Source organism: Schistocerca nitens, chromosome 3 (genome assembly GCF_023898315.1).
Source record: "Schistocerca nitens isolate TAMUIC-IGC-003100 chromosome 3, iqSchNite1.1, whole genome shotgun sequence".
NCBI lineage: Eukaryota > Metazoa > Arthropoda > Insecta > Orthoptera > Acrididae > Schistocerca > Schistocerca nitens.
In genome coordinates, this window is record NC_064616.1 from 515,755,402 (window position 1) to 516,031,892 (window position 276,491).

Sequence of the window (276,491 nt, forward strand, 5' to 3'; positions counted from 1 at the left end):
TATTGTTCACGCACCTGTGTGCTAGGTATAGCTACTGTCCAAGTGAGTGCATGGAATGAAATTTGAAAAGACTTTATGTCCTGATATCAACACCTCTGCTGTTTACTATCCTTGCCAGCTGTGCAGTGAATTATTTCTGCAGCATAACACATTCATCCTTCAGACACCAAAGTTTAAAGTTTTGCATTTTCTGTCAATAACTGTATCAATATCAATTTTTGAGCACTTTGCATAGATCCTTCATGAATTTGCCTAACCCCTTCATGATGCACAGTTTTTTGTCTTAGAGCATATAAAAAGGAACTATAAGTCTTCAGAAACCATTCTGCTACCAATTACCACAATATGGTAGTGTTAAAAAGTACACATTTCAAAAGTTCATATGAAAATCCTGAAAAGGCATTCAATATTGCACTCAAAATTGAGAAACTGAAGATGATTAAACTAAATAGAGAGCTGCTGATTCCTATAGCAAAGACGAACATGCTATGTGGTCAAGAAAATATACTGTTAAGATGCCACCAAGATGATGGTACATTAAGTGAAAAAAATGGTCAAGGAAAATATAGAGCAATTTTGAAATTTTGCATTGACTCAGATAATTCATCTCTCGAAAATCATTTAGACACAGTGCCGAAAAATGCTACATATCTGAGCAAAACTACTCAGCATTATATGATAGATTGTTACCATTCTGTCATAATGAGAAAAGTTCCTAACAAAATCAAAGAAGAAAAATATTTACTGTCCTTGGTGACAAAACAACCAATGCCAGTGGTACAGAAGAATTCAGTGTATGTATCAGGTATTTGGATATACAAAATAGCACAGTACACTGAGATTTCATATGATTTCTGCATAACTGACTTCAATGTTGCTATATTAAGTGAACAAATCATTAAATAAAGTCAGCCTGCAAGTTGAAAATTTGAGATGCCAAGGTTATGATGGAGGTGCCAACATATCTGGAAAGTTTAATGGCATACAATCTACATCTACATGTACATCTACATCCATACTCCGCAAGCCACCTGATGGTGTGTGGCGGAGGGTACCTTGAGTACCTCTATCGGTTCTCCCTTCTATTCCAGTCTCATATTGTTTGTGGAAAGAAGGATTGTCGGTATGCCTCTGTGTGGGCTCTAATCTCTCTGATTTTATCCTCATGGTCTCTTCGCGATATATACATAGGAGGGAGCAATATACTGCTTGACTCCTGAGTGAAGGTATGTTCTCAAAACTTCAACAAAAGCCCGTACCGAGCCACTGAGTGTCTCTCCTGCAGAGTCTTCCACTGAAGTTTATCTATCATCTCCGTAACGCTTTCGCGATTACTAAATGATCCTGTAATGAAGCACGCTGCTCTCCGTTGGATCTTCTCTATCTCTTCCATCAACCCCATCTGGCATGGATCCCACACTGCTGAGCAGCATTCAAGCAGTAGTCGAACAAGTGTACTGTAACCTACTTCCTTTGTTTTCAGATTGCATTTCCTTAGGATTCTTCCAATGAATCTCAGTCTGGCATCTGCTTTACCGACGATCAACTTTTATGATTATTCCATTTTAAATCACTCCTAATGCGAACTCCCAGATAATTTATGGAATTAACTGCTTCCAGTTGCTGACCTGCTATATTGTAGCTAAATGATAAGGGAGCTTTCTTTCTATGTATTCGCAGCACATTACACTTGTCTACATTGAGATTGAATTGCCATTCCCTGCACCATGCATCAATTCGCTGCAGATCCTCTTGCATTTCAGAACAATTTTCCATTTTTACAACCTCTCGATATACCACAGCACCATCTGCAAAAAGCCTCAGTGAACTTCCGATGTCATCCACAAGGTTATTTATGTATATTGTGAATATCAACGGTCCTACGACACTCCCCTGCGGCACACCTGAAATCACTCTTACTTTGGAAGACTTCTCTCCATTGAGAATGACATGCTGCGTTCTGTTACCTAGGAACTTTTCAATCCAATCACACAATTGGTCTGATAGTCCATATGCTCTTACTTTGTTCATTAAACGACTGTGGGGAACTGTATTGAATGCCTTGCATAAGTCAAGAAACACGGCATCTACCTGGGAACCCGTGTCTATGGCCCTTTGAGTCTCGTGGATGAATAGCATGAGCTGGGTTTCACACGATCATCTTTTTCAAAACCCATGCTGATTCCTACAGAGCATATTTCTAGTCTCCAGAAAAGTCATTATACTCGAAAATAATACATGTTCCAAAATTCTACAACTGATAGACGTTAGAGATATAGGTCTATAGTTCTGCACTTCTGTTCGACGTCCCTTCTTGAAAACGGGGATGACCTGTGCCCTTTTCCAATCCTTTGGAATGCTATGCTCTTCTAGAGACCTATGGTACACCGCTGCAAGAAGGGGGGCAAGTTCCTTCGCGTACTCTGTGTAAAATTGAACTGGTATCCCATCAGGTCCAGCGACCTTTCCTCTTTTGAGCGATTTTAATTGTTTCTCTATCCCTCTGTTGTCTATTTCGATATCTACCATTTTGTCATCTGTGTGACAATCTAGAGAAGGAACTACAGTGCAGTCTTCCTCTGTGAAATAGCTTTGGATAAAGACATTTAGTATTTCGTACTTAAGTCTGTCATCCTCTGTTACTGTACCAATTTGGTCACCGAGTGTCTGGACATTTTGTTTTGATCCACCTACAGCTTTGACATAAGACCAAAATTTCTTAGGATTTTCTGCCAAGTCAGTACATAGAACTTAACTTTCGAATAAAGCAGCCTGAACCACTAACAATAGGCCTGCAGCTTGCCTGGTGTTCATAGTATGATGGGAGTTGTAAGTAATGTTACCAATTTTGTGTGTGAGTCAGCAAGTAGGTTGGAACTTATAAAGCGAACTAGTCTTGAAAAACATCCTGAGGCAATGAAAGCTACGAAGTCTTAGTGATACACATGCTAGCTTGAAAGGCCTGATGTGCTCCTTCAATTGCTTTGGAACAGCTGAGTTGCTTTTTGAGAGCATAGCACTCTTCAGTTCAAGACCTTTTCACCCTTACACTAAGTCCCATCATAAAAACAGAAAATCTGAACTCGATAGTGGCAGCTACACATGTTTACAGCAGCAACTTGCCTCATCCTATCTCATTATTGGGAGAAACAGCTCTTTGGAAGGACCTATGGAGGGACAGGGAACACCTTCCCCAAGCAGCAGCAGCAGAGGTGTGTCAAGAGACAAATGAGTTTACCCCAAACATAAAAATTCTTGCTACATTACCACTTAAACTAATGTAATTGTACCTTTGTATGACAATGAGTAAATACAGGTTGAATGGTTTGGCTACCATTTATAATCACCAAGATATATCTGGCAGCCGAGAACTTGTAGAAGTCATTGAAGAATTTGCGAAAAGTTATCTGAGGAAACTTGCTATGCATTCTATGAGCAAATCAAAATTTTGTGTACTTTTTTAGTGTTTATGTTGATGAAGTCTATATTTTCTCAGTTTTTAGGTTTCTTAATTATCTTGGCAATGCCTGTGTTAACTTGATACCTGGGTATTAGGTCATCTTTTGAAGAACTGATGATGAGGAGGAACATTCAACTGATGCAGCATTATGAACAAGCTGAAAAGTTGAAAAAATCATTGTAAGAAATGGCACACCATTTTCAATGGGGCCTCTGTTTGTACTGAGTTTACTTGCCGCTGTAGAGTGCTTAATGTCAGGAGAAGCAAAAAAATTTGAAGAAGTTAGCCTCCCCAACCAAAGGGTTTTTCTCATATCTGAGGCATGGGCCATAAATGGAAAACCAGTGAAATAGAAGGTTGGACTTTTGTTGCTTATTCATTAGCACTTAATGAAGGCACCAATGTAACAGACTACATGCAGCTTGCAATATTTGTGTAGGATTTTGACTCAGAATTACAGGATTTTGAGGTGCTGTTGGATGTCATACCTACACTTTACACAACCACAGTTCATGATATTTTTGAGGTGGTGTGTGAATCTGTTGAAAACATGTGTTTGCCATGGGACAGGTTTTGGTCTGTGGTAACAGATAAAGCACCACAAATGATTGGGAAACAGCAAGGTTTTGTGTCTCACATGAAAGAAAAAATCAGGACCAACTTGGGAAAAAACATATCACATATACACTGTTTCATCCACCAGGAGGTCCTTTTCACAGAAAATGTGCAAATTTTGTAAGGCACCATGGTGTCAAGCACTGCCAAACCAAGGTATTGTTGCAAGATCTGGAAGCAGTATATGGTGACATACCTTAGCAATGCACAGTACTTTGGTTTACCAGACAAAAAGTTCTAAACATATTCATTGTAATTCAGAAGGAAATTGCTATTTATGGAAATGAAAGCAAGGAGACAGCCACCATTCAGTGATGACAAATGGGTTGTAGACTTGGCCTCCCTCCCTGATACTATGGGACACAATCACCTACATTTGTCACTTGAAGGAAAGAATCTTCTTATTCCTAACATGCACAAAAAATCAATGCATTCATGGACAAACTCCATCTAAAGGCAACTTGCTACAAGAAATCTAATGTTTTCTGGAAGACTTTCATTGTTGTTTTCTTCAGTCTCATGTTTTTTTTCTTATCAACAAAATATTGTGTAACTCAGTCAGTTTTTTGAGATAAGGTTTAAGGATAAAAATGATTTCAAATTATTTAACATGCCATTTTCCTCTGCACCAGATACTGTACCTTTAGAGGTGCAAATAGAACTGATTGAGATGCAGATTTCTGATCTCTGATCAAGGATAGATATTAAAACACAACCAGCTTGTTAAGGTGGTATCATGATTTTCATGCTGAAGAATTTCTAAAGCTACACAGGAATTCAGCTAACATTGTATACATGTTTGGCTCAACATATTGGTTGTGAACAACTGTTCTCCATAATGAAGAGGATAAAAACTGCAGAAAGGTCTCAGCTCCATAACTCAGCACTGAAGAGCATTCTGTGTCTTCCTCCAAGTACCTGTATTTTGAGTCTTGTACTCAAAAATAAATGTCTTCTTTCACAAACATAATAAAATATTAGTATGTTTCACTTCAACTGAATGTTTCTGCTATTTTCCCATCACTACCCATGTGCAACAGGCTCTGTAACTGCCACATGTGAGCAGTTTGCACACCCCTGCCCAGCTGTGCCTGTGGGCACCAAGCTACTTGCAGGCAAGCACATTGGTATAGCTGTCTTAAAGTCTGTAAATGAGTCTGCAATCATGTTTGGCACTTTATTTATAAATGCCTGTCTTGAATGCATATTACACTTTTGCGGGATACCTCCTAATATAATGTCAGGCCTCCTTTTGCCTGGTGTACTGCAGCAACTCAAAGTGGCATGGACTCAACAAGTTGTTGGAAGCCCCTGCAGAAATACTGAGCCATGCTGCCTTTGCAGCCATCCATAATTATGAAAGTGTTCCTCGTGCAGGATGTTGTGCACAAAATTGATTCTCAGTTATGTCCCATAATTTTTCAATTGGATTCATGTCAGGCAATCTGGGTGGCCCAATCATTTGCTCCAATTTTCTAGAATGTTCACCAAACCAGTTGCGAACGACTGTGGCCTGGTAACATGACATTTTCGTTTGGGAACATGAGGTCCATGAATGGCCGCAGATGGTCTCCAAGTAGCCATAAATAAACATTTTCAATCAATGATTGGTTAATTTGGACCATAGGACCCAGTACATTCCATTTTAACCCAGCCCACACCATTACAGAGCCACCACCAGTGCCTTTTTGACAACTTGGGTCCATGGCTTTGTGGGGTCTGCACCACAATGGAACCCTGCCAACAGCTCTTACAAACTGAAATCAGGACTTATCTGATCAGTCCACAGCTTTCCAGTCATCTAGCATCCAACCGATATAGTCACAAGCCGAGGAGAAGTGCTGCAGGCAATGTCATGCTGTTAGCAAAAGCACTCAAATCCATTGTCTACTGCCATGGCCCATTAACACCAAATTTTGCTGCACTGTGCTAATGGATATGTTCATTGTACATCCCACATTGACTTCTGTGGTAATTTCTTGCAGTGTTGCTTGTCTGATAACTCCACACAAACACTGTTGCTTTCAGTTGTTAAGTGAACATCATCAGCCACTGCATTGTCTATGGCAAGAGGTAATGCCTGAAATTTGGTATTCTCATCACACTCTTGACACTGTGGCTCTTAGAATATTGAATTCCTTAATGATTTCCAAAATGAAATGTCCCATGTGTCTAGCTCAAATTACAATCTGCACTCAAAGTCTGTTAATTCCCATGGTGCAGCCATAATCTCGTTGGAAACTTTTTCACGTGAATTACCAGAGTACAGATGATAGCTACACAAATGTACTGCCCTTTTATGCCTTGCGTACACTATACTACCACCATCTATATATGTGCTTATCAGTATCTGTTAGTTTTGTCACCTCAGTGTACTATATAACTCACCAAGACCAGTTTCAGCTTACTGGCATCATCAGATCTGTTACAGACCATTTAGTTGAAATTTTCATAAATAAACCAGAAAATAAGAGTTCTGTACAAAATCCTGTCGTATGCATAAGTATATTTACTAGAAATCCATGAGGACTGAGTGCAATAGTGGAAAAAAAATTAAGTTTATATTGGAATTGGTGGAAGAGAGGGGCATAAGTTTTTTGGATCTCAGATTAACTAAAAAAGATGGAAAACACAAAATTAGCATATTTAGGAAGCCTACAGCTAATGACTTGATCATAAATGCAAAGTCCTGTCACCCTAAAAAGTATACATGGACACTTTTGCAGCCACGATTAACAGAATGTTAAAACTGTCACTCAACTGAAATGACAAATCAGAAGCACTGTACATTATTAAACAAGTGACCTGAGTGAATGGATATAGGGCCTGTGATGTTAAAACCTTATATAACACACTAAAGTGAAGAATACGTGACAAGAAGATAGTAGGTCAAGATGACAAAAGGTTTTTGACATGACAAAAGTGCACATTCTGATAGAGCTGTGCAAGTTTTCAGAAAAAACTAAGTTAAAATTGGATTTCAGACAAAAGGTACAAGTGGCTCTAGGATTTGCCACAAAGTTGGCAACAACAGTAATAAATATTTGGAATCTGGGGTCTACAAGAACAACTGCCAGGACTGTAAAATGTTTTATGTTTGTCAGATGTGGAGGAATTCCTGAGTATACATATACAGTCACATTCCATACACATTTGGACAAGTAAAAACATGTGGCGGAAAACATGCAGGATAATTTGGAAGCATTGCACACAGCACTGAAAGGATACTTAATGAACCTACTGCAGGAAATAGAAATCTAAATACAAATAAAATGGGAACAAGAGTGATTGATTAATGAACAGAATGAGTTTAACTTGATACCTATTTCAGTTCATTCAAGAACTTACCAGTTTGACAAGCATCAGAGAGTGCAGTGGTGTGGTATGGGAAAGAAGATTAGTATTTAACATCCCGACATTGTGGAAATTAGAGATGGAGCACAACCTTGGATTATGGAAGGATGGGGAAGGAAGTCATCCCAGCATTTTCCTGAAATAATAAAGGGAAATCATGGAAAATGTAAATCAGGATGGCTGGACAGGGATTGGAACCCTCATCCTCCCAAGTGTGCTAACTACTGCACCATTTCATTTGGTGTTTGCCATAGGATTGCAAACCTCCTGAGGCAGAATCACCACAGGAAAACAATAAGTTCCAGAGTGAGGCTGCAAGGTGACACCTCATGGACAGATCTCTTAATATTCTAGTCGCACTGAGACTTTTAGTTAAACAATTACTGTTTCATTTAACCACCATTCACACCATTTCATGTCTTATTTACTTTGTCATGCTATAAGGTTTTCTATTAGTAAACTGTGTACCACTTTTAACACCTCAACTGGATGGATGTATTGACAGTTGACAGACTGCTGCACAGTTTGGACACAGTGTATTGATGGTGTGTCAGAGGGGGTGGAGGGGGGGGGGGGGGGGAACCACTGTGATATGATGCGGCTGTTGGGGTACCCTACACTGTGAGATGTGTGTTTCATTTGGTCTAAATTTGTTGTTATCATATACTCATACAATCATGAACTACCTGCCACATCACTTGTCAATAAAATGACGTTGTCCTTCAGGGTTTTGCATTTTCTTTTTTTTTTTTTTCCAGCAGTGTATATAGTAATACGTGATCAAGATGGCCATTTGTGAATAAAGTGCGAAACATAACAGCAGACTCATTTACAGACCTGTGTCTTCAGGCAGGACAGTAGTACAGGAGCAGCAGTAGCAGAATCTGTTAAAATCATAATGGTGGCCACCCTGGATAAGGACAGTTGTGTAACAAGAATTTCTTTACATTTGTCCTAGGCATTCAGCACAATGGATCATGAAATATTTTGCCACAAATTATAGGCACTGGGAATAAGAGGAGTAGCAAATAATTGGTATCAAAAATTTAGGGACACTGGTTCTGTCTGTAAACAGGAAAGTATTGATAGATCAAGACTGTCAGATGCAACAGTGGAGAGTGTGAGGGAAAGTTTCACAAACATTCCAAAGAAATATACAGTCAACACAAGCCATAAACTGGGAACACCACAGCAAACTGTGTGGAAGATTTTACAGTGGTGGTTACATTTCAAACTGTACCATCTGCAGCTTGTGCAACAATTAAAGCTGGAAGATAATCGCCAGCACATTCAATTTCGCATCACATTGCAGGAAGCTTTTGAGAATGGGAATTTTACCTCCAAACTCATGTTCAGCAATGAAGCGCCCTTCCATTTATCTGGAAAGGTTAATTGCCACAATGTGAGAGTGTGGAACACTGAAAATCCTTGTGGCACACACACAAGATTCACCAAAAATTAATGTTTTCTGTGCAGTGTCACAGATAAAGTTGTATGGGGTGTTTTTCTTTGGTGAGGAGACTGCGATGGCCACCTCTTACCTTGATATGTTGCTTTTGTGGTTGTTTCCACAACTGACTGCTGAGTCCAAAAATGTCATCTTCCAACAAGATGGAGAACCTCCTCAATAGAGCATTGATTTTGTCATTATGTAAAAAAACAGACTTCTGCATCACTGGATTGGGCATAGTGTTGCAGATGGTGTGGCTGCATTCCCTTGGCTCCCAGGTTGTCTGTGACTTTTTCCTTTGGGAGTATAGTAAGGACTGTTTAATACCCCTACTGCCAAGAACACTGTAACAGCTCAGAGAACACCTCACTGTCCCTGTAATGACCATTGATAGGATGTTACTACATAAGGTATGAGACAAACTTGAGTATGACTTGGATGTGTGTCATGAGACTTAAGCAGCAGCCACAGAACATTTGTAGAGTCCAAAATGCAAACTTGCTGAGTTCGCAGTTCTGTTCATGTATAAATCATGTTTGTATATGTAATTTTGGAAAAAATAGAGCTTTGCAAATGAATGAATCATTTACAATAGCTCTGCATATACCTGATGGAAACCACATCATTTAGATGATCAATGGTTGATACATAATTGTGAATATGAATGTAAATTGATAATTTATTGCTGCAGAAACTTGATAGTGTTGACATCAGAGGTGGACCTAATGACTGGCTAAGATCATACTTTATTGGCCGCAAGCAAGTGGTATAAATACTATTTCATGAATATAATAAATTAGCTAGTCACTATTCTGATTGCAAAGGAGTAGTAATGTATGGTGTACTGCAAGGGTCAGTATTGGGGGCCCATTATTTTTTATTTACTGGTATGTAAATGATTTGCCATAAAATATACACTGTGACAACACTATTTAGTTTACAAATTACACCAGCATCTTAATCGGTGGTAAGACAGCAGAGCTGCTTCAGAAAACACTATCAGAGACAATGAGTAGTGTAGCAAACAGGTTCACACATTTTTCTTCTATCAAAAGACTAAACCTTGTCTCTGCAGCCACAGCTTCCTCTTTTCAGCAGTCCTCTCCATCTCTGTATGTGAAGACCATCTCATCTCACTGGTCATATTTTTTTTTTATATATAGGGTGTTCTCGGTTGTCCACTTATTTTCTTCCCAATAATCTCACCTTCAGAAATGTTTTATAAAATGATATCATGTCTAATTAAATATCTAATGAATTTTGGTTTGAAATTGCCAACAATTTTGAGTAGTTTGTTCTTCTCTCCTATTTCTTGTCAAATAAACTCATCTGTTTTTCTGTCAGTCAAGCTAGTTCTTGTAACTCAGGGGTGGGCAAATGCTACACGTGGCTCATGAGCACACAGCACTGCACGTGTGCTGCTTGTGTGCAATCGTCGACCGGGGCAGTGGCGACAGCCGGCAGGTTGCGGTAGTGTAGTACTAGGCATTTTTTCTTAGTGCAAAAATGTGTGAAAATTTGAAATGTTTAATATATGGCAGTATTCTTGCTGGTCAGTGGAAGTTTAGAACTGAACACCATTATAATAAATTTCACAAGGACGAGAACAATTTATTGTCGGATTCTGAGCGGATGGGGAAACTGACAGAGGTTAAGAAGAGCGATCTGACGATACTAGATGAATCTGACGTAGGTTGCTGTTGTCACGAGAGATCTGCGACTCTCTTTCATCATGTCTCTCATCTAACTGAGTTAACATTTTATGGAGCACTGTTTTCAATTTTTCAGGATGACAACAATGATAGCCCAGCGGTACGTGCAAGTTATAAGATTGCGCTTTTGCTGAAGGTGAGTTTATACAGGAGTTCATCAATGACGCTGCTGATTTACTTTGCCCACTGAATGCAAAGCAGTTTCGAGCTATCACTCTTTCTCGGCGGACTGTAAGTCATCGTATAATTGCCATGACACGTGACATTTACTGTCAATTAAGGAGTGCAGTGCAGGAGTTTATTGCATTTTCCATCGCGCCTGATGAGTCCACAGATATTTCAGACACTGCGCAATTAGTGATTTATGTCTGTGGCGTGGACACTGCTCTGCACATAACAGAGGATTTTTTAGATATGATATCTTTAAAAAGCACGACCACCAGCGCGGACATCCTAAAAGCCATTGAAGAAGCTGTCGATTCAGCTGGCTTAAACTGGGAATGTTTGGTGTCAGTGACAACAGATGGAGCACCTACAATGAAAGGGAAACAAATGGGATTTGTTGGATTACTAAGAAAGAAGCTACGGTGTACAGAAGAATCATTGTACAGCATCCACTGCATTTTGCACCAAGAAGTACTCTGTGCAAAAGCAGCAAAACTGGGGGACGTCATGCAAGTGGTTATTTGGGCAGTTAATTATTAGAGATCCCACGGGCTTACACAAAGACAGTTTCACACATATTTATCTGAAATTGGGGAATTAGCCATGGTAATGTAGTGAAAAGATTACCAATAAATACCAATAAATCAGTTTTTAAAGGACAAAGGAAGTTACGACCCCAAGTTAGAAGATCCAGAGTGGGTTGCCGACCTTGCATTTTTAGTGGACATTACCGGACACATGAATGCATTGAACACAAGTTTGCAAGGAGAAAATCAGCTAATCTGTGAAATGGCTGAAAAGGTGCAAGCTTTCACTAGCAGGCTTGAGCTGTAGAAACGACAGCTCTCGTCAGGGACTGCAGTGCATATCCCTACTCTGTCTACTGTGCGAGAACAGAATTGCGAAGAATATGTTTCCATACTTAGTGCAATGAAAGAGGAATTTCTCAAGCAATTTGGGGATATATCATGTTTATCCCAAGCTTTTGAATGGTTCTCAAGACTGTTTGCTGTTTCTGTAGATGATATTCATCCCAATTTGCAAATGGAATTAATAGATCTACAGTGTAATTCTCATCTGAGAAAGGCAAGTTCCTTTTTGGTAAGACGTGTAATAGACTTTCATGATGACTTTCCACGGCAAGAGTTTCCTCGTCTCCATTGTGAAGCCACGAAGATAATGTCAACGTTTGGCTCAACATACATTTGTGGGAGATTTTTTTCTGTTATGAAAATTAACAAGTCTCGGTTAAGAGCAAACATCCGTGATGAAAATTTACGTAACTGTTTGCATTTGTCTGTATGTATAAATTTTGTTCCAGACATTAAACGTATTGTAAACTCCACCTGTGATAATTAAATAAAACATATCGTAGGTAATAGGTACTCTTTCAAACCATGATTTCTTTCAAGCACTCCTACTAACCTTATTCCTTCATTCAATAAAGCAAGATAGGAAACAAAACGCATTACAGAGGAAGGAGCAGAGAGATGGTATGGTTGGGAGGGGAGGGGAGAGAAGCGGGTGGCCAGCTTGCCCCTGTGTGCACTAAGAATGCCGGTTAACTGCACACTAACAAGTGCACCGCACACGTGCAGGGTTCCTACCCGCCCCTGTTGTAATTCCCTCCAGAACTACATTTCCATAACTTCAAGGTGAGCTTCCTCCTGCTTTGCCAACACTGACATCTCACTTCCATATGTCAACACACCATACAAAGTTCCTTATTTATCTATTCTTAGAGGGGAAGCTGATGTGCTTGTTTGCAAAAGGTATTTGTATATTTATTGATGCACTCAATCATTCAATGTACAGAAGTGTACAACATGATATGGGACAATTCAAACAAATGATATGAGAACATATATAGAAATAGCACTATTTCTTATGGTGTAAACCTCACAGAAGATATATTACATATGCATTCATAATAATACCAGAATAAGTTCAAATAATAATGCTGACCATTATCAAACAGCAAAAGTTCATTAATGGACAATAGGTTATTTCTAATCAAACAGTTTTATTTTGAAACGTAATAAAAATATATAATTTAATTTATGATATATCACATTCAAGAAAGTGTTGTATGCCGTAAAAGCAATGCTTTGTTAGAATACTTTCTACTTCTTCTGGGAGAGGGTTGTAGAGTTTGATTCCCATACATTTAACACTACTGATATACAGTGTAGTAGAATGGGGAACTAGTCTTAACAATTTTGTTGACTTTGAGTCATGATGGTGACTGTCCAGATTCCAGTGCAATCTACTGACGTTTTGTTTAATAAATCAGAGAAGTTCAAATATATATTGGATAGGGAGGGGCAGTATGTTTAATTGTTTAATTTTTTAAAGAGTGGTTCACATGTTTCTCTTTGCTTTTTGTACAGGATTATTCTGTCTTCCCCCCCCCCCCCCCCCCCCCAGTATTATGACCCCAAACTCGTCCCTCACTGAGTGGAGCATAAAACCTCTTCTTATTTTTGAAAGCACCCTTGGCCAGAGCTGTTCTTCTTTTGATTTCTTTACACGTCTATTGTATTCCTCTACATTGCTACTGAGACAGCAAAATTCAATTACTTCCTCAAGTTGCTCTCTGCCATTTCTTAAGTCAGTCTCACCTCCATCTCCTTTCTTGTCTATAAGCATGACTCTTGTCTTGTTGTATTTATTTTTAATTTCAGTACTGTTGTCTATTTATTTAAGACCCTAAGCATTTCCATTAATTCCTTCTCTGAGTCAGCCACTATTGTTATGTCATCAGCAAATCTGGTGCAGCTAAATGCATACCAAAATTTTGAGTCCAGTCATTTCTTTTTTCATTGTTGTCATTTCCCCCTCTATGAACACATTAAATAAATCAGGTGACTGATAGTACCTCTGTCTCTCTGCCCTTCAGATTTTTACTTCTTTCTTGGCATCATTTGTGTCAAACTGAGTACTTTGACTTTTGTTTATACTCAAAATTAGTGCCTGTCCCTGCAGTCAAGTCCCACTTTTGCACATTGCTTTAATTAACAGGTTCAAATTAACCATATGATATGTCAATTTATGTCACTAAATGTTATATATGTTTTTCTGTTTACTTCTAATCTTCTTAGCAAAATTTGATGTAGTGCCAGTATTGCTTTCTTCATCTCCTTCCCAGATCTGAAGCCCAATTTATCATTGGCTAAGTTCCAATCTATTTTCTTTTTAATCTTCTCTTCAACTTCTGACAGTAATATTTTTGATGCATGTGACAGAAAACGCTGTGTTCTATAATTTGTGTGGCCCTTTGCATTGGCCATTTTGAGTAATTCAGTATTTTTATTTTTTGTGAAGTCAGATAGTATGATATCCTCTTCATAACATTTAGATACCACAGTAAACAATGCACTTTTGATGTTGTTGCTACCACTTTGTAGGTGCTCCATACCCATTCCTTTATTGATTTTAACCTACTACAAGAAAAAACTCTTCTTTTGTTACCAGTGGTCTCTTTTTTTTTCATCAATAGTTTTTCATATTCAGTTTACTCATCACATTCAACTTCCAATTTCAACACCATTGTACAGGTCATCATCTGGTTCTTTGCTAATTTTTCACAGCCACTTTTCTTTCTCTAAAAAGCACATTGTTTGTATCTTGTTTTTGACTGCTTTATGCTGATCAGTGCTCTTTTCATTTATTCTGTTCCTTTAACCAGCCATAACAAACTGATAACAAATGAAAATAAAATGGTAGCATTAAATTTGGTAACATGATTTGACCAAAATGAGGCCCATTTGAAACTCTGTCAGGTGCTGATAATTCTTTAGCACATGAGTACATGGCACCTTCATATGCTTCACAGTGATCACTCAACATCAGACGCTGCTGACACACCATATATAGCTTACCAGGTCTGGTAACAACACTAAGCATGAACAACACTAATGCACTCTAGTGGCCATTCTGTCATTTCACTAAAAGTTCTTTAGTATATTATCATTGAACAAGAGCCAGTTTGGACTTGCATTTACTTAGAAAAAATAAACATAAAACTCAAAACAGCATTTTCTATCAAGGAATAAAATTGTATGATAAATTGTGCAAGCAGATGAAAAAGATTAATTTAATGCTTCTGTTTAAAAAGGCAGCTAAAAAATGCTTCATAGGTAATACGTACCATACAGTCAAAGATTACTCAGAGGTCCAAGAGTAGCTGTTAATCGCAAAAGGGGATAACTGCAACACCTTGTCACATTACAATGCTTTTACAAGAAAATCATGTGCCAAGATCTATAGTGCATGATAGTAATCTCTCGTCATTCTCCTGAGTTCAACATCTCACTCATCGTGGGGGGGGGGGGGGGGGGGGGGGACACTCAGCTTTTTTGGTGGACTGGGAGAACATGAAGATGTGCATGAGACATAATGGTATGTTTATGGGCCTGGGGTCAGTTTTCCAAAATAAACTGGAGTTGGTACACAGGGCATAAAAGCATGTTAATGGTTCAGGAGTCACCAGTAGGCACCTTTCATGTGTAGAGCACTGAAGAGTATTACTATATTTATAACATAAAGTTATCTGGAGCAAATTGTATGTATCTCAAAGTACATTGTACTGTAGGGACCGACCAAATGAAGCATTGCAACTGTTCGTAGTCCTGAAGGCACCAGTGGGTGTCCTTAGGGTGTGCAGTGACAGTGTAGAGTGATGTAAAAAAACAGTGCAAAACTATTTTCAAGCTACAACTTATCTTGTGCAAGTTGTGTAAAGGAACATTGTGCAATAGGGTCAACTGGACAAGGCAGTGCAGATTTTCAGGCACTGATCTCATATTTAGGAGGCTGGAGTTTCTTGTCTGACTGGCCATCCTAATTTAGCTTTTTCCATGTTTTTCCTAAATCATTTCAGACAAATGTTGGGATGGTTCCTTCATCAAGACTGTGGCCTACAATATGTCCTATTCTCACAAAGCATATTCATATATTCTATGTGTGCATAAATTTTTTGAGCTATTTAGTTTCATTGTATTTTGATGACAAATCTTATATCATTGTGATGATCCATTGATCGTAAATAAATGAAATAAGATACTGACCTTGTATTTGTAAGGAAAGAGTTTGCTCTGCCTGGCCATCCTGATTTAGGTTTCCTGTAGTTTCCCTAAATCATTTCCTTCATAAAGGCTACAAGTAACCACCTGTCCTATCCTCAAACAAGTGTACTTGTATATTCAGTGAGTGTGTATATTTCTGAGCTATGAGGGTTGTCCACAAAGTAAGCTCCATTTCTGTTTCTATCCACGGCAGCACTATGATTGCAGTTCCGAGCATGCGCGGTAGTTACTCTGACTCAAGGAGAAGACATGTACACCATTTTCAGATCGCTGCTGCTGACATGTGCTTTGTAGTGCTTCTTTATAATGTCAGCCGTAATTGAAAATGCCACTGTGTGTGAAATCAGATCTGTGATTCATTTTCTAAATGCAAAGAAACTAAAACCAATGGAAATTCATTGGCAAATCTGAAAGGTTTTTGGACAAAATGCTACGAGTGATTCAATGGTTAGAAGATGGGTCAGACTGTTCAATGAAGGACGTGATCAAGCGCACAATGAAGAACGAAGTGGACACCCATCTGTGGCCTATCTTGACACCTTGGAAAGTCATGTGCACCATTTTTTGGGACAGAAAAGGCATTTTGCTGACTGATTTCTTACCACAAGGCCAAACAATCAATGCACATGGTTACTGCGAAAGCATTAAGAAATTGCACCCCGCGATACAGAACAAGTACCAAGGATTACTGTCAAAAGGTGTTGTTTTTTTCTGCAATAATGTCTGGCCTCACCCAGCGAATGCGACCAAACATCTCTTACAGAAATTTCACTGGGACATGTTTGATCATCTTCTGTACAGCCCCGACCTCACTCCTAGTGACTTTCATCTCTTCTTACACCTAAAATCTGTCCTTGGTGGTCAGCACTTCAATGATGATGATGATGAGCTGAAAGAACATGTTACCACACGGTTGAATACACAGGCGGCAACCTTATATGAAGAAGGCATACAAAAACTTGTTCCACGCTATGACAAGTGCCTACAAAATTTTGGAAGCTATGTAGAAAAGTAGTTTAACAGCTGTAGATTTTTGTACAATAAATATTTTTTTTGTCTCTGTACACATTTGTTTTACACAATCAAACAGCACTTACTTTGTGGACATACCTTGTATTTACTTCCTGTTGTATTGTGATGATGAGACGAATGTCCTATCACTGTAAGATGATCCCTGGATGAATAAATAAATAAAGAGATGAGAGTCTATGCTTGAATATTTTAGGGATGTTTTATTCTTTAAGTTAACTTACAACATTCTTCATGGATTCCAGTAATTAAGCAGAGATTAAGTGGCTTACACGGGATACACTAGTGGGGAGAGCTACATCAACTCAATGTTCGAGTTGGTGACCACAGAAACAGCATTGTTTTACTTCAGATATAGTCACCAGATACAGAAACATGGTACTTTCAGTTTGAGAGACTTATTGCATTACCAGAAATGTATCTTGAATTAAATTTTGTGACATATTTGTATAATGTTCATTATATGTACCAATCCGTATTGAATTTTAAACAAAAACAAACATTAACCACACAAGCACCAGAAATCACTTTAAGACTCAGAAACAACATAGGCAACAGCAACAATATGAAGATGAGCATGTACATTTCATTTTTATCTAAGAAACTGCAACTGTTGGTTGGTTGGTTGTTTTGGGGAAGGAGACCAGACAGTGAGGTCATTGGTCTCATCGGATTAGGGAAGGACGGGGAAGGAAGTCGGCCGTGCCCTTTGAAAGGAATCATCCCGGCATTCGCCTGCAGCGATTTAGGGAAATCACGGAAAACCTAAATCAGGATGGCCGGACGCGGGATTGAACCGTCGTCCTCCCGAATGCGAGTCCAGTGTCTAACCACTGCGCCACCTCACTCGGTCAAACTGCAACTGTAAGATGGACTCTGATTAGATGTACTTTTTGTTCCAATTGATACATAGTGAGGAGATCCTAAAACCCTTACACATATTTACGTTTAATAGGATATAAAACTTGTCACCAAATATTAAATGTTCAGTTATCTTAGATTCATCTGATAATTCTTAGGCTACTGTAGCCATGCATCATCAAATAAAAAATAAAATAAAAACATTTTACAGAACATATTGGCAATGATTGTATTAGTGCACAAAATTTGTGCAGGAGTTGGCTAGTACACAATATTCACATTATGTGACATTATTAATAACATTCACAAATCATATTCAGTTGAAACTTCCGGGCTGAGGCCCGGAAGTTTCAACTGAAGACAACACTGGCTGTGAAAGCCTACATTGTATGATACACAAATCAGTCGGTTCTGCTATGAAATTCATCAATGGAGAAGAAGGAATTGGCCACCAATAAATCCTTTAGATTGTTCTCAAACTAAACTTTATTATTAAATAAACTTTTTGTGGCTGCTGGCAGGTTACTGAAAATGTGTATTTCTGAATAGTGGACTTCTTTCTGAACCAAAGTAAGTGGCCTTAAATCTTTGTGAAAGTTATTCTTATTTCAAGTACTGATTCCATGAACTGAGCTGTTGGTTTGAAAGAAAGATATATTGTTAATTACAAATTTCTTTAAGGAATAATTTTGTTGGTAACCAGTAGTTAGTATTCCCAGTTCCTTAAACAGCCCTCTGCAGAACATTCTTGAGTTCACATGACAAATAATTCATATTGCACGTTTTTGGGCTCAGAAAACTTTATCAGAAAATAATCCCATATGACATTATAGAATGAAAGTAAGCATAGTACATTAGCTTTTTTTTATTTTTATATCACCTATGTCTGACAACATTTGCACAGCAAACAGATATTTGCTTAGGTGCTTCAGCAGTTCTGTAGCATGCTCTTCCTAGTTAAGGTGTGTTGGGCACCTGTAAGCTCCAAACAAACACATACTCCCAGTTAAATTCATTATAAAGCTGTAATCCCAAGAATTTAACACTGTCAACTTCTTCTATCATATTATAGGCATACACTGACAGGAAACTTTTTACAAGTACTGAACTGCATATAATATGTTTTTTCAAGGTTTAGTGACCAAGACTTGGCTAGAAACCATTTATTGATGTCCATGAAAATTTCATTAGCCAAGCTTTCTAAGGCTATACTTCACTGACTATTTATTGCAATGGTTGTACCATCTGAAAAAAAAACCACTTGTACATGTAGAAAGCCTTCTTGATATCTGTATCCTTTGACTTGGCAGCATTTCTTTATCTCTTTTCTTAAACAAAGGCTTAATTTCAGCATATTTCACTGATAAAAGACTGATTCACAAATAACTTAAAATGTAACTAAACTCAGAGGCACACTGTTTAATCAACTTTATTGATATATTACCATAGCCACTAGAATTTTTTTGATTTTATGTATTTTACGGTGGACATTACTTCTACTGGTATTGTTAGAGTCCCACTCATATTATTTTAGGTATTTGCAACGACTGGTCTGAGATATTCACAGGCAGTATCACCTTTTCAAAAAAAGTTATGAAGTGCTTATTAAAAAGTTCAGCAACACTGCAAACATCTGTTGCCTGTGTATCATTTAATATTAATGGTGTGTGCTCCTCTTCATCTCTGGATCTACCAGTTTCTTCCTTCACTATATCACACACTGTCTTTATTTTGATATCTGATGTAACTATTCTTCCCAGATAATGCATTTGCTTTGATGTCTGTATTAGTATCATCAATAGTTTTCAGTGTTTTGTTATGTGGTATAACATCAACATCACTGCTGTTTCTGAGTAATAGATACAGTTTCCTTTTTGTTTTAAAGGATACCTTTATTCCTTGAGTAATCCATGGATTATTTATAGACTGCCCTAGTCTGGCTTAGTTTCGGGGGAAAACAGTTTTCAAATAAGTTACAGATGTTTATTAATAAAGTGTTGCATTTCTCATTCATGCCATGAGAATTGCATACAATACTCCAATTCATGTCTTCCAGGAGTTTCCTAAAACAATTAATTTTTGCCCCACTGACTACCTCTTGAAGACAGATTTAGAATATTTTATATCCTGACCAGTATTAACACTTAGCAAATGGAATGTCATTGTCTAATTTTGTTCATTAGAAATTTCTATAAAGATATTATCAACGGCCGTCTTTCAGCCATTAGCTATTCTAGTTGTAAATTAACAGTATTAATGTAAGTTGAATGACATCTGGTGGATGTAAATGGAAAATCCCTGTATGGTCGCTCCTGCCAGCCACCACGTCGAGTGTCAACTTAAAGTAGTTTATGCCGACAGTAGCTACGTCATTTACAGTAATCTAGGTCCATTTGAGAAAATGCATGCTCCACTCTGAACAGGAATGTAACAAAGTGCTTCACCTACAAAAAATTAGGAAAGGATCCGTTTCTTATACGACTACTCGGGTTTTCAGAACTGGATTGGTACTTTAAAACGATTTGTTTTCTACATGAGTATTATGGTTTTGGGAACTCGACTGGTCCTTTTCTTGACGATGACGTGACTGGTCCCAGCGTGTTACAAACGTTCACCTAATGTGTTCTTTTGCTGCCTTGGTGGTAAAATTATTCTTCCGTATATACGACATGTCACGTGTACATGATTTTTGACAAGCCGTAGATCTTGGACCACACTGTCATACGCTTAACGTCTCCCTCATATGAGAAAGTTAAAAAACTTGTAGTTACGCTCTTATGCGTAATCGGAGATTAATGATAATCTTTGAGTTGTTTTGAAAATTTCATATTTATACGTGCAGAAGACATCTACAAAAGGTAATACTCGATTTTGTAAGTTAATATCAAGTAGCCATATATCCAAGTGATTTAGACAATTTCGTTACAGTTGTGGACTGGGAGGTAGAAGCAATGTGTTTTTCATGAGCTGTGTTGCTGTTTATTTTGCAGGTACTACAACAATCGGCTCGTGAAGTTTTGAACTAGCGAAATAAGCATTGTAACCACTTCTGGCTGAACGTTGAGGATTATTAATAAGATAAAACTGCAACAATAAATTTATTGACAGTGTACACGAGTCAATAGTAATATCTTGGAATGTTTGTAAGTTGAAATCGTCTGTCATATGTTTTCAGTTTGGCTGCATAGAGCCGGCGTCGTTGTTAACCTTAGTGGAAACAGCGGCAATTCGAGATTGTTACATTCAGAAAGTTTGGTAAAGTGTGCATGTAAAATGTAAAAATGTGTGATTTTTTCTACTATTACAAGGAATCATGGCAGAAATAAAATCGCTGTTTGTGCGGGTGCAATAATTGTCTTTGGTATACTGTTAGCTTCTACGGATTTAATTAAACAACATATTCGACACAACGTTTCAGGTAAGACAAATAACTGTCAAGGAATAACAAAATCGGAAGCAAATTCGCTCGACACTTAGCCGTACTAAATTGTGTGTGGTAGATGAAATGTTGAGAGTAAATGCATTGCCGTAGGTAAGGAGTCTGTAGAGAGACGGGTGGGGCGGACGGGTGGATAGCATGTCATAGTAACACTTCCAGTTTCCACCAAAAGCCACTTCATGTTGGGGATCACAAAATGCTATCGCTATATTAGTAATTGTTTCTTACTGTTGTATCAAGTTTTTAAATGCTGACATTAAAGCTGTATAAGAGGAAGAGAGATCAATGTTAAGTGTTTGGCAAATCAACATTTGAAATTTCGCTTGGCAGTAAATTTTGTGAACGAAGAGAATCCAAAATTTGACGAACAACAGATTATATGAGTTGCCGCAAACCATTCTCTTGAATATCTTTTATATACGACAAATTTTAGGAGAAAATACAGTAATTTTGGGTTACCAAATTACGGCAAAACCTTTCAGAGAATTCAAAGAAGCCAGGGTTTCATATAAAAATATCATATGGAAACGCAAGTTCAGTATTTTTTGGAATTGCATACCAATTATTGTAAGCACTACTTCAATAGCTTAAATATAAACAAATAAACAAATTCAAACATGACGCTACCATTACTTTCTAGGCTAATATGTAAATGATTCCTGCACCCCTCCTATAACACACAATTTGCTGTTGAAGTTTGTAACACGTTACAGCTTAAGGTAGCATTTCTTGAAGTAATTGAGCACAAAGTTGCAGAGAATTCTGTCTGGGGAAAATGCAGTGAATTATTCAATAGGAATGATATATTGTGTTACACTACATTGCCTCTAAATAATTCCTTAACTATAAAGGTGTAGCAGTATATAGGGGGTGGCACAACTTTGCAGTGAATAATTTCGTGGCTAAGTGAAAGTGTACATATTGAAAATATAATAGTAGTCATATTAAGAAAAAAGTCATTTGCATGTAAGAGCATCAAAAAGAAACAAAAGGAAATGTGAACATTGTAGGATGATGATTAAGAAATACTGCTAATAACAACAGTGAGTTGTCTTGTCACATATATGTAGAAAGGTTTGCAGTCGTCAGTTACGACTTGGTTAGAGGATGAGATTACATAGCTCTTCATTCACAGTTACTTAACCTACAAAATTTCAATATCTGGCTGTAATGCCTTCTACCACAAGACTAGCCACTTTATAGAAGCACATTTGTCTCCCCAGACAGTAATTGTCAGCCGTGAAAACAATTATTTTCCTGTTTTGTGCATAATTAAATTAACATGTATGTGGAAACTTTGCTGCTGGGACTCTTACCCTTGGAGTATATTGACCCTCTTTAACAACAGACATAACAGGCACATTTATTATTTCATGGGATCAGAAGATTTTGCTGCTGTTTGCAACTGACAGGGTTGATGGCTGTCATTTGTTTGTAGGCAGAAAACATTTAAGTTTGGAAAATTTTGTGCACTGTTCAGAATCTGCCCAACAAGTTGGATGTGGAACCCACTCCGATAGCTGTAATAAGCTCTCTGTCGTCGAAACGTATTTATTCCTCTTTAGTCCTCCAAGAACCATCTCTCAGTGATACAGAATTTGCGAGAGTAGCACAACGCAAATCAGTAGACAAAATTATACAACACACAATATACCTAACTTGCTTTATGATGAAAAGGGGGGGGGGGAGATAGGACAGTAGGACAGGTAGTCAGCAATTGTAAAATTATTTTTGGAAGGCCCATGGGCCTCGTGAGAAAAATCAAAGCAAAAGCATAATTTCGATCTTCATTGCCACACACACTTGGAGGACACCCACCGATGATGACAAACAACACAACTGTAGTGCCCTTGAATCAACTCCATTCTCTCCACTTGGAAACTGAGTTAACAGAGACGACTATAATATATTTCAAATTTTGACAAGATTCCCTTGTGAAAGCAGTAAACCATAATCATGCCCTGAAAGGTGACAAGGTGCTGTAGCTATCCCCTTTCATTTATATCCACTACTGAGTCCTCTAAATAATCTTTAATAATTGTGCAATATGCATTCCTTGTGAAGAATGTTGTAGCTGCCTTTTTAAACAGATGTATTTTAGTAATCTTTTTTCACTTCATTTGGTTGTTTATTATTCGGTTTTATCCCCTGTTATAAAATGCTGTTCTGAGAGGTTTTTTTTTTTTCCCCTGGGCAAATGTAAGTCCAAACTGGCCTTTGTGACATAGTTATGCATAGGATTATTAGTGCAGTATTTAATAATGTTTTCCCTGATATGCTCCGCAGATGGGAAGATGTACTCACTTGGTTAAGTAAGGATGCTCATCTTTTTAAATAGCTCTTGACAATGAGCCTGACTACTGTTTCCAGCTATTATTATGACCTTTTTCTGCAGTTTAGAAACTGTGTCCATATTTTGTGCCTTTGAGTCCCAGAAAAGAAACCCATAGTTAAGAACTGAGTGTATGTAGGCATAGTATGTTGCCACAAGACCGTAGCTATTACAGACTGATGATAACTCCCTAAGAGCATTACGTGCTGGTGACATTATTTTTCCCAGTATGTTTTTATGTTCATTCATGTTAGCTGACAATCAATGTTCATACCTGAAAACTTAGTTTTTGTTACACAGTCCATAAATTTATCATCTATGTATAAAGTGATGGGGATGCTTCCTCTCTTTATGCTGTAGCTCATACTGTTCATTTTCTTCATGTTTGGTGTTAATTTACTACATGCTGCCAATTGCAAACATTCTTGAGATGTGCTTCTTTTTTTTTTTTTTCCCCTCCTAATAGGAGTTTTGATGTCTCATTGGTGACTATGACGTTGCTGTCATTGGCGACGAGAACTTTCTCTCCGTTTCTTACACCATCTGGGAAGTCATTTATACACTTATATGTTAAGAACAGAACTGGACCCAATACACTACCCTGAGAAACAACTATGTTTGTTTTTCTTGTTAGACAGTTGTTTTACTAAAAATTTACTATCAACAGGTTTGTGAGCAGTCTCCACCTTTCACACCCTGTTTTCCAAGTAAGACTGAAAGCACTCACTTGCTGTTCCTCTTATACCTGGCACTTCTAACTTGCCCATTAGTGTTTTATGCCTTGGTCAAGTTTAAGAAACTGCCAATATTGCCATTTTCCACTTCTGAAACCAAATTGTGCTTCATTAAAGAGGTTGTATTTATTCACGTAACTTATCAGTCTCTCTTTCATGATTGCTTCAGTTACTTTTTGAGAATGAGGACTACAGTGAAAGTGGCTCGTAATCTTTAATTTTTTCTGCATTATCCTTCTTTCGTAAGGGCACATCTTGTGCATGCTTTAGGTACTCTGGTAAAACACTTGAAGTAAAGGACTTGTTTGTTTATAGGCGTTGAATGCACACCTTCAGAACTGAGGCAGGAACCTCATCTATGCTTTCTGATGTCTTGTTTTGGGATTGCTGTACTGTTTTCCTAACTTCAAGCTCAGCTGTGAGAAGCAGCATTAGTGTCCTTCTTGTGTAAATCATTGTGGGTGCTACATGGGTTTTAGGCAGATTTTGCTGCAGCTTATTTATAGTACCAGAGAAGTAATCATTAAAAACTTTTATGAATTCCTGAAGACTTTTATTTGTATGTTGTTATACTTCTGTGCCTTTCCCCGTTTCTTGTTTTATAACAAACCCCACCTCTTTTCTTGTATTTTCTGCATTATGTATCATTTTGACATCGAATGATTTTTTGCAAGCAGAACTCATATGTTTTTATTTTACTTGTGATTGTACTCAAGAAACTGTGGATTAGTGCAGTGCTTTTGCAAAGATTTGAGGAATTTGTCATTGAGGACTTTCGAATACCCACAATTGCCTATCTATTTTCCTTTGCTGCATTAGAAATGGTTACTTTTGGAAATGTCTCCTCAAAAATTAATTTAATCAATTTGCAGAATTTAGAGGACTTAGCATTGACATTGCCTTCTGTATGCACATGGTTGATTTGCCAATGCCTGTTAAGAGTTGCAGGTCTCACTGAACCTGTCTTCAGCTTTATTATCAGACAGTACTGATTCAAAATGCCAAGATCTCATATAAATAGCCTGCAATTTTCCCTGTCAACTTCCCTAAGTACATTTTCTAAAATTTAAGCCTTTTTTTTTTTTAAAAAAAAAATCCATTTAGCAGTGTTTACCATTTGTGCAATGACAAAAGTGCTCAAAAGGTTTGGGAAGTTATCACTAACTGAACCCCCAACACCTGCATTAATATTCACATCTCCATATATTATTATGTTAGTCTTTTTGGGGATGAGACACTTTTCAGGACTTAATTTGTTGAAGCAAGTGTCCACATTACTGTTATGTGAGACACACACACACACACACACACAGAATGATTAATTGCTTATATACATCTAGCTTCGTTTCTTTAATGGCTGCCAATTCAAAATGTTTATCTATGCCAGTTGTTATCAGACTTCTCTAATTTTAAAATGTGTGCCACCCTTGATACAGATACGTAATCCCCCAATTTTTAAAGTTCACCTATAGTAGTGACTGGAAAATTCATATGATGTTAGCAGTGTATGCTGCAGTTAATCATCTGTAACCAGTGCTCTGTAATGCATACTACTGTGCTGCTCAAAGATTGTAATTCAGCTTCAAGCTGGTAACCTTCTTCTTATAATATGGGTCCACAGCCTCTACAAATCCTTTAAATGATGTTATTTTTGCTTGTAGCTGTAACTGTTCTATTGTGTCATCACTCAAAAGCTGGAACTGCAAGAGAACAATAAAACAGTAACTGTTGAAAGTGAAAATGATGGTGTTCTATTCTATTTGGAGATGGTTTGTAGTGGAAAAATGACTTGTGCAGATCAGTTTTGGATTTTAAAAAGATGTGATTCACTACTACTTTCTTGCATGTATGTCTCACTGGAATCTGTGGTGTATACTTATGACTGTATTATAACCTCCAAAGGAAAATGTTACAGATCATGTAGTTGTTTGAGCTTTTTTAAATATAAGTTCAGCGGTTATGGGCCAGTAAAATTCAGAGAGCCGAACAATAGTTGACAGTTATTAGTGTGAGTATTGTAAGCTGCTGCTGTTAATATAGGACTGCACCTCTTCACAGATTTTACCCAGTGAACTGAACTGTCATTTGTATTTCCCACTATAAAATTATATTTTATGTTGCTCTTAGCTGTCACACAGAGGTATTTGAGTGATGTAACTGACTTGTGACTTATTGGTTTACTGGCAGATAAAAATCAAATATCCCACAAAATCCTGCTTACCAAGTTTGAAGAACCAATCTAGGAACAGTCCTTAGATATTGCTCCCATACAGACAGCAAAAATAAAATTAGACTGCTTACAGCAGACACAAAGGCGTTTAAGCAATCATTCTACCTGTGGTCCATATGTGAATGAAACGGATAAAAATGCCTGATATGTGGTAAAGTGGTATCTTCTGCCATGCACTTAAGTGATGTGTGCGGAGTATAGATGCGGATATTCGTGAACAACAGACATTTGCACTTGGTTATACTGTGTATATTTACATCTACATCCATACTCCGCAAGCCACCTGACGGTGTGTAGCGGAGGGTACATTGAGTACCTCTATCGGTTCTCCCTTCTATTCCAGTCGCATATTGTTCGTGGAAAGAAGGATTGTCGGTATGCCTCTGTGTGGGCTCTAATATCTCTGATTTTATCCTCGTGGTCTCTTCGCGAGATATACGTAGGAGGGAGCAATGTACTGCTTGACTCCTCGGTGAAGGTATGTTCTCGAAACTTCAACAAAAGTCCATACCGAGCTACTGAGCATCTCTCCTGCAGAGTCTTCCACTGGAGTTTATCTATCATCTCCGTAACGCTTTCGCGATTACTAAATGATCCTGTAATGAAGCGTGCTGCTCTCCGTTGGATCTTCTCTATCTCTTCTATCAACCCCATCTGGTACGGATCCCACACTGCTGAGCGGTATTCAAGCAGTGGGCGAACAAGCGTGCTGTAACCTACTTCCTTTGTTTTCGGATTGCATTTCCTTAGGATTCTTCCAGTGAATCTGTCTGGCATCTGCTTTACTGACGATCAGCTTTATATGATCATTCCATTTTAAATCACTCCTAATGCGTACTCCCAGATAATTTATGGAATTAACTGCTTCCAGTTGCTGACCTGCTATATTGTAGCTAAATGATAAGGGATCTTTCTTTCTATGTATTCGCAGCACATTACACTTGTCTTCATTGAGTGCAACTGCCATTTCCTGCACCATGCGTCAATTCGCTGCAGATCCTCTTGCATTTCAGTACAATTTTCCATTGTTACAACCTCTCGATATACCACAGCATCATCCACAAAAAGCCTCAGTGAACTTACGATGTCATCCACAAGGTCATTTATGTATATTGTGAATAGCAACGGTCCTACGACACTCCCCTGCAGCACACCTGAAATCACTCTTACTTTGGAAGACTTCTCTCCATTGAGAATGACATGCTGCGTTCTGTTATCTAGGAACTCTTCAATCCAATCACACAATTGGTCTGATAGTCCAAATGCTCTTACTTTGTTCATTAAACGACTGTGTGGAACTGTATTGAATGCCTTGCATAAGTCAAGAAACACGGCATCTAACTGGGAACCCGTGTCTATGGCCCTCTGAGTCTCGTGGACGAATAGTGCGATCTGGGTTTCATACGATCGTCATTTTCGAAACCCATGCTGATTCCTACAGAGTACGGTACACCGCTGCAAGAAGGGGGGCAAGTTCCTTCGCATACTCTGTATAAAATCGAACTGGTATCCCATCAGGTCCAGCGGCCTTTCCTCTTTTGAGCGATTTTAATTGTTTCCCTATCCCTCTGTCGTCGATTTTGATATCTACCATTTTGTCATCTGTGCGACAATCTAGAGAAGGATGCTGGTCTTTACCCAGACTGTTTACTGTTATGAATCTCCACTGATATTGCCTCTTTAAATAAGGTTTTTTGGCATTAATAAATATGTTGTACTGCCTAGAATCCTCCAGTCGATTATCTTTGCAGGGCCTAAAATCTGTTAAGTTAGGTTTGAAGGAGATAATGTGGTTGTGCGTTGATGGAAACAATTAACGTGAATATGCAGCCTGGATTGCAGTGATGGACTGATCTGTAGTTAGACACTGAGATTCATTGTTATTAGTATTTCCTCCATATTTAACACACCTTTCCTAAGAGACACAAGATGAAATCGGGTATGTATTTTGTACTAGAGAAATGTTACAGTATTTTAGTAAATGTTATATACATATGTTGTTGTTTTAAGTCCATATGCTGGTTTGATGCAGCTCTCCATGCTACTCTATCCTGTTAAGCCCCTTCATCTCCAAATAATTACTGCAATCCACATCTATTTGAATGAGCTTACTGCAGCTTCCTGGAAGATTAAAACTGTGTGCTGGACCGAGACTTGAACGCGGGACCTTTACCGTTCGCGGGCAAGTGCTCTACCATCTGAGCTACCCAAGCATGACTCACGCCCCGTCCTCACGGCTTTACTTCTGCCAGCACCTTGTCTCCTACTTTCCAAACCTTACAGAAGCTCTCCTGCGAACCTTGCAGAACTAGCACTCCTGGAAGAAAGGATATTGCGGAGACGTGGCATAGCCACAGCCTAGGGGATGTTTCCAGAATGAGATTTTTCACTCTGCAGCTTATTGCACTTGTCTCTTAGTCTCTGAAATTATTATCCCCCACACTTCTTTCCAATACTAAATTGACGATTCCATGGTTTCTCGGAATGTGTCCTATCAACTGATCCCTACTTTTAGTCAAGTTATGCCACAAACTTCTTTTCTCTCCAGTTCTATTAAGTACCTCTGCATGTTACATGATCTACCCATCTAAACGTCAGCATTCTTCTGTAGTGTCACATTTCAAAAGCTTCTATTCTCATTGTATCTGAAATGCTTATTGTCCACATTTCATCTCCAGACGAGGCTACACTCAATCCAAATGCCTTCAGGAAATGCTATCTAACACTTAAATTTATAATTCTTGATTAAAATTTTTCATAGGTGTGTGTAACGTATACTGGTGACAAGTTACTATACCGTTGTAGTACAGGGCTATTACAAATGATTGAAGCGATTTCATAAATTCACTGTAGCTCCATTCATTGACATATGGTCACGACACACTACAGATACGTAGAAAAACTCATAAAGTTTTGTTCGGCTGAAGCCGCTTTTCAGGTTTCTGCCGCCAGAGCGCTCGAGAGCGCAGTGAGACAAAATGGCGACAGGAGCCGAGAAAGCGTATGTCGTGCTTGAAATGCACTTACATCAGTCAGTCATAACAGTGCAACGACACTTCAGGATGAAGTTCAACAAAGATCCACCAACTGCTAACTCCATTCGGCAATGGTATGCGCAGTTTAAAGCTTCTGGATGCCTCTGTAAGGGGAAATCAACGGGTCAGCCTGCAGTGAGCAAAGAAACGGTTGAACGCGTGCGGGCAAGTTTCACGCGTAGCCCGCGGAAGTCGACGAATAAAGAAAGCAGGGAGCTAAACGTACCACAGCCGACGGTTTGGAAAATCTTACGGAAAAGGCTAAAGCAGAAGCCTTACCGTTTACAATTGCTACAAGCCCTGACACCCGATGACAAAGTCAAATGCTTTGAATTTTCGGCGCGGTTGCAACAGCTCATGGAAGAGGATGCGTTCAGTGCGAAACTTGTTTTCAGTGATGAAGCAACATTTTTTCTAAATGGTGAAGTGAACAGACACAATGTGCGAATCTGGGCGGTAGAGAATCCTCACGCATTCGTGCAGCAAATTCGCAATTCACCAAAAGTTAACGTGTTTTGTGCAATCTCTCGGTTTTCTGCGAAAAAAACGTTACAGGACATGTGTATCTGGACATGCTGGAAAATTGGCTCATGCCACAACTGGAGACCGACAGCGCCGACTTCATCTTTCAACAGGACGGTGCTCCACCGCACTTCCATCATGATGTTCGGCATTTCTTAAACAGGAGATTGGAAAACCGATGGATCGGTCGTGGTGGAGATCATGATCAGCAATTCATGTCATGGCCTCCACGCTCTCCCGACTTAACCCCATGTGATTTCTTCCTGTGGGGTTATGTGAAAGATTCAGTGTTTAAACCTCCTCTACCAAGAAACGTGCCAGAACTGCGAGCTCGCATCAACGATGCTTTCGAACTCATTGATGGGGACATGCTGCGCCGTGTGTGGGAGCAACTTGATTATCGGCTTGATGTCTGCCGAATCACTAAAGGGGCACATATCGAACATTTTTGAATGCCTAAAAAAACTTTTTGAGTTTTTGTATGTGTGTGCAAAGCATTGTGAAAATATCTCAAATAATAAAGTTATTGTAGGGCTGTGAAATCGCTTCAATCATTTGTAATAACCCTGTATATGCATTCAGTTCAGTTTCATTTGTTGAATGTATCACACATGTAATAAAATCACTCCAGTTCTGTTGTATGACTGTGTTGTGTGGACATTACCCATGTATGTATGTGGAATTTTGCTTTGATAAGCACTTTCAGTGCAGGTCTGGTTTGAAAATGAACAGCTATGAGTAAAATTAGCCACCAGCATAAATTACACACAAATGTGATGAAAATTTAAATAAAGAATTATCAAATCTTAAGTTTCTGGTCATTCCCAATAGTATATTGTAACTGTACATCTTAAATTTATATTTGATGATGTTAACTAACTTCTCTTCTTCAGAAATGTGTTTCTTGCCATTGCCATTTTACATTTTTTATCCATTCTACTTTGGCAGTTGTAAGTACTGGCCCAAAAAGCAAAACTCATGTACTACTATTAGTGTCTCATTTCCTAAACTAATTTCATTAGCATTGCCTGATTTAATTAGACTATATTCCATTATCCTTGTTTCCGTTTTGTTAATGTTCAACTTAAATCCTCTTTTTGAGACACTGTCCATTCTGTTCAGCTGTACTTCCAAGTCCTTTGCTCTCTCAGACAGAATTACTATGTCATTGGTAAACACCAGAGGTTTTGTTTCTTCGCCCTGAACTTCAAATCCGTTTCCAAAATTCTCTTTGCCATACATCACAGCTTGCTCAATGTATAGACTGTATAACATCAGGGGTGGACTGCAACCCTGCTTCACTCCATTCTCAACTACTGCTTCCCTTTCATTCCCTTCAATTCTGATAACTGTCATCTGGTGCCTGCGCAAGTTGTAAATAAATGTCCAGTCCCTGTATTTTACCCTGCTACCTTCAGAAATAGAAACAGTGTATTCCACTAAATGTAGTCACAAGCTTTCTCCAAATCAACAAATGCCTCAACATAGGTCTGCCTTTCCTTAATCTGTCTTCTAAGGTAAGTCATAGGGTCAGTATTGCCTCGCATGTTCCAACATTTCTGTGCAACCTAAACTGACCTACCTCAGAGTAAGCTTCTACCAGTTTTTCCATTCTTCTGTAAATAAGTTGTCAGTATTTTGCAACCATGACTTATTAAAATAATAGTTTGGTAATATTCACACCTGCCAGCATCTGATTTCTTTGGAATTGGAGTTGTTACAGTCTTCTTGAAATCTGGGGATATTTCCCGTGTTTTGTATATCTTGCACAACATGTAGAAGAGTTCAGTCATGGCTGGCTCTCCCAAGGATGTCAACAGTTCTAAAGGAGTTTCGTGTACTCCAGGATCCCTTTTTTTTTCCACACAGTCTAGCCTAGCCTAGCCTAGCCTAGCCTAGCCTAGCCTAGCCTAGCCTAGCCTAGCCTAGCCTAGCCTAGCCTAGCCTAGCCTAGCCTAGCCTAGCCTAGCCTAGCCTAGCCTTTCAGTGTCCTGCCAAATTATTCTGGCATTATTATATTGCCCATCTCATCTACATCTAAGTCCTCTTTTTATAATATTGTGTTAAAGCTGACTTCCTTTGTATAACCCTCTAATATATTCCTTCCACATCACAGCTTTGCTTTTCTGTCTGAGCTCTTGATATTCATACAGCTACTTTTCTTTTCTCCAACGGTCTCTTTAATTTTCCTGTAGTTGGTATATATCTTCCCTTTAATGTAATATGCTTCTAAATCCTTAAATTTGTTATCTAACCATTACTGCTTAGCCATTTTGTAGTTTCTGTTAATTTTGTATTTAAGATGTTCATATTCCATTTTGACTGGTTCAGTTGCTACATTTTTATATTTTCTCCTTTCATCAATTAAATTCAATTCCTCCTGTGATATCTAAGGATTTCTACTAGGTTGTGGTTAACCTGTTTGATACTCTGCTGCCTTCAGTACTTCATCTCTCAAAGCTACCCATTCATCTTCTACAGTATTCCTTTCCTCTGTTTGTTTCAGTCAATCATTGCCTACTGATCCCTCTGAAACTCTCAACAACCCTTGTTTTTTTAATCCAGGTCCCATCTCCTTAATTTCCTACCTTTTTGCATATTCTTCAGTTTTAATCAACAGTTCATAACTAGTAAATTATGATCAGAGTCCACATCTGCCCTGGAAATGTCTTTCAATTTAAAATCTGGTTCCAAAATCTCTGTCTTACCCATATATAATCAATCTGGAACCTTCTGTTGTATCCAGGTTTCTTCCATGTATACAGCCTTCTTTCATGATTTTTAAACCTAATGTGAGTGATAATTAAATCATGCTCTGTACAACATTCTACCAGGTACCTTCTTTTTCATCCCCCCCCCCCCCCCACCCTTTGTACTATCGAATTCCAGTCCCCATCACAATTAAATTTTCATTTCCCTCAGCTATCTGAATAATTTCTTTTACCTCAGCATACGTTTCCTCAATCTCTTCATCTGCAGAGCTAGTGGGCATGTGAACTTACACTGCTGTGGCAGATGTGGGCTTCATGTCTATCTTGGTTACAATAGTGTGTTTACTATGCTGTTTATAGTAGCTTACCTGCATTGCTGTTTTCTTATTCATTATTAGACCTATTCCTGCATTACTTCTATTTGATTTTGTATCTATAACCCTGTACTAATCTGACCATAAGCGCTGTTCATCATGCCACCAAACATCACTAATCCCCACTATATCTGTCTTCAAACTGCCCATTTCCATTTAAAAATTCCATCCTGTGTACTCAATTAAGGGCTGTAACATTCCATGCTACAATTTGTAGAATGCTAGTTTTGTTTCTCCTGATGATATCCTCATGTGTAGTCCTCACCCAGAGTTTGAATGGGGGAACTGTTTTACCTGTGGAATATTTCATGCAAGAGGATGCCATTATCATTTAACCATACTGTAGAGCTGCATGTCCTTGGAAAAAGTAACAGCTGTAGTTTCCCTTTGGCTTCAGCTATTCATAATACCAGCACAGTAAGGCCATGTTGGCTGATGTTACAAGACCAGATCAGTAAATCATCCAGACTGTTTCCCCTGCAACTACTGACAAGGCTGCTTGTCACTCTTCAGAAACCACATGTTTGTCTGAACCCTCCACAGATACCCCTCTGTTGTGGATGTACTCACGGTTGGACTATTTGTTATCGTGGAGACATGCGAGCCAACCCACCTCGACAATGTCTGTGGTTCATGGTGTATATACCATATTTATGTGGATCTAATACGCCATTAAATGTGTTGTATACTTAAATTTTAAAAATTAAAATCATAAGAAAATTTGTTGGTGCATCACTGCTAGGTCAAATTTACTTTACGCAACAGGAACTATCAAAATAACAATTATTGTTAAGTGATACAGTCATTATTAAAAAAGAATTCCTAACTTGATTACCTACATGACTAGCAAACAAACGTACCATAAATTACAGGCATTGGTCGTCATTATTCACTAATGTCATCATTACTGGAATCCTCGGAGGAGTCTGCATCACACACAGATTCATGTGCTCTTTCCCCATCATCCTTCACATCATTCCTGAGCACATCATCTTCAGAGTAATTGAAATACAGCATTTCTTGAATGATTTTATCATCATTTTCTGCTTCAATGCTTTTCCAGGCAATCTAAAACCCAGTGTGCAATAATGTGAGGTGCAACAAATTAATTTCTCCTGTCGGAGTTAGTTCACAGTTTGGTTCACAAAACCATGTTTTTTACTTTTCCTGGGCATAACCTTTGAAAGGTCCGTTTATACTAACATAAAGGTGTTGTAACACAGAAGTCATTCCTCTATTAATAATGAGAAGGTAATTGGCTAAGCTGTGGATCTTCTTTTGAAGTCGTCAGTGAGATGACCATGAAATACATCAAGACAAAGTTGGCAAAGGCCACTAGGACAGTTTCCCTACTTTTTGGAACCATTCAAGCATTACAGTTTTAGGTACCCATCCCTTATCTTGATATTGAACAGTATCGCCATTATGGAACAGCTTTCCATTTCTTAGGGGTCTTGGGGCTTGTTTTCCACTTGAAAACAAGGGAAATTACATCCATCTACTTTGATTATCATCATACACTTATGAGCTGCTTTTAAAACCCAGGTATTTTGATGGTTTTGAAACCAAACTGATGTCTCATCAGCATTGCCTGTTTGGGTCATTAAAAAATTCTTCTCTTTCCAAAGTGTGGTGACATACTGCTGAAATTCTTGAAGCTTTTTTTCCCAAAATTGTGTGGAATCTTGTGGCAATCAACCCATCCATGACTGGCCTTAAGCTCTTGCCTTGGTATATTAAGAACTATAGCAACCTCTTTTGCTTTGTTTCTTTCGGTGTCACTAGGCACAAGTTGCCCATTCTTCTTCCTCTCACAGACAAATTCCAAAACTACTTCTTCAGGATGTCTTCTTTTGCAAGGACCATTGAATTTCTTTCTGGTTGTGGTAGTTTCAGGGGTGACATCCCTATAAATATCATACCTCATAACAGTCTCAATATGGTACAGGATGAAACTTGCTGGCAGATTAAAACTGTGTGTCAGACTAAGACTCAAACTTGGGACTCGAGTTAGTCTTGGCCTGACACACAGTTTTAATCTTCCAGGAAATTTCATAACAGCCCACACTCCACTGCAGAGTGAAACTTTCATTATGGTACAGCATATCATCTTCCACCTCAGCCTCCTTCTGCAGGCCAATGAGGAGCTCTGTGTCATTGTGGTGGAGCGACATGTGCATTTTGTCCATCATACCCAACTGGTACCAAAGAACAATAAGGTTTATACTGATTTCTTCATGTTGGCCTTTCAAGACAATTCATTGCCTGAAAAAATCAATGTGATGGTGTATAGATATGGTGCAAAACCATATATTCCCCATTCCACGTGATGCTTCAAACGTCTTGAGATTCAGCCTCATGTTTTTGCATTGTAACCCCAGCCCCATCTCTAGGGATTGTGGACATCAGTTGCATTAGAAAAACACACACACACACACACACACACACACACACACACACACACACACAAACAACTGTGTTAACTGCAGAGAGTGCCATTCCTCCTGTTTACTGGACTGCACCATCTTCCAAAGAGAAAAGAAAATCCAAGAATACAAGACTCCTGACCAACTCGCATATCTGGAGGCCAAGAAGAAATATGATTGTTTGCATCGTGACAGACATCCTCTTTTGTGACAGTACTGTGGCCCTTCATGCCTTCTATGCCAAGCCCTTGGGGCCATTTGTCTACACCCACTCTCCTGGTGTTTGAGGGCCCTCTTCCTACTATTGTCATCCCCCCCCCCCCCCAACCCCTTCCCTTCCCAACCCCCAGAAGGGACCGATGACCGTAGCAGTCTGGTCCCTTTAATCCCACAAACCAACCAACCAACCAACCCCCAGATAGAGAAGCAACACCACCTCAGCCGTCTCTCACCAGGAAGGGGTCCTTCGGAACATTTCCCTCCCAGGATCCTGCTAATCTGCAACCAGATACCAGCCAGTGGCTGATGAAGCTGCAGGTTGCTGCTCATATTGCTTCACGTTCTTCATTTGCCCCTGAAACTAGGGCAGACAAGCCCCCACTGATATTGAAATCATCGAAGGAGGAGAGGGGCAAAAATTGTGAAGTATACAATTTCACATTCCTGAACATTTAAAGGAAGTTCTCAATTTGTGTACCACTTTGAAAACTTACCAACATCTAACTGTATATATGTGCAGCTTTTTCCCGGACATTACTTCATTATATATATCTGAAAAAGAGTGTGAGGCCACCATTAATGTTATCTGGTAGGTCATTAATATACAACATGAACAGCAACCATCACAGTACACTTTCATGAAGCTTGTCTAAAATTACTTTTACATCTGCCAGTGACTCTTCATTGTAGATGAATCCAATTTCAAATTTTGTGTCTAAACCACATCATGATATTTCGTTGATTATCAGTGTATCACTGAGTCAAATACTTCAAGGAATTTAGAAATTCTGCCTCTATCTTAATGCCTTCATTCCATGGTTTGAAAATGCCATGTGAGATGATGTTGGAATCTATGCTGGTTGGCATTAAAGAGATTGTTATGGTTGAGATACCTCATTATGTTCGAGCTCAGAACACATTTGAAGATTTTACAACAGATGAATATCCAAAATATATCTGATGGTAGTTTTGCGAAATATTTCTGCTACAGTTGTAGACAGTGTGACCTGCTTTCATAAAAGTATATGACATAGTTTCTTGTTCTAGGCATTTATAGTGAGGCACTCAGAACTAAAGTGGATCGAGTCCATAAATTATAGTTTGGTGCCAAGTTTACAGCTCATTGACACAAGCTGAATACTACAGTGATGTAGAATATAATTTCCTTTTTGTTGTCGAAATATGAAGACTAACTTAAATGTGTGTCATAATTTGAATCTTCAAAAACTACTATTAAGTGCCAATTCAACTGTAAACCAGAATTAACTGGACGTGATCCACGTTGGCCCTGAAATACTTTTCACACAACGTCAATCAAATGAATAGGACACTGTGAAAGTGGAAACATTTTTTCTTATTTAACAGCTGTATCTTAAAATAGTCTAAATAATGCAAAATTAAGCTTTAAATGGTCTCATCAAAGAGAGATACATCATTATGTGATTCTGCGATTTCTTCATTCAAGTACTGGGTGATCAAAAAGTCAGTTTAAATTGGAAACTTAATAAACCACGGAATAATGTAGATAGAGAGGTAAAAATTGGCACACATGCTCGGAATGACATGGGGTTTTCTTAGAACCAAAAAAATTGCTAGATGCTCGAAAGATCTCTTACGCGCGTCATTTGGTGAAGATCGTGTGCTCACCCGCCACTTTCGTCATGCTTGGCCTCCCAGGTCCCCAGACCTCAGTCCGTGCGTTTATTGGCTTTGGGGTTACCTGAAGTCTCAAGTGTATCGTGGTTGACTGACATCTCTAGGGATGCTGAAAGACATCATCTGACGCCAATGCCTCACCATAACTCCGGACATGCTTTACAGTGCTGTTCGCAACATTATTCCTCGAATGCAGCTATTGTTGAGGAATGATGGTAGACATATTGAGCATTTCCTGTAAAAAAAAAAGCATCACCTTTGCTTTGTCTTACTTTGTTATGCTAATTATTGCTATTCTGATCAGATGAAGCGCCATCTGTCGGACATTTTGTGAACTTTTGAATTTTTTTGGTTCTAATAAAACCCCATGTCATTACAAGCATGTGTGTCAATTTGTACCTCTCTATCTACATTATTCCATAATTTATTCATTATTCAAATTTATTCTGACTTTTTGATCACTCGGTATGTTTGTGACCTACTGACAGTTTCTGTATGTAGGCTTTTGAAATAGGTGTGTGTGTGTGTTTGAAGGAATAAATGGTAAATGTGAGAGTGTATTATTTTTATTTGCCTCGGTGTGACCTTTCTTGGAGTTTTGTACATTGAGTCTTGCTTCTTAACAGATTTAGAAATTTTTCATAGACATAATTGCTTTTGAGATGTCAATATCTGTACTAAAGGTTTTTTTTAATTTTTTTTTTTTTAACTGTAGTGTGAAAGACACCTCCTGTGCAAACCTTGTGTACTTCATCTTTAACATCATGATGGATGGCGTTCACCATTCTTCTTCTCTATTATTATTATTATTATTATTATTATTATTATTTTGTGTGTGTGTGTGGGGGGGGGGGCACTATAATGTCTTCAATTTTTTTAGTTGGGTGAAATTTCAGATGGTGTTACTTTGACAACCATGAAAGGCTTTCTTGGCCACGTGAATCCAGTCCTCAGGACTAAAGATTTGAATACACTTTCATGATGCTGGTTCTATTACTCCATAATAATATACTATAAATGTTGCCAATTTTGGGTGATACCACTTATATTGTACTGCTGCAGGAATTAAACTGTCAAGATCTCTTTTCACATCCATCTCTTACAAAGTATAATTATTCCAATCAGTTGCTGGGAACTATAAAAGGACATCACGTGCCCTGTTAGTTACTATAGTGTTGCTATAATCAGTAATATCACAGTTTTATAATAAATCAACAGTTGCCATGTGTCAGTTCTGGAAATTGTGAATCTTGCAATCATTTTCAGTCTGAGCATAAGGTGTTATTCTACTCTAGGTAATTGGAAGCTACTATGCCAAAATCTCTTCTACCTGAGTCACATGGTTCTACATATAATTCTTGACCAAGAGATGGTGTAAGAATCAATGAGCATTGTCATGTTGAAAAACAGCAACATGATACTGTCACATGAGAGGTAATGGATGACGATGCAGGATGTCAGTGATGTACTGTCATGCCATTGGAATTCCCTCAACCACAACCAGCCATGGCTTGAAGTTATACCCAGTGGTTCCCCTTACCATGAAACTAGGAGAAACACTACTGGGCTTTCCAGAACATTGGAACAAAGGGAACACAGGTTGCCATCATACTCACAAAACTATGGTCATTCAGGGTAGTGCAGAACTGTGGTTCATCATTGAACACAATGCTATGCTATTCATCAGCAGCCCATGCGTCCTGGTCATGGGACCACTTGGCCACTTGGGATGCAGCCATTTGTTTTGTGGTGTTAGCTGCAGCCAGTGCATGGGATGGTTATTCTCAATTTTGCATACTATTTGTCTCTGACCAATGGGGCACGATGACACGGCGGAATGTTTCAGGGAGTCCAGTACTTAACGGATGGCAGGTGTAGATGAGAAGGGGTTACAGTGTACTTAGTGCACAATACGGCGGTCCTCCCTTGTGATGGTGATAAGTGGTCTCCCAGAACCTTGACGATGAGTATGCGTGCCCTTATGTTCCCATGGAGTCCAACATTGGCTCACAGTCACATTCAGTTGCCTCACAAATCCAGATGTTGCACAATTTAACCAGCTGCCCATATGGAGACCCACAAATAAGTTCCTTTCAAACTTTCTCATAAGAGTATGCAGTGCCACATTGTGCTTCACAGTGATTACTAAACATGTGAGGCTGTTCGTGCCTCTTATATACCCTAGCATGTCTGGTAACAGTACTAAACACAAATAGCACTAATGCGCACTGGTGACTGTTATACCTTTCACAGAGAATTACAACTCCAGTCATTTAAATACTTGCAATTGCAGTGGATATGTACAATATTGCATTGTCATCAGACTTGGTCTTCTGGATGCTTCACTTTTATTTTCAGACAGTGTAATTTTTTGAATTTAATCTTAAAAAAGAAGCCACATCAAACCTACACTATGTGATCAAAAATATCTGGACAACTGGCTGAAAATGACTTAAAAGTTCGTTGTGCCCTCCATCGGCAATGCTGGAATTCAGTATGGTGTTGGCCCACCCTTAGCCTTGATTACAGCTTCCACTCTTGCAGGCATATGTTGAATCACGTGCCGGAAGGTTTCTTGGGTAATGACAGCCAATTCTTCACGGAGTGTTGCACTGAGGAGAGGTATTGATATCAGTTGGTGAGGCCTGGCACGAAGTCGGCGTTCCAAAACATTCCAAAGGTGTTCTGTAGGAATCAGGTCAGGACTCTGTGCAGGTCAGTCCATTACAGAGCTGTTATTGTCGTGCAACCACTCCGCCACAGGCCATGCATTATGAACAGGTGCTCGACCGTGTTGAAAGGTGCAATTGCCATTCCCGAATTGCTCTTCAACAGCGGGAAGCAAGAAGGTGTTTAAAACATCAATGTAGGCCTGTGCTGTGATAGTGCCACACAAAAGAACAAGGGGTGCAACCCCCTCCATGAAAAACACGACCACACTATAACACCACCGCCTCTGAATTTTACTGTCTGCACTGCAGATGCTGGCAAATGACATTCACCGGGCAATCGCCATACTACACCCTGCCATCGGATCGCCACATTGTGTAAGCATGATTCGTCACTCCACACAATGTTTTTCCACTGTTCAGTCGTCCAGTGTTTACGTTTGACATTTACCGGCGTGTTGTGTGGCTCATGAGCAGCCGCTCAACCATGAAATCCAAGTTTTCTCACCTCCTGCCTAACTGTCATAGTACTTGCAGTGGATCCTGATGCCGTTTGGAATTCCTGTGTGACGATCTGGATAGATGACTGCCAATTACACATTACGACCCTGTTCAACAGTCAGCGCTCTCTGTCAGTCAACAGACTAGGTCGGCCTGTACGCTTTTGTGCTGTATATGTCCCTTCATGCTGCCACTTCACTATCACATTGGAAACAGTGGACCTAGGGATGTTTAGGAGTGTGGAAATCTTGTGTACAGACGTATGACACAAGTGACACCCAATCACCTGACCATGTTCGAAGTCCGTGAGTTCCGCGGAGTGCCCCATTCTGCTCTCTCACTATGTCTGATGACTACTGAGGACGCTGATATGGAGTACCTGGCAGTAGGTCGTGGCACAATGCACCTAATATGAAAAACATATGTTTTTGGGGGTGTCCATATACTTTTGATAACATAGTGTATGTTAGTGCAGAACTGTGTGCAATCCTGTAGATAGTGGAATAGATTATATATAAGCATTGAAAGGAAGTAGCGAAGATGCATCACAGCAAAGCTAACTTGGCACTGTTCAGCCAGCTGGCTGTGTTTGAAATTCGAGTCAGCATCCATGAATGGGTGGACCTCATCACACGTGATCCACTATTTCACTGACTTACCCATCCTGAAGTCAGGTCATCTTAAGAGGGCAGTCGATACCTTGATGGCAATCCAAGTCACACATATGGCTCTGTGACAGTTTAAGTGGTGCCCCACTTTGAAGCCTTTCAAATAGTGAGAGCCAAAGCTTTGCGGATAAGCAAAGAGAACTAGAAATTATCATGCCACACGTTCGTAGACCCTATCAGTCGTTCCAGTTGTTCTACAAAAGTATGGGAAGCCATTAGGAGAATTTCTGGTATATGCAGTCATTTACCCGTAGCAGCTGTGCTGAAGCAGGGGTGTCACCACACAATGGCCAGAAATGTCACCCAGGCAAAGACAGAGTATTTTGCGATAACTGCTGCCACTGACAAATGCTGTGGTGCTTCAAACATAAAAAAATTCGCCATATCACTATGGCGTATAACAGAAGGGGCTGTCTGTGGAAATAGGCTATTTTCCTATATTAGAAATATGGTTCAGGTGGTTGTTCCGAATTATTATGACATTCAAATATCATTTTTGTCAATATTCTCACAACTGCAGAGCGTCATCATGTTTTCCTTCAACAGCTTTATACATTGCAATTTTACTCTTGCTTCAGGTCATAAATTTAAACCACTGGAAAATGTTACATCTATAAAATATGTAGTGGACGCAGCAGAACCTTAAAGTACCGTGTGGTTATAATTAAAGTGCAGCTCCTCACAGAGGTCCAGGGTGGGCTGTAATTTCCGTATGGCAGTGAAACTTGGTGGATATGCTAATGCTTTAATGCAGAACTGATTTATGCTGGAAAAAAGTAAGTTCCAATTTTGGCCACCAGATTCAAATCTGGCACTGTACACAGTTTGTATGACATTGTGATATTCACACTTTCATTTGTCAAGCCAAAATATGGGTGAACTGTGTGGCTATGAAGAAGAGAGCATGCACTTTTAGTGAAACTGTTTTATGTGAATGGGAGCAACTACAATGCCACAGTGCGAGAATACCATTGGCTGAGAGGTCTGAGGAGAGGCCCACTCTCATTTAATGGCTTAAGGATGATGATGATGAAGAAATTAGAATTCGAAAACACAGGTGAGCTGGGTGGCACCTGGAAGAGGATGACATCTTATTGTGATGGAAGTTATTGACGAGGTTGCTGTTCCTATAACTGACCGAGCAGCACATGCCCCGTGTAGCGTTAGTGCTAGTGCTTGAGTAGTTTCGCAAGAATTGTCTATCCCACAGTCAACACTACAGAAATTTATATGGTCTATTTTACACTGGTACCTGTGCGAGATCTAGATGGTTCAGCAACTGAAACCTTATCATCTGCAGCAGTATTATGAATTTTTTCTTTGGTTTATGGCACAGATCAAAGATGATTACTTGTGGGTGGACAATATTCTATGAAGTGACAAGGCACATTTTACATTACAGGGTACAGTGAATACACAAAACTGCCAAATTTGGGGTGCTGTTAAAGTGAGTGTTTCACAAAGAACCATTGCATTGGCCATATGTGGTTATGTGGTGTGGATTTACAAGTGCTTTTGTTTTTGGTCCATTCTTCTTTCTAGATAATACACCCACAGGGCCTGTCAGGTGTATTGTGACATCTGTACATTATCAAGACCTCTTTGTACAGCATACTATCCTGCTTTGGAAAAACGCAACTATGTGGAAACTGCTGTTTTCATGCAAGATGGGCAACACCTCATGTTGCTTCCCCAGTGGAAGATCAGTTTAATGCAATCTTCCACATATGTTGTTATCTCCAGAGGTTTTCCAGATGAATGGCCTGTAAGATCACAAGATCACCTGATCTGCATTCATGTAACTGATACTACTGTGAGCAACTGTTGATCACATCGTTTTATGGATGTAGCATCTCTGGTGCTCATGTTGAACAAGTTATGTAAGCGATGGTTAATAGTAAAATCAACTTTACCTTTCTCACTTGTTTGATGTTTTCTGCCCACATCCCCTTCCTGATCCATTACTTATGTAAACATTTCTATACAACTTTCTTGCTTTCACAGTGCCAGATTTGCACCTTGTGACCAAAAATGGAACTAATTTTTTCCAGTGTAAATTGGTTCCACATTGATGCATTAGTTACATATCCCAAGTTTCGATCCAATACAGTAGTTACAGCTCACACTGGACTTCTGTAAGTAGTTGCACTTTAATTATAACCAGGTGTTATCTGTTGTTTTACTGTATATTTAACTGCTGCTGAAAAACTGATTCAAAAGTGTTTAAACAGGACCAACTTCCATTCTATCATAATGCCCTGGTCTTCTTATTGCATTTTCTTGCAGGTTCCAAGCAGTGCTCATTTTTTTCTCTTTGTTGGGATGACAGCTTTACAATGGGCTCAATACATTCAGTTGGGATATTGGTAAATTATTGTCTTAAATGACTTATTTGGGAAGAACAATGTGGCAGAAATTGTTAAAAGGTTTCTCAGATTCTTCAAAGCAAGAGCTACATCAGCTATGAAGTACAGTTCCTTAACACCATCCTTGTGATTCATGTCATATTGATGAGATGTAAAATGAAGCTAATAAATGAAAACAGATGTTAAAATCTAATGTGATGTAGAATTTGTAGCTCTTAAATAACTGTATTATGAATACGGTACACTTAAGAAGACAATAACATGAAGTGGGAGAAAAAAATGAAACTTGCTCTGAATGAGGATCGATGTTGTGAACATTGCATTAGAAGCCCAGCAAGATACCTATTACACTACAAGTGACAACATGTTTATAAGAAGTATTTTCTTACATCAAAATGATCCTCACAGGAACACACACACAGTAATCACTGTCTCATTTGGATATCTGTGGGCAACTTGCAACCACATTCCATGCATCTTCTCATGCCTTTGAACACTCAAAAATCATTTTTCAGGAGTTTTTATAGGTTTATTTGTACATTGTGTACTATACATCATTTGTAACCCATTTTCCGAAACGTAAATTTGAAAACGAGATGTCACTGTGAATGAGCTACACGACAATAGGAGCAGCATGCCATCCAGTGATGTCACGGGCATCACACGACTCAACTTGAATGTTTTAGTGGGCTTTTAAATATTTGGACATGATTTTTGTGTTGTTGTTCTTTATTTTTATTACTGCAGGATTTATAATGAGAAAAGGAAAATTCAGCAGGTGGAGGTTATGACACACATACCGTATGATGAAGCTAAAAACAGCTTTCAAAGCTATGCAACCTGTAGTGTTTGCTAATTCTTTTGCATTGTCCCCATTAAGAAGCCAATCCCCAAGCACGATGCCTCAACACAAACCCAGACCACAGACTGTAGTAAGAGTGCATGCTCATGTCAGTGTACCTGTGGGGGGAAAAGCGCACTTGACCCCCAAAACGATTCAGAAGACTTGGAACCCTGGCAACATATCGCTGCACACCACCAGAGGCCCAGTAAGCAGTCTTCTCTATCAATGCAACCAACTCATCCCATAATTAAGTTAAAAGTCACACGACAAGTCATTCAAAATCAAAGAATGTGGCAGCAAAACCAATGGATCTTCCTTTCCGATAGGGATTTAATAGTTCAGGATACTGATATCCTCAAGGATGGACTGGAGAGCTGGGCATTATCTAATGTTGCCTCAGACTTCTTGAGTAAATCATCACTGTTGAGGTAGGAGGACAACCCTCACTAATCATTGGCTTCCTCAAGGACTTCCTTATTGCAGTGGAACTTAAATGGATACCAACCGCATTTGGAAAAATTACAGTTCTTGTTACAGGAGAGACCGTTCTGCCTCCACATACCAGAAACTCATTTTAAAGCCACCGGCGCACCTGAATTAAGCAGCTACCATTCCTACGGGAAGGATGATTTTACAAGAGACAGGGCTATGGGTGGGTAGGCTGTTTCCATTGATAACAGACGCCATTCCTCTCTGGTCCCTCTTACCGCAGCCATACAAGCTGTTGGAGTGGAAGTTCTCACACCAGTTCACATCACAGTTTGCGCTATATCTTCCACTTCACAAGCTGTTGGATCCAGATGCACTGTCAAAGCGCTTTCGGTTATTCTCTCACCAATTCCTCCTCTTGGATGATTTTATTGCACACATTGTGCTGTGGGGCTTGGCTACCACTTGCTCCAGAGATCGTTTTGCTCCAGAGATCGTAGTGTCGAGCACTTCATCCATTTAGTGTGTATCTACCTTTTGAACTCTGGTCAGATGGTACAATTTTCCACTGCTACTGCTGCAGGGTCATCTTCCACCATTGACCTTTGTTTTTGCTCCCCAGCTGCTGCAGACATAGTTGAGTGGGACAGAGTCACATATCTGCATTTCAGTGACCCCTTTGCAGTGTAGATCCATCTGCTGACTGGGATAGTGGTAGACAGGAGACTACGAAGATGGAGGCTTCAAAGGGCAAATTGGTTGTGATACAGCAGGCTATCTTTGAACTAGAGGAATGCTTCCAGGAGATGGTGGACCATGTCACCTGTGTGATCTGATGAGATGCAGCTGATTCCATTCCCCAGTCTTGCCGCCACCTAAGATGACAGTATGTCCCTTGGTGGAATGAGGAAGGTTGTTCAGCAATTGGAACCAGTCGCACAGCTTTGCAGCGTTTCGAAAGTCTTACAACTACGGAAAATCTTTGTGGCTTCAGGTCTGTGGCAGCACAAATGAGGCGACTGATAGAGGAGTGGAAGAGGAACCTCCTGCAAGGAATTAGTGCTTTCCATTAATTGGCGCACTTCCACTACACGAGTTTGGGACTCAGTTAGGTGGATTTCAGGCAAGGGCAGTACGCTCCCCTTAAGACCTTGCTGAGCACCGGACCCTTAGTGAATATACCTAAGGACATAGCTCAGGTTTTAGCTGAACACTTTTTTACTGTCACTGCATCATTAGGACAAACTCCTGAGCTTCAGATATTCAGTAGGCCTATGGAGATGAGGAGGCTCTGCTCCTTCTCGTGTAATGAGATGGCCAACAAGCTTACATTCCTCATGTGGGAATTGGAATCAGCCTTGTATGCAGCCTGAGACACTGCTCCAGTACCGCATCAGATTCATTATCACATGCTCCTTCATCTGTGCCCTAGAGCCAAAGACAAGCTCTTTTCCTGTTTCAATCATATCAGGTTTGATAGATAGTACATAGTCACTTGGAAGTAAGCAATATTATTCCCTTATGGATACCAGGCAAGGATCGTGCCAGCCCTAATCTGGATGTGTCAGACCTCTAGGATGGAACAAATTGCTGCCGTTATGTCTTCAGAGGCCAAAAATGATTTGAAGCCAGACAGTGCATGAAAACTTGTACTCCAGATTGTGTTTTTACAACTCTGTTTTCTTCAATATTAAGAACATACAACAGTTTTATTGTTGTTTTATAGGGATAGATCCCTGCAAGGAATGCCCTCAGTTATTCAACTGTTTTCTGTGACAGACATTTCCAAGTGCACCCTCTGGAACAATTTAAAAATTATGATGTGAGGTTACATGGCATTAGGACAGCCTTGGAGTGGATTAAAAGTCATCATGGTACAAGGTTTCTAGTGTGTGCTGCTTTGTTCAGTGTGCTACAAGCGGTCTACCAAATGTACCCGATAGACCAACTGATTCCGTTGATCCAGGACACCATACAGTGACACCAACACCAAGGCATGGAGATAGTCTTTTGCTGGAGGCCGGGGCTCATCAGGATACAGGGAAATGATGTGGCCAACAAAGCAGCCAAAGAAGCATATCTGGATGACGTATGTTGATTGCTGTCCCCTTACAAACCATATTCCCATTATCTGACAGAAGAATCATGTGTCAGTGGGAGACACGAAACTGTGGGGGCTCAAATCGAATACAAAGGTGTGGTGTAATTCATGCCAGCAACACCAATGGAAGGAAGTGCCACTCACTGGGCAGCACATAGGATATAGCCCTTTAACATGTGGTTTCGTCATCTGGCCAGGAAGATCTACCACTATGAAGTTCTTGGTGTGCTGCTTTTGGTTCAAAATATTTTGGCATTGTGTGTTTTCTTTACTGACATCAGGGCAGCCCTCGGTTTGGCTGGAGATCCGCTCACCAATTCTGACATGAGTGTCACAGGGATTTTGAAATTTTGTTAGCTGTTGGGACATAATCCCTAAAGTGCTGGGGAGGGGAACTTTACTTTAATCTTTAATGCTTTATAAACAACTTAGCCTGTGGGGGTAGCCTTTGTCTTTCCACTGTCTTCCCCCCCCCCTCTCTCTCTCTCTCTCTCTCTCTCACTCACACACACACACACACACACACACACACACACACACACACACACATCATTATCCAATGTGTGGTGCTTGTGGCGTACGGATCACAGTGTGCCACATTGTAGATGACTGTTTTACACTCATCCAAGAGAGCAGCAGCTGATTTAATGACAGATTTGCCCACTGTTGTAACTGACAATCAGATGAATGTGGTCAGACTTTCAAGGTTTTGTGAAATTTTCCACCTTGTTCCCTAAAATTTTAGGAGGAAGTTTTTAATGTGTTGTGAGAGTGGCTGGTCCAGCCATGTTTTTTGTAAGTGATCAGCCAGTCTCATTTTCCTGTGTAATTATTTTACGTTTCCTGTTGCATTACTTCTGTTTCTAATTACAAGTTTTGGAACATCTGACCATTTTACACTATCGTAGAGAATGTGAGATATTGTGATTGTGTGGGTGACTGAGTGTGGTTCGAAGTGAGTGTAATTGTGTGTCTTTCTGTTACTTGTTTTATGATATTTTAGTCATTTTAACCATATTCATCTGTATATACTCAGTCATTTGGGTGAGAAAACCCACCAGTTTGCTGTGCTCATGATGTTCACATTTCAGTGGCACAAATTTTAATCCTATCTTTTATTTCCTGGTAAAATAAGATGCACTTTTATTTGAGACTTAAACTCAAAAATTTAACTAAACTCTAGTGTGGTATATGTTTTGATAATGGATATGTTGTCACACTCTGTCACAAGGTTTTAAGGTGGTCGCATATGTGTGGTGCAGAGTTCCTGGAGTATCCATTTTTAGTTTAGGTTGCAACCAGCCACACACAGCTACTACATCATTTTAATAATTTTGCTGACGTTTTTGCTTTCTTTCTTGAATGTTTCAGAAGTGGTGGTATGTCTTTAGTAACAGATGAACACCAATGAGCACCACTGTTCATAATAGGACATTGAAGTTGAGCCATATAATTGCCTCATTTTAGGAGAGATTTAACTTTCTCACACATAGGAAAACAAATTATTAGCTAAATAATTTTCCCTGTTTTATCGGTTTCAGCATCTTTCTTCAGTTTTCATGGTCACTTGAGATGCAATAACAAGTGATTCCTTTTTTTTTCCAGATCATGTCTGGCATCAAGGGCAGCCAAAGTAATCTATCATCATCTTCAGCTCTGTCATCTTCCATGCAGCATGGAACATCATTAACTGGTGGTGGAAGCAGTCTAGAGCATTTAAGTTGTGATGAAAGTAATACATCAGCAAGATCAGTAAGACATGCCAAAAGATGTCATTTTTTCCGTAATGCTGATGTTTATTTCAAAGGAGTATCACTTGTTTTTCCTACAGAAAGGTATAGGTCATTTGAAAGTGTGTTTTCAGAAGTTACTCGTTCATTATCAAAGCATGTAAACCTACCGACTGGAGTTAGAAATTTATACTCCTTAACTGGAAAGAAAATCATGTCACTTGATGATCTGGAGGATGGGAAAAGCTATGTTGCAGCAGGATCAGGAGAACCATTCAAACGACTGAATTATGTTGGTGTCAGGAGAGGTGCTCATAAAACAAAGACAAAAAGTTTTCAAGCTAACGAATCTTTGCCAGTGAAACAGCATTTTCCTTCTTACATTTATCCTCGTGTTATAACTGTAGTGAGAAATGGTACAAGACCAAGAAAAATTGTACGTCTTCTAATTAACAAGAGGAATGCACCTTCTTTTGATCATACAATTACAGTTATAACGGAGGCTGTGAGACTTGATACAGGCCCTGTGTTGAGAGTGTATGCAGCTGATGGATCTCAGGTAAGTGTACTGTGATAACTTCATGTAACTATTTGAAATGTGTGTCTGTGGTTCAGATGTAAATGCTGATTACTCCTCTGCTCTTCAGCAGTGTGGAATACAGTAATCTAATACCAGCAGATCTGCTCCTTTCTTGGTTACTGTTGTTCCATTTTATTTTGTGTAACCATTTAGTTGTGTCGTGGTGTACTGAGCAGGGAATGACTAAATGTTCTCTTCAGCTACAAATGCTTGGTGAAAAATAATGGCAGCCAAAGGTGTTACCTTCAACTGTTACAAGAGTGTTTATCAGATAGTTTTGTTGCAAAACTTTTCAACAAATATTTCATAACTTTTACTGAAAAATGGGTTTGTCAGGCTCGGTATTTGTTGCCATAGAATATCTCAGACCACCATTACAAATAACAATATTACATTGCCAGGAGTTGTGATGCATGCAGTGTGGCATAGTGGTTATCATTGCTCTGTGTTGGGCTGCAGGTCACCAGGTCAAACCTGTTATTTAGTACTTATCATTGCTGGGAGGTTCTTGAAATGTCTTATGTTTGTGTGTTATGTGATATTCAGTGTTCATGTAAATAGTTGCTCTCTATCCAGGAAGTCAGTCCTGTTCTAGCTGTACATCTTTCACAATAAACGTGCTTCCAGTGCTAAGGGTTGCACTTCACAGACTTTTCATGTTTGTACTGGAATGTGGTTACGACATGACATTGTTTGGTAACGATGCTGATTACTTCAAAACATCTTTGGCTCTGTGGCTCCAATTAGGCAACATAAAAGCCATATCCTGTGCACAAACAGGAACCGGTATACAAGCTAACTGACAAATGTGTTAAAGTGTGTTCAGACAGCAGACCTCTGCCCAAATTCGAAAAAGTGCCTCTTTGCTGCCTAAGAAACAAAAATTTTGGGTCATCTAATGAATGGCAATGGAATCCATCCCAATCTGTAGAAAATAAGAGCAGTCACAATTTTTCCAACTCCTCAGCACAATGATGATGAAAGAGATTTTCTCGGAATGTGCTCATACCACTGGCAATTGATAAAGAACTTTGTACCAAGACACATCACTTGCAAGGAGTACTACTGCAGGGAGATACCAAGTTTTCCTGGAATGAGTTGCAAAAGAAGATCTTTCCTTGTCCTTAAGGAAGCACTAACATCTTCTCCAGTCCTAGCATTGTATGATGAGAATGCTGAGACAACTTCCCACTGACCTTAGCAGTTATGCAATAGATGCAGTTTTAGTGCAAATTCAGGAAGGTGCTCAAAAAGTGCCAGCATACTGTGAGTCTGATATACTCAGCAACCAATAGTGTGTGCCTTGCAGTTGTTTGGGCCAATATCAAGTTCCAGCTGCATTTATTTGGCAAACCATTCACCATTTTGATGGACCACCATCCTCTATGTAGTCTGACTAGCCTGAAGGACTCATCATGTCGACTGGCAGGATGGGACCTGAGGCTTCAGAAGTACATCATAATGGCATATACAAGTGGGCATAAACACAAGGACCCTGACTGCCTTTCAAGGAATTCTTTGGTGGAACACAGAATAAGGGATGAAACCTGTCACTGCTACATTGTATGATATTGCTGCTGAACAGAGGGAAGAGTCAGCATTGCTGAAAACTATAGCAACTTTGGAGGAGGAGGAACCAACCAAAGGAGAATTCCAATTCATTAATGGAGCATTGTATAGAGGGAGCTGTGATCCAATGGAGCAGAAATAGTTGCTTGTCATCTCAGCTCATCTACAGTATGCAATTCTGAAGTTCGTCAACGATACTGTATCTGGTCACCTGGGATTTGTGAAGATATAGACAGAATCAGATGCAGTTATCATTACTGGCCCAGATATCTACCAATCCATTAGACCCTCATATGCAGACTTGGTAATTCTGAATGTGACTGTCCTGTTTGCATCTGATCCTGAGGTCTATACTAGGAATTTGACCTTGCCCAATTCTTCTTTAGCTGGTGTTGCCCAGACTGCAGAGTCACATGAGCTTGCGGTTGCAGTAAGGGACTCTTTTTGACAGTTGGCAGGTTGCGCAGTTAGGTATGCATGGTAAACAGCCCGTGATGCCCTGAGGGGTTCCCCAGGCAGCTGCCCCCTTCGCACCCTCTGCCACCTTCCCTTCACGAGTGGCTTCACGCCCCAAGCAGAACTAGCATTCCTGGAAGAAAAGATATTGCAAATACATGGCTTAACCACAGCCTAGGGGATGTTTCCAGAATGGTTTGCAGGAGAGCTTCTGTGAAGTTTGGAAGGTAGGAGACAAGGTACTGGCAGAACTGAAGCTGTGAGGTTGGGTCGTGAGTCGTGCTTGGGTAGTAGCTCAGTGGTAGAGCACTTGCCCACAAAAGGCAAAGGTCCCGAGTTAAGAGTCTCGGCCCGGCAGACAGTTTTAATCTGCCAGGAAGTTTCAGGATTTTACTGGTCAGTCTGCTGGCCGGGTCTCCTGTGCTCGCTCTGGTTTTGCACCTGAAGTCATGACCCAAAGCTGGACATTTCCAGTGCTACATAGCCTTTTCACTGTGGAGGACTCGTACTGTCAATGGACATTGCAGTGGAGGCAGATGAACTGGCATGGTTACTGCAGCAGAATGGTGTGGGCAACTGTCCTGGAGGGGTACATCTGACATTTGGTATGGGTAGACCCACCGATGGAATGTTTACGTGCCGGCAACGTGACAGTAAGCTGGATGAGGCAGTTCTGACTCTGGACCTTACCTTGTACTTTCTGCCATGCATTGTTGCTAAGAGTTTGGTCGTCAGCTGCCTATGTCAGTTGTGTGTTATGTTTATTCTTGTGCTCGTCTCTACATGGACATTCTGTTTCCCCGTATACTGAATCATACACTGAGTTTTCGTTTCCTCTTATGGGGTTCATTTTCCCCAGTTGTAGAGCAGCCATCGGCCGGTTCAGTACCTTGTGCCAACAGTGTTGTTTAGCAACATTGTCATGCCTGGGCAGATACTAAAGTTCCAACATTGAGAGAGTTACTTACACATACAGTGATAATGTGCACAATTCATTAGATGTTAAATTGCAGACTGCTCGTACACTGAAGTGCCAAATAAACTGGTATAGGCATCTGTGTTCAAATACAGAGATATGTAAACAGGCCGAATATGACTCTGCAATCGGCAATGCCTATGTAAGACAACAAGTGTCAGATGCAGTTGTTAGATTAGTTAATGCTGCTACAATGGCAGATTATCAAGATTTAAGAGAGTTTGAACGTAGTGTTATAGTTAGCGCAGAAGTGATGGGACTCAGCATTTCCGAGGTGCAATGAAGTGAGGGTTTTCCCATAAGAGTGTACTGTGAATATCAGGAATCCGGTAAAACATCAAATCTCCAACATTGCTGCAGCTGGAAAAAGATCCTGCAGAACGGGGCCAACGAGGACTGAAGAGAATTATTCACCATGACAGAAGTGCAACCCTTTAGAAAATTGCTGCAGATATCATTGCTGGGCCAACAACAAGTGTCAGTGTGTGGACCACTCAATGAAACATCATCAATATGGGCTTTCGTAGCCGAAGGCCCGCTTGTGTACCATTGATGACTGCATGACCCAAAGCTTTATGCCTCGTCTGGGCCCGTCAACACTGACATTGGACTGTTGATGACTGGAAACATGTTGCCTGGTTGGACAAGTCTAATTTCAAATTGTATCAAGCGAATGGCCTTTTACGAGTATGGAGACAACCTCATGAATCCATGGACCCTGCATGTCAGCAGGGGAGTGTTCAAGCTGGTGGAGGCTCTGTAATGGTGTGGGGTGTGTGCAGTTGGAGTGATATGGGACCCCCTGATATGTCTAGGCACAACTTTGACAGGTGACACGTACATAAGCATCCTGTTTGATCACCTGCATCCATTCATGTGCATTGTGCATTCCGATGGACTTGAGCAATTCCAGCAGGGCAGTGCAACACCCCACACGTCCAAAATTGCTACAGAGTTGTTCCAGGAACACCATTCTGAGTTTGTACACTTCCGCTGGCCACCAAACTCCCCAGACATGAACATTATTGAGCATATCTGGGATGCCTTGCAGCGTGCTGTTTAGAAGAAATCTCCACCCCCTTGTACTCTTATGGAGTTATGGACAGCCCTGCAGGATTCATAGTGTCAGTTCCCTCCAGCACTACTTCAGACATTAGTTGAGTCTATACCATGTTGTGTTGCGGCACTTCCGCGTGCTCGCAGGGGCCCTACATGATACCGGGCAGGTGTACCAGTTTCTTTGGCTCTTTAGTGTATATTATGTGATCCATCAAAGGCATTTCACTACCAAAATCACTATGTCCTTTTGAGTAAATTAGAGTAGTGTGGTTGTGACATTCGCCTGCTTTATTTCTTTATTTGTTGTCCTTTGTGTCGACGTACTGTGTTGTGATACTGGCTGAAAAATGGAGGATGAAGTTCAACATTGACTGCTTTAAATGATTTAGCCAACAGGTGCAAATTTGCATTTCACAATTATTTACTTTCACTGTTCACAACCCCCCTCCCCCCCATTATACATATTTAATATGGCCAGTGCACTATTGTTTAACTTTAGATAAGCCTCATTACTAGTTTGCAGGCGAACACCCACATACTGCTACAATAGTTCACTATTGAACATCTACGAGCAGTAAAAACCTAACAACACAGTTCTTGAAGAATAACAAAGTACGTATGGAACACGTTGTCGTTTTAACAGACGGCCTAATTGTGTTGCACTTATTTCACGGATGCATTGTTGGTGATATAACCAATACAGGTTCCTCGTCTGAAACTCGGCTGTGGACTGACTGTCTAGGGACCAAAAATTGGGCCCTTGTATATCCTTACAATAATAGGTGCTGAAACTACACATTGTCCAGTGTTTAATTTATAGAAATTACAATTAAAACTTAACTCATTAAATTAACTGAATTCATCAAAAAATTGGTTCTTTTTAACAGTTTCTTCTACTACAAGAGTTAGGCCAAATTATTTGTTTAGATCATGAAATTAAAAAATATCATTAAGCAAACAATACTTTTGACAAAACTGTTAATTACTTTGAAAGTAATTAAGGGCTGACTTTGCTAACATGTTTTCAAATAGAGCCAAATAAATACTTTAAGAATACTATTAGTTGTTCCTCCAAATGTTTATAATTAGTACAGAATTTATATTTGTTTATATGTCAACAATAGAATTTCAGCTACGAAACAATTAGTGATTTCACCCTATAACAAAAGATATTAACTAGGAATAGTCAACATAAATTAGAAAATCAATTACATTCATAAAATTTAGCACAAAATTATATCTGGTGTTATATTCTTCAAAACTGAGGACCGACCTTTCTCTTTCATGAAAATGCAAATTATACTTACGTATGTTACTGGTGGTTAGTCAGACATGAAGAAATGAATTTTAAAGCGGCAGATGGCAAAACACGAGAGGAAGTAAAAATATCCCAGCTTGCTTTGTGACATGGTGTAACAGGAAATGACGCAAAATGGTTCATCGTGTCTGACAGGGGGGGAAAAAAAAAAAGTTTGTCAGTAGGAGAGAGTCCTGTGTTAAGCTATAAGTCATCATTCAACTAGGAACTAATTATGTATGTTGTCCAACTAGGTTCCATCTCAGAGTCCTTACTTTTTGTGATCTGTGTTAATGACCTTTCGTCAGTAACATTACCAGATGCTAAATTGGTTTTGTTTGCAGAAGAGGTGAACATGTATCGAGTATAGTTTTAGAAAGTTACGGTAATGAAATTTTCATTGGCATTAATAAATGGTTTGTAGCCTTTATTTATTTATGTAGTTATTTATGAATTTGTTGTGTCACAAAACTTTGAAAAGTCACGCTATATACAGTTAAGTTGTTGGAAGAGGTTTCCCGTGACAGTATGGTTCCAAAGTATGACAAGCTGATTGAAGAAGTTGATAGTGTGAAATTCTAGTGATTACTACATGATAAATTCAGTTTGGAGGAGCATTCCGTGGAACTGCTGAATTGCCTAAACAAATCTTTTACAGTCTGGATAATGTCAGACATGGATGATATTTCCCCTTTACTTTCATTCCTTAATGTCATACGGGATAATTTTTTAGGCTAACTCGTTAAGCCAAGATAAATCTTTCAAAGTGCGAAAGCATTATATATATTCTCAGCATAGAATTAAACTTTTTCATTGTCATCACAGTGAGTGAAATATGTACTTCACAAGTATCAAATGACTTGAATCGCGTCATGCAGCTAGCTAGGGAAACAATTCACACCATTGTTGGGTGTAGCAAAGTGCTCTTTCAGGGATAGACCTTTTTTGGAAAAATTTAATGGTTGGGATGGTGAGACAGTGTAGAAAAAATGGAACAAGGATGACTGTTAAACTGCAGACCAGTTTCACTGATATCAAGCATATCAAAAATCCCAGAAATGCTTATGCATAGTGGATTAGTTGTTTGTTTGTTTAAGCCCTACCTTCTTATATGGCCACAGAACAGTTTCAGAATGGTTAAAGGTAATGAACAGTATGTATCCGCAGTTGTGTTTGATAATATATTATACAGTCATAGAGAGAAAATGGTTTTATCCCCAAAGTTCATGGATATTTCCAAAGTATATTTTTTGTGCTGATGATATGACAATACTAAATGGAGATAAAAATGTGCAATACACAGGGCAGTTGTAATTAAACTTTTGCTACTTGAGAAAGCCCCTATGGAAGATGTGTATTCTAGAACAGGGAAACTTTGTGAAAACATTTGTAAGGACATGCAGAAGAGAAATAATGAAAAAAACCATTGGAAGAAATGCATTCTAACTTCCATGTGTGAGGGTAACATTTGTTAATTGTGTTCCATGTTTATTTCCCAGGTTGCAAACATTGCTCAATGTGATGACCACCTGCATCCACAGCAGCGTGGAACAACACTTGAGATACGATTTTTCAGTTGTTCACAGTGCTTTTTGAACAGTGGAGGATGGAATGTTCAGCTTTTGTGACACAGCTTGTGCACTGCATGAAGGTCACACATTGTATCCAGCGTTCTTGGCCATGGCAGCAACAACTACTTCAACAATTTGTGGCACAGTTGGCCATTGGTCTGTCCCAGGAGCAGTTCCCAAATCGCCAGTTAATTCGAACATCCGAATCATGTTCTTCAACCCAAGTGCCGAAAGAGCGACACTTGGTATTCTGTTAATGCGTCGATACTCACAAGGAGCAGCAGAACTATCACAAATATTTTGATAAAAAAATAAGCTTTGCTCTTAAAGTCCTGCTCACGTTGTCCAGACCCATGTTGACTACTGCATCTATAGTGCAAACTGTTAATTGTGTTAAAACCCCACATTGCCATACCAGTACAGGTGCCTAATGGTAAATCACGATGCTAAAACTGCAAATCCTGCAGCACACAGTCTGAACATCATTCCTGTGAAGCATGGTACCCATACAGTAAATAATTTCCTGTCTACACTGGCTCAAGTAGTGAAAGTTTGATTATAACCACACTGTATGTAATTCTGCAAAAACATCGTGGCATAATAGAAAATAAGCTGATTATAAAAATGGAGTACACTATGTAAACAGTGCTCAGAAACAAAGAAAAGTCTGAGCATACAAAAATAAAGCTTGATGAAACAAAGTTGGAGGAGACATTACTGTGGCTCGTGACCTGAAATGGAAACAGCGTATTAACACAATGTGTTTAAAAACTCTGTACTGTCAAGCCCACTATGAAGTGGCTGTCGCAATATACAGACAGCTTGCATGTACAGTATGCCACAGAAACTGAATCATACCTGCAGTGTGGAACAGCAGTATGAGAAAATTCAAACACGGGAAACAAACTGCATTCAACTTTGGAAACAAATGGGGACAGTTTGAGGAAAAAGCCATTTGAAACATGAATAAACTGCTTCAAAAGTATAGCCATTTTAACCTAATCATATAAAAATAGTTAACAATAAAAGCAACACAATACTCTGAGGAAAAACCAATTCAGACAATCTTACTACCAATCCTTTGAATGGAAAAACAACCCTTGGTACTCAGGTATAATGTTAATAAAAAGTCTGCCGAAAAACATACAGGATGCTGTATAAGGCAGTAACTTTCCAAAGAAGTTAAAGAAATATTACAGTGTTAACGATAAATAAATAACTTACATCTGTAAATAATGCTGTGTGTAATCATTAATTTTATAAAGCTTAAGCAAAATGGTTGTTGTTTGAGAAATATTTGTTACTAAGTGTTTTAATGTTCTTTTTATGGCCTACAAGGTGTTCAGAAATTCCTGTTACAAACTTCTAGGACTCATAGAAGGGAGTGAGTAATCATGAATAGGAATCCATGTCTGAGAATGTATCATTCTATGATGCTTTCAGTTCAAATGTTTAACTTGTCCACTTCTGCTTGAGGAATTGAATTAGGATTGATGCAGTACAATTACTGGGTAATAATTTGAAAGGAAACATAATGAAAACATTCATTTACCAGTTGAGCACATTTGTTTCTATTAACTCTTAGCTATTTCGGTATTGTAATTGTAAACTGTCGAAGCTGCATTGGTAAAGTACCGGAACTTCAAGCCCTGATAGAAAGCACCGAAGCTGAAATCGTTATAGGTACAGAAAGCTGGCTGAAGCCAGAGATAAATTCTGCCGAAATTTTTGCAAAGGCACAGACAGTGTTTAGAAAGAATAGATTGCATGCAACCGGTGGTGGCGTGTTTGTCGCTGTTAGTAGTAGTTTATCCTGTAGTGAAGTAGAAGTGGATAGTTCCTGTGAATTATTATGGGTGGAGGTTACACTCAACACCCGAGCTAGGTTAATAATTGGCTCCTTTTACTGACCTCCCGACTCAGCAGCATTAGTGGCAGAACAACTGAGAGAAACTTTGGAATACATTTCACATAAATTTTCTCAGCATGTTATAGTTTTAGGTGTAGATTTCAATTTACCAGATATAGACTGGGACACTCAGATGTTTAGGACAGGTGGTAGGGACAGAGCATCGAGTGATATTATACTGAGTGCACTATCCGAAAATTACCTCGAGCACTTAAACAGAGAACCGACTCGTGGAGATAACATCTTGGACCTACTGATAACAAACAGACCCGAACTTTTCGACTCTGTAAGTGCAGAACAGGGAATCAGTGATCATAAGGCCGTTGCAGCATCCATGAATATGGAAGTTAAGAGGAATATATAAAAAGGGAGGAAGATTTATCTGTTTAGCAAGAGTAATAGAAGGCAGATTTCAGACTACCTAACAGATCAAAACAAAAATTTCTGCTCCGACACTGACAATGTTGAATGTTTATGGAAAAAGTTCAAGGCAATCGTAAAATGCGTTTTAGACAGGAATGTGCCGAATAAAACTGTGAGGGACAGGAAAAACCCACCGTGGTTCAACAACAAAGTTAGGAAACTACTGCGAAAGCAAAGAGAGCTTCACTCCAAGTTTAAACGCAGCCTAAACCTCTCAGACAAACAGAAGCTGAACAGTGTCAAAGTTAGCGTAAAGAGGGCTATGCGTGAAGCGTTCAGCGAGTTCAAAAGTAAAATTCTATGTACCGACTTGACAGAAAATCTTAGGAAGTTCTGGTCTTACGTTAAATCAGTAAGTGGCTCGAAACAGCATATCCAGACACTCCGGGATGATGATGGCATTGAAACAGAGGATGACATGCGTAAAGCTGAAATACTAAACACCTTTTTTCCAAAGCTGTTTCACAGAGGAAGACCGCTCTGCAGTTCCTTCTCTAAATCCTCGCACAAACGAAAAAATGGCTGACATCGAAATAAGTGTCCAAGGAATAGAAAAGCAACTGGAATCACTCAACAGAGGAAAGTCCACAGGACTTGACGGGATACCAATTCGATTCTACACAGAGTACGCAAAAGAACTTGCCCCCCTTTTAACAGCAGTGTACCGCACGTCTCTAGAGGAACGGAAGGTTCCAAATGATTGAAAAAGACCACAGGTAGTCCCAGTCTTCAAGAAGGGTCGTCAAGCAGATGCACAAAACTATAGACCTATATCTCTGACGTCGATCTGTTGTAGAATTTTAGAACATGTTTTTTGCTCGCGTATCATGTCGTTTTTGGAAACCCAGAATCTACTCTGTAGGAATCAACATGGATTCCGGAAACAGCAATCGTGTGAGACCCAACTCGCTTTATTTGTTCATGAGACCCAGAAAATATTAGATACAGGCTCCCAGTTAGATGCTATTTTCCTTGACTTCCGGAAGGCGTTAGATACAGTTCCGCACTGTCGCCTGATAAACAAAGTAAGAGCCTGCGGAATATCAGACCAGCTGTGTGGCTGGATTGAAGAGTTTTTAGCAAACAGAACAAAGCATGTTGTTATCAATGGAGAGTCTTCTACAGACGTTAAAGTAACCTCTGGCGTGCCACAGGGGAGTGTTATGGGGCCATTGCTTTTCACAATATATATAAATGACCTAGTACATAGTGTCGGAAGTTCCATGCGGATGATGCTGTAGTATACAGAGAAGTTGCAGCATTAGAAAATTGTAGCGAAATGCAGGAAGATCTGCAGTGGATAGGCACTTGGTGCAGGGAGTGGCAACTGACTCTTAACATAGACAAATGTAATGTATTGCGAATACATAGAAAGAAGGATCCTTTATTGTATGATTAAATGACAGCGGAACAAACACTGGTAGCAGTTACTTCTGTAAAATATATGGGAGTATGCGTACGGAATGATTTGAAGTGGAATGATCATATAAAATTAATTGTTGGTAAGGCGGGTACCAGGTTGAGATTCATTGGGAGAGTCCTTAGAAAATGTAGTCCATCAACAAAGGAGGTGGCTTACAAAACACTCGTTCGACCTATACTTGAGTATTGCTCATCAGTGTTGGATCCGTACAAGATCGGGTTGACGGAGGAGATAGAGAAGATCCAAAGAAGAGCGGCGCATTTCGTCACAGGGTTATTTGGTAAGCGTGATAGCATTACGGAGATGTTTAGCAAACTCAAGTGGCAGACTCTGCAAGAGAGGCGCTCTGCATCGCGGTGTAGCTTGCTCGCCAGGTTTCGAGAGGGTGCGTTTCTGGATGAGGTATCCCTCTACTTATACCTCCTGAGGAGATCACGAATGTAAAATTAGAAAGAAAAAAGAACCTAGCATACTGTATGTACAGAACAGTAATGATGTACTGGAATCAACGACGATGTTATAGACATTGTACCTATGAACCATGTTCTGATATGCACTTTCCATCCCACCTGGTGTCTCGCAAGTTTCTAGTGCAGTGGCCAGAACTGGTGACAACACATCCTCCTCTGTCTCTACAGGAGACTTGTAGCAGGGCACACATTAAGTAATTTCACATCATCCTGTGTAATCTATTGCATACCAGGAAAGGCAGCTTTGAGAATTTCCTGTTTTTTTCCCAGCAGACAAGTACGCATTACACATCTGAGATGAAACCATCGTAGGACGGAAACGGTGCGTTTTCAGACATGGGTTTCTATTCAAAATATTACATACTCACTCTCCTCTACAAGTTGTTGACGTTCGTAATAAGAATCTCCGAACACCCTGCATATGATGCACACAATCACTATACACAGTGTAATACTACATCATCAGTGTCTAAATGTTACAAAAATAATTTTTAGTTCTCTGGACCCGAGGCTAACATGTGTCAGTCTCTGGGAACGGTATCACATTTATCAAATACCTTTACCTTTTTTATTTCGCAAAGTCGTTTTCCTTATTATCTTTGATTTGCCTTCATTCAAGCTCATTTTTATTATATTATTTTTGTCTGCCTCGTTACACACTGTCTTGTTCCATATATAAAATATGTGGAGCATGGTATTACACTACTTCAGATACTGAAATTTTTTTCAAGAACAGTGGAGTTTGTTGCAAACTGTGCTTCTTGATGTAATTGTTGCAAGACTTCTTTACATTACAGTCAAGACTATGACAAATGTCTTCTCACACATTTCTGCATCTGACGTAGGAGTCAATCTGCAGTCACACCCATTTAGTTATTGTCTAATGTTAATTTTTTTTTTGTTTTTTTGTTCAAGGTCACATCACATGAAGACTTTTTTAAAACAGAAGATTTGTTTTTTGCTTACGGATTGGAGAGACCGAGTAAGAGAGATTTTGAGTTAGATTATGAAGGTAACTAAGAATTAAAATTTTTGTTGAATCATTTTCATTGTAAATTTAGTTTCCTGTGTTTTATTCTGTGTATTTTCGTTACATTTTTATTGTGAATTAGGCACATTGTACCATTCCAAAAAGTGTGAAATGTAGCTTCACAGATGCAAACACTTAATGCATTGAAATATTACTGATGATGAAATGAAAGCCTTCAAATGAAATAATTTGTTATTCTCACTCTGTAAGCTCCATTTAAAGTTTTAAATTGCTACTTATGGAGAAAAATCTGGAAGTTTTTTATCTTAAACTTTAAAAATAAGTAATACATTTCAACACCGCGTATTTGTTAAAGAAAAGTAAATATTAGTGTTGCAGTAGCAGGTAGCCCAATTACTTATGCTAAGGTGCCGTAATAATTTGTTATTAATAGCAACAGTTTCTTTATAATAATGAGAATGGGAATCTCGTGGCTTGCACCACAGTGATACGAGTTTGTCTGCTAATTATTGTCTTCGAGGAGGAAGATTGTTCGGGTAACTGAAACAAAATTTCATTCAGAATCATTATGAGCAAATTGTGTGACAAATACAGCCTAAGCAGTTGGCGAAATAGACCACTCGAAATGATAACATCTTTGATTTCTGGACAAATGCCGTGATGTGGTGCACTGGGTAAAACACTGAACTTACAATGAAGAAAAGCTGGTTTCAGCTCTCCCACACACCCCTCCCCTCCACTTGGTTTTACATTTTATGTGATTTTATAAATGTTCCTTTTAACAAAACCATGGGTAATTTTGTAACCCATTCTTACATCTCTTATAATGAAGTCCAGACAGATAGCCAGTTTCTTACACCTGGCATTGAATTGTTTGGCATTTAAGTCATCAACAAGCATGATACCTACTTGCAGGATCTTAATTTTGCTACTCAAGGTAGCTGCAGTGTGATTTATTTTGCCAGGCTTGTGTTTGACTGTGTAATCGTATTCAGACAATCAGACATTCACTGAGCTCGAAGACCCACTGAACAGCTCTGCTGCTGAGATTGTTTAAGCTTAATAGTCAGTGTAAAGAAGCATAATTCATCGACCCTGTCACAGTCTTGGCTGCAGATTTCTAGACCTGCATTATTGGTTGGGCATTTGTAGGACTCCCCTTGATAGGTCAGGGGTGCACTACCAATGAAAGCAGCTACTCAGGTAGCAGAGTATTTGGGGAGTGCACATGAGGGTTTTTTAAGGCTAGGTGGTAGTTTGAAGTACTGTGATGAACACTCACGAAACAGTACGCAGCAAGGGAAGTCGGACAGCGTTCAGAGTAAAGATACTTTGACTGTCAAAATTGTATCAGTAAATTGTCAAAGTATTTGTAACAAAGTTCCTGAATTTACTGTCCTCCAGGAAAATTCTTGCGCTCAAACTGTTATCGCGACCAAGAACTGGCCGAAACCCGAAGGAGGAAGTTCAGAGATAATTTAGCGAGTCGTGGAAGATATATTGGAAAGACAGATTAGAGGCCATAGTAAGAGGAATGTTAATTGCAGTTGACAAAAATATTGTCTCTATTGCGGCCGAAGTTGAGTGTGTAACAGGTCTAGGTGATATGTGCTGTGACAGTTCCAGAGTCATTCAAAGTGTAAGTCAGTAAACACCCTGAACATGCAGTAATAGTTTGAGATGACTGTAGCCTACAGAGTATAGACTGGGATGTCTAAGGATTCATTGCGAGGCGTACACACACACACACACACACACACACACACACATCAAATGCTTTTGAGCTCAGTTTTTGGCAGCCCACACATAATGGAAATATCTTAGACCTTGTAGCTACAAATAGGCTGGACCTCATTGACAATATCAGTATAGAAACAGGGATTAGTGATCATGCTGTCGTCATAGCAACTATGGTTACAAAAGTTAATGAATGAGTTTAGAGTGCTAGGAGAGTGTTTCTGCTAGAAAGGGCAGATAAGCAGTTGTTAGCATCTCACTTAGACAGTGAATTAACATCACTTAGTTCCAGAAAGATGGAGGTAGAGAAATTATGTGCAAATTTTAAGCAAATTGTGAGCTGTGATATGGAGAATTACCTGTCTGGTAAGTGGATTAAAGACAGGAAAGACCCACCATGGTTTAATAATGAGTTCAGAAAATGCTCAGGAAGCAGAGGCTGTTGCCCTCTTGATTCAAAAGAGAATGCACAAATGACAAGCAAAGGTTAGTAGAGATTTGTGTGTCTGTGAAAAGATCTACGTTACGAAGCATACAACCACCATCGCCATCATATCTTAGTAAAAGATCTGTCAGAAAACATGAGAAAATTCTGGTGTTATGTAAAATCTAAGTGGGTCTACGGCTTCCATCCAGTCACTTGTTCACCAGTCTGGTGCGGCAGTAGAAGATGGCAAAATGAAAGCCAGAATTTTAAATTTCACATTTAAGAAATTATTAATGCTGGAAAATCGTACAAATGTACTCTCTCATTTGACCATCAGTCTTCCAAATGGACACGACATAGTAATAAGCATCCCTGGCATAGAGAGACAACTGAAAGAGCTGGAAAAAGAGTCACCATGTTTGGATGGAATAAAAGTTTGGTTTTTCAAAGATTACTCAACAGCATTGGCCCCTTACGTAGCTTGCATTTATTGCAAATCGTTCATCCAGCACAAAGCCCCAAGCGACTGGAAAAAAGCACGGGTGACCTCAGCATATAAGAAGGGCAAAAGACAAATATCCCTAACGTCGATTTGTTGCAGAATCCTTAAACACATTCTCAGTTCGAATATAATAAATTTTCTTGACACCGAGAAGCTTATGTCCGCAAATCAGCATGATTTTAGAAAGCATCACTCGTGTAAACCTCAGCTTGCCCTTTTCTCACATGATACACTGGAAACTATGGATCAACTATGGGCAACAGGCATTTTTAGATTTCCAGAAAGTGTTTGACATGGTGCCCCACTGCAGGCTACTAAAGAGGGTATGAGCATACAGAATAGATTCACAGATATGCGAGTGGCTCTAAGTTCTAGAACCCAGTACATTGTCCTTCGATGGCAAATGTTCATCAGAGACAAGGGTATCCACATCAGGAGTGCTGCAGGGAAGTGTGATAGGACTGCTATTATTCTCTGTATAAAAAATGATGTGGCGGACTGGGTGGGCAGCAATTTGTGATTGTTTGCTGATGCTGCTGTGGTCTACGGGTAAGATGTTGAAGTTGAGTGACTGTAGGCTGATACAAGATGACTTGCGCAAAATTTCTAGTTGGTGTGTCCAATTGCAGCTAGCTCTAAATTTAGAAAAATGTAAGTTAATGCGGATGCGTAGGTCGCATTCGGGAGGATGACGGTTCAATTCCATCTCCGGCCATCCTGATTTAGGTTTTCCGTGATTTCCCTAAAATTGTTTCAGGCAAATGCCGGGATGGTTCCTTTGAAAGGGCACAGTCGATTTCCTTCCCAATCCTTCCCTAACCCGAGCTTGCACTCCATCTCTAATGACCTCGTTGTCGACGGGACGTTAAACACTAACCACCACCACCACCACCGGATGTGTAGGGAAAGTAAATCCATAATGTTCAGATACAGCATTAGTAGTGTCCTGCATGACACATTCACATTGTTTAAATATCTGGGTTAACTTTGCAAATGAGCATGTGAGGATTGTGGTAGGGAAAGCAAATGGTCAACTTATTTTCATTGGGAGAATTCTAGGAAAGAGTGGTTCACCTGTAAAGGATACTAGTGACCTATTCTTGAGTACTGCTCAAATGTTTGGGATCCGTACCAGTTGAGAGTAAAGGAAGACATTGATGCAGTTCAGAGGCGGGTTGCTAGATTTGTTACCAGTAGGTTTGAACAACATGCAAGTATTAAGGTGATGCTTTGGGAACTTAAATGGGAATCCCTGGAGGGAAGGTGACATTCTTTTCAAGGAACACTACTGAGAAAATGTAGAGAACTGGCATTTGAAGCTGACTGCAGAACAATTTGTCTGCTGCCAACATGGCCTACATTGCACATAAGGAACATGGAGGTAAGACATGAGAAATTAAGGCTCATACAGAGGCATATAGCCATTCGTTTTTCTCTTGCTCAGTTTGCGAGTGGAACAGGAAAGGAAATGACTAGTAGTGCTGTGGGGTACCATCTGCCATGCGCCGTATGGTGACTTGCAGAGTATCTATGTAGACCCAGATGGAAATGTAGACTGGTAGTTACCATTAACTGTTGTTCATATAGGTTGCACCAGACGTCATGAAAACCAAAAATAAGTGACAGAAGTTCCTTTTCTTGTGGTGCTTTAGTTTTGCTCAACTTGATTCAGCTGATGGATGTCCCTTCGATTGTCACCCATGGAGAGCGAAATAAAATGACAGGATGACAGTTGATTTGTTCATTTAACTTCTTTGTTCTGGCTCTCATCTGTAGTACATCTGGAACAACTTGGTGGAGCCATCCAGTGCCTCTCAGGTGAACCAGTAGACATCTGGCATTGCTGACGGCACAAAGAGTGAGGCTTAGCATGGTGTCACTCAAATACTGCTTTCAGTCATGTCTCTGGCGGCACCTGTGATGACAGCGCAGCAGCACCACTGGTGATACCTTGGAGGCAGCTGTGACCTCCCTCCAGTGAGCTGGTGGCTCCTTGCTCTGGCGGCAGCTGGGCTTGTGACCCACAGCAGGCTGCCCTGTCCCATGGTCAAACAGTGAACCCCATACTGCATTTCAGGATGTTTCTCCGGTGTCACAGACTCGTGGAATAGGTTGTGATACTGAGACAAGAATAATTTAGTACCTGAATGGTTGAGCACTTATACGCTCCAGATTATGTTCATCTTGGGCTTAAGCCACTTACCCTGAACACTTCAGTGGTGGCAGTATCGGCTGTTGCTATACCGTTCCCAGCTAGTTGTGCTGCGCAATGCCTATCGGCCGTATTTTGCTTCGCAATGCGTAACACACTCTCACCTGCCTGCAACAGACTCTGTTGGAGCTTACTTTTGTTATGGGGTATTTTTTAACTGAATACAGTCAGTACACTACATTACCCTCCTTTTTATGAAGACCTCATCCCAAGGATGTACCAAACTAGATTATCCTTTACACTAGAGTTCCTGGCAACTGGCCCGTCTGTTTTTCCCCTTAAGAATTATACTAACAGTTGGTTTCATTAATTCTGTCATTTAATCTTACACATTTCTACAGGGCCCCTTGTTCTACTCCTTAACTCAAACACCATGGACTTCATTTCATTACTAGGCTTCTTGCATAATAACTTCTCTCTATTCCTATTTTACAAGTTAAAATGAATCAGTTATCCTTAATACCACCCTCTTGTGTGTTCATCTCCCTTCTGAGGCATTTAAGCTTGGGGTATTCAATCCACTGCAGTCTCCAAGCTTAACAAGTGCAACATTGAGTGAAGTGGAAGAGAGATGGCGTTATGGTACTGCAAAGCAGACGAGTAGTGTTAAAACTCCCTTGTGCCTTCTTCTTTTTCCCTCCTACAACATTATGAACTGTCCGTCTAGTCACTAAAATATTTGTTCTCTTTCTGTAGTCTTGGCAGTTGCCATACTATACATTGGTTATAGAACATGAGTCATGTGGTAAGAATAATTTACAGTCACAAGTAAATGTGATGAAAAGTGAGAGCAGGCAAGATACCATATAGATGTATCACAGAAATGAAAACAAGAAATAAACTTGTGTGAACGGTATTGTAACAAATGAATTCAAGAATCAAAACTTCCAAAATGAAACACAACTTCAAATATGTTATAAATACTTGTTCTGACAGAGCACACAGAAACTGTGTAATTGTGAAACTTTTGCCTTCATTTGTTGCTGCGTATGTGACAAACTACCATGTTTTCATCATTTCCTTGGGAGTGAGCACATTCGCATTCATATGAACACCTAAATCGGGCAAGGAGGCATGTCTCGCTCACTCACCAGGCGTACAAATTAGGTGTGTCGATAAAAGATTCCTATCATATGACACACGTACTGTCACTAATGTCATGTGTGACACACCAGACGTGTTTTCCGTTGGGAGGATACTGTTGAATTGTCGCCTTGTCATCAAATGTTTGCGGTTCCCATCTGAAAGCCATTTCCTTTCAGATTCTAATAGAGTAGTTGTGCAGAATCAGCTTTCATTATCGGTCCCTTCCTCACACCTCACTGTTGCAAATTACAGCACATCACAGACACAAATTTGAATACAGTGAACAGCAAAAAAAAGTAGGTTTTGAACATGACTTAGTTGTCAGTGACCATTTACAAAGTAAAATTAAAGCAATAACAGCCCTCAGTCGCAAAAATGAAGTCTTTCGACCTAGATTTTGGCAACTATTAAGAGTGCCTTCATCAGAATTAAAACAGTCACTGGCATGTCATGTATAAAATAAATATCAAGTGATAAAGCTTTAGTCACAAAATTTTAAAATAGAAAACATAGAACGCAAGCCACTACGGGCTGCTCACACATGTCAAGCTGCGGTACCTTCAGCTCGACATGTTTGAGCAGCCCATAGTGGCTTGCCTTCTATGTTTTCTATTTTAAAATTTTGTCACTAAAGCTTTATCGCATGATATTTATTTTATACGTGACGTGCCAGTTTGAGTGTTTGTCTTCTGATGAAGGCACTCTTGGTAGGTGCCGAAACCTAGGTCAAAAGACTTCATTTTTGCAACTGAGAGCTTTTGGACACGGCTCGGCAGCTTTGTGGTCCAGCTCTCTAAACACTTGACCATGGCATCGTGACTTTTCCCTGTTGCTCTATATTGCACTTCTTATGCTTGGACTGTTAATTGTTTCTGTTTTGCTTTTTTTCACAGTTCAGTACTCCTTCTTCTTGTTTTCATGCTAGATCTGTGTTCAGTTTTTGATGGGCTATCCACTCGGCCCTCTTACCACTAAATCTGATGGGGGTGCAATGGAGAGTTTCCCTTGTCAGCAGAACAAGTGCCACTGCAGTAGTTGGTATGACAATAGTCAATGTTGTCTCTTTCTAGCACTGATTTTCCTGATACAAATTTACATGCTGCAATAAGGTTTCCAGGGAGGCTCGTCCCTCCTGCTGGTTCAGAAGCATGTTTATAGACTGCATTAATTCTGGCCCTATAGTTTAAGCTGGATAGATTTGTGGCAGGTAGCACTTCCATGTGCTCCTCTGGCCAATACAAATGAGGCTGCTAGGCATTCAGGTGAGTTATCTCTGAAATCCTGGTTGGCAAATGGAAAGTAGGCCCCAGTATCTCGCATGCTGTTCCATTTAATAACAAATCACTCCTGTTTAATTTGAACCTCTTCGTTGATGTGTGCTCGGAACAACTAGCTGATATGACCATCTTGTCGAAGGTAGAGTGCAACCAGTACACCTCAGCATGCTGAAGAGTACAGTTCCAGCTCGATGACTTCTGTAATGCATTCTCTTACCTCCTTTTGTCTCATTAGCAATTTCACAGCACATGAATCCTACACCTCTCTTATTACCACATTCGAACAGACTGCAATTTCCTCTTGGTGGCATTTTTGTAACTTTGCTTCTTCCTTTTATACATAATGTTACTTGTCTTTTGCCACTAACAATGGCCACTGTATTTTTATAAATTTCTTCCATATCTCCCTCTTGACTGAGCAATGTAGCTCTTGTAACGTACTCATTTCCCCACTACTTTAATAGAAATGGAAATGTAAACTTTCCTTCCCTCAGTAACTCTGGCATACCGTTTCCCCATGTGAGACTTCTACTTTGGTTTGTAGTTCCCTGATATTCTGATGACGGGGAGACAGAAGGCAATTTTTATCCCTATTCTGCTCATGCTATTTTACCCTTTGAATAGATACACTTTTCAAAAGAAATGAACTTAATTTTTATTCTTCACTAGTAAAATGTACCTTTTTTTGTACATTAATTATTATAAAACAGTTCCTGATTGTTTGGTGGTTCTCAATTTACTTGTAATAACTTATTACCATCTGCAGTACAAATTGAGCAACTTTTATGTTTCCAACCCCATTAGTTTATCAAATAATGGTACCTGAAAGTAAAACAAGAAAAAAAATGTAATTTTGAGAAAAATCCATTTAAAGTTTAATATTGCAATTCCAGTATAATTATTGATGAGAATTACTTACCACTGATATTTTCCTGCACCATACTGAGCATCATCTGAATCACAATGATCTTTTCTTCTCTTGGTCCCTCTTCTTTCCTGTCTGGCTTCTTTTGTGCATTTTAAATTAGCAATATCTGCTTCGCTGATTCTCTCTTTATCTATTTGCACCAAGGATTTTGCGGTATTTCCGCTAGATTTTATGCCCAATAATTCCAAAACATCCAGTTTTCTAATTACACCATCATTGTAGCATAAAATAGCATCATAAACACCAAATTTGAGGGTTGTTAGCTGAACAAATACAGTTTTCGGTAACCAGTTCCAAATGACAGAATTCACACATTCATTTAAATTTTGGGTTTTCCCATGAAGACATTTCTTCAACAAGGTATCTTTACAAAGGTCTCTAAATATGGGTTTAATTTCATTCATTACTGATGCAGGTAAAGAATGTTTTTGGTCATAACTGGCACTTTTCCTGTACTTGCACAAAGTGTCAGGGTCATTCGGGCAAAGACCATGCACTGGATTTTCATTTGTGGAAATCTTACGGAAAAAGATAGCCCATACAGCTTTTTTCATGTTTTCTAAATTCCCTACTTTTCTTCTTATGGCCAAGCCATAATAATTCTGTAATCTTATCTATTTCAACATTTGTCAGGCTACCTTTATCACCTATATTCTTACCATCTTCCAATACTATTTTTGACTTTTCTTTCAATAATCTTCTCAACCTGGACCCTATTCTCTTCTGGACATGCCCAATGCACTCTAAATTAGAAATTTTGACATTAGGACCATAGGGTTGTTCTGCGCATACCCGGGCATAAGCCTTGCTGTCACCGTCCCCTAAATACTGTGTGTATCTGACACCTCTGTTTGCCACTGAACGATTAAAAATCCCGAGAACTCCTGCTACTTGGACCAGTATAATTCATCTGACAGTTACATTCATGCTCTTTCTCAGTTCCACTGCCACAAGTTTTACAGTACTTGCTTAGAATCACTGCATCAATTACCTTGCCAGTATCAAATGACATAGCTGTCACAACACCATTTAGTGAAGTGTGTCCACATTTCTGCCAGTGGCCATCAAAACATGCACAGATATCACCACTGCCACTGTCATCAATTTCCTTGAGTGCTTCTTCAGCTGCTCCCTTCATTGAGATGTTACAAACTTGAGCAACAGCAGTACCAATAACGTTACTGTAAGTCATAAATTTTGCAGGATGATTTGGAATGTCAAGTAATGCACATACTCCCCCTGCGGGTTCGGGGGTAAGAATAGGCCCGCGGTATTCCTGCCTGTCGTAAGAGGCGACTAAAAGGAGTCTCAAACGTTTCGGCCTTCTGTGATGGTCCCCTCTTGGGTTTGACCTCCTTTTTTCCAACTTTCCGTTGTTAGTGCGTGCCATTTGGGGAAGGACACCTTACGTGGTGTTTTTCTATTGGTCCATCATGCACCACCATCTTGCATGTTACCTATTGTCGTGTGGGGGGGGACTACACCCAACATCTTCTGGGTTGTCTCCATCTCGTCTTGTGCGCAATCTTCTTCTTCGCGCCCACGACAACTGTGGACCCTTTCAACACCTAAAATCCAGCACGGTAGCCAGTCCGTTGTGGTGGGGTCGTCATGTACCCTCTTGGTGGTAGCCCCCTGACCACGCAGGGATCGCACTACAGATGCCAGAGCTGTTTCCTCCCCATGCATGCCAAGGAGTATGTGCCCATCTTGTCTGGGGCACAGGGACTCCGGGCAACGGGATATCGGCCAGGTACCCGTTGCTTAGGCTGGGTGGCGCCCTTGGGGAGAGCCCTCGTTCGGAGTAGGTGGCATCTGGGCGGATGTGGCGCAATGAAGCGCAATAAATCACACCAAGCTGGTGGTTGCACGGCCACCAGCGTCTCTAAGCGAGGTAGAGTAGACTTCGATGCTGCGCAATATGACCCTCAGTCGTTCCCCTCGTTGGCTGCGCCATGGGAGGGACACCGATCTAGTGCCAAGCGGGAGCCTTACGTACCACAATACCTTGTCTGCAGCAGGACTGATGGTGACTCCTTTCTTACGACGAAGCCTCTGTTTTTTGTGGAACACCTGGAGGATAAGTTTGGGGAAGTGGCGGGGTTGTCTAAAATGAGGAATGGGTCCATCCTCCTCAAGACGTCCTCCCCAGCCCAGTCACAAGCGTTGCTCTTGTGTGATAAGCTGGGTGACGTCCCTGTTACCGTCACTCCCCACAGTAGCTTAAATATGGTCCAGGGGATTATTTACCATCGTGACCTCTTGTTACAATCCGATGACGAGCTGAGAGCCGACTTGGAACGACGTGGTGTACATTTTGTCCGTCGTGTACATAGAGGGCCCAAGACTAACAGGGTGGCCACCGGTGCCTTTATCTTGGCCTTCGAGGGTGATGTCTTGCCCGAGAAGGTCAAGGTGATGGTTTACCGTTGCGACGTCAAGCCATACGTCCCTCCCCCGATGCGGTGCTTCCAGTGCTGGAAGTTTGGGCATATGTCCTCCCGTTGCCCATCCAGCGCTACATGTCGAGATTGCGGATGCCCCTCTCATCCCGATTTTCCATGTGCGCCTCCGCCTGTATGTGTCAACTGTGGGGAGCACCACTCTCCATGCTCGCCGGATTGCCCCGTTCTTCACAAGGAGCGGAAGATCATGGAATTTAAGACCCTGGACCGGCTTACTTATCGAGAGGCAAAACTGAAATATGAAAGGTTGTATCCTACTTCCATTCGAACATCTTATGCTGCAGTCACATTATCGTCGCCCACGCGAGCGACGGTTGTCGCCTCATCTGTGCCGCCTTCAGTGGGCCCTCGGGGCCGTACATCTCTGTCTGCCCTCCTCGTGCCTGGGGGCAAGCCTTCCTCTGTTGCCCCCTTAGCAGTTGGGGGCAAACCCTCTTCTGTCGCTCCCCCCACGCTTACTTCGGGAGTGACATCTGCTTCACAACCGGGGGGCTTGATCCCTCCCCCTCCTTCTCCGCCGGCGTTGCCTCTGCCGGTTCCTCTCTCGTGGAAGGGGTCCCTCGGGGCTCTCCCTTCCTCCGTTTCTTCTCCTACCCAGCCGGATGTCAGCCAGTGGCTGAAGGTTCCGCCACCTGCTGGTCGTAGGGCTTCTGCGTCGTCGTCAGCCTCCGACGCTCCTTCAGAGAAGCTCTCCCAGCCCTCTCACCCTAAGGGCTGACGCGAGAAGAAGGAACGGAATGTGTCCAAGAAGAAGGACGTTCTGGCGGTTTCAGTACCGCCTGCTGTACATAGTCCTGGCTCCGGGGATGAGGTGGATATCCTCGCCTCTGCCGCGGATCTCGCCCTCACGGAACCCTTGGGGGCCTTTCCTATGGACACAGCTGACTCTCCTCCGGTGGCGGCAGTTGGCTCTGAGGCGCCGTCTGCCTCTTAGTCGCATTCACGCCCTCCCAGTCCCTTCCTGCTTCCATTCTCCAGTGGAACTGCGGCGGTTATTTCCGCCACCTGCCTGAGCTCCGGATGCTTCTGAGTGTTTCCCCTGTTCTCTGCATTGCTCTGCAGGAAACTTGGTTTCCTGCAATGCGGACCCCCGCCCTTCGCGGTTATCGGGGATACTATAAGAACCGTGCTGCCTGTCAACGAGCGTCAGGTGGGGTTTGCCTCTTTGTTCACCACTCTGTCTGTAGCTCGCCAGTACCCCTTCAGACGCCTTTAGAGGCAGTCGCTGCCAGGGTTGAGCTCTCGCCGGCTATTACAGTTTGCTCTGTTTACATTCCTCCGGATGGGGAGCTCCCCCGGCATGTCTTGGCTGCACTGCTGGCTCAACTCCCGCCACCTTTGCTGCTTCTGGGCGATTTCAATGCCCACAACCCTCTATGGGGTGGGACTGTCTCCGATGACCGCGGTCGGGCCGTGGAGCATGTGTTGGCTCAGCTCGACCTTAGCCTCTTGAATACCAGTGCTCCCACGCATTTTAGTGTGACCCATGGCTCTTTCTCGGCCATCGATCTCTCTCTTTGCAGCCCCGGACTTGTCCCATCGCTCCACTGGAGAGTGCATCCTGACCTGTGTGGTAGTGACCATTTTCCCATCTATTTGTCACTGCCCCAGTGTCATTCTTCTGGGCGCCTGCCCCGCTGGGCTCTCCGCAGGGCTGACTGGCCGGCTTTTACTTCTGCTGCAACCATTGAGTCTCCCCCACAGGGTGACATTGACGGGGTGGTCCGTGTCATAACCACATCCATCATTTCGGCGGCCGAGGCTGCCATCCCCCGCTCTTCTGGACTCCCTCAGAGGAAGGCTGTACCCTGGTGGTCGCCGCAGATTGCTGAGGCTATTCGCGACCGTAGGCGGGCTCTCCAGCGTCATAGGCGGCACCCGTCTCTGGAGACCCTCATCGCCTTTAAGAGGCTCCGTGCCTTGGCCCGTCGTCTTATTGCACAGCGTAAGCAGGAGTGCTGGGAGAGGTATGTCTCATCCTTGGGCTCCCGTGTCTCCCCCTCGCTCGTGTGGTCCCGGATCCGGCGGATTTATGGATACCAGACCCCTATGGATGTCCCTGGGATCTCCCTGGACGGCGCTGTCTGCACGGACGCTGCCGCCATTGCTGACCGCCTTGCCACGCACTTTGCTACGAGCTCTGTGACTGCAACTTACCCCCCTGCCTTTCGCTCTCTAAAGGAGCGAGCCGAGCAGACACCATTATCATTCCACACGTGTTGTTCTGAAAAATACAATGCTCCTTTCAGCGAGAGGAAATTCCTTGCTGCCCTCACCGATTGCCCTGATACAGCACCAGGACCAGACTGCATCCACACGCAGATGCTGAAGCATCTCTCCAGGGACTGCCAGAGACATATCCTCACCATCTTTAACAGCATTTGGAGCGAGGGCGGGTTCCCGTCGCAATGGCGAGAGGGTGTTATTGTCCCCATCTTGAAGCCCGGTGCGGACCCACTGGCGGTGGACAGCTATCGTCCCATTACCCTCACCAACGTTTTGTGCAAATTGCTCGAACGTATGGTGGGGCGGCGTTTGTGTTGGGTCCTTGAATCGCGCGGTCTCCTCGCTCCATCCCAGGGTGGCTTCCGTCGGGGCCGGTCTGCAGCGGACAATTTGGTGTGGCTGGAGTCTGCTATCCGTACAGCCTTTGCCCGACGTCAGCATCTCGTTGCTGTATTTTTTGATCTGCGGAAGGCGTATGACACCACATGGAGGCATCACATTCTTGCCACGCTGCATGAGTGGGGTCTTCGTCGTCGGCTCCCGGCTTTTCTTCAAACCTTTCTATTGCACCGCTCTTTCCGGGTGCAAGTCGGTGCCGCCTCTAGTTCATCTTATACACAGGAAAATGGGGTCCTGCAGGGCTCGGTGTTGAGCGTGTCCTTATTTCTAGTGGCCATTAATGGTCTGGCTGCAGCCGTGGGGTCGTCGGTGTCTCCTTCTTTGTATGCCGACGACTTCTGCATCTCATTTAGCTCCACGACTACGGGAGTCGCCGAACGCAGGCTGCAGGTAGCCGTTCGGAAGGCAGCATCATGGGCTCTGACTCACGGTTTTCAGTTCTCTGCAGCCAAGACTCGAGTTATGCACTTCTGCAGGCGTCAGACGGTCCACCCTCATCCTGAACTTTACCTCGACGGCCACCTGCTTGAAGTGGGGGACACTTGCTGCTTCTTGGGACTCGTGTTTGATGCCCGGCTCACATGGGTTCCTCATATTACTCAGCTGAAGCAAAAATGCTGGCGGCACCTCAACGCCCTCCGCTGCCTTAGCCACACGTCTTGGGGTGCAGATCGCTGCACGATGCTGCGATTGTACAGAGCCCTTGTGCAGTCTCGGCTTGATTATGGGAGCCTGGCCTATGGGTCTGCATCACCCTCAGTGTTGAAGTTGTTAGACCCGATACACCACTGTGGGGTCCGGCTTGCAACTGGCACTTTTCGTACCAGCCCCGTGGATAGTCTACTGGTGGAGGCCGGGGTTCCCCCGCTGCAGATTCGCCGCCATCGACTGCTCGCCGACTATGCTGTCCACGTGCATTGCTCGCCAGGCCATCCCAATTGTCGCCTGCTTTTCCCTGCCATGGTCCTCCATCTGCCCGAACGGCGACCTCGGTCTGGGCTTTCCGTCGCTGTCCGCGTTCAGTCCCTGCTGTCGGAATTGGGTTCATTCCCTCTTCCGCCTCCCTTCCGGGTCCGTGCACCTACGCCTCCCTGGTGTTTGTCCCGGCCGTCTGTCCGTCTGGACTTGGCACAGGGACCCAAGGACTCGGTTCCGCCTGTGGCCCTCCGTCACCGTTTTCTTGCGCTCCTCGCCTCATTTTCGGACTGTGAGACTGTCTACACTGATGGTTCCCTGGTTGATGGTCGCACTGCCTATGCTTTTGCTCATGCTGCCCATGTTGAGCAGCGCTCCTTGCCGGCTGGCTGCAGTATTTTTACTGCAGAGCTGGTGGCCATATTGCGCGCTCTTGAGCATATGCGTTTCTGCTCAGGTAGGTCCATCGTGATCTGCAGTGACTCCCTGAGCAGCCTTCAGGCCATCGACCGCTGCTATCCCTCCTCTCCTCTGGTGTCCTCTATTCAGGAGTCTGTTTCCGCCATTGCCCGTTCTGGTCGTTCGGTGGTCTTGGTTTGGACGCCAGGTCATGTTGGCATCCCGGGGAACGAACGTGTAGACAGGCTGGCCAAAGGGGCGATCGACGCCCCAGCTTTGGAGATCGGCCTCCCAGCTCGAGATCAGCAGCTGGTGTTGCGCCGTAAGGTGCTTGGGGTGTGGTCTGCTGAGTGGCGAGGCATGACATCCTCGAATAAACTGTGGGCTGTCAAGGAGACGACCGATGTGTGGAGCTCCTCCCTGCGGGCTTCTCGCAGGGACTCTGTCATCCTGTGTCGGCTACGCATAGGCCATACCTACCTGACGCACGGTCATCTTTTGCGTCGGGAGGATCCCCCCCTGTGTCGGTGTGGGTTTCGGCTGATGGTCGCCCACATTTTGCTGGAGTGTCCCCGACTGCGCACCCTCCGGCAATCTTTGAATCTCCCGGGCACTTTGCCTTTGATTTTATGCGATGATGCCTCCATGGCTGACAATGTTTTAAATTTTATCCGTGGTGGTCCTTTTTATGGTTCCATTTAGGGGGGTCCTGCACCTTTCCCTTTCTGTGTCTTTTATCCTCGCGTGTCTCAATGTTTGTTGCTGTTTTGGTGTGTCGTTGGCTGGTTGACTCTTTCCCTTTTTTTTGTTCTTGTGGTCAGTCGACCAGTCTCCGGCCATCTCATCTTCTTCTGTTCCTTTCTGTCTGGTGTTCCTCTGTACTCTTCTTGCCTGTCGTGTTTGTTGCTGCAATTGTGTTCTTTTAGCGACTGGGGGCGTCTCCTCCCCCCTTCGGTTTTTACCTGCTTCGCCGATTTTCGGCTCGCCTGTTTTTGGAATGGGGGACTGATGACCTTCGCTGTTTAGTCCCCCTTAAACATCCCAACAACCACCACCACCACTTAACCATGTCAATTATTTCGGCAGCCGAGGCTGCCATCCCCCGCTCTTCTGGACTCCCTCGGAGGAAGGCTGTACCCTGGTGGTCACCGGAGATTGCTGAGGCTATTCGCGACCGTAGGCGGGCTCTCCAGTGTCATAGGCGGCACCCGTCTCTGGCGACCCTCATCGCCTTTAAGAGGCTCCGTGCCTTGGCCCGTCGTCTTATTGCACAGCGTAAGCAGGAGTGCTGGGAGAGGTATGTCTCATCCTTGGGCTCCCGTGTCTCCCCCTCGCTCGTGTGGTCCCGGATCCGGCGGATTTATGGATACCAGACCCCTATGGGTGTCCCTGGGATCTCCCTGGACGGCGCTGTCTGCACGGACGCTGCCGCCATTGCTGAACACCTTGCTGCGCACTTTGCTCAGAGCTCTGCGACTGCAACTTATCCCCCCGCCTTTCGCTCTCTAAAGGAATGAGCCGAGCAGACGCCGTTATCATTCCACACGCGTCGTTCTGAAAAATACAATGCTCCTTTCAGCGAGAAGGAATTCCTCGCTGCCCTCGCCGATTTCCCTGATACAGCACCAGGACCAGACTGCATCCACGCGCAGATGCTGAAGCATCTCTCCAGGGACTGCCAGAGACACGTCCTCACCATCTTTAACCTCATTTGGAGCGAGGGCGTGTTCCCATTGCAATGGCGAGAGGGTGTTGTTGTCCCCATCTTGAAGCCCGGTGCGGACCCACTGGCGGTGGACAGCTATCGTCCCATTACCCTCACCAACGTTTTGTGCAAATTGCTCGAACGTATGGTGGGGCGGCGTTTGTGTTGGGTCCTTGAGTCGCGCGGTCTCCTTGCTCCATCCCAGGGTGGCTTCCGTCGGGGCCGGTCTGCAGCGGACAATTTGGTGCGGCTGGAATCTGCTATCCGTACAGCCTTTGCCCGACGTCAGCATCTCATTGCTGTATTTTTTGATCTGTGGAAGGCGTATGACACCACATGGAGGCATCACATCCTTGCTACGTTGCATGAGTGGGGTCTTCGTGGTCGGCTCCCGGCTTTTCTTCAAACCTTTTTATTGCGCCGCTCTTTCCGGGTGCAAGTCGGTGCCGCCTCTAGTTCATCTTATACACAGGTAAATGGGGTCCCGCAGGGCTCGGTGTTGAGCGTCTCCTTATTTCTGGTGGCCATTAATGGTCTGGCTGCAGTCGTGGGGTCGTCGGTGTCTCCTTCTTTGTATGCCGACAACTTCTGCATCTCATTTAGCTCCACGACTACGGGAGTCACCGAACGCAGGCTGCAAGTAGCCGTTCACAAGGCAGCATCATGGGCTCTGACTCACGGTTTTCAGTTCTCTGCAGCCAAGACTCGAGTTATGCACTTCTGCAGGCGTCGGACGGTCCACCCTCATCCTGAACTTTACCTCGACGGCCACCTGCTTGAAGTGGTGGACACTTGCCGCTTCTTAGGACTCGTGTTTGATGCCCGGCTCACATGGGTTCCTCATATTACTCAGCTGAAGCAAAAGTGCTGGCGGCACCTCAACGCCCTCCGCTGCCTGAGCCACACATCTTGGGGTGCGGATCGCTGCACGCTGTTGCGATTATACAGGGCCCTTGTGCAGTCCAGGCTTGATTATGGGAGCCTGGCACATGGGTCTGCATCACCCTCAGTGTTGAAGTTGTTAGACCCGATACACCACTGTGGGGTTCGGCTTGCAACTGGCGCCTTTCGTACGAGACCCGTGGATAGTCTACTGGTGGAGGCCGGGGTTCCCCCGCTGTGGATTCGCCGCCACAGACTGCTCGCCGACTATGCTGTCCACGTGCATTGCTCACCGGGCCATCCCAATCGTCGCCTGCTTTTCCCTGTCATGGTCCTCCATCTGCCCGAACGGCGACCTCGGTCTGCGCTTTCCATAGCTGTCAGCGTCCAGTCCCTGCTGTCAGAACTGGGCTCCTTCCGCCTGTGGCCCTCCGTCGCCGTTTTCTTGCGCTCCTCGCCTCATTTCCGGGCTGTGAGACTGTCTACACTGATGGTTCCCTGGTTGATGGTCGCACTGCCTACGCTTTTGCTCACGATGCCCATGTTGAACAGCGCTCCTTGCCGGCTGGCTGCAGTATTTTTACTGCAGAGCTGGTGGCCATATTGTGCGCTCTTGAGCATATGCGTTCCTGCTCAGATACGTCCATCGTCATCTGTAGTGACTCCCTGAGCAGCCTCCAGGCCATCGACCGCTGCTATCCCTCTTCTCCTCTGGTGTCCTCTATTCGGGAGTCTGTTTCTGCCATTACCCGCTCTGGTTGTTCGGTGGTATTTGTTTGGACGCCAGGTCAAGTTGGCATCCCGGGGAACGAACGTGTTGACAGGCTGGCCAAAGGGGCGATCGACGCCCCAGCTTTGGAAATCGGCCTTACGGCTCGCGATCAGCAGCTGGTGTTGCGCCGTAAGGTGCTTGGGATGTGGTCTGTTGAGTGGCGTGTCATGACAGCCCTGAATAAACTGCGGGCTGTTAAGGAGACGACCGATGTGTGGCGCTCCTCCCTGCGGGCTTCTCGCAGGGACTCTGTTATCCTGTGTCGGCTCCGCATCGGCCATACATACCTGACGCACGGCCATCTTTTGCGTCAGGAGGATCCCCCCCTGTGTCGGTGTGGGTCCCGGCTGACGGTCGCCCACAGTCTCCGACTGCGCACCCTCCGGCAGTCTTTTAATCTCCCGGGCACTTTGCCTTTGGTTTTAAGCGACAATGCCTCGGTGGCTGATTACGTTTTAAATTTTATCCGTGGTAGTTCTTTTTATGGTTCCATTTAGGGAGGTCTTGCTCCTTTCCCTTTGTGTGTCTCTTGTCCTCGAGTCTCTCATATTTGGTTGCAGATTTTAGTGTGTAGTCGGTTGGTTGACTCTTTCCCTTTTTTGTTGTCGTGGTCAGTCAGCCAGTCTCCGGCCATCTTCTTTTCTTCTGTTTCTTTTTGTCTGGTGTTCCTCTGTACTCTTCGTGTTTGTAGTGTTCATTACCGCATTTGTGTTCTTTTAGGGCCTGGGGGGGAGTCTCCTTCCCCTTGGGGTTTTACCTGCTTCGTGCATTTATGTCTCGCCTGTTTTTTTTTTTTTTTTTGGAATGGGGGACTGATGACCTTAGCTGTTTAGTCCCCCCTTAAACATCCCAACAACCACCACCACCTAATGCACATACGAGTTTGCCTGCCTCCATCCCTTTACCAATAGACATGAGACCATAAACTAGTCTTATGTTGTTCACATATAAATTTTTATTTGCCATTTTTTATGTCATTGTTGTAGCAACTGCACCACATTTTGTACAACTCAATGTCAGGTTTGACACAATGCCTTTACGAAGACGCTGATTCTCACCCAAAGATACGTCACCACCACATATTCTGCACACAGTGTTTTTGGAAATGAAATCACAGAGCATGCCAAGGTTCACCATAATGTTTCCAAATGAATGTTCATCTCCACAAGCTGACTGGGAGAAAATGCCTTGAAGATACTGCAGTTTCTTTCTTGATGTGCTGATTTTCTTTGTCTAACATTCTTGGGTCCTTTGACCCACTATCCTCATTTACCTTTACGTATTTATTTCCTCTGAATCTTAATTTAGGCGAGGATTTCTTTATTCACGGCATTTATATGAAAACAAGTGGAACCAAAGAAAATACAAATCAACACATTCTTCACTCACAACAAACTTCACTTAGTACAACCATTAATGCTTGAAAACAATAACAAACACGATCAGAAAACCGAGTATCGATAGTAGATACAGGGTAGGAAACATGAAACGATAAAACGATAGAAACATGAAATAATATACGGGGAGTATTATCTCTGCATGGCGCAAAAAGGAAGTCGTGGCATTTAAATGCCAGATTGCACACAGTGCCAGGAAAACCATCATATCTCATGAAAAAATTGTCATATTTATATAAAAAAAAACTGTTTCACGCAGGAAAGACCAGGCAATTCTAATATGCTACAGTCCAAAAATCGAATTTTTGAAGCCGACTTGCCTTCCGTCTCCCCTTAACTGCCTCTCTGTAGCTCTGGCATTACTTCACCAGTCAGTTGTCTTGTGTTACTCAACATGTCCTTCTCTAAACTTGCAATCTGCATCACTTACACCCTTGTTCCATTTTGCCTACTGCTTAACCTCTTCTTTGGTGTCATTCACCTTGCATATATCTTCATCAGCAGTGCCATATATTGTTTTCATAAGTTGACCTCCAGTATCGATCCAACGCCTCTTCCTTCACATATTTGAAATAACCCCAAGTACCTGGGTCATCTCACTCTGTAATTTCTTACATGCTCCATGTAATCTCCCACCTCGGCACTTCCTTTCAGTATCCTATGCCTTTCCGTTCCGTGATGGAATTTGTTGAATGCTTCTTCCAGCCTTTTCACCTCATTATGCCTCTCCCATGTGTCGAATACTATCTATATTACCCAGCGAAGACTGGTGATTACTACGTCTACTAGCTTGGCGAACAGCAGTCCCCCTTCCAGATGCTAGTTCTGTAACCTTTGCACACCGACAAAGATCTATAGTCCCATTGCAAACCACGTCATCTCACCTTCTCTGCACCTCACCTAAGCAAGAATACCTATTACTTTCCTCCCTGTTAAATTCATTGCTGCTTTGCAGCTGCTTATACTAACATCACTAAATTGAAGTCAGCTGATAGGTATATCTGCTTAATGGGAAGTCCCTCTAACTAAGGGCTCACCTTCAGAGCACATCATGTTTCCAAGTAGAGAAGGAATATAATAGGTATTAGAGATAAAGTTAGTGAGCTGCTTATAGCTGTTTACTCTGAAATTATTGGTATATCGGAGCACCACTTAAATAATTTGACAATTCAGAGGCTTCCTTTACCAGGATACAGATTAGCTGGCTGTTTTTAAGGAGTTTCTTCCACAGTGGGGCAGTGGTTATGTACATAAAAAACAGTATTCGATTTGAGTCCATAGACGTATCACGGCACTGCACTGAACAGATATTTGAATGTTGTGCAGGGGCAGTTGAAATTAATGGAACTAAACTTCTAATTGTTGTTGTTTATAGATCCCCTAACTCTGACTTCAGAGCATTTCTGCTCAAGCTAAAGAGGATTCTTGAGTCACTTTGTAGGAAATACCAGAAATTAGTTATGTGTGGTGACTTCAATATAAATTTTGTATATGATGTTGCAAGAAAAAGGATGTTGGTAGATCTCCTAAATTCATATGATCTGATGCAGACTGTATTTTTTGCAACTAGGGTGCATGGGAACAGTAGCACAGCCATAGACAATATTTTTATTCATTCCTCATTACTAGATGGGCATTCTGTGAGCAAAAGGGTGAATGGCCTTTCAGACCATGATGCACAAATTTTAACACTAAAAGGCTTTTGTACTCAAACAGATGTCACATATAATTACAAACTACACAGGAAATTTAATCCAACAGCAATAGAGAGTTTTTTAACTTTGTCAAGGAACAAGAGTGGCAGGATGTTCATAGTGCTGATAATACAGATGACAAATATATTGCTTTCCTTAACGTATTTCTCATGCTCTTTGAGAGTTGCTTTCCATTAGAATGTTCTAAATGGGGTACTAGCAGTAATAGGCAGCCCGGGTAGCTGACTAGTAGGATTAGGATATCATGTTGTACAAAGTGGGAATTATATCAAAATGTTAGAAGTAGTCACAATCAAGCAACAGTAGCCCATTACAAACAGTATTGTAAGGTGCTAAAAAATGTTATTAGGGAGGCAAACAGCGTGTGGTATGCAAATGGAATAGCTAATTCACAGGATAAAATTAAAACAATATAGTCAGTTGTAAAGGAAGTGACTGGTCAGCAGAACAAGGTCAAGGATATAAAGTTAGTTCGTAGTAAAAAATTTCTGTTACTGATAAATCAGATATATGTAAAGTATTTAACAATAATTTTATGAGCATTGCTGGTGAATTAAATAAAAATTTAGTTTCTATAAGTAATCGTACAACTTTCTTGGCAAAGGCCTTTCTGAGATTGATGTCTAAATACTCCTCTGTGATACAGACAAGGGGGAGACTGAGTCAATAATTAAATCACTGAAGCCTAAGAACTCTTATGGATATGATGGAGTGCCTAGCTGTGCTGCACATGTTAGCCCCGTATTTAGCCATATTTGTAATTTTTCCTTTACGAATGGTCAGTTTACTGAATGATTACTCAGTAGTAAAGCTGCTTTATAAAAAGGGATAGAAGGATAATGTAGACAATTTTAAACCTATTTGTATGCCATTAGTGTTTGCTAAAGCTATTGAAAAGACTGTGTACATAAGGATAATTGATCATTTCATATCACACGATTTGCTATTAAATGTACATTTCAGCTTTAGAAGTCGTTTAACAACTGAAAATGCTATAGCCTCTTTTTCTCTTTTAGGTACTGGATGTGTTAAACATAAACTTTCAAATGCTAGGCGTACTTTTTGATTTAACTAAGGCATTTGATTGTGTTGATCACAAAATATTGCTCTAGAAGTTGGTCCATTATGGAATACGTGGTGTAGCTCACAATTGGTTTACCTCTTACTTTAGCAACAGACAGCAAAAGGTCATTATTCACAGTGTTGAGAATGGCTGTGATGTGGGGTCTGAGTGAGGTACAGTCAAGTGGGGGGGAGGGGGGGGGGGTGCCCCAGGGATCAGTGTTGGGGCCACTCCTGTTCCTTATTTATATAAATGATATGCCCTCTAGTATTATGGGTAACTCTAAAATATTTCTGTTTGCTGATGACACTAGCTTTGTAGTAAAGGATGATATATGCAACATTGGCCCAGTTTTAAATAGCGTAGTTCATGGCTTGTAGAAAATGAACTAATGCTAAATCACAGTAAGACTCAGTTTTTACAGTTTCTAACATACAATTCAACAAAACCTAACGTTTTAATTTCACTGAATGGGAATATGAGTAGTGGAATTGAATAGTTCAAATTTCTAGGTGTTCAAAAATCTTAGCAGTAATCCACACGTTTTCAAATCGAAACTGAAGAGTTTCCTCATGTGTCACTCCTTCTATTCTGTTGAGGAGTTCCTTGAAAAATTAAGTTGATTCCTGTTGTATTGTTGATTGCGTTTACTTAAACTTATGGACTGTCTTTTTTCGGGTCCATAAACATTTTATTTTTATCTGTTAATACTTTAATGTTTTTATTTCATGTACTGACACATTCCATGACCTTGGAGATTTGCTCCTCCGTTTTTGTCCTACGGAATATGAAGTGAAAATAAATAAATAAAAATAAATCTATACCTACTCCCCCCCCTTCCCCCCCCCCCCCAAAATGACTATCTCATAGGCCTTAATCAATACTCACTGGTTCCTCATTACTGTTTCATTCACAACCTCTTGTTTATCCTACGATACATTTCTCCTCATTCTCCATTTCCAGTCTGCATCTCCTATCCCCTAGATAACTTTTGGACTCCCTTGAAAAGGTTTCAGCCACCCTACATGCACAATTGTTGTTCTTGTTGGCCATTGAATCTTGACATTTATTGGTGGTGTAGTATCTACCACTTGGCATGGCCCCTGATACTTTGTGAAAAACTTCAAAGTCTTTCCCTTCGGCGTACACAAAGTTGATAGCATCACCCACTGATGAGCCTTATATTTTGGCATTCTTGCCGTATGGCCCATTGCTTCTTCCTATTTCTCCAGTGCTCATGTGTTTATGTGTTTGCCCTCCGCACTCTATTCCAAATTTTCATAATCACTGTGGCTAATTTGTTTACAGACTCTCCAATTTTCCCTTTCTTAGTTTTCAATATGTTGAATGGTGATGACATTTTATGACCCCACACTTCTTCATATGGCGATAATCCCGTATTCGTATGCCGTTTTGAGTTGTAGGTGGAGACGACGTATTTCAAATAGAGTTCCCAGTTGGTGTGATGTGAGTCAGCATAGTATCTATGCATCTTACTGATGTAGTTCTTCCATTGGCTCATGAATTCCTTAAACTTCTTCACATTCTATAACTCAAACTATTCCTTGAATAGACCTGACCTGAAGATCTTTCCCAGGTCTGTTACTATTGTTTCAGCCTCTCCAAACTTCAGTAGCCAGTTGTTCACAAGTGCTTGTGCCACTGTCGCTGCATACTGGTTTTGCATTGCAACTGTTTCTACGTATCTTGAAAAATGGTCTACGATAGTGAGTACATATGTATTCCCTGCAGGTGTGTTGTTGAATGGACCTAAAACATCAATACCCGTATTCTTGAATGGTGCTAATGCTTCAGGTAACCTCTGCAGTGGTACTCTTGTTCAAAACAAATCCGCTTTCTGTGTGCGCTGTATGCAATTCACAGGGTGTATACGACCCGGGACAACCGGGAGATCCAGGAAAAACCCGGGAATTTTTTCATCCGGGAGAAAACCGGGAAAAACCCGGGCATTTTCTAGAATTCCGGGAATTTTTCATTGTTTTGGTTTTCAGTTAAATTTTTGTGATTTTGACTCATAAGAACCAATACTCTAACAAAGGGTATTACTGTATCCCGCTTCTGCAGAATAATACTGCAGCAACAAAACATGAATGAGAGAAAAAAGAAAATAAAACTTAAGTCGCAAAGGAAATATGCCATATACAACAATAAAAAAAACGATTTTCTGTTAATAGGTGATTCTATATTAAAAAATGTTATTGTGCCGGACTGCAAGGTCGATGTTCGACCTGGAATCCGATCGCATCAACTCAACAAACATTTTAAGAATGTATTGTCCACGAAAAGAAACACGGACGAAACTGGTAACAAAACTGTAAGTACCGACGATTACAGAGGTGTCTTAATCCACGTGGGCACAAACTCCATCCGCAGTAACAGTGAGGAAGAAATCGTGAATGAAACGCGGAATCTGATTAGATCGGCGAAAACTGTATACCCAACATCCAGGCTGGTAATTAGTGGAATCATTCATCGAAGATCGGTAAGTGATACTTACATCAACAGGATAAATACCGGCATTAGGGAACAGTGCAACATACTCGGTGCAGTATTCATTGACCCAAACAAATTCTTAAACTGCAAGTGTCTGGGAAAAGACGGCCTGCACTTGAATAGATTAGGCTCTGTGAACCTTAGTAAAATGTTCATAGACGTGTGTAAAGTCCTAAGAAGCAAGGGAAACTAATTCATTGTGATAGGGGTGACAAAGAAACAATTCAAACTGAAAATAAAAAGTTTAGGTACCAAACAAAGGATGCACGTGAAATAACTAAAAGCAAAAACGATCTATTGATGCACTTGAATATAAATGGCTTAGGGGCAGAACTACCAAATCGTAAATTCTCAAAAATCGACGAACTAAAAATTCTGCTCTCAGAATCCGTAAATATTAAAATAATCTGCCTAAATGAACACTGGTTAACAGAAGATAGTATAAAAGTACTAAATAGTATTAATAATTTTAAGGTAGCTGCTAGCTTTTGTAGAATAAGCAAATCTCGTGGAGGCTCCTGCATTCTTGTCAATTCTTCCATAAGTTATACAGTAAGAGATAGTTTTAATTATTTAAATGAAGAGAGCGTGTTTGAAAGTTGCTCTGTAGAGCTGAGTGATCTGAATACATTGGTTATAGCAATCTACAGGATTCCTGGATGTGCGGTAACAAAAGTGTTTTTAACCAAATTTGAATGCCTCCTGGAAAAACTCCAGAAAGAAAGTAAGAAAAAAGTTGTTATAGCAGCAGACTTCAACTTAAATGTCTTAGTTGAAAGCAATGATTCCACAAAATTTCGTGACTTAATTCAGAAATCTGGTTTCAAGCTAAATTTTTCTGAAAGCACTAGGGAAAACAGCAGATCAGTGACCTGCATTGATAATATTATTACTAACTACATATTTGACAGTGGAAATAAGCACAAATACTGCTTAGACTTGGGTATTTCAGATCACTCAGCTCTGTTTATTGAGCTCCCAAAAGCAAATAACCTAAAGCCTCCAGAAGTGTGTATAAAAAGGGATCTCAGTAAAAGTAAAATGGATTTATTCCGCAGTAAATTAAGTATAATAAGCTGGCCTGTAGACTACAATAGTTCAAGCTCGATAAACTATGACAAATTCTTAAATTGTTTCTTAGAGGTATTTAATGAATCATTTCCTCGTAGATATAAGCAAAAGAAGGTTAATGGTAAACTCAAATGGATTACAACAGGAATAAAGATCTCTAGTGCCAGAAAGAGAGAGCTCCACAATGAGTTAAAATCAAACAGAAATCCAGATTTTGTTATTTATGTCAAACAGTATAAAGCTGTATTTAGGAAAGTTGTAGCGGCAGCTAAAAAAATGGCAAATAATAAATTCATACGAGAACACAGAAATAAGACAAAAGCAGTGTGGTCAGTTGTTCAGTCTGAACTAGGAGCCAAAGTAAAAATTCATGAGATTTTGAAAATTAGACATGAAAATGAAATTATAGTAAACCCTGTTAAGATGTCAAGTTGTTTCAATGAATTCTTCCTAAATGTAGTAAGATCGGATGTGGATATGACATTCTATCAGGGCATCACAAATTTGGAAAACAGCCAGAACACATCTTTTAAACAATTTGAAAAAATAACCCAAAGGGATGTGGAAAAGGAAATATTGTCTCTAAAAAACAAAACATCACATGGGTGGGATGAAATAACAACATCTGTAATCAAGTATGTGTACGATATTATTTCCCAACCACTGTCAACTATTATAAATCAATCTTATGAACAGGGATGCTTTCCAGAGGTATTGAAATATGGTGAGATCAAACCTCTATTCAAGAAAGGATCGACAGAAGATATGGGGAATTACCGCCCTATCTCTCTCTTGCCGGTCTTCTCTAAAGTGTTTGAAAAGATTGCAGCAAAACAAATTAATAACTTTCTTACTGTAAATGATATAATTTTTAAAAACCAGTTCGGATTCCAACAGGGTAAAAGCACTGCGAATGCTATAAATGAGTTTATCCAAAAAATATGCTCCACGTTAGATAAAGGTAGAAAGGTCACAGGTATATTCTGTGATCTGACTAAAGCTTTTGATTCAGTGAACCATGCATTACTCCTCCACAAATTACAGATGTATGGAATCAGAGACACTGCTTTAAAATGGTTTAGCTCGTACCTGTCAGGTAGGAAACAAAGAGTAATTTTAACTTCAAATGGAACCAATTATTCATCAGACTGGAAAACAGTTCCCCAAGGAGTCCCACAAGGTTCGATATTGGGTCCCTATCTGTTTCTTTTTTATGTAAATGACCTACCACTTGCTATTGATGTTCATCCAGTCTTATTTGCTGATGATACATCAGTTCTAATTGAAAATGAGGTATCTGAAAATATTCCAGAAAAAGCCAAAAATACTTTAGAAAAACTTGAATCTTGGTTCTATCAAAATGGACTAAAACTAAATGTAACTAAAACCAAAATGATGCAATTTGAAGCTAAATCAGTAGAAAGGAGTGAAATAAAGATAACTTGCAATGATCAGGATATCACAGAAGCAAACCACGTGAAGTTCTTAGGCCTAAATCTTGACAAAAATTTAAATTGGAAGGTACACATAGATTACTTATCAAATAAACTGAACAACTTAGCATTTGCAATGTGTATTTTGTCAGGTGCCACAAACATGGATACCAGAAAGATAGTTTATCACTGCTACTTTGAGTCAGTTATTCGTTATGGCATAATCTTCTGGGGAAATTCAGCAAATGTCACTAGGCTCCTAGTATTACAAAAGAAAGTAATTAGAAACATGTGTGTTGCAAAAAAACGGGAATCCTGTCGACCACTGTTAAAAAATTTAAAAATACTATCTATCCCCTCACTTTACATATATGAGATGGTGGTGTTCCTATATAGAAATCAACATACACTAGACAATTTCCGTTTTGACCACAACTACAGCACTCGCCACAGAGGTAACTTCAAACTTCCAACACATCGTTTAAAACTTTATGCCCAAACGCCAGAGTATATGGGGTTAAAAATTTTCAATAAAATAAAAGGCAGTAATATATTTAAAATGGAGATTGGTTCACTGAAAAGATTGCTCTTTACTCTCCTGGTGGAAAAGTGTTATTATTCTGTCGATGAATTCATTGAGGACAGCTTCACAATCTGAACACAGGGATTGTAATACATTTATTATATTATGTACATATGTAGCTGTAACTTAGAAATGTAAAATATAATGTAAACTTTTGTATTTCTCTTAAAAAAAGTGAAAAAAGTTTCTTTTGTAAACCTTGACATGTCTCCTGTACATCAAATCAAATGATTTGAAAATTGTATGTAATGAGATGAATAAACCACATAACACATAACATAACAAAACACTGTGCCCATACAAGCATTTGCCAACAACGAAGTGTGTCAAAGACTTTTGGAAGGCTATGTAATGCTTCCTAACAAGAAATTGCCTCCGATGAGTGTGACGTGACAGCTGTTTACATTAGATTCGTTTGAGAAGTTGCGGGCGGGCTCTTGTGCATGCGCAGTTGAGTCGCGTAATAAGTAGTACTTTCTCCCGCTTCTGGCTACAGACATGTGGCTGGGTGCCACTATCTATTGTTGTCCCGGTTCGGAAATATCGGAGATCTGGGGCTGATCCACAGAGCAGTCTGAGCTGTAGTGGGGAGTCTTCACGTGACTTGTGTTCGCATTTAGTGATTTTGCTGTTTCCTCTTCATTTATTGCTCTGACATTAAATGAAAACAAAGCGAATTTCTGTGGGCGGGAGGTATCAAATGAATTAAAATACGTTCGCATAATTACGGATGTCTAAAATATGTTATTAGTTTCAGTTTTTATTTCCACCCTCTGACAGTCAAGCATTAATCGCCTTGCAGGACAATGAAGTTATTTTTGTCGCTTTGCTGAAGACATTTGGCTTTTATTAATCTTTTGCACTGAAGCAGTCAATTTATTGGAAACGAGGTGTTTAATATCACACGGTTGGCTAGTTTGAACTGTTCGCTGCATTTCAAGTGCATGTTTTCCATCTTCTAGCTCGTATGGCATTAAGCTGAATTATGCATTTTAGTATGGTTCACATAATTCCAATGCTCTTGAAGTATCCTCTGATGCCTTGTTTCTTTTATGACATAATGTAAGATCTTTTAATGTTTTACATGTACGAACATGCGGGCTTTCTGCGTCATCGTAGCTGCGCAAGCGCAGTGATGCCTGTTATCTGGCGCTCTCTGGCAACTGCTGAAGTGAACCAATTTCTAACAGGTCACGTGAAAATATTGTGAATGGTGGTTTGATCAGTGTTACTTTCAAAGTAAATTTCCGTTTACGAAAGATGAATTATGTGCGAGAATGTACGATGAATTTCTTATATCACAGAGCGTTTGACTCTCATTTAAAAATCAACTCTTTGAGGATGACCATCTAGAAGAATTTCGAGCCCAGAAGATCAGACATTTACGTCGTTATTAAAAATTTTACTGGCACATTTGTGTGATGCACCTTAAAGTGTAGAACGCGCAAAAAAGATAATTATATGAGGAAGCTTAGCTTCTCCTGCAACGTATTAATCTTCGGGACCAATATTATTGTGAAAGCTTTGTTTTTCTTGTAGCAACACTATGTATATTAATTTAAACCATTAGCTTTTCTTATTTGTGTGTTCGCGCTACATAAGAGTAATGTTGCTATCGGCTGACTAGATCACGTGTCCTATGCTGTCATCAGCTGGCGAAATCACGTGACATGAGCTATGACTGGCTTACAAAACCGCATCACAGTCTTGATTTCTATGCTTCGGAAAGTAACATGCGGTGTTTGGTGGAACACAAAAATATGCAACGTACATGTCGCTGCACATCAAAGATCTTTCCAAAATGTGTCCCCCCCCCTCCCCCTCCCCAAGTTTCGTTTTCTAAAGTGCCAGGAAATTCTACCTCGGTGTATAAAACCATAAACATTCAAAGAATTAATAAGTTTTACAGTGCCGAGGAAAAGCACACTGTCACTTAACACGGAGAAAGTGTATTTTCGCCCGGGAGAGAGTGTATTTTCAACCGGGAAATCCGGAAAAATTCCGGGAATCTTTTTTCCTTGTCCATGTATACACCCTGAATTCTGCAATATACTGGTTTATGTCCGTCTGCCTATTCCTCCACTAATACCTTTCTGCTACTCTTCTGTTGGTAGATCTGCAACCTCCATGACACACTAGTATGTGATCATGAGATTCTTGTAGCACTTCACTCCTTAGCTTCGCCAGTACCACTACCCACAGTCCCAATTCAGTTTCTATGCATAGCAATGCATTGTGCATACAAAACTGTGACTCCTGAAAATACAGCTTACATTCATCATCAGCATTCATTTCCTGAGTACCGGCTTGGTAACCATGGGGTTCCTGAGCTGGGCACTGGTAAGTACCACCAGCCCTCTGTCACAGTAAGCTCTGCTCATGCTTCAGCGACCACCATAGGTGTAGCGGTGGAATGTTGTGTTTGGGAGAATGGGTGTCCTGGCTTCTCTGCCTGGACCCTAAGAATGGTACACACCTCTATAAAAACTGCTCACCCTTAAGGTGTGCTACGTGCTGATGAGGTGAATGGCTGTTGAGGTAAAACAGTCTCTAGCGTGCAACCTGTGGGGCACCTGTCACACTTGCTCAGGCATGCAGGGCTCTGCCTGGATTGACAGTTGTTTCCCTAGCATCTTGTGAGATCCCTATGGAGCAGTCTCTTGAAACCACTACTCCTGATGGAATGGGTTTAGCATCAAGTAGTACCTACACCCACTCACTGAAGAGAGCTCGTTTGGTCAGTCTTCCCGAAAAGAAGTCTCAGAATCATAGTAACAGGGTATTAGTGCACCATAACACTTCCTTTGTAATCAATCTAACAGGGAGACATTTGAGGTGGTCTGCCCTTTCTATATTCACAAGGCATTGGAAGATATTGTGGGGTCTCTAAAAAGTGTCAAACGACTTCGTAATGGAACACTTCTAGTTGAAACTGCTAATTCAACCCAAATATCTAAGCTCCTGGGCTGTAACGCAGTAGGTGACTACCCAGTCGAGTGTGAGTTGCATAACATCCTTAACTTTAGTAAGGGCATGGTTACCTGCTCTGATATAATGGAGGTGGACCCAACGGTGTTAAGTGAAGAATGGAAAATGGAAGTGCAGAACTGTATGAGGAGAGTCAATGGCAAATTGGAAAAATTGGAAACATTTATTCTAACATTTAGTACCCTGAAATTTCCTGAACATATCCTTCCAGGCTATATCCGTTGTAAGGTTCACCCGTTTGTTCCTAACCCAATGCGATGCTACAAATGTCAAAGATTTGGCCATACCGTTAAGGACTGTAATGGGTGGACTACGGTGCCAATTGTGGAGGCTCAGCTCACTAATCGGGCAATTCTTCTACACTTCCTCCGAAATGTGTGAAAACTGCTCCAGGGATCACCCAGTGTGGAGCAGAAATTGTGAGGTTTACAACAAGGGAAGGAAAATTCAAGAGCTGCAAGTCAAGAGACACACACCGTATGTGAAGCTTAAAAAGCTTTCAAAGCTATGCAACCTCCGATTTTTGTTACTTCTTTTGCATCAGCCCTTAAGACACCAATCTCCACATGTGATGCCTCCACACAAACTCAGGCCACAGATTAAAGTACAAGCACGTGCACTTGTCAGTGTACCTGTGTGGGAAATGCTCCACTTGAAACTGAAGTCATTCGTAAGCTATCAGCAATGGGCTTATCACCTATGCCAAATACCACTACCCAACATCAGAAGCCAACTGAGCCATACCTGCAACCCAGCCAACCACCTCCTCCCATCAGTAAAGAAAAACGGCCTTCAAAAAGTAGTTCCAAGTCCAATGAAGCTGTAGTTAAACTTTCGGATCAGCGAGCTCTCTCCCCCTCTGATGGGGACTATGCTCGCAGCCCAGTTCTGAATCTGTGTGCAGAGGCTGGTGAACTACCACTCTGGATTCGGCGATACATACTTTTGACACAACAGGCACTGAAAATCTCAGCGTCACTACAGTCATTGACATTTAGTTTAGTGGTCCAACCTACCTTTGAACAACTGTTCAGGAATCAGCTGCACGCGACCAAGCTATTAGTGATACATACTACAGACTGTCTCATGGATGTGGATATATCAGGCATGAAAATACACAGCCAGGGATTGAACGCATTGCTACCTTGGTGTCTTCAGAGGTCCACACAGCAAAAGAAAACTTGTACTCCAGATTATGTTTTTACAGCTTCGCTTTCGTCCTTTTTAAGTATTTACCACAGTTTTATTGTTGTTTATATAGGTGGATCCTGGCAAGAGAATGTCCTCGGTTGTTTTGCTGTTTTCCCTGAAACAATTTACCTACTTACTAGTTATGATGTGGAATTATATGGCATTCTGATGGCACTGGAGAGGGTTCACAGACATCACTGTACAAAGTTTCTTGTCTGTTCGGACTTGTTTGGTGCACAGCAAGCACTTCGCCAAATGTATCCAGTAGACAAGCTGATTCAGCTCATCCATGATGCCTTACAGTGGCTCCAACACCATGGCAAGTAGGTGATCTTTTATTGGGCACCTGGCCACATCGAGATACAGGGCAATGGCATGGCCTTTTTGTATAGCCTCTCATGGTATCTGGAGGCTGTACAGCGAGGCCATTCCCGGGTTCGATTCCCGGCGGGGTCAGGGATTTTCTCTGCCTCGTGAAGACTGGGTGTTGTGTGATGTCCTTAGGTTAGTTAGGTTTAAGTAGTTCTAAGTTCTAGGGGACTGATGACCATGGATGTTAAGTCCCATAGTGCTCAGAGCCAGTGAGGCCATAGAGATTGTGAAACACCCCAAGAATCTTAATAGGAAAGAGGAGGGCATGAAATTGAAAGAAATTTGCATTCTGGTGTTGAGAAAGGTATGTACTCTACTAGTCTTCCACCATGGGATGGTAGTAACAGCGTACGACTGCAGTCACCAACAGCCAGCTGCGCTGACACATTCAAAACATGTGACGACACGCCACTGTGCAGAAGTGGAATTTTTCTGTAGTCAGTAGTGAGCCAGGGTGTGGATCGGACATTCAACAAAGCTATGATCCCCATTGAAAATGTCCTCCACAGATTTTGATGAAACATTGGGTTTTAAAGTGAAATCCTTTCGACCACAGTCTAATAGCTCGGAATATTTTATTAATTGTGAATATGCATATTGCTTCCGGCTCTGACATACCTCGTGTCTCTGGTTCTGTCAAAGCTTTGCCTTTAACATTCGTTTTAAGAACTATCACTCACAAGAAAACAAAATACATTAACGTAATTCTTGTGTGTAATCGTGAGCTATCTCGACTACCAGCATTGCCTACCCATATGCCCCCAATGATTAAATGTGTAACATTCCATCACCTCTAAAACTAGACAAATCCACTGGTTCTCTACTCACAATAAAATCTACTTTATGACGGTCAAACCTTTTCTCCATGACCAAAATGGAATCAAAATTTTTTGTACTCACAGTACCATAGGCTGCAGGTTCAGATGTAACTCTAAGAAGGCGTTGTCAGTGATTTGACACCAGTGTTGGATGATCCGTGGATAGTCACCCATGGAGAGTGAAATAAGACAGATGTATGGCGTTGCTGACAGCGTGAGGAGTGGGGATGAGTGTGGCATTATTGAACACTGCTGTCAGCGATGTCTCAAGCTGTGACCTTGATGACAGCTCAGTAACACTGCTGGAAATACTGCGGAGGCAGCCGTGATCTCCTTCCGGAGAGCGGGTGGCTCCTTGCTCTGATGGCAGCTGGTCTTGTGACTCAGTGCAGACAGCCCTGTCCGAGGGTCAAACAGCAGACTGCCTTCAGAGATGTCGCTCCGCATTGTGTAGGCTGTGATACTGAGACAAAAATGTTTTAGTACAAGAATGGCTTAGTACTTATACGCTCCAGACTATGTTCATTTTGGGCTGAAGGCATGTACTCTAAACACTTCAGTGGTGGGAAATGAGGAAAGACTTACATGTTTCTGCTAGAGTATTGCAGCGTTGGCTGTTGCTATACCACGTGCACCTGGCTCTGCTACACAATGCCTGTCAGCCATGTTTTGCTTCACAATGCATAACACTTTTGGCTGCCTACAGCTGACTGTTGCAGCCCACGCCTTCTCTAGCATATTTTTTGACCAAATACCATTGATACACTACACACCAGACACATGTGTAAGCAATAGGTTTTTCTTTGCCTTCTAGTATTTGCTCAATACATAGCCTACATTGAAGTTGCTACTATCATACAACAAAATAAAATGTTGTCCAAAATCTAGATAAGTCAAGGCAGATTAACTTTTAAGGATTTCTTTTAATTTTAATATGGCACTCTTGGAGTCCACTGACGAGACAAGAGTAACGAAACTTCCTGGCAGATGAAAACTGTGTGCTGGACCGAGACTTGAACTTGGGACCTTTGCCTTTCTGCAAGGCTCGTAGAAGAGCTTCTGTGAAGTTTGGAATTTAGGATATGAGGTGCTGGTGGAATTAAAGCTGTGAGGATGGGTTGTGAGTCGTGCTTGGGTAGCTCAGTTGGTAGAGCACTTGCCCGCAAAAGGCAAAGGTCCCGAGTTCGAGTCTCAGTCTGGCACACAGTTTTAATCTGCCAGGAAGTTTCATATGAGCGCCCACTCTGCTGTAGAATGAAAATCTCACTCTGTAGACAAGAGTAATTCCCTTCTTTAATAATTTTCTGAGAGATTTTTTGGTGGCTGCATAGTTCTCCACAAAACTTTGATGATAATTTGTTAACTCACGAAATGATTACAATTCTTTAACCAAGGCTCTTGTCTTACACCACACCATGAGCTGAAATTATGTATCTTAGTTAGTGCACTTGTAATTGTACAAAACTGTACTTTTCAAATTTCAAATTTAGGTTAGAATCACTAAATTGAATTGGCACATTTCTCAGTTGCACAGCACTCTCTCTCTCTCTCTCTCTCTCTCTCTCTCTCTCTCTCTCTCTCTCTTTGTACGTGAAAAGACAGTTATGTCTTCCAGGTACACTACACATGTCATTGGCATTAAACCCCATAAAAGTAAATCAGTAAAAAGTTGAAAGGTGGCAGCAGCTTTTTGAAGGCCAAAAGGCATCTTTAGGTATTTGCAATGCCCACAGCGTACTGCAAAGGTTGTCTTTTCCTGATCATTTGTAGCTGTTGGTATTTGATGATAACCAGATAGCATATCTAAGGTGACAGTGAATTAGTATTTGCGAAGGTGAGCCAAAGTGTGATTGAGCTTTGATGTCTACACAAATGTAATACGCCTTTTCTTGATTACTGGTTTTCTTGGGGGCTATGACTGTAGGTAAAACCAAGGGTTTGAAAGAAAGTTGAATCACTGCGGCTTCTTATAAATCTGAAATAGTTTTCTGTACCATTGGCTGCAAGTGATAAGGAATGTGTGAAAGTTTCTGGGCTACAGGCCTAGCATCACATGTAGGAATCTCATGGTACATTTCAGAGGTTGCTGAAAGTCATTTCATTCCTTCACAGCAGATCACAAATTAGGCTAGAATGGGGTACAGTATATATGAATCTGCCTTACAAAGATGTTAAAGTTTAGTTTTAATTTCTGGTTTCATAGTTGATGTAACTGAGATGGAATTATGTAAACAGTTTTTTCAAGCTGTTCATTTGATCATCATTGACATTTGTTTTGAGTACTCTTCTGAGTATGGTATTGCAGAAATGTTAATGTCTCTGCTTCCAAAATGGTCTACACTCTCTGGCAAAAGTGTACCTTCTACTGACAGACTCATTTTAGGTAAACCACATTTCACATTCCTCTGCTTACCATCTGAAACTTCATTCCTTGTTAATGGACACACTAAAAAAATATATCCTCCTAAATAATCTTTCTTCACCTCTATCCGATAGATTTTCCTGTTCCACCTGATATTTTCTCAGCTTCAGCTTCAGCATTGCAGTACATGGGTTAGTGGATTGTTGGGATGTGGCCACTCATTCTGGATTCCCTCACGTCAGTATAGTGGGAACATTTTCTAAAGGGTGAAAATTTTCCCTTAATTTGGTCTTCTTATGTTTGGAAGTTAACTATGCCTTGGAAATGGCACAGGAAGCAGTTGCCTAAGGTGGCATCAAAGTTGTGGTTATACTGCTACACCACTTAGTGTGAACCAGTACTACCATCTGTCTATTTCCAGTTGCACATTTTGCAAACGTATTGGGTAAACCACTTTTTTTCTGAATCCACCAGGTCTACAGCATGGTGTTTTTAATTCTTAATTGCAAATAGATTTGATGAACAAAGCACTTATTTGTATTCCTGTATCAAAGCTAAAGCCTGATTGTCTGCATTTGGTTTTACCGTGCAAAGTTAAGTTTGTCACCTGGGTGAGTCCTCTCTCATACTGGATCGCTTCGGGGAAGGAGAGGAAGAGGCAGTATCATAGTTGCTCCTGTTTTATTACCCGTATTCACAGTCCTATATGCATTCCCCTTAGCACTTTAGTAACCTATTTAGTTAACCAAGTGATGCCATAAAGTCACAGTTCGCTCTTTCGTGTCCAATCTTTCTACAGTAGTCGCATGCCGATTCAAAAAATTCAGATGCCTTGCAAAAAGTGTAGCGCACTTCAGCAGGGAATGCACATTTAATGGAATTTACCATGGTGAGGCAGAAGCCAACTTGCTGGGCCTCCTTTGAAACCCAAGTCATATGGCATCCCCTAGTGTGCTCGGTGAACCACATTTCACCTCAGCATCTACATGTGGTTCAGTCCCACACAATGAGCTTCTGCTACACTGAGTAGTACCTCGTTACTTCCACCAGTATATGTGTTTGGCATGACGCAGTTCTTATTCCATCAGGAAAGTGCTCTAAATCCTTCCCAGAATTTTGGTGTAGAGTTGAAAGCTTGACCCTGTAGTAGTTACCGCTATACTTATCTCGATATCTGTACACTATTCCTTTCACAGTGGCATCAAATACCTTGGGATTTCATAGTACTTCCACTGAATTTGCACAAATGTAAGCCTCTCCTTGCAACTTGACTCATGCTAACACTTCATCATCCTATGCCAGCATTTTGTAAGAAAATGTAGACACTTGTACCTGATTTACCCACAAAGGTGGGAACTAGAGGAAACAAGGCTAGTTGCAGCCACAGTGGTGCTTCATGGTGTCTTGTTCAGTAATGCTCCATTGAGGCACCTTTGTAGGCCTTCTTTCTCCACCTGAAGTTGCTCCGTTCTTGCTTGTTATTCTGTATCCATTTCTAGTTGGCCCTGTGACCTGGTTGTGGCCATCCCTTTAAACTGCCCATATATATTTAAAAAAAAAAAAAAAAAAAAAAAAACTGCCTTTGGCAGCAGCTCTCAGCGCTACATCATTGGCAGAATTGGCCTGGGGTAATCTCCCTGAAAGGTAAGCTTGTGACTTGCATTTGCTGATTGACAAATGGTGTGTCAGTGACAGTGAGAGGGTGGTGGCTCCAGCATTGGAGCAGCACTGGGTCTCCATATTCATGATGTGGAATTGTACAAAGGCTGCAGAGGTGGCAGGCTAGTTCAGTTGATCAGTCGGGACAGTTTAATGCCTGTGGCTTGGTATATTTATGCCTCAAGTGTACTAGCTGAAAATAGCAGCATTGCTCATAGGTGTTGGCGGATTCATGAGCTGCTTAATGAAGAAAAAAAGACATGGGCATGATCTTGTTGACATCTTAAAAATGGAGGATGGAATGGGATTCAAAAATTCCTTGCAGATGACTACAGGAGAAATCAGAATTTTTTCTGCCCCCCCCCCCCCAATTAGCCATAGCACTTTGCACTCATAATTTGCTGCAAATTTTTAAACAATGGGCAATGAGTTTCTTAACTATGAAGTATTGTAATAAATATGGCCAGTAACAGAAAGACAGTAACTTCATCATGAAGCTGCACTGTGAGACTATAAGATGTCAAAGAATAAAATATTTTTACCGAGTAGTATTCTTGCAGTTGTCTCAGAATAATTGCATAGCTAAAAAGCAACATGCAATCGGTAATCTGTGGTTTCTTAATTTTTATACAAAAAGTAAAATGTTTTCCAAAAAACTAGTACAGCAAGGAATGCAGCTTTACTTTGTTTTTGTAAAGAAATTTTCACAGTAGTATAGCAGATGATTCGACTTTCTGCTTTCCTTGAATCAAACCTAAATGTGGACATGATTGTTTGTGTGGTAGGGCAAGAAAGTCTACCACAAAGTGTAAGTGACAGAGACTAATGGGAATGATTCTGAACAATGACTCAATGCATAATAAACTTTACAAGAGGAATGCTGTTGTGGGCTGTACATCTAGATTAGGTGTGTCCAGGAGGTGGCTTGGCAAGCATGAACATTGTGATAAAATGGGGTAGGCGGACAGTGGTATGTATTGTGAACTGTGCACTGTCTTTTGAGGCATAACCAGGTGTTAAATTTGTTGCAGCCTTGATTGCAAGCAAAGCTGCCCATCACACTGTGAGGAAAGTGAATATTATCTTTAATGGAAATATTGTAGCAAAATAAGTCTTGTAGCTTCCTATAAGGATTTTCCTCACCCTAAATTTCCTCGACATCACACGTTTGCAACCACTGTACCCACATTTGAAATCATAGACCTTTGTGTGCAACTATTCTTCAGCAATGAAAATGCTGGCTTGAAGCACACCTGGAATTCAGTTCTGTCCTTACTGTCAAGTAATTTTTAAATTCTAACTGTGTACATCATTTATGGGGTCTTTTTATGTTTGCTGTTCAGTGGCACCACAACTACGAATAAAGAACAAACTTACACACCTTCTTAATCTTACAAACTCAGAAATTTATTTCTAATAGTAAACGAAAGACAGTGCTGTAAATCAGCCATTTCTCACCCAATAGTCGGCACTGGGATATGAAAAATTTCCTTACCTACTTCTGTTTCTCACTTAACAATAGGAATACATTGAGAAAGCAGTGAAGTCAGAAGAACCAACAATGCATTCAGTTCATGTGCGCAATGACTTCATTGGTTAGCAAATGACTTACTAACAAAAGAGCGACAATAAACGAGCAGATCACTCTGTGGAGTGAATAATGAACATTCCACACCAAGCAAGTGGCTGGTTACGAATAATTTTCATCGCTGACTGCATACGAATTTCAAATAATGTTAATACATTCACTGTCCTTCAGTGCATCACATTGTGTGTTAATGCTCATATTTTACAACTTTTGAATTTGTTACCTATCTAAAAATTGTCTGGTGTGGTAGTGATACTGATTTTTTAAAGCAATTTAGTTTTGTGAATGAACCGTAATTGAATCCTTCCTTGTTTTACCCTCCAGAAGATTTCATTTTACCCTTCAGGGGGTGATTACCTCCTGGGTTGGGGATCACTGCCCTAAATGATGCTTTCATTTTATTTAGGCCTACACTGGACCACAAAGTTCATAATTCTAGTGACCTTTCCTCTTAGCCCAGCACTCTCTCATCTTGGCGCTATGGGTGGTTTCGTTTCAGAATCCAGTTCTTTCCATTTCCCTGGCACACTTTTTCTGCTGCTAGTGACTGAAAAGAGTCTGATGAGCAATCTGTATTAATATGTTGTAAATGAAGTTGTGATCAGTTTGATTGATCAAGTTCTTTCCTAACTAGTCTTGTGTACTTGGTGCGAGCTGCTTTAGCTTTAGAAAAAGTGCTTAAGAGCCCTATTGTGAGTCTCCAGTTGTTCACCGTTCTTTACATCCATAGAAAATTAGCCTCCTTTCTCTTATTGCTGTTGAAATACACTCTAGATGTTGGCAGAGTTCTATGTTGTGTCTGACTGCATACACCATATTCGTTGATATGGCCCAATACTCCCCTGACAATCTTTTTGTCCTTCAGTTGTAGTTTTCTGATTTGTCCCTTCCTATCCATGTTCGGGCATTCCGAGGCAGACAGGAGTGAAGATGTCACTATGATAGTGTTATCAGAGTTACAGATTGAGGAAAGGATGTAGACCTGTAATCATGCTTGCAGAGGAAGATATGTTTTGTCCAGTTTGCTGCCTCTATTCATGGCAAGGCCCCCATTGATTTGTGGCAGTGGTATTCAACCTGTGTGCTGCGGTGTCCTGGTGTGCCATGAATGACCACTTGGGGCGCCGTGGATTTGTTTCGTAGTTAGTGTCAAAGAAGATAGTTGTGCGAAATTCCATTACTGGTGTCACATATGTGGTGTTAGAGGAATCCCACTTCAGATTTTGGCCAGCCTGCGTAACCAGTTATAACTTCGAAGCCAAACTATCATGCATTACTCTTAGCACCAGCAGAGATTATTGTATTGTCAACTTTTTTTTTCTTTTTGCATTATGACTATAAAAAAGTTGATACAGACAGTAAACTGTGGAAAAGTTGTTAAATTTCTCAAGTTGAAGTAAAAAGTGAGAACTTGCCAAGAACAATAAGGAAAGTAGTAATGAAGGTAAGAAGCAGGTATAGAAAATACGATGACAGCTACTTAGATTTTTGTTTCATGTGTACTGTTGTGAACAATGAAGAGTATCCACAGCATGTTTTCTGTTTGAAAGTACTTTCTGTTGAATATTATGCTACCTAGTAAATTAAAGCGCCATTTAGAAAGTATTCGTCAGAATGACATGGTCAAGCCAAGAGGATATTTTCCAAGGAATCTGAGTCAAATAAAAAAACAAAATTTATCATTTTCTAAGCAGGCAAATATCTAGAATAAAGCACTTCTAGCATCCTGCAACGCAGCTTACCAAGTAGCAAAATGTAAGAAAGCCCATACAACTGCAGAACAACTAATTCTATGGTGTGCTAGTGACGCTGCGTTCATTATGCTTGGAAAGCCCCTGTCAAAACAGCTTTTGCCTATTCCTTTGTCTAATGCTGCAATTAGTTGTCAAATTCAAGATAAATGAGAGGATCATCATGAATATATTATGGAAAAATTAGAGGGAGGAATTTTGGTTTGCAGCTTGATGAGGCCATTGAACGCAAAAGAGCAGCTCATTTAATGTGCTGTGGTTTTTATGAAAAAGTAATGAAATGATGAAAGATCTCCTTTTTTGTACAGAAATAAATGCAGGTACAACAAGGACAGATTTGTTGGAAATAGTGGACAACTTCATGACAGAAAATCAAATTAACTGTGACTTTAGTGTTGGTGTGTGCACTGATGATGCGCATCCATGTTACAATGGTCTACAAGCACTTATCCACAGAAAATCTCTTGATATTATGTGGACCCATTGCATTATCCATAGAAAAGTACTTGCTTCACAACATTTGAATGATGATCTGAATCAAGTACTTCAAACAGTCATAAATGTGATGAACTTTATTAAAACTTGTCTTCAGAAAGCTAGGTTTTTTAGACAAATGTGTCATAATATGGGGGCTGATCATACATCGCTCTTATTTTTACTGTAGCATTCATTAGCTTTCCAGAGGAAATGTATTATCATGCAGTTTTGAGCTTAGGCAAGAAGTCTATTCTTGCCTGGAAGACTAAAATCAAATCGGTGCATGCTGAAAACTTTCCTGAAAACTGTGATAGGTCTCAGTGGGTTCAAAATTCCTTCAATAGTGATTCATCTCCTGAGTTCAATACTGAACACGAGTAAGAGTTGATAGAACTTCCATCAGATTCTTCACTAAAAGTGAAGTTTTCTTCAGTGGCATTGCCAATGTTTTGGTATTCAGTAAGAAAAGGGCTTCTGAGTGTGAGCAAGAAAGCACTGAAGATAGTAGGTACTTTTGCAACCTCCTACCTTTGTGAGAGTGGGTGTTTAGTAGTAGCTGTCATTAAAACCAAGTACGGATCAAGAGTTTGTGTGGAGAAGGAAATGAGGATAGCTGTATCTCATTTGGCGCAGATATTTCACAAGTTGTGTAACACAAAACAAGCTCAGGTGCTGCATTGACGTGAGAAATACTTTATTGATACCTTTTTTTAATTAATTACTTCAGTTTTTACAAGGTATCTTACAAAGGAGCCACAGAAAAAAATATAGTAAAACTTCAGTGATTAGAGGTAACTGGGACTGAGTAGAGCTCAAATTTGGGAAAACTGGGATTAAACAAAGAGTGGCAATTTTAGAGAGAGATTTTATTTGAAGATAGTTTCAGAACTTGATGTTCACAGTATTATTACAGAAACAAAGTTATTTCCTCAGTTAATGTGTTACTTAGTTTGTTTTAGAAATTAGGTTGTAGCAGAAACTCAAACATTTACTGCAAACACATGCCTATTATGTAAACTACTTTACAACTGTTGCTACTGTACATAGTTTATTTTCGGGAAAAGAATGTACAGTTTTTTGTTTTATGAAGAATGTCTGTTCTTAGCAGCTTAGTCCTGCCGTCTTCGTAGAAGCATAACGTCGGCAAATGTCACCAGGTTCTGTTGCTCCATGTAGTGCAGTGCTAATTCTAATGCCACTGCTTCCTCACTATGACACACTTTGTTGGCACCAATGTTGTCTTCTTCACCACTAAAATCTCTGTTCCCTTTATTTACCTTCTCCACAGTGTCCCTGTTTGTCCTTTCATAATAATATTAATTTGATTTTTTTAACATAGTAGTCATCCCCTCAGGATTGCCGGAGCCTGAATTGAGGTGGTTTTATTGTAGCTGGTCAGGGGAGCCACAAAATCAAGAAGGTTGAAAATCATGGATTTATTGGATTATCCATTCTCCAAGGTATTTGAAGGAGCTAGTCTTCTGCATTGGTGTTTTACCCAGTGGGATTGTGACAACTGCATCCCTGATGATTATGATGCACTCTTGTCTTGTAGATGGTGACCTTCAACTGCCATGTGGTTGAGGCAGGTGGGTTGATAACTTGTTTCTCCTGCACTGGATGCCGTAATGCAGGGTTATCTGCAAAAGCTAGGCAATTGCCTACCAACTTGTCCTTTGAGTAACATATTTTAATCAAGTCATCTGCATCTTTATCCATTTACGGATAACTTTCTCCAGCAGACAGTTGAAAGCAGATTGATTATAGACTGTCTAATTTCGTAACACCAGATCTGCTGTTGAAGTTCGTTACAATTCTCTGAACTTTACTTTGAGTGTCATATTAGTACATGTTGCTTTCACAAAGTTCAGGATCTTGCTGTCTAGACCCAGTTCAATTAATGTCTGGAAAAGGGAGCGTCTGTGCAACAAACTGTTGGTCTTTTGGAAGTTGAAGGTTGTTACATAAGACAAGGCTCTTAAGTTGTAGGTGGGAATGGTTATTATGTTCAAAATCTGTTCTGCACATGATCTAGACTTCAGGGTTTTCCTTCACTTCCTTTTCCCACTGCCTAATTGCAGTCTGCCATTAGAATTAAATTTTCATTTCCTTTAATGACCTGAATAATTTCTTTTATCTCATAATACATTCTTTCCATCTGTGGAGATATTAGGCTTTTATATTTGTATCACAGTGGTGGATGGTGTTACAGTGGGACAATTCCAGGAAAATGTAGTGCAGCTCAAAAATACAGTATATTGGATGCCAAAACTTATGTGCAACATGTACATACATGAGCAACTGAGTTACAGCTACGTAGTACTGGTAGCACCATTTCACCCTGATGTTAATGGTGCCATGTTGTGGCTTGGACTCGCACATCCAGATCACTGGGAGTCATTCTTAATCACAGTCCAGAGCTGCTAGATATTGGTTAAATATAGATCATAGTAGTTTCAGATGTTGCTGTATTTTGTGCCAGATGTGTTCAATAAGATTGATGGCAGAATGGCGTTCCTCAGGGCAGTGTTTTAAGTGTTACCCTCTTTGCCATGGCCATCAACAATATCACTTCTACAGTAAGGGGCCCTGTACGGTGCTCCTTATTTGTAGACGATTTTGCTGTTTTCTGTTCCTCCTCCAGTGTCGTAACAGCGAGCCGTCAGTTGCAACTTACAGTGCGGAGGTTAGAAGAATGCGCTGCAAAGATGGAATTCCAGTTTTCTGCAGATAAGTGTGTGTGTGTGTGTGTGTGTGTGTGTGTGTGTGTGTGTGTGTGTGTGTGTGTGTGTTTGTGTGTGTTTGTGTGTATGTGTGTGTTCATTTTAATCATTCTTGTCATCTTTTCAATTTGCCTGCCTTGAATATGGGGGACACCATCCTACATTTTAGAGACACTGTGTGGTTTCTGGGCCTCATTTTTGACCCCAATTGTCGTGGTTAACACACCTGAGAGACCTGAAAGCCAGAACCTCAAAGGCACCAAACATCATCAAGAGCCTTAGCCACAGGTTTTGGGGAGCAGGCAGAGTGCATCTCCTTCAGTTTTATCGGGCTTTTGTGCATTCGCAGCTATGGTTCCACTGTGTATGGGTCAGCAAGGCCCTCTTACTTGTAGATCATTGACACTGTCCATCATGAGGGATTCGGCTGGCCACGAGTGCTTATTGTACCAGTCCCATACCTAGCGTCTGTGCTGAGGCGGGGAAACTGCCACTTACCATCCATCACCAGCTCCTCATGGTGCATCAGGTGTGTAAGTTCCTTGCAACTCCAACTCCACCCGCACTCCATACTGTTGCTTGTCCACCTCTGGAGCACCTGTTTTCCATCTGTCCAAGAGCCATGATGCCATGCAGCATCTGCTGGAGTCACTTGGTGTGGAGCCAGTACAATCCCAAATACAAGGTTTTAACCGTCTGCCACCCTGGTTACTACAGAGACCCAGAGTGATTTTAGATTTTGTGCGGTATGGGAGAGATAGCACCCCCTGCTTCCATTTTTAATGCGATATTCTCTGATATTTTATCTGAGTACCATGACCATATAACTGTTTTTAAGGATGGGTCTAAGCAGGGGGACTCTGTTGATTGCTCCGCCATTTTCCCACATCGTCTCCTCAAGGTCAGGCTGCCTCCAGAATTTACCGTCTTCGACACAGAATTATGTGCGATCTTGCAAGCAGATGAGACATTCTCCTGGTGTTAGATTTCTCATCTGGTCAGATTCTCTGAGCACCCTTTACTCTCTCCAACGTTTGTACCCACGAAATGGAGTAACCCAGAATATCCAGGATGCCCTCTTACAACTACAACAACTGGGGAAGGAGGTGCTGCTGGTTACCTGGGCACATTGGATCTGCGGGGAATGAAAGAGTGGATTGAGAAGCCAAGGAGCCGTGTCGTGATCCTCTGGTATTTCGGTGTGCTATTACACTGCATGCTACTATCTCGCTGTTGAGGTACAAAGTCTTGTCTCAATGGGAAGACGAGTGGCTGGCAGTGACTGATAACAAGCTCCATGTCATCACAACTTGGCAATGGAGTACTTCCTTCCAGCTATGTCCGCGAGATGAGGTCCTTCTTACTAATCTTCGCATATGCCACAGCCCTATGACACATGGATTCTTACTCCGTCAAGAAGAACCTCCAGTGTGTAGCGCTTGTAGTGTGCAGGGTATGGTGCGTCACATTTTATTGGGCTGCATTTTATTTGCCAACCAGCGGACTGCGGCGGATTTACTGGCAGATCTGCCATCTCTTTTATGTAATGATCAAATGAATGTGGTTAGGGTTTTAAAGTTTTGTGACTTGTCCAACGTTTTTAAGATGATTTTAGGGAGATGTTCCTAATGTGTCACAGGGTGGCTGGCTCACCCTAGTTTTTTGTAAGTGGTCAGTCAGTCACATTTCCCTGTGCTTTTCTTTTAGTTCTTCTGTGTTTTGTTTTCTCTGTGTTTTAATTTCTTGATTAGCACTCTTCCCTCCTAATTGGTTTTAGTGCATGTGAGAGTGATGTGATACAGAGTAAATGTGTGGTCATTTCGAGTGCATGTGTACAACAATTTTAGTTCATCTCCATATTCGTTTGTTTTTATAAGTGTAAGGGGGTGATGACCTCACCACTGGTTACCCATCACACACACACACACACACACACACACACACACACACTGTATTTTGTGGACCATTCTCCAAGAAGTCCTTGTTCTTAGCTGCCTTTCCTCTGATCGCTTGGGCTTAACACCTTTTTTTGTATTAGTGTTCTAAGGTTCTGACATGGGTGTGTATGACCTTAGATGTTTTTGCAGCCTAAAACAAAAACAAACATTCATGAATGATATTATCAGTGTGCGTCACCAAGCCACTGTACATCCATTCTAATTGCATACCATTTCATGTGACATCCTGCTTATTGGCAGAGAGAGAAATTCTGGATTCTTTTGCCTGTATTATGCTAAAAACATTAATGCAGTTGTCAGTAAGTGTAATCTGAGCTGAGGACAGAACCCCCTGTCTGGCTGCAATAATGCTGTTGTGAGCAGGCCTAGAAATGTAACTGAGGCAGTGGCAGAGCATCTCTCCCTAACCCAGCCAGATGGACTTAATATTTGACGACTTCTTTGGATCCATGTGGATGGAAAAGAGGAAAAAAAATTACAACACTAAAAGATAAATAATGTAGAGTAATGAAATTTTGAGAATACATTTATCTAGGTAACATATTTGAGTGATTAACATGGCAGGATCAAGGTAAATTTAAGTGTGAGCTAAGTCATTTCAAATGTGAAATGCTGTTACATTAAATATGGTGTAACTGCCAGAATGTTGAATGCAAGCATGCAGATGTGCATGCATTTTGTTGCGGTACAGGTGCTGGATGTCTGCCTGTGGGATAGAGTTCATGCCTGTTTCACTTGATTGGTCAATACAGGGATGGTTAATACTGGTTGTTGATGATGCTGGAGTTGTCCGATGATGTCCCATATGTGCTTGATTGGAGACAGATCTGCTGATCAAGCAGGCCAAGGCAACATGTTGACACTCTGTAGAGCATGTTGGGTTACAACAGCGATATGTTGGTGAGTGTCATCCTGTTGGAAAACACCTGTGGAATGCTGTTCATGAATGGCAGCACTACAGGTTGAATCACCAGATTGACATACAAATTTGCAGTCAGGGTGCATGGGATAACCATGAGAATGCTCCTGCTGACATGTGAAATTGTACCCCAGACCGTAACTCCAGGTGTAGGTCCAGTATGTGTAGCACACAGACAGGTTGGTTTGCAGGCCTTCAACTGGCCTCCTCTTAACCAACGTAGGACCATCACTGACACCAATGCAGATCCAGCTTTCATCAGAAAATGCAACAGACCTCCACACCGCCCACCAATGAACTCTCACTCGACACCACTGAAGCCGCAAATGGTGATGGTTTGGGGTCAGTGGAATGCAAGGTACAGGGCATCTAGCTAGGAGCTGTTCTTGAAGTAACTGATCTGTAACAGATTGTTGTGTCACTGTGGTGCCAACTGCTGCTCAAATTGCTGCTGCTGATGCAGTATGATGCTCCATAGCCATACGCCGAACACGATGGTCTTCTCTCTCAGTAGTGCCACACGGCCGTTCGGAGCCTGGTCTTCTTGAGATCATACATTCTCATGACCACCACTACCAGCAATCATGTCCAGTGGCTACATGCCTGCTGCATCTCTCTGCAATATCGCAGAAGGAACATCCAGCTTCCCGTAACACTATTACACAACTTTGGTCAAACTCGGTGACTTGTTGATAATGGTGTCTTGGTCACCTTTAAGGCATTCTTGGCTAACATCAACTCACCACATCCAATTTCATAGGTTACTAACGTTCACATCTGTTACAGCATCTATTTAAAGCAAAATTTATTTTCATCCTTATAGTGGCGCTACTTGTGCCACCCTTATGCGTCTAGTGCGAAATTTGATTAGACATCATCTTTCAGATATAGAAACATGCTTACCAACTTTCGTTTGTCGCACTACTCCTTCTTGGTGTTATGACTTTTTTGTCAGTATATGAGAGCAGGTGGTGGTGGTGGTGGTGGTGGTGGTGGTGGAGACATCACCATGTGCTGTGTTAAACAAGCTATGTTCAAAAACCAAAATATTGTTCTCCATTGATCCAACAGAATCTAGGCCGATGGACAGTACTTTACACGTGAAGAAAGCTAGTAGTAATCCTCAGTCTGAAATGAGGTAGCAGATAGTTATCAGAGCCTCTCTTTGAGTGGCCATGTTTAAAAGACTTTTGAGGTGGATGGTGAACCACCACTTCACATGAATAAACAAGAAAGAATTATTCAAAATTTGTACAAACTGATTAAAGTGGGAAGAAAACATGGCCAGAGATATCGTTCTGCTTGATATTAGGGCCTGACATAGAATGTTGTAGCCAATTTAGTAGTAAGAAGTAATAATATGTTATGACTAGCTAGTGTGACATGGTGTGATAGTCTTTTATGTTATTACTTCAGTATTGAGTAGAAAAATTGTGCCAATTACTGTGCAGCCATGTGGCTTATGCAGACATTTTCCAATAATTACTATCGTCTGGGAACTTTAGAACTAGGATTTTCACATAACTCTGGGGTTAAACTTCCTTCAATATCAGCTTTGACGATCTGTATTTGATTCAAGGTCAGCTGTGGTGTAAGACATTTTCCAGTGGGTCCTGTGGCACAAATGTAGATAAAATTGTTCCAAATGGGTATGCTACTCTATTTTAGTTAAGAAATAAAATTAATTCTTTGTAAACAAACACAAAGGGAAAGTAAGAAAAAAATCAGCTATTCATTAGTGACATCACTATTCAGATTCACTGCACATCAAAACACTCTCAGAGAACTCCTGAAAACCTCTTGGAACCTAATTTTTCTTTTAGAATTTATGACCCAAGCCAATTGAAGTATGAAAAGATTCAGATATTCCTTTTATTTTTAAGTTTCATTTAAAAATTAAGAGTTGATTTCAGAAATAGGTAATTCAGATTAGATTTTTATGATGAAGTAAATGTTAATAATTGTAAAGATAAGAAAAGTATTAAATGAGCCTTGCGAAGTGAAATGAGTTATTCAGTGACCAAAGTTGTTGAAATTGGCTGTGTTTGGTTGATAGCAAACAGTTGTGTGTTTATTAACTTTAAAATATCTGAATGTATTGAATAATGAAGTTTTATTAATTTTAACTGTTAAGAAATTAGTGGCTTGCATAAAGCATTTTCGTGTAACTTGGCTGTTTCATGTAAGTGTTAAATGACAATTGTTTTTCTGGAACTTCATTGATATTCTTTTATTATGCACATATTGTTTTTATGTTCACTTCTTATTTTTTAGTGTAGATTTTACTTACTTACCGCAGTTGGTCTTTGGCCTAACCAATTAGCCTCCTCCAGCGTCCTCGGTCCATGTATTCATCTTCAGACAGCCCCAGCGTACTCATATCCTCTTTGACCTGATGTATCCATCAGAGTCATGCTCTTCCCGTGGTCTTTTCCCTCTAATATCTTCCTCCACTACCTAACTGATTATCTGGCTTTCTCAACACATTGCATGTCCATACCACTTCAGTCTTCTTTCTTTGATCACTGCCACAATGTCCACCAACTTATATAGCTCCTGCAATTCACAGTTTTTTCTTTTCCTCCATTCATCTCCATCCATCAGTGGCCCAAAAGTCTGTCTGAGGATGGCATTCTCAATTTTTATTTTTATTTTAAATTTAATAATAATAATAAAATTCTAAAAATAAATTTTTAATTTATTAATTTTCTTTCCACTTATGTTATTTTGGTACAAATTGTATGCGTGTGTACGAAACAACTTATTTATGTCAGTGAAAATTAAAGACAGGTATGTGTGGTTGATCTAAACAGTTAATGGTGATGGAAATAGAAGAATGTTGATATTTTTTTCTCTCTTGTATAAATCACTTTGAGGATTATTGTGAAGAAAGTTAGTAAAGGGGTGTGCACCCAGATGAATAAAAATGAAGATCTTGTTGAAAATCCCAAAGCAGTGAATATTCAGTTCTGCCTTAAGTGACCACCAGGAAGGTTGAAGTGTGGTGGCAATGAATGCTAGTATGTATCCAGCATCTGAACTCTGAACTGTGACATGTACTCTGTAACTTCCCTAATGAGCCACTGAACTATCTGTTCATGAATTTTATAATCTTTTCCTGGATTAAAGCTCCCACTGTAAAGGGGGGAGGGGGGGGGGGGAGAGAGTGTGAGAGAGAGAGAGAGAGAGAGAGAGAGAGAGAGAGAGAGAGAAATTGGAGGGGGGGGGGGGGGTAATTATATTGTGGAGCAATGTCCTTTATTGAGATCTTGTATTAGCTACAGTTACTGGAAAAAATGTGGAATATTCCCAAAAGAGCTAGTTTTCCGGTGTTGTGAAAATTGTGAATGATCAGATGTTTCCATATTCAGATCATAGTGCATGAGTATTTTTGTATCAGATTTTGCACTTTCCGATTCCCTATGTTTTGAAGCAAAGTTTAGTATGCAATAATTTGTCTATAAGGTGCATTTTTGTCCACATTTTTTGTTAAATCCTCAAATTGAAATGTATCAGGAAAGTGCAATTTTTTTTTTATTGTTGTGCAAAACCCTTGTAAGGCATTTGTCAGGAAGGAATTCAAAATACACCTTTTATCCACTGCATTTCAGTGCCAGATTTGTTTCTAACAAAGGTGATGTGGAAAATAACCACAATTGACAGACTGATTTCCATCCGTTACAATAAATTCCCTAATTGCACCTCCCAAGATCTGGTGTAAGAAGTGTTGCAACATGTTGTGTTTCTGTTATGAGCCATATCAATTCCAGGTGCATCTGTGAGTGGGAATTTAAGATGGCAGTTAACATCTATGTAATGCATGAGGGGCAGAGAGGATGGGAGGGGGATTGATTTTAAATTTTGATATTTCTCTGATTAATTTAGTTTTCTCTTTTCCTTTTTTTTAAGAGCGAAAGTGTATTGAAAGCATAAGGAGACACTCACGACGTGCTAATATTCACCTGAAAAGTGAGCACGAGCGGAGCAGCAGGAACATGGGACATGGTAAGTGTTTCATATTTCACTGAAATTTACTGTGCTTTATGGATAGTTGTACATGAAGTTGTCCTGTACACAGAAGTGTTAAAAATGTTGAAGCATATTGTACAGGAATGGGAGAAATGGGCCCTCAAAAATAAACTGATCCAGTGACAGAAAGTTGTTTGGGATCCCACAGTGAAATCCTTTTACAGTGTGATTTCAGAGTGCAGTTTCTCACTTTCTGCAGCATTTCTAAGAAAATGTAAATTTACTCGACAATTTCAAACTTGGACACACTGCTGGTTTGCTTTCAATGCTCCCATTTAAAAGTGGGGGAGGGGGAGGGGGAGTAATAGTAATAGAAGAAACAAAAAAATCATAATTCTGATGCCATTATCTAATCGCTTGCTGGATTGTATGTTGGCTACTCTGGAACTTGTATGTTAAGGTATCTGATGCCTGTAGGTGCAATAATGAATAATTAAGACTATCTCAGAATTACATCTGGATTGTTGCTTCACCTATTGTTACAATATATCTATCTTCATATTATGTTACTGTCGCATGTTAAATGCACCCCTTAATAGTTTCAGAAGTTTGGCAGCCGTATAATAAATAAATGTAATAAATTTTGTCATTGCAGAATGACCTGACAAAACAATAGCTCTATATATTAGTGCCAGAATTTCATTGATTGTGATAAAATTAGATTGCTGTTAAAGGGATGCATACGTCATTCATAACGTGTTCCCAAACACAGTGTGTTACTTCATCTGTGTAGATTGCTGGTTTCTTCTGGTAATGATTTCTGGTATCCTTTATCTTACATCCCCACCCATGAACCATGGACCTTACCGTTGGTGGGAGGCTTGCGTGCGTCAACGATACAGATAGCCGTACCGTAGGTGCAACCACAATGGAGGGGTATCTGTTGAGAGGCCAGACAAACGTGTGGTTCCTGAAGAGGGGCAGCAGCCTTTTCAGTAGTTGCAGGGGCAACAGTCTGGATGATTGACTAGTCTGGCCTTGTAACATTAACCAAAACGGCCTTGCTGTGCTGGTACTGCGAATGGCTGAAAGCAAGGGGAAACTACAGCCGTAATTTTTCCTGAGGGCATGCAGCTTTACTGTATGGTTAAATGATGATGGTGTCCTCTTGGGTAAAATATTCCGGAGGTAAAATAGTCCCCCATTCGGATCTCTGAACGGGGACTACTGGCGTTTTACGGATCGGAACATGGAATGTCCGATCGCTTAATCGGGCAGGTAGGTTAGAAAATTTAAAAAGGGAAATGGATAGGTTAAAGTTAAATATAGTGGGAATTAGTGAAGTTCGGTGGCAGGAGGAACAAGACTTCTGGTCAGGTGAATACATGGTTATAAATACAAAATCAAATAGGGGTAATGCAGGAGTAGGTGTAATAATGAATAAAGAAATAGGAATGTGGGGAAGCTACTACAAACAGCATAGTGAACGTATTATAGTGGCCAAGATAGACATGAAGCCCACGCCTACTACAGTAGTACAAGTTTATATGTCAACTAGCTCTACAGATGACGAAGAAATTGAAGAAATGTATGATGAGATAAAAGAAATTATTTAGGTAGTGAAGGGAGACGAAAATTTAATAGTCATGGGTGACTGGAATTTGAGAGTAGGAAAAGGGAGCGAAGGAAACATAGTAGGTGAATATGGATTGGGGCTAAGAAATGAAAGAGGAAGCCGTCTGGTAGAATTTTGCACAGAGCATAACTTAATCATAGCTAACACTTGGTTCAAGAATCATAAAAGCAGGTTATATACATGGAAGAATCCTGGAGATTTACTAACCAGGTTTTAAATTGTAGGACATTTCCAGGGGCAGATGTGGACTCTGACCACATTCTATTGGTTATGAACTGTAGATTAAGACTGAAGAAATTGCAAAAAGGTGGGAATTTAAGGAGATGGGACCTGGATAAACTGACTAAACCAGAGGTTGTACAGAGTTTCAGGGAAGGCATAAGGGAACAAGTGACAGGAATGTGGGAAAGAAATACAGTAGAAGACGAATGGGTAGCTCTGAGGGATGAAGTAGTGAAGGCAGCAGAGGATCAAGTAGGTAGAAAGATGAAGGCTAGTTGAAATCCTTGGGTAACAGAAGAAATATTGAATTTAATTGATGAAAGGAGAAAATATAAAAATGCAGTAAATGAAGCAGGCAAAAAGGAATACGAACATCTCAAAAATGATATCGACAGGAAGTGCAAAACAGCTAAGCAGGCATGGCTAGAGGACAAATGTAAGGATGTAGAGGCTTATCTCACTAGGGGTAAGATAGATAGTGCCTACAGAAAAATCAAAGAGACCTTTGGAGAAAAGATAGCCACTTGTATGAATATCAAGAGCTCAGATGGAAACCCAGTTCTAAGCAAAGAAGGGAAAGCAGAAAGGTGGAAGGAGTATATAGAGGGTCTATACAAGGGTGATGTACTTGAGACAATATTATGGAAATGGAAGAGGATGTAGATGAAGATGAAATGGGAGATACGATACTGCGTGAAGAGTTTGACAGAGCACTGAAAGACCTGAGTCGAAACAAGGCCCCGGGAGTAGACAACATTCCATTAGAACTACTGATGGCCTTGGGAGAGCCAGTCCTGACAAAACTCTTCCATCTGCTGAGCAAGATGTACGAGACAGGCGAAATACCCTCAGACTTCAAGAAGAATATAATAATTCCAATCCCAAAGAAAGAAGGTGTTGACAGATGTGAAAATTACCGAACTATCAGTTTAATAAGTCACAGCTGCAAAATACTAAGGCGAATTCTTTGCAGATGAATGGAAAAACTGGTAGAAGCCGACCTCGGGGAAGATCAGTTTGGATTCCGTAGAAATGTTGCAACACGTGAGGCAGTACTGATCTTACGACTTATCTTAGAAGAAAGATTAAGGAAAGGCAAACCTACGTTTCTAGCATTTGTAGACTTAGAGAAAGTTTTTGACAATGTTGACTGTAATACTCTCTTTCAAACTCTGAAGGTGGCAGGGGTAAAATACAGGGAGCGAAAGGCTATTTACAATTTGTACAGAAACCAGATGGCAGTTATAAGAGTCGAGGGACATGAAAGTGAAGCACTGGTTGGGAAGGGAGTGAGACAGGGTTGTAGCCTCTCCCCGATGTTATTCAATCTGTATATTGAGCAAGCAGTAAAGGAAACAAAAGAAAAATTTGGAGTAGGTATTAAAATCCAGGGAGAAGAAATAAAAACTTTGAGGTTCGCCGATGACATTGTAATTCTGTCAGAGACAGCAAAGGACTTGGAAGAGCAGTTGAACGGAATGGACAGTGTCTTGAAAGAAGGATATAAGATGAACATCAGCAAAAGCAAAACGAGGATAATGGAATGTAGTCAAATTATGTCGGGTGATGCTGAGGGAATTAGATTAGGAAATGAGACACTTACAGTAGTAAAGGAGTTTTGCTATTTGGGGAGCAAAATAACTGATGATGGTCGAAGTAGAGAGGATATAAAATGTAGACTGGCAATGGCAAGGAAGGCGTTTCTGAAGAAGAGAAATTTGTTAACATCGAGTATAGATTTAAGTGCCAGAAAGTCATTTTTGAAAGTATTTGTATGGAGTGTAGCCATGTATGGAAGTGAAACATGAACAATAAACAGTTTGGACAAGAAGAGAATAGAAGCTTTCGAAATGTGGTGCTACAGAAGAATGTTGAAGATTAGATGGGTAGATCACATAACTAATGAGGAGGTATTGAGTAGGATTGGGGAGAAGAGAAGTTTGTGGCACAACTTGACTAGAAGAAGGGATCGGTTGGTAGGACATGTCCTGAGGCATCAAGGGATCACAAATTTAGTATTGGAGGGCAGCGTGGAGGGTAAAAATCGAAGAGGGAGACAAAGAGATGAATACATTAAGCAGATTCAGAAGGATGTAGGTTGCAGTAGGTGCTGGGAGATGAAGGAGCTTGCACAGGATAGATTAGCATGGAGAGCTGCATCAAACCAATCTCAGGACTGAAGACCACAACAACAACATTATCTTACATATTGTGAATAGTTCCACGAAATTAAAAGTCAACACAGGTATCAATGTATGTGACCAGTGGCAGCCTCAGTGTGCTTTAAAAATATCTCAGCCATATAATCAGTGTTATTTTTAGGCAAACAAGGTGGTCAGGCTCATATTGGAGTAGAGTAAGTTTAGTCCATGTCTGGCCTTCATGGTTTAGAATTTTTATGCTTTATGAAAATCACTGGATACAACCTATAAATTATATGCGAAACTCCTGAAATCAAGACTAAAAAAATATGATGTAAAAACTAATATTTGAAGAACAATGCAGTTTTACAAAGGGATGGTCAACTAGTGACTGTTTTTACGCTACAAGAAGTTATAGAAAGGAGATGAGAATCCAATAGGGAAACAACACATCTGGCTTTTGTAGATTTTGAATAGGCATTTGATAATGTGAACAGAGAAATATTACCGAATATAATGGCTGAATGAGATTACCCATTCCATCACCAACATTAAGTGATCAGTAACAAAAAAGTATTTTTATATAATGACACTAGACAAAGGCTTCACAGCCAACATGCTCCCTGAGTAGATGCAAGCACGGGCCTGTGAGCAGCAATTACCATATCCTTTCCATTCAGTCATCACAACACAGGGTAGGGAGGAAGTAGTTGTATGAAGACTTGAGAGAGGATACCAGGGGAGTGTGAAAGTCATTGTAAATGAGGTTTCACTGGTATAAATGAAAAGAACTAAAAACACAATCCTGCCACATCATTTCATTATTAAGTAGGTAGATATTTATTAATTAGACATTACACATACAATGATTTTTAATCAACTCTTGCACTCAAGATGTTCTTGCTTTTTTTTTCCCTTCTACAAGAGCATTGGTGTGCATTGTAGATGTTACATGTAGTTTAGGTTATGGTGTAAAAATGATTTACTCAAATGGGTTATAGTTCCTCATTGTTGAAAACAGTTTTTCAGACATAGGTGGAATGCAACATTGATATTACACCAGCAGCCATCTTGTGTAATCAAACAAGTCGATTCTATGGGAAATGCTTCTAGAAATCTAGAATGTTCCTCATTATTGAATTTCTCTCCTTTTCACGCTGCTGGTAAGTTACTGCGAACTGCAGATTGATGAAATTCACTTTAATGTTCACTGAATATGGAGAGAAGCACAGAGGAAAATAACTCTGCAGTGTTGTCATGTTGTTAAATGAAAACTGGACATCTTCCTTGAGATTACGTATAATATGTGGATAGCATCCAAAATCTGTTAATATCAGAGTTGTTCGAAGAAGACAGTTTTGGAAAATGAGCTGCATTTCCATTGTCCAGCTGATTCTTACCCGAGTATCAGTTTCATTTCGAAGCTTGAATGTGGCTGATGAAATGCAGTATCAACTGATCCTTATCCTGGAGTGTTAAGGCATTTGGATGATTAGTTGTAAGGGTAAAGAATAAAAGGTCTCTGTTTACATGAAGACTTTCAGTTCAGGAACACACACATATCTATCTCATCCGAAAGACAAAAAATGCTGTGGGGGAAGAAATGTGGGAAGGCCATACAAGAGAGAGAGAGAGAGAGAGAGAGAGAGAGAGAGAACTTCAGACAATGATTCTTTCCTTTCCACATCCTTGGTCAACTGAACTAGTTTACCAGTGTTGATCTCATTGGTGGTTAATGCAAAACTCTGACATTCTGTCTTTGCTTGCTTCCTTGTATTGGTTGGGAAATTATAAAAGTCATTTTGTACTTAATTCACTGTGTTTCAGTATGTTTTACTTCTTGAGTTTGATAAGCAATCAATAGCATTCTTAGGGAGCATGCAGCATCTGGCATCTTTCCTCGTTGGTCACATATTCCCATTTATTGGACTATGTATGAAGAATTGATTGAATTTGGGAATGACAATATCAGAGGTCATACATCAGAATGTTTTCATATCTTCCACTGCACGTTATAACATACCAGAATTACGGGGATCTTTGATCAACAGTAGATTATGATACTAAGCCTGTAGAACAAAATCTGCAATCCCATTCTTTTCTCAGCTAAGTTTTACTTCAAATTGCAAGTCTGGTGTACAAGAGATGAGCCTATGACATCGTAGTGTATTGTATGGAAATATTTATTTAAATTTCCCACGTATCCAGATTTTTCTGTAATGCTATGGAACATTATTTTTGTTTTTGATTTTAAAGGAAATACATTATTGTATACAATTCCATTTGTTTTGTTGGGCTATAAATGGCATATATTTCACACTTTGCAGTATTTTGGGTTCAGAATTTCTTGTAGCATTTTATTATCTATTAAATCAATAACTGTTGTAATTTTTTATCTATTAAATCAAGAAGTGTTATAATTTTTTCAAAAGTTAATTAAATTATTTGTATAAAAAAAGGTCATATGAAATAAAATATAAAATGGTTATTATTTGGGCAATGTGGCATACACTGAATTTTTAACGAAATTCCATTTCAAAATTATTTACAATCATATGTAATTACCTTTATTTTTATAAATATTGCTAACCTTAAAAGGCACGTTTTCATTGTAACTGTTCACTCATCTATGCAGAAAACTATGTACATAAGTTTATTTCCCCAATTGCCAGTTGTAGAACAATCTAGATCTTCATGTTGTAATAATATTGTTTTTCTTACATGCCAGAGGTAGGTAGTCGATTTCATGGGCTCGAGTAGTACAGTCATTCTCTAGATACGGACTTGTATCTTAATCTTTGTGCTGTGGTTGTAACAAGTGCGAAGTATGACTTATTTATCCTGGGAATGGTAATTCGTATTGAAAATGTATTCGTAATGCTTTACGAACTTGTTGATTGAGGACAGTGATAGATATGAAATATGTGTGTGTTTGAAATAAGACTCTCTTTAATGTTGTGCAGAATACTGATGCATAAATTTCATTGTCTTGTTGTACCTGGAAGGGAAATAAAAAGCTATTCTGATGAAAATGTGAATGAGTATCTTCACTAACTTTAGACAGATCTGTACTGGTATGTCATCCCTAGACATGTAGTAGTTTGGAGTCACAAAACATTTTCTGAATAAAATGAAAAAAAGCACTGAACACATACAAGTACAGTATAGTATTACCAGCCACAAGCAAAGATCTGCCATTTCGCAGCTACCATGTGACTGTAGAGAAGAGCAAGTTGGACTTCAGATTCAACGATTCTACAGCCTACAACTACATTTTCTCCATGTGGTAGTTGGAATTGGCAATTGGCACAGTCTGAGTTTCGTGATACTGCACCTGGTTACGACCAAATCTGGTACACTGTGTGCTTCAACGTACACCAGCAGTGTCAAAGGAAATCCTCCTTGACAGTTTTAGTATGATGCGGCAGAAAGGTCACTTCCCCAACTCGTGTAGGGAGGCAATTTTGATGCCTCTCCTCAAACTAGAAGAGGACCACACCTGTCCCAGTAGTTACTGGAGTAATGCCTTGAAGAGCTGTCTAGGAAAGACAATGAAGTGAATGATCAACTGTAGTCTTGTCTGGTTATCAGAGATCATGCAACTCGTTAGCCTCTCTCAATATGGGTTCTGGAGATTTAGTGTTCTAAGTGTTACCCTCTTTGCCATAGCCATCAAGAGCATCGCATCTACCGTACAGAGTCATGTACAATGCTCTTTATTTGTGGACGATTTCGCTGTTTTCTGGTCTTCCTCCAGCGTGGCAATAACAAATCGTCACTTGCAACTTACAGTGCGGAGGTTAGAGGAGTGGGCTGCAAAGAAAGTTAAGGTTTTCAGTTTCCTGCAGAAAAGGGTGTGTGTGTGTGTGTGTGTGTGTGTGTGTGTGTGTGTGTTTGTTTGTTTGTTTGTTTTCATGTTCATCATGTTCATTTTAATAATTCTCATCGTATTCTTACTTTCCCTGACATGAGTATAAGGGAGACTACTCTACATTTTAAAGACTCGGTGAGCTCTTATTTTTACTCCAAACTGTTGTGATTACCACACTTGAGAGATCTGAAGGACAGAAGCCTGAATGCACTGAATATTATAAATTGCCTTAACCATGTCTACTCCAGTTAAATAGGGCTTTTGTGCATTTACACCTAGACTGTGAATGCACATTGTACGGGTCAGTGAGGTCTTCTTACCTCAAGGTTATTGATGCTATCTGCTATGAGGGGGTTAGGCTGGTCAGTGGGTACTTATAAGACTAGACATGTGCCCAGTCTCTGTGCTGAGGCAGGGAACCGCCGCATACCCTACTGTTGCTCGTCAGCCTCTGGAATGCCTCTTCTCCCATCACCCACAAGCAACAAATCCATTTGGTATCCACATGCAACGTTTGCTGGGGTCAGTTGATGTGGAGCACAACCAATCCAAATCCAGGGTTTTAACCGCCTCCCGTCATGGTTACTACACAGGTCCAGGGTAACTTTACATTTAGTGCAGTACAGGAGAGACTGCACTCCTGCATATGTTCTTAATTCATTATATGTTCCAGCAGATAAGATAGTCCAGAATATGTAGGATACACTCCTCCAACTACAATGGCTGGGAAGGGAGGTGGATGTGTCTTTCCGTTGGGTACCAGTGTACATGGGTATTGCAGGGAATGAAAGCACAGATGTAGCAACCAAGGATGCATGTCGTGATCCTCAGTAGTTCACTGTGCCATCCCTGCGCATGCTATCTCGTCACTGTTGAGGTACAGAGTCGTGGGTCAAGGGGAAGACAATTAGCTGGAAGTGACAGCTGCATGTATTAAAGCCCACTACACGGCTGTGGGATACCTCCTTCCATCCTCAAAGATGGGATGAGGTCCTTCTCACTCATCTTTGCCACAGTCGTTTGATGCGTGGCTTCTTGCTCTGGTGCAACAACCTTCCAATGTGTTGTGCTTATGGCGTACGGATCACTGTGTGCCACATTTTACGAGACTGTGTTTCATTCTCAGAGCAGAGGGCAGCAGCAGATTTGTCGGCAGGTCTGCCTTTTATTTTAAGTGGCATTGAAATGAATGTGGTTAGAGTTTTAAGATTTTGTGATCTGTCCAACTTGTTTCTGCAAATTATTGTGAGATGTTCTTAATGTGTTAACAGAGGGACTGGCTCACCCATGCTTTCTGTAAGTGATCAGCCAGTTATATTATCCTGCGAGGAAGTGACAATGTTGTGAATATCACCAACAATACTCTACAACACTACAACTGCATAACTGATAGCATGTGGTAGTGTTGCTATCTTGTTTAGAGGAGCTAAAGCTCAGTTTGTTTGGCTGTTGCTAGTGTATATTCTACATACTGTACACACAATAAATTGGGTTGACTTATACAGTACTGTGTTCATGCTTTTCATTTATAAATTAAAGCCGGCCGCAGTGGTCTCGCGGTTCTAGGCGCTCAGTCCGGAACCGCGCGACTGCTACGGTCGCAGGTTCGAATCCTGCCTCGGGCATGGATGTGTGTGATGTCCTTAGGTTAGTTAGGTTTAAGTAGTTCTAAGTTCTAGGGGACTGATGACCACAGATGTTAAGTCCCATAGTGCTCAGAGCCATTTGAACCATTTTTTATAAATTAAATTAATATTGTGTGTATAAAACACATTATGCTCCCCAGTAAACTGTATAGCTGAAAACATAGTTCTTGTATATTAAAAGAAAAACTGGAAGTGCTTTAAGCAGGTTGACAGTGGGAAAAGTGCTAAAAAATCAGCTGTTGAATTTGGCGTTGGGAAAGCCACTATCAGTGACTGGAAAAAAATTGTAGGAAAATAGAAAGCTTCTGCAACACAGTCAATGAAAAAAACTTTTTGAACAATGCCATAACATCACCATGTCATTGTATGATAAAATTCATGATACCACTTTCTTGTGGTTTACTCAGGAAAGGCATGATTCAAGAAAAGGCATTACAACTGAACAAACTTACGAATGATGCTCGAACATTTACTGCCAGCAATGGTTGGTTAGATTGTTGGAGAAGACACATATTATATGACAATGATAATTGTTGAAAAATTATTAACTGTTGTTGCCACAGCAGATGCATTCTTAGATGAATTTGCAGACTTGATATCATCAGAAAATTACTGACAACAGCTGATGAAAACACTGACAAAACTGGACTGAATTTCAAAGCAATCTCTACAAAAAGTCTTGCTTGGAAAGAAGAGTCATCTGCACCAGATTTTAAACTGAATAAATAATGGCTCTGAGCACTATGGGACTTAACATCTATGGTCATCAGTCCTGAATAAATAATGTCTTACTGTTTTGGCGTGTAGCAATGCCGCAGTAACAAATTACTGCTCATGCTAATTGAAAAGACTGCAAAACCGTGAGCCCTGAAAGACATGAATATGAATGCTCTCTCTGTTTATTACAAAAAACAATGTAAAGCTTGAAGAGCTGTGTTCTGTTTAGTGAGTGGTTTGAGAACAAACTTGTTCCCTTTGTTAGAAGATTTAGTGCAGAATATGGACTGCCACCTCAAGCTCTACTTTTGGTGGACAATGCTCCATTTTGTCCTTCAGAAATGCAGCTAGTCAATGGAGACATCAAAGCATATTTGTTGCCTATAGATGTAAAATTTATTGTGCAATCAGTGGCTCGGAGTGTGTTACAAAACCTGAAATTGAATTAGAGGAAACAGCTTCTCTTGTTGTTGTCGGCGGCGGCGGCGGCGTCGTCGTCGGCGGCGGCGGCTTCTTCTTCAGCCTGAAGATTGTTTTGATACAACTCTCCATGCTTCTCTATCCTGTGCAAGCCTCATCATCTTTGAGTAACTACTGCAACATGCATCCTTCTGAATCTGCGTCCTATATTTTATCTCTTCATCTCCTACAATTTTTACCCCCCACACACTTCCCTCCAGTACTAAATTGGTGATGTCTTGGAATATGTCCTACCAACTGATCCCTTCTTCTAGTCAGTTTGTGTCACAAATTTCTTTGCTTCCCAATTCTATTCACTACTTCCTCTTCAGTTACATGATATACCCATCTAATCTTCAGCATTCTTCTGTAGCACCACCTTTCAGAAGCCACAATCCTCTTCTTGTCTACAATGTTTATCATCTGTGTTTCACTTCCATACGTGGCTACACTCCACTTTCACTTTCACTTTCACAAAAGACTTCGTGACACTTAAATCTATACTTGATGTTTACAATTTCTCTTCAGAAATCCTTTTCTTGCTGTTGCCAGTTCACATTTCACTCAGCATAACTCGATTTAATTCAGCTACATTCCATTATGCTTCTTTTGCTTTTGTTGATTTTAATCTTATATTCTCATTTCAAGACCCTGTCCATTCCGTTCAGCTGTTGTTCCAAGTCCTTTGCTGTCTCTGAGAGAATTAAAATGTCATCAGCAAACCTCAAAGTTTTTATATCCTCTCCCTGGACTTGAATTCCTACTCCAAATTTTTCTTTTGTTTCCTGTACTGCTTGCTCAAAGTACAGATTGAACAACATTGAGAACAGGCTACAACACTGTCTCACTACCTTCCTAACCATTGTTTCCCTTTTCTGCCCCTCGACTCGTATAACTGCCATCTGGTTTCTGTACAAGTTGTAAATAGCCTTTCCCTCCCTGTATTTTACCCCTGTTACCCTCAGAATTTTAAAGAGAATATTCTAGTCAACATTGTCAAAAGCTTTCTCTAAGTCTACAAATGCTATAAATCTAGGTTTGCCTTTCATTAACCTATCTTCTAAGAGAAGTCGTAGTATCAGTAGTGCCTAGCATGTTCCTACATTTCTCTGGAATCCAAACCTATCTTTTCTGAGGTCAGCTTCTACCAGTTTTTCCATTCTTCTGTAAGGAATTCATGTTAGTATTTTGCAACCATATTCACATCTGTTAGCACCTGCTTTCTTTGGAATTGGACTTATTGTATTCTTTTTGAAATGCGAGGGTATTTCGCCTCTTTCATACACCTCGCTCATGAGATGGAATAGTTTTGTCATGGCTGGCTCTCCCAAAGCTATCAGTAGTTCTGACAGAATGTCATCTGCTGCATGGACTTTGGCTTAGGTCTTTTGGTGCACCATCAAATTCTTCTCGCAGTATCATATCGCCCATCTGATCTTCAAATACATCATCTTTCATTTCTGTAATACTGTCGTCAAGTACGTATTCCTGTATGTACTCTTTACACCTTTCACCTTTCCCTTCTTTGCTTAGGACTGGTTTTCGTTTGAGCTCTTGATATTCATACAGGTGGTTCTCTTTTCTCGAAAGGCTTCTTCAATTTTCCTGTAGGTTGTATCTATCTCTTTCGTAGGGATATATGCTTCTAACTCCTTAAATTTGTTCTCGATTCAGTACTGCTTAGACATTTTGTGCTTTCTGCCAATCTCATTTTTTAGATGTTTGTATTTTCTTTCGTGTGCTTCTTTTAGTGCATTTTTATGTTTTCTCCTTTCATCAATTAAATTCAGTATCTCTTGTGTTACCCAAGGATTTCTACTAGTCCTCGTCATCTTCTTCTGTATTCTTTTCCCCTGTTCTTGTCAATCGTTTGCTGATACTCCCTCCGAAACTCTCAACAATGTCGGGCTCTTTCAGTTTACCTAGGTTCCATCTCCTTAATTTCCTACCTTTTTGAAATTTCTTCAGCCTCAATCTACAGTTCATTACCAATAAATTGTGGTCAGAGTCCACATCTTCTCCTGGAAATGTCTTACAATTTAAAATCTGGTTACTAAATATCTTTGCCATTATATAATCTTCTTTCATGATTCTTAAACCAAGTGTTAGCAATGATTAAATTATGCTCTGTGAAAAGTTCTAATCAGGCGGCTTCCTCTTTCATTCTTTTCCCCTGGTCCAAATTCACCTACCAGTTTTCCTTCTCTTCTTTTCCTACTATTTAATTCCAGTCCCCCATCACTATAGAATTTTTGTCTTCTTTAACTATCTGAATAATTTATTTTATCTCCTCATACATTTCTTCAGTCTCTTCATCTGCAGAACTAGTTGGCATATAAACTTGTACTGTTGTGTTGGGTGTGGGCTTTATGTCTATCTTGACTACAATAATGCATTCACTATGCTGTTTATAGTAGTTTATGCACATTCCTATTTTCTTATTCACCCATTTGTATTTATAACCCTGTATTTACCCGACCAGGAGTTGTGTTCCTCCTTCCACTGAACTTCACTAATTCCCAGTGTATCAAACTTTAATCTGTCCATTTCCATTCTTAAATTTTTTAATGTACGTGGCCGATTAAAGGATCTGACGTTCCAAGCTCCAATCTGTAGAACACCAGTTTCGTTTCTCCTGATAATCACATTCTCTTGAGTAGTTCCCGCCCGGAGATCCAAATGGGGGACCATTTTACCCAAGAGGGTTCCATCATCATTTAAGCATACAGTAGTACTGGATACCCTTGGGGAAAAATTAAGACTGTAGTTTCCCCTTGCTTTCAGCTGTTCGCATTACCATCACAGCAAGGCTGTTTTTGTTGGTTTTAAAAGGCCAGATCAGTCGATCAACGACACTGTTGCCCTCACATCTACTGAAAAGGCTGCTGCCCCTCTTCAGGAACCACACGTCTGGCCTCTCAGCAGATACCCCTCCATTGTGGTTGCACCTACGGTACAGCTGTCTATATCTCTGGGAAATGCAGCAAGGTCCATAGTTCATTTGAGAGGGGAAGCTTCTTTGATTTCTAATGGAACGAGAAGACTGTTCCATCAGAGAAAAAATTAAAAAGTAACAATAAAGGATGTTGTCACATTTTGACTCTGGATATGCCCTTGAATTGCCATTGTGTTAAGAACAGCAAACTGTTGGCACACGAACCAACATGGTGTTCATGCAATACTGGCACAACATTGCATCATCAAGCATGTTCAGTTCTATATGGCAACAGAAGATAACAAATTTTACAAGATAATGTAAGTGGAAATTATAGTACCACCTCACAAACATTTCATACAGTACTGTAGTTACCAATGTAATAAACGATTCATTTCGATAAATTGCTATTCAGTAATGAGTTCTTCAGTCCTACAGTATAATAAAATCCTTTCTTTACAGTGAAAATAGGCTTTTGATTTACTTTTTCCTGCAGCCTGGATTTTGTTTGGAATATCTGAAATTTTTGATTTGTGGGGTTTGGATTAATGGAGTTGTATTGTATTAAAATTTTTGCGCATTACATCATTTATTTTAGAACTGTTATTTGACATTCTGTTTCCATTACTATACAACTATACATTTACATAGTTATGTGAGTAGTCTGGTGTGGCAGTTGAAGATAGCAAAATGAAAGCTGAAGTTGTAAATTTCACATTCAGAAATTGTTCACACTGGAGAATTGTTCAAACATACTGTCATTTGGCCATTGGATGGACTACCATATGGATGACGTAGTAATAAGCATACTTGGTGTAGAGAAACAACTGAAAAATTTGAAAGCAAATAAATCACTAGGTCCAGATGGAATCCAAGTTTGATTTTACAAAGAGTACTCTATGGCATTGACCACTTGCCTAGCTTGCATTTATCATGAATCTCGTGCCCAGCACAAATCCCCAAGTAACTGGAAAAAAGCATAGGTGACCCCAGTATGTAAGAAAGGTAAAAGAATGGTCCTGCAAAATTACAGATCAATATCCCTAACTTCTGTTTGCTTGCAGAAATCGATGAACATATTCTCAGTTCGAATATAATAAACTTTCTTGAGGATAAGAAACTTATGTCCCCAAATCAGCATGGTTTTAGAAAGCATGACTCATGCGAAACTCAGCTTGACTTTTTCTCACATGATATACTTAGAACTGTGGATGAAAGGAAACAGGCAGATTCCATATTTCTGGATTTCCAGAAAGCATTTGACTTAGTGCTTCATTGCAGGCTGTTAACAAAGGTATGAGCATATGGAATAAGTTCACAGATATGCGAGTGGCTCGAAGACTTCTTAAATTATAGAACCCCGTATGTTGCTCTTGATGCCAAGTGTTCATCATAAGTGCCCCAGGGAAGTGTGATAGGACCACTGTTATTCTCTGTATAAATAAATGATTTGGCGGACAGGGTGGGCAGAAATCTGCGGTTGTTTGCCAACGATGCCATTGTGTACGGTAAGGTGTAGAACTTGAGTGACTGTAGGAAGATGCAAGTTGACTTAGACAAAATTTCCAGTTGGTGTGATGAATGGCAGCTAGCCCTAAATGTGGAAAAATGTAAGTTATTGTGGATGAGTAGGAAGATCAAACTGGTAATTTTCGGATACAGTATTAACAGTGTCCTGCATGACACAGTCATGTCATTCAAATATCTGGGCATAATGTTGCAAGGAGATATGAGGTGGAACAAGCGTGTGAGAACTGTGATAGGGAATGCGAATGGTCGATTTTGGTTTATTGGGAGAATTTTAGGGAAGAGTGGTTCACCTGTAAAGGAGACTGCATATAGGATGCTGGTGTGACCTATTCTTGAATACTGTTAGTGTGTTCGGATTCCGTACTAGGTTGAATTGAAGGAAGACATTGAAGCCATTCAGAGGGAGGCCGCTACATTTGTTAACAGTAGGTTTGAACAACCTGTGTTATGCAGATGCTTCAGAAACTCAAATGGGAATCCCTGGAGGAAAGGTGACATTCTTTTTGAGAAACACTAAAAAAAAATTTAGAGAACTGGCATTTGAAGCTGACTGCCGAACAATTGTACTGCTGACAATGTACATTGTGCATTTAGGGCCACAAAGATAAGATAAAAGAAATTAGAGCTCATACAGAGGCATACAGACTTCTTTTTCCCTCACTCTATTTGCGAGTGGAACAGGAAAGGAAATGACAAGTAGTGGTATAGGGTACTCTCCGCCACACACCGTACGATAGCTTGTGGAGTATCTTAGTAGATGTATATACGAGGTGTGGCTAGAAAAAAACCGGACTAGTACTGGTGAAACAATAAAACGAATGCAATAAGGCTGAAAGTCGCGTGGCCTGTCACGTGACTCTCGCTCCGCCTACTGCTCGAGTTTCATCTGCCTCCTGCACTCAGTCTGCCCGTGGCGTCTGTTTTAAGTAGTTGACGTTTTGTCTGTGCGTTGGAAAATGTTGAGTGTACAGAAAGAACAGCGTGTTAACATCAAATTTTGTTTCGAACTAGGAAAATCTGCAAGTGAAACGTTTGTAATGTTACAACAAGTGTACGGCGATGATTGTTTATCGCGAACACAAGTGTTTGAGTGGTTTAAACGATTTAAAGATGACTCAGACACTGCTCTGATTGTTAAACGGCGATCTTGTCGAACAAGTTTACCGATTTTTTCAATGTTTGCATCAGTTTTTGCTGACAATGGTCTGCCAGTGCGAGTGTCATCACTGGTGTCTTCGTGGCCATCTTTAAATCGTTTAAACCACTCAAACACTTGTGTTCGCGATAAACAATCATCGCCGTACACTTGTTGTAACATTACAAACGTTTCACTTGCAGATTTTCCTAGTTTGAAACAAAATTTGATGTTAACACGCTGTTCTTTCTGTACACTCAACATTTTCCGACGCACAGACAAAACGTCAACTACTTAAAACAGACGCCACGGGCAGACTGAGTGCAGGAGGCAGATGAAACTCGAGCAGTAGGCGGAGTGAGTGTCACGTGACAGGCCACGCGACTTTCAGCCTTATTGCATTCGTTTTATTGTTTCACCAGTACTAGTCCGGTTTTTTTCTAGCCACACCTCGTATATGTAGATGCAAATTCAATTAACTATCATCACACTCCCACTCACTCTGAATTAGCGTTATTTTCATTTCTGTTGCCAGACGGTCTTTCAGTCGTCAAATCTGAACCTAAACATAAGATAAGGGGGCAGAGTCACATACACCATGTGTTAATAAATACCATAATTTTAGTTTTGTGTTGTATTTTAATTATTGATGTATTGTTTCTGTGGCAGAGATGGAAACTAGCCTAGTATTTGTGTAAACACGTTTGGGGGAAGCATCCTAAATGGGGTCACATTCAGGCAAGCTTCTGAAACTGCTTGAAAAAATATAGTCTGGAATGTGGATTTAGTAATGATCAGTAATCAGTTATTCTACTTGAAAATATTTTTCACATAGTGCCCATTCAATTTATAACAAGGTTTTATGTAATTTATTTCCTGGTGCTTTGGCTGTCAGACTATATCATTTCCATTCTTCCACACAGTATTTCGATAACTGACTAAGCTAACTTAATAAGATGCTGCAAGCAGTAATTCTACATGCGCACTTGCTTTCTGCGCTCCATCCAGACTGTGAAGGAATGTTGGCAATGTCTCACTGTTTATATCAGAATTGGCTCAGTTTTCAGATAGGATACTCATTTCATGACCTCTTATTGATGGATAATTTGAAGTCGGTGTGACATCAGTCTCTTATGTAGGTTATTACTTGTGTAGTTGGAGGATAGGCATGTTAAGTATCTAGATGATCTTTTACATGTATGCAATATTGAGATATGGAAATTAGTGGGATGTATATTTTAGGACTTTTATATATTCTTTCTGTACTTGACGACACCATTCCAGTGACAACTTAGTATATGTCCTGAACCAAATGAAGTTTCTTAGCGGTGGAACACTGTTCACTTGTGAATTAAATTGTGCTGAGTATTTCATACAGGTTTGTGGATCTACTAAATATGGTTATTACAGCAGTATAATTGAATAAGTACACGTAGAATAACCACTATAATGTGAACACGGTATGTAAATTCCATAAAAGTCTGTGTACATAGCTAGGCAAAGTCCAAACAAATAACAAGTGTCCCAAGAGCAGAGTAAACTGAGCATATACATTAACAATAACAGAAAGCAGAAGAGAGCCCTTCATTCTGGGATTAAAATAGATAAGTTGCTAGTCTGACTTGTGATGTGGCGCTGTCCTTTGGCTTTGTGCGCTAAACCTCAATGTGATGTTGCTGTGGCTGTTTGAGCATACTGCTCCCTTGCGGCCAGATCCGTGCTGCTAAGTGCTGGCGTGAGCAAGTTGAATTGTAACAGGAGTGAGTCAGCATCTCGTGCAGCAAGAAACAGATGCAGTAGATATGGTAACATGGTGTCCACCTCTACCATGGGCTAGGCAACTGTGAGACAGTGCACCTCTGGTGTCTCTCCCCTGCAGTGTGGGATAGTGCGTGGTACCCAGGAAAGCGACATCCATATCACATGGGGCACTGTCGACAGGGCCCTTGACAGAGCCAGAAGTTCCTTGTTAGCTGCCACCAGAGAGTAGGGCCAGAAATGATCCTGAGGGTGATGGCTGTGTTACGGGCAGATGCCAACAGGCATGACTATGACCCCAGTTGCGGGGATCATTAACATTGGAGCTGGGTCCATGGGGATGTTCAGGGCTCAGGGGCAGGAGCAGGAGCAGGAACAGGAACTGGCTCGTATGGCGTCTGCTGATCATCCGACACCACCGGTTGTTGCTGAAGCTCATCCACATCCGGCCCATGATGCTCTCGTGAAGAGCTAGAAAAATCATTGGAGGAGGATGAAGTAAGCAAGTTTGCACTTGGTGGTGGAAGCAAAAACTGAGAAGTGAGCTCCAGGTATGGAGTAGGAGGAGAGGGCCTGGTTATCTGGAGGGAGGAAGGCCAGGGAGTTCAGTGCAGGGGTGGAAGAGGCAATTTCCCCACCCATTGGCAGAGTTGATCGCCAGCTTGTCCTCCATCTGTAACGTGAAGATTCTCAAACCCCACTGGCCCTGGATGACCACCTGGTTCCAGTGCTTGTGGCGGCCAAAAGCGAGAGACCAGGTGGGGAACCCCGGTGCCTGTCTCTTGTGATGGAAGCGCTTGAGGATGGCCAAGGTGCAGTGGGCAAAGAATGTCTCACTGGAGGGAGACTGGAACAGCCACCCATGGCACAGCATGTTCTGTATGTATACAGTAAATTGACACCATTAACAAGAGTCAGTCTGTGGTGCAGCACAAACCAATTGTGGATGGGAGCTGAAGCTGTAGCCAGAGTCTGCTCCGGCCAATCCTGCTGAATATACAGGGAGCATGGACAACTTGAAAAACTGACTGACTGTACTGGTGGAGGCTTTATGTCGTATTGACAACAAGGATCTCTTCATCAAGCAGTAACTGTAAATATTCTGACAAATACACCTCCCAACCCCTCTCCCTCCCCTGCCAGTATTGTCATGAGTTCTTCCAGGTGGGAAATGGGGTGTGTATCAACCAGGTTACAAATTGACTGTCACCTGGCGGCACAGGCCTGTCATAATAGAAATGAGGCCACATTGTGGATTTGAGACTGATAAACACTGCGTAATCTGTGGCCTTGCCTAGCCATGGTGAAAAAAAGATTGAATATTTCTGGTGCAGGCCATCAAATTCTTGATACGGTATGAGGTTGGGCACTAAATGTATCAAATCTGTGACCATGAATCCAAACACTGTGGAAGCATCCAAACCAAAAAAATTTTCGATGAAGGTACTGTCCACCACTGGGAATGTCAGTGAGCATGCCACTACATTGTATATCAGCTTCACCGTAAACAGGCCAAGAATTGGTTTGTTCATTTATTTACACGTCAAGTTCCATAGGACCAAATTGAGGAGCGAATCTCCAAGGTCATGGAATGTGTCAATACATGAAATTACAACATAAAAGTAATAACAGATAAAAATAAAATGTTTATGAACCTGAAAAAAGTCATTCCATAAGTTTAAGTAAATGCAATCAACAATACAACAGGAATCAGCTTAATTTTTCAAGGTGTGTGTGTGTGTGTGTGTGTGTGTGTGTGTATAACACACACACACACACACACACACACACACACACACACACACACACACACACACAGGGTGGTTCATTGATACTGACCAGGTCAAATATCTCACGAAATAAGCATCAAACAAAAAAACTACAAAGAACGAAACTCATCTAGCTTGAAGGGGAAAACCAGATGGCGCTATGGTTGGTCCACTAGATGACACTGCCGTAGGTCAAGCTGATATCAACTTTTTTTAAAAAATAGGAACCCCCATTTTTTTATTACATATTCGTGTAGTACGTAAAGAAATATGAATGTTTTAGTTGGACCATTTTTTTCGCTTTGTGGCAGATGGCGCTGTAATAGTCACAAACGTATTAGTGCGTGGTATCACGTAACATTCCGCCAGTGTGCACGGTATTTGCTTCGTGATACATTACCCGTGTTAAAATGGACAGCTAGCCAATTGCGGAAAAGGTCGATATCGTGTTAATGTATGGCTATTGTGATCAAAATGCCCAACGGGCGTGTGCTTTGTATGCTGCTCGGTATCCTGGACTACATCATCCAAGTGTCCAGACCGTTCACCGGATAGTTACGTTATTTCAGGAAACAGGAAGTGTTCAGCGACATGTGAACGTCAACAACGACCTACAACAAATGATGATGCCCAAGTAGGTGTTTTTGTTTTAGCTGCTGTCGTGGCTAATCCGTACATCAGTAGGAGACAAATTGTGCGAGAATCAGGAATCTCAAAAACGTTGGTGTTGAGAATGCTACATCAACATCGATTGCACCTGTACCATATTTCTATGCACCAGGAATTGCATGGCAACGACTTTGAAAGTTGTGTACAGGTCTGCCACTGGGCACAAGAGAAATTACGGCACGATGACAGATTTTTTGCACGCGTTCTATTTAGTGATGAAGCATCATTCACCAACAGTGGTAACGTAAACCGGCATAATATGCACTATTGGGCAACGGAAAATCTATGATGGCTGTGACAAGTGGAACATCAGCATCCTTGGCGGGTTAATGTATGGTGCAGCATTATTGGAGGAAGGATAATTGACCCCCATTTTATCGATGGCAGTCTAAATGGTGCAATGTATGCTGATTTCCGTTTGACCTATGGCAGTGCCATCTAGCGGGCCAACCATAGCGCCATCTGGTTTCCCCCTTCAAGCTAGACAAGTTTCATTCTTTGTAGTTTTTGTGTTTGATGCTTATTTCATGAGATATTTGGCCCGGTTACGATCAACGGACCACCCTGTCTCTCTCTCTCTCTCTCTCTCTCTCTCTCTCTCTCTCTCTCTCTCTCTCTCTCTCTCTCATGGGCCAAACTCCAGTGTTCCCATGGTCAGCACAAAGGGACTGATATCCAGGTATGTGTAACACTCGAGTAGTGAAGTCTTACCTTAGTGTCATAACTGATCAACTGGCGATTACTTCATTAGAGCATCAGATCTTGACAAGTGTTGATCACCTCGTGCACCAGGAGTTCACTGTTAGTGTGGTTTTTACCTGTCATCAGCACCCCATCAGATCCTTTTCAACCTTTTAACCCTATATTAGTTAAAAGTTAATTTCCCTGTGCGTGGAAGTAAGTTACTTAAATTCTCCTCCTTGAATCTGGAAGGACCGTATGCGTTCAAGTAACTTGTGTAGTGTTTCTCCCACCAGCTGCATGGGAAAGATCTTGGAGTGCCTTGTCTTGCTGTTTAAATCTATACAGCTCCTCAATCACTTTGCATGGATTTAGAAAATATCTTTCCAACATTAATAACCTGATACTATTGGAGGCAGCTGTACAGCAGTATTTCCTGCATGGGCAATACCCAGTAGGCATTTACTTAGCTTTACAGCAGGCTTACAGTACTATTGGAAAGCACAAATTTTCACAGCTTCATGCATGAAACTTCTAGGGATGTTCTCTCTTGTGTTTTTATGAGCCTTCATAGTTCCACATTATTTTAGATACAAAGTCATGAATGCCATGTTTAATCACTTCATACAACAAAACTGCCTGTCAAGGCAATGTTTTAAGTGTCACTGTTTTGCAGTGGCTATCATCAGTAACACATCCATGGTTTGAAGCCTGCAATTGTTCCATATTCATAGATTCCTTTTCAATTTTTTATCCATACTACATCCCTGCAGCAAGCATGAAGCATCTGAAGGTAATTAGATTGCATGAAGGCCAGACAGTGAAACACTTTTTACATTTTTGAAACAGGTTTTAAATTCTTGACAGAAAAATCCACGTCCATTCCTTTTGACCATTCTGTGAATTTGTAGTATTGTATGACTTGGAGTGAATACATACCACTTCAAATGTTAAAATTTCTGTGAGGTTATTGAGCCTACTTTCGATCAGAAAGTTGCACGGTACCATGCCAGTGTGACTGCTGATCTTGGTTCCTTGAAGCATTTGATATTTTAAGATGAATTGTGCATAGGTCCGGGAGAGGAGACCAGTCTTGCGTGGTATTATTCCGTAGAGCATTTGAATGATCCTGATTTCATTAAGGAAGCATTGTGTCTGACTCCACTCCATCATCATATGTGAAGGTACTGGTCATGGTCCACCATGAGAAAATTAGGCTTGCAACAGAGTAATTTTAGGAGTAGCTCTATTACCAGCTTCTTTGCTGAGACTGGCGAGTCACCATTTCAAATCAGGTGGTTAACTCTTCATACGGCAAAGAATATAGAAAATATACTCCATACCCCAGGTGCCTGTACACTATACTACTGCTTGGTCACCTAAGGAGTAACTTTATGGTAATTGTCATCCAGCACTAAGGGCCTTCGGATTTATTTAACAAGCTATCTTTTGGGAATGGATGTGGCAACTATTGATACACTCCTGGAAATTGAAATAAGAACACCGTGAATTCATTGTCCCAGGAAGGGGAAACTTTATTGACACATTCCTGGGGTCAGATACATCACATGATCACACTGACAGAACCACAGGCACATAGACACAGGCAACAGAGCATGCACAATGTCGGCACTAGTACAGTGTATATCCACCTTTCGCAGCAATGCAGGCTGCTATTCTCCCATGGAGACGATCGTAGAGATGCTGGATGTAGTCCTGTGGAACGGCTTGCCATGCAATTTCCACCTGGCGCCTCAGTTGGACCAGCGTTCGGGCTGGACGTGCAGACCGCGTGAGACGACGCTTCATCCAGTCCCAAACATGCTCAATGGGGGACAGATCCGGAGATCTTGCTGGCCAGGGTAGTTGACTTACACCTTCTAGAGCACGTTGGGTGGCACGGGATACATGCGGACGTGCATTGTCCTGTTGGAACAGCAAGTTCCCTTGCCGGTCTAGGAATGGTAGAATGATGGGTTTGATGACGGTTTGGATGTACCGTGCACTATTCAGTGTCCCCTCGACGATCACCAGTGGTGTACGGCCAGTGTAGGAGATCGCTCCCCACACCATGATGCCGGGTGTTGGCCCTGTGTGCCTCGGTCGTATGCAGTCCTGATTGTGGCGCTCACCTGCACGGCGCCAAACACGCATACGACCATCATTGGCACCAAGGCAGAAGCGACTCTCATCGCTGAAGACAACACGTCTCCATTCGTCCCTCCATTCACGCCTGTCGCGACACCACTGGAGGCGGGCTGCACGATGTTGGGGCGTGAGCGGAAGACGGCCTAACGGTGTGCGGGACCGTAGCCCAGCTTCATGGAGACGGTTGCGAATGGTCCTCGCCGATACCCCAGGACCAACAGTGTCCCTAATTTGCTGGGAAGTGGCGGTGCGGTCCCCTACGGCACTGCGTAGGATCCTACGGTCTTGGCGTGCATCCGTGCGTCGCTGCGGTCCGGTCCCAGGTCGACGGGCACATGCACCTTCCGCCGACCACTGGCGACAACATCGATGTACTGTGGAGACCTCACGCCCCACGTGTTGAGCAATTCGGCGGTACGTCAACCCGGCCTCCCGCATGCCCACTATACGCCCTCGCTCAAAGTCCGTCAACTGCACATACGGTTCACGTCCACGCTGTCGCGGCATGCTACCAGTGTTAAAGACTGCGATGGAGCTCCGTATGCCACGGCAAACTGGCTGACACTGACGGCGGCGGTGCACAAATGCTGCGCAGCTAGCGCCATTTGACGGCCAACACCGCGGTTCCTGGTGTGTCCGCTGTGCCGTGCGTGTGATCATTGCTTGTACAGCCCTCTCGCAGTGTCCGGAGCAAGTATGGTGGGTCTGACACACCGGTGTCAATGTGTTCTTTTTTCCATTTCCAGGAGTGTATTTATACCAGGATGGAATAATCGCCACCTTGATTTTGTAAGCAGCTTAGTTTTTTTTGCACATTTTTAGAAAAGAAGGTACTGTAAATGTGATTTTTAGATCTGTTTTATAATGTTGCAAATGAACATTGTCATTTTAATGTTAAAACAGGATGGCTTCCTTTTTTCATCATGGCTTTCCATGATAGTGGCGAAGGATCTGCCTACCATATCTAGGACACCCTTTTACCAGAACAACATAGAAAAGAGGTTGAATTCTGCTGGGCATGTCGAAATTAGGGTAAAAAAAGGTGATTTAGTTAAGGAGGCCTGGGAGAGTGACGACATTTGCTATACAGGCAGTAATCTTACTGTTGAACGTCCTGCACCAGTGAAATGAAGTAGTATGGTCAGAGGTGAGATAAGAGAAATTGTCAACTTTGAAACTCCTCGTTCCTGCTTCCATTTTATTGTGATCGTAGCAACCCCCCCCCCCCCCCCACTGCGGGCGCCCGCGCGCGCGCACACACACACACACACACACACACACACACACACACACACACACACACACACACACACACACATATTTACATATGGCTTTGCTCTGATGGAAGATTCAATGTTTCTAGTGCCTCTAATGTAAGAATTTCACTACAACTCTTTTAATGAAGTTTGCCATATATTCTAACAAGGGAGAGCTGTAAATGTAACTACGGACATGCCCTCTGTATTAGTTTATTATGAACTGAATGCCCATTATAAATTGTTATGTATTGTTGGACTTCCACCTAAATTGAAAATTTTAGTGACTGTGTTATCTGGTTTTTCAATTAGTGTCCAGCCAGTGATGCATTTGTACTACAGTTGGTTAGTATTTCCTTTTGAAGTATTATCACATAATAATATTTAGTACTTGGCATAGTTTTATCGCAAGTCTGAGTTTTTGTACATATGTTTGATCATATGTCTTCTATTAATTATAGTGAAATTTTAAACTGCCTCTCTCAATCAGACTGTTCTCCATGAACTCATTTATGCTAAGGACCTTGATGTTGAACATACAAAAGCTTAATCAGCACCACCACCACAAGTAACAAGAAAGAAAAACTGCCGGTATAACCCCAAATAATTTTTTTCTTCACGGAGAAACTAAGATTGATATGTTAGCCTGCTGGTACATGTGATACACATTTATTTGATTGACCTATTGCTGTGAGCTGTGGTGAACTCGGTACGGCATAGTGGCTATTGTCGTTGGCATGTTATTGGTTGCCAGTTCAAATCTAATCACCAGAAATTATTTGTTATTTAGGATTTATCATTTCTGAAATGTTCTTGAAATATCTTATGTTTGTAATGTTTGTATATTCTAGAATATTCTATACTTTTATAAATATTTACACACTCAGTCCAGGAGTTCAGTTTTGTTGTGGCTGTACATTGGTTTCAGTAAACATGCTTTGATTTCTAAGTGTTGTACTTTACTGATGACCTTGCTTTGGGCTTTGGACTCGATTGTGTTTTCAGCGTGATATTGTTATTTCACGCTTCCTCTTACTGTTTTCCATCCTGCAAGATTTATACGCTGAAGTGCCAAAAAAACTGGTATAGGCACGAGTATTCAAAGACAGAGATACGTAAACAGGCAGAATATGGTGCTGTGATAGGCAATGCCTATATAAGACAACAAGAGTCTGATCCCCTATATTCAGATGAGTGTGAAGGAGCTCTTAATGTGGTACAGTTTTTAAAACCTACAGTGATGTATTACCATTCAGTTAAATATCAGATGAATAACACCAGTACTGAAAATATGGAATGATGGAACATCACGATCATTCATTGATATATACTGTCATTGTGAGTAAATCTACATTAGTCTGTAATTTCTACCAAATCAATAGCCAGTTACCAATTGCAATAATACATTGATAACTTAAATTTTGTTCTGACCTCATGGCATTTTCTATGCAGTAATGTGAAATTCTTTTACAGTATGTGAAATGCCAAACCCCATTCGTCAGCCTCTAATAAAATCTAAGAAACGGAAACAGCCATTATCACACAATACTGAATCAGGACCAGTGTATCCACCACTGATTGAATCTACATATGAGATGGGACCGATAATTGGCGAAGGGAATTTTGCCATTGTTATGCAGTGCCGAGAAAGGTATCTGATTTAAATTAGCTGTAATTCAGAAAATTGTTATCATATGTAAATTTAACTTCAAATGAGTTTAGACCATAATTAAGATCTATGTGACATATTGCTAATATCAGTATTCAAGCAGCTTATCATCTTCATTATAGAAATATGATTTATACAAGTACTTTATCTTTCCCGGTTTGTGGCTTACAGGACAACTATTATTTCTGTACAAATAAAAAAATGAAGTTGTTTTCTGTAAACACAGTTCGATTTTGTTCAAGTTTGTTAATCTTCCAGTAATATTCATGAGATTATACAGAAAAACTGTACAGCTTGTACCCAAAAGTATTTGCCACTTACACTGTTCTCTTTGTGTGTTGTATTCCTAGCAACCTCTTAACAATTTTATTATTTTCATAAGAAAACTTATTCACCTTATTCCAGATAATATTTGGCGTTTGCTTCCATTTTAGCTGTGTAATCCAGTTATTTTGTTATTGAATAATTGATATATGTTGATGTTTAACATATTTGATATCTCTCATTATTTTATGTCATTATCCTTGTAGTTTGTGAAGTGAGCTAATAACAGTAGTTTAAATAAGTACAAAGAAATGTGTGATGTAATGTTTGGTAGCTAATTTTTGAGTAAACTGAACATATGGCTGTTAAAAGAAACATTGGATGGGTAAAATATGTGCACATGTTAAAGCAGTGAATAATAAGGGTAACTATAATGACAGGGACAGCTGCCAGATTCTGGCAAACTATCCCCAACAATAGCACTTCACAACCAAAGTTTGTTTTTAAACAAACCATACTCAGAACTTCGTGCTCATGTCCACACATAGAAAGTATGAAATGAGGGAATTCATCTAGTAACTAGAAAAAAGGGAGTGGGGTCTGGGAGGGGTAGCAGGAGGAGGAAATGAGCTTAAACAGAGTTAAATACTGGAAGCACCCAGGCAAAAAGGTGCTTGATAAGGTAGTTAAGATCGTTCATGAAATTTTGGTGTCGGATAACCTGAAATAAAAAACACACAATTTCCTTAACATATAAAATACTGTGTGTGGATTACAAGCACAGGTCTTTTTTTTTTTTAATAATAAAATGGCAGGTGTATCAAACAAAGATGTAGTTTTGTTGTGTGTTTTTGGTCACATTTTTTGCAATAATTAATGAATAAATGATAGTAAAAAATTAGCCTATTACTCCTTGTAAACAAGCCCGAAGAGTAATTCACCCAAATTTCAGAAAGATATCTTAATTAGAGAGCCCACAATCCATTCTGTTAGCCTAGATACGGCGTATTTGAGCTGAACATGCATCAGAGCAGTGTATGTATAGACAATTTTTTGTGTGTAAGCCACAGTTGAGGCTCAGTTATCCTGTGCTTTCCAGTATGGGTTGTTTTGTATTATAACACTTAAAGATATCTCAGATTGTGCACAATATTGCATTTTATGATGTCGATCTATCAAAATCACCCATTAATGGTGTAGGGAAACACACTCCATAGTGGAAAATATTTCATTTTCCCATCTAACTGTATTGCTTCAAAAATATGAGAATTGGAATGAGATTCAGCAATGCACCTTTTGTTACTGTGTGATAAAACTCATATTTGTAGCAAAAACTTTTGTTTTGCTTACTTAGTTGCTTCCTCTTTTATATGCCGGTATAAGTTGCCTAAGATTGCTACAAAATAAAACTGTGGATCAAATAGAAGTGCTCCCTTATGAATTCTCTTACCTTGCCATGTTCCTTCCCAACTATTCAGTCCTTGCCTGGGGGGTGGTTTACCATTAATTTTATGTTCAGTTATCTATTTTAATAGAAACTTCTTCATTTAATGAAGCTCTGTGACTAATTACTCTTCATGAATTTTGAGAAATTCCAGAATGAATATTTCCTAATAACTATATGTTATTGCTGAAGTAAAATATACTGTAGTTGTGCTGTTCTGCATAAGTTCATAGCCGCCAAGTGACAACAACCCAGGTTGCTTGTATTGCTCTTGGATGTCCAGCCAGGTACAGTTGTTGATGAAACAAATGAAAGAAATGTATCTTTTGGTCATCTTAAAGTGACACCTGCAGACTAAGCATCTTTGGCATGTCATGCTTCTTCTTCCTGTTATCGCTCGCCACTTCTTCCCTTGCTGCCTAACCACATACAGCATCTGGTAGAGTATTGAAGGGGACTCGGGATCACAGAATGCTGGGCACAAACTCTGGTCCATAAGTGCTTCTACAGTCCCTATATGGCATGGAGGCCACTCTTGCCCAGTGTTATGAGTACAGTTCACTTACTGCTGAGCTCCACACTTTACTGAGAGTGAAGCCACTGTCCCTATCAATCAGACTGTTGGCCTCTCGTACTTCAACAGACTCCTTCAAGACACTATCGAAAAATATTTATTTAACACTTCCATTTGTTCATATTTAATTCAGTCCCCAGTAGCTGTATAGTTTTATGCAACTGTGGATTTTGTGGTTTGGTCGAGTTTGGCGTATCTACTGTTTTTTCTGACACCTTCCTTAGACTAAGTGCCCAGTCTGCCCAATTTATGCCGCACTACATTTACATTGAATATGGAAGAAAGCCAGTTTATGAGATCCCAAATCAAAATAGTGCCTTCTAGTGCTCATGTTTTTGGAAGTGGGTGGTAAACACATTAATGTTATGCTGAGTCAAGATTTGGCCAATTTTATTCAATATTTTACTGGCATATGGCAAGTGTGCCATTGTCTCATTTTCAACATTGCATTCTATTTGCTAGGCCCCAACCTCTGCCTGGAGGTACATTGGATTTGTGTTTCACTATGTATGTTTTTCTTGAATACATCCTGAAGGTGTTTGAGCTTTGTTGGTAAACTTTCTTTTTCGTCGGATATTGCATGAGCCTTGGGGGCAAGTGTACATAGAACACACTCACACAATGAAAGATGATGGCAGCTAGAAGTGTATTAATACAAATCTGTGTGTGTGAAAGGGGGAGGGGGGGTTCTGTACACTGTGTGTCCCATAATGCCATCCACTTTGTGTTTGATCAGGATATCAAAAAAGAGAAATACGTCATTCTCTTACTGGAAGTTCAGATGTTGGGGGAACTCTTGAAATACTTCACACCTTTGTGGCCACACAACAGATGTCTCATCGCCATACCTGAAGAAACTTGGGGGGTTCAGTGCAACTTCTTTCAGACCTTCCTCTTCAAAATCCTCCATGAATAAGTTTGTCGGTACCTGTTATAGAGAGCACCCATGGTGATGTCATCCACTTGTTCATAATAGCCACCATTTGAGAGAGAGAATGTAGATGTGTGGACAGGTTTGAAGAGGTTAATCATTATGGGGCTGAACTTACCCCAGATAAGCTTGAGGGGATCAGAACGTGGCACCCTGGTGAAGAGTGAGACTGTGTCAAAGGTATCAGTCAGATCCTGATTACAAAAGTGTAGTTCTTGCAACCATTGAATGAAGTGTACTGAGTTTCTTATGTGCTGCTGACATTTACTGACGAAGGCACTCAATACTGCTATTAGATGTTTTGCCAGCTGATATGTAGGTGTGCCTTTGTTGCCATTGAGCAATAAAAACTGTTGATTTTCTGGGAAAGCTTAAGATCACACAACAACCAAAGTTTCTTTCTCAGTGCCAAAATATGTGGGCAACACAATTAATGTACAGATGGTCACTATTGCACATGAAGCATACACTGCAAATTGTTACTTTCTGTCAGTCCTACACGCGGAATTACTTTGATGTTTATGCAGTTCGTATGTCCCTGAGTGAAGGATCTCACAAGATACAGTTTAAACACCACTTGGAAAGATCCTCTGTGTTTAAACTATGTGCCTGTGATATTTATATGATTGTCAATTCCTGATATTTTATAATGCAACACTGTGTGTGTGTGTGTGTGTGAGAGAGAGAGAGAGAGAGAGAGAGAGAGAGAGAGATTCTTTTCTGTCTCAAAAACTGGTAATAATCATTTTTAATTTAATTTTAGTAAATTTAATTATGTGTAGTAATTAATGTTGCATTTTTATCATAATTGATGCTACTCCATATACAGTCCTTTCTAATATTGAATATTCTGTCATCTTTACAGGGCAACAGGCCAGGTGTATGCACTGAAAGTTATTGACAAATCCAAATGTGCAGGCAGAGAACACATAATTGATAATGAAGTAGCTGTTTTGCATAAGCTATATCACCCGAACATAATCCATCTCGTTACTGAATTCTTCACTGATTCATTCTTATACCTTATCATGGAATATGTTGAGGTAATTGGTTTTTACATTGATTTACAAGAACTGTTCATTTCAGTTGCCATAAGCTTGACACATTTTCTTTCTTTTCAGACCAAGAGTAATTACAATTAGCTGGCATAGCATATCTGCTAACTGTAAACGGTGTGTGTGTGTGTGTGTGTGTGTGTGTGTGTGTGTGTGTGTGTGTGTTGTGTGTGTGTGTGTGTGTGAGAGAGAGAGAGAGAGAGAGAGAGAGAGAGAGAGAGAGAGAGATTCTTTAATATTAACAACTGTGAACTATTTTTCACCATAACATTCTGACTTTGGCTACCTTCATAGAGTGCAATATTACAGTTTGCTGAGTAGACTAAAATCGAAGGACATAGCTCTCAGTGATCTCGTATACAGCAGTGATTTCTAGCAATTTTTCGTACATACATGCCCAAGAAACACAACATGGCCTCCTTAAAGTGTGGTCTTCTGATTAGTGCTATGGTCTCCAAAGTGTAAAGCGCATCACAGTTATGTATTTAGTACCATTTACCACGGGAAAGTTTGTAATGAATGAAGTAGTTGTAATTGATGTTCTGAATGGAAAGGGAAATAACGTTAGTAGGACCTATCCACCATCCATACCCAGGATGAAGTGCTAATATTATGTTCATGGGAGAGTCAAAATTTGTTAGCTGTTCTACAATGTATCTACATAAAATGGTGGGTGGACAAGTACATTATTTTTTACCATGTTATTGTGCATCAAGCTTGCATATTCCTGCCAAGAAACTGTTCTTGCGAAGCCACTTTTGACAACTTTCTGCACCTCCACATCTGAGGAAAATAGATCACCTCACAAAGCATCCTTTAGTTCAGGCAATCAAGTCATTTGCGTCTTCCGACATGCAACATCTGAGCTATATGGGTTTGCAAGCTTCTGGGTGAATGCCAAAAATGGGAACTGGTTTAATGGCTGCTTACTTGTGCCTTAGCAACAGGTACAAGGTACTACTCAGTGTTGATAACAAAGTTAAATCAGCATGTCATGCCACTCTTGTTGAGCTAGTGCCAGATTTTTCTGCACAGTCCAGACAAGCATAGGCAGTGGATATGCTGGTCATTGGAAACACCAATGTCAGGTGGGTAATGGAGCCAGTCAGCGAAACTGCAAGCATGTCGGAAAAGAATGGCAGTGTGCACTCAATATGTTTTATGAGAGGTCTTGTCAGAGACATGGAGGAGAGACAGCTGGTGGGTGTCAAATGCACTGGGTGCAAATCTTGGTTTATTTTAGCACAAATGATGTCAGCTGCATGTGTTCCGAGGCTTTCGTTTCTTTTGAAGTTGACTGGCTTGGTGAAGGCAGCTGTTGGCAGTCCTCTGGTTTAGAGCAGAGTGGAAGGTCTAAACCAGAGGGTTAGATGATTCTGCGATAATATTGGATGTGAATTTCTCGGCCAGAATCCAAACTAGCTCAGCCACATTATTCCCAGAGAATGTTTGTTCTCATGATCAGAAACAGAAATGGTTAATACAAGGGAGGATCAGACAGTAATGCACAATGGTGTTTTTTGATAGAAGCAAAGTGTAGTTTGATATTTGTAGGCCAAGTGCATAAACAGAGTGAAATTCACAAGGACATAAGGGGCATGTATGGGGATGACTGTATGGACCGTAGCAATGTCTCCAGAGGGCCGTATGATGCTTACTGATTCACCACACACTGGGTAGCCGGTCTCAGCTGCAACTCTGCAGAATGTTGGAGCAATTGACACGGCAATTCTGAACGGCCAGTGTGTGCAACTGCAAACATTATTGCAGCAGTTAAACTTTTCCAATGGTACAGTATTCAATATTGCTCACAACATTAATTCTGACAGTTTGAAACTTCTTCATGATGATGCTCACCTCCCTGTTGCTGCTCCTGTTCATGAGAAAATTGCCGAATCTTGGTGGAAGTTGCTCCAGCATCCACTATACTGTCCAGATCTTGCACTATCAGACTTTCATCTCTTTTGATCCCATGAAGAAATTCCTGTCTGGCAAGTGCTTTGCAACAGATGCGGAAGTGAAATCAGCAGTCTGCAGATGACTATACTGCAACCAAATGGACTTCTATGAACAATGCATATTGACACTGGTACCACGATGGGAGAAATGTGTTGAGAAGGTTAGTGACTGTGTGGAAAAGTAGGTAAATGATGTACACTATGTGATCAAAAGTATCCAGACACCTGGCTGAAAATCGCTTAAAAGTTCGTGGTGCTCTCCATCGGTAATGCTGGAATTCAATATGGTGTTCTCCCACCCTTAACCTTGATTACAGCTTCCACTCTCGCAGGCATACATTGAATCAGGTGCTGGAAGGTTTCTTGGGGAATGGCAGCCCATTCTTCACAGAGTGCTGCACTGAGGAGAGGTATCAATGTCAGTCAGTGAGGACTTGCACAAAGTCGAAATTCCATAACATCCCAAAGGTGTTCTATAGGATTCAGGTCAGGACTCTGTGCAGGCCAGTCCATTACAGGGATGTTATTGTTATGTAACCATTCCGCCACAGGCCATGTATTATGAACAGGTGCTCAACTGTGTTGAAAGGTGCAATTGCCATCCCCGAATTGCTCTTCAACAGCGGGAAGCAAGAAGGTGCTTAAAACATCAATGTAGGCCTGTGCTGTGATAGTGCCACACAAAAGAACAAGGGGTGCAACCCACTCCATGAAAAACATGACCACACCATAACACCAAAGCCTCCGAATTTTGCTGTTGGCATTACACATGCTGTCAGTCAACAAATTAGGTCGGCCTGTACACTTTTGTGCTGTGCGTGTCCCTTTACGTTTCCAGTTCACTATCACATCAGAAACAGTGGACATAGGGATGTTTAGGAGTGTGGAAATATCACGTACAGATATATGACACAAGTGACACCCAATCACCCACCATGTTTGTAGTCCATGAGTTCCGTGGAGTGCCCCATTCTGCTCTCTCACGATGTCTAATGACTACTGAGGTCACTGATATGGAGTACCTGGCAATGGGTGGCAACACACTGCAACTAATATGAAAAATGTATGTTTTTGGAGATGTCCAGATACTTTTGATCACATAGTGTAAGTTCATTTTTAATTTTTTGGTTTTGTTACCTATTGAAGTTTTTGGTAATAAAATTATTGTGTGTTACTTTCTGATCTCCCCTTTTATGATATTAGTAAACTGCAGGAGTATGTATGGGAAGGTATCAGAGTTAGTGTCTCTTATTGAAGTTAATATTGCTGCAGCAGTATTAGGAATAGATAGTTGGTTTGAACTGGTTCAATGCTTTTATAGACTTCTTTCATCAGGAGCTGCAGTGGCAGAGTGCCTCAAAGAGAACTTACAGACTGTTGTGAATTAGTTCTCTGCCCACTCTACTATAACAGAGGGAGACTTCAATTTACCATCTATAGAATGGGAGAATCATGTGATCATAACTGGTGCCTGACATGTGACTTTATTGTGAATGTTTGAGCAGGCATGTAGTCAGACATCCAACTTGTGAGGCTAACAGCTTACACTTCCTAGGAACAAATAGACCTTCAATTTTCATACCAGATGATGTACAATAGGATATTTTTGATCATAATTAAGGGATGTTGAAAGGTAAGGAATGTTGAGAAAGGTAGGAAAATAGTTTTCCTTAGCAAAAGTGACAAAATACTAATGAGGATCTGAAGAGTCAACATCAAATATTCAGTTCTGAGGATGATGATGTGGCGCAAAAATAAATAAAATTCACAAGCATTAGTTACTACACCTTAGACAAATATGTTCAGAACAAGGTTTCCAGGCATTGGAAGACCCACCATAGTGTAATAGCCATCTTAGAAAGCCCTAAAGAAACAAAGACAACTTCATCACAGGTTTAAGCAAAATGAAAACCTAGTTGACAAACAAAAGCTGAACGAAGCAAAAAATGAACGTAAAAAAGAGAAATGAGAGAGGTGTTCAATCAATTTGAAAGTTAAATTTTGCCAACCAATCTGACTAAAAGCCCTAACAAGTTTTAGTGTTTTGTAAAATTGGCAAGCCTATCAAAATCATCGACTCTGACACTCACTCTCCACATAGGCACTGAAACAGAAAATTAGAGAGAGCAGGCTGAAATACTGAATTTAGTCTTTGAAAACAGTTTCACTACAGAAGATCGTAATAAGGTCCCTCTTTTCACTAATTGCACAAATGTTGAAATGGCACATATTTAGGTAAGTAACTGCAGAATGGAAAGCAACTTTAATTGCTTTGTAGTGGAAAGGCATCTGGATTAGATGAGACACCTGTAAGGACACTACAGAAATCATGCAAAAGAACTTGCTACCCTTACAGCAACACTTCAGCATTGGTCAGTGGAACAATGAAGGGTATTAGTGACTCAAAAAAAAAAGCACAAGTCATTCTAGTTTTCAAGAAGATTCATAGGAGAGATGAACATAATTACAGGTCTATATTGCTGAAATTCATGTCATAGAGTAAGGGAACATCTTTTGTGCTTTTGGAGAAACAAAATCTGTGCCATAAAAATAGACATTGATTTCACAGATACAGATCTTGCGATACTCGGCCCTGTGTCTGTTGTCAATGAAATCCATAGTGCTGTTGATATTGGTTCTCATCTTAATGCCATGTCCATGATTTCAGGAAGACATTTAGTACATTCCGCACTGTTGTTTAAGTTGGGGTGGGGAATATGAGCTTACAGAGTATTGGACCATATTTGTGAATGGATTCAAGACTTCATAGCAGATAGAATTTAACTTGTCGCTCTTAACAAAACTAAATAAAAATATATGAAGGTAATTTCAAGATTACCCCATGGGAGTGCTATAGATCCACTGCTGTTTACAGTTTAAGTTAATGTTTTAGAGGATAATGTTGAAAGCTCCGTGAAGTTGTCTGCAGATTATGCAGATGTCTATAACAAAGTAGCAATGCCAGAAGACTGTAACGAACTGCAGGACTGGCAGTTGTCCCTAAATGCAAATAAACTAAATGAAACATATTGCACTTACATATGAGAAGAAATACCCTACTATAAATTAAACTCCACTAATGGAAAAAATTCCAACACCAAATAATAATTCATGTGGAGTAATGAAGTTTTGGGAATACATTTGTGTAGATAACAAATTTAAATGATTAATATTGCAAGATCACAAGTTAAAGTGTGCCTGAGATGAGCCACTGCAAATGTGAAATGTTGGTATATTAATAACCAGTGTAACTACCAGATTTTTGAACACAAGCATGCAAATGTGCATGCATTGTGTTGCATAGGTGCTGAATGTCATTTGTGGGATGGAGTTCCATGCCTGTTGCAGTTGGTTGGTCAATACAAGGATGGTTAATGCTGTTTCTGGATTACACTGGAGTTGTCGTCAGATGGTGGTGTCACATATGTGCTTGATTGGAGACAGATACGGAGATTGGGCAGGCCAAGACAAAATGACACTCTGTAGATCATATTGGGTTACAACAGTGGTATGCGGGTGAGTTTTATCTTGTTGGAAAACACCCCCTGGAATGGTGTTCCATGAATGGCAGCACCACAGGTCCAATCACCAGATTGGTGTACAAATTTGCACTCAGCAGACTGCGGCGGATTTGCTGGTGGATCTGCCATCTATTTTATGTAATGATCAAATGAATGTGGTTAGGGTTTTAAAGTTTTGTGATTTGTCCAACGTTTTTAAGATGATTTTAGGGAGATGTTCCTAATGTGTCAAAGGGTGGCTGGCTCACCCTAGTTTTTTGTAAGTGGTCAGTCAGTCACATTTCCCTGTGCTTTTCTTTTAGTTCTTCTGTGTTTTGGTTTCTCTGTGTTTTAATTTCTTGATTAGCACTCTTCCCTCCTAATTGGTTTTAGTGCATGTGAGAGTGATGTGATACAAAGTAAATGTGTGGTCATTTCGAGTGCATGTGTGTACAACACTTTTAGTTCATCTCCACATTCGTTTGTTTTCATAAGTGTAAGGGGGTGATGACCTCACCATTGGGTACCCATCAGATCCAAACACACACACACACACACACACACACACACACACACACACACACACACACTCTCTCTCTCTCTGTATTTTGTGGACCATTCTCCAAGAAGTCCTTGTTCTTAGCTGCCTTTCCTCTGATCTCTTGGGCTTAACTCCTTTTTTTGTGTTAGTGTTCTAAGGTTCTGACATGGGTGTGTATGATCTTAGATGTTTTTGCGGCCTAAAACAAAAACAAACATCCATGAATGATATTATCAGTGTGCGTCACCAAGCCATTGTACATCCATTCTAATTGCATACCATTTCAGATGACATCCTGCTTATTGGCAGAGAGAGAGATTCTGGATTCTTTTGCCTGTATTATGCTAAAAACATTAATGCGGGTGTCAGTAAGTGTAATTTGAGCTGAGGACAGAACCCCCTCTCTGGCTGCAATAATTCTGTTGTGAGCAGGCCTAGAAATGTAACTGAGGCAGTGGCAGAGCATCTCTCCCTAACCCAGCCAGATGGACTTAATATTTGACGACTTCTTTGGATCCATGTAGATGGAAAAGAGGAAAAAAAATTACAACACTAAAAGATAAATAATGTAGAGTAATGAAATTTTGAGAATACATTTATCTAGGTAACATATTTGAGTGATTAACATGGCAGGATCAAGGTAAATTTAAGTGTGAGCTAAGTCATTTCAAATGTGAAATGCTGTTACATTAAATATGGTGTAACTGCCAGAATGTTGAATGCAAGCATGCAGATGTGCATGCATTTTGTTGCGGTACAGGTGCTGGATGTCTGCCTGTGGGATAGAGTTCATGCCTGTTTCACTTGATTGGTCAATACAGGGATGGTTAATACTGGTTGTTGATGATGCTGGAGTTGTCCGATGATGTCCCATATGTGCTTGATTGGAGACAGAGCTGCTGATCAAGCAGGCCAAAGCAACATGTTGACACTCTGTAGAGCATGTTGGGTTACAACAGTGGTATGTTGGTGAGCGTTATCCTGTTGGAAAACACCTGTGGAATGCTGTTCATGAATGGCAGCACTACAGGTTGAATCACCAGATTGACATACAAATTTGCAGTCAGGGTGCATGGGATAACCATGAGAATCCTCCTGCTGACATACAAAATTGCATCCGAAGAACATAACTTCAGGTGTAGCTCCAGTGTGTCTGGCACACAGACAGGTTGGTTTGCAGGCCCTCAACCGACCTCCTAACCAATGCACACCCATCACCGGCACTGGAGCAGAATCAGTTTTCATGAGAAAATGCAATAGACCTCCACCCTGTCCCCCAGTGAGCTCTTGCTAGACACCACTGAAGTTGCAGATGTCAGTGGTTTGGGGTCAGTGGAATGCGCACTACAGGGCATTGGGCTTAGAGCTGTCCTTGAAGTAACTGGTGTGTAAGGGTTTATTGTGTCACTACGGTGTCAGCTGCTTCTCAAATAGCTACGGCAGATGCAGTATGATGCATCAGAGCCATATAACAGAAATGGTGGTCTGCCATCATAGTAGTGGCGTGTGGCCATCCAGAGCCATGTTTTATTGTGACCGTACATTCTCGTGACCACTCCTGTCAGCAGTCATCTGCAGTGTGCTACATTCCCTCTTTCTAAAATATTCCAGAAGGAACATCCAGCTTCTCGTAGCACTATTACATTATCACATTGAAAGTGCATGTGGTGTTGATAATGGCATCTTTGTCACCGTAAAGGTATTCTTGACTAACATCAACTCAGCATGTCCCTATCTCAAAGATAACTAATGCTCACAATCGTTACAATGTGTATTTCAAGCAAACTTGATGTGCATCTTCATAGTGACACTACTAGCTCCACTCCTATGCAGCTGGCGTGAAATTTGCATAGACATCGTATTTCATGTGTAAAAACACATCTACCAAGTTTTGTTCATGTCACACAACTCCTTATAGGTAGTGTGTTTTTTTTTCCGCCATTTTATTTGTAACAAATTGCTGGAAACAGTAACTACTGCTAAATACCTAGGTAACCATCTGGAGTGAACTGATGTGCAATAACCACATAAAACAAATAGTAGACAAAGCAGATGCTAGGCTGAGATACACAGGTAGATTCTTCAGGGAATGTAATTAATCTTCAAAAAAAGTTACTTAAAAAACTCTTGTTTGACTATTTCTGGAGTATTGCCGATCAGTCTGGGACCCTTACATTATTGAATTACTAGAAGGGACAAGCAATATCCAGTGAAGAGTAGCACATTTGGTCACAGGATCATTTAGTCAGTGTGGGAACATTATGGATGTGCTCAACAAGCTCCAATGGCAAATGCTACAAGAGAGGCATTGTGCATCACTGAGAGGTTTACTATTGAAATTGTGAGAGAGTACATCCCAGGAAGAGTTGGGCATCATATTATTTCATACTTGCAAAAAGACCACAATGAGACTATCCAAGAAATTAGAGCTAATACAGAGGTTTACCAATAATCATTCTTCCCACGCGCAATTAACAAATGGAACAAGAAATGGGGGATTTGTTGGTGGTACTAGAGGTGCCCTCTGCCACATGCTGTAAGTGATTTAAGAGTGTAGATGTAAGTATAGGGAGTAAGATCTGAGCTGTGGGGAAAGTGTTCCAGCAGCTCAAAGCCCAATTTCTTGATAGTTTCATTGGTATGGTGGGCCATGTGCAGATGGGCATTGTTGCGCAACAGCAACATTTTCTTTCAGAATATATCTCATTGTTTGATGTGAATGGCTGACTTCAGCTTGTTTTCCAACAATTCACCATAAGACTTGGTGTTGTAGTTGATCCCTCTGTCATGTACCTTTCCAGTACGGGTCCATTTGCATCCCAAAAAATGATTAGCATAACCGACCTTGTTCCCTGTTGAAATGGTCAAGCGGTTGTTGGCAGATGTCAGCATGTTTGACATAGTTCTTAAGTAAGCTGGCTTGGTAACCATAGTTCAGAAACTTTATGGAAAAAAGTTCATCATGATTAGTGTGACAGGCAGAACCATGACTGATCCAGAGAAGATGCTACTGTATCAGTGGTAACTTGAGTCTCCACTAAAACCATCTCTTGGGTGTACCGAATCTGCTGGTGGATGTTGATGGGCATCCAGCTCTCTCTGTATGTGTCAAACTTCTTTTGCCACCTATGTTACGTGATACAGCAATAACCCCGTGTAAAGTCTATGATGAATTTCAGCCCCTTTATCCCTTCTGACCATAGAAATATAATTAATACATGTTGTTCCTCTTTGGTGCAAACTACTAGTGGAGTGGATATGTTAATTCTTGACAGAATCCATCTGAAGTGGTCGGGGTTGAATGGTGTGTATGTGACTTCAATATGCATGTGCAGAAGGCAGGTTAAGGATTTAAAGGTGTTTTCTGATGAAAGTTTAGCTTAATTTTTGACTCTTCCTTGTACATTTGTCACCACACTCAATTGTCATCATACTCCATGTAATACTGTATCAAGGATAATGGAATTGTTGGACCACATGTTAGTACTACAGGCTTCCTGGATGAAACTCACCAGCAGCAGAGATTTGTACTCCAGTGTTATTCATGGTATGGTGAATCCATAGTGCAGCTATTGCTAGTCACCAGCCAGCAGTGTGAGTTAAACATTGGCTGTTTTAGAGAGATCTAAGTTGGACCTTCTGTCTGCAGACAGTTTTAGCCCATTGTCTGAATGATTCATTTCAGCAGTACGCATTACTAAGAAGTAATAATAATTCTAGAATATTCACAATGTTTATGTGAATGGTTTGTTTTTTCCCAGTGCATTCATGTTATGTGTTCAGGTGAATAAGTCCTATATGATGGGACAGATCAAGGTGGGGGGGGGGGGGGGAGGGGGGGCGCACATGTTAGAGGCACCCAGCCTTCTCAAGGACAGCAGACAGTGATGACAAGTAAATAGGTTGTGGGGATCTTGGGGCTTAACTGTCCAAATCAAAAAGATGGTAGACAGTTATATACATAAAAAGAACCTCAACTGCAAGTACAAGTGGCATTCCATATTGTTTTACACTTTATTTTATTCATGGTACGTCATTTGACTCCTCATTACAGTTGCAAGTACGTAGTACTTCAGTCTAACTATAGATGGCAATACAATTACTAGAAGTGTAATCCCCTGCACAGTATAGCCAATTTTCGAAACTGTGTCATTACATGAGTGGACAACATGCATTATGATAAACAAAAGAATGGAACTGGATGATATGGTTTCTGTGGAAGGAGGATGTAAACAATGCAGATACTCACAGGCAGTTGGAGGCAGTGTATGGAGATTATGCCCCATCATGTAAAGTGCTCTTGTAACATGACAACACTTGTCCCCGTATGAGTTGGAAAACCACAGCTGCCATCACTGAAAAGGGATTCCATGTATGCCACACCCACCTTATTCTTCTGACTTGGCCCCTTCTGATTACCAACAATTGGGGGCCACGACAAATCTTCTGCATGGACATGATTTCACAGACTTAAAGGAACTGTGAGCAGCTGTGCGTAATGGGTGTAATATGATCCATAGTAGTAGTACGAGGAGGGCCTCCAGAAATTAAAGGGGTCAAGTCAGGAGAATGCAGTGGGTGTGGCAGTACCTGGAATGCCATTTCATCAATGGCAGCTGCAGTTTTCTGACTCATATGGGGAAAAGCATTGTCATGTTTAAAGAGCACTTTTTGTGATAGTGCATATCCACTGAGTTTGCACCCTCATCCTGCAGAAATCACGTTGTTCGGTGCTGTCATTTACAATCACATCCCGTGTTGGCCACTCGTACAATGACAGCAGTTTGGAAAATAGGCTGTACTGTGCAGGGATTACAATTTTAGTAATTGTGCTGCCACTTACTGTTAGACCTTAGACCAAAGTACTACGTACTCACAACTGTAATGATGAGTCAAGTGACAAACCATAAATGATGAGAAAAAATAAAGTATAAAACAGTATGGAATGACCCTTGTGTATACGTTCTGGTATGACTGTGAAATCAATAATGTTTCTTAAAAGAAAAGTCATAATTCATCAGCAAGAGGTGACAATAAATACTGCTTTATTACAGCCAGTCCATCTTCATACCATTGCCATGCAGTTCATAATTGATGCCATATCTTAATAACTGTGCTATCTTTTGTTACAATAAATAAACAAACACTGTCTGAGTAACAGCATCTTTTAGTAATGACTACTGGTTTCAGCAACCACTGTTGACAACCTGCACTTTGTGGCAGCAAAGCTAAAGGCATTCTGCAGCCTAGATTGAAACTGATTGCTGTCAGTAAAAGAAGTTAAAATCCAGACAGTATTTGTTTATTCATCGTTAGGTATCCTGCATACCAGAACAGAGAATACGTTAAATGCATTTCTTATTTAACTGTCAATATAATGCTATCTGGTGTACATGCTCATGAAGACTCGCATAAATTTCACATGCTCACATAGTGATGTAAAAACTCTTTCATCAATTAACGTACCAGCCATCATAAACCACTGAAATGAAGTAATAGGACTGACATAATGAAATATTTATGTACGCTGCATTTAACAGTGGTAACTGTCATCGTGCAGTGAAATATATTACATTAGCAATAATAAAATGCACCAGACACTGTCAATCTCTCTTCTGCAATACAGTCTGGTTACAACATTCCATTTGGAGGCACTTGGAATGCTGACGTCTAAACAGCTGATTAATGTTTACAAGTTGAACCAAAGATGATGCAGAGGGCCTGCATACATCAATATTTACACAAAAATCCCAGTCAATAATATCCTTAAGAATGTATTTTACGTACTATATGTACTGTAATATGACCATTTGTGACAGTCGTACATAAATTTAACGATCTGCATGTTGTATGCAGTAGCATATTATATTGGCAATTTATTTGGATATAATATGAAAATAGTAACTTTCTACATTTTTATATGGTGTATTTTCTGTACCATTAACTAGTTTTCAAGCCACTGCAGGATCACCAGCAGATAGAGGCATTACAAGAACGTAATCTGGACCATGTGGGACTAGATGCTGTGGTGATGGTGCTGGTGGCAATAATGGAAATTTAGTTACTAGTGACAAAAAGTTACAAAAGAGAAACAATTGGTATGTTTTGAGTACTTACAATGCACTGTTCCATCCAGACAGAATCCATTCTATTAATGCACATTTTACATTTTGTACAACCAACCTGATTTAGCTGTGAAAATCATAGATATCACACTTTGCTACGTCACGATCTTTGACCTGAGATGCATTGCATTGCAGAGTAAATATTTAAAAGGATAGATAATCAATGCACGTGAACTGTGCAAGCTTCAAATGCATTCGTATATTGAGAGTACATGTATAATATGGATTAAACATTACACAAAAGATAAAAAAAGTGAATTATTTATGACACAAAGAATTACAGACGTTGGCTGAGAGTGATAGAATATTATTGAAAGGGAAACAGGGCAACCGAGAGCACAGGAAAACTTAAGTGCCATAAACCTGAATGACAAGTGTACTAACAAACAATCAGAAATTGAATATATTTTCAATAATCATTTTTTAAATGTTGTGGAGGAAATAGCATCTAGATCTTCACTAGAAGAGGCAAGGCTACTAATAGAAGAGGCCATACCTGTGCAGTTTGAAACAACTGTATTTTCACCAACCTCTCCCTCTGAAATCAGTAAAATAATAAACTCACTGAAAAGTAAAAGCTCATACGGAATTGATGGCATTTCCAGCAAGGTACTTAAAGCTTGTTCCCCACAGATAAGTAGGATTCTCAGCCACGTATGTAATAGCTCTTTGGAGCAGGGTGTTTTCCCCGATAGACTGAAATATGCCATTGTAAAACCATTGCATAAAAAGGATGTCAACAGCTACCGCCCAATCTCTCTTCTGACAGCTCTATCAAAAATTTTTGAGAAAGTAATGTATTCAAGAGTAGCCTTCCATATTTGTAAAAATAAAGTACTAACAAAATGTCAGTTTGGTTTTCAGAAAGGCTTTTCAACAGAAAATGCTATATACGCTTTCACTGATCAAATATTAAATGCTCTGAATAACCGGACATCACCCATTGGTATTTTTTGTGATCTCTCAAAGGCCTTTGATTGTGTAAATCATGGAATAAGCTACATCATTATGGTTTGAGGGGGGGCAGTGCACAAATGGTTTAATTCATACTTAACTGAAAGAATGCAGAAAGTTGAAATAAGTGGTTCATATAATGTTAAAACAACAGCTGATTCCTCAAACTGGGGGGCTATCAAGTACGGGGTCCCACAGGGTTCGGTCTTAGGTCCTTTACTGTTCTTGATATACATTAATGACTTACCATTCCACATTGATGAAGATGCAAAGTTAGTTCCTTTTGCTGATGATACAAGTATAGTAATAACATCCAAAAACCAAGAACTAAGTGATGTAATTGTAAATGATGTTTTTCACAAAATTATTAAGTGGTTCTCAGCAAACGGACTCTCTTTAAATTTTGATAAAACACAGTATATACAGTTCCGTACAGTAAATGACACAACTCCAGTAATAAATATAGACTTTGAACAGAAGTCTGTAGCTAAGGTAGAATTTTCAAAATTTTTAGGTGTGTCCGTTAATGAGAGGTTAAACTGGAAGCAACACATTGATGGTCTGCTGAAACGTCTGAGTTCAGCTTCGTAATTCTATTAGTGTTATTGCAAATTTTGGTGATACGAATCTCAGTAAATTAGCTTACTATGCCTACTTTCATTCACTGCTTTCGTATGGCATCATATTCTGGGGTAATTCATTGTTGAGTAGAAAAGTACTCATTGCTCAAAAACGTGTAATCAGAATAATTGCTGGAGCCTACCCACGGTCATCCTGCAGACATCTATTTAAGGATCTAGGGATCCTCACAGTAACCTCACAGTATATATATTCACTTATGAAATTTGTTGTTAATAATCCAACCCAGTTCAAAAGTAATAGCAGTGTGCATAGCTATAACACCAGGAGAAAGGATGATCTTCACTATGCAGGGTTAAATCTGACTTTGGCACAGAAAGGGGTAAATTATGCTGCCACAAAAGTCTTTGGTCACCTACCAAACAGCATCAAAAGCCTGACAGATAGCCAACCAACATTTAAAAATAAATTAAAAGAATTTCTAGATGACAACTCCTTGTACTCATTGGCTGAATTTTTAGATATAAATTAAGGGGAAAAAAAAACAACTTAAACATTAGTGTCATGCAATATTTTGTGTAATGTAATATCTTGTACAGACATCTTTTATTAACCTGACACGTTCCACATCATTACGAAGTGTCGTATCCATGATCTATGGAACAAGTATTAATCTAATCTAATCTGATGATTGATTGAAACCAATGGGAAAGCTGATAATTTGTGCTGGACTGGGAGTCAAACTTGGTTCCCCTGCATACTAAGGAGACACACTGACCACTAAATCATCTGGGCACTGTGATCATTGCAACTGCGCAGACTACCCTAGCACAGCTCCCTTCAGACAAATTCTGAACTTGTCCACACACTACTAATGTAGTTCTCCTTGCCCATTATCTTCATTATTCGTGGCATTTTTCTGAGTCTTGTAAGAGTTGAGCCTGTTGTGCATTCACACTGAAGAGATCATTGGCCGTTCTCATCTGAATTATATATATGTGGCTTCTGTTCTTTTGGACAAGTGGCGTGTCGTCTTTTGGACATGAATGAGTTACTACCATGTGTGACCAAGATTTTCTTCATTGGGCCATGACAGTAAAGATAATAAAGAGCAAAACAATTTTGAGTAAATAGAAAGAATGCTATAATTGTTACATGAATTGGAGAATATTAATTTATGCAGGAGGAAGAGCATGTATTCTTATTGTCTTTTTTGGTATTTTGTGCCTGGATGTCTTAGAAATTCTGGAAGAAATAGTTCTGTGTCAATTCACTTTGTTTGTTAAGGACTTTTTGTGGTGATTTTAGCTTGTGAATGTAAATCTCTTACTGTTTAGAGATCCATCTGCAACCTTTTGTGAGGAATATGTAACATTGAAAAGTTATCGTTGATCTCACCTGCAGACTGTTTGATGGGCCATGTGTTATGTATAACTGGACTTGGTCAAGAGTTTGAGTCAGAGGGCAGCCATATATTCTTTGTAGCACTTTGCAAAGTTTCTCCCTGTTTGCTCTTTATAGAAGCAAGAACAACAGCATGAACGTTTGTGTGTCAGACTTTGGTGCCACTCTGCAGTGGGTATGTTATTGAGAACAATTTTATTTTCTAGTTTATGTGTATGGAGGATATTTTTATATTGTGCAATCTGAAAAGGTTTACAAATTCGATGACACTTTATTGAAGAATGGAGAATTGTCAGATTTTGGAATTACTTTTTTTAGCATGCAATGATGATGGTTGTTGCTTTAATGTACATCGAATTTGTTCAATTAGCGTGTTTGAGGGGATGGATTATATCCATTATTTGTATGCTATAGTTTTAAGTATGTTCATTTCATTACATCCATCCGCTACCCTGATGAGGATGTGCAGCGTACGTATCACAGCTGACCTAAAAAAAAGTTATCTTACATTGTTTGGGTGTCAGGAGATTTTGTTAATGGCAACTTCATTGGTTGTGGGTCTTCTGTGTATTTGGAAGGTATGCTTGTTATTGTGACTGGAAATAGTATTATTAAGGAAGTAAATTCCTTCTGTTATTTGATGTTTGATTCAATTTGATTCAATTTGATCCTTTGGTGCATTTATTCACTTCATCTGCTAGGTTACGTAGTTCTTCTTGTGGGCTGTTGAAAAGTACTACTGTCTCATAAACATATCTTTTATAATATAAGGGGCATTCAAAGAGAAACGAGCCAGAGGCATAATTACAGAAACCAGTACCTGTATGTTAGAAGTATTGACCATGGCTGTTGAGACACTTGTCCCACTGTGACACAATGCAGCAAATGGCTGTCTTATAAAATTCCTGGGGCTGCGATGTTAACCAATTCTGCACGTACAGCTGGACGTCTTTGCCCGAGGTGAATCATTTGACCAAGATGGCTCCCTTCTGATTCATTTCCTGCAGCACGGGACAACAGTGAATGCCCAGCGTTACTGACAGACCTTGACCACCCTTCGCCAAGCGATCAAATCAAAACAACCAGGCAATCTCACACGTGGGGTCATTCTGCTCCATGACAATGCAAAGCCTCATATGGCCAGCACAGTCGTGGCACTCCTGCAGAAATTCAAATGGGAGGTTCTCTGCCACCCTCCATACAGTCAGGACCTCTCTCCCTGTGATTAAGCCATTTTTGGTCCCCTTAAAAAGGCTCTGAGGGGCAAACAATTCACCTCAGACAACGACGTCCAACTGTACATGCGGAACTGGTTAACATTGCAGCCCCGGGAACTTTATGAGACAGCCATTCGCCGCCTTGTGTCATGGTGGGACATGTTGAAAACCAACTGCAGGGTGCCGTACAAAAGGTGCAGTCCTGGTCTCTCCTCCATGGCTTCCATACTTCAATATTTCAGCCGTCAAGTTTTGCATCATGCCCCTTCTCTTAACAATTGTACTTTCCGACCACAACCAGAACTCTACCTCAAAAACCAATTGCTCAATGTTATGGAGTCTTATAGCTTTTTGGGGCTGGTCTTCAATACCTCTTTGGCATGGCTTCCACATCTTTGCCAACTTAGACATACATGTTCATCATACCTTAATACTCTTTGCTGCCTCAGTAACAACAAATGGGGTGGGGACCACTATACTCTTTTGTGGCTTTACAAAGCTCTGATCCTGTCCTGTCTTGATTATGGGAGTCCGGCAGATCCCATGGTATTGCCTTCAGCATTGCAGATACTGGATCCAATACACCATTGTTGGGTCTGACTTGAGCAGACCAGCCTTGTGACCAGCTGACTCACGGAGGACCCAATCTCATACAGAGTTGCCAACAACTGCTGCTCAAGTATGTGATGCACATTCGCTGCTCTCCTGAGCACCTGCACTACCAGATCCTTTTTCCTTGTAGGAAGATTCCCCTCCCACAAGAGAGACCGAGGGCTGGAGACACAATCACAGTTTGCATATAGTGTCTCTGCTCTGCACTCAAATCTCCCCCAATGTTGCCTTCTATCAAGGAGCAATTGTCTATGCCTTCATGGTGTGTACCCCATCCTAGGATCTGTCTTGACCTATCCTTTGGACTGAAGGACTCTGTTGAACCGATGGTTTTTCACTGCCTGTTCATCACCGTCCTTGATGCATTTCCGGGTTTGGAGCTGGTATGCACTGATGATGGCACCATGGCTGAAGGTCAACAGTTGAACCAGTTCTGCTTACACAATGCAAGGTGGAGTGAACTACGCACCTTGCTACATGAACACAGTGTGTTCATTGCAAAATTGATGGCCTGGCTTGAGCCCTCTGTCTTGTTCATTTTTGCACTGGCAAGACCTTAATTAGCTTCAGTGACACCAATCAGGTGAAAGATGAGATCCGACACTTCTTCAGTAGCATGGTGGCAGGATGGTATGACATGGGCATGCAGAAACTGCTACAGTGTTTACAAAAATGCATCCATTGAAATGATGTTTACATGAAAAAATAGATAAATTTTCAACTTTCAAAACTATGTACAATTTATTGTAAAAAAACGTTTCTTTATATTTTTTAAAAATTGGAGACCTTGCTTTTGGGATCACCCTTGTAGTAACTTCATGTACAGGATGACAGTTATTGAGCCATATGAAATAAAATCATCATAACTTCTGAATAGTTTGCATTAGGATGTTCAAACTGCACAGTTGGGCGCAGGGAATGGTGGGAAGTAGTATGCACATGCATGGTTTGGTTTAGCAGTGAAGCCCACTTTTATTTGGATGGGTTCATCAATAAGCAAAATTGGTGCATCTGGGGGACTGAGAATTCACGTTTTGCAATCAAAAAGTCTCTTCACCCTCGAAGGGTGATAGTGTGGTGTGCAGTGTACAGTCACGGAATAATTGGTGCAATATTTCTTGATGGCACGGTGGTGAAGGTTTTTGAAGATGATCTCATCCCCATTATTCAGTGTTATAACCTTTAATCACCAATAATTAAGTGGATAGTCAAACACACTCACTTAGAATCAATAGCTGGTTACATGATAACAACTCAGTATCTCTTATTCGACTGCCGTGACGTGACGTGCGGCCGGCGCCGTTCGTAGCTAGGTGGCGTTCCCGCGCCGTTTGCGCGTACTGTCGTGGCGGCACTACAAATCTCGTGACACTGTCACAACACTTTTCCCCCCTTAAAAAAAAAAAAAAACACTCACTTCCTTGGAGACATGGACAGTGCGGAGACATCCATGGCCTCTTGCGAGGCCCCGAGAAGATCCCGCAGAGAGAGTATGGTCGAAAATGTCCAGGACGGAAGCTCGTGCGTGGAACATGCCTCTTGGACGAGATGATGGGTGAGAACTCCGGAGCAGCATCCATAGGTGTCGTGGACCTGGGGGTGTGCTCCAGGGGGATGGGTCCTGGAGAAGGCGGCGTCGCGACTGGGGCTGGTTCCGGCATACTCGGAAGCGGTAGCGAAGTCGGCTGCAGCAACACATACGGTAGATTGGCAGCAGCGACAGGACTGGCGTCTCGGGCTGGTGGAGGCGAAGGAAGGGGCGGTGGCACCGGCGTGGCCACCACTCGTGGGCGCATCTGGTCGTAATGGCGAACAACCATGCCATCGTCCGTACGTATTTCACAAAGCTGGCAGCCGCGAAGAGCCTTGACCACCCCTGGAATCCATTTAGGGCGAGATCCATACCCTCGTGCCCACACGTTGGCGCCCACCGAGTATTTTCCCGCACTAGGGGACACGGCACAAGGCCTGACAGGGTGAAGCAGGTGCAGTAGAGTGCGCGGTTGGTGGCCATGCAAGAGTTCAGCAGGGCTGCGATCACCCAGAGGCGTGAAGCGATAAGAACTCAGAAATTGCAGCAGAGCGTCATCTGTGGAAAAATCACTAAGGAATTTTTTCATCTGGCTTTTGAAAGTGCGGACAAGGCGCTCGACCTCCCCATTCGATTCCGGATGGAAGGGCGGTGCTGTAACATGATGAATCCCTTGTCCAGTACAAAAATCGCAGAAGGCCTGTGAAGAGAACTGAGGGCCATTGTCCGTGACGATCGTGGATGGAAGACCTTCTAGCACAAAGATTTTGGACAAAGCCAGCATCGTCGCCTCAGTGGTGGGCGATGGACATCGAACAACAAACGGAAACTTCGAGAAGGCGTCAATCAACAGTAGCCAATAAGTGTCGAGGAAGGGGCCAGCAAAGTCAGCGTTCACCCGTTCCTATGGCTGCGCCGGATCAGGCCTCAGAGAGGGCATTGTACGAGGTGCAGCCAGTTGTGGAGCACACTGACCACACGCAGCAACCATGTGGGCGATGTCCGAATCAATACCGGGCCAATAAACGTGCCTGCGGGCCAGGGACTTAGTCCGAGAAATACCCCAATGGCCTTCATGCAACAGTTTGAGAACATCTTTGCGGAGAGAGGCTGGCACCACGACCCGTGGAGATGCGCCTTCCGTTGCCAGAAGAACACCACCATCACGAACAGACAGACGAAGGCGCAAGGCATGGTAGTTCCGAAGGGCATCTGATGCCCAGCCCTTGGTCCTGTCCGGCCAACCCCGTTGAACAAAACCGATCACCTGACACAGGACGGGGTCCCACGCAGTAGCAGACACGACCTGCGAACCTGTAAGTGGAAAACCCTCGACCTTCCTCATCAATGTGGAAACAGAGTAGTTCATCACAATCGAAAACCATGTCGGGGCCCATCGGCAATCGCGACAATGCGTCAGCATTGGCGTGCTGGGCCGTGGGGCGATAGTGAATCTCATAGTGAAAACGAGACAAGTATAAGGCCCAACGTTGCAGGCGGTAAGCTGCCTTATCCGGAAGCGACGCTGATGGGCTGAACAGAGAGACCAGCTGCTTGTGGTCGGTGATGAGGTGAAACTTAGAACCATACAAAAAAACGCTTAACTTTTTTAGAGAATAAATGATAGCGAGCGCCTCCTTTTCAATTTGAGAGTAATGCCGTTGCACATCGTTGAGGGTCTTGGAAGCATAGGCGATGGGTCGTTCCGACCCATCCTCATACCAATGGGCGAGAACAGCCCCTAGGCCATACTGCGACGCGTCAGTCACCAGAACCAAGTGCTGACCCGGAAGGAATGTGGCAAGACAAGGCGCCGACTGCAAATGAGCCTTCAGGTGGACAAAAGCCTGCTCACACTCGTCGGACCAACAGAAAGGGACGTTTTTGCGTAACAGCTGATGCAGAGGATGAGCTACCGCCGCCGCGGATGGAATGAATTTGTGATAATAAGCAATCTTGCCTAGAAACGCCTGAAGTTCTTTGACCGTAGACGGCTGGGGTAGAGCGTTAATGGCCGCAACGTGCTGACGTAGAGGACGTATACCCTCACGGGACAAGTGGAAACCAAGATAAACAATGGAGGGTTGGAAGAACTGTGACTTGTCCAGATTGCACCTCAACCCAGCCGAATGCAAAACCCGTAACAGGCAAATTGCGAAGGTGCTCCTCAGTGGAGGCCCCCGTGACAACAATGTCATCCAGATAATTTATGCAGCCGGGAACGGAAGCCGTGAGCTGTTCCAAAAACCGCTGAAAAATGGCCGGCGCGCTAGCGACGCCAAATGGTAACCGCTGGTACTGATACAACCCACAAGGAGTGTTGATGACGAGAAATTCCTTGGAAGAAGCATCCAACGGCAACTGATGGTACTCCTCCGATAAGTCAAGTTTGGAAAAGAACTGGCCCCCAGCGAGCTTGGTAAATAACTCCTCAGGACGGGGAAGAGGATAAGTGGCAATGAGGCTCTGGGCATTGACAGTGGCTTTAAAATCACCACACCATTGCAGACTCCCGTTTGGTTTAGAAACCTCCACAGTGGGTGATGCCAATTTGCTGGAGGTAACAGGAAGGAGAATCCCTGAAGCTGTTAGCCTTTCTATCTCAGCCTTGACAGGTGCACGCAACGCCACCGGAATAGGGTGTGGCCGGAAAAACTTAGGGCGAGCTTTAGGTTTAAGAGTAATGTGGGCTTCAAAATCCTTGGCACGACCCAGACCAGCAGAGAACACGGACGAAAATTCAGAACACAATCCATCCAGCTGTTGATACGGAATATCCTCAGATATGAGGTGCACATCATCATCATCAGTGGAGAACCCGAACAACTGGAAAGCATCATAACCGAACAGGTTTTCAGTGCCCGCATGATCCACCACATAAAATGTGAGGGGCCTAACAACAGACTTGTAGGCAGTGGAAGCATCAAACTGGCCAATGATAGGAATTTTCTGTTTATTATAAGTTCTCAGATTTCGCGTAACTGGAGACAAGGGAGGGGAGCCCAACTCCAAATACGTGCGAGAATTAATGAGAGATACTACAGAGCCAGTGTCCACTTGCATGCGAATGTCTTTATCCAGAACACGAACAGTAACAAACAACTTATTTGTTTGAGAAAGCACACAGTTAACATCCATGTCCAATGCCTCGTCCTCGTCGACAGGACAGAGCCAGTGTCCACTTGCATGCGAATGTCTTTATCCAGAACACGAACAGTAACAAACAACTTATTTGTTTGAGAAAGCACACAGTTAACATCCATGTCCGATGCCTCGTCCTCGTCGACAGGAACTTTAGGGGACTGACACACAGAAGCAATGTGGCCTTTTTTCCTACAGGAATTACACGTGGCCCAACGTTTTGGACACACGGCCCTGTCATGCTGTACGAAACAACGTGGACAAGAAGGAAGTGTGGAACGAACCTGCTTCTGTGGTTGCTGTTTTCGCTGCGAGCGTTGCGGCCCAACGTGACGTTGTTTAAGCGAGTGAACCGCCGCCACATCTTCGTTCTCCTGTGAAACAGGCAAATTGTCTGTGTCGAAAGTTGACTGTACAGTGCCTACATCACACCACGCGTCTATTTGCGCACCAGCAGCGTGAGACACTTCAAAGGATTAAGCGATGCTTAGAACTTCCGACAACGACAGGTTTGGCAGTTGTAGGGCACGTTGCTGAACTTCTTTATCAGGAGCAAGCCATAGAATAGCATCCCTAACCATTGAATCAGCATAAGACTCATGATGAGTGTCCGTGACAAACAGACATTTCCTACTCAGACCGTGTAGTTCCGCCGCCCAAGCCCGGTAAGATTGATGGGGCTGTTTATGACACCGGTAGAACGCCACGTGGGCGGCAACGACGTGGGTGTTTTTTGGTAATAGTTAGACAATAAGTCACACATTTCTTGGAAGGACAGAGAGGCAGGTTCCCGCAGAGGGCCTAACTGAGATAGCAGCTGATAGATCCGTGGGGAAATCAAAGATAGAAATAACGACTTACACATAGGAGCGTTGACAACGCCAAAAGCCAAGAAGTGTTGCCGCAAACGCTTCTCATAATCCTCCCAGTCTTCAGCGGCCTTGTCGTAAGGAGGGAATGGAGGCGGAGAAGAGGAAGACAGACGATGAGTAAGCAATGTCGACAACGCCTGAATAGCAGCCGTCAGCTGTGTTTGTTGTTCAATGAGCGCTTGCATAAGCTGTTCCATGTCTGCCCCGTCACGAACACACAAATCCACAACACAGTGAAAATATCCGACCTCGCCACCAAAAAGTGTTATAACCTTTAATCACCAATAATTGCGTGGATATTCAAACACACTCACTTAGAAACAATAGCTGGTTACATGATAACAACTCAGTATCTCTTATTCGACTGCCGTGCCGTGCCGTGACGTGCGGCCGGCGCCGTTCGTAGCTAAGTGGCGCTCCCGCGCTCAGCCGAGTTGCGGAGCGCCTCTATCGCCGTTTGCGCGTACTGTCGTGGCGGCACTGTAAATGTCGTGGCACTGTCACAACACAAAGTAATGCTGATTTCGACAAGAAGTGGATCATTCAAGATGGAGCTCAACCCCATCAAAGCAGGATAGTGTTCGATGTCCTGGAGGAGCACTTTGGGGACAGCTTTCTGGCTCTGGGGTACCCAGAAGCCACTGGCATGGGCTTCGATTGGCTGCCGTATTCTCAAGATCAACACATGTGACTTCTTTTTGTGCTGCTATATTAAAGATGAGGTGTACAGTAATAACCCCAAAACTGTTTCTGAGCTGAAAACACTGTTCAGGAAGTCATTGACAGCATCGATGTTCCGACACTTCAGCGGGTCATGCAGAATTTTGCTATTCATGTGCACCACGTCATTGCCAATGATGGCAGGGATATCGAACATGTCATAACCCTAATATCTGTAGTGATGTTTACATGTTGAATAAATGGTGTGCACACCATAGTTCGTAACTAATTTACGTTTTTTGTCATATAGTTCAGTAATTGTTACCCTGTATTGTAAGCGGAAAGACATCTTGTATGTACTTACATGTGTATTGCATTGTGGTTATCTGATGATGGGCCACACCCAAAACACGTTATGAAAATAAAGTAGTTCGATTAACATCTAGTGATTACTTTTTATGACCTATCAGCTGTCTTAGAATCACAATAAAAAAAAAAAGAATGAATTAGACATTTAATTTGTGCAGTGGCGTTTTGTGCTCATTTGTGTCTATATAAGCAAGGAAACAGCATCTGTTACATTTTAAATTCTTCAGTCAATTCACATCAGTTGTACACCGTACCCAACTGTTGTTTTTAATCGTCAAGTGCAGTAATTTCCAATGTGTGTGCCTATTACCATTAACACTTTGCTGTCCGCATGTCTCTCACAAATTTATTCACTTGGCGCTGGCAGCACTAATTCGGATTACTTGCCTTGGCGCCAGCTGTTCTTGACATTATTGGGAGATTATAAATTGTTATGTTTCACTAATCTCATCATTAGTTCTCATAAGTTCTCAACCCCGTTCCCCTACTTTCATGAAATTTTGAAGATATACGTATGTAAATAAATACAAACTTTGTTTGTTTCATATATTTGTTTATTTGCATTTTCTTTGGTACTTAGTATTTCTCGTTCACATGATATGCAGCAAAACAGTCTCCAAGAAGTACATGCAAATGTGCAAGACTTGCACATTAAGTTTTTGTGTATTCATTTCGGAAATACATAGACCTATTAGTTGGTGTTGCTTTATGTGACAGGAAAGTTTGTCAACCAGATCGTGATGAGACGTATGCGATGTAGCGGCAACCTCGAGGTTTTGCTCTGTGCATTCATTGTAAATAATCATATCGTCTCTTTCGTCTGCCATGATGGAAGGGCACAAGTACTTATAAAAACAAAACAAAAAAAAAAAAAAAACACTTGTTGATGTGTATAACTTACTGTTACCTAATCAAAACACCAACAGAATGCAAAAGATACTAATGTGCTGTCTCCGGCGACGGCGCAATACTATGCTCACGACACCACTATGGTGTCGCAGGCCACTGAGCGATACCATGCTCACGACACTACTTTGGTGTTTCCAGCCGTTGACCGCTATTTCGTGCACAACACCACTGTGGTGTCACCGGACAGCAGAGTGTTAACAACATACTATGCATGTACATATTTTCCTGCATATTGCATATTGGCAGCCTACATATTATAGGTTCACTATGTTTCATATTTCCATTGAAGAATTAGAATGTGACTGTTAATCCAGACACAAATTATGCTAAGCTAATGACATCCCATACATATAAAAATACTTTCTTGTATTCCACTTATATTAAAATTGAAATGTATTGTATTCCTCGAAGGTCACTGTAAATTGAAAACAATGCGCACACAAAACATAAGGTGTGGATTACTTCAAATAAATGAAAATGCATAAATGTAAGTCGCAGACTTCATTGCAGTCAATAGTAATGTTGTTGTAATACATATAATATGCTATTTCATGCAACTTATAAATCATTAAGTTTGTATATGATTTTCATGTATGCTCGTAGTTCCATATGATACATAACTTGTACAATCCAAAGGATATTATTCACTGGAATCTTAGTGTAAATATTGATATTTGCAGACCCTCTGTATTATCTTCGGTTCAACATATAAACTTTAATCAGTTTTGTAGATACCAGTAATCTGTGTGTCTCCACAAGGAATGTTAGAACCAGACTGTATATGTAGAAAGAAGATTGACAGTGTTTTATACATTTTATTTTTGACAGTGTGCTATATTTTAGCACATGACAACATGCATTATATCTATTTTGTTGTATGTATGAACACTATAAGTGGAGCACCACTCTCATAAAATACTATTTCTGTAAGATGGGTTACTGCTTAACTTTTAATTTAATCTTAAGGTGGGCTACAATGCCAGAAATCATTGATCTTGAAAACATGCTGAAAAAATATTTCTTCCACTAGAAATGCATTTCACTAATAACTCCTTAATTGTGCTTTACAATGTCTCATTGCTGCATAAATGCCCTATGGTGTGAGGAATGATGATATTGCTTCAGAGGCAAAGTTTTGGGTAGGTTACCAGATGCATATGTTTATATTGAGGAAAGGCAACGATAACGTAGCTGTTCTGTTTCCTAAACCAAAATAAATGTCCAGGAAGTATTTAACAACAGCTGTTGTGTGTGGGGAGTCAATGTGTTATCAGACATTTTATAAAGCTTCATGACCTACAAGAATTGTATAGAACATGCAAAAGTTTTACTTTCTTTTCAAAGTACCTCCAGTGTGTTTCTCACTGGCTCCTTAATAAATAATCATATTGCTTGAAGACGACAGTGTTCTGAAAAGCATAGATTGCTACTCACCATAAAGATGACAAGTTGAATTGCAGAGAGGCACAATAAAAAGACGTTTACACATTGAGCCTTCAGTCCAAGCCTTCTTCAGAAAAGAGTGCACACATATGTACACACAACTCGTACAGACAGGACTACAATATCTGGCTGCTGTGGCCGAAATGTGACTATTGCGTTAAATGAAATTAGCAGGAGTGGGACGGGGAAGAGGGAAGGATAGCAGGATATGTTTGGGGGAGAGAAGAACACTGTATTGTGTGGTGGAGTGTGCAGGGACTAGATGGCAGCAGGAAAAGGCTTCCAGGCACAGCAGCTGGAGGTTCTAAGGTCGGGAGGGGGACAGAGAAGGGGAAAAGACAGGTGTGTGCATTGGCAGAGAGCAGTGCACAATGAGGGTAAGGGGATAATAATTGTGAGGTGATTAGACAGAGGGAGCAGAAACTGTTGGGTGGCAGTAGGTTACTGTAGGTGGAGACCAGGATAATTTCGGGAGCGGGGAATGTGTTGTAAGGATAACTCCCATCTGCATTCAGAAAAGCTGGTGGTGGAGGGGAGAATCAGAGTGCTGCATGTCAAGCCACATGGTGCCCCATTTTGATTTTGACCACAGGTGGTAACCATTCACTCTGGAGGACAAGTGGTTGGTAGTCGTACCAATATAAAAAGCTGTGCAGCAGAACTGGTATATGATGTGGCTGCTTCTACGGGTTGTCCGGCCTGTAATGGGGTAGGATAACCCTGTGACAGGACTGGAATAGGAAGTGCTAGTTGTTCCAGTTCGGGGTGCTATTGTGTGACAAGTCACATTCCTTTGTAGGTGGTTCTTGGCAGTTTGTGGGGTTATGGCACAAGAAATCTCTGTGGACTAGGTCTGGGGGAAAATGGCTGTTTGTGAAGAACTTTGTGAGACCCTCAGCATTCTGGGCAAGGGAGTTCTTGTCACTGCAGATTTGCTGTCCCCAGGTGGCCAGGCTGCGTGGGAGGGATATTTATGATGTGGAAATGATGACAGCTGTCGAAATGTAGGAACTGTTGGTGGTTGGGAGGGTTTAATGTGGACAGAAGTGTGGATGGATCCATCACAGAGGAGGAGGTCATTGTCCAGGAAGGTGGAACGAGTTCAAGAGGACCAGGTGAAGCAGATGCGAAAGAGGGTGTTGAGGCTGTGAAGGACTGAGGATGTGGTGTCTTGGGCACGGGTCCCGATCATGAAGATATCATCAATGATCCTGAACAAGACCAAGAGTTTGGGGGTTTTGGAGGCTAGGAAGGTTTCTTCTTGATTGCCCATAAACAGGTTGGCATAGGAGGATGGCATGTGGGTGCCCATTGCTGTGTCATCGATTTGTTTGTATACCTTCCCTTCAAAGTAGTAGTTGTGTGCTAGGAGAATGTTAGTATGGTGTCGTGAGTCGTGAAGTAGTGGGTGTGGACACATTTTTCAGCCTGCCAGTTCTGCTACAAAGAGTAATATGATTAAATTTTTTCCATCCTTTTGGTGACATTCTATAAAATGAGGATTGGTCTAATTGGGTATGGAATTTAGCAAGTTGCAAGAATCCACTTATGTAAGTAAACAGATGTTATGTAGGGCAGACTGCTAGGGCTTCAGCTCTCTTGCGAGTAAGTGACTGATGAACACAGGGCTGTTAGCGTTAGCTGTACATCTTCCCTTTCAGTGTTATAAGTCTGAACTTCAACTGTTCTCTTTCTCCTCTCAGGGACCCAGCCAATAATGACTTGGGTACAGGCCTAGCAATCACAGGGTTCCCAAGTTGTTGCAGTTAAATCCAATGGAATCCATACATGGAAAATGTTAACTGTATGCCATAGAGTCAAAATGGTACCATTACTATACACTGACTTTGATTTTATAATAATTCTGTGAAACGTATGAAGTCCAGTCACAATGTTGAATGATCGCTTTTAGCATTTGTGGGACTCTGTCAATTGCACAGTCGTTAATACAAACAAGAAATTCTTTTGAAGATGAAAGATTGTATTGATGCCCAGCAACCACCACAAAAAATATCTATTCAGAGAATTCTTGCACTTGCACATTCAGCATTCTCTTGTAGTTGTTTTGGTGGCCATATCTGAAATCTAACTTAAGTGCTTGTATGTCAGGAAGGTTTGCAGTGCGCTTATCTCACCACATAACCCAGTAACAGAAGGACCAGTGAATGGTGACCTGTCAAAAGATATTTTTAGTTGTAATTCTGGCTCTGACAACTGATATAATTGTAACACACAACTGTACTACATCAAACAAGAGACTGAATGACAGTCATTTGTAAGTATTTTTTCCAGCTATGCTCATTGCAAATGAACAAAATGAGTGAGGAGATTAAGGGGTGTGGGTAAAAGAAAAGTGTGAAATTTCATTGTTGTGTGTGGCTTCACTATTACAACCATACTTAAAGAAAGTAACGTGATACCCACTGATACGTATACTGGAGTGTGCCATACAAATTATACTCGAACAATCCATGAGAAGCAACCACATAAGGGCCTGAGTGAAATCTCATTAAACCTTGACAATCTACATGCTAATAAGGCAGTGACAACAATTTTGTGTGAGGAGTCATGAATACAATTTATTACCCATACATATTATTGTCCTGAATGGGCCCCTTATTCATTACTCTCTGCTTTTTAAAATGAGAGAAACTATTGTTGGGCAGTTGATTTGAGTTCTCAGAAGTTGCAGTATATACTTTCAAAGCTTTCCTTTAAAGCTGCTAGGAGGTGTGTTATGGAGTCTTTAGTGAGTGGTTTGCAAGTCTGTGTATGACATCAAGAGTACGAGTTGTGAAACCTTTAATTTAATGGTAGAACTTGTAAGACATCCTGATTGAAAGTAAACTATGTAGTAGATACATGCAACTGACAAGAACACTTCTCAAATATCAACAAACCTGGAATCTTCCTGAGAACTTATTTAAGGACACTAACACTATGCTACGGATAATCTTAATATAGTAGCAGAATTTTGTACGGGTCCGGGGCAGATCTTATGATAGAACTCTCCTACAGTAGTGATAGAAGGTTTCAAAAATTGAGCTTCTGTTAAGGTACATACAGGCAATGCATCATTCTCTCATCTGCAAGTGCAGACGCAAGGGAACAAAAACATTAGTCAGAATTGGCACTGTAATCCATATGGGAAATGTCCCATCAAGATTTTTATGTTTTGTTTGAAAAATTGAGTGTTTGTATCCAGGCAAGGTATGGCTGTGCTGAATCCACTTTCTCCAGAATTAAGACTGACAGTAATGCTTTATTGCGTGACAATTGATGATTCATATGAAAGTTTGAGCTGTGTACTGTGTGTTTCAAAGCAAACAATTTTAAAAGTCAGACAGCTACCCCACATAAATGAGTGATGAGACTTGTTCTTGGACAATTATTTGTATAATTTTCTTCGTGTGTAAATTTTCATCTTTGAATAGAAGCTCAAGGTTTTGAGGAGGATTTGAACCAGCATCTGTGTCAAATGGCTGAATGGAGGTCTTATGCAGTTATTTTCTGGCTTGCTATCACAAGAAAGTTTGCTTAAAATATGTTCATCTGCTGCTCTAAACTTCCATTTCTATACTACAGTAGTCACATTTTCTAATTGTGTGCATTTTAATGTTTTTAAGAAAGTCTGAAGGGTTCTGTCTTTTGTAATTTCTATTAAGCACATGTTTTCATGCCATGTAAAGCACGGAAATTTGAGATAAACTCTTAATTTTTATGAAGGTAGCCTCAATAAATACACAAAATATGTTTGGAAAGGAAAGGGGAAACAAAATAAACTTCAGACTATTGGGATATTGCTACAATAGTGTCTGTAGAGAGATGCATAACCATGCCTGCGCAATTGGTTCTGCGCAGAGAGGCTGAGAACACAGTGTGGTGTTACTAGTTTGCTCCATCTCTCTCTTGCTGTCTTAGTCTCACAGCACTTGCTTCACTGTCCTCTTGTTGCAATCAAAGACACTGATGCAAAATCCGTATGTAAATTAGTTGCTACTTCTGACAGTCTTGAAACAAGCAACCACAATGCATTACACAAGAAATGTATTCTTACAGTCACCCATGGTGAATACTGTACCAAATAGCTCCCATCAAATGCATACCAACATACAAATTATTGCTAAATGTTGGACCTACTCTTTGAAACACAAACAACACATGGAACTAATAAAGTGATGCTGTTGGCTGTCATGACACACAGTACACTTACATCTGCCACTTCCCAGTTCCCCACCATCCGCCTACTTACGTGCACATTGTGAATGCCCTTTGATAATATATTTATGTAAAGATTTGTTGAGAAAACTGTATAGTGTTAAGGCTTTTTACTATAGGTCTGAGCTAAAATAGATCATGCCAAAACTAGTTAACAAACATTATTTTATTTGTAATTTAGAGTAAGCAAGTACTTTTACTTGTTGTTTGTTTTTAGGTCAAGATGTTTGTAGCCCAAGCTCTAAATATTTGAGCCCTGCTTTTCATTTATAGGTTTTATTACTTTGTTCAGTTGTATTTGATCATTTACATTTGCCCTGTGTTGTTTTCAGGGAGGTGATTTATTTGATTGCATAACAGCTCAGAGAAAATTCAGTGAAAAGGAAGCTAGCTTCTTGTTAAAAGATCTTGCCAGTGCTTTACATTATATCCATTCAATGAATATTGTTCATAGAGATATAAAACCAGAAAATTTATTGGTAAGTTGTTGTTTTATGTACATAAATAATAAAGGAATTTATATACTGTTTATGAGGAATAAGGTAAACCAAAAGTAATAGTAGGTTACTTTTCTGTCCAGTTTTGGGTGACAGAAACATTATCATGGATTCTGATGTGTGGAGTAACAACACATTTTTCTTGTACACAGAACTGTGTCAGAGTTAGAAATCATACCACCAAAATGTTCTGCCCAGTTCAAGACAGAGCCCCAAAGCTTTGTATCCTGATCCGACACCGAGTTGTCAAGTCACTTCGGAAACAGAATACTGTGTCATTCTGAGAACACTAGTGATGGTCAGAGAACAGTGTGTGACTTGGAAAGCAGGAATTTTAGGTTATTTTGATTGTTAAAATGGATTGTAACTTATAAAATGAAAGAACTTTCCAGTAAAGTGGACATTTAAACAGTCACTAGTGGATGGATACAAGTAATTGTATCAGATATAACTTACATATAAAGGGGGCTTTCAGAAAATATATGTAGTGATTACAGTCAGCTAGTGGGCACAGCCAACACCCATTTCATGAACTTCCCGAGTTCAAGCTACTGTAAACACATCAGCTAAATGTATATCAGACCATTGAATGGGGACACAGGTTGTATAAGGGATAGTCAAATGAAAAAGGGCAGGTGGAAAAAAATAAGTAAACTGTTTATTATTTCAAAAGTAATTGTGCTAATTCTTGTTACATTTATCCCACTGTGAACCAAGATGCTCAGTGCGTAGTGGGTGGGTCCAAATGTTGCCAAAATCATATTAAATAGGTTGCAGACGTTTCACTGGGAAGCTCTTACACATCCTCCATCCAGTCCCCATATCTCCTCATTCAATTTCCATAATGACGTCAATTGTAGCCATTGATTTGCTTTGGATAAAGAGGTGCCCACCTGCGTACAGTCTTGGTTTTGTAGGCTACAGCAAACATTTTGCACTATGATGTCACCATTTTCTGTCAGTGGGATAAATGTATTAACAGTTATGGCTATTACTTCTGAAATAGTAAACAGCTTGCTTACTTCTTCCATCTGTCTTGTGTTCTTTTGACTGCCTCTTGTACTTGTTAGAAGAGAATAAATTTTCAAAACATTGTCACCTTTTCATCTTCAGAAAGACTTACTCAATATAACAAAAGTTCTAAAGTTGCTTAAAAGGCTAAGGATGAGGCTTTCCTGATAAAGACTGAAACTTTGTTCCCAGCTACATTGCTTCCAGTCTTGAACGACCCAGTTGATACAGAGTTAAACAGCTTAAATTACAGCAAAGTATTTGTTACATACAAAGATACGTTAGTATCAGTGTTGCAGTAGAAGTGGAAGTTTCTGGGAAGGTGTTACATTACTGGTGATGGTGCACCTTCACTGATCCCCTTAGTGGAAGTGGATTACTGATTCCAGCTTTGCCAGACAATACACATTCACTAGCGATAGTGTACTATCACTAGTCAAGGTATACCTTCACTGCTGAGAGCTATGGAATGTGAACCATGGATGCAATAACAAAAGAGAATCATATTTTGAAAGTTGTTTTTTTTTTATGAGCTGCAATTTGAAAACAGTCATATTACACAAAATTCCTTCATTGCAGCAAGGACCTGCTCCATGACACTTAACAGTTTCACAACACATTTTTCTTTCTGCAAAAGCACCTCATAGTTTAACCTTTGTGCTGGCAGTTGCATTTGAAGACTCACTGGCCAATTTCCATTGACTGACAAGGGGAGGCCACAACGTTTGGAATGAGGATTTACTGCAAACTTCTTACACTCGTAGTACTCCATGGTGACAACAAAATGTGTAAGCAGTAGCGCGTATTTCTCAAGCGTTATTGAGAAAATCGCAAGATAATTTCGGTTGTCAAATATATACCTGTGCGTGGCTGTTTTTACACTCGTAGTACTCCATGATGACAACAAAATGTGTAAGCAGTAGCGCGTATTTCTCAAGCGTTATTGAGAAAATCGCAAGATAATTTCGGTTGTCAAATATATACCTGTGCGTGGCCGTTTTTACCATGAAGTGGTAGTAGCCGAGTGGTTTGTGTTCAAGCCCCGTAATCGATGGATCGAGTCCCATTCATCAGTGGTTTTTTTTTTTTTTTTTTTTTTTTTTTTTTTTTTTTTTTTTTTTTTTCCCCCAGTCGTTTTCTTTACTATTTATATAATACAATTGATATAATAGGAAAAATGCGTGTAATTGGGTGAACTTTTATTAAATTTCAATGCTATTTGGCAGTCTACAAATTTTTATTATCACAAATAATATAATATTCATAACTATCGACTAGTAAATGACCAAACACAAAAAGTGATACTGAAAATGTATGCTTGTCTGTGATTTGAGAAGTCCCTTATACCTGGACGGAGCCTGAAACGACTTGTTACCTCCAGCTTTGACCGGCACAGATGGCTTTCAAAAGATGTACAATTAATCATCACTTTCGACATTATGAGTACAAGTTGCAGGATGGTATTTTTCGTAAAAACGTGGAAAACATAAAGTTAAATGGCACAAGCTGCATTGAATAAATGCTATGTTTCCGCATACGCAAGGTCTTTTGAGGTTTTCCATGCAAGAAGAAACCTCTCTTTCTGACAGTAATTTGGAAGCAAACTGTGCATAACGAAGCATTTCCTTAAATATCGGCACTGATAATTGGTCATGCAGTATCGAATGTATTTTAATAGCATTTTCATGAGAAGCAATTTCTCATTCTCTTTCAATTAAATACATTGAAGACATTGACAAGCATACATTTTCAGTATCACTTTATGCGTTTGGTCGTTTACTAGTCGATAATTATGAATATTATATTAATTGTGATAATAAAAATTTGTAGACTGCCAAATAACATTGTAAATTTAAAAGTTCATCCAATTACACGTATTTTTCCCATTATATCAATTTAATATAAATAGTAAAGAAAGTGACCTGATGAACGGGGCTCGATCCAGGGATTATGGGCTTGAACGCTAACCACTCGGCTGGTGCCACTTCATGGTAAAAATGGCCACACACAGCTATATATTTGATGACCAAAATTATCTTGCGACTTTCTCAATAACGTGTGAGAAGTACGCGCTATGGCATAAACATTTTGTTCTCCTCATGGAGTACTACTGGTTGTTGGATCGGCCGCTGCACAGCAGCCATCAACTCGGCGCGGCGCACTACAGCATGCGCGGCACACAGCGAGTACCGCTGGCGCCGCACAAGATGTCAACAACTGGCGCAAGAGAACGCGTCTTCGCGGGGTTAGCGGCAGCCTACACACCACTATCGATACGGATTACCCTGGCGTTGCTGCCCTTGCCACCAGGGTGAACAACCGTATAAGGGCGCCATCTACCAACACTCTGATTGGCCGGACCTGCGGACTTAAGCAAGCTCCCTGAGCCCATTTAACCAGTTCAATCTTCGCCGATGACTGTGTTACTACCTGGCTGCTGGATTCACGGTGACTGAACCGTACTGTGGCCTCCCTGGCTGGAAACTTGTGATGCGTCGGTATCGACTGGTTGTCAGTGGTTTGGACTTGTATTCTCTACTAGTGACTCTGATTTCTTCTTGGCGCTACAGCCAGCGAAGTGTTGTGTAGTCGAACTTAAGTTTTGTTTTGAGTGACAGGAGGTCAAATAAATTTGGTTGTCACGGAATATTTGTTGTGTTATAGTGCGGACACAACACTAGTGTACGAAGTTTACAGTAAATCCGCATTCCAAATGTCGTGGCCTCCCCTTGTAAAACATCACAACTGTCTTCAGGGCAACAGTTTTCTTTACTGGAACTTCCTCCTTGAAAATTATTCTAAGAGTGTGAGTACTGAACTGGGACCTGAAACAAAATGTTGTCACAGTAACATATTGTATCGTCTCATTCCAAAATACTTAAAAACAATCAGTTTATTACCTTGTGTAAAGCTGGCTCATCACACTATCTCTCGACCTGATGTGGTAGAAGCCTTCAGCTATTGTGTCGAGGACAACACCCAAGATCGATCTTGCTTCACCTTACTCGATTGAAGATGGGAACTGGAACTCTAATTGTACATCCTTCTTCCACTGGTGGCAGTTGACGATCTGAGCACTGCCGCATTCTTTGTGCTTGTTCTTCTAAGCACTAGTATGTCTCAGTGGCGTGTCTTTTAACTCATCTAAATTAGTCAGGCAGTATACATTATTGTCTGGAACACATTCTTTCTCTCTGTTCTCGACCGCTGTTCCTGTTAGTATGTTATCCTCTTGCACAGGTGATCTGCCATGATCATTGTCCTGCAATGTTTCAGTCCCTTTCTCACTGCTAACGCTCACTTTAATTCTATTTTCAAGATCTTTCTCAGAGTGAACATTCATCAATGTTTCAGGTGATAAACTTGAAGAAGACAAACCATATTTAGGAGGGTATCCAAAAATTCCTTCAAATGGGGACCTTTTAATTCTGAAATGTACAGTGCTGTTCTTTGTTAACTGCACAAACCTTTGTGCACAGCTGCACTCCATAATGTTGTGCTCTGGCATCCCTGTAGTTACGATATTTTATATGTCTTGATTTGCTCCCTCTGTGCTGCCTTGGCTCTGGGTATATCTAGGTTTACCATGCACATTGTTAAAATTGGACAATAGTTCAGTTCAGCTGCTCATTGTTTTGTTAACAAACTCTCGGCCATTGTCTGACTGAGCAAGTGCCTAACAATGTAAAAAGGTCAATAATGTTATTGTATACCAACGCAGCAGTTTTGGGGTTCAGTGGCCTGAGAACAAAGAATTTAATGAAATGATCCTGATAAACCATTATGAATTTATAGTCTCCATCTGATTGTGATTGTAAGTTGATGAGATAAACTTGATATCTGCACTATAACTCTTTGAACAGCATGGGCTTCTCTACTATTCTGAACTTTTTATTTATATAAACAAGGGTCACATAATCTAAGGTAAATCTGGAGGTCTCTGTATGTTATAGTATGGTACTTTGATGTTAAACATTTTGTTATTCGGTTGCATCCACCGTGGCCAGTCGTTATATGAGCATCATGCAGAATATCATAGTTTTTTTCATTGTAAGCGTAGTATTAATCTTGCCTTCTTCAGTAACATGTTGTATTAATTCCATTATTCCATTCATCTGAAGCACGTCCTCTCTGTTCAAAAACTTGCGGTCATTGCTGTCCCTCATTTGTTAAGATTTTTGTGATTTAACCTTACTGATCAGTGACTCATACTTTCTTTGTCCACTAAGACAAAATTATAATTACGGTATCCCCATTCCACTCTAAGATGCTCGTAGAACTTCAGTGACTCAGCCGTAGCTGCGTAGCTGTATAACATAACAATAACCAACTGACAACAATTTCATTCATGCCGATGCCTGGTACCATTGTCGGATGCACCATTAATAATCTGCTCCTCAACACATCCATCAAGTGTGGCCAGTGATGGTACACATTCATAATGCGTGTATGGTTTGTTTTTCCAGTGATAAGCTTTCACAGGTCATTTTAGTGATGGTATATATTGAAGTGACAGAAGTCATGGGATACCTCCTAATTATCATGTCGGACTGCCTTTTGCCCGGTGTAGTGCAGAAACCCAATGTGGCATGGACTTCACAATTCATTGGAAGTTCCTTGCAGAAATATTGAGCTGTGGTGCGTCTGTCACCACCCATAATTGCAAAAGTGTTACCAGCGCCATATTTTGTGCACAAACTGACCTCTTGATTATTTCCCATAAATGTTTCACGAGATTCATGTTGGGCAATCTGGATGGTCAAATCATTTGCTCGAATTGTCCAGAATGTTCTTCAAACCAACCATGAACAATTGTGGCCTGGTGATGTATGCTGTCATCCATAAAATTTCCATCATTGTTTGGGAATGTGAAGTCCATGAATGGCTGCAGATGGTCTCCAAGTAACCTGCACATTCATTTCCAGTCAATGATCGGTTCATTTGGACCAGAGGACCCAGTTGATGCCAGATACATACAGCTCCTGCCATTATTAAGCCACCACTAGCTTGCACAGTGATAACCTGGGTCCATGGCTTTGTGGGGTTTGCACCACAGTCGAACCCTACCATCAGCTCTTACCAACTGAAATTGTGACTCATCTGACCATGCCAACCAGTATGGTCATGAGCCCATGAGGATTGTTGCAGGTGATGTTGTGCTGTTAGGGAAGGCACTCAGGTCGGTCATCTGCTGCCATAGCCTATTAATGCCAAATTTCACCACACTTTCCTAATGGACATGATCGTTGTGTGTCCCACATTGATTTCTGCAGTTATTTCACGCAGTTTTGCTTATCTGCTAGTACTGACAACTCTACGAAAATGCTGCTGCTTTTGGTTGTTATGTGAAGGCCATTGGCCACTGCGTTGTTGAGGGTGAGAGGTAATGTCTGAAATTTGTACTCTGGCACACTCTTGACTCTGTGAATCTTGGAATGTTGAATTCCCTAATGATTTCCAAAATATAATGTCCCATGGGTCTACCTCCAACTGCCAGTCAACATTCAAAGTTTGTTAATTCCCATTGTGCAGCCAGTGCACTGCCCTTTTATAGCTTGTGTACATGATACTACCACGATCGGTACCTGTGCATATTGCTATTCCATAACTTTTGTCACCTCAGTGTACATGCACTACTGAAGATTGACCTTCCCTGATCATCCACTTCCACTATAACACCAATAGCAACAAATTTTATGAAGACTGAGATGCTGATTGTGTGACCCATGTGGAAAAATATTGTAGAAAAGATGAACGGTAATCTTCATGAAAGGCAACTTGACTTTCAACAGGCTCGTACTTTACGATTACACTATTGAGTAATAAAGTCAGATGCACGAGGGTTGACTGAAAAGTAATGCCTCCACTTTCATAACTCTTCAACCGTTGGCAGCATTGGTATGCAGCAGGTACTGGCTTGTTCCGTAGCCTCTTCTCTGCAGCTCCAGGTGGCAGGAATCCTTAGCATTGAATGGTTGTGTTGTTACACTGTAAAGTATGGAACCCTGCACAGATGGGCGGTCAATGTGATTTAAGAAACGTGCAGTCATTGAATTCTTGACAGCAGAAGTGGTCACCCCGAAGGAGATTCATCAGAGAATGAAAGCAGTTTATGGTGATTGTGTTGATGCAAGTACTGTGCATCGATGCGAGTACTGTGCATCGTTGGGTGAGTAAGTTTAAAGATGTTGAGATGGGAACATCTGACCAGTGTGACAAACAGAGAGTTGGACGGCCTGTGACGGCAACCACCGAGTTTCACAAGCAAAATATTGACAGATTGATTCAGGAGGATTGTCGTATCACTCAGAAAGAAATTGCAAGCACAATTGGCATTTCACAAGAACGTGTATGTCACATTATTGCTTTGCTTGGCTATCAGAAGATCTGTGCATGATGGGTACCCCAGATGCTGACTCCTGAAATGAAAGCGCACAGACTTGAAATTTGCCAAGAACTCCTCTCACGTTCTGAGAATGAAGGTGATGCCTTTCTCCATTCAATTGTGACATCATTATGCTTCTGACGAAGACATTGAGAGAACTGTGAGACTGTGGTAGTGGAAACAGTGTGTCGACTTCTTCCGTGACAGCTTCAGAAAACTTGTTCATAATTGTGCATTTTCAACTTCTCGCGGCGTAATGAATAATCCATTAAATTTCGGGCATGCAGCCACGCAAATAAAATTTCCTCTACTGATATTTCGGCCGCGTATCATTTGGCCATCTTCAGAGCGAGTCACAAGACTGAAGATAGCCGGACGATACGCAGCCGAAATATCAGTAGAGGAAATTTTATTTGCGCGGCTGCATGCCCGAAATTTAATGGATTGTTCATAGCTGGCTGAAATGTATCCAATTGGCTTATCACATTCTAAGGATTATTTCTGCATTTGATTTATTAAAATATTCCCATCCAAATCCAATTAACGAAGGTGAAGCATTACTTTTCATTCAACCCTCATAGCATGTAATACCTTCTTACTCCCTGAAGACAATGACAGCATGTTGTGGCATGGATTTCGTGAGATACTGAGTGTGTTGGGGAGTCATCCTGATTCATGGTAACTCAACCGCTACAACCCGTGGCTAACAGTGATTACTCAAAGATCCATCTAAAGTGCATGTATTTGGGTTCATTCATATGCATTAATTTTGTTCCATTGCATCCCATCTTTAGGGATATGAAATGAGTCAAGGTGTGCATAAAGAAAAGACAAGGAAACTATAGGAACTTTAGTGCTTAAGACTATTCATGTCATGCATATGCCAGCTAAATTAGAATCTAGTTCATTAACAAGAAACCTGCTATTTTGAAAATATCTTTTGCGTCATGATTTGTATCTGATAGTTGCTGTTTAATGGTCATTGATAGATTAATATTTGCTTGATTACATTGATATTTTGTGGATAAAATAATTATCTACATCTCTAAATAATAAGTGTTGTTTACAGTATATTACTACTTGTCTTACAGATTTACAATGAACATTGCTACTTACCATGTAACTAACAGCATTTTTAAATTCTTTGATCTAGATATGTAAATAATTTGTAGTGGCGTATGAGTTATGTTTTTAATTGTCTTTTTAACTGGTAGGGACCGAGCGAGGTGGTGCAGTGGTTATCACACTGGACTCGCATTTGGGAGGACAGTGGTTCAAACCCGCGTCTGGCCATCCTGATTTAGGTATTCAGTGATTTCCTTAAAACGTTTAAGGCAAATGCCGGGATGGTTACTCTGAAAGGGCACGGCTGACTTCCTTCTCCATCCTTCCCTAATCTGAGTGTGCACTCTGTCCCTAATGACCTCGTTGTCGATAGGATGTTAAAAACTAGTCTCCTTAACTGGTAGGGATTGTTGGCTGTGAGCTTGTTAAGTATCTTCACACCAGAGTGCATAATTGTACTCTGAACCTTAAACAAGGAGCCCATGTCTGCATCTTGTATCATGATGTACACCATAGGTCAGCTGAAACTTATTATTGTCAGCAGTATAAACCATTGCAGAGTGAATGTGTTGGGGAGTGAGAGTAAAAATTCCAAGCTTAGAGGTACCTAGAAAATACACTTTTCTAGAAGATAATTCCGTAGGACAACAGGGGGTGAAAGATACACAAAATAAGCAGATGCTCCCGTCTTTTGGTGAGGTTGATGAATGGTACTTCTGAGTTCAAAACACACTGAACTGATCTGCTTCATTAGGTTATCTATTTGTTAATCCAATTTTACATATCATCTGACTGGGTCCCAAGGATTTTTACAGTGAATTTCATTTAATGTGGCAGGATCAAGCTTCATGCCTAGAACTAACAGGTAATTAATGCTTGTTTGAAATATAACATGGGTCTTTGTGAGATTAAGACTTAAACTGTTAGCTATGAACCACGTGTAGGCCTGTTCAGTTACATCCAAGCTAGTTATCTTATGGTTGAGTTTTGACCTTTGATTAGTATGCTTGTGTCATCATTAAACATTACTGTATTTGAACTGCCCTTTAATCTCAGTGGAATATCACTTATGTAGGTTAAGAAATGAATGGGTCCAGTACCAATTTATGTGGGACTGCCACATGTTTTTTTTTTCTTCATTCTAAGGTCAGTTTCAGGCCTATGACAGTCTATCAATGAGAATTTTTTTCTTCCTTTGTGTGTGTGTGTGTGTGTGTGTGTGTGTGTGTGTGAAGGTAACACTCTATCCCTGCAAGGACGACGCTATTAATCCTACAAGATGTTCATTTGTATTGAGCTCAGATGATCTTCAGAAACCATACAAATACTAGAATTTCTGTATTCCTCAAACTATTATGACACAATTCTAGAGTGATAGGATGTTACATTGCCTTACTGAAGTTACTGCTCACCCACTGTAATGTCCCTATACTGTACATCTGTATCCATACTCTGCAAACAACTGTGAAGTGTATGGCAGAAAATACTTCCAGTTGTGTCAGTTATTAGAACTTCTTCCTGTTCCATTCACAGGTGGAGTGTGAAAAGAATGACTGTGTGTTTAAATGTCTCTGTGCATGCTGTAATTAACTCATTAGTGCCCACTTTCTTTTTAGTTAATATATTTAACATATATTTTGTATTTTTGGAAAACTGTGTCATGGCAGCCCAATTTATGGAAATACGAGGAAATTTTCTTCACTTGTTGCCTGAATGTGAAGTTTTTGGCAGTCCTCATTTGAGGACACTGGGTGCTTGGCAGTTGTTTTGTCATTACACTGATTACTAGGAAAAATGATGAGATAAAGAAATTAGTAATAATAAACTCAAAATAACATTTCAAAACTATCATTTATTGTACATTAAGTAATATTTACAGAAGTTTTAACCTAAAAATTCTCCCAAACTGAAATTTCGTTAAGGCCTCATATGATATGTGGGAAGGCATTCTATACAGAGCATAACATTAGATTTCCCTCAGTTTATTTTTGGCTTTCCTATGCAGTTCTCATACTGCCATCGTCTTGGCTTTTCATGCTTCTGGATGACAGGCAGCTTCTGGGCGTACTGTATATATGATACATTACTCCTAGAAGGTGAGTTTTGTTGGTCTTCCCTTTGCTGACCTGATTTCAAGACTTTTCTTCTGGTATGTTCTCGCTCTCTGTCTTCTGAATTTTTTCACTGAAAGAGAAGTTCCTTCATTGCATCTCTTGAAAGCCAAGTATACATTCAGAACAGTCATATTTACCATCCTCATAAAAAGGCACTATTACCACTTTTTACCAAGCACTGCAGTGGTATGTTTCTCTATTAGGCAGTCACGAAGAAGATTGACACCTCCTACGAAATTCTTGTATATATTCAAAGCATGTAGTTGTGGAACACTGGCATTTTCTTTTTTGGGATGAATTCCAATGTTGGACATTGACGATAGGAAGTAGTGTTGAAATTAGTTACTAGTGTAACACACTTGTTGTCATTCCATTTTTCTCTCTGTCAAATCTGAACTCAAAAAAATTCACTTTCTTTCTTTTTATAACATTATCTGATGACAGGGAACACTTCCTTGTTCTGCATTCTCTTATAATTCTACTTGCACGGAATCCCAATTCCTTCAGTTGGATGAGCAGGTAATGACTAGTAAATTAATTGCCGCAGGTAATTACTAGTAAATTAATTTGCCGCAGGTAATGACTAGTAAATTAATTTGCCGCAGGTAATGACTAGTAAATTAATTTGCCGCAGGTAATGACTAGTAAATTAATTTGCCACAGGTAATGACTAGTAAATTAATTGCCACAGGTAATGACTAGTAAAGTAATTGCCACAGGTAATGACTAGTAAAGTAATTGCCACAGGTAATGACTACTAAATTAATTGCCAAAAAATACTTTGTAACTGTTCGGCTCATCAATAATGGACAACATTTTCAAAATTACTTTGGAAACCAGTGGTAGATTTGTGTTGTCATCATTCTGGTCCATGCTGTAATACAGTAAGAAATTGTAACAGTAGCCATCGGTACCACATATGGCCCAAAGTTTATATCCAAAGCATAAGGAATTCAGCCTGATAAACTGCTTTATATGGTCATGCCCATAGTACCTCACAATAATTTCATCAATTTCCAGATTTTCCTGAAAGACTCTCCATTTTTGATAATTTTGTACCAGAGCCTTTGCTAATGATTTTATTTTGAAAGATTTGTCACTCTTGTTTCCATTGGCCTTTTTATTATTATTGAAATATATTACAGATTTCAGTTACAGATACCCTTTATGACTCATTGTACCATTCACTATTTGAGCACCTAGATCATCATCATCAGATCAGTAATCTATTTCACTGGACAATTTATGAGCCAGTAAAGACCAAGAACTCAATGAATGCACGAATTTCATCAGCTAAAACTGAAAAATTTATTTTGTTTTTATACTCCCTAACGTATTTTGCAGTTACAATCATGCTTACAACTTCTTCTGAAAAGAGTTCTTCAAAAACCTGCATGGAAGTGAGACCATACAGCTTTTCTTTCAGTTCAGCTAACAGACAAGAAGCTATCTTCCCTAAGTCAGGAAATGAATATTTCGGAACCTGATCACAACAGTTAACTTACTCTTTATGGACTCTTTTAGAAGAATCATGAATGTCTTCATTATCTCTCTCATGTAAACTTTCAGTAATACATGTAATATTGCTTACATATGTATTTCCTACTAATTCATCTTCAATATTTTCCTCATCAGTCTGCTCATCTACGTCTGGAGGTAGAGCTTCTTCTTCTGTTTCTTCAGAAAATAAGTATTCTACTGCCTCTTCAACTGTTTTAAAAATATGGTGAGCCATGGTAAAGAAATCTGAAAAGACCAGAAAACATAACGGAAATGCTCACTGTCCTCAAACAAGGACAACAAGTTTTCATGCACTAGGACATAATATGGGATAAACTATTTTCACCTTCACAAGAACCAAACAATATCTTAGCGTAAAATTATGCAAGCAATCAGAAAATGACAGTGATCCTTCCCTTAGATGCAGCCACAAAAATAAAAATAGAAGTAACAAAAACACTCCACTTCTGTTAATAGTCTTCAGCTGAGTAACTGTAGCAGAGTGATAACAACAGTACTCATCGTTGATGGAAAACTTACTTTACAGCAACAAAAGTACATTGTTGGTTTGGATTCATACAGTGTAATAAATGCGGAAAAATGGACTTTCCTCACTTGAGGACAATGGCTACTAATGGGTCAATCTAATTTTGTCCTCACGGTCCCTGCATGAGTGATATGTAGGGGGCTGTAGTATATTTGTGCTTTTTTCCAGGCAGTACTTCATAATAGACAACTGTATCACCTGAAAAAAGTCTGTGGGTACTATGAATATTGTCTACAAGGTAATGAATATACATCACCAACAGCAAGGATACCGACACACCTCCCTGGGACACACCAGAAGTTGCTTCTACATCTGTCAATGACTCTACATTCTAGATATGCAGTGTTTCCCTCGCTCTCATCTGGTGATGGCTATTCAGGAGTCCCTCCATTCTCTTGCCCATTGCGGCCGCTCTGTTGTCTTTGTGTGGACCCCAGGCCATGTTGGGATACCCGGCAATGAACATGTTGACCGCCTGGCCAAACAGGCCACCAGTAAACCATCACTGGACATTGGCCTCCCGGAGACTGATTTGCGAGCAGTCTTATGCCACAAAGTTTTTGAACTTTGGGACACTGAATGGCGCAACCTGACCACACCAAACAAACTCCGTCCTATCAAGGAGACGACGAATTTGTGGTGGTCATCCATGCGAACCACTCGCAGGGACTCAGTTGTCCTTTGTCGTCTCCTCATTGGCCACACCCGCTTGACACACAGCCATTTACTGCGCCATGAGGACCCACCTCTATGTCGCTGCGGGTCGGCTTTGATGGTGGTCCACATTTTGGTGGCCTGTCCCCTGTTAACTGTGCTCAGGCAGACGTTTACGCTGCCTGATACGCTCCCTGCCCTTTTAACAGATGACACTGCTATGGCAGGCTTAGTTTTGCGTTTTATTTGGGCAGGGGGCTTTTATCACTTGATCTAAGTGTTTGTCCTTTTTTTTTTTTTTTTTTTTTTTTTTGTGTGTGTGTGTGTGTGTGTGTGTGTGTGTGTGTGTGTGTGTTGAGTCTGGCCTTTGGCCTACAATTTTAGACTGGTTTCCTTTTAGTGTGTTTCTGGGTGGTTGGCTTTTCCTTTTTTGTCTCTATGGTCGGCCAACCACTGTCACACTCTGTGTGATTTTAATTCCTTTTGTCTGGTCTCTGTCTGAGTCTTTCTTGTCCTGTTCGTCTGTTGTCGTCTCCATTGTTCGTTTTTCTGCTGTGTGGGTGTTTGAATTTTTTGGAAAAAGGGACCGATGACCATAGCAATCTGGTCCCTTCAATCCCACAAACCAACCAACCTATACATGCAGCATGATTCCTATTGAAAAATCCTCAGTCTAGTCACAAATTTTGCTTGATACCCCATACTATCATACTTTTGATAATAAGCGTAGCTGTGGAACTGAATCAAATGTTTTTCTGCCTCTAATTCCTTCCAAAAAATGCCACCTTTTCTTAAGATGCCATTCACAGGGCTCATTAAACAAGCAACTTGTCCCATGACTACTTCACTTGCTAATTGTATGCTAAGATCGTCAGCCGCTCTTCACCTTGAAAACCCCATGAGGCAAGTGATATCAACCTTCTAGACTGTCTTCGGGCCTCTGATTACATTAGCCTAGAAGATCAGTTGCTTGTTCATTGAAATGGAGAAGTGCAAGGAGATTATGAACTGTCCACAGTTAAACACGTAAAATCTTAGAGCATGCACTAACTGCTGTGGTGGAAACACATGAATAGAGATAAAACAGCAAAATAAGCAATATTTACTGTAATCTAACTGGTTTATCACCTGCTTCCCAATCCCTACTGTCAAAACCACAAAATTCTCAGCCCCAGAATAGTTGCTAACAATGTTCCAGGATTTATGTCAATGTTCTCCTTCTCTGCAAAACTTTGAATATGTCAGCTCATCAAGTTATCTTGCCTTTCCCTTTATTTAGGTCCTCCTGACCATGAAATTTTTGCAGTGATGTGAAAATGGAAAATCTACAGTAACCATATTATCATGTCTGTTATCATGTTAGAGCTCTCTGAACTTGCTAAGCTTCCACAGTATGCTGGCAGGAACATCTGCAAGCCCTCATGCCCAGCTTATCTAAGAGTTCCTATGTATTCTTCACAACAGCAGCCACCTGCAAAAATATGGAGTCAACCTCCTCTCCAATTCCTGTCAATAGTTTCCTCTCAGTTCCCCAGACATCAGTTGCTTTGTCTCCTATGTGGTGAATCATGTATTACACTGAGAGTCCTGTAATTGAAAGAATGGATGCACATGATGCAGAAGTAAATTCTTGCATTGTCAGATGGCAGTAGTCAATGGCAGATGTATCAGGGACCCTATTTCATTCCATGTAAACCTTCTACCATGAGAATATCTCCTGCTGCTGCCTGAACCAAGCTTTTTGGTAAGCAAGTTGCATCACCTCATGTGGTGTTTCACATACTCTCCCGCCCTGCCATCAGCATGTACCAGTATGTACTGTGGCTCATTGGTGTAGGCAATCTTTCTCCACGCTTGGAGCTTCTAATTAAGATATTCTGAACCAATGCCAATTTCTGTCACCTGTGATGTGGTGTTCAGAGATACCCACGTGAAAAGCAAGAAAATAAAAATTTAATTTCCTGTCAACAACAGAGTCATGAGAACTGGTGCACATCTAGGTTGGGAAAGGATAGAAAGGGAATTGGCTGTTTCTTTATCAGAGGAAGTTTCCTGGAATTTGCCTTTGTAGATTGAGAAACATCATAGAAAACTTAAATCTGGTTGGCTATTTTGAACTGCTGTCCTTCAAAATGCAAATATAATGTCTTTCCACTGCATAAGCATATGAAGTGGTGGCTTCTGTACATCATAGTGGAATGTTGCCTAATGATAGGGATGCTCGGTGGCTGTTGTAGCACAGCATAAAATTTGCTAGTAACTTGCTATACTGTGGTTCATCTATTCAGTAGAGTAATCTGTGATATGAATATTTGACAGTGACCCATCTTCCGCACATAGTTGTCCATGACAGTGAATTCTGATGAGTTGATTTTCTTTGATTCAGATGCTTCTGCTCCATTCTTCAGATGGTGCTACGTGAAGAGCCTAGTGCCTGTATGACCTTGGTGAGGTAATGTTTCATCTGTATGGCACTCGAGGCCCTCGACTTACTTGACTTATTTTCTTTTGCTCATATGCAGAGCTTAGGGCTTCATTGAGGCTCCACAAGTGCTCTCAGTTGTGGATGGAGGATCTTCAACTCTGAAAATGTTTCACCTTCCTTCCTGATGCCCTTGGCCTCCCACATTTCCTTCTATTCTGTGGGTTCCAGTAGAAAGCTTGTCTCTTTAGAGCATCCTGCCATATTCGAAGGGTTTGTCCGATCCAACATCACTTCTATCTCTTGATTTGAATGGCAATAGGTTCTTCTCTCACTGCTTCAAGAAGTCTTAGTTGTATAAAACATTTGACCAAAAGATTTTAAGACTTTTCCTAAGACATTTATTGAGGGAGACTCGCAAGCTTTTGGCGATTCTAGAAGTAATCTTGAAAGTTTAACATCTATGCAGCTGCAATGCTTTCATGTTTGCTCTAAATATTTGTATGGATATCTCTCTTGCTCTCAATAATGAATGAGGCTGGATGAAGACCACATTCACCTTTGGGATTCTTGCTCTGGCGTCGGCAGCTTCTCCTCTGTCTTCAGTAACTACACTCACAGTGTATGTGAACTCGTTCTCCTTTTCAACATCCTCATTGCTCACTCTTAGCTTTGTCATATCTCGTGTATTTATTTTCGTATTCTTTGTCTTGATGGAATTCAATTTCAGCCCAACAGTTTTGGCTTCGTGTTCAAGATCCTGCAGCTTTCCTTGCATGTCAACATGGTTCTGCAACAAGAGGCAGATATCGTTGACAAAATCAAGGTCTTCCAGTCAGTCACACGGTCCACATTACATCCATTCTTCTCCACCACTTTTCACTTCACTACATTCAGTACCAGTAAAACTGTAAGTCTCCCTAATAACCTCTACTATGTTTCGTGGTACTGTGTACTTTCTCAAAGATTTCCACATATGACTTGGAGGCATAAGTCAGAGACCTTTACAAAGTCTACTATAAGAATCTAAAGACTAGTGGTGGATTTATTTGCGTGTTCGTTAGTAGCTAAGAGTGTTTATTTGACCTGTACAAGAATGGTTACTTATAAAACTGGCTTGCTTCTTTCTTACCTGAATTTCAGCTTGCACTATAATTCTATTAAGGATTATCCATGCCCACACTTTGCTTGGCAGTTGACGATGTCTCCGTTTTTGGACAGTTTGGCATGGAGTCCTTCTCTACACTTCTGTGGCACACTTTTCGAGGTCCAGATCTTTGCCAAAAGAGGGTGAAGAAAATCAGTGGTTGTGTATGAATCAGTTGTCAGAAGTCGTGGTGCAATGTTATTTGCCATGCCTTACCATTCTTTAGATGCTTCCTTGCTGTCTTGATCTATTCCTTTGAAGGTAGCTCTGAGCTAATCATATTTCCTACCATTTTGAGATCATCTTCATTTTTGGATTCTCTTTCTTGTTCAGACTTTCCCTCATCATCTCTATCCAGCCCTTCCATAAAGTACTCATGCCATCTTGGAAAGTTGTGCATCATCATTGGTGAGGAGATGCCCTTGTTTGCTCCTTACAGGTCGACTGCAGGTGACTTTATTTTTGCCAGAGGTCATTGTGACATAGATATGCTTCTGTTGCCAGAACTTGCTGCTATCTCTGCCTGCTCAGCCAATTCTGAGACCCACTTCCTGCAATCGTTTTAGTACTCTCACCTCTGTGTCTTTAGCTTTATATTCATCCTGTAGATTAATCATCTGGAGCCATGTTTTGCTACACTTCAGTTTCAGTTTTACTTCTCTTCATTGTTTGATACAATTCCAGGTTGCTACTGACATCCATTGCTTTCCTCTTGGGTTCATCAATCCAACAATTTTTTCAGCTGTGCCTGTAAAGACAGTTTTTGCCTTCTCCCAGCATTTGTTGATAACCAGTTTTTCATCCATGCAGAGGCCCTCAAACCAGTCCTACTTTTGTTTTTCAACTTTACAACATCAAATGCCTCATTGCAGCTTTCTTGGTGTAGTTGTGTGCAGTAATATTTGGTAATCACTGCCTCTGTCTGCTTCCCTACAGTTCCTCACACCTATAAGGGATTTCCTCCACTTCATGCTGATAGCTAGATGGTCAATTTGATTCCAGTGTGGAGAGTTGGAGACAGCCATGAGATGTTCTAGTGAGATCATTATTGGCACATAATTTACAAGGAGTCCTCCATTATTATTCATGTTGCCTGCTCTGTCTTAACATTTTTCAAATTGTGGCACGTGTAGAGCCTAGTGCCTGCGTGACCTCAGTGATGTAATGATTAATGCATTGGGCACTCGAGACCTGCTCATGATGAAGTGTGCTGATTTCCATCTGCCTGGTCCGTTTTCCATCCAACCGCCATGCTGATGGCCAGCACACAGTCTGTCAACATCGGTCGTGTAACTTGCTGTACTACTCCATTTACCATCGTGACAGGAGATGCTCCAACACTGACTATTTTGTCAGTTCTATTGCTCACAAGTGTATATAGGATGAATTACTCTGTCTGGCTCTTAAATTGTTTCAGGTCTGAATTAACTGTTGTGTTAGCCACCCAGATTTGAGAGAGAATGGCCCTGTGTATTGAGGGGGAGGAGGAGTTACAGTGAAGTTAGAAATATTTAAAGGATACAAGAGATTCTTACTCTTCAACGTGTCTCCAGCAGTCTGGTGCTCAGTCAGTCATGGGAAAGCAACACAAGCACCACCACATGTAGTTACTAATGCAGTTCCAAAGATGCACCTGTGAGGGTTGTACCAAAAGTAAGGTTCCCATATTTTTTACAAATAGAAAACATTGTTTATTGTTATTAATGTGTACATCATTGAAAAGTGTACACTTTTGTCTATTTTTCAACATAGTCTTCATTTTTTCCGACACACTTTTGAAGATGGCACTCCAGCTTTTGTATTTCTTAGTTGAAGAAGTCTCCCACCAACACATTGATGATAAAGCCTGTGCTAGGACTTCATCATCACTCTTGAAGCCACCTGAGTGTTCCTTAAGCTTGGGGAAAAGGTGATAATTGCTGGGGGCTAAGACTGGGCGGGCTAAGTCTGGGCTCTACGGGGGATGGGGCATAACAGTCCACGCAAATTTCTTCAAAAGCTCCTGTGTTTGACAAGCAATGTGGGGTCGAGCACTGTCGTGAAGAAGCACTACTCCCTCATTCAGTCATCCTCTCCGGTGATTCTGGATTGCTTGGCAGAGTTTGATCAATGTTTCACAATATCTGTCTGAGTTTATTGTCGTCCCAGGTTGCATGAAATCAATGAGGAGTACCCCCTTCCGATCCCAAAACACAGTCACCATAACCTTTCCTGCCGACTGCATTTGTTTGAATTTTTTTGGTGGTAGTGAACCGAAGTGACACCACTGACGAGATTGTTGTTTTGTTTTGGGGGTGTAATGAAACACCTGTAGTGTTAGCAGCTAGCCAACACTACGCACACTACTTGGTTGAGGAGGCTGAAATGCACGCGTCAAACTCACGCAGGCTGGCGTGAGGTCTGAAACAGGATACGTAATGAATGCTATATAGAAAAGTACGTAGCTGCTGGAATACTTAACTTTAATCCATCATTGTTGTACATCGCTCTTGACGATACAAGTGAGACTCTGTAGATACAGGCAATGTAATACTAATGGCGCCTTGCTAGGTCGTAGCCATTGACTTAGCTGAAGGCTATTCTAACTATCTGCTCTGCAATTGAGCGAGGCTCCGTCAGTGTGCATCGCTAGCTAAGTCGTCCGTACAACTGGGGCGAGTGCTAGTAAGTCTCTCTAGACCTGCCGTGTGGCGGCGCTTGGTCTGCAATTACTGACAGTGGCGACACGTGGGTCCGACACGTACTAATGGACCGCGGCCGATTTAAAAGCTACCACCTAGCAAGTGTGGTGTCTGGCGGTGACACCACATTCCTCCCCGGCAAATCGGCGAACGGTCGTGTTATAAGGCTTCCGCCCGCCGTGGGGAGGACCCCATGTTGACGTATGCGATGTGGTGGGGAGCCTAACAACAGGTGAGGCTGTGCCACCCGCACCCGGCCATTCGGTCCGAGGGGAGCTAGGAAACGCCTGAAAACCTAGTCCAGGGTGCACGGCAACATGCGGTGTATGCGCCCGTAAAGAGACAGGAGGGGCCGAAGGGTCGACCTCCATTGCGTCGGGGTACCCGACGCGCGAAGACGCCATGTGGTCCGGAGCGGGCAAGAGGTCCATGGCGGAGGACTGCTGGTCACGGGAAGCGATTGGCGGCGCGCGACCCAGGGAGGCGCCTGGCGGTTGCAGCGACACGTCCACTGTGGGCGGCGCCGGCGCCGGCTGCGGCGTCGGCGCGACGCCATGGGGCAAAATGGAAGGCAGCGTCGGTAACACCTGGGGATGAGGCGAGCCAGTAGATGGGTCCCCAGGGCGCTGACCGGACGGCACCGTCGCTGAAAGCAGACGGGGAGCGGCAGAACCCGTGCGACGACAGAGGCGCAGCTGATTGAGATGCCGACGCACCTCACCAGAGGCCCCCAAAACCAGATACATAGCGCGGCCGAGGCAGCGAAGAATGCGCCCTGCCAGCCAACGCTGTGAACCGCGATAGTTGCAATAATAGACAACGTCGCCTGGAGCAAAAGCGAGTGTCTGCCGCTGCACAGGAACCTGATGCGGCGGATGCAGCAAAGACATCAAGGTTCGATGAGGACGACCGTGCAACAACTCAGCCGGTGAGCGACCATCTCGAGGCTGAGAGCGACACGAGGACAAGAAGAGCAATAACGCGTCCTCCCGAGAATGCGACTCTTTCAACTTCAACATCTGTGACTTGAAAGTCCGGACCAATCGTTCAGCGGTACCGTTTGACTGAGGCGAAAACGGCGCGGATGTCAGATGTTGAATACCATTAGCCTTGCAGAATGACTGAAATTCTGCGGACATAAATTGTGGGCCATTGTCGGAAACAATAGTCCGTGGAAGACCTGCAATGCAAAAGATAGCAGATAACGCTTGGATGGTGGCAGATGACGTCGTGGAAGACATCTTGACAACAAAAGGAAAATTACTGAATGAATCGACCAGAACCAACCATCGAGCATTCCAGAATGGACCAGCAAAATCGATGTGCAAGCGTTGCCAAGGGGAAGTGGCTTTCGGCCATGCAAAGAATTTCCGCGGCGGTGCGGATTGTTGTTCGGCACACGCCATGCAAAAGCAGCACATATTCGTAATCGCAGCATCGATTCCGAACCAAGTACAGTGCTGACGAGCAAGTTGTTTCGTTCGCACTATACCCCAATGTCCTTGGTGAAGAAGCCATAAGACAGATGACTGTAACGAACGTGGGACCACAACTCTGGACTGATCATTATCAGAACGCAACAACAAAACACCACGTCGTACAAAAAGTCTCTCCTTGTGAGCAAAAAATCGGCGAACCAGCGGATCCGCAATCCGCGACTTTGACAAGGGCCATTGCGTAGCAACAAAACGCAAAACTGTAGCAAGGACAGGGTCAGCAGCTGTGGCTGTAGCTACACGACGAAAATCAATCGGAAACGATTCGACCACGTCATCGGTTTCCGAATCAATGAACATGCAAGCAAGTTCGGAAGAATCAAATGCTCTATCCTCAGCAACAGGCAAACGGGACAACGCATCGACGTTTCCGTGCTTAGCAGTGGACCGATACAAGATATCGTAGCGGTACTGCGAGATTAAAATAGACCAGCGAATGAATTTCTGCGCTGTACGTGGAGGTACAGGCTTGTTCGGATGAAAAAGCGATGTCAAAGGTTTGTGGTCTGTGATGATGGTAAAATTACGACCATACAAGAAATCATGAAACTTTGTAACACCAAACACGAGAGCCAAACCTTCTTTCTCGATCTGTGAATAATTTCTTTGCGCAGACGACAGCAATTTGGACGCAAAAGCAATAGGGCGATCATGCGAGCCATCTTTGTGCGCAAGCACAGCACCGATCCCGAAATCTGATGCATCTACCATCAACAAAAGGGGTTTCTGGGGATCGAATGGCGTAAGGCAAGTATTAGAAAGCAACGCCGATTTCAACTGGCGAAAGGCGCGTTTGCATTCCGTCGTCCAGACAAACGGAACACCTTTACGCCGTAAACGATGAAGCGGAGCTGAAATAGAAGAAGCGCGCGGCACAAATTTATTGTAATAGTTAATTTTTCCCAACACACTCCGTAGCTGCTTCAAATTCTGCGGCGAAGGCAAGTCTTGTATGGCACGGAGGTGCTCTGGACTCGGATGTATGCCTTGGGCATTGATTACATGTCCCAAATATGGTAAGTCACGAGCAAAAAACACACATTTGTCCTTCCGCAAGCGAAGACCATTTTGTTGCAAGACCTGAAATAATGTCCGGAGGTTTGCTAAATGTTCGTCTTCTGTCTTTCCCGAGATCACAATATCGTCCAGATAGTTTGCTGCAGTAGGGACCGACGCACAAACAGTTTGTAGATATTGCTGAAACAATGCAGGGGCGGACGCACACCCGAATGGCAGTCTTTTGAATCGATACAAACCAAGATGCGTGTTAACCACCAATACGCGCTGGGATTCTTCATCCACCGGTATTTGCAAGTACGCATCTGCTAGGTCCAACTTAGAAAAATATGTACCCGGGCACAATTGGTCAAAAAGATCTTCCGGGCGGGGTAAAGGAAAAGTGGCAATCACTAGTTGTGGTTTCACCGTTGCCTTGAAGTCCACACAAAGTCTCAAGTTTCCAGAAGGTTTTGGCAAAATTACTAAGGGTGAGGCCCAGAGAGAAGCCTGCACACGTTCAATTACACTTTGTGATTCTAAATCGTGTAATGTTCTTGCGACCTCATCACGCAATGCGTGGGGAACATTGCACGCTCGGAAAAATGTCGGTTGCGCGTTGACTTTCAGTTCCAAATGTGCTTCATAGTTCTTAGCGCAACCAAGGCCCGGTGCAAAAATGTCTGCAAATTCGTCACATAGACGAGAAACACTGGTTGAAGGCACAGTCTGGTTCACTGATAGGACCTGATTGACGATAGACAAGTTAAACAACTGAAATAAATCTAAACCAAACAAGTTTACTGCAGAAGAAGAACGAAGGACGTAAAATGACACAAGTTTTGTTTGTCCCTTGTATGTTGCAAGAAGGGTGCACTGTCCTAACACAGGAATAGTCTGACCGGAATAGCTAGTTAACTGAACCTGTGCGGCACGCAACGGAGGTTTGCCCAGTTGTTTGTACGTGTCTTTATTGTTTAGTGAAACTGCAGCTCCGGTATCGAGCTGGAATGGTATCACGTGGCCAAGAATGTCTAAGTCTACAAAAAGTTTATTGTCCTGCCGACGACAAGAGCGACTGTTTTGTGTAACGTGAACAGACACTGGTACAGAATCACTTGCGACTTGACGTGATTTCCGTCGATGTCGACGCACACTATTTGTGGGACGAACACAGGCACTGTTAGAAGGAGCGGCACTGGGTGGAGTGGAATTAACTACATGAATGTCTATGGGCGAAGGTCCATGAGCCTGAGTGTTCTTGGTTCGATTCCGGCGCGAAGCAGAGGGCCTGGAATGGTTGTGATTGTCTGATCTGAGCTTTTTCTGGCAAACACTTTGAACATGTCCTTTCTTATTACAGTAAAAGCAAATAGCTTGGCGTGACGGGCAATTGTCACGCGAATGTCTAGTTGCACACCGCGGGCATGATTTCAGAACTGCATTGGTATGCTTACGCGGCACACGTGTGTGAGAGCTAGGCCGCAGCTGTGCGGACGGGCGCGAGGGCTGTTTATCGTTCCGCGCAGCGCGCCTGGCGGGCCGGTTAATGTGACACACGGCTGGCGAAGTTTCAAATGATTCCTGAGCAAAGTCAAGTGTGTCTTGCCTATCCAATATGTCTATCACTTGTTGAAGGGAGGGCTTGACTAGTTTCAAAATCTGTTGCCTGATACGAACATCAGAAACGTTCTGTGCAATTGCATCACGTACCATTGTATCTGAATAAGGGAGGCCACATTCACACTCAAACGCACAATCCCTAGTAAGGCCTTGCAATGTTGCAACCCACTCCCTATTAGTCTGAGCGGCCGTACATTTTCTACGAAAGAACGTATACCTTTTTGCAACGACATTGACTGTTTCTTTGAAATAGGCATCTAATGCCGACAAAATTTCTTCATAGGACAGAGTCGCTACGTCGCGTCGGGGAAACAATTTCACTATCACACGGTAGGTGGACACACCTACACAGGCCAATAAAAAAGGCTGCCGCTCGTTACCTTGAATTCTGTAGGCGGCGAGATGGAATCCAAATTGGCGTGACCACTCCGTCCAGCTTTCCATTGCCGGGTCAAATGGCCGGAACGGGGGTGCAACAGCATGTTGTGGCTGCGGTAGCGGTGAAGCAGCGGCTGCCGCATCGTTGTGCATTGCACGTTGACCCTGAACGAGCTGTCCAAGGGCATCCAATAAGGCCTGCGTCTGCTGATTCTGAAAGTGATAAAATTCGGACAGTACATCTGGAGATTGTGGCGAAGTCATGACAAATAAATTAGAGCAATACGAACGCGAAATCCTCTTTTAAGCCTCGTCGCCAATATATGTAGTGTTACCAGTTAGCCAACACTACGCACACTACTTGGTTGAGGAGGCCGAAATGCACGCGTCAAACTCACGCAGGCTGGCGTGAGGTCTGAAACAGGATACGTAATGAATGCTATAAAAAAAAGTACGTAGCTGCTGGAATACTTAACTTTAATCCATCATTGTTGTTCATCGCTCTTGACGATACAAGTGAGACTCTGTAGATACAGGCAATGTAATACTAATGGCGCCTTGCTAGGTCGTAGCCATTGACTTAGCTGAAGGCTATTCTAACTATCTGCTCTGCAATTGAGCGAGACTCCGTCAGTGTGCATCGCTAGCTAAGTCGTCCGTACAACTGGGGCGAGTGCTAGTAAGTCTCTCTAGACCTGCCGTGTGGCGGCGCTCGGTCTGCAATTACTGACAGTGGCGACACGCGGGTCCGACATGTACTAATGGACCGCGGCCGATTTAAAAGCTACCACCTAGCAAGTGTGGTGTCTGGCGGTGACACCACAACACCCACATTTCATTTCCCATGACAATAGAGTCCAACAACTTCTCCTTGTTGTCTCCTCCCTCACATTGTTGAAGAAACTTGCGAGCACAGTCAAGGCATTGCTTCTTGTGTCCGTCAGTCAGCAGCCAGGGCACACAGCGAGCACACACACCTTGTGGTAACCCAACGTTTCTGTTGAAGTTCTTTCAATTGTACTGTGGGAAGCTTCAGGAATGCATTCAACAAGTTCACAGACAGTGACCCTCCAATTTCTAAGCAGCTCACTGTTGATCTTCAAGAACAATCAAATCCGAAACAGGTAGTCTTCCACCCCGTTGTTCATCGTGAACTTCTGTGCGACCCTCAGCAAAAGCCCTGCACCATTTGCGGACGTGCTGAAAGGACATGCACTCTTCACCATAAACCTCAGTCAGTTGGCCATAAATCTTCACGGACAGTAATTTCCTTGTGTGGAGAAACTGGATTACTGCTCGAACCTTGCACTTGTCGGGAGCGGCAATCAACACTTCCATCTCTGATGGCTGCGAAGCCAACACTGAGAGATGTAGCGAATCACAGACAGGCAGGCTTGAGAGTGGGGGAACCACTGTGCATGGCGCTGTTGTCGGATTTAGCCTAGCACCTTCCCCTGAGGCTGTTGCTCATTGGGAACCTTACTGTTGGTACAACTGTCATACTACAAAGCCTAAAACCCCCTTCAGACTGTCAACTGTAGATGTTATTAAAGGTGCTACACATAAACTTCCCAGCCGATGGATATTGAGTTTACAAAGAATGAAGAGATCGGGTGCAGTGCCATTTGTGTTGAGTTGTGAAGTCATGCACAGTCTATGGGTATAGATGTCTGCCTGACACAAGCATCACAACATTGAAGCAGTTCAGTTCACCACAGTAATAGGCTTTTCCACCTTACTCAAAACATAATGTGAAGAAGAATGTTGTCATCAGTCTCTAGAAGTATATAATGGATCCAGGATTTATGTGATGGAAGTGAAACTTCGGGCACTGGAAAGACCTGTGTGTTGGTTTATATTAATAACATTTGAAGAATTCTTGTGCCCCTTTGTGAAGGGATTATAATCTTCACCAAAAAGATTACATAGGATCAAATGGTTATATTTGTAACTGACCCACGCCATCCTCTCTTCCGCCATCAGCTTCACTGCATTTACTCGTACAGTGTTTATACGTGCACAGAGTGGTAATATGATCTCTAGATGTTTAACCAGTTATGTGTAACTGGTAGTTTTGATATTTTCTGGCAGTGCAGTTAAAGTACTGGATGTTTCTTAATGAGTATTATTTGACTTAAATGTCCCATTGCGAGTCACAGTAGCAAAAGTTGATTCATATCCTCACACATCTGGGCAAATCTAACACAGATGAAGTTTAGCAGATCTCCAACAAGAGTCATATGTAAGGTATTCCCAAAGACATTTTCTTTTAAAGAGAGCTATCTAATGTTTGTCACATAACTTTTATTCATTTGCTGCATATGCCATTCAAGTGGCATTAAATTGTGAACACATCCAAGACTTCAGTATGCAGTGGCACAGTTGGAATTGAAGTTCGGGGAACTCGTGGTTCCAAAGCTGGGGCCTGATCAGTGTGATCACTCCGAATATGTTTCAGAAGCAACTGTGGAATACAATGGGAGTACATTAGGTGTGTTGGAGAGCAGGGAGCTTCCTTTAACTGCATATATCACAGTGATCATACAGAACTCTCTAAAACCCCCAAGTCAAAAATTAGCTATGTACAAGTGAGATAAAATAACTATTGAGGTGAAACAGTCACTAGTGGGAAACATCTGGGTCGGCCCGAAACACTAGAGTTGTATTACATTTGCTCAGGTATTAGAGGCTGTTGTCTGTGTCAACTTTATCTACATAGCTACTCACAGAAATAAAATGTATGATGCAAAAGTGGGTAACTATGTGTGTCGTAACTATATACTCTACCAAATCTCAACTTTAGGGTAGGTGTTGTCTCGTGCAGATACACTACCTGATCAAAAGTACCTGGACACACATTAGTGGACATTAATACAGGCTTGTGTCTGCCATTCATCTTGACATCTTGAACTCTGCTTGGGACATTTTAAGTGAAGTTTCTGAATGCCTGTGGAGGAATGGCAGGCCTTAGTTTCTCAAGAACCAAAACCAGAGAAGGTAGTGACATTGAATGCAGAGGTCTGGAGTGAATTCAACATTCCAACTCACCCCAAAGGTGTTTTACTGGGTTCAGGTCAGGAGTCTGGGCAGGCCGGTCCATTTCAGGTATGTTCTGCCCACAAACCAGTGCCTCATAGATGATGCTTTATGACAAGGGTGCAGTGTCATGCTGATACAATTGATCATCATCTCCAAACTCTCTCTTACTGTACACGGTACACATTACTCTAAAATGTGTTCATATCGTTTTGCATTTAGCATTTCCTTAAGAACAATAAGGCGGACCACACACTAACCAGAAAAAGCACTCTCATACTCGACACCACCTCTGTACTTCACTGCTGGAACTACATATAATGGCATGTAATGTTCTCCAGGCATTCGTCAAACCCGAACCCTACCATTGGATAGTGTAATTCATCACTCCAAATCACTCGTTTCCAGTCATCTGCTGTCCAGTGGTGTTGCTCTGTACACCATCTTAACTGTCGTGTAACATTGACTTCAGAAATGTGTGGCTTATGAGGAGCTGCTTGGCCATTGTACCCCATTCTTTTTAACTAACTACACACAGTCATTGTGCCAGCTGGACTACTGTTAGCGTTTTGGAACACACGAATGATTCCTTCCTCTGATTTCACATGATTTTGTACAACCACCCACTACAGTGCATGAGGTCTGCCAGATCTTGGTTTAAGTGTTTTCTTCACATTTCCACTTCAGTAACATCGCCAACAATTGAATTGTGCAGATTTAGAAGACTTGAAATGTCCATGATGGATTTGTGCTCAGATGACATCCAATGACTAGTCAGTATTTGAAACTACTGAGTTCTTCTGACCAACCCATTCAGCTGGTACTGCTTTTCTACTGACAACATATGAGGGTCATTTTTAAAGTAAGATCCGATTGGTAATGGAGTAAGAGAAACTTTATTGACGAATGTAAATTGTATCACAATTTACAGTAAGCGAATTTTTTCACTTTTCAACTTAGTCACCATGCATATTTAAACATTTGTCAAGTTGTGGCACTAGCTTTTATGTCACAGCATCAAAGAACTCTGCCGCCTCACTATTAAACCAGTTAGTAACAGTTTCTGCCAACATGTCATGATTTTCCAAGCGCTTTCCACCAAGGAATTCCTTCAGTTTTGGAAACAGATGGGTCTGATGGTGCTAAGTCAGGGCTGTATTGTGGATGGTACAGTAATTCCCAATTAAACTTGTCCAGCTGCGTCTTTGTTCTTGCTGCAACATGAGGCCAAGCATTGTCATGAAGTAGAACAATGCCACCAGGGAGTATTTCCCACTGGCAATTTTGAATAGCTTACCTGAGCTTTAATAATGTTTCACAGAACCTCTCGGCATTTATTGTCATTTCTCTTGGCAAAAAGTCTAACAGAGGAATGCATTTTCGGTTCCAAAAATCCATTGCCATGATTTTCCGTGTTCAAGGTTCTTGTTTGAATTTTCGTGGTTTCCTCGGGGAGTGTGAATGGTGCCACTCACTGCATTGACGTTTATTCTCTGGAGTGTAGTGCACAATCCGTGTTTCATCACTGGTCACAATGTAACTCAAGAGCTCGTCACCATCCTTGTGATAGCACTCCAAAACAGACAAAGAATGCACCATTGACTTTATTATGCGTTCTTCTGTCAACATTTTCAGCACCCATCTCTTACACATTTCTTTGTAGTGAAGTTTGTCACTAAAAATGTGAAAAACAACTGATCTTGAAACTTCTGGAAATTTCTGATGCAGGTTGTCAATAGTGAAGCACCTGTTTTGGCAAATTGTCTCATCAACTTTTTTTGTCAAGCCTTCATTGATGACAGTAGGCCATCTGTATCGTTGTTCTTTATGAACATACACCCTTCCTTCATTAAACAGCTTACACCATTTACACAAATTTCCATAATTCATTACACCTGCACCATAAACTTCAACAAGCTGTCAGTGAATTTCAGTGGGACGAACCTGTTTTGCATTTAAGAACCGAATAACCGAGCACACTACACAGTAGGTGGTGTTATTGATCGACATAGCAACAAACAAAGCAGTATAACCATACAACCAACACGGGCAGAGACATGAAACGTAATGTCGGTGTAGTGAGAGACTGGTCAAGAGTGGCCGACAGTGAAGCGAAGTCATATTACACGATGTGCGAGCATGGTGCACTATCGATTCTTACTTTAAAAATGACTCTCATAATATTTCCTGCCTTCTTTTATAGTGGTGGGTCTGCCTCTTGTGCCATATAGTAGCCAGTTGGACATTGCATATGCGTGTCTGGATTCTTTTGATCAGATAGTATACTTACTACTTACTGCACATTGCCTTATAACTATTTCATGCAAGGGATAGGTGCCTTTGGAAAAATTGGGAGAAATGCAGAAAAAATGCACTGTACTTGTCCAGCGCCAAAAAAAAAAAGTGTAAATTTTTTGGGTACACAGTCAGTCTGTAGTCAAAATAATATATATTTGGGAGAAGGGCACAAAACAGGTATCCTACTCCAAATCCAGGAAAATTCACCAGCTCCAAAAATATTATATGTTTATATCCTTAAATTCGAGGTCAAAAAAGGTATATGATTGAATGATTGCTCAATATGAACTGTACCACATGAAGCTTTTATGAAAACATACATATATAAGTGTTCTTACAAACATGGACTTTTGAGGTAAAACATCCATTAGTTAAAAAAATAAGTCATGAAATTATCACAGCTCAAGGTTTAAGAGATGCAGGCAGATGGAGAACAAGCAAGTTGATTACAACGAGTTGCAGAGATACCACAATGCCCAAGGGGAAAACAAAACTTAATCATAAAACAACTGAGCACAAAAGAGCTAGATTCAAATGTTGACAATTATTCAGTGATCTTATTAAAGTTAGGAGAAGACCAACATGTTGATAACATGGAGTGTGAAGTTTGCTACTTCCTCCACCAATCCTTAAGCCTTCACAGTGTAACCACCTCAAGGAAAAGAGGTTTAAAAAAGAAATAAATAGATAAATAAATGCAAATCCTCAATAGGATGGCATTCATCATTCAGTGTGTGCATCCCCAGAGTTGTCATCCCCCATTTGTCATCCCCCACATTAGAGAGACCACTCTTGAAGTACTTGAGAGCATGATTTGCAGTCAGTTGAAAATCGTACCTTTTGAGGACACCAAAAATTCTGTTGCCTTGGATTCAGACCATTCTCAATTTATTCTGGAGAGTTGTGGAAATGGTGAAGGCAACTAGTCTCACTTGTGACATCATTCTGAGGACTGATTCGGGTCTGACGAAATACCATTCGGTTTCCAGCTGGGAGGCAAAGTTGTGATACCATGACCCAAGTGTCTTACTTTGGACTTTTTATCAAGTTGGTAAATAGAATTTTTCTTTTGAATTTGTTGAATGCTTCATGCATGGCTCTTGATATGCTAATTTTGGTTTTATTCAGCTTTTGTTTGTCTCAAAGGCTTTGTCACTCTTAAATGAACAATGAGGTTCTCATTGCTTTCATAGCAGCTTTGTAACACATATGTTAAACCATGGCAGATCTTTGCCATCTCTCACAACTTTGCTCAGCACATACCTGTCTAAAGCGTATCATAAAATACTCTTGAACTTCATCCATTTATGCCCAATTCAAGATAGGTAGTAGGAGTATTCCACTTAATTACAGGCCCATATCATTAATGTCAATATGCAGCAGGATTTTGGAACATACATTGTGTTCAAACATTATGAATTACCTCAAAGAAAATGTTCTATTGACACACAGTCAGCATGGGTTTAGAAAACATCGTTCTTGTGAAACACAAGTAGCTCTTTATTCGCATGAAATATTGAGTGCTATTGACAAGGGATTTCAGATCGATTCCATATTTCTGGATGGCTTTTGACACTGTACCACACAAGCAGCTAGTAGTGAAATTACGCACTCATGGAATATCGTCTCAGTTATGTGACTCGGTTTGTGGTTTCCTGTCAGAGAGGTTACAGTTCGTAATAATTGATGGAAAGGTATCGAGTGAAACAGGAGTAATTCCTGGTGTTCTCCAAAGTAGTGTTATAGGCCCCTTGCTGTTCCTTATCTATATAAACAATTTGGGAAACAATCTGAGGAGCCGTCTTAGGTTGTTTGCAGATGACGCTGTCGTTTATTGACTAATAAAGTCATCAGAAGATCAAAACAAATTGCAAAATGATTTAGAGAAGATATCTGAATGGTGCGAAATTGGCAGTTGACCCTAAATAACGAAAAGTGCGAGGTCATCCACATGAGTACTAAAAGGAATTCCTTAAACTTTGGTTACACGATAAATCGGTCAAATCTAAAGGCCCTAAATTGAACTAAATACCTAGGAATTACAGTTACGAACAACTTAAATTGGAAGGAACACATAGAAAATGTTGTGGGGAAGGCTAACCAAAGACTGTGTTTTATTGGCAGGACACTTAGAAAATATAACAGACCTACTAAGGAGACTGCCTACACTATGCTTGTCCGTCCTCGTTTAGAATATTGCAGCGCGGTGTGGGATCCTTACCAGAGAGGACTGACGGAGTACATCGAAAAAGTTCAAAGAAGGTCAGCACGTTTTGTATTATCGCGAAATATGGGAGAGTGTGTCACTGAAATGATACAGGATTTGGGCTGGACATCATTAAAAGAAAAGTGTTTTTCGTTGCGACATAATCTTCTCACAAAATTCCAATCACAAACTTTCTCCTATGAATGTGAAAATATTTTGTTGACAACAACCTGCATAGGGAGAAATGATCACCACCATAAAATAAGGGAAATCGGAGCTCGTACGGAAAGATATAGGTGTTCGTTCTTTCCGTGCACTATATGAGATTGGAATAATTGAAAATTGTGAAGGTGGTTCGATGAACCCTCTGCCAGGCACTTAAATGTGATTTGCAGAGTATCGATGTAGATGTAGATGTAGATCCTGAAGATGTATTTGTCATGTTGATTGTTCAGGTAACATAATCTGTTTTTTATTGCTCTTCCTGAGTGGAAATATCATATTACCTTTCCTTAATTTATTAGTTACAGCAATATTCACTGTTGTTATGATGGCCTTATGATCTCCGATTCCCTGATCTGTGCCAACTGAATCTAAAAGTTTTGGTCTGTTGTTGACCAGGAGATCTAATATGTTACCTTCAGAACTCATTTCTCTGGTTATCTGATCAAGGTAATTTTCAGATAAGGCATTTAGAACAATTTTACATGATACCTTGTGCCTACTACGCACATCAATTGCTCAAGTCTCTCAATGTTAAGTGGGTAAGATGAAATCTCCACGTAATACTGTAACATGACCAGGAAATTTACACGTGACCTTTCCCAAGTTTACCCTCAAATGTTCCGCCATTATTGCTTCTGATTCAGGGGATCTATAAAGATGTCTGATGACAGAGTTTTATACACCTGTAACATTTACATTCACCCACATTATTTCGCATTTCTAATATTTACTAAATGATGTACATTCCCTTCTTAATTCAGAATTTCATTGCTATTAATATCTGATTTCAGCCTGCTTCCTATTCCTGCTATTGTGTGTTCATAGTTACCACTTATAAGCAAGACTCGTTTTCGGACTTTTTCATATACACTCCCACAGTTAACTAATACTTATTAACATTTTTTGTCTGTGATGTCCAATGATGCACATTATTCTCTTTAATTATTGGAAACCGTATATATCTTATCAGGCCTGTGGAGGGATTTCTCTAGCCCAAAACACCCGCAAGTGTGTGCTTCATGTATTCCACTGCTGTAGTAGCCATTTCCTGTGTGTAGTGCTAGCATGACCTATTAAGGGGGTCCTACAAATTATTCAGACATAGCAGAGGTTGAGAAATGTGCATCCAGGGTAGTCACAGAATTATCTGAGCCTCTAGTTCAAGCAGTTCAATTGGTTGCAAACCAGAAGTCTTGCGATCAGTTCTGGGAACAATTCTGCAGAACACTAGTTGGGTTTCCATCCTGTGTGTGAGACTAGCAGTAGCAGATCATGGGCCTAAATTCTGGAGAGGCCAGGAAACATATTAGAAAATCCTGTTTCCATCCCTTTTAATGTACATATACCCAGCATTTCTAACAATGACAATGTCCACCAACAGAATCCTTGCTACTACTGCTACTACTACTACTACTACTACTACTACTACTACTGAGATGATGACAGTTATTACTACAGTGACTGCTTACTGCTAATAATAATAATAATAATAATAATAATAATAATAATGACGACAATGACAATGATGATTACTACAATGACTGTTTATAGATGATGATGATGATGATGATGATGATGTACTCACATTTATTTATGAATGAAATGGTAGACTGGGCATTTGAGCATTGTTACTTGAAAACAAGTTAACTCGATGATCCTTCTCCTTTCTGAAATTTTTAGATGACGTTGTCAAACCATATGTCTCAGCTTTCAAGTATGCACAGTAGTTGTTTTTCAACTGAGGTACAAGCTAGAGCTGATAAGCAATCTAGACCCATACTGTTCCTCATATAAATTTTTACATGTCTAAGACAAGAAAAACTCCTTTCAACTGAAGCACTTGGTGCAGGAATGATAGCAATTAGACAAAATAGTTAGAAAGCTTGTGGAAGAATTTAGTCTGTTTCATTCTCGGTCGTTCTTTTGATTACATATTCCAAACCGACAAAGTGAAATTTTTCTTTATGCTGGGTAGAAAATAAAGTCTCCAGTTCCACACACAACTGGTAGCAACTGAAGGACACACCACATGTTTGTGGTAAGATATCCTCACTGGCTACAGGAAAATGCTGAGAGTAATTAGTGAACTGAGTAGTATCACATAATTTACGGAATAGCAGTTTATCACAATGTGAAAATCTTGTGTCCAGTTGTGTTATAGTATTATCCAGTACGTTGGACCTTTTTGTATTTTGACGTCAGTGGACTGCCAGGTGTATTCAACTATCATCTCAGCTCTATTCAGGAAAGCTTCAGGTTGCATATTAGTTGAAGTGTTTCATGTAAGTTATGCACTCTGAGACGGCATTGTTGCAAAACTGTGCATCATTGGTTTTTTTCTGAAGAATTTTGAACAGCAGTTCAGTCTTTAAAAATGTGATTTGAACATCAGAGAATAGGGGGAAAAAAGTCAAAGTCAAGGTTAGGAGGCTAGTTTTGAAACCACAGGCTTCTCTTGTAGTCATTGCACAAGAGTCTGGACTTTCAATCAATTAGTTTTCGTGGGTGGCAGATATTATTTTGGCAGAACAGTTCCATTTCATTTCATTGTTTGAAGGAGTGTGTTTACCAACAATACTGTCAAGAATTACTGTGCATTTGGAGGACCGGTGGAAGAAAGCAGGAATACCTGGAAGCATGGAGAGAAAATCCTTATTGGTTTTATGCAAGAACTAAATTTAAACAATGTGTGAAACAGTAGGGCACATGTCTGTGCCTGCTGGCTTCTTATTTCTTAATTTCCGTAATTTTTTCTTGGCTTTGAGCTGTGTTATGGGAAATATCATCATTGGGCATACTGAGTAAGTCATTATGGTGGCTACATGTGTTGCAGGAAGATTTTGCTGCAGCTCCTCTGCAGTACAAGAGAGAAAAAAAAAATACAAAATTTGTAAATTCCTGAGGATTTTCTAGTGTTTTACCCTCAGCTTTGTTTTGAATGTTTTTACACTTGTCTACCTTTTCCAGTTTCTTGTCATGTGACATCCCACACTGCTTTGGTTTTATTTTCTACATTATATTTTATTTTTCACTGAATGATATTTTTTGGCAGCAAGCAGTACCTTCTGGGGTATACTTTTTATATTTGTGATAGTAATCCAAGCACTGCGAATTTGCACAGTGCTTTAGTAAAGAATAGAGAAATTTAATTTTGTGGGGAGACATTTTAATACCTGCAGTTAACCATCTATTTTCCTTAGCTGCTGTGGTTGAAGTGACTACTTTTGCAAATGTCTCCTCAAAAATTAATTTAAATGACATCCAGAATTTTGAGAATTTAGCACCTACACTCTTTTGTATATACACTATTTACAGGTTAGATTTGCCAATGCCCTAGAAAAAGTTTGTATTTTTCATTCCGGGAAGATCATACTGTAGGCCTGCAGTTTCGAGAGTTTTACCAAGCTTGTCTTTAACTTTGTTATCTGACAGTAACACTCAGAAAGGTCAAGGTCCCTTAAATATTTCAGTTTTCCCCTGTAGAAATCTGCAAGTACATTGTCTGAAATGGAAGCTGACATCTCGTAGCCGTGTTTATCATTCGTGCAATGTCAGAAGTGTTCAAATCATTATTACAAATTTCACTCTTGACACCTATGTTAATATTCTTGTTTCCACATGTTGTAATGTTAGTTTTGGGGCTGAGACTTCAGTTAATTTATTGAAGGAAGTGTTCGCATTATCACTTGGAAGTCTCTCTTTTGTATGCATGCATGCACACATGTGCATTCTCTCTCTCTCTCTCTCTCTCTCTCTCTCTCTCTCTCTCTCTCTCACACACACACACACACACACACACACACACACACACACACACAATGTTCACTTGTAGTTGAGTAGTTTTGTTAGCTAAATGACTGCCAACCTAAAATGTTTATCTGCACTAATTGTGATCAGATCTTCTCCAACTTTAAAATGTTGTTACATCTGAAATAAATGTGTGATCCCTCACTCTTTAAGATCAGTAGCAACATGCAACTTCATATGATGGTAGCACTATATGCTGTATTTCATTATCTCTACACATATACTCTGTAATGCATACAACCATACTGTTCAAAGGCTGTAATTCAAATTCTAGCTGGTGTACTTTATTTTTAATAGACTTCAAATTTTGACTAACAATAGATAATTACAACCAAATTTCTGCAGTGTTTGTGCACTCTGGTGTGGGACACTCTATCTTCTGTGTACTAGTTGAAGAAACATCTGAACTGGTAGAGATATTTTAAGGGATTGGAGCCTGTTGTCATGGATTGTCCTAAAAATGGCCTAGTTCTCCTGCCCAAGACAGGTATTTGACCATGTGTACAGGATGTGGAGTGGGATGGGTGAGTGTTGGAAGGGAGGTGGCAAAATAAGAGAAATAATTAAAGAACACTTGGAATATATTGTCAGTGATAGAATAGATAGAATACAGAAAGGTGTCACCATGGGGTAGAGGAAAAGATTGACTGCCAATCAAGGGATTTTGTTAAAAACAGTGAAGGGATGAGAAACAAGAGAGGTGGAGGTGGAGGTTCACGTTCATGTGGCTGGGGACTGGTCCTGGCAATAAGAGCCAGAGGCAATGCTACAACGGAATAGAACATCTCCTCTGTCTCAAGGCTAAAAACCAAGAGAGCTAAACCACTGTGCTGTGCACGTAACGATCCTCCAGCGACCACACATGACGTCTCTTCCACTTTCCCTTTTGGTTGAAAAGATGATGTGTGTAGGCCAGTCTACTCAGCAGACACACCAGAAAAGTGGTGTGATGTATTAACATACTGGATTGAAGTGACTCTGTCCTGAAAGGCAGGCTGAGATGTTATGTAGGCATTGTTGAAGTTGTACGGGGAGAGTACTTGAAAGATCCAATGAAAAACATAGTTAGAAATAAATTCCTAAATATTCCTTGACTGGCTGTCACCCTGTATACATGTGTGGTCCCACATCTATCTGCTATACCCTCACTACGAGTAGTACCAAACTCCCTTTCCCAATACTATAGAGGCGCTGATCATGCCTAGTATAGCTTCATTTCGCGGTAGTCCCCACTGGCACCAGTGCAGAGGATGCCCGATCAGCAGTCATCAATAGTACCTCCAGCGTCACATTGGCTAGCAATACAGCACTGTGAAGACAAGGCGAATCATGCTGCCGCAACAGCTCAGTCGTGCTCACATTGGTGCCACCAATTACGGAAGCTATCTTACTCAGGTCACCACCTGTGTAGTAATCCCTGTTTCCTATCCAAGCTGTTTCCTGTCGCACCTGCTATTACCTTTCATGAAATCATTATACAAAGACCTTAAGTTCTCATATAATGTGATTCAGCCCAGCACTCAGCTTTAAAATGCTGGTGACTTGTTACTCCTATTGTCATGTGTCTTGTCATTGAAGCCTTACACCTCTGCCATGACTGCCACCTATCATCAGTACTATCTTCTCCCTACCATTTGTGCTTTTCCTATTCTTCCTACTCACGGGCAGAGTTTGTTGCACATTTCCCCTACTCCTACACTATTGTGAGGCACTTGTCTTCTCAATTCTGGCAGCTGGAACCTGTTGCTGATGAACGAAACAAAACTGAGAGACCTGCGAGACTTCTTACCAACTTCCAATTCCCAAAGCGACCCCCCTCCCTCCACATCGCTGCCTTCCTGCATCCTCATTAGCTGTCTCCTAGCTCGATTCAGTTCTACCTAAATGGCACAGACCTTCCTTTCCAGTTCCTCTATTACCCTATTCCCACTGCATGTTTTGTGTTCTGAGGAGAGGGCCTGAGTGACCACCCCAGTGTTCTTTCCCACTACATTCTCCCCAGCTTACAGAACTCTACATACTTTCTAACTTGGGGAAATCAATATGGTATATAGCCCCTATGTACTGCAATCAAAACATCTAAACATTGTGGTGTGGAATCTGTGTGTGTCTATACATTACTAGAAAATCTCCCTATGTACAAATTGTGAGAGTCCCGAAAACAAAAGTAGTCCCTGAAGGACCACTATATGAAAATTGTTGACACACTTTATTGCAAATGTGTTTCATGGGTAGTCATATAAACATGCAGGTCTGATAAGTTGGCTTGTGCATTCCTCAAAGCGCCTGGGTATTGTCCTGCTGAAATAGGGCATGTGGATTTGCCTATAGGTTTGACCGTACTTAGGATTATTTAAGCTCCTTAATGTTGTTGTTGTTCTTGTAGTTGTTATTGGTTCAGCTTGGTATAAAAATTGAGGAGTGAAGATATTATATCTCTCCTGTCAATGGTCCGTTTGTATTAACAGAATTATTTTTGCTGCATAGTTTGATATTGACCTGTTAGAAACTTTATAGTACAGGAGGAGATGAAAATTAGCTATGGTGAGTGTATGAGGTATATGTGGACAAAATATTTTGTTAATGTTTATTTGTTTCTGAAACACTGATAGAAAGTTAAAAACAAAAAGCAGAAACTTTTTATTGTATTAATTATTTTACAGTCTGACTTATTGAAATAATATTTTTGTAGGTGGCAACAAATCCCAGGGGGGAAAAGGTACTGAAGTTGGGAGACTTTGGACTGGCATGTCACGTTTCTGGACCATTGTACACTGTTTGTGGGACACCAACATATGTAGCACCAGAAATCCTTGAGGAAAAGGGCTATGGATTACAAGTAAGTAATGTCAAATGATTATTGAGGTTAATTAGCACAATAACGTTGTTTGTTGAAATGTGGTGCTGCAGGTGTCACATCATCAGCCACTGGAATGTTTCAAAACTGTACAATTGATTGAAGTTTTTAATATTTGTAAATCTTGTCTCTGCTCTTTGGCATGTTTATTGAATAAAACTTTCTTAAAAATTCTTCAAAAAACAGTGAAAGGGCATCTGGTAGTAGCAAGCTAACAATTTGAAGTCAGCGTGGAATACTAAAATTGGTGCGCACAAGGACTCTTCAATAGTAGGTTTCTGATATAGATACCTCTGTCCAAAGACCCGATATGAGTTCTTTTCTATTCGGATAATTGTCAAAAATATGTCTGCATTGTGAATAAATAAGCAGTTACATTACAACTGAGGAAACATGCATCCATGGCCCCCCAGCTTGTGCATTTCTATGGCATTTTTATGGATTCCAGACTATGTTGATAGAGCTTTCAAAATGATGACAACCTAAAGTTAAATAAGAAATAGCCTATTAGAAGTGTCTGACATACGAAGGGAAGCTTTCTTTGAGGTCACTAAAGGACTCTTTTTCAGTAACAATTTTACGATCCTCAGTTGGGTTTTAATCTAAAGTCACATTAAATATAGATTGAAATACAATGAAACTAAGCAAATTTTAAATGCCCTTCAACTAGTTTCACGCCAGCATGTTTCAGTACGATACCTTTTACTCTTTTTGTCTCCTATTTGTCTCAGCATAGTTAGCAAGATTCCCCTATTCGTTATATCATGTGTTAAAAGGGGGGGAGGGGTCTATTGTTAATATGCAATATTTGGGGAAGCCTTAAGTGAGCATAAGGTTTGTTATTCATATGTTGACATCAGTTTATTAGATAACTATTTCTTAAACCTTGATCATTATGTTTAAAAACACAGTTAGTCAGTCCTCTGTAACTGTGTGATAGCTGTAGGCTTGACAGTCATTGATTTGCAACTGATGTCTATATGTTATGTTTGTATGATACGGTTTGTGCAAAACTGTGATTTAAATGGATATGTATAGTGTACTCATGTCTGCTAGTAAAGTTTAAATTCCTGTGAATGTCACATGTGAACACTCTTTCACTGACACTTGCACAAATTGTTAAGACATTCAACTTATCTAGGTTATTGTGTGTGACACACAGTATTTAGTACTGAAGTGGAATTCTTGTAATTTTTCGCTCATTAGATATTTATTTATATTTTTGGCACATTTTGGGAAATGATTCCCATTTTCAACTGCATTTTCTGTGTGACAAGGGGTTAGTAATGTAAAAGGAATAGGGATTGGCCAGAATTCTGTATGAGTTGGGTGGCTGGCAGAATACAACTATGTGAGGGATGGAAAAGATTGTGAGAAGGATATCCCTAATCTTCAGACATGATCATAGTCAAAGCCCTGTCAAAAGATTGCTCCTGTGCGCAGTGATACTGGGTGATGGGGAGGTTTTTTTTTTGGGGGGGGGGTTATGTTTCCCTTTTGTTTATGGTGGTGGTGGTGGGGGGGGGGGGGAGTATTAGGGATTTGTGAGGATATTGCATGGGAAATCTGTTGGCAGCTGAAGTTTGGGGAATAGTGCTGTTTGTGAAGGCCTTAGTGAGACTTTCAGCATATTGGGCAAGGTAATTTTCGGCACTGCAAATATGCCATCCACAGGTTGTCAGCCTAAATGGGAGCAATTTCTTACTGTGGAAGAGATGACAGCTGTCAAAATGCAGGTAGAGTCTGCGCGGGATACGGTGGTCAATGCGTAGTGGCCAGTTTTCGGTCAAAGCACAGGATGAGGGGTGGTTGTTTTTTTAAGGGGAGGCCGACAAGCGTTTTCCACTTTTCAGGTGGACAGTGCTGACAGAGTTGAGGCGCATGCTTTGTAGTCTTTCTCAAGCGATTTTACGGAAACTATTGGGTAAAAAAAATTGACTTTACCTATAGGTTATACGTCAGATTCATGATGATGTGCCCACCAATTCATTAATGAAATTACAATGAAATCCAGACCTTTAGCTGGTGACAGGTGTTGATAAATATCAACGGGGACAGATACCATCTTCATAATTCATTAATGGTCAGAGTTACTGTGATATTATGTGGAAGTAAGACGCGAAATTCGGAAAGGTTTGCAATGAAAAATAGAGGTCATTATGATTTTGCGTTTGGTGCACATTACATAATGTGTTGTTGAGTATGAAATTTAGCTAAGATATTGAATTTTTCTTTGGACTTGGGTGGCAATATCTGTCTGTCACCAATCTCGAGAAAATTAATCTAACGTAGCACACTTATTTGCGGTCGCACCTTGCCAGTGATAAAGTCAGGGGGAAATATGCACAACATTCCTCATATTTCATAAATGGTTTCAGATATTGAAATGAGATTTTGGCACATGACACCACGCAAAGAGGATAGTATTTTGTCATATCTTTAGTATGTAAAACTTCATTATCCACCATGTTATTCCAATTACTACAGACTTTTTCAATTAAAGAATGTAATTTTTTAGGGCCACAATAGCTGGTGAAATGAGAAATGCTCTGGGTTTTGGAACAACATAAGTGAAGACACTATGCCTATTTTTGTACTGAGGATGTCAATTTTCATAAGCTACTGACTGTACTTTTCCTCAAATCCTCACTTAATAAACCACGGTTTCAGAATTCTCTTGCATTTGTGTCTGTACACCATGTTAGTGAGGTGAGACTGTGTAAACTCCACTGTGTTTTTGCCAAAAAAAAGGGCAAATTTTAGAATGGCACCCACAGAAATGTGTAGGTTTTACTCAAAATTCTCCACACATGACACTTCTCTGGAAGTTACAAATGGTTAACAAGCCAGACGAAAATAAATTGCTATGTTTTTCTCAGAATTATTTTTAGATACCAACCAAAGCAGAGGTGACAGTAGAACTTTTTGAATGGTCACCATACAAATGTAGACATGGAGGAGCCTGACTTAATATTTACAGAAAATGTGAGCATAGGCTTCGTTTAGAATGGCACTTCCCCTCCAGGGCTCAGCATTTCCCCTACACCATCTGCCTGTAACCCCAACCACCATGACTCTCCACAAGCATGCTTTGGTGTCTGCGCAGCATCTACTGGCCACGGCATTCTGTGCTGACTATATTCTGATTTTTAGTGGGCTTGGTATGGACTAAGGTATGGATGTAATCATCATGGTGGTGGAGGACAATGTTCAGAAAAGTGGTACGTTGGGCTGAGGAGGACCAAGGAAAAGTGGATGGGAGACAAGGTGTTAAGACTCTGGATGAATGAGGATAAGGTCTACCAGAACTTTCTGTATCATATTTGCATTGGTGGATTTATTTGATTCGTCACAAACTGTTTCAGAATTCATCAGAACTGAGTTAGGGAATCCCAAAAGACTAAAGGAATGTGGAGCAGCAAGGGCAGAGCCCACTCTTCCCAGTAGTGTGTCCAGTGCTTTAACAACTGGATCACTTCATTCAGTGAGCATCTTGCAGGATATATGGCGTAAAATAATTTTGTCATTATTTAGGTAGGAGTGCGTCCAATAAATTACTCATTACAATAGTAATAGGTAGATTGTTATAGTATATTTGCAGAAATGATATTTAGGGAGCAAGTAGAAGCAGTTTCTGGAAAAACAGCAGCCAAATGAAGGTGTGAAAGTATATGTAGCTGGAAATGTGGCATTGAATAATTGTTCCTTTATAGTGCGATTAGGATGAAATGAACAAGAATCATTGAAGGAATATTTGCATTTCCATAAGATAATTATGTAACCCATTATAGAAGAATTTTCTAAAATTGTTATTAGCCATCTGTGTAAAACTTAAGCTTCTAAATAAACAAGATATGATTTTTCTTTGTTGGACTTGGAATGTTTTGAAGTATAATTAGATATATATTTTTTCTTTTTTTTAACCCTTTGACTGCTGTTGACGAATGAACTTGTCATGCTCTTCCGCTTCTCACGGCGCTGCTGGTGAGTTTAAGCATAGTCTTAGGATGTTCTTTGAGCACTGTCGACTGGGGTCTCCTTGCCATCCCGTTAGCACCAATGATGAGTATCATTGCGCCTCCACTGAGGTACTTGTGTGCTGTCGACAAATTTAAGCATACAATGGATTCCCAACCAACATGTCAGCATTTACCCTAGTTCTGGCTACTAAGTTCTGTTAAGGTACTTCGTTGTGATCTCATTTTGCTACATTGGACTTAACTTTGTCTTAGTGTTCATCAGGATTGGCGTCACAATGTTTTTCTCATCAACTACACTGCTAAGGAAGAGAGTGTGGAGATATTGATGAAGAGCAACAGTGTGGATGGATTATTTGACGTGCAAGTGATATTTCCTCCACAGATTCTAAAAGCAACAGTCTTAAGCAATCTGTGTCAGAAGGTGCAACACAAACAGTCTTATGTTCCAGCAAGAGATGTAATTGATAGTTCATCTGAATCCAAATAATGTAGATGTGATAGTGAAACACTTAAGAGGAAAACACAGTTGAGTGACAAATCTGATTGGAAAGAAAATTATTTCTGACTGCATAATCACACATTTGATGATTTGCCTTCAAGACCCAAGTGTCAATAGGGGAATGATCAAACCATTTTATCATTCTTAGTGTTATATTCAACAGATGGTACTGTGCTAAGAAATACACAGACTGGAGGTTTGAAATGCTGTGATATCCATTTCATTTGTAATGTACACAAGAATAAAAATAATAAATGATCATCTGTTTATGATGAGGAACTGTTCATATAACATCAGAAAAGGTTCATACACCTTTATTTCCATTAATGGTTTTATTGCACAAGTGCACACAAAATTACAATTTTTGTAAATTTCTGTAAACTGTTTGGGCCAATACGCATCTTGTCCTCCATGGCTGCCTGTGGTCAAATTTTTGTGCCCATAAACACACAGGAAGGGATGAATGTTTTGGATTATAAACAACTGATTTCGAAAGCTCAATTGAAGTTACGAAATATTACCAACTGTACCACAGAACTATATCATCCATTTTCAGCAGACAGGAAGTTGCCGAAAATTAAAGAAATGCATTAGAAAATTTCCTAAGGGGATGAGAGCTGTTCAGTAGATGTACTGTTTATGTAGTGTTCATACTAGAGACAGACAGTCTGTCCTCCTCCTGCCATTAAGTAAACAGTTAGCTAACAAAAAGCGTTCCTGAAACTGCCAAATAAGTTGCACGACACAGTAAAAGTGAAGTTAAAAAGGTTTCAGTGTAGTTCACAGTGAACTCCAGTAATTGAGAACGATGTCCCCGACAATCAGTGTATTTCATTCACTGTATAGAACAACAGGAAGCTCTTGACTACATTAACCTAAAAGCAAGCTGTGTCACTGATAGCTTTAATCCATCACACATGGCAACATAGTATAATCTGCATACAAACAGAATGTAACCATGAGTGTGTGATCCAAAAATACCCAGTTAACTAAACTCGAATGTGTGTATTTCTTTATTTTGTGGAGCAAAGAATATACGCAGTATAGTTGGTAATATTGAAGAGTAGCTGTGAAGGAACACACAACAACTGATGTGTATTGAAAGCAGCACATATCTATTGGAATTACCAAAATCACATTAGAAACTGTTGAAGGAAAAGCCATCTTTAAATCTCTGCGAATTTGTGATAACTATTAAATTTCTGACAACCCTCAAAGTCGGAAACTAATTTTTACACTTACAATCATTTTCATATTGGCTACGACAAATCTTAGTGACAGAGAAATTGCAGCTAGCACTTCAGAAATAGTCAGCACATGGGGAGGCAGGTCATCCAGGTGGCTCTAGCACAGGCAGAAGCCCAGATGCAGCCTACTTAGTGCAGTTAGACACATAAGGCAATAATGACACACTGCTCAGCTCAGCATATGCCAAGCATGTCTGCAGCAGCCAAAGGGTTAGTAAAATATAGAATTATTAGAAATTATGAAATATTTGCTATTTTATTTTCCAGATTGATGTTTGGGCAGCAGGAGTGATATTGTATATTCTGTTGTGTGGTTATCCTCCATTTGCGAGTCCTACAGGTGATCAAGAAGAACTCTTTGACCGTATACTGTCAGGAAACTATGAATTTAGTTCACCATATTGGGATGATGTATCAGAGCTTGCAAAAGACTTAATATCTCATATGCTTCAAATCCAGCCAGAAGTGAGATTTTCAGCTGAAGATGTATTGGATCACCATTGGATAAGAGTGAGTATCAACTTTTTAGATACAGTGAAAACCATTTATCATGAAACTGAGGGTTCCAAAATATATTTGTATGTTAAAAGAAATTTGTATAAAAGAATACATGTGGTGGAAAAAGTAATAATTATACTGTATTTTTGATTTCGTAATATTTTGTCATAATACAGTAATTAGATTTCCGGCTACAATTTACTCTTGCAGGTACACACTGTACATTGAAAGTCTACATACAGTGTACTGTTGTTTTTGGGGGAAAAGTCTGTTGTTTTTGGGGAAAAAGTCTGTTGCTTTTTGCAGTATCTTTTTTCAATATGAGATTTTCGCCAAATGTTTCAGTATGATCCAGTATTTTAATTAGCTGCGCCCCTCTATTGGAATGGGTTACCAAAACCACATCAGAAACTATTAAAGGAAAATCCATCTTTAAATCTCTGAAAATTTGTAATAACCATTAGTTTGCTGGCAACTTTCAAAGTGAGAAACTAATTTTTACATCTACAATCCTTTTCCTATTGGTGATAACAAATCTTAGTGACAAGGAAATTGCAGCCAGCACTCCAGAAATATTCAACACAGGGTGATGCAGATCATCCTGCATTTCAGATGTAGCAGGGACAGAAACTTCAATGTTGATTTCATCGTCAAATTTGCATCATTGTCTATGCTGTTCTGAGCTCTGAATGATCACCGAAGTTTGTCATTATCGGCACTGTACACTTACCATCATAGATTGCGCTAACTTCATCCAATGGCTACCAACTAATGTAGAAACCTTACCGTATACTTCATTTACTATCGACTCAGTTTCAGTATGTTGCATTTCTGGAGGTGCCAAAGAATGTGCTATTTTGAAAAAGCCTGCATGGAGAAAACATGTCTCATTAGCCATCATATTCCATGCTGGATTTAACATGTGGCTAATAAACTAACAGGGAAAAACTTCCTGTGCCTAGATTCTGAGTAAATATTTATAGAGCTGTAGCTTTGTTAGGAATGATAGTAGTCTTGATCACAATCCAACAGTAACTAGATAGTGGGTTTTGTTGACTACCAACCATCTTCTGATCTAGATAACAAACAAAAAAATCCCTTTTCAGCTTAGCAACAGTTTGTAAGAAGCTACTAAGATTTTTAAAAACTTAAAATTTTAAGAAATATTAAAAAATTGAATTCATTAAAACCTTTGTAATCCTCAGTTTAGATTAGTTAGTTTGATGTTCCAGTGATCATTTTGCACAATAAATTGTAACGGTGTGGAACGAGTCATTTTACATTTACATTGCAATACATTCACATTGCAAATTAATTTGTAAACATGGCTGGATGCTGAACATTATAAGTGAGTTAATCATTCCTAACCACCACCTTTCTGTCAGACTTTTATATCACTGGGTTAGTTATCAAAATTTTTTGTTGCACCATTGTGCACCCCGCCCCACCCCCCCTTTTTTTTGTGCTAGACAATCTTAATGTGTAGTAACGAAGATCATTTTCCTCCTGGTATTGTCCCCTCAAGTTTCCCAGAGCTCTTTTGTGGACAGGTGAGTGGCACACATGGGGTCCCAAGCTATTGCAACCCATTCTTCCTTCCCGGGCTGCATTTCCTTCACCGTGTCCCTTCCTCCCCATCCTTGCTCCTTCTTCACTGCCCCCCCCCCCCTTCCCCTCTCTGTGTTCTACTTTATGTTGACCTGGCTATTCACATGGTTCTCTTTATTCTTTGTGAATTTGTTTATCTTTCCTGTCCTCTTTCATCCTTTTTGGCAGTTTGGTCCCTCCTTGGGGTTTGACCTCCACTTTTAAATTTTCTGTCTTTAGTTTGAACCACTTGTGGAAGAACTCCATCCCTAGCATTTACAGCATGGACTCTTGTCCCCCATTTCCTTCCCCTCTTCAGCGCCATTCCACGCTGCTGGGTCACTAGCATGTGTAGCCAGTCCATGTCGTGGAGGCATTATGTACCCATCTGGCTGAGCCTTCTGACAACACAGGGATCACACTACTGATACCTGATCTGTTGCCTCCCTGTGTATGCCAAGAGTGGCTGCTTGTCATCCTGGAGCATCGGAACTGGCAACAGCTGCCATGCCAGATGGCCCTTGCTGTGGCTGGGTGGCACACATGGGGGAACGTTTCTGGCCATAGTGGAGGTATCGGGGCAGATTCTTGGTGCATGAAGCATACCAAGCTACAGAAATCTGGCCATTCTCAAACAGTCGTCTCTGAGTAGTAAAAGATCATTAAGTGCTGCCTTGTATGGCCCTGCAACCTTCCCTTCATTGGCTACATCTTGGGAGGAGGGCCAGGATCACCATCTTGGGATGAAACACTTTACCAGCTACCTGGTCTGTACTTAGACAGAGGGGCACACATTCACGGCTACAAAGCCATTGTTTTCTGTGGAGAATATAGAGGACAAGTTTGGCAAAGTGGAGTCTCTTGATAAGATGTGGTCAGGCTCCCTGTTGATCAAAGCTGCTTCTATCACCCAAACAGCAGCTCTTTGTGACATCCCAGTGTCTATTACCCCTCACCAGTCTATGAATGTGACCCAAGGAGTGATTTTTCATAAGAACCTTATCCTGCAAACTGATGATGAACTCCAGGCTAATCTGGAACAATGTAACATTCATTTTTTAGATGTATGCAGAAGGGTTGTAAAGACAACTGTATTGATAGTGGTGCCTTTTTTTCTGGCTTTCAAGGGAGATACACTCCCAGAGAAGGTCGAGGGTATGTGTTATCAATGTCACGTAAAGCCATATGTCCCACCACCCATGAGTTGCTTTCGGTGCGTTTTGGGCATATATCTTTGCACTGCATGGTGTGGACCCTCTGTGTGGTGACTGTTGACTCCCACCCCTGTGTTATTCCACCTGTATTTGTACATTGTCATGCCCACCACTCTACCCGCACGTCAGATTGCCCAGCTTAGATGTGAGAAAATAAGATCCAAAAAAATAAGAGTGACTCCATGCAGTTCTCTTCCTTACCCCCTCCTGCTCTCCCTTCCCTCTCCCTTGCAGCTCCCATGGCCTCCCCTCCAGGTGCCGCTCCCCTTCCCTTGCTGAAGACGTGCCCCCCTCTTCAGCATCCGCTGGTGATGGGGCTCCCTCTCTAGTCTCCGAAAGAGGAGGAGGAGGAGGAGGAGGAGAAGAAGAAGAAGAAGAAGAAGAAGAAGAAACATAAGTCCCAGGACAAGCAGTCTCCTCCCCCCCCCCTTTTCCCCCAGTGCTCCCAGAGGTGCTATCTCCCCCCTCACAACCTGAGTCTGACATCTTATGTGTGGATATCACCCCATCCTCATCAGTGATGACCACTGACCCTGTTACATGACCTCCCCTCAGCTTCTTTATGTCTAATCTGGACATTCGCCACGCAATAATCCAGTGGAATTGCAACGGATATTACTGTTATCTACTGGAAATACAACTTCTTTCCTTTTATTCTGTGTTCTGTTTTGCTCTTCAAGAAACGCACTTCCATGATGAGCACTCTCCAACGTTCCATGGTTATCGGGAATTCTGTCGGAACTGTGATGGCCCCAATATAGCATCTGGGAGGGAGTGCACTTTGGTTCACACCGTTGTCATTAGCAACTGTATCTCATTTCATACCAACCTGGAAGCAATAGCGGTATAAGTGCAAATGCCCCAGCAATCACCATTTGTATTGTCTACTTCCTTATGTTGACCTGCCTACCTTAATACAGCAACTCCTGCCCTGTATCTCCTCCTCAGGGACTTCAATGCATGCCACTCCCTGTGGGGAATGCCACTTTGTGACAGGTAGGGGTTTTCTAACTTACCAACTTCTTCCAGACTTTGATTTCTCTCTCCTCAATGACAGTTCCCCTACCCACTTCAGTGCTGCTTGTGACACCTTTCCTGCTATCAATTTCACAATCTCCTCCCCTGCTCTCGTGGCTTCTCTACATTTGTCACCACATGATGTTCTTTATGACAGTGACCATTTCTCACTGATTCTATTGTTCCCCTGCCACTGCCAGGCAGATAGGCTCCCATGTTGGGCATTCCGCAGAGCCAGTTGGCCTTTATATACGTCTGCCATGCATTTCGACACCTCTCTCCCAGGCTGTATTGATGTGGTTGTGCAAGACGTCTCTGCCACTATTCTTCATGCCACTGGCACTGCTATCCCCTTATCCACAGGTCACCCTCATTACTGGCCAGTACCGTGGTGGACCAAGGATGTAGCAGTCACTATTCAGGACTGCCCTCACTTTTAAGTATCTCTTTGATGAGGTTTGCTACCTTATTAAGCAGAGTAAAAAGGAATTCTGGGAGAACTATGTTTCCTCCCTGGGTAAGTATGCCTCTTTGTTGCGGGTTTTGTCCAAGCTCCTTAGCTTTTTTGACTGCCAGTGACAGTCAACTTTCCAGGGTCGTATGCTACAGGGTGCTCTGTGTTCTGATCCATTGGTCCTTGCAACACTTTGTGACATATTTTGCGACAGCATCGGCATCCTCTTCCTATCCTGCTACCTCTCTCTGGCACAAATGGTGAGTTGAAGAAACCCCCTCTGTTTAAACTCCCACCAAGCTGAAACGTATAATGAACCCTTCACTGGAAGGGAAGTCATGCAGGCTCTTACCTCTTTACATGACAAGGCCTCGGACCAATATTCCATCCACAACCAGATGATCCAACACTTGGATGTTATTTAGAGGCAACATCTACTCAGGGTTTTCAACTGCATTTGGCTCACAGGCGTCTTCCCCTCTGATTGGTGAGACAGCATAGCTATCCCCAGTCTTAAGCCCTGAAAGAACCCAACGTTTCTCGACAGCTACCGACCGATTAGCCTGGCCAATGCAGTTTGTGAACTGTTAACTTCCGATAATGTTTGGTACTCAAATCTCGGGGCCTTTCGTCCCCATATCAGTGTGGCTTCCAGGAAGGACAATCTACAACTGAACATTTACTCAGCTTGTAAACAGCAATCCAAAAGGCTTTTACTAACCGCTGACATCTTGTTGCGGTCTTCTTTCACCTACATAAGGCATATGATACGGCTTGGCACCATCACATTTTAGTTAACCTCAATGACTGAAATTTTCGCAGCCCCCTTCAGATTTTTATCCACGAGTTTTTATTCCACCGGCTCTTCTTTGTTCGAGTCGGCGCTTCACTCAGCACCACTCGGATCCAGGAGAACAGTATCCCACATGGTCCTGTGTGAAGTGTCACACTCTTCATTGCCATCAATGGACTTGTAACCTTTGTTGAGTCTCTGGTTACTCTGGAGTTGTATGTTGATGGTTTTTGCATCTGGTGCAGCTCCCACTTGGTAGCATCTGCTGAACGCCAGCTCCAAGGCACCATCCACTTTTTCCCTCCAAAATGCAGGTTTTGCATTTTGGCCGTCGACCCACAGTACACCACAGTCCAGAACTTTATTTAGGCAACCAGTGCCTAGATATTGTAGCACTGTCATGCTTCTTGATCTTATTTTTGATAAAAAGCTGACGTGGCTGTCCCATATTCACCACTGGAAGACTGCCTGCGTGCAGAAGCTCAATGCTGTCTGCTCCTGACCCACACATCTTGGGGTGCAGCCCCCAGGCTGGATTATGGTTGTCAGGTTTATAGCTCAGCGGCTCCTTGCACTCTGAAACTACTTGACACTCTTCATCATTATGGGATGCATCTGGCTATTGGTGCAGACTGTTAGCTTGTATCTAATATAATATAATATAAATATAACAGAATATCTAATAATGAATCAATACTTAAATATGCAGCTCTAAAACTGGCAATGTATTTACAGTGTGCAGCCAGTGTTTTTATAGGCGAGTGCATTGATATTTTTTCCATGAATGTACCGAGAACAAATATCGATATAGCAATGGAAAAAAATATCAATGCACCAGTCTATAAAAATATCCGCTGCACATCGGGGCAGATAATAATATTTTTTTAAAATATCAGTATATTGGATTCCCGATACTTTTAAAAACAAAAGTTGATTGCTTATGTGTTACATGTCCGCTGCTCCCCGGAGCACCCAAACTACCATCTCCTCTTTCCAGATACGGGAGAGCCACCTCCCGCAACGATGGCCCAAGTCTGCGATATTATCACCATCCTCATCCAGTCCCTTTTTCTCTGAACTCCAGCTTTCCCCTCTACCACCTCTTCTCCATGCCCACTCACATACACTTCTAGAGTGCATTCCTCATCTACAACTCTGTCCTCACCTATCACAAGGTCCGAAAGACTCGGTTCGTTTTGAGGCTCTCTGCCACCAATTCTTCTCCATTCTCAGTGCGTTTTGGAGTTCAGAAGTAATCTGTACTGATGGCTTGATAGTTGCTGGTCACATTGGCTTCGCTTACATTCATGTGGGATGTAATGAACTCCTCTTATTGCTGGATGGCTGAAGTGGTTTCAGTACAGAGTTGGTAGCCATCTCTCATGCTCTTGAGCTTATCCATTCCTGAATCGGTGAATCCTTTCTCATCTGTAGTGACTCTTCAAGCAGTTTACAAGCATTGAGGCTGGATCAGTGTTACCTTCACCATCTATTGATCCTGACTATCCAGGATCTCCTTTTTGTTCTCAAACAATGTGGACACTTGGTGATCTGGACCCCAGGTGGCATTGGGATCCTGGGGAATAAACTCACTGTCAGGTTGGCCAAATTGTCTAGCAGCAAGTTGCCTCTTGATCTTTATTCTGGAATCTGACCTTTGATCAGTATTATGCTGTCAGGTTCTAAGGATTTGGAATACAGAGTGACATACACTATCATTTCGAAACAAACTACAGGCAGTAAAGGACACCATGAATTTGTGGATGTCCTCCATGTGGGCCTCTCACAATGACTTCATCCTTTCCCGGCTCAACTTTGGACGTACTTGGCTGACTCATTGTCGTATCCTCTGTTGCGAGCATCAATCCCACTGTTGTTGTGGTGCCTGTGTGACGGTGATCCACATTTTGCTGGATTTTCCCAACATAGCCACCCTGTGATGGACTTTCTTATCTTCCTCACTGGTGTCAGCAGATGATGCCTCAATGGTTGACCTGGTCTTACAGTATATTTGTGAAGGGAGTTTTTGTCAGTCTCTCAAAGGGAGAGCGCCTCAGCCTTTTTGGCCCATTGAGAGGTCGGTAGGATGACCCGTTGCCACCTCTGTATAGATAGGCAGCGGCTTTTTAGGCTTGGTGGTCTGCCTCAGCCCCCTGTTGTTTTGCTCTTCTTCCCCCTTCTCGCATGTTCTGACTGACTTGATATTATTTCTCTGTTTTCCCTCTGCTAGTCTCTTCTGGGTATTTTTGGGTGGTTTGTTTCTGTTAAGTGGCTGGGGTATGTCCCCCATCGCACTTATGCCTATCCTATGGGGCCTCTGGCTTCTCCCTGGATGGGGCACCTCACTTTCCTTTCCCCAATTTTCTTATCCCTTGTTCTTTTCAATAGGCTTTGTTGATCTTCGGTAGAGACCTTGGGGTTTTCTTTCCTTGGCTTTCAAGCACTGGGCTCTTCTTTGGCGTGTAGTTTTGTTGACTTGCCTGTTGCTGGTAGGAGGGGCTGATGAGCTCGTAATTTGGTCCCTTTGATCATCAGTCCAACCAACCAGCCTTCTGGTATTGTAATTATATACAACATAGTTCCTTTTTAATTGCAGTGGGTTATTTATAACAAACTTCATGAGGGAATAAATATACTGTGAAACAGAAGTCAGAATGGCCAACTCCTTAAGCAGATGTCTACAAGTTGATCATAAACAAGCACGACATATTACTATCACAGCACTTTTTAAGCTGTGAAGGCTGTTTCTTAAAGATCAATTATCCCTGAACATTATTCCATATGTTGTTCTGGTCTTCAGTCCGAAAACTGGTTTGATGCGGCTGTCCATGCTACTCTATCCTTTGCGAGCCTCATAATCTCCAAATAACTGCTACTACTTAAATCCATCTGAATCTGCTTATTGTATTTGTCTCTTGTTCTACCTCTACAAATTTTAGCCTTACACTTCCCTCCAGTACTAAATTGGTGATCCTCTGATGTCTCAGAATGTCATATCAACTGATTCCTTCTTCTAGTCAAGTTGTGCCACATATTTCTTTTCTCCTCAATTTTCTTCTGTACCTAATTAGTTACGTGATCTACCTATCTAATCATCAGCATTCTCCTGTAGCACAACATTTCAAAAGTCTACATTATCTTCTTGTCTAAATTGTTTATCTTCCGTGTTTCATTTCCATGCATATCTATACTCCATAAAATACTTTCAGGAAAGACTTACTAAAACAGATCTATATTGGCTGTTAACAAATTTTTCTTCTTCAGAAACACTTTCCTTGCCATTGCCAGTCTACATTTTATATCCTCTCGACTTCAGGCATCATCAGTTATTTTGCAACCTAAATAGCAAATCACATCTTCTACTTTTAGTGTGTTTGTTTTGTAACCTAATTCCCTCAGCATAACCTGATTTAATTCAACTACATTCCCGTTATCCTTCTGCCAAGTCCTCTGCTATCTTGGACAGAACTGGAAGGTCATTGTCAAACCTCAAAATTTTTCTCTGTTCTCCTGGACTTTAATCCCTACTGCATATTATTATTATTATTATTATTATTATTATTATTATTATTATTATTCAGGGTGTATATGATTTGGGACAACCGGGAGATCCGGGAAAATCCCGGGAATTTTTTCATCTGGGAGGAAACCGGGAAAAACTCGGGATATTTTTAGAATTTCAAGAATTTTTCATTGTTTTATTTTTCAGTTAAATTTTTGTATATTGACTGGTAAGAACCGATACTCTAACAAAGGATATTACTGTATCCCGCTACTGCAGAATAATACTTCAACAATAAAACATAAACAAGAGAGAAAAAACGAAAATAACTAGAAATTGCAAAGGAAATGCGCCATATACAACAACAACAACAACAACGTACAATGCTCATGCAAGCGTCTGCCAATTGAAAATGTGTCGAAGGCTTTAGGAAGACTAAGCAGTGCTTCATAACAACAAATTGCTTCCAATGACCGTGAAGTCACAACTGTTTACATTCGATTTGTTTTAGCAGTTACGCGCGGGCGCATGTGCAGTTGAGTCATGTTTGAGTAGTAGATTCTCCCGCTTCTGGCTACAGGAAGATGGCTGTTGGCTGTGCAAGCAGTCTCAGCAAGCAGCTAGATGCTACCGGGGAGAGGGGGCGCCAAATTCATATTCTTGAGGGGAAAAAAAATTGTTTCACAAAGTCCCTAGCACCCAGCGCACATTTGTCTATCGATTATTCATATGATTTTGAAACGCTTCCCTGTTGGTTTTTGAACATTTTTGAACACATTTTAAGTTGATTTCTGAATGAACTTATGATTCAACTTTTGAATGCATGCATAGTGTACGTGATGTCTCTGTCAGGAGAATTCTCGTCGCATCTAGAAATAAACTTTCTGCAGACGAAAAGGGGACGGGGCTATACGAGCTGAGGGAGTAAAGCCAAAAGGATGGATGCCAATCGCTGTGTGATTAAGTGGTTGATTGGGTTTGCGAATGATCAGCATTGTTATAATTACTAGCAAAATCCATAGATTCAGACTACCAGAATGTAAATAAATGATTGACAGGAATAACAGGTGAGAAAGATTCCGTATTATCTTCTCGGTGTATCCAAGAAAATGAAATTTTGACAGAAAATTTTGGGCCAGATCGCTACACTAGTAAGGACCAATACGACAGTCCCCGGCTAGCAGCTGCGTATGTTCTATTCAGGAAGTAACGCGGGAAACTTGTTGTACGAACACGTAATAACACCTAACCGGAAAACAATCGCGGAATAACTAAACCTGTGATTCTGGCAAGGTTAGTGAAGTTAATCGGTGAACAAATTTTGACAGTGGCAGCAATAGCTACAGAATTGGTGAGGACAAGACTGTTTGTTAGAATGAGGAAGGAGAAAAAACGGGGACATCACACAAATTATGGAAGAATAAGACGATTCCAAATTTATATAAAAATTTCGTAATACTACTTTTCGATCTCATGCTTGAGAAGCTGGTGCGTATGAATGAAATGTGAAACTATTTCCTAACATAAAGCATTTTGCTTGTAGTGGGTCTTATAGGCATTTGACATTGGTACTTTGTGGATTATATTCTGTTGTGTTATAAAAATGGCCATTTGTGCCAAAACAGTCACGTTTATTTGGTGTGTTACAAAATTGCTGCCATATTTAGAAAGGCCTATTTCATTTTATCTAGCAGACAGTGACAAAATAGACGTAATCAGATCAAGAAACCACACCAGTCTTGGGTATTATTTGTATTAATAGCTTTTTCAGTATTAGATAACGACATTTTGATTTTTCATGTAGCAAAACGTTTGACAAACTTCGATGAGGTAATAGATTCTCTCGCAGAAAGCTGCAGCAAGGTTAGAGAGAAAAAATGCCAGGAGCTAAGGTTTGAAGAAACGTGTAATTTCTTGCTTATCTCTTGTCAGTATTGGTTTTATATATCCTATATTTAATTTTATGTCACACAAAAAGGCAAGTTATTAACTAATAGGCAATAAAGAGTTCAGATTTTCTGAAGAGTTCTTGTTCTCTCGATTACAAATAATCCCATCCGCTATTAATTGCGAGATTTTTTTTTTAAGAGGGGCGGGCTGTCAAACCGGCCGACTGGGAGCAGGAGAGGCACCAAGGGACATTTCAATTTCCACTCTCCTGAATGTAGTTTGGGCGTGCGGTAGAAAAATGCTTTATGAAGAGGCATGGCACTGCACTTTGGCACACTTAAGACCAAATAATATGTCTTATATTTCCTCGAGTACATATGTTTTATGTTTCAGACATTTCAGAAAGATGTGCGCTACAAGATGAACATATTTTGAAAATTCGATTTTTTTTAGTATTGATCCGGTTCGCAAGTGTCGTAGATCCGGGGTTGTTGTGCAGGGCAGTCTGAGTTATAGTGGGTAGTTTCCACGTGGCCCATGTTCACATTTAGTGATTTTGCTGTTTTCCCTTCGTTTACTCTCACGTTAAATGAAAACAAAATGGATATCTGTGGTCGGGAGCTATCAAGTGAATTAAAACACATTCACATAATTACGAAAGGCTGAAATATTTCATTAGTTTCAGATTTTATTTTATTTCCACCTTTTTGACAGTCGAGCATTAATCGCTTTGCGGAACAATGATGTTATCTTTGTCTGTTTGCTAAAGAAATTTGACTTTTGTTAACCTTTTCCGCAGAGGCAGTCAATGTATTTGAAACGAAGTGTTTAATTCCATACTATGGGCTAGTTTCAACTGTTCGCTGCATTTCAAGTGCATGTTTTCATTTTCTAGCACGTATGGCATTATGCCATAATAAAGAACCAAACATGATGTAATACAGTACTGGTGCTCCAAGAAAATTTACACCCCGAAAATCACACTGAAAAGCTTAATATCAGGTGGAGATCTACTTCATTAGGAATCGGGACATACGAATGTGCCCTTTAAGTATGCACTTTAAATATGCACATTTTAGTGTGGTCCATGAAATTCCGATGCTCTTGGAGTATCCTCTGATGTCTTGTTTCTTTTATGACATAATGTACGATCTTTCAATGTTTTACAAGTACTTACATACGGGCTTCCTATGTCATGATAGCTACCCAAGCGCTGTGTTGCCTGTTATCTGCGCTCTCTGGCAACTGCTGAAACCAACCTATTTCTTAACAGGTCGCGGGGAAAATATTGCGAATAGTGGTTTGAAAAGCGTTACTTTCAAAGTAAATATACTTTTACGTAAGTTGAACTATGTGGAAGAATGTACCATGAATTTATTAAATCACAGAGCATTTGACTCTCATTTAAAAATGAACTCTCTGATGACCATCCATTTAGAATAATTTCGAACCCTGAAGGTCAGACATTAATCTCATAATTAAAAATTTTACTGGCACATATGTGTGATACATGTTAAAGTGTACACGCGCAAAAAAGATCAACAGTATATGCAAAAGCTTAGCTTCTCTTGCAGCTTATTAACCTTAGAGACCAATATTATATGTGACAGCTTTGCTTTTCTTGTAGCAACACTATGTATATTAATTTAAACTATTAACTTTCCCTGTTTGTGTGTTCGCGCTATCCAACAGTGATGTTGCTGTTGGCTGACTACATCACGTGTCCTATGCTCTGAATATCCACTGTCATCAGCTGGAGAGATCATGTGACATGAGCTACGAACAGCTTACAAAACCGCATCGAAATCTCGATTTCAATGATTCGGAAAGTAACATGTGGTGTTTGGTGGAATTCCAATGTATACTTTCGTAATACGAAAACACGCAGTGTACATGTTGCTGCGCATCAAAGATGTTTCCAAAACGTGTATTTTTTCCCTGAGTTTCATTTTCGAAAGTGCTGGGAAGTTGTACGGCCGTGTATAAAACCAGAACCATTCAAAGGATTGATAAGAGAAAATATACTGTCACCTGGGAGAAAGTGTATTTTTAACCAGAAAATATGGGAAATTTTTTTCCTTGTCCACATATACACCCTGTTATTATTATTATTATTATTATTTTCCTATTACTGCTCGCTCAGATTGAATAATGTCAGGGATAGGTTACAACCCTGTCTCACTCTCATCTCAACCACTGCTTCCCTTCCACACCCCTCAACTCTTATAACTGCCATCTCATATCTGTACAAGTTGTAAATAGCCTTTTTCTCCCTGTATTTAACCTCTATCTTCTTAATTTCAAAGAGAGTATACCAGTCAGTACTGACAAAAGCTTTCTCTATGTCTACAAATGGTGTAAACTTAGGTTTGCCTTTCCTTAAGATACGTTCCAAGGTAAGTTTTAGGGTCAGTATTGCCTCAAGTGTTCCAGCATTTCTCCAGTATCCAATCTGATATTCCACCAGGTCAGCTTCTACAAGTTTCTTCATTGTTGTATAAAGAATTCGTGTTAGTATTTTGCAACTGTGATGTATTAAACTGACAATTTGGTAATATTCACACCTGTCAGCAATTGTTTTTTTTGGAATTTGAATTATTGTATTCTACTTGAAGTCTGAGGGTATTTCACCAGTCTTATCCTTCTTGCATACCAGATAGAAGAATTTTGTCATGACTGGCTCTCCTGAGGTTATCAGTAGTTGTGACTGAATGTATTCTACTTCTGGCGCCTTGTTTTGACTTAGGTCTTTCAGTGCCCTGTCAAGTTCTTCTCACAGTATTGCATGTCCCGTGTTCTCTGTTTATATAATACATTTCATTAACAAGATATTACTAAGTGAGTGGTACAGTGTTTTGCCATTCTTTTTGTGGAATGGCGTGTCGTGATTTGACGATCCTTCTGGCAGTCACACCAACAGAGGGCACTGGTTACTTATCATAGCTTGTTGTTTCATCCATTTGGCTTCTTTCCCTATTTGTTTTATGATTGCAGATGACACAAGTATTGCAATAAATAGTATGTCAAGTGTAGTTCTAGAAAGATCTGCTAATGATATTTTCATGGATATTAATAAATGGTTTAAAGCCAACTCACTGACATTAAACTTCGAAATGACTCACTATATGCAATTCAGAACCTGTAAGAGGTTTCCACCCAGCATATGCATAAAATACAAACAACAGCAGATAGAAGAGGTTGACAGTCTTAAATTCCTGGGATTACAACTTGATAATAAATTCAGTTGGGAAGAGCACACCACAGAACTGCAGAAACGCCTTAACAAATCTGTATTTGCAATTTGAGTGTTAGCAGACATAGGTGACATAAAAATGAAAAAGCTTGCATACTTTGCCTACTTTCATTCCATAATGTCATATGGTATAATATTTTGGGGTAACTCTTCAAGTCAAACAAAAGTTTTCAGAGTCCAAAAGCGTGTAATACGTATTATTTGTGGAGTAAATTCACGGACGTCCTGTAGAAACCTCTTCAAAGAACTGGGTATACTAACTACTGCCTCTCAGTATATTTACTCATTAATGAAATTTGTTCTAAATAATATATCTCTTTTTTCCAACAAACAGGTCAGTTCATACATACAATACCAGGAACAAAAATGATCTGCACAAGGACTTAAAAGCACTTACTTTAGTTCAAAAAGGGGTCCACTACTCAGGAACACTCATCTTCAATAATTTGCCAGTAAACATAAAAAATTTAGTTACAAATAAAGATCAGTTTAAAAGGAGCCTGAAAGACTTACTCCATTGATGAATTATTTAATAGAAACAAATGATGTATTGTATATATTCATACTATTAGTATTGTTATTTCAGCTAAAAATAAAAAAAAGAAATGACATGTTCCACATCCACGAGGATCTCCTCAGCACGGATCTATGGAACGAAATCTAATCTAATCTAATCTAATCTAATCTAATCTAATTTTGATATTGTTCTGTTTGCTCCATAAGCTTTTTCTTATGTATATCATTATACTGTATTTTTATCTAAAATTCACCCCAAGAGTGCATAGGAATTATTGTCACTTAGCTACCATATTTCCTTTTTAACAGTCTAACTTTAGTTGTGTTCTTAATTTATTGCATTTTACTATTGGTGAGCTCACTATAGGCTTTACATATTGTATTCTTTTTATTCCATACCGTACAGTTATTTAACTGACAAATATGTGTACACCAACATTAGCAGTATCTAATTTGCTTACGACACAAAAATTTTGTGGCTACTGTATAGCAGTTTATGAACAATACTGCTGTTACCAGGCCGACTCCGTTGAGACTGTGGCCTAGTGTATACAGTATTTTAAATGTGTACAACAGTGCTAGGCTGATTTTGTGTTTATCTTTTGATGATGCCACTATGGCTCCATTGTATTAGGACATGTTTTTAAAACAGATGTTCCTCATCATGTTTAAAGCACATTTTCCTTGTGTATTCAGTAATACTTTTCATTAAGACCAATTTTATTGTTTTAAGATGTAGACAATCCACTAGCTATACCTGTGTTTTTTTCCATGTTTTGCTGCACATCTGAAGGTGGTCATTGCTGACGGAAACTGGTAGTCTAAGGACCTTACAAGTTCATGGTCATTTATTCTATATCTCCCTCTCATCTTCATCTAAGTCCTTGTCCATTTCTATAATATTGCCTTCAAGTTCATCTCCCTTGTACAGACCCCCTATATACTCCCTCCACCTTCCAGCTTTCCGTTCTGTGCTTAAGACTGGTTTTCCATCTGAGCTCTTGATACTCATCCATTTGTCCTCTAGCCATCCCTGCTTAGCCATTTTGCACTCCTGTCAATTACAATTTATAGACACTTGTCTTCCCATTCACCTGTTTCTGTTGCTGCATTTTTATATTTTCTACTTTCATCAGTTAAATCCAGTAACTCCTGTGTTACCCAAGGAGTTCTACTGGGCCTTGACTTTTTACTTATTTGGTCCTCTGCTGCCATCACTGTTCCATCTCTGAAAGCTACCAGTTTGTCTTCTACTGTATTCCTTTCCCCTGTTTTAGTCAACCTTACCTAATGCTCCCTGTGAAACACTTGACATCCTCTGGTTCTTTCAAATTATCCAGGTCCCATCTCCTTAATATCCTACCGTATTGGAATTTTCTGTTTTAATCTACAGTACATAACTAATAAAGTGTGGTCAGAGTCCACATCTTCCCATGGAACTGTCTTAAAATTTTAAGTATGGTTCTGAAATCTGTCTTATTGTTATATAAATAAGCTGAAAACTTCAGGTGTGTCCAGGGCTCTTCCATATATACAACCATCTTTCATGATTCTTAAACCAAGTTTTACTGATGATTAAATTATGCTCTGTGCAAAATCCTACCAGGTGGCTTCCTTTTTCATTCCTTTCTCTAGCTCGTATTCACCTACTATTTTTCCTTCTCTTCATTTTCTTAAAATCGAATACCAGCCCCCTGTCACATTTCTTGTAACTAATCATGCATTTCTTTAACCTCTTCATTGCAGAGCCAGTTGGCATATAAACTTGTACTACTGTGGTGGGTGTGGGCTTCTTGTACAGTTAACTGTGATAATGCATTCAGTATGCTGTTCATTGTAGCTTACCCACATTTCTGTTTTCCTGTTCATTATTAAACCCACTCCTGCATTACCCCTATTTGATGTTGTATTTATAATCCTGTATTCACCAGATCAGACGTCCTGTTCCTCCTGCCACCAGACTTCACTAATTATCTCTGTATATAACTTCAACCTATCCATTTCCCTTTTTAAAGATTCAAACCTACCGGCTCATTTAAGGATCTAACATTCCACACTTCGATCCGCAGAATTCCACCTTTGTTTCCCCTGAGATCCTCTGGAGATCCAAATGGGAGACTATTTTACCTCAGAATTTTTTATCCAGGAAGATGCCCTCGTCATTCAACAATACTGTAGAGCTGCATGCCCTCGAGAAAAATTATGGCTGTAGTTTCCCCTTGCTTTCAACCATTCACAGTACCAGCACAGCAAGGCCATTTTGATTGATGTTACAAGGTCAGATCAGTCAATCATCCAGAATGTTGCCCATGCAACTACTGAAAAGGCAGCTGCCCCTGTTCAGGAACCACACGTCTGACCTCTCAACAGATACCCCTCCATTGTTGTTGCACCTATGTACTGCTATCTATATCTCTGAAACATGCAAGCCTCCCCACCAATGGCAAGTTCCGTGGTTCATGACATTATTGAATTAAAATATGCTAAATATATCAACTTACTGATATGTCTCCCCTAAGATTTGCAGTGATTTGAAATGCAAATGTGTCTGTACTGAGTTGTTTTTGGAGTTCCAAGTTTCCCAGTTCAAATTCTCATCAGTATCTAAGGCTTTTGAAGTCTCCATCCTATTTATTATTTCCACACTTTACGTTACACTTACCATTGGTGTAGTTCCCATAGATGTGCAGAACTGAATATGTTGTGTCTTTTTAAATTTGAGAGTGATACCATTAGCAGAAAACCAGTCACTGATACTTTTTTGAACATTTTTTACCATTTCTTCTGTTTCTGTATTTATGCTTGGATTGATCCCCAGTCAGAATAATTTCCCTTAACTACAGTGATTGATTTACCAAGTACAACTTAACTGCATTCATTTGGCTAGGTATGACGTTGTCCATCTATCCCATAAAACTTCATTTTGTCTAGGAGAATACTGTGATTCATGCAATCAAATGCCTTAGATGGGTCCCAGAATATACCATCCAGTGCTATTTTACTATTTAATGCTTGTAAAATTTGGTGAATGAACATATAAACAGTATTCTCAGTAGAGAAACTCTTCTGAAATCCAAACTGTGATTTGCTGAGGATGTTATTGTTGCTCGGGTGAGATACAATTATAGAATACATCACCTTTTCAGAAATTTTGGAAATTGATATCAGCAGTGAAACAGATTGGTGGCTATTGACATCTCTCCTATCGTCTTTCTTAAATAGGGTTTTGACACTGGCATATTTCAGTCTCTCTGGAAAAATGCCTTGAGTTAGTAATGCATTACATATTTCAGATAAGATCAGGCTTGTTTTATGGAAACAAATTTGTAGTACTTCATTGGAAACACCATCAGAACCAGATGAGCATTTATTTTTAAGAGAATATATAATTTCCTTAATTTGATAGGGAGAAGTTGCTGATAAGTTCCTTTGATTGAATGTTATGAGAATTGTTTTTTCAGTGTGGTACTGTGATTTTTCTGGTGAACTGTTTGTCTCTGTACTTTCTACTGTATTTAAGAAATGATTGATAAATATATTTACTGCATGTGACACATCATTTATAGTCCTGCCATTCAGTTTAATAGTGCTGTTATCCTGATTTGTGGCTGGTTGTCATGTATCTCATTTTGCTGAATGCTAAATAGCCTTATTACTGTTTTCTGGCATTATGTGCACATTTCTTGATATTTAATAATTTTCCTTAATACCTTTGAGTAGTTTTTGTGTGTGCTACTACAGCACGATCTGTACTTGTTCTTGCCAACAGACACATTTGTTCCTTTCACAGGATGCTTTAATCTTCTCTCTCTCTCTCTCTCTCTCTCTCTCTCTCTCTCTCTCTCTCTCTCTCTCTCTCTTTTTTTTTTTTACATGGCTGTTTAAAAATTTTTCTGATTTTCTTATGTGGAAAGCTATTTTCAAATAATGATATGATTTATAATGGGATAGAGTAAATTTTGTGTTGGCATTTGGTTCATTACAAATTTCAACCCAGGTCATCTCTTGTGAACTATTCTTAAAAACATTTTTCCTGGAGTCATTAATTATTCTAACTGATTTCCACTGAGGAGTAGCCATGCTGTAAAACACTGTTATTTATCCTAACCTACTGTGCATCATGATCAAAGAGTATTTGTTGCTATTTTCTTGCTTTGAGCTTCACCAAAGGAAACATTATCAATTTATCCACCCTGTTGGAAAGTTAATTGCTGAGCTCAAATTTTAGGATCTAATTAATGTTTCTAAATAATTTTTCCTGTCTGAATTCTCTAGAAAAATCTATATTGAAGTCACCACAGACTATGAACTGCTTGCTGCTGTCTGACAGATGTCAGCAAGGAATCCAGATTCTTCGTAAACAGCACATTACCCATGATCTACATACAGTTATAATTAAAAACAGACTCTTTTTCAGTCCTAATTCAAATCACACAGTTCTATCTCTTGGTCACCACAAAATTTACTTGTGTCATTATCATTGAACTTGTGTTCTGTTTGAACATAGTAAGAACCCCCCTTTTCCTGTATTAGTTCAACACAAGTAAGCTGCTAGAGTGTAATCTCTTATATGTTACTTATAGCCAACAATATTTATAGAACGTATCAAATGAAGACTGTCTATAACTCTGCAAACTAAATGTAGTTCTTGACGGAGTATTCATGTGAACCAGAATAGAAATCAATATGAGACACGTCCTGATTAAGTTGAATCAAGTCCAGGCACTAATAGCCAGTAAGTATGTGTTCAGTAATCAAAGTTGTTCCATTAATTCAAACAATGGGGGAAACAACAAATTCACAGTTGATAGCAGTACGCACACAGTAAACAGTCACGGCTGTTGGAGTCCACAACTAGAGGCGAAAGATTTCCCCCCTGAATATGATTACAGCTTGGATGACAATTTTATTGGGTAATTAGTAGTAAACCAGCCAGTTTCATTGGCTTTGAAGACATCTTTCACATCACATTGTCGTAGTATTATATGCAATATAGATCACTACAAATCTGTAGTCATAGTCGGTAAAACTTCGTCAGCTTCACAACAAACATTTCTTGATACTATACCATTCCTTTTTTAAAAAAACATCTTTCAACCAGCCTGAATTTGCAGAAAATACAATAGCCATTTGTTTGGAAAGTTCATTAGCGCTTACCAACAATAAAGGTTCTGATGATCGAGTGTTCTGAAACTTGATTTGTTACAACAAAATAAACCAAATAAGCAATTAAGTCTCTACATCTTGGTGTTTGGGCCTTCTTATATTTTTCTTGAACATACTGCACTGAGATCTTGCCATAATTTGATCTCTCTTTCATTATCGTTGACAGTGTAGTGTTAGCAATGCCAGACTTTTTCAAATTTTTGTTAATGATCTCTACTTATCACCTGCCTGAGGTTCTCCATTTTCAGTTTAAACAAAATAGTTGTTTATTTTTGACTTTATTTCTCTCCCATTGTGTGAAAAATTACAGTATCTCTATTTAAAAACAAAAACTACAAAACAATTTTGACACAAAACTCACAGATTTCAACACACAATGCATCCATAACTGATTCCGAAAACTGGTAAAGTGTTTTTGACTATGGCTATGACTAACGGCTCAAGAGTATACATGTTCACAAATTTTTCAGATTCATATAAATACGAGAGTGAAATTAATAGCGTCTGCTGTGTAACAGTTATGTTTATCAACGCATTTATACAACTACAGCCACTTGCAATAATAATAATAATAATAATAATAAGCATACCTTGTCTGAAGAAAGAAAGAATTGTTGTGGAATTATGTTGTTTTGTACATAATTAAGTACAGTTTAGGGCAAGAACAAAATAATGTTTAAGCTTTAGACACTTTCAGTTTCATGTTTTTGTGTAAGTTGGAGCGTGTTTTTTTAAGCACACGGTCATCGATCCCACATTTAAGTGAATATCAAGTAAACCAGGGAGACAGCTTTGCAGGATTGTTCACATATATACAATGTGGGCCTACAGCATGTATAAACCTGACCCACCATAAGATGTCAGAAGCACGAATAAATTGTACATGTTCACAATCAACAATGGTACACGTCATGGTTCTCAGTGTGTCAAATGGATTACTGTATGATAAAATCCAAAACTTAGTATACTGCATCTCATTCAGAATCCCACAAAGTATGTTTTTCTATCGGTATAACTATAACACATACTGATGTTCGATCTAATTTTACTATATAGCGAGTAAATTGGTATATCTGAGGAGTGTGGTATCATCTAGCCACATCACATGTCTTACGGGATTTATGCCAAACAAACGGAGAAAAAGTCTGCTGCACTGTGCAACCACCTGGTGGCATTGACCTAATCTTGTAGGGGCTAGGTGTTCATGCCGTAACCATCCACATTGTTTCCAAATCTGTATGTATTTGGCCCATAAGGCAATTATATCATGCCAGTTGCGCTTACACAAAAGCTCCTTAACACATGCACTACTGAGGGTGTGCTTGCGACACAAAGGCCAAGTTTCACACAGTCTAGAGGAGTAGCCGTGCAGCATAGCGCAGTAGATTTTGTGCTGTCTATTTCAGATTACAGCATCTACATCACATTTAATAACACTCAAAGAACAATAACCAATAAATACGCAAGGTGTCAAAAGTTAGGGTGCTTGCATGCTCTTGTGCTCTTACACAACAGCTACCACCGAATGGCAGTACCCAAAGACCAGTAGAAACCCTGTTTACTTTGTTTGGTGTAAAATAAATAAATGAATGTTGGTGATGTTGAGATGATGGAAAGCAGCTATATTTTTTTGTCTAATGATGTTTGTTTTGTGTTAAAAGAAAAAAAAACAGTGTGAAAAATTACACAGTATTTCATTGGGACCTCAGCATTATTTTCATGTTAACTGATTTTTCATGTTTAGCATTTTGTGCTAAATGTTTTTCATTGTTTATAAAGCAGAGGCAAGTCACTTGAACCCTAAGAGGGTCCCTCTCAACCTGAAGTCTGGGTCACATGCCTCTCTTTTTTCTGACTCAGTCTATCGCTCTTTCTTCCCTGAAGAAGGAACTAACAATGCTGAAAGCTAGGTATCTTGTTACACTGTGTCAGTGAGTATACTCACCTTGTAATTTTACAAATTTCTTGTGATATTAATGACTACTGTTTTACAGGTTGCACAACTAGATGAATGTGTTGAAGAACTTCAACTTGATGATGGTGTGGCTGGGGCTGTCAGTAGGTAATGTCATTCAGATAAATTTCTTTTTCTCATATCTCAGTATTTGTGACAAATTATTGTATAATCAAGTTATAGGGTAACTTGTTTTATTAATGTTTACAAACTAGGTAATAGATCTGAATGAATGTAGATTAGAACATTGATTTGGTTTGTTTCCCTCCAGCTCAGCTGAAGAGCTATTATATGGAGAACAGACCCACTCATCATAGGGAGAAACACTGTGAATACTAAACTAAAATTACTTAAGAGTTGATCTTGTAAGCTAGTTGCTTTCACAAATTGCATAGGTATATGAAAATTGTGTGTTTCTTGTACTTAACGATGTTATGTTAATTCTTATTTTGTCATTTTACTGCAAGCAGAATTATCTACTATAAGTTCCTTGTTCCATGTATCTTAAATTAAGCGCAGTTAGGGTATGACTGTTAAAGTTATCTGAACTGTGCTGCAGTTGTTTGAAATATGAAAATAATGCATCATTCATCCTATTATATATGTTCAGTACCTATATACAACCTCTGACAATAAAGTTCAATGAATGGAATCAGAACGGTCGGTTGGGCAACACTGGCGACACAATGCAGCACCTGCATTGCGACCAGTGTTGACAACCTGCCCCCACAAATAGTTCAGTTGAGCATCGTGTGTGTTTCATGTTATACCCAAGCACAGCTTGGGACACAGCCATCGGTAGGTTGATGTAGACGTGCAGTGAAAACATGACCATATATGGTGCTGATGTGGACACAGGCAGCAGTTCATTTGTGTAAGGATGGCAGCAGCAGTCATATGAAATCACCATGTGGCAACTGCATAGGAGCAGTAAGCTTGAAAGCTCCTGGACATTTAATCACATGATGTGACTAGAAGTGTGAGAAAATTTTATTACTAATTACATTCTGGTAAACACTACTAGCTCCCCTCCTTCCTTTTTTCCCCCTCCTCCAATTGAGATCATGACTCGTATTGGAAAACACACTTCTGGGCCAGCATAATGACCCTCTGGTACTTAAGGAATGGTCATTTAATTGGTTTCATCAATATTACTTCATAGAAAGTACTGGCACTTGATTCCATAGTTGAGTATGTTGCTTTAAATCTTTCATCCCTCAAGATCCAAACAATTATTGAGGCTGAATGAGGAAATAATTAGTCTTCTTGTCTGTCCCAGACGTACTCCATGCCACCTAAGCAGTAAAAGTTTTTTTTTTTTTTTTTTTTTTTTATATATATACTCACTTAAGAATGTTCTGTATGATCCCAGTTCATTTGAAGTGAGCTAATGGCCTACTGTACATAAGCCATGTGAAAACTGCACTGAAGTCACTAGAACATTTTTTACTACACGAATTTAATGTTTGGGAGACTTTCCTGCACATACTATTAAGTGCGATGTTCTTCCTTGCAGGAGCTCCACATACTGTCTCATTTCATTAGGCTTTTGATCTGGGAAAACACCTCAATTTACAGTTTGCCTGTGACATGAAGGAACATGAAAAATTGATTTTCAACCCATTCAGAATTCTAGAGATTGCTCTGTTGTTTTCATGCTACTGCTTGTCAAATAACGTGTGGCCCCATATAATATGTTGTGTACATATACTGTTCCTTGTGAAAAACCATACTCTGGTGTTGATGATAAATAATTGTTTGCCAACAAGCACTGCTCATGGTAACACTTATCTGTGATGATCATCCTTATTTTCAATGTCAGCTGATATGCATGATGCTCATAAACAGTCAGAAAAGTGTGTAAGTGTTTTGCAGGGTAGGTTGTGCTGAGAAACAATTGTTCAGAAAAAAATTATGCCTTGTACTGTTTTAGAGTTAATTAGCATTGACGTTATCCAATCCAATGCACAAATGCAGACCGACAGATATGATTAGTGTAAGTTAGTCTCATAGTGTAGTAGATAGTGCATGAGACTGCTCAGCCTTTGGCTTGGGTTCAATCCTTACTATATTGCATGTCCAATTTTTGTATTGCTCTCTTATTTGGTTTTTGAATATGAAACAAAGAACATATTTGGTGGCACTGTCTCTGGTGGGCCACTTGAATTTTTGTGCACAATGCCCTGATTGGCTAACTTCAATGCTAATTAACTCTGAAACACTGCAACGTTTTAAATTTTTTTGATAACCGTTATTTCTCAGCACAGCCTATTCTGCGGTACCCTTACAAGCTTTTCAACCTGTTCCTGACCACCCTCTATGAGGTCTGATCAAAAAATTCCAAAACTTTGTCTACAATATTTATCTGTGCTTACCTTTTACTTATTCTGCATGATCTCATTCGAAATAATCTCCTCCACAATTGATACACCACTCCCAATGCCATTTCCACTTCTGGAATCAATCTTTGATTGCCTCTTGCTGGATCACACGAAGTGCTGTATGAGAACTTTCTTTTATCTCGTGTGTCGTTCCAAATCTTCTTCCTTTCAGCAGGGTTTTCAACTTTGGAAATAAAAGAAGAGTCCACAGTAGCCTGGTCTGGAGATTATGGAGGATGATGCAGCATAGCGATTTCATTTTTTGTGCGATAGTTACGCACCAACAAAGATGAATATGTGGGTGTGTTATCATGACGCAAGAGCCAGTGTATTGTCTCACCATGTTTCAAGCCGTTTCCTTCTCACCTTTTGTCGCAGGCGTCACAAAATGTCCCAATAGTACCATCAATTTAACTGTTTGTCCCTTTGGGATGAATTAACGATGAACAAATCCTTCAGTCAAAGAAACTATTGCTTGGCTTTGACATTTGATCTTACCTGATGAGCTTTTCCTGGTCTTGGAGGACCTTTCCCAACCAGTTGTGAAGATTGAACCTTGGTCTCAACATCATAACTGTAGATCTTCGTCTTGTCACCAGTTAAGATTCTCTTAAGGAACATCCCATTCTCATTTACGCAATCCAAGAACTCTTCACAGATTGTGAGGCGAAGGTCTATCTGGTCTTGACTCATGAGCTAAGGGACAAACTTGCGGCAACATGATGCATTCGAAGATGCTGTGTCAGGATTTCAAGACGTGATCCAACTGAAATGTTACATTCTTCTGCAATCTCTTGGACAGTCAGTCTTTGATTGGCATGCACAATTTGATTGACATTCCTGACATGAGCGTCATTGGCAGACATCGAAGGGCGTCCTGAACAAGGGTAATCTGTAACTTCCATCTGGCCATTTTTAAACCACCCGTAACACTGAGTACAGCTTAAGCACTCATCACTATAGGCTTCCTGCATCATTTTGTGTGGGGTTTTCTTGCGTTTCACAGAAAATTTAATACAGACGCATTCCTCCTGTAACTCTGCCATCTCAAAATTCACAAATTGTGTGACAAAATGCTCTACTCAATGCAGCACTGAATAATAACTAATTGACATACAACAATGAAACTTCCAGCAATTACACATTGCACCAGGCGAACAGTCTACCCGACGGGGGCCTTAGCCACACGACATTTCATTTCATTTCACACACAGGTGTGTGCAAGGATGCCAACTGCATTTCGCTCCAACACACCATTGGCACGAAATTACTAATGTTCCTGAAGTTTTTGAACAGATCTCATATATCTCCCCAGGTACTGAACCAGATGACACTATTATCATATCTGTAGTGTGTGAAATTTTCTTACATTTGTAGACATGTTTAAATTTCAAAACATCTGTACAATATTCTTACCTTCAGTGTGAGCCCCATATCAAAGGAACTTGCTTTATATCTTGAAGATGGTGCATTATAGCATGAATTCCTGGTGCCGTAATATCCATACACTTGCCTATTCTGTGGAAAGTCGTGTATGTCTACCTCAAGTATATATGTAACAACAGTAATGTTTACTGTCATAGATGAGGTTGGCTCCTATCACGTGTATACCAAATATTTGTTGTTTGGTTGTGTTCCAAGGCTAAATTGTAATTATGTGAATAAGGCATAGACAATGATCTAGAAAGTACAACTGACACTTCACACTGCTGATTCTTCACATCATTAAAGTGGAATGCTCTTTAATATATTTGATAATGATTTATAAATAGACATACATGGCAGGTGGTGTTAGATGTCGGATCTTTCTTTCAGGTATAAAGCTTATAATGTGTGTGTGTGTGTGTGTGTGTGTGTGTGTGTGTGTGTGTGTGTGTGTGTGTGTGTGTGTGTGTGAGAGAGAGAGAGAGAGGTTCCTGGAGATGTCATTGTTCATTGCTCTCTCTCTCTCTCTCTCTCTCTCTCTCTCTCTCTCTCTCTCTCTCTCTCTCTAAGTGCTTCTGTATCTCGGTGATGTAATAAGGAGAACCTATATTCTGGTGTTCTAAAGTGTAATCTAACGTGTTTTTTTCTTCCAAACAGGGTATTTGGAGAATGTCAGGACAAGCAACTACAGGCAATGACAATTATTACCTATTGACCCTTGAAATAGGCTTCTCAATTAAACTAGCAATATTGCTTACAGACAGGAACACAACATGGAAGATAGCCCAAATTTTCCACACCGATCTTCGTGGAGAAGCCTCTATGCAGATAGGTCAACGGTGTGTGTCCCATCAACAACATGACAGTATTAACTGATTATGTTATTTGATCTGATGTTTTCCCAGCATATTTCTAACTTTTAGAAGTTTTGCTTGTCCACTTGGGTCACATCGTAAGTTTCCATAATTTTTCAGCCACCAGACTTGTTGCTATCTAGTAGTGGTTTCAGATAACTACTGCTCCACTTTTGTGGACATCCTGTACATGTTGACTATTAATCCGCTATCACTCCACTAGTGTCACTGACCACCAGGGCTTTCAGGCACCAATCAGTAATCTCAATGAACTGCTTGCTGATCTGAAATTGTGCTGACTGTGTTGACAAAATATAGTATTGATTAGTAATCATAGTTGTTTTCCTTATTTTCAAGCCACTCCAATGGTGCAATTGTAGGTGTGCTGTAATTGTCACGTCTGTAACTTAAAGCATAAGACTCAGTATATTCAAGAATATTATGTTGTCTGAAATTCTATCCTCATATGGATGATACAGTAAAAGTTTGTTAATCTGGCATCTGACAGTCAAGCACATTCAGTAATCTTGCTTCCCGAGTCGGACAGCTTCTGTCATGCACCAGTTGTCTACAGCTGATTAAAAAGTGATGTTTTAAAGTTTAATCACGTTTAGTGCTGTCCTATGCCGCAACTACAGTAGTGCTGCATATTGTTGTGGAAATGGTTTCTCAGCCAAGCACCTCTCATGACAAAGTGAAAGTCAAACATAAATATGGTAGCTTATGATACACCAAAAGCTTGTAATCATTAATTGGATTGAGAAAGGTGAGAGTATAAATAGGATTATTGAGGAATTTCAGGCTGGTTCTTCAATAATCTATGGTGTTAAAGTCAACTTTAAAAGGTTGCTTTCTAGACAGCTGCTGTAAAAGACATTGAATCACAGAAGACTTTGAAAAGTCCCAAACTAGATCAGTTGGATGGAATTGTGTACTAGTGGTTGTGTGCCGAAAGGTCTGAAGGGAAACCTATAACTGGTGCATGATTATGGAAAAAGGTAAACAGTTCCATGGTGATTTGGGGCTATCAGAATCTGAAAGTGTATTTTCTAACAGTTGGCGATACTGATTCAGAACTATTCCTGAAAGTCAGAAGTTTGTTGCAATGCATAGATGACTTCAGAATTGTTTAAGGACAATTTTTTATAAAAAAAGTGTATTTTCCTATTGCTAGATAACAGTACAGCCCACCCTCCTGCATCTGAATTGATCTCGGGCAATATACTCTCCACTTATCTTCCAGCAAATGTTGCTTCCCTGATCCAGCCAACGAATTTAATTTTTTTTTTTTCGTAGGATGCTATTTTTGGAACCAGTTTGACATGGAATAAAGTTAAGCCTGCTGCTCTGTGGAAGTCTTGGCGAAAATTCTGGCCAAAAGCCTGTGAAGAAGAAACAGACTCCACTATTATAATCAAAAATGATGCTGTTGTTCAACTATTAGATATTGTTCAAAATAAAATAAGAAATTTACCACAAGATGAAGTTTTGGGCTGCATAGGCATTGACAATAAAGAACCCGTAGTCAAAAAAATATCGGATGGACTGGTAGTAGAAAGTGCGATAGGGCCACAACAAGAATGTCAGTCACCAGATATCAAATCCGATGAAGAAGAAGGGGATGATGCAACAAACCCAATACCTTCACTTACTTGGAATGAAGCAGCTGCCGCTATTGATACATTTATAAGATTTACTGAAAGCAGCAAATCGGACAGTATTGCAGAACTCATGAACTTGTGTACTATATGCAACGAGTTTTTGAAGGAAAAATTGGACACAAGAAAGCAAAAGACATTAGGTCTTATTTCAGTTGAATAAAATATAGAAGTACTGCATGAACTGTGGTATAAAACATACATAGTACTGTGCTGCAGTATAACCTTATTGAACCATGAATTTACTTTCAAATCTTTTTCTTAAGAATTTACTTTATTTACTAGCGATTCATCAAGAACATTAACACATTTAATCACACTATGTGAGCGTGGAAGTAGTTGCCAGGGAGTAACTGATGAAATTAAAATGAAATTGCTTTTAACAAATTGGAATTTATTCTTAAAAGCCTTTTTTTAGAAACAGCTTTCAAATTATAAGCAGAAAAGCACCCTCTAAATATCAAGTTACAATTTATTCAGAGGCAGAAAGAAACAAATTTTTGAGTGTATGAGCTTTCGGGCTGAGAACCTTGTCGCTCCCTTTTGACACAGCCGTAGTCACGACCGCTCACAACCACCTCTGAAAGACTACACAGGTGTAAATCTGCAACACACCAGATTACCTTAAAGTAAAATTCACACAAGCACACAAACTATGCAGCCCGTAGGAGGGTTGGAAATGGTCCCAAACATTAAAATTAGAAGATTAACTTGCCACTGAAGGTGCAACTTGATTTTAACTAGTAAGAAAAGTCTTACGGTGGAAGGGTGGCAACTTTATGTACTAAAATGACCATTTAAGTAAAAGCCCATGAAATGCAATCTTACATAAAATTATTCAAGGTTGGCCAAACATGCTCTACAGTACACATATACCGCCTCTCAAGATAATAGGCAAGATGAAAACATATTTCAGGAATTAGGCCGTTACACTTCAAGCAATACATTCGTTAACACACTGAATCCGACAAACATGACAGAGGCAGCTATTAACGTACGGCAGATTGATAGGGAGATTACCGAACAACCCGAACTGCAGGTTGCTCTAACCCGCCCCTACTCCACAAGGGAAGAACGGACCACCCAATTCATAAATAACCACCATCCCGCGGGTGGGCAAACGGAGAAGAATGGTGGAACGACCCCAAAACAAAGCAGCTGGGGACCTCACCAAGAAAAGAAGTAGAATTTGACAAGAAAATGAAACAACCTATCACCCATCACTTAACTTCTAATAAACTGCGATTTCTGGTGAAGACCTGGTGCAGCACCCCCAAAACGCTCTCGCGAACCATCCGCTGCCAGCCGCTTCAACAGACACAGGAAGGCGCGCTGATCTCCCATCTCACGGTGTCACAGCTCACACCGGCCAGACCAATGTCGTGGGTTGACTCCTGTTGCTCTTGTGTCGGCCGCTAAGCCACTACCCCTCGCTATACGGCGTGGCCCACTGGACTCACGTGGCGACTTCACATGCGCCAACGCTCAAGGCGACAAGTCACCTTGTGTTTCAGTGTGTGACTGACCAACTGATTGATCCAACCGCCAATGACCATTGCCTCAGCAACCGGAGCAGACTGGCAGCCTAACGCGCAGACTCAGATGCAGGATCTAAGCCCCCGACCAGGTGATCACTCGTTGAGTTCTCTCACTGCACCACAAATTCGGACGAGAGACAGACTAGCAAGCTGGGGACGAGAGACTGACTCCAGACTGACCCACACTGACCCCCTGGCGAGCTCATAGCGTCCCTTAAATGCATGTTAACAGGCAACCTTTCCCCTTTCCCACCAGAGGGAGACGCCAAAGCTGCGATTGCCACAGCGGCGCCACCACCAGAAACGAAGGGTGACTGCTTCACACAACGCGCTGCGGCGTGCTCTTCAAAACAGGAATTTTTACCACAGCTCACCAATGCTGTCCTGAACTTAACATAAAACCTTAAAATTACATTACAGGATGTATGCAATAAAGTTCTTAATTTGTTCTCTAAAATGTTGTTTTGTCTAGTATTATACACTTTTTGTGGCTTTAATCGAAGCAGAGACTGTGCTATAAACAATCACAGATTGGTCACCCATTGTTTACCTTGGGCCTCACCCTCCATACACTGCTTTTTTTAGATGGCCATCAGTAATCTGGCATCTTCAGTAATCCGGCAACATCGAGGTCCCGAAGGTATTGGATTTGCGATTTTCTATTGTACCAGAGTTTCTCATATCCTTAAATGTATATATTATGAGACATCTTATGATCTAATTTGACTAAACAGTTTAAGATGTGATTATGTTATGGTGATACAGCAGTAAAAATAATGTAAATTGAGGAAATATTTTGCCAGAGAAATGCAAAGTGCTAAACTGAAAATATTTAGTGATGAACAAAATAGTGACTGTGAGGCACACCAGTGACATTAAAAATTGAGAACTTTAGAATTCAGCAATAGCTGACCAAAGCCTCATGTATAAGCACAGAACAATGGTTTGCTGAAACTAAAATCTTGTATCATGTTTCTAAAGACTGTGATTCTGCTATTAAAGAGACTGTAAAAATTAGAATGTATGAGAACACTTTAAGCTGGGACAGAGGATATAATCTTAGTGGTTGCATTGAAGTAAGGTCTCAGCACTGTGAAAATACAGAGATATTCACTAAATAGTTTACATTCAATCAGGAGCAGAGGTGCCACCAGTTCAGACATGATTTGTGGCAGCGTGGCATAATAAAGTAGTACACTGACCAATGACAAGCTTTCTATGGGTTGTTAAAAGATACCACAGCAGCAGCCATTGCAGTCAGTTGCTGCTGACGAAAACAGTGCTGGTGAGTGTCGAAAACTTGAGTCTGACCAGATTTGTCTCAGCTATAAAACCAAAAATATTTTCTTCAAAAATGTCATTGTGAGAAACTTCATTCTCACTGTATAACAACTTTATTTGTGGTTGTCTCGTATACATGACTATCCTGCAAACAAATTTTAATTCATTTCTTCAGCTTCAATCGGTAAAGGTGAGAGACTTGAATGTCTCTGGAAAAACTTAATTATAATATCTATAAGACCATCTGTGGTACAGGATTTCCCCATTATGTCCAATGCTGGGGTGCTGTTCCAGTGCTGAAGAGCCCTGAAAATAGTGACAATGTAGGGGGAAAATAAGCTGGAGATATGAATTGAAGTTTGTGTTGGGGAGGGTACTCGACTTGGGTAGTTTTTGCAGCAATGTTAAACATAAGGCTTGAAAACTCTTCATCCACAAAGTGCATTTCGTTCATACCAACAAGTATATGATGATAGATCATATGTCATATTTTCTATTTAGTGAACGTCACATGCATGGAGATCATCAGTATTCATAATGGCCCTTCCCTTTGGGTTTTCATAAAATATTTTCAATAAGATTTTTGTTATGCGTTTGTAGAGTGGATCCAAGCAAAGAACTAAGTGAAGTTGTGCGCTGGTCAGACACTGTACTCTACTGGAGAGGACAGCAATTCAGATCCACGTCTGGCCATTCAGATTTAGGATGCTGGGGTATTTCCTTTGAAAGGACGTGGCCACTTTCCTTCCCCAATCCAAACCGGCCCTCTGTCTCTAATGACATTGTCGCCAATGAGATATTAAAACCCAATCTTCCTTCCTTCCTTCCAAACAAACAAACAAAACTTGCTCTTTGAGCAGTAGACTTAATACTTACTGTCAACATAAAATGTAGTTGTTTTTCTTATTACAAACATTGTTGTTTCAGGCACAATTTTGTGTGCAGAATTAATAGTTTCTAAAATTAGTGTGACCTTCCTTCCTCCCCTCCTCTCACTTGTGCATGATGTGCTTTTCTTCTGTTGCAGGTAGCAGAGTTTGAAAGCACAAGGAAAAAAGTTTCATACTGCATATACATCTTAAAGGAAACCAATTACGTTTTACATACATGTCACAATCGGCTGTACACAAGATATCAAAAGACAGTACTTCGTAATTGAAGATAATAAAAGTGAAAGAAAGGAGAATAATCTTCCAGTGCTTCCAATCATTTTGATATTAACAGTCTTCTGGTATTATATTGATTATGAAAAATTTGAGGAGGTGGAAGATGAAGCTTTAGTCTGATGACTGATCAGGATTATAAGATACAGGCAAACATGTGTAGAGAAAAGTGAATAAAATTCAACTATCTTGACATCATTCTCCACGAACATGACACATGAAAGAAAGAAAGATGGGAAATTAGTAAACATGTTTAAATAGTTGTAACAAACTTATGATTATTTCTTAAAGCTTAAGTAATGTGTAACATTTTAATGATATACTGATTACTCCAGTAGTAACACTTTAATTATTTCCAGATTCCATGGATCATAATTGTGAGGTCCAACTATGATGTAGAACAAGTCAGTGGTACAATTATATTAAACTTTCTCAGTGAAAAATATGACACTATGCTGAACGTGGTTGTCGTAAGTTTTACATAAAGTGATTGAAAAATTGTGCAGTGGCTGGATTAAATGAATAGGTGTTCACTTCCCTTTGGTTTTGATATTTGTGTATTCTAAAAACATTGATATTCATCACTGCCTGCAGAAAGTCACAATCTTTTTATTATAAAAACTAATTGCCACATTCTATAGTAGACTGATTAGACTTTAATAATGGAGAAGCTAATATGACTGAAGTTTCCATGTTAAAAACTGATGTTTTGAAGGCCGTGAAATGGTAGATGTTATATTAAAGTGATTGGAAGCAGCAGTGATTTTGTAAGTTTGACTTCTGCTTTTTTATATAAAATATTTTAAAAAGGAGCCTAAATAATAGACTGGTATAGCAATGAAGTTACACAACTTCAGTGTTAAGTGGAACTAAGGCATAATAAAAAGTTGCATGTTTAAAATGCCATTTACATACAAAAATGTAAGTGTGCTGTCACTTCTTATTTGTATTCATTTAAGTGGACTGACACCTCAGACACATTTACATTTTAATACATTTTCATTTAGGTACATTTTAAACAATTGGGTGAAATTTATTTCATTATGGACAGTAGAATTTAATTATTTTTATACAGTTAATTATTATATGAGCAATACTAAATATTGGCTGTGTGAACAATGTATATTGAGTGTTCATTGAGATGTGTGAAATACCGTGTGTTGTACTGATTGTTAACTTGGCGCCAGCTACGATAGTGCTTTATTTAATTTATGATATGTGAGGTAGAAAATAAGAGTAGTAGTTAATAGCTGTTGAATGTAAGAAATTAAGCATGAAAGAGGAAAGCTGTTATTACAGGCAAAGGCTGGTGGTTATGCAGCTTTTTGCTTTGGTGATGTTGGTACTGAGCTATTTGACGAAGCACCTGAACTCATTGAGGAAGCTCATAGAAATACTTTTGAAATTTCAAATGGTGTAGCATATTCTTTTGCCCAACTGTTGCTAGAGATTAACATGTATGTAACATTGAACATACTGAGTAAAGTGCTATTATCACTTTTTCACTGATTGTATATCCAGTTAGTGTTTCGTTCCTGTTAACCAAACTGCCATTTCAGCTTTTGCCTTATTATTATTATTATTATTATTACTATTATTATTATTTATACTTGTATTTATCTCTTCGAATATTAAACCTGTGATAGTTTTTTTGCGTAATGAATAGTATTAAAATTATAATTTTCATTCATGTTACTGTCTTCTATCCATTTTTATGTATCTTGAAATTGTAATAATGGTTTGTTATATCAACTTTTTATGATTTTGTAACATTTCTTACAGTATTAAATTGTTTATTATTAGCTTTATAGTTACATATTATGAAACGTGAAAAGTTTTGTCATAAAGGAAACTGTCTTCATTAAAATATAGCAGAGAAAAGTCCAGAATTGCCATCTAACACCATATATCTTCAGGGTATACTAAGTCAGAATGTACTATCTGTTTATAGTGTCATATTGGTAAGACTGTGGTTTATCCTAATTCTGTTTGTGTCAGCTATGCAAAAGAAATATGAAGAAATAAGTAAAACTGATAGCTTTTTATTCACTACAGCATATATAGTAAATGAGGGGGAGAGAAGATGTCAGAAATTAGGGTTTGAGGTGAAAGGAAATTAAAGTACAGTTTTTATGTGTGAAGCCATTTTTGGCTTTCAGTTAATTTATTTAATTTCTGCCTGTCTAAAAAGTATTTTAATGTTCATTTTTGGAACTTTTATAATGTCCTTACACTATAAAAACAGTTTTCATGAATGAAATTTAGGTAAAAGAAATGTAAATGAATATTCGAGAGTGGTGGAGGGATAAATACATTTTCTCATTTCTTTTCATTTTGTTTTGTACAAATTATATTGATCATGCACTATTTAATTATGACAAAAGATTAAAAAACAGCCGACCAGTTGCAAAGGATACAGTAATCTTTACCTAGGTTTCAATAGATATAAATCTATCTTCTTCAGAAGACGGCAATATTACAGTAACATGGAGTGAAGTATCCTAGTCATTTTTGCAAACATTTACATAACTCAGTTGATCCAAATAAAACATAGTTATGTAAATGTTTGCAAAAATGACTAGGATACTTCACTCCATGTTACTGTAATATTGCCGTCTTCTGAAGAAGATAGATTTATATCTATTGAAACCTAGGTAAAGATTACTGTATCCTTTGCAACTGGTCGGCTGTTTTTTAATCTTTTGACGTGGAACCGTTGCTGTAGCGCAGCTATGTTTAAAATATTTAGTTATGAGATGTTGACCCTCCAAAACAGTGGAGATTGTGAAATACTTGTTTCCTGTCTTCCCCCCTCTTTCATGCCTCTATAAAACTGCAAATCTGAATCTGCAGCATGTACTTTCATCTTTTTTGTCATCTCCAGAATCAAACACACACAGGCTAAAGGAGTCAGATAAAGACTGTGTGGGTAATTGGCTGCTGTAGTTGTCATCCTTGATCTTCCCCCTTTTTTGCCACTCCTTTCCTATTTCATCTTCCTCTGCCCATCTTCAGCCTTCTGTCCACTCATTTTTTACAATGCACCTGTTTCTTCATCTTCACTTCCTCTATTTTTCTAATCGATTCATCCTCCATCCATCTGTTCTACCACTGTCTTCTCTCTGCTACCCCACACTCTCCTCCACTCTTCTTCCACTCACTGTTTCCTGTCTCCTCCTCTGCAACTCTTCTTCCATTCACTTGCTTCCTCTTTTTCCTGTCTCCTCATACTGACCCCACCTGATTTCCCCTTCCCCCTGCCCCCTCACTCCTCTCACCACTCTCTCCTCACTTCTCCCACCCCTTTCGTCATACCTGTCTGTGCTCTTTCCTCCTCTTTTTCTGTCTTGTACCACCTCCTGTCTCCTCTATTTCCCAATCATTTTCCTTCTTTTCCAAACTCCTTGTCACCCCCCCCCCCCCCCCCCACCACCACCACCACCCATTCCATGTGTCCCTCCTTCCCCACGCTGTCCTAGTGCCGTGTGTCCCCTGCCCTATTGTATCCTTGCCATCCTCTGTCCCTCTCGTGGATGCCAACCATGAGCTTTCAAATTAAGGTTGCCTTGCCTTTAAATGCAGGTACAAGAGTGTCATTTTTCTTAAAATAAATAAAAATAAAGTCTATGGCACAAGCCTGTGACTTGGCTATTGGCCTGACTGCAGGTGCAGAGTGGCAGGCCCATCACCATAGCTGCCTTTTACCCCAGGAAAGAACCCCTGTACTCATTTGATAGCAAGCTGGGTGGATCTGAGGCTGTCTTGGAGGGACTTCTAACTGAAACTGAACCCAGGAGCTCCAGGCCCAAAGGTAGTGCCCTATTCTCTAGACCACCACAGCTACCTCATTTTTGGTATACATTCAAAATCTTGAAAGTTATAACTGAAAATAATGATTTAAGAACTCTAATATCCTCTTCGGCAAAATTCAAATGTCAAAATATATGCAGTTTCAAAGCAATCAGTGAAATCCTTTTAAAAGCTTGTATTTTAAGTACGCATGTCTATGCAGCCTAGTGACATTGATTTGTTTAATGTAAAACAGAAAAAACTGCAGACACTCATGTAAAAATGATAAAACATAAAATTTGTTATGAAAATTCCTGGCAGATTAAAACTGTCTACCAGACAGAGACTTGAATGTGGGACCTTTGGCTTTTGTGGACAAGTGCTCTAGCGACTGAGCTATCTAAGCACGTCTCACGACCCATCCTCACAGCTTCAGTTCTGCCAGTACCTCGTCTCCTACCTTCCAAAGCACTTGCCTGCAAAAGGCAAAGGTCCCGAGTTCAAGTCTCAGTCTGGCACACAGTTTTAATTTGCCAGGAAGTTTCATAACAGTGCACACTCCACTGCAGAATGAAAACTTCATTCTGATAAAATTTGTTACCCTTGAAAAGTTCTTACTTAGTCAGGAAGGTCATGTCTTAAAAAAGAAAAATTGTTCCCTACATTTTGTTTAGCATACGTATAAGAATTAGTCATGTACTTCAGCATATATGCAATTGGCCTGAAAGTTCTTGAAAAACAATCTTTTGCCTCATCATATTCACTCCCTGACAATATACTGTTCCAAGTGGACATAATTAATGCATTTCTGTAATAGTTTTGATTAAGATCACTTTTTAAAAAAATCCTTTAATAATCAGCTTTAAAATGATGAGTGGAAAGAACATTTAATCCAAACATAGGTGGTGTTTTAAATACACTCTCTCTATTACTGTCTTTGTGTCTCCGAAACTCGTGACCATAAACAGAGTTCATGGCATTGTGTATTATAATTATACTATGTCACACCTTTCATTGTCTGACTTGAAAATTTCTTCGTACACGATCACTGAGAAAACCTAAAGGATACATTTGCTGAAGTATATTTGTGTGTTTATGGTTTTGTTTGTCTGTTCGTGAAACTGGGAAACCATGGGTTCCCCACAGTGTAACCATGAAATAGACTGCTATATAAAGGATTCTTTTGTGTTGTTGCACAGTAATTGGTAAATGTATATTAAATAATTGTAATGAATTTATTTTATTTTGTAAGTGTGAGTAATGTGGCGTTCAGGTACATTTGCATACCTAAATGTCTTCACTTGGTTACTGGATGTAGTTGTTGTGATTCTGCCATATGTACCTGAATTTGCATATGTTTGGTAATACTGAAGTCCCCCAGACCCCTTCCCAGGCCTTGTTTCCCTCACCTGTTTATACTGTTTCTCTCCCTCTGCCCCCGCTCTGCTCCATATGCAGTCTTTGCTCTGCCATCTTTATTGTACAACCTTTACCTACCAAGGTTACTTTAGTGTGCGGCACTATACATACCATATTAGTCTGTGGCCAGTGATGTGTGTTTGAAATGATTTTATTGCTGAGGAGAGAACACGGTATTTCAGTATCCTCTTTGGAATAAAATAGTTGTGTGTCATCCCCCCACCCTCCCCCACTGCCACGTGTCTCTCTCCCTCCCCCCCCCTCTCTCTCTCTCTCTCTCTCTCTCTCTCTCTCTCTCTCTCTCTCTCTCTCTCTCTCTCTCTCTCTCTCTCTTACCTTCCCCCTCTCCAGGTAATGCTTCACACTTGCAAATTTTTAGGTGTTGAGATGAAAGTTCCAATGGAGGCTTTGTCATCCACTCTGATATGTATATATCTCACAAAGTGCACTATGTTGTATAGAAATTATGCCTTTCATTACTGTGTTTATTGAAATGTGCCTTAAAATTGTGGTGGGAACTTGATTTGTGCATTACATCTGCAGTGAACTAATTGTTTTATTTCTGTACCTCATGATTTTTAACGTATCTTGACAATCTTTTTGCCTGTTCGTGCATTATTTTACGAAACCATCTTGTCTCTTATTGTAACTACACTGGAGAAGATACAGCAGAATTTAAATGTTGTATCCCTTCATTTTACATTCAGTTATATGCATTCTGTGACTGCTTTGTTTATAATGTCATGTAATTTTTTTAAAATATGGTATGGAAATTTCTGAAAGAATGTAAATAATTTAGAAATGAAGGTAACAACCCACAGAATAGTGGTAGTGGAAGTGTTGTTGGCTATTTTTGAGCTAGAGCACGTTGATATCCCATGTCCCCCCCCCCCCCCCCCCCCACACACACACTCTCTCTCTCTCTCTCTCTCTCTCTCTCTCTCTCTCTCTCTCTACAGCTCCTACATGGAAATTCCCAGCCCCATAAAAAATAACCATCATTTATAATTGTGAGTTTGAACAAAATTTCAGTTTAAAGAGCACTTTATTCATATTTTCACTCTTGCTCATGAAATTTCAGTTACAGTTTACTCATTGAATCTTCTGTACTAATTTTCCTTTCCACATTGTTCTCAGGGAAATGTAAAACTCAGGTTTTACGGTATTCATTAATCTTGCCATAATTTATCACTCATGGTACAGGTGTGTGGGGGGGGGGGGGGGGGTTAGTGTTTGAAGTGGTTGCTTTCAAGACATAACTTGGCCAGTTTGAAAATGTATTGTTAAACATATCTGTGGAGGCAATAACCCTCTCCACCAGCCATGCCATTGTATTGTGTATTTAACTGCCCATATTTTCCATCCAGCTACTTGGAATATTCGCTATTCATTGTAACAATACTCTTGCCGCCTTTCCCTCCCCATCCCTTTGTGCAGGTGCATAAACAATGTAGTCAGCATGTGCCTGTTCTGCCAAATGCAAAATGTGACTGTTGGAGGGTTAACAATTAAAGTTGTGTAGATAAAATTGGATTAATGTTTGCCATGATATGTACTCGTAAGGAGTTCATACGCACAGTACATGTATTATCTACTAACGGCTATCTGTTTTGAGTTGAAATGAAATCCATTTGTCAATTTCACATCCCAGTGAATTGTTAACTGGCAGTTTTATGTTAAGGGGTATCATAATGGCGATGATCTTTCTTACAAAACATTTAAACTTGCAGGAACAGGAATTGCTTATTTAAATGTGCTAGTGTGAAGTTAACGTAGTACACTTGTACTCTTAAATTTACTTATATGGGCTTCTCTGCACTTTCCCTTGGCTACCGGAAATCAAATTGCAATAGTAAGGAAATTAATGCATGAGATTTTGTACTTGTACATGTATAAGTGTATAACACATGAGCAACTACAGCTCTCAAATATATGGCATAGTTGTCAAAGTTCTTTGATGCAAAGGAGATGTGATTTTCAAGAACTTGAAGGTGTACATTATGTCTGAGAAACATTTATAGATTTCTGTGCTTCTAACTGCTCAGGTCTGTTTTTATGGATTAATGTGCACTTCATTCTTCAGCAAAAATAACATCAGAACAGGTGTCTTCCAGAAAGTGATTTGATATTTACAACGAAGAAATTGATGAGTGAGGAGGAAAATCTGTCTGTTGTAATGGCAAACATAACTCTTATTGGTACATTTTATTTGAAAAATTTTTAGTTAAGATGTTGCATGTGTCATAAATGTTAGATAGAGATCTGAATGTTAATTTTCTCAACTTCTGGCATTACCTTACTCTTAAAATTCTATTGAGTGAAGTTTAGTAGGTAGAGCATGATACTTTACGTAATTTTATGTTTAAAAAGAAGTGCAATTCATCATATTCCCTCCAGTGTGTAATGCAGCATTTGAAGTTCCTCAGACAATCCATGAGCTTAGCTGCATTATAATTTTGCAGTCTGAAGCATACTTTTAGGCTCATTCTAGTGCTTTTATATGATGAATCTCTTAATAAAAATCTTGTTGTTAAATCTTAACTAATGAATGTATTACTGTTGAATGTAAGTAGGTTCTAATGTCTATGTGCACCTGCTGCAATATGAAGGACTGAATTTTTGAGTCCCATCTTACCCATGTACACATAAGATTATAAAGAATTGCGTCCTTCCATTTTGTAAATATTATATCATTATGGAAAACTAGACGTAGCACTGTATGGAGTGAATTAATTATGACATTTTCCCTATTTTAATTACCCATAGTTGTCAACTAATTTGAAATTCTGACCAGTATCATTTGAAAGATACATAAAACATATTTTTTGTTTCTTTTGTGCACCTTTTTGTAACATTTAGGTTATAAATAAACCTCACTGATTATGATTGTAACTAATTAGCTTTAAGTTGATATTCCACCATGAATTTGTGTTCGAACTAAATGTGTATATGGTACTCATAGCATACTACTAAAAGTAAATTCTATGGCTATCATGCAGCTTTGGCTGGAAATATAAAACTTAGAACACACAGAAAAATTTGTAATCAATGGTATTTCCTATTACATGACAGTTTTTTAAAGCTTTACAGATGACACAAGTATGTTACAGTATTTTATTATTGCCTTGACAAATTATCGTGCAGAAACAGTGCTTACTGGAAACAAACTAATGAAATTACTGGCTTCTTTTCTTTTTGTCTTTAAGTTGTTGTGTAATAATAGCTGTTTACTTTTTGAGCACGTGCAACCAAATTAGGACTTAAGCTGTTTTTAATTTTTTGCGAAATGTGCATTGACCATTGTGTGGAACCATTTTCTATGACATATCACATTTATATGCCTGTAAGACAAGTGATATTACGTTTAGTAATGGAATACTGTGCTTTAGCTTAGAAAACCTTTGTCATGTTTGTACATTGAGAAAATGTTAGTTTATTAATGCTTAATTGAGAGTTCCTGTAGATCTGCTAATTATTCTTGCTGCTGTTCTTGAACTCATGAGTACAATTTGTACACCAAAGCTAATTCTGTCTAGTCACATTATTCTGTCATTGTTAATGACCAGATCTTCAGGAACTAATGAAACTTATTTTGAATGAACTTTTGTGTGTGTGTGTGTGTGTGTGTGTGTGTGTGTGTGTGTGTGTGTACACACTGAAGCATTTAAACAATATTTTGGACATGACATTATCTGTATTGCAATAAACATATTGTACACTATTGTACAAATAAAAGTTTATATGCCTTCTTTCTATGATAGTTGTCATCAATTATTTAGTTTTTAACCACTCTTTTTGTTATTTTAAACCTTCTGTCAGTGATGGTACATAGTCTTAATACATTAACGGTAATACGTTTAAATATAAAACTCTATATACAAGATCTATTCAAAAAATTCTGGAACTTTGTCCTCAAAACTTTCCTACACTTACCTTTTACGTATTGTGCATGGTCTCCTTCAAAATACTCTCCGCCACAATTTATAGACCATTCCCAATGCCGTTTCCACTTCCAGAGGCAGTCTTGGTATGTCTGTTGCTGGATCACACAAAGTGCCAGTTGCAAATTTTCTATTATCTTGCCTATGATTGTCCTTTGTATGGGGGTTTCAGCTTTGGAGGGAAAAAAAAAAAAAAAAAAAAAAAAAAAAACGCATGGGTCAGGTCTAGGGTGTGTGGAGGATGAGGCAGCACATTGATTTTTTCTTGCAGCGGTGTACCGTAGGTCTCTAGAAGAGCGTAGCCTTCCAAAGGATTGGAAAAGGGCACAGGTCATCCCCGTTTTCAAGAAGGGACGTCGAACAGATGTGCAGAATTATAGACCTATATCTCTAACGTCGATCAGTTGTAGAATTTTGGAACACGTATTATGTTCGAGTATAATTACTTTTCTGGAGACTAGAAATCTACTATGTAGGAATCAGCATGGGTTTCGAAAAAAATGATCGTGTGAAACCCAGCTCGTGCTATTCGTCCACGAGACTCAGAGGACCATAGACATGGGTTCCCAGGCAGATGCCATGTTTCTGGACTTCAGCAATGCATTTGATATAGTTCCCCACAGTTGTTTAATGAAGAAAGTAAGAGCATATGGACTATCAGACCAATTGTGTGATTGGATTGAAGAGTTCCTAGATAACAGAACGCAGCATGTCATTCTCAATGGAGAGAAGTCTTCCGAAGTAAGAGTGATTGCAGGTGTGCCGCACGGGATTGTCGTAGCACCGTTGCTATTCACAATATACATAAATGACCTTGTGGGTGACATCGGAAGTTCACCGAGGCTTTTTGCGGATGATGCTGTGGTATGTCAAGAGGTTGTAACAATGGAAAATTGTACTGAAATGCAAGAGGATCTGCAGCGAATTGACGCATGGTGCAGGAAATGGCAGTTGCATCTCAATGTAGACAAGTGTAATGTGCTGCGAATACATAGAAAGAAAGATCCCTTATGATTTAGCTACAATATAGGTGGTCAGCAACTGGAAGCAGTTAATTCCATAAATTATCTGGGAGTAGGCATTAGGAGTGATCATATAAAGTCGATCGTCGGTAAAGCAGATGCCAGACTGAGATTCATTGGAAGAATCCTAAGGAAATGCAATCTGAAAACAAAGGAAGTAGGTTACAGTACACTTGTTCGCCCACTACTTGAATACTGCTCACCAGTGTGGGATCCGTACCAGATAGGGTTGATAGAAGAGATACAGAAGATCCAACGGAGAGCAGCGAGCTTCGTTACAGGATCATTTAGTAACCGCGGAAGCATTATGGAGGTGGTAGATAAACTCCAGTGGAAGGCTCTGCAAGAGAGACGCTCAGTAGCTCGGTATGGGCTTTTGTTGAAGTTTCGAGAACATACCTTCACCGAGGAGTCAAGCAGTATATTGCTTCCTCCTACGCATATCTCGCGAAGAGACCATGAGGATAGAATCAGAGAGATTAGAGCCCACACAGAGGCATACCAACAATCTTTCTTTCCACGAACAATACGAGACTGGAATAGAAGGGAGAACCGATAGAGGTACTCAAGGTACCCTCCGCCACACACCGTCAGGTGGCTTGCGGAGTATGGATGTAGATGTAGATGTAGATGTAGATGTTCTTGCTTTGTGGATGAGCACAACTGGTTTACTACTGCAGATAAGTGGGACGTTGTGTTGTTGTTACAGTGAGATGATGGGTACATCATCTCTAATGTGAGGTATTGGAGACAACACACACTGATGAAACAATGAAGTAGACATAGCATACAATAGTAGGGCAATGTGTCTGGCTGCAACCATTCCAACTAGGCCTATGAAACACAGACTTGGCCAAATAGACGAATGTTGCAGATGCGAGGCACACTGCAAGTTGTAACATAGGCAGTGCTGAATTAGATTGTAATAGTGAAGGTTCAATAAAACTAGTGATTGCTCACATTTGCATTTCACATTCTGTGTAAAATATGTTCTGAAACCTCTGAAGGGAATAAAGGCAAGCAGAAGTCTTCTCACACATGGTGATATTTTTCTTTGCAGATGAGGTGCTCATCTAAAGCTACAGCCCAGTTCACTGTTTTCTGATGTAGTATTGGGATGCCATCAAAATCAGGAGATAATTGTTTGCACAATTCAGAACTTACCAGTTTCTGATGGGATACTAAAATTACTAGGGACTTCTTCACATTTAGTTTGCCCAAGGTTTTGCAACCACCTGATCACTGAAGGTAGATTCTCATTCATCTGGATGACAGCGGTCTTGGTATCCTCAATTCTGATACTTAACTAAGGTTGGTCATCATCAACAAAGAAATGATATTTACAGAATGGAACTGACAAAATGTTGTTGACATAAACTGAGGTGAGACGACAAAAGTCGTGGGATAGTGATATGCACATATACATATGGCGGTAGTATTGCTTACACAAGATATAGAGGGTCAGCACGTTGGTGGAGCTGTCATTTGAACTCGGGTAATTTCTGTGAAAAGGTTTCTGATGGTACTATGACCGCACGATGGGAATTAACAGACTTTGAACGGGGATAGGTAGCTGGAGCTAGGTTCATGGTACATTTGATTTCAGAAATCATTGGGGAAGAATTCAATATTCTCTGATCCACAGTGTCAGAAGTACTGGGAATGCCAAATTTCAACCATTACCTTACCACGGACAATGTATTGGCTTTCACTGAGTAGCGACATTTGCATAGAGTTGTTTGTGCTCACAGATAAACCACACTGCATGAAATTGACACAGAAATCAATGTGGGACAGTGGTGTGGGCTGTGTTTATATGGAATGGACTGGGTTGTCTGGTCCAACTGAGACCATTTGCAGCCATTCATGGACTTCATCTTCCCAAACAATGATGTAATTTTTATAGATGACAATGTGCCATGTCACCGGGCCACAATTGTTTGCGATTGGTTTGTTTGAAGAACATTCTGGACAATTTCAGTGAATGATTTGGTTACCCGACTCACCCAAAATGAAACCCGTTGAACATTTCCAGGACATAAACGAGAGGTCAGTTGGTACACAAATTCCTACACCACCAACACTTCCGTAATTATGGGTGGCTGTAGATGCAGCATGCGTCAATATTTCTGCAGGGAATTCCCAGTGACTTGTTGAGTGCATGCAACATTGCCTTGCTGCACTATGCCAAGCAAAATGAGGTCCAGCATGATAGAAGATATCCCATGACTTTTGTCACCTCAGTATACAAGGACAACATCGTATACCCTGTGACATCTCTGAGACGCTGTGATTCCAAGATGACTTCTCATTCCCACCGACACTGTGTTTTTAAGTAGCTTACAAACCATTTTAGTGTACTATTAGAAAATTTTAGCTGACACATTTTTCAGTGGTAGTTCGAAGCTGACTGTATCAAATGATTTGGCAGAATCCAAAGCTCCAATTGCATGCCGCTCTTAAGGTTTGGACCACTTTAGCAGCGTCTCAAGTGTACGTTTGGAACTGCAGACTGGTTCATGTTGACTGATTATATGATACATGTGGTATATTTATAGTGTGAATATGTGCATGCACGCTAGATGGAAATTATGCACAAAGTTGGAAGCAGGGTGTTTAATTCGAATAATTGTCTTTCAAGAAACCAAAAACTTCTGATAGCTCAAGGTTCCTATTTATTAAAGAATTGTTGTCTTATGTAGCTATGACAGAATTAATGTTATTACTGTTTTGAATTATAGGCTCAGATGTTTGTTTTATATTATGGCATCTGTTTCCCCAAAGATATTTAACTAAATTTACGTTTACACTGCATTTTGCATATGGAGGACGCAGTTGCTTTTGGAGCTACTGGCCTGACTGAGTCTAGCCCATATGATTAGCGCATGGAGATGACCACGAAAAGGTAGAAGTTATTGACTTCAATCCTGGATCAGAAAAAGGGAAGATGACTTGGAATACATTCTCTATTAATGAACGAATTTAGGCCAGAATATCTCCCTCCTAGAATGGTGAAATAAAGCAAGAGATGAAATGAAACGTGAACGTTATGCAATTAAGGTGCTACATATACAAATCGAAAATTGCGCACGTAAAGTTATATGTATGTTTAATCAAAAATAAAAGATTGTTAACATACCTTATTATGGCACAATATGATGAGAAGGAAAGTTGCTACTCACCATATAGCGGAGATGCTGGGTTGCAGATAGGCACAACAAAAAGATTTTCACGCTTAAAGCTTAGTGGCCTTTGTCAACAACACACACACACACAGTGTGTGATTACTGGCAGTGTGGTTTCAGTTGGCTGAGACTGCAGTCGTGTGTGTGAGTTGCGTTTGCGTGAGTGTGTGTGTGTGTGTGTGTGCGCGTGCGCGCGTATGTGTGTCTATTGTTGACAAAGGCCATTGGCCATTAGTTTTAAGCGTGAAAATCTTTTTGTTGAGCCTACCTGCGACACAGCATCTCCGCTATATGGTGAGTAGCAACTTCCCTTCTCATAATATTGTTACATTCCATCCTGGATTTTCAATTGTTTGATCTTATTATGGTACAGTGAGTCATGGGGATCACACAGACACCTTTACATGCTATGTGCCTGGATTAGGATGCTAAATGCTTGTACAGTCCATTCCATTCCTAGAGTACGGAGCAGTTATTACAAAGAAAACTTCTCACAAACAGCTTACATAAAAGAAAGATTGCTGGTAAAAAAAAAAAAAAAAAAAAAAAAAAGCATTTTTTTTTTTTTCGCAAAAATCTCCTATATGAAAACCTGAAGTTAGCTGCTGGACACAGATGCCAGCTGTAACAGCAAATTGTACACTAACAAGCATAAAGCATAAAATGACTGCCCCCTTCTGCACATGTTCCCGCTATTGTTGTGAAGGAGTTAAGAACTGGCGTCCGTTAATGCACGCACATAGTGCATCTGCTAGAGAACTCAATATCTTGAGGTCCACAGTGTCAAGAGTGTGCCGAGAATTCAAAATTTCAGGCATTATGTTATCTATGGGCAATGCAGTGGCCAATGGCCTTCACTTAATGCCCAAGAGTAGTGGCATTTGCGAGAGTTGTCAGTGCTAACAGACAAGCAACACTGCGTGAAATAACTGCAGAAATGAATGTGGGATGTATGAAAAACATACCTGTTAAGAAGTGCTGGGACATTTTGCGTTTATGAGCTATGGCAGAAGACAACCAACGTGAGTGCCTTTGCTAACAGCACATCACCTGCAGTGCCTCTTGTGGGCTTGTGACCATATCAATTGATTCCTAGATGACTGGAAAACCATGGCCTGTTCAGATGAGTCCCGATTTCAGTTGGTAAGAGCTGATGGTAGGGTTAGTGTGTGTTGCAGACCTCCATGAAACCACGGACCCAAGTGGCCAACAAGGCACTATGCAAGCTGGTGGTAGTTTCATAATGGTGTGGGCTGCATTTACGTGGAATGGAGTGAATCATCTGGTCCAAATGAATCGATAATTGACTGGAAATGATTGCGCTGGCTACTTGGAGACCATTTGCATCCATTCATGGTGGGCTTTAGTCACACGACATGAATCTCATCGAACATTTATGGGCTATAAATGAGAGGTGAGTTCGTACACAAAATCCAGCACCAACAACACTTTCGCTATTATGGACAGCTGTAGAGGCAACATGGCTCAGTATTTCCGCAGGGGACTTCCTATGATATGCTTGTGCTTGCCAGGTCGAGTTGCGGAACTGCGCTGGGTAAAAGGAGGTCTGACACAATATTAGAAGGTTTCCCATGACTTTTTGTCACTTACTGTAGAAAGCAGCTCTAAATCAGCACATGCACACTAGACGGTGATAACTCACTCTTGTGCAGAAGAGGGTACTCAATGCACTATGTTTTCTGTTTTTTGTGGTTGTTGTTGACATCCGTGTCCAGCAGCTAACGCCAGATTTTCTTATTGGAGATTTTTTGCATTTTGCAGTGATTAAATTTTCATAAATGCAGTAATTAAACAAAAGCAATATTTTTTGCCAGCAAACTTCTTTTTCATACACGCTGTTTGCGAAAAGCATTCTTTGAGCTGATTGCGTCTTACCCTAGAAATGGAAGGGACCAAAGAAGCATCAAGTGTCCTAATCCAGGCGTTTAGTGAGGAACGGTTTCTGCATGGTCATCACAACCTGCTGTAATAGAGTAAGGTACGTCGGCAATCGTTTGTTTCTGAAGAAATATGCATGTAACTTTATATGTGTGATTTTTAATTTGTATACGTAGTGCTGTGATTGGCGAAAGGTTTGATTTAATTGCACGTTTTTTAAAATTATTATCATTACTATTATTATTATTTCAGCAAGCCAAGAATATGAAACTGACTATAGTCTGGGAGAGAGTCCAGTCACACAATGAATAAACAAGCGGTTTAATTCTTGTTTCCGACCTGAACAAACTGCCTAAAACATTACTGTGTCAGTCGAGTGAATTCTTTCCTGTATGATCGACAGCAGCTTGTCGAATTTACCCTCCTCCATTCTTACGAAGTTCAGTAATTCCTGCATATTGCTTCAGTTCCTTATTAATAGGGAGTACACGCCACTACTTTCACCCCTTGTTTCGTGCCTGGATTGGACCCAATAATGTTGGTTTTTCATCGTCGTTATCCTGCCCTAATCCTAGGTTTTATAGATGCTGCCAGGGCAATAGCTCCAAAAAACAACTGCATACTCATTGTGCAAAATGCTGTATAAACATAAATTATGATGAACATATTTTTTGCCCATACCGATACTGGTACTTCAGAACAGTAAGAGATCAACAATTACGTAATAAAGAATATTAACAAAAAATAAAAGCAATTAGTTAAAAAATAGGGATCTTGAGCTTCTAGAAATTTTTGATTTGAGCGACCAGTATTACAAGAAATTAGACAGTCCATTTTGAGATTCGTGCGGTATTGCCTTCTCGTGAGCATGCGTGGATTAGTGCCAGGACTACCCCACGAGCATCGTGTAATTGGGTGATGTTACAAAGTCTGCGGTAAATGCGATTGAAGTCTTACTCAGCATATTCCACTGATGAATTCTTCTCGGGTTATAACCCAAGAAGAATTAATCTCAAAGTCTGCGGTTCCAAACATGTGCACCAGGGGCACTGCTGCATAGGTAAACACCTGGTATCGTGTAATGCGAATATACCTGTATTGTCTTATTGTCTACATTATTGTATTACACTGTCTTTATAACGTGAGAAGAATTCACCAAAGTCTGTGGTTCCAAACATGTTCACCTGGGGCACTGCTGCATAGGTAATCACCCAGTATCATGTAATGCGAATACACCTCACTGCCTGTTACTTCACAAATGGCTCTGAGCACTATGGGACTTAATATGTTACTTCACAAGAGATTCTTATTACTGATTATCTTTGTTGTCTTTATTGCAACATTTTTAGCGTGACAGAGTCTGAGTTTGAAGGTTCTTGTGGACGATAGTTCTTTGCAGTATGGGTGCTGACTGATGCGGGAAAAATTTCGTTTGGTGCAACAACCGAAACCTGAAAAATAGTTTTTGATTTTTGCCTTTTCGACACCCAAGCTATGGAGAGTCTTCCACAGAGTTGAGAGACTTGCACTGTTGCACTTCACAGAATGAATGTAACTGACTTTGGCATTGCACACATGATGTGTCCTTTCTGTTGGTGCTCCACATTCCTCCTCTGTACTATCAAAGTGCTTAGAAATAGAAATCTTATCTCATTATTTAGATAGCTACAGATATGATATTTTCCAGACTCACAGTATATTGTGATTGTTCGATCACCCTATACACATGTGAGTTACTGCTGTATGTCAACAGTATGTTTCTGGACTTGGTTCATATTAAAACCATTATTTACAAAATGCCTTTTCCCTTCTTTATACCTGCCACATAACTAACTTTGTTGACCAAAGCTTCAAACATAGCTACCCTTGCAGATACCACAGTGTATAATCCATTGGATTCATATTCCACAAGAGTGGGATGCAAATTCCCACCCAGTTATCTAGATTTTTGCTTAATATAAATACCGGAATGGTTTCTTTGAAAAGACCATGGCTGTTTCTTACCTTAACTTTGTTTGACAGGACTTACACTCTGTCTTTAAATGACCTTGTCATCTGTCGAGCCTTAAATCATAATCATCCGTCTTCCTTTGTTATGACTGTAACATGTCACCAAACATAGGTGTCAAGCTGCTTCATTACACTGGTCAACAGTAAAAATCTTTCTGATGTGAAGAGAAGTAATTCTGATTCATTTTATCATACAAAATTTTCCATCTGGAGATTGTGTTGGCCCATCTGAGCACAGCAGTGAGGGGTTATGCGTAATTTTCATAACTAGTTGGGAAATTTGAAACCTAGAGATAATTTTAGTGCAGTTGAATGCAAGAATCATAAGTCATGTTTATTAGTCCGTTAGTTCGTAACATGTTCCAATTAATTCCTACATATGGTTACATTCTGAACATTTCCAGTTTTTTTACAAAAAGAAAAAAATATACAGGTGTGATTTAGTATCCCTACCCACCAGTTTTTACACATTACAATAATAGAAATTCTTTTACAGAATAGATGGCGGTGTCAAGGAGAAACTTTCTCACTTTGCTATCAAATTTTAGTTTGCTGCCTGTCAGACATTTTATATCACTGGGTAAGTGATCAAAAATTTTTGTTGCAGCGTTGTGCACTCCTTTTTGTGCTAAAGACGGTCTTAATGTGGAGTAATGAATGTCATTATTCCTTCTGGTATTGTAATCATGTACCTCATTCTTCCTCTTGAACTGCAGTGGATTATTTACATCAAACTTCACGAGGGAATGACTATACTGTGAAGCAGTGGTCGGAATGCCCAACTCCTTAAACAGATGTATTCAAGATGATCGTGGGCGAGCACCACGTATTCTCACAGCATGTTTTTTTTTTTTTTTTTTTTTTTTTTTTTTTAAAGAGCGGTTACCTCAGAACATTATTCCATATGACTTCATTGCATGAAAATATGCAAAATATATCCACTTACTGATTTGTCTCTCCCCAAGATTGTTAATGTTATGTGAAATTTATCATTCTTGCAAAAGTCTTGTGACATTCACGGTGCATACCAGTTTCAGGGATTGAATTATATTGAGTTGCTCTTTTCATTTCATGTTATGTGCAATCCAAGGTGCCATGTAATTGTCAAAACTCTGCTGACAACTTTGTCGTGAATGGTCAGGTGACGTTTTCTCGCCAGAAACATTGAATTATTCCAGTGATAAAGACAGCATATCATCACTATTTTGGGGTGCGATTAGATCTGGGAAAGTCCTGCGCATACAATCTGCAATACATGAACTGTGAGCCTATGTGGATGGTTAAATGAAAAAGTTTTGTTAATGCTGCTTGTTGTCTCAATGCTGTGGAGAGAGCCTTCAAATCACGTAAATAGCTGGTGTTTCTGCATGATACCCTTCCTCCAGCATGGGCTGTCCAGAAAAAAGAAGTAGACTTAGAGTAGGCCTACCTCATTGTCCCATCAGCCATTTAATAAGTGCCACATGGAGACAACCTGCTTGTTCCACTAACTCCGTAAGAGTACACTCATCAGTCAGAAGCAGATGAAGACTGTGGAAGGGATAAATCACCTCATTCTTCGTATTCAAAGGATACTAAAGTTGTGCCTGAAAATGAATTAACCAGTGAACCACAAAGGTTTAGTTAAACCAAACTAAGTGATTTAATGAGAGACTGGGAGCATTCAAAAGACAAGGCACAGCTTCTGGCATCAAGGATTCAAGAACTTAATCTTCTACAATCTAATGTCAAAGTGTCCATGTACACTTGGAAAAAGACTTGGGTCAATACTGTGGAAAGGAAAATACTCTTGTTGTCTTTTGTAGTGTGAGTTGTTTGATGACAGCTTTACATTTGCTGTACAATCCAAATGACTTAAGCCTCTTCAAAGCTAAATTTAAAAGCTGTGCTTTTACACAACAATAGTTCTCTCCCTTCAGTTCCTACGGGTCATGCTGTCCATACGAAAGAAACCAATGAAGAAAAGGAAATCAATTCTGACAGCAGTTAAGTACACCGACCATCAGTGGCAGATCTGTGGAGACCTGAAGGTCATTGCAATGTCGTAGGCATGCCATTGGGATACACAAAGTATTTCCGTTTCATGTGTCAGTAGGACACTTCGGCTCAGTCAGTGGTCATCAAACTTTTTTTCTCAACAGACAATACCGACATTGTGTTAGGAGTCCGCAATACACCAGCTACACTGATGATCTAAAACATTACAACCACCTGCTCAATAGCTAGTTTGTCCATCTTTGAAACGAAATACATAACTGATTCTCTGTCAGGAATCTGACCGTTTGTTGGGAGATTTGTGGAGGTCTGTGGCATTAGATGTCTATGCACAGGTTGCATTACTCGCGTAAATAACAGGCCGCCGATTTATGTACGCTGTGATGACTCCCAATAGCAACCCAGATGGGTTCCATACAATTTACATCAGGCAAATTTGGTTGCCGAAACATCAATGTGAGTTCACTATAATCTTCCTCAAACCATTGTAGCACGGTTCTGGCTCCGAGACACAGGTAGTTATCCTGCTGAAAGATGACATCACCGTCAGGGAAAACATATAGCCTGAAAGGATGCAGGTGGGTCACAGCTGTCAGCGTGTCTTTGATTACTACCCTACAGGTCCCATTCAAGCGGAGGAGAACGTCTCCTGTAACATAATACTGCTCCCACCAGCCTGCATCCTAGGCGCACTGCATGTTTTGACCTGCTGTTCACCTATTATGACTGTGTTTGTGAAGACGACCATCGACCTATTGTAGCAAAAATATAAGTCACCCGAAGAGCCGACACGTTTTCATTGATCGACGATCGGATCCCAATGGTCGCATGCCCACTGCAATTGTAACTGACAGTGTTGTTGAGGCAACATGTGAACATGTAGGGGTGGTCTGCTGCAGAGCTCCATGTTTAACAATGTACGATGAATGGTGTGCCCCGAAACACTTTTGCGTGCACCAGCATTGTGCTCTTTCAGCAGAGATCCCACAGATCACTATCCATCCTACTTTACAGAGCAGACAAGCCTCCAAATCCCACGTTCTGTGGAGAATCATGGATGTCCAACAATTTAGAGCCTAGGGAAAGTTTCACTGTCCTTCTACCTCTTTCTGTAGATGCTCACGGCAGTAGCACGTGTACATTCGACCATTTCGCCGTTTTCGATATACTCTTACACAGGTTCTGCATAATAATAATCATCAGCAACTTTCTCAAAGTTGCTTATCTCAATGCATTTCCCCATTTGCTGCCCATATCTTTGCTAGGGTGACCCCCTGTCTGTGTCTGCACCACTTACATAGTTTTGTTACCACATCGCGTTTCCACAACGCCACTAGGCGGCATCCAACGTCGCAGTGGACTGTGATCGTAATGTTTTGGCTCATCATTTTATAATGAGGGTGCGATAAGTTGGTCACCATCCCAAGACAGCTTCGGTTTGTTGGGAGAATTTTGGGACAGTGTTGTTCATCTGTAAAGGAGACCTCATAGGTCACTGTTGCCGCCTGTTCTTCCATACTTCTGGAGTGTCTGGGATATGTACCAGGTCGGCATCATTCGGAATACTTTGTGTCAACTGTTCTTTCTTTCAAATTGCTTCCACCCTCATCTACCCCAAAGTTACAACAATGTAATTTAATAACTGTAATTGTTCTTATATTCAAATGCATTATGCAATATGAGAAATGATCACAAATGTTTACTAAATGTTTTGGATGCCGCTTTTCTTCTACTCAATGTATTTTATTACAAAAGCCTTAATTGCAGCAAATAAGTACCACATTTCAAGATTACCATCTCTGCAATGCACATTCACAAATCTACAGTAATTCCATCTCAAAATCTATACAGTAGCAGCTCATCACTACGAGTCATGTACACCATGAGGTAAATAACCATCTTTACTTAGCACACACAAAATTAATCATATCTTAAATTATTGTTGTGTCTGTAATTATTTTTGTTTGTTACTGATCAGGAAAACTACGCTCTTAAGAAGCTCTTAACGTTAGTTGACGTTTTTGAATTTAGCTATTATTAGATACAAATTATTATAAAATACAGCCGAGAACTGCAGGTCGCACAGATACTTGATTCGGGTCACATGCAGTTTGACAATCACGGGGTTAGGTCATCTCACCTCAGGGTAAAGGTCTGTTACCCGAGGAAGAATCTCTGCCCTAGAGAAAAAAAATGTCCAGCATGATCGTCTCGTAAAAAAAATCTTTTGTCCCATCTATGCATAAAACTCTGATTAATGAAGAATTTTGTAAAGGGGATGGAACAGGGCGGAGAAACTTTTAAGTACCTCTGGGGACTATTTGCACAGAACAAATGGTTCAAATAGCTCTAAGCACTATGGGACTTAACATCTGAGGTCATCAGTCCCCTAGAACTTAGAACTACTTAAACCTAACTAACCTAAGGACATCACACACATCCATGCCCGAGGCAGGATTTGAACCTGCGACCGTAGCAGCAGTGCGGTTCTGGACTGAAGCACCTAGAACTGCTCAGCCACAGCGGACGGCTGCACATAACAGTGATGCGAAAGTTAAAGAACGTATCTTCATTGACCTGCAGATTCGTCATCTTCTTAAAGATAACAATTTTCTTCAAGTTCTCCAGGGCCATGAGAAAGCAGCATGGGAAGCATTTAACGAAGCAGTGAGCTGTAAATGTAGAACAATGTAAGTGTATGCTGATGAGCAAGAAAAACAAACCCGAAATGTTCATGTACAGAATTAGTAGTGTTCAGTCACGTTGTTTAAATATACGGGTGTAACGTTGCAAAGTGATACGAAATAGGATGAGCATGTGAAGACTGTGGTAGGAAAAACGTGAGACAGCTTTGGTTTGTTGGGAGAATTTTGGGACAGTGTTCTTCATCTGTAAAAGAGACCGCATACGGGTCACTGCTGCTGCCTATTCTTCCGTACTTCTCGAGTGTCTGGGATATGTACCAGGTCGGATTAAATGAAGACAACGAAGCCCTTCAGGGGCGGCTGCTATATTTAGCACTGTTAGGTTCAAACAACACGAAAGTGTTACGGAGATGCTTCGGGAATTCAAATGGGAATCGTTGGTGGGGAAAGCAACATTCTTTTCGGGGAACACTTTTGAGAAAATTTAGAGAACTGGCATTTGAAGCTGACTGCAGATTGATTCTACTGCCGCCAACATACATTTCGTGTAAGGCACACAAATATAAGATACAGTGTGACAGTTACTGAATTATATGAAAAAAAAAAGAATCTTAAATTAGTTACAAACTACGGTGTGCACACACTTTATTGAAGACGTAAACATCATTACTGATATTCGGATTCAGGTTAATACATGTTCAATATACCTGCCATCATTGGTGATGACGTGGCACAGATGAATAGGGAAATTCTGCATGAACCACTGAAGTGTCAGAACATTGATGCTGTGGATGACCTCCTTGGCTGTTTTCAGCTCATCATGCGCATACTAATTCCCATAATGACTCGCGGCCAACCACTCACTTTGAACGTCCTAACGCAAAGCGTTCAGAAGTTATGATGATTTTCTTTTATATAGTTGAATAACTCTCACCCTGTGCGAGAAATTAGGGCTCATACAGAGGTATATACCTGGTCGTTTTTCCCTCACTCTGTTTGCAAATGGAAAGGAAATTACTAGTAGTAATACAGAGTACCCTTCGCCACACCGTACGGTGGCTTGTGTGCTATGTATGTAGATGTAGAAGTATGGGAGATAGGAGGGATACATACATATAAAGCTGCAGTATATTCCTAGATTCATCAGTTAAAGCTGATTCTTGAAATATGGTAAGCAGGCTTTCACGGGATAGTTTGAGCCTATTTTCAAGTGTCTGCCAGTTTAGTTTCTTCAGCATGTCCGTGGTGCTTTCAGACAGGTGAAATTAACTTGTGACCTTCATGTATACATTCAATATCTCCTGCTACTCCTATCTGGTATGGGTCCCACACAGTTTACCAATTTTCTGGAATAGGTCGCATGAGTGATTTGTAAGCAGTCTCTTTTGTAGATTGCCTGCATTTCCCTAGCATTCTATCAATGAACCACAGTCTGCCACCTGCTTTACTTGCAACTGAGACCACGTGATCATTCCATTTCATATCCTTACAGAGTGTTACACCCAGGTATTGGTATCAGCTGACCAATTACAATTATGATTTGTTGATATTATAGTCATAGGATACCACAGTTTTTCGTTTTGTGAAGTTGTAATGGGACACCCTTTTCTAACATAACCTTTTTTATAGAAATAACAGATACCATGTATATTATCGATTCTTGTGTATGACATTCTCGGCTGTTTCACTGAAAGACTTTCATTTGCTTTTGTATACAGTGTATTATATTTCAGACTAAAATGTATTAAAAGAAATTAAGTTGTTGCAATCGATAAAGCTAAAATTATTTTTCCTTTAGAAATATCTGGCATACTTAAAATTCATATTATTGATTGTACAATCAAATGCTAATTAATAAATTCATTCCTGGATTCATTTATAAAATAATATTATATCTTGGCAATCATTCTTCTTTTGTCAAGAAAGTTTGTAAACTCTTTTGCTTTGTAAACTCTTTGCAATATTGTGAGAACCGCAGAATGTAGTAGTAGTGGGCATGTCTCTGATGCAGACAGACGTATTTCTTTTTTATGATAATCACTAACGATGTAATTTGGAATATTAAGTGGAAATTGTAAAAATGGTGTGGTATTTAATAATGTGACAAAGAATAAAATTCAAGAAATATAAAGACAAATCTTCATCAGTTATTTAGTCATTAGGAACCCACAACGTTCAATGAAAATTTCAGCTGCAAGAATGTATCCCTAGATGCAAGACTTGGAGCCAACAACAAGAGAAAATGAAGAAAAGTATAATGTTTTTCTCTTGTATATCTTACCCCTCTCAAAGCTTTTCAAAATAATGAAGGGAGTAAGCAAAATACAATGGTGATGTATGGAAGAGTGAGATTACAAAGTGCATAATTTTACATTTATGAACATCTAAGACAAGCTGCCCACCTTCACAGCACTTTGAAACCTTATAAAGATGTGATGTGATATTTGAAGATTTTTTTCAGGTTGTACCTCATTATAGATAACAGCATCATCTGTGTAAAGTCTGAGGTTACTGTTAGCATTGTCTACAAGGTCATTAATATACAATATGGACAACAGAGGTCCCAATGCACTTCCCTTGACCATGCCTTAAGTTGCTTCTACATCTGTCGATGAATCTCTATGCAAGAAAAGATTGTGTGCTCCATATCAAAAATCCTCAATACAGGCACATATTTTGTTTTTATATCCCATATAAGTGTACCTTTATTGATTATCATTGGTGTAGTACCAACTCAGTTTTTCCAGAAGTCAAGAAATACTGCATACATGTGAGAAAAGTATACGTTAGGTTTTGCATGATCGATGTTTTTAGAATCCATGCTAATTGGCATGGAGGAGATCATTCTGTTTGAAACACCTCATTTTGTTTGAGCTCAGGGTTCTACAACAGATGGACATCAATGAGATAAGATGGTAGTTTTGTGGATCACTGCCGGCTGGAGTGGCTGAGTGGTTCTAGGTGCTACAGTCTGGAACCGCGAGACCGCTACGGTCCCAGGTTTGAATCCTGCCTTGGACATGGATGTGTGTGATGTCCTTCGGTTAGGTAGGTTTATGTAGTTCTAAGTTCTAGGGGACTGACGACCTCAGAAGTTAAGTCCCATAGTGCTCAGAGCCATTGTTTATTTATTTATTTATTTATTTTTTTTTGTTTTTTGTTTTTTGGATAACTTGTTATGGGTGTGACTTTTTTGGATAACTTGTTATACTTCTTGGAGATGGGTGTGACTTTTCCATCCCTGGGCAGAGTCTGTTGTTCAAGGGATCTAGCGAATATTATAGGTAAAACTGGTGCTGACTCAGCTGCAAATACTGTATAGAATCCGACAGGGAGTCCATCAGGCCTTGGATCCCTGTTTAATTTAGCAATTTTGGCCGTTTCGCAATACCACTGACATATCACTCTCCTTCGCAGTGGTGCTAGATGTCAACTGGGGAAGTACATCTGTATCTTCCTTAGTAAAAGTACATCTGAAAATAGAATTCAGAATTTCTGTTTTTGCTTAGCTACCCTCAAAATCCTGTCTCTCCACGAGTGTCAGGACACTAACTTCAGTGCCAATGACAATTTTTATATATGACCAGAATTTCTTAGGGTTTTGTGGGAAATCTTTCTATAAGATTCCACTAAGGCTGTCATTGAAGGTTTTATGCATTAGCCTATTGACAACCGAATGTGTTTCATGTGTGATCTCTCTATCTATGGCCCTATGCTTTTGTTTACACATACAGTGATCAGCCAGAACATCATGAGCACCTAGTACCTAAGCCAGTATGTCCACCTTTGGCATGGATAACAGAGACAACGCATCATCAGGGCATGGAAATAATGAGGCCTTGGTAGGTCACAGAAGGGAGCTGGCACCACATCTACACATACAAGTCACCTAATCCCATAAATCCCAGAAAGTGGGTGATGAGCTCTGACGCCACATTCAGTCATCTCCCAGATGCTTTCAGTTGGGTTCAGATTTGGCGAGTTGGGGGGTCAGCACATCAACTGGCACTTGCCACTGCATTCCTCGAACCACTCCATAACACTTGGGGCCTTGTGACATGGCATATTATCTTGATGAAAAATGCCACTGCCATCGGATAACACGATGATACAGGATTTGGGCTGGAAATCATTAAAAGAAAGGCGTTTTTCATTATGACGGAATCTTCTCACAAAATTCCAATCACCAACTTTCTCCTCCGAATGTGAAAATATTTTGTTGACACCGACCTACATTAGGTGGAATGATCACCATGATAAAATAAGGGAAATCAGAGTTCATGCAGAAAGATATAGGTGCTCATTCTTTCCGCACACTATACGAGATTGGAATAATAGAGAATTGTGAAGGTGGTTTGATGAACCCTCTGTCAGGCACTTAAATGTGATTTGCAGACTATCCATGTAGATGTGGATGTACATCGTCATGAAGGGGTGTATGTGGTTTGCAACCAGTATACGATACCCCTTGGTCATCATGGTGCCTTGCAGGAGCTCCACTGCACCTATAGATACCCATGTGAATGTTCCCCAGAGCATAATGGAGCTGCCACCAGCTTGTCTCCATCTCACAGTACAGGCGTGAAGGAGCTGTTCCCGTGGAAGATAATGGGTTCACGCCCTCTGATTAACACGATGAAGAAGGTATCGGGATTCACCAGACCTTGCAAAGCTCTGCCACTACATCGATGTCCAGTGCTGATGGTCACGTGGCTATTTCAGGAGTAGTTGACGATGTCGTGGTGTTAACATTGGTACATGCATGGATCATTGGCAGCGGAGGCCTATTGTTAGGAATGTTTGGTGCACTGTGTGTTCAGAGACACTAGTACTCTGCCCAATGTTAAAGTCTGCTATTTCTGCCATAGTTCTCCGCCTGTCCTGTTTTACCAGTCTGCCCTGCCTACGAAGTCATACATTTCTGGGCGTGGACACCCAACCTCACGACTTATGGACGAGATTTCACTGTGATTTCACTACGTGTTGAAGACATTCATCATGTCTCTCCTCGAGCAGCCAAAAAGTTGTGCAGTTTCCGAAATGCTCGTGCTGAACCTCCAGGCCATCACAATCTGCCCTTGGTCAAACTCAGATAGATCACGCGCCTTGCCCCAATGAACACACGGACAGCACGCTTGTGAACTACATGCACAGTGCATGTGTCTGACTAGCAGTCATTCCTCGCCAGGTGATGCTGTTATCACCTGGACGAGTTTATACTGATAGTAGATCGTAGATCGGTGGTCATAATGTTCTGGCTGGACAGTGTACAGCAGTCATATCCTTAGAAATTTACCATGGA

General features: G+C 40.5%; 1 protein-coding gene across 1 annotated transcript; it reads left to right on the top strand.

The window, feature by feature from the left end:
• The first annotated feature begins 20,456 nt into the window (after window positions 1-20,456).
• LOC126249641 (serine/threonine-protein kinase GL21140-like) lies at window positions 20,457-243,574 on the top strand. The gene is made up of 12 exons (XM_049951319.1): window positions 20,457-20,591; window positions 20,724-21,151; window positions 48,595-49,278; window positions 61,368-61,464; window positions 111,867-111,962; window positions 137,973-138,150; window positions 142,247-142,424; window positions 172,802-172,948; window positions 211,250-211,396; window positions 217,408-217,650; window positions 239,025-239,092; window positions 243,448-243,574. Exons 3-12 carry the CDS (start codon window positions 48,598-48,600, stop codon window positions 243,503-243,505), a joined length of 1,893 nt encoding a protein of 630 aa, XP_049807276.1. The 5' UTR covers window positions 20,457-20,591; window positions 20,724-21,151; window positions 48,595-48,597; the 3' UTR covers window positions 243,506-243,574.
• Window positions 243,575-276,491: the final 32,917 nt, after the last annotated feature.

What these genes read in the sequence shown, in the direction of transcription:
- LOC126249641 (XM_049951319.1), top strand. Translation starts at nt 48,598, where the DNA reads ATGTCTGGCATCAAGGGCAGCCAAAGTAATCTATCATCATCTTCAGCT. An exon ending in GTTATGCAGTGCCGAGAAAG is followed by an intron (nt 138,151 to 142,246) that starts GTATCTGATTTA and finishes TCATCTTTACAG; the next exon opens with GGCAACAGGCCAGGTGTATG. An exon ending in AAAAGGGCTATGGATTACAA is followed by an intron (nt 211,397 to 217,407) that starts GTAAGTAATGTC and finishes TTTATTTTCCAG; the next exon opens with ATTGATGTTTGGGCAGCAGG.